This window comes from Mustela nigripes, chromosome 5 (assembly GCF_022355385.1).
Source record: "Mustela nigripes isolate SB6536 chromosome 5, MUSNIG.SB6536, whole genome shotgun sequence".
NCBI lineage: Eukaryota > Metazoa > Chordata > Mammalia > Carnivora > Mustelidae > Mustela > Mustela nigripes.
The window spans coordinates 101,003,686-101,286,523 of NC_081561.1; the positions used below are offsets into that span (position 1 = coordinate 101,003,686).

Genomic DNA, 282,838 nt, shown 5'->3' on the forward strand with positions numbered 1-282,838 from the left:
CTCTCTCTCTCTCCTTCCCTCTCTCTCTCTCTCTCTCTCTCTCTCTCCCTCTCTCTCTCCCTCTCTCTCTCTCTCTCTCTCTCTCTCTCTCTCTCTCTCTCTCTCTCTCTCTCTCTCTCTCTCTCTCCTTCCCTCTCTCTCTCTCTCTCTCTCCTTCCCTCTCTCTCTCTCTCTCTCCCCTTCCCTCTCTCTCTCTCTCTCTCTCTCCTTCCCTCTCTCTCTCTCTCTCTCTCCTTCCCTCTCTCTCTCTCCCTCTCTTTGACTTTCTTTCTTTCCTGCCCACCTTCCCTTCCTTCTCTTCGTTTCTTCCTTTTTTTAAGAAAGTCTAGAATATGCTTTACATATAAATGTCTTTAGCCAGTCACTTTGGGTGTAGAGCCATGGTTTTTAGCTAGGGAGGATTTAGCTCCCAGAGGACATTTAACAACACCTGGAGACATTTTGGTTGTCACATTGAGGAATGCTACTAGACTCTAGTGTACTCTCAATTAGAATAATCTTTGGGGTGCTGGGAGGATATATTTAAGCTGCCCAAAACTGAAAGCGATAAACATTTTTCTATCTCACCAGTTCTATGAGTTAAGACTCTGGTCTTCTAGCTCAGGATCTCTCCCAAGAGTGCAAGTAACCAGTTGAGTTGGGGTACAGATTTCAATCAGTGGAGGATACACGTTCCTGCTAGAAACAGGTCTCCAGTCCTCTCTGATTGTTGGTTGGAGACATCAGTCTAGCACACACTCAAGTTCCCACATAAAACCAATGTGAGGATCACTGGGTCCATTTCAGAGGCTGCTCACCCCGGGAGACAATTCAGTGGTATGTATCAAAAGCATTAAAGAAGTATGCATTTCTTGGGCATATCGTTTCTAATTCTCAGATTTATCTTAAGGAAATAATTAAATGAGTGCACAAAGATATAATTACAAAAATGTTTTTTCACAGGCTAGCATTTAATAGAATAAAATGGGAACAACTAAATATCAATCATCTTGTTTAATTAAGTTGTGTTATAGCTACACAACAAAATAGTATGCAGCAATGAAAAGTTATGTAGATGCAGGCATGCATAGTAATATAGAAAGATGTTGTTGAGCTATTACTGAGTTTAAAAATCAAATTGGGAATAATCTTTAAAATGCATACTTTATTTTAATCAAGTCATATATACACAGGAAAAAATTCTGGACAGACTCTACCATGTTGACAACGATTATGTTTTTAGAGTGATAGGAATATACCTTTAAAATTTTTCTATTCTACTTAATTCATATGATTTACATTTTCTACAGTGAAGATGTAATATTTCATAGCAAAAATGAACCAATACTTATAATAAAGTAATAAAACCAACTTTGCTTGCTAACAGTCATACTGTACATTTAGACTGTTCTTAGTCCATTTGCGGCTGCTACAACAAAAATGCCATAGACTAGGGTTGCTTAAACACAGAGATATCTCTCATAATTCTGGAGGCTGTGAAGTCCAAGACCGAGATGTTGGTGTCTGCAGAGAACCTGCTCCCTGGTTCAGAAGCAGCAGTCTTGTCCCTGTATCCTCACATGGCAGTATTAGAAGGCGGGGAAGTTCTCTGAGGTCTCTTCTGAATGGGATTAGGGAGAAGAGCTTCACCCTTACAAACGAATAACCTTCCAGAGGTCTCATCTACCAACATTATTTCACTGGGGATTAGGTTTCAACATATGAATTTCGGGGGGACTCAACCATTTGTGATTCAGTCCTGCCGGGGCTTTCAGCACCCTGGAGAGTCCTCCCCTCGCCCCACCAAGTTCACTGTCAGCCTCCCACTTTTGAGGTCCTGCCCAGATGCCTGAACATGGCAGCAAACAATCAGACCCAGACCATTCTTCCTTTCTCTGGGGAATTTTCTGCGCAAGCCTCTTCCCAAGCCTCCCTCACAGCAAGGGCTGCACTACCCTGCATCCTAGGGGAGGGAGGCTGTCACTGTTACCCAGGTAGAGAGGAACAACACCATGACACATGTAGCTAGCAAGCGTGAGAGGCCATGGTTGGAGACATGAAATGTCATACTCCAGAGCCTTCCTCTGACCCTTCAGATATTTGTGTGATGTTGACACTCCCTTGTCCTGTCAAGATGAGCCTGCAAATGAGACATAGCACTAATTTTCCATTTTTAGCACTCCTTTGAATGTTAAAACACAAAACCCTTATTTTCTATTAACAAATGAGAAGTAAAATAAATTGCATTAAGCTGTGCTGTCAGGTCTTCATTTCGATGAGATTATGTCTGCTGAAACATTTAATTGGGCATGGTTTATGCATTGACAATAACCAGTATATTCATTCCCCAGTGAACTGGGAATCAAATCCTCTGTTTGAAGGAATCATTTATATGTATATTACAGGTTCATTAAATAAAACAAGTGAAACCCGTGGCTGCACAATATTACCAAAATACTTTGCAGAATGTGTTGCGATTCCTTTATTGCCTGATGTAATTAAATTCATGTGCTATAAAGTAATACAGAAAATGGTTCCATTCCTTTCTGAATGAAATACATTCTTTTCAGTTTCAGAAATTAAAACTGGAAAATGCCTATATTTAAGGCAAAGTGCTTTCAAAAGTAATCCCAAGGAGGAGAATTCTTAATATGGCAGGTCGTTAGAAATGTGAGTTATTTCCTACCAGGCCTTTCTTAAGCTCCAGCCCCCAACCCTTTTATCTGATTCTGAAACTGCCTCAGACATAATTGGGTTTCCTAAGACCTGTTTCTCTCACTGGACACAATTGTGAACAAAGAGGACTGAACTGGGAAAATAATTAAATTTAATGAGAGACACTGGGGGAGTGTGAGTGGTTTCCTCTGTTTTCTTTGATCTAAAATAATGAATGTTCATGCAGCAAATAGAGCAGAAAGATTACAAACATCTAGTCCTAAACAGGGGTGGCGCTTTTATGCAATCTAATGAAATCTCCCTCAACAAAGCCATGTTCACAACTGGGTTTGTTCAGCCGTGACAGAACATCCTGGAGCTCTGTATTTTTAATCTTTGTTTGTACCAACTAAATTGTACAGAATATGCTCTGTCCAAGGTACATGAAAGGTATGCCTCCAGGTATTTCTATCCCTTCAGGTTTGGGGTATAGAATTTTCTCCTTTAGGTGTTTTGAGACCTTATTTTATTTTTTTAATTTAATTTTATTTTATACCCTTTGTATGAAGACTATCCAAACTGCACTTCCTTCTGACGCATGGCAGGACTATGCGCTCCCTCAGGTAAAGACAATCGCAGGTTTATCACTGAACGTCACACACTTCCTCCCACTCCATTCTCAGTGGCCTCACTGGCCATTTGGCCTCCACCCGACTCTCGGGGGAGGCTGGACATGTGGTGGGTCAGCACTAACATCCTGACAGTGAATAAGCCTCTGCCGTCTAATTTCCATACAGTACTCCATCACATGGCTGTGCCCTAAGTATTTTAAGCAATTCCTTATTGTCAGGCATTGTGGTGATTTTCCATTTCTATATATTATAAAGAACATCGTGGTTTAAGGGGGGGGGGCGAAGAAGAACCCTAACAGTTTATGCACATTTCTGGTTACTTTAGGATAATTTACTAGAAACAAATTATCTCCCCAAAGGAGGCTTCCTGACCTTATGTCGTGATCATTAACCAGGGAATATTTTGTCGTCCTTCCCTCCCCACCCCCCACCAAGGGATATTTGGCAATGGTTGACAATCTTTTGTTGTCACAACTTGGGTTCGGGGGTTGGTGCCACTGGCATCTGAGTAAAAGCCAGAGATGCTGATAAACACCCTCCAGGGAACAGGGCAGCCCTCGTGATGAATGATTTCACAGCCCAAAATGCCAGCATGGCTGAGGTTGAGAAACCTGTTTTAAACTACAGACATGTCCTAAATGAGTACCTAAGCCTCAGTAGCATATATGGATTCCCCCCCCCGCCCCGCCCCCCGCCAGTAGTAATCCTTAATGTTAGTGGCACCTGGAACTCTTTTACAACTATTACAATGAAATATGAGGCCATATTTCACTGAGCAAAAGCTTCGTACATTTGGATTAGAAATTAATGCTCCAATAGTCCTTTATGTCCTTTCTAGTTTTGTACATGTTGGTAGGGTCTCTCCGAACTGTTAACTATTAAAAATACTATTAACTATTAAAAAACAGTAACTATTTAAAAAATCCAATTATTTCACTGGCCTAGAAACTCAGCTTCATCCTAACCTCAATAAAATCTGACTAAATGATGCCTTTTATGAATGACTATTTATAGTTTTGACCCCAAGGTAGGGAACTACATTTCAGATGTACATTTTTTTTCTTTGTCTTGTTTTTTACTGTTTTATTTAATTTTCAAAATTTAAAAAATATGTAATAATACTTGGGGGGAATTGGAGTTTTTACTTTTACCTTTGCATTCCCTGTATGGCAAGCCATCTTGATTTTCCACACAGAGCAGTAATATAGTCTTTTTAAAAGGTTTTTACAACAGGGGCGCCTGGGTGGCTCAGTGGGTTAAAGCCTCTGCCTTCAGCTCAGGTCATGATCTCAGGGTCCTGGGATCGAGCCCCCCATCGGGCTCTCTGCTCAAGTGGGGAACCTGCTTCCTCCTCTCTCTCTCTGTCTGCCTACTTGTGATCTCTGTCAAATAAATAAATAAAAATCTTAAAAAGTTCTTACAACAAAATTAAGTAAAACAGGGTCAATTGGAAGTAAAATATTTAATAATAGTGTAGGTGGAGAAGAGAGGTCATAACAACTTGCATGGTTGTAGTTAGAATGAAAGATGTCGGAGGAGAAGTGATTTAGCCATGCCCAAGAGCCCATTTTCAGGGGCCTGGAAACCAGATGTATACCTTTCACTGTCAAGGGGACAGAAGGTGGTTCTCCATCCTGGGTGCGCATTAGAACTACCCAGGGAACTTCTAAAAAATGGTGATGCTCAGGGGCACCTGGATGGCTCAGCCAGTTAAGCATCAGACCCTGTTTCAGCTCAGGTCATGATCTCAGGGTCACGATTTCAGGGTCATGAGATGGACCCCTGCCTTGGGCTCCAAGCTCAGTGCAGTCTGCTTAAGATTCTTTCTCTTCCCTCTCCCTCCTTTTCTGCTCCACTCCACCTCTACTCCCACCATTCTCTCTCTCTCTTTCTCTCTCTCTCTCTCAAATAAATAAATAAATAAAATCTTAAAGAAAGATGGTGATGCCCAGACCCAACTTCAAACCAATTAAATTAGCATCTCTAGGTGCAGGGCCCAGGAATGGGCATTGTTTAAAGGTCCCTTTGTAATATGCAGCTGGAATTGAGAGCCAGTTGTACAAGCCTCCTCCCTTCTCTTCATGATGATTTCCAAGATGAACTTTTGGAAGTATACAGCTTAGATAATAACCAAGAGGAAGAGTAAATTCAGTTTTTATACCTTTGACTTTGAAAACTACACTCAGTTTTGCCATCTTGTTCTAGAATACCCCAACCCTCCACAGTGACAGCCTCTTCAGGCCAAGCTGTTCCCACCTCATGAGGATGCCCTCCTCGGCCCCCTGGGCTCTGTAACCTCGCTACAGGCTGCATAAGGAAGAACAGAAAGGTAGCAATCATCAAAACACACTTCCACTTGTCCAGTTCTTACTGTCTACTATCTTTTGCTGCAATACTTCAATGAACATCATCGTACACGCAGCATTTTGCACATGTGAAAGTGTATGTAAGACAAAAACCTACATGAGTACCTTCTTTGTAAAAGTGGAATTTGTATATACACTCTTCAGCTTTTTATTTGGAAATGATCTCAAATTCAGAAAAGTTGCAAGAACGGGCCAAAGAATTTTTCTTCCTGAACACTAAGAAAGTGAACTGTGGAACGTGATGGCCCAGCTCCCCAATACTTCATGCATTCTCTGCAAACCAGGACCTTCTCTTATATAACTGCAACACAGCCACCCAAACCGGGAAGGTAGCACTGATACGTTACCCATCCTCGCCTTCATTTAGCTTTTGCCAATTATCCCCAAGGCCTTTATAGCAAAAGGGTTCGGTCCAGAACCACAGGTTGCACTTAGTTTTCTCTTTACTTTTCTCCACTCCGGAAGAGCTCCTCGGACTTTCCTTGCTGCTCCTGCCCTTGGCGCTTTTGAAGATTCCAAGTCAGTTATTCGCAGAATGTCTGTAGTTGAGGCTTGTCTGCTGTTCCCTCATAATTAGATTCAGGTGTGCACCTTTATGGACTCCCCGAAGTTTCGCTGCAGTCTTCTCTTTGCGTGTTACCAGGCAGGGCATGATTTCAGTTTGTCCTATGCCTGATGTTGTGAATTTTGCTTGATTAGGGAGCTGTCCACTGGGTTTCTAAAGCGACTCTCTCCCCTTGTAATTAATAAGCATTTTGTGGGAAGGAATGTGGAAACCATGTGTTTAGCCCATTCCTCTTCAAACGTTCAATTCATTCATTCACGCATCTGTATCGCCCTGCCCTCACGGATTTCTAGTTCATTCACTAGGTTATCCTCCATCTGTGTCATTACTTATCGCCACGTGGAAGTTGTTCCAGCCTTCATCCGTGGGAACCCACTCAAGCTGGCGTGGTATTTCATAGATCATCCTTCGATCGCGTCCTTGTTTTCTCGCATCACGAGATGTTCAGGCTCAGCTTTTGATTTCTCTGCACCCAACCCTGGTATCATTTCTTTATCCCAGGACTTTTGGATTTCTTTCATACAGAAAGGTATTTACAAACAAAAATCCAGGCACCAGATACATTCCTCGCTACAGGAGGGTTTCAGCTCCCAGGCCCTCTCAGTGGACACAATGAGGGAATCTCTATGTACAAACATACACACACTCATGTGTGCACACACATATATGGTAACGTCACACTTTTTTTCTATAACGACGTCTATATACTAAATACCGCGAGTTCACACCAATATCCTCAACTCCAATCCAACACCACAGGGTTCATTCCAGTCTTCCTTCCCATTCTCCAAGACTCCCTTCCATTCTCCAAGACTGAGAATCCTGTCTCCTGTTATCCTTCGTATATTGACTCATTTGATGTGGGGACACCCTCCTCACTCCATTAGGATGCTGGCCCTCTGTACTGAACTTCTGCTGGATTTTAGTGGCTTATTCTGGGCCACTTCTCTCCCGCTTTCTGCCCCCTTGTCCTACTTGGGCTCTGGAGCCCTGTGCCAAGCTGCCCCACACCATGCACATGTCTTCCTCGTCCTATTTGCCCGGAAGTGGATGGCTGTTACTGCCATCCACCCACTTAGATGCCCTCCTCACTCTCCTCGTGGGCTGCCACCCTATGCCTGTTCACCTTCTTGTGTGGGTGCCCTCTTTGCCTTGCTCAGGCTGCCCCAACTCCCTCTCCCCACCCTCATGCACTGAGACCTGCTTCACTCAGTCACACCTAATGCTACACAAATTTTTAATTTTGAAGTTTATCCCCAAATGCCATTCAGAAAGGCTCTTACCACCAATGTGGGAGCACCCGTCTCCCCGACATCTTCCACAATGGAGCGTGTTAGCCCACTTGCAGACCTTTGCTATTTCGAAAAGTGAAAAGTTAAATATCTTACTGTAAATTGAACTGTATTTCAAAAGAAGGTACTTTTACAGAAAACAATTAAAACTCATATTCTCATTAAAACTCAAATTTATGATTCCATTAGCATTCTTAGTCTTTGATAGTAAACATCAAACTCAGTAAAAGGCTGAAATCCCTTCAGTTATATAATAGCATATTTTCCTCTGTTTAATAACTAAATTGAGTGCCAGAAACATGTTAGTCCCAGATTTAATTGAAAGGAATAGTGAATTTTAATGTCTAATGGGACAAGAAAAATAACACATCAACAGTCTGTTTTGACTGAAAGAGTTGTCAAATCAATAGCTAATTGTACTTATGTCACTTTATCTGGGGGGAAAAAATTGGATTTAGAAAGGAAAAAGGCCTTATCACATGATAATAATGGAAGGCCTAGGTCATTTGATTTCATGTCAAAGTTTTGGAGAAAGTCAGAGTGCTACAGCATGACCTTGATCTCAAAGCAGCTGCCAGCACACATCTCATACTAACCAGTTGTGGTCTTTAGGGAGCATCAACAGTTCATTAGAAACCGCATCATTCACAACGAAGCCCTTGGTACACAAGGCAGCTAATGCAAGCTGTATTCTGTTTACCCAGTTAGCAGCACTGAGAGATCTGCCAGATTTCCCTGTCCATTGTCCCGGGTCAGATCAGAGCCTCATGCCTTTACCAGGCCACTGTTTTCCTCTTTTAGGGCATGGTGGAGGTAGAAATGTGAATTTTAACAAGCTCTAAAAATGAAATGTAATATATACCAAGGAATGATGTCACTTATATTCATAGTTAGCAGAATCTTAAGGGGAAAAAAAATCCCCCTTCATGATAGATTCAGTTTTGTATAATTTCCTAGATTTCACCAGGTAACGAGAAATTGTCCAAGGCTTTCCATTTGGGGAAGCAAGAGGACATTCTTTAGTCACACCCCTGCAACTCGGACTCAGGGTTTGTCAGAAGATATTCTGGGATTTTATAAAAGTTCACTTGACCCACTCCTTAAGAAGAGGACATTCACAAGGTTAAATTAATTCGGCAGCTGCTTTGAGGAGACTGAGGACATCAGCACCTCATGTATCCAGCATTATCAGATAGAACAAGGTTTTCTCTATGGATACATTTTCAGGATAGCAGAACTTTCCAGATAATTGAGGGATTTAAATTTAAATATTTTGTTAATGCTTTTTTCTAAGTGTCATCATTCGAGGGATTCTAGAAGTAGAAAGTAGCATAAAGAGGATCCTGTTTAAAGTTCTTATTTTTTAGATGCGGATACTAAGGTGTCACGGGGTTAAGAAATATGCCCAAGGTCCCGCAGTGTCCTGTCGGGAGCAAACTGGGGTCGGAAGGTCATGACCAGCTATCATCAAGCAGGCTATAGCTTCATTCACCATGATGCAAGAAGTAGGGTTGCAGGGGTCACTGAGATTAATTATGGGAGGGGTACCTAGGTGGCATGATCAAGACTCAAGGGCGTAAGGGAGAGAGAGAGTTGGAAAACGGTAGCATTTATTGGAGAACTTCTACTTATCCTTTAGGTCTCTGTTCAAATGTCACCTGTGTGTGAAATCAAATGCATGGTCCAAAAGAGGAAACAATGGTGAAACAAGTATTTGTGTGCTCCGCGCATCCAGCATTGTCTGACATATGGTAGGCTCAAAAGATAGGTTAGTGGAGTAGTTCAATAAGTACTTGAGTGAATGATAAATGAAAAGCAAACACAAACTGTCATAACTTAGGGCCATCTTGCAGACAGTGGAGATTGGCTAAGGATGGACAGGCCTTGGGGCTGGTCTTTTCCCATTGAGACCCAACTTTCCTGAGCCTTTCCAATTGCTTCTGATTTGGTCTCATCTCTCACTCTCAGCTCAAACTTGCAGAAAGCTAAGCTTATTAAATCACTAAACATAATACTTGGAAAAACAGCAACAGGATTCATGGATTCCCTGGGGGTAAGGGTAGGGGGATGAACGATTCTGTTATTTATTTTTATCATATTTTTATTGAGGGTCTACCATGTGCTTTGTGCTGTTAGAGGATCTGTGAATTCAACAATGTTCTCACCCTTGTGGATCTTACATTAATGTAGGGCCAGAGACTAGATAGAAGGGAGTATAATAAACTATAAACTTGTGATGATGATTAAGACAAAGCAAGGTAGGACACTTGAGAAACAGGGAGGGACTAGCACTTTTGACGTCTCTCAGAGGAGATGACTTTGAAGCAGAAACTTGTTTTGTCACACCTGCAGCTTCTAAGAACATCAGTGTCAAGGGAGACGTGATGGGCTCAGGCGACTGGTTGGATCTGATGAGTGGAAGCGAAGGACCCTTCGGAAAGCGTTGTCTTTCTCTTTCCCAATGTCTCAGCTCTGAAGAGTATGTCCTGGTTCACGGGATCCAGTTTACGTAACTTTGTTTGGAATTTTTATTAACCAACAAACAACGTCCCGGTCTATCCGAGCCATTAGGCAATGAATTTTTAAATCGAAGGAGCTTCAGAGGCCAGTTTTACATCACTGCTTTAATTTCTTGTTTGTCAAATTGTATAGATTTCCAATGCTGCAAAAAGGGAGGGCAATTGGACAAGGAACACAGGGATGCCTGTAATTCCCTCTAGGCCTTTCGATGAAGGTTTTGCAGCGACACGTAATAAACGGCTTTCCTTTTCCTACACAATAGAGGGTGTGGGAATTTGAGGCTCTAAGTACTGTTGCCCTCTTCTCTGTCCTCTGGCGCCCCCACCATACCCCTGTCTATTTCAGATACTCCTCTGGAAGGCAGCAATGTCTAAGGTGAAAAGCATTTTATGCATCAGACAAAAAAAAAAAAAAAAATGCAATTTAAAATACTCTGGACTTCTTTCAGAAGCAGGAGACCCTTGAATGAATCTAGACTTGTCTCTGTTTTTATTGCCAAATTATTCATTAAGGTAAATGAAGGAATCCAATAAATGTATGTTATCTTTTATCACCTGCATTTTGAAATTAAATGTGCAAAAGTGCTTACAGTAGATGTTAGAACTCCTTCCTGAGGAAGTCACGTGATCACCTCTACCTCCCACAAATGCTCCTTTTTATAACCAAGAGCCATTTGTTTGCTCTTACCAGCAAATAGCACACTCCATCCTCCAAATGGCCACCTGCTCAAGACTAGCGTTTAATAAGGACTAAAAAGCTTTAGTAGCCAGTGATAATACAAAGGTCTTCATGAGGCTGATGGAATTGGATGGTCTCAAGAAACCATCAGAGTGTCAGTTTCTTAAGTGGATCAGACTGGATCGAAGGCTGTATTGCAGGCTCTTTCTATCCTGGAGAGATCTAAATCATTACAATACCTTCCATGATAAAGTTTTCTATATAGATCCTTGAAAGGAAATAAAGCACTTATTAACCACAATGTACCAGCCATCAGTCAAAATCCTCCCGCAGCCATTCATGGCCCAAGATGCACTTTATAGGATGCTGGAGAGTCTCATCTCTCCCAGATGTCAGTGGCAGGTTCTGGGAGGAGATGTCTGAAAGTCGCCTGAGATGGAAGGGATGTGCTCTTCACTTTCATGGCTCATCCTTTGGAATTTTTCTTTCAGGCGGAAGAAAATGTGTTTGAGGCATGGCCCCCAACCAGTCTGTGTTGGGGCTGCCCACAGGAGGGGCACCTGCTTGAGCAGAAATGACGGGGTGGGAACACGGGTCTTCTTGCCATCTATTCCACTAGTGGTCCTCGGATTTTATTGTATATCAGAATCACTGGGAGGCCCCACCTCCAGAGTTCTGATTCAGTGGGTCTCAGAGACCAACGGCAGGATAGGGGGTGTGGGGAGAGGTGAGAATTTTCATGTCTAACAGATTTCCAGGAGATGCTGAAGCTGCTGGTCTGGGACAACACTTGGAGACTCACACCCCGAAAGCGTCCTTTCAGAACTCCTCAGGAGGAGGCTGGTGGCTAGCTGGGAATAGGACCTTGGCATCTGCTTCTCTACCACCTTGGGTACCATTTTTTCTGATTCTTATTCTGCGCTGGCTGGTTTCTCCCCGTCTGCAGTCCTCGGCAGTCATTGCCATCCCCAGGCTTGGGTTCCCCCAGCCCCTGCTGAATCCCTCTCCTTCTCTTTTCCATCTCATCACCTTCTTCCCATTCTCTGAAGCTCCTACCATATCCCACTCTCCACAAAGACTGCCAGACCAGCTCATACCCTCATTTTTCTCTCCTTCTCTTTAGTTCTTCTGGGGCTTGCGCCCTGCAAGTCTCACGTGTTTTCAGACGGATTCGTGGGTTTTTCACTCTTCAGCTAGATTGTAAGCTGCGGGCAGACAGGGCTTATAAGTCACAGTGGTATTCTCCGTATCGAGTGTTTACTACGTGGGAGACATTGCACCAAGCAGTTTCCTCATATTAACCCACCCACTAGGTACCCCTTTTGCAAGTGAGGAAAACTGAAGAATAGAGAGAGTGAACAACTCATCTAAAGTAACCCCCACAGGTAGTACTTCCTGGGGCCAGGATGAAAGCCCTGGCCGCCTCAAGACCCAGTTTGTTCTGAGGGGCCTTTGGCACCTCCTGAAAAATCACTCAGCAGAGCACCAGGCCTCCCAGCACCATGAGCTTTCTGTAAGTACAGCCAAGGTCCCGGGGGTGAGGGAGTGGGGTATGGGGAGGAAGAGCTGACTCCCAGGTGTCACTGAGAGAGCTGAGCAGACACACAGCCTGACTTCTCTTGTGATCATTTTACCTCAGCCAAGGCCTTTTGCATTATCCTGAGCACACACAGGTGAGGGTCACAGACTGGGCATGCAGAGTGGCTTTCCAGAGTCGATTTTCTTTGCACCGTATTATTCACCATCTAGCATCCTTTTCTTGAATGGTGGCCCATATTTCAATGGGTGGGACAGACTTATGAGGGCGTCCCATGCTCACTAAACAATCTCTATGCTGTAAGATTCACCACTCATTTGGCCTCTTCCTACCCCTGGGACTTTGCACAGCAGGGCATGCAGTATATACCAATGGCCAGATGTGAAAGATCTGATGAAGAAGATGAAGATGAAATATTGCACCAAGATAACATATTTATGACCATTTTCATAATACTACCTTTAAAAAAATTAAACCAATAATGTTAATACAAAGTATAAATAATTCCTACGAAAATAATTTGCTTTGAAAACTGTACAGTATGGCAGTTATTGTCTTGCTATTCTTTTGGTCCAAAGCAGATCTTTTATTTTCTTTTGGCAGATCTCTTAATTCCCCTTAAAGGAACATGTTATCAGTGCACTGCAAGGCTTGAGTATGTGGATAAGGTTCCTCTTTTAGTGTAAGAAGCCCTAACATTTGTAGTTCAGAGAATGACATACAAGATTCATTACATATCAAATTTCTGAATATACTATGTGGTCATGCTTGTCAATATACTAATTTTTCCTCATACCTAAATCAGACTTTTCCCCTCTTAAGCCCTGAAGGATATTCTTCCATGGACTCCTGTTTTCTACTATTTAAAAGGGAAAATAATCTCACAGGTAGAGAGCACTACACTGAAAACCCCAGAGAACCATTTCAATCCGCATCCCTTTGCTGTCCCTGGGAGCAGCCACATGCCAATGCCAGCAAGTAGGCGGTGCTGCCGATGGGGACGGTCGGCCGGGCAGACTGTGCTCAGCTCACCCGGCCAGGCGCATGGACGCCAGGGTAAGGGACAGTGGAGTCGCTGTGTAAGTGACATTAGGAAGATGACAGAAGATGGCGCCCCTCAGGGAGAATGGGAGTGAAGGAGGAGGCAGCTGGCCCCAATCCTGGCTGTGGCTATCCAGACTAGGGTAGAAGGTACTGAGGTGAGTAGAAGTTCTTCTTTCTCAAAAGTGGAATGAGAGACGTGCCGCCAATGCCAGGCCCTGGGAACCAAGGCTCCAGTCTGAGAGCTGGCTTGTGGGCAAAGCTGTTGCCTGTAGGACCATGTTTCTGGTCTCACTACATAGAATGTCATTAACAATATTTTAGCCTAGCCTGCCACCATACACACACACACACACACGCACACGCACGGATGGTACTTTCTCAATCACCTGTGCTAATGTGTGAGAGGGATAAGGAAAATAAGTACTTGCCCCCACACTTCCTTTTCTTTCATGCTCTCCCTGTCAGCTCCACACTATTTTACCAGAGCTTCCAGCAAGTCATCACCTTGCGGAGATACCCAAACTGGTTTCTCTGGACTTCTAACTTCTCAGGGCTTTTTTCTGTGTTGGCAGGCGATGCAGGAACCTAGAAAGTTTTGGAAACCCCTGCACCAAAGGGATTGCAGATTTCTCTCTGGTGGTTTCCCAGAGGCTGGGTCCATAACTGGGCCTCTCCTCTTAACCAAAGCATCAGGCTTCCTCTAGAAACACCACAGTCTTTGGTGCATAACACATTTTGTTTCTGGTCAATTAGCTGTTCTTTCCCCCTCCTCCCAGGCTCATCTTAGAAAAGCAGGTTAGCTCTAACTGTGATGATCATGAGGCGAAAAGTGCGTAGGTGTGAATGCGTGTGTAAATTTAGCAGCGTTGCCACTTTCCTCCAAAGCTCTTTCTTCCTACTGAAATCAAGAGGAGAAAGTTTGTTAATTTCTTGGTTGAAACCGTTTCTGTCATTTTACTGTGTACTTAGGCTCCTGAGAGCAAATGTGTAGCTTTTTAGCGAATTGTATCAGCTTTTAGAACTGCAGATTTCAGAAAGCTGCTCCAGATCAAGCTTCTAAACAAAGTGTCAGTGAGATCGATGCTGCTATATCTGGCTGCAGCGTCAGATCCCAGGTGCCTGAGTGAGTTTTGAGCAAGAAATTATTTAATAGGAAAAAAAAGTCTTCGTTCTTACCCAATTCCCTGAATATCAAATGCTTTTGCTAGAATTCTCTTGTCGTTGGTATAAAGAGTCATTTATCAATTGCTCTTCACTTTTGTTTTGATTTTACTTCCTATTTATATATGGGTGGGGGTAGCTGGATGGTCCTTTTTTATTTTTAAGAAATAGATTCTTTCTTTTTAAAGATTTATTTATTTGACACAGAGAGAGAGATCATAAGTAGGCAGAGAGGCAGGCAGAACGAAGGGGGAAGCAGGCTCCCCACTGAGCAGAGAGACCAATGTGGGGCTCAATCCCAGGACCCTGAGATCATGACCTGAGTCCAAGGCAGAGACTTCACCCACTCAATCACCCAGGTGCCCCTGGGTGGTCTCTTGACAACTCGGCTTCGTTGTAATATCTATGCCCTCACCCACAATTCACCTCCATGTCTCAGAGGAAAACCGGGAACCTCATTCCTCAGGAGTTCTTTCTCTATGTTCTTCTGGTTTAGATCTGGCCAGTGAAGGCACCCCCCCACCCCGCCCCCATGAGATAACCAAGGCAGTAAGGATGGAGAAGCCAGTTTTCTTTGGCGCCAGGTACAGGCAGACAGGCAGTCACTGGGGTCTTTGGCAGCTGGGGTGCGTGGTGGGGGGGGGGGGTGCTGTCCTGAGAAACAGCTTAATCACTTTGGCAGCCCAGCCCAGATTTCCCTGGAGATTCCTGCACTTCCAGACGTTCCCGGAGCCTGTGTCTACCCCTTACCTACCCAGCCCCTCTAACGGTGTGCAAGCCTTACTTCCCCTCCCATGTCTTGGTGGAAAACCTACCACAGCTTCCGTTTTCCAGATTGAACCCGGACTGATACAGGGGCAAGGGGTTCATTGGGTCATGCAGCTCTTTTCTTATAATGCAAACAGGGAGGAATTCTAGTATTTCTTGAATGCACATAGCTTAAATTTCCATGTCTTAAATACTGGGAACACATGTCAAAGATAAAATCCTCACCTTTAAGTAGTTCCAGATAAAATAGAGATACAATGATGGCCATGAATACATGAAAGTGTGTGTGTCAGCACAGTAACCTAAAGTGTGTGCCTGGGGAAGACTAGATCAGGGACTCTGTTGGAAGCTTGGAAATTATGTGAGTTTGTCTTTCTTCCCAAAATCTTCTGCCAGAAATCCTCAGCGGCTATCCTTCCCAGACAAGTGCTGTCCTCCCTGACTGCATTCCTGAGCGGCTCTGACAGACCGTCCTGCCAGGGGCAGTGCTGGCACTGTCACCATGTGCCTGGGGCACAGGGGGAGGGAGACGTGTGAACACAGAAATGCAGTGTTTAATATTCTATGACTTCCTGCACATTCACGGGGGACTCCTGGGAAGAATTGGAGGATGACAATAATGACCATGAATAGTTTCATAAAAGGGGCATCTGTCAGAAAGATTTGAGCTTCAGGAGACAGAAGACGCTGGCCCAAACTACAAGGAATGAAATGTATGCACAGAGGTGGTGATGCACCTGCCCAAGTTCCTCCCACCTGCTCTGCTGTCTTTAGCACCCATTCTATTTTCAGGATCTCTTCCTGATGGAAGCAAGATGGCCGCCGCCTTCCCAAGTAAGACATCCAGAAACAAAACACCATTGAGTGGCAAATGCGAGCATGGCTTCTGGTGTTTGTTTTCTTAGAAACAAGGACAACTTTCCCAAAGTCCCCTCAACACACCAACCCTCTTACATGTCCCACTGGCCAGAAATGGGTCACAAGCCAACTCCAAAATCTGTCACTGGAGAGAGAACAGTATCAGACAAACTGGCTTAGTTCAGTCAGGATTGAACTCTGGACCTGGGAATTGGTCTCCACCTTTGTGTCACACTGGAGTGAGCTAGCCTGATGCTGGAGATTTGGAAAGTAAGAAATGAGAAAACATACGTTGGCTTTTCTAGAAATGGGTTAAGGATAACTACTTAATGTAAAAAGAAGCCGGGAGGAACCCTAAGACTTGCCAGGAGTCTGCTGTTCATGATATTTACGGACCTTTCTGTAGGACGCACAATTTGTTTTGCGCCACCACATTCAAGTATCCTTTGATTATATTGTACGTCATATACATTTGCATTCAACTATTTCCGGAATTCCACTTTCAATTCTGATCTTAATGAAAGGAATACTTCTTTACCATGACGAAGTCACTGTCAGAAGAGCAACTCAACATGGTACTGAGGTCACAGAAACAGGAGTCCATCTTCAATAACCTCCACAAGTTGGTTTGGTCTATTTTCCACTCGTATCTCCTAATCCAGGTACCAGCTGCCAGGACGGGGACAGATGGAAGTGGGAATCTCTGGGTGGACCTGCTGGGGCTGATTCAGTCTATCACTGGAGCCTTTTTCTTGAACATTTGCGAGAAGGCTGGAGCTAGGTTTTCATCATCGCTATGGTTGGAGCAAGCTGAGCCCTTGAGTAGGAGTGTTTTAAGTTTCAAGACAGAGGGACAACCAGAAAATATTCCTATCATTAAGACTATGCATACAGAGAACTTTCCATATAAGGAGGTAATGCCAGTCCTGACAGACCTGGAGATGACCTGGTCCAGTGTTCACTGGATGGTATTAGGTGTTCTGCAAAAACAGAGGCCTCATAATTAATTGTGCTAGGGAAATGCTGGGTTAAGCAAGGTTAAACAAGATTTTTTATGTCACAGTCTCAGAGCTTTTGATATGGTGCCATAGGTTGGGGTTCTCTTAAAGGGGACAATATATTCAGTGTTTCCCAAACATATATTCAGTCACAGAATACAAAGAGGAATATAGTGAGACTGATGTGTGAAAATCACTTTGGAAAATGCTTCCTAGGCCCTTTATTTTACAGATAAATCAACCGAGGACCTGCTAGCTGAGAGCACTTGTCTAAAGTCACCCTATCAGCCAGATCCCTCAGGAAACCAAATCATTAGGAGGTCAAAATAAAAAATATAAAGTAATAAATTGAATGTGGGCGGAATTAAGGAAGCCAGCAGGTGTGGTACAAAACCCAGGAACTAAGAGCAGCAAGAAGCCATTGCCACCCATCCCTGAAGGGGAAGGGAAGGAGTGAGGAGTGGGGTTATCGGGGTCCAGGTAAGAGCTGGAGCCACAGCAGAGGGGCTGCCTGTCAAAACTGCCACATGGCAGGAACGAGGAGGATCAACTTCGATTTCGTCCTGTCCTCCCTTTGGCCAACCCTGGCTGGAAGCTAGAGGGCGAGGAGCCTTGATGCCTCCTGTAGAAGTCAGGCTTCAGGCACAGAACCGAGCCGAGGAGAGCCAATGGTATATCCGTGTGACAAGTGAGGAATAAGCAGCACAAACACACAGCTGGGTTTTTTGTCTTTTTTCATTTTTTAAAATGTTTACCTCAGGAGTTGTAAACTTATCTGAGTTTACTTAATACAATTTAATACAAGATGATGGGTCAATTATATCTCAATAGAAGTGGGAAAAACTCAATGCATGTAATACCAAACAAAGACAAAACTGAAAATGGAAAGCAGTGGTTCCCAAACTGTGTCCTGGGCCCTCTTAGTTCCACAAGGCCCAGTTAGAATAATCCTGATGTTCATTACCTTTTTACTTTCATTCTCTCACAAGTGAATAGTGAGGTTTCCCAGAGGCTTCCTGACCAGCGCTGATGTCATTGTTCTGATAGCTAATGGAATATGTGCTTGTGGAGTCTTAGGTTTTAAACTCACTCCATTTTAATTTCAATCCCAGTAGATGATAAATATGACCCATGTTAAAAAAAAAAAAAAATCTCTTTGAGGTCTTCAGTAATTTTGGATGAAAGAGGTTCCGAAAATGAAATGTCAGAACGGCCAGTGTGGAGGTAGTGAAGGGACCAGATGTGCACAGGTCCTTGATATCCTCACTTTAACCACTAAATCTGCTCTCAGGTTCTCTGGTGGCAAAGCCTGTAGGAAATGAAGCTTACATAGAAGTCACCTCTAGAACCTGGGGTATGACTCAGGTACATTTTCCAGCAACAAAGAACAAGAAGATTTTGCATGTAGCCCATGTACAAAGGTGTATCTATTTAAATAGTGATAGGAAGAATACTAGGTGATAAAAACAACAAAATATTTTTATTACAAGGGTGGTGTATTAGTTTTCTGCTACTGCATAACAAATTACCTCATTCTTAGGAGCCTAAAACAACACCCACTTATTATCTCATACCTTCTATGAGTCAGGAATCTGGGCATGACCTAACTAGGTTTCCTGCTCAGGACCACACAAGGCTAAAATCAGTGTCAGGGGGGCTGTATTCTCATCTGGCGGCTCATTTAGGAAAGGATGTGCTTCTAAGCTTCCTCAGGCTGTTGGAAGAATCATTTCGTGGCAGCTTGCCTCCTGAAAGCAGGCAATGGTGAGATGCTACTTCAAGTCTTTAACTTGAGGGAGGGCCCAGAGACTCTTTTAAAGGGCTCACTTACTTAGGCCAGGCCCACCCAAGATAAATTCCCTTTTGTTTAACTTTATAATCAACTGATAAAACTGCTGTTAACTCCACTGGCATGAAAATAAAAAATAAAAACAAAAACAGATAAAATATAAAATCAACTGATTAACAACCTTAATTATATCTGTAAAATCCCTTCACCTTTGCCACATAAAATGATCACAGGAGTGATATCCCATACTTTTGCCACATTCTATTGGGTAGAAGCAGATCACAGGTTCCGCCTACACTCGAGGGGAGGGAGTTAAGGGCATGACTCAGGGGTGGTTACCCTATAGTGTGTCTGCCACGGGTGGGAACGGATTCAACCATAATTAAAAGCGTCTTAAAACAGATACCTGGGAGTTAGTTCAGGGCATGACAGAACTGCTGAGCAGAGACCTTGGAGAGAGTACGTTTTCCAGCAAGATCCCACATATGTGAACAGACTCTGAAGCAAAACACTGGGATAAAAATTCAAACTCACTTCCCTGGGCAAATGAGAATAGTAGCAAAGATGATGTAAAAGACCATGACTCAGAATCAAAACTGCACCAGCATCCTACAGTTCTGCTACTCTAGTCTAATCATCATTGGCTAATACAAACCATTCTAGGAAAGCAAACTAGAATCAAGAACCATTATCCTGAAGGGTGAAGGGATGTACATGGGTTTTTTAACCCCTAATACACATCTTCAAATTTTTTTAGACTGTATTTTGGTAGTTTCCCAAACTCTTCCTGAAAACTGTTGAGAGAAAAGCTAACAGGACTTTTAAAGGAATAGCCTACAGCTGGGATGAACTATTGAAGGAATTTTCTAGAAATAGACTAGCCTGGGCCTGGGGATAAAAAAGACATATGGATGAGGCCACCTTTAAGGCCATGATACAGAAACAAAACCTGTAGAATTAAGGGGAGCTAGTCCATCAAGAAAGGGGAGCCCACCATTTGTGAAGCTGTAACTGCTAGAGGCTCCCCACGCTCTGTACGCTATCTGCTCAAAAGTCTGGACTGAGGGGCGCCTGGGTGTAGGTTAAAGCCTCTGCCTTCAGCTCAGGTTATGACCCCAGGGTCCTGGGATCCAGCCCTACATCGGACTCTCTGCTCTGCGGGGAGCCTGTTTCTTCCTCTCTCTCTGCCTACCTCTCTGCCTACTTGTGATCTCTGTCTGTCAAATAAATAAATAAAATCTTAAAAAAAAAAAATCTTGACTGAAAAGGGTGATGCAGATAAAGATAGAACCCCCTGAAAGGGTCAAAATCCTAAATCTTGGTAGCTGTCTAGTTACTAGTTACCTATTTACCTGTCTAATTATCTAGTTACTCACTAGGGCCCTCTGAGATATGAGGCAGGCCTGGCCCCAGATGGGGAAGGGGGGAGAAGAGAGTATAGGGAACCCCTCCAAAGGGAGGCAGAGGCCCTCAGCAGCAGACTTTACTGACTTCAAATGTTTTCCACAGTGGTTGCTCATTTTTGTTCTAAATAATTTGCTGATGGCAAAGTGGATATTTTCCCAACAATGTTCAGGAAATAGAAAACACAAAATTCTGTCTCATTTTCATTATATCCTGTAATTTAAGTCAGTCTGGATGTATCTGTATTCTTCTCCTTGTCCACTTTTTCTGGTATGGCTTAAATGTAATCAAGCAAAACCAATATACAAGTACTTACCAAATTTTAACAGAGCCATTTATTAATAAACTCAGTGAAAAGATAAACCCTGGCAAAGATTTTTAAGCCTGAATTCCATTAATTACAATAGTCATTATTTGGAATTTGAATTCAGAGGCACATTACCATGATGTCTTGAAAGGAATTTACATTAATTGCTTGGCTATATTTAATATCAACAAAATGTATAAAATGCAGTAATAAGTGGGGACTATAGTACAATTCTGTAAAAGAATAAACCAAAACTTAAGAGTACAACAAAACAAAAGAATAAATAGGATGTTTTCCTGGCATTTCTCTACAGGGTTGAAGATAATCTGTTAATCTCTTTCTCAGTTCCACACACTTTTATTTCCCTCCATGCCTATCAAAAATTTCTAAAACTACTCTAAGATTGGTTATCTTAATGATTTTTGCGCTCTCTCCATTTAAATGCGTTTTTTTTTTTTTTTTCAAAACAGCAGCTATGGGGCTCATCAAGGTAGGTGAATTGGTTATAATAAGGCAGGTCCAGTAATTAAATTATTGTCCTGCCACCCCTAGAGCTGCGATTTGAAAGGATGAAAGCTTAATTTTTCCACCAACAACGTCGGTTTCATCCAAGCTGTTCTCCAGAGAGCCATATGCATTTAAAAATTACAAGTTTAGATTAATCAGAAGAAAATGGAGTTTAAGCCCCTCAACTAAGTAACATGGATGGATCTGAAATTTAGGGAGCATCTTCACTATAGAAAACGAAGTCCACTGAAAACAGATCTAGAAATCATCAGGTACACAGAGCGGTATAGATATAAAATCCCCACTGTGTGGGTGTAAAGCAGAAATGTCTCTAATAAATTAGAGTAAATAGCAGCTGAACTGTCCCCGCCGTGGCTTATCTGTTCAACCTACCAAGGAAAGAAAGTTAGCATTAATTGGTACCCTCAACGCTCTCTCAAAGGAACAGGCACTTAGAGCAATTAAGTCAGATGTGGAAAAACAGCTCTGCATTGAAAGCTGACAGCAGGACTCGGGCACAATATACATAATGAGTGGCTGAGGATTTTAATGGATGGAGGCTTGGAGACTAATGGACAATTAATGTAAAACAGATGACTTCCCTCGGAGATGACAGTCTTTTGAAAGGCGCTTCACCTGCTGCTCAAACAAATGCTGCTAAAATGAAATGATAAAAGGAACATGGTCTTATTTAGCTGGGCTGGAGCGAGTCTGTGTGTCCCTGCTTTGTCCTTGAATATTCTCGAAAACCAGGTCAGGAACATACCAGTTCCTGCAGCTGGCGGTTCCAGCCACCCAGCCACCCCCTGCCCCCAACTGGCTCCCCCACCTCCTCCCACACGACGCCCTGGGTGGTCCGAGATTGCGGGGCTCTGTTTTCCACAGACCTGCCCTGGGGGAAAACGACAGGGCACGTAACACTAACAGCCTCGCTTTTAAAATGACAACAAACCACCCCAGCTCCAGAATTGCAGCAAAGACCTGCTGAAGCATCTTAGAAATTTTAAATCGTGGTTTCCTCTTAGCTAAGCCATTTTAATTGTGCTTACTGAAGTCAGAGAGTCAGGGACCTTCAAGTTTGAGCTTTAAAACCACAGCCGGCATCCTCCTGAGAAGGGGTCGGGCACCAAAAGCATATACTTAAGTCAATCGTTTGGAAAAGAGAAATCCATTTCCTATAGAAATAATGCTGCAATGATATTTAAATTTCCATGTGATCCCCTGTGAAGTCTATTTAACTTGGAATGAGGCTTAACACACATCACCTGAGCCTTGGGTTGCAGGGAGGAGAAAGTGGGTGTTTTTCCCTTTTTTTTTTTTTTTTAAGAGGGAAATGGAATTGGGCTGAGCTATAATTTTGAGATACAAGCTAATCCTTGACAATTTTCTATCTTCAAACATTCTTCCCCTGCATTCAGCCCTCAGGAAATCAGTGCCTTTATGTAACAGAAGCCACTAGGCACTCCACCCCAATCCCCACTCCAAATGCACCTATTGTAGGACCTATTCCCTCTAATTTTTCTTCCATTTGCTCAGAACAGTACCTTCCACCAGAAGTTAGAAGTGAGCAACCTGTGTGGGCTCATTTACACCCCGGCATGGTGGCCCGAACACTAAGATGTCTTTGCCTCTTACAAATAAAACAAATTGCTTCTAATACTACTTGTATCACTAATTGGCAGAATCTCTGTGAGAAAGGTCCAGTGAAAATTTCAGGCAGATGAGCCATTCCATTTCTAAGTAATTTTAAAGTATCTACACGTGCAGGAGAAAGGTGCAAGATACTTGTTATGATGGTGGAAATTAGAAACCACACGAAAGTTAACAGGAAAATGCCTCACAGGGCGTTCCATTACACACGAATGGTGTGTGTCCACCAGAAAATGAGACAAAGTCACCCTCTGTTCACAGCCTGCCTGACTTCGGCTGCCAGGTGTTGCGCAAGAGGTGCACTGGGGTGCGAAGCCCCGCCCTCGCCTCCCAAGTGAAAGGAGCTGTAGCGGGACCGAACTTCCTTTGAAGCCTCAAATACTTAATACATGTGGATTATTTTTTGCACAAGCCAGAAGTCCGTTTCGCGGATGTGGCATTTTCTCGAAGTTACAGAGGCAAGAAATATCTGTTTTCTCCAATCAAATTCTATCTGACTGCCATCCCCTACGCCACGGAATTGGCAAGAAATTCAGTTGTGCTCTCTCCTCCCAGGATTTACGTAAAACTCTGGGAGGCTTATTTGGGACCAGAAAATAAGTGAGTATCTCTGTGTCACCCATGCTTCGGATTGTCACTGTCCAAGGTCCATCTGAGTGGGCTCTGGGCCAAGCAGCTTTCCCTCAAGCCCCATCCTGAGCTCAGCCCTGCCCTGGGGCACGGGTAAGTCAAGAAGTACAGGACCTACAGCCCTCCAGATTTTCCCTGGGCATTGGAAATGTCCCTTCCCTTAGTTGCAAGGGCTTCCCATGTTCTCTCAGCAGACACATTTGCTCATCCCTCCTCACACAAATACACACTCCACAGCAGGTCTCGATAAGCTCAGTCAGGCTTCTGAAAGTGAAGGGAGCATTCCAGGCTGCCAGGAAGAAAAGTTAACCTCAACACAGTCGTTCTCACATGTGCGGTCCTGGCCTGCCCCGGAACAACTGAAGGTACCCCTATGGTTTGAAATGCCAATCCCTGGACCTTGCCCCAGACTTGCTGCATTAGAAACCGTGGGAGCAGAGCCCAGCAGGCCATGTTGTAAGCACTGTGAGGCCTTAAAGCAATGTGGGCTGTCTGCTTAGACCCCCCCCTACCACCACCACCAACAATCACCAAGAGCAAAAGGGCTTCAAGTCCTGCCTACCTCCTTTAGGTGGGGGAGCAAAGAGGAGAGGTAAAAACAAAAGAGCTCTCATTCTTTCTCATGCTTCTACAACAATAAAATAGCAAAATAAATACCCTAATGATCTCTTGTCTTTTATAAGGCACTGTGTAAAGTACAGTCTGGATTTATAAAGGAAGAGGAAAGCTGAGAACTCATCACATCCTCACCTCTCCAACAAATCCTCACCCCCACCTTCCAGGTTTAAAAATTCAGGAGGCTTTATCCTGAAAAAAGAAGCATGCTGAGAAATAAAGGTCAAGTGTTCAGACTAGGCTGTTCCACATCACCATGGAATGTAGAAACGTGTGAACACCCTCAGAATTTCAATAGGCTCTCCTTTTGCAAGGATTTTTATGCTAACCAAGGTGGAACCAGCATCTAACTTCCTTGTGGTAAAGAACTCCCTACTCTCCCCCAATATATTATGCCAGATAATGATAATTTCTATTGCATCATCTTATTTCAACTTTGTTATAAGGTTGGATTCATGCAAAAATGGAGAGTCATGCTCATTCTTAAGCCCAATTAAATCGCCATTTCCTGATTCATCCTCCTGCTGCCCCAGATATTCCAATATATTTCAGACCTGAAATTTTCTGAACTGCTTCTTTTCCTAGTCATTTTAAGATCCTAATATTAAAACATAATTACATGACTGAAAATACTTTTTGAAGCCTGCTCAGTGAGACTTTTTTTTAATAGTGAGGTTTCCGAATTTCATGCCTCAGAGGACGATTTTCTGAGCTGTGTATAACTCGAGAGCATCTCTCTGAGCCCATTAGTCACCTTACAAAATTACATGAACTCCTTCAGGCCTCCCGGGGTAGCAACGATTTAGCAACAAATGAATGGATTATGCTTTATACAGTCAAATTTTAAAACCGCTTATATTAACAACCAAGATTGTTGAGGTTTTTTTTTTTTTTTTTTTTTTTTGGCTTCTGAGATTACAGTCACGGCTTTTACTATCAAATACAAGATTCACTTTTTATAGCATCAAAAAGATATTAAAAGCCAAATGGAGAATTGGTCTCTAAGTTTTACTTGAGGAAATCCAGGCCAGAGATCAATTCAGACCTTGATCAAGGTCACACAGCCCGCTTTCCGTGCAGCAGGAATTGGACGCACGCTTTCCTCCAACTGCCAATCCTCATTTCAGCCAATTCTTAATTTTCCACTAACGGAAAAGCCAGCCCATTACCTTCCAGCACACGACTGCCACCTCGTGGTGATAATGGTCATTGCTGCTTATGCTTAGATTCCAAAGCCGGGAAGGAAACAAAATAAGAATTCATCTTTAAAATTTATCGAGAACCTACTGCTCTGTTACGCGCTTTATTTACGTTATCTTAGTTAATCGTTGTAATATTATGAACTAGGCATTTTTATCCATGAAGAAACGAGACTCAGTTGAAGAAATTTACCCCAGTTCAAGAGTCTTTGTCCCAGGAGTTGCATGGCATTGGTTCAGGGAGAGCCCGTAAGACCCACGTACGTTTTCCGGGAACAGGTAAGGGAGAGGCACCTGCAGTTTTCCATTCACACGGATTTGTAGTAAGAACAGTGTGCAGGTGCCTGGGTGGCTCGGTAGGTTAAGCACCTGCCTTGGGCTCCAGTCATGATCCCAGGGTCCTGAGAGGCCTCTGTCTGGCTCCCTGCTCGCTGCGGAGTCTGCTTCTCCCTCCCTCTGTCCCCCTCCAGCTCGTGCTCTCTCTCTCATTCACTCTCTCAAATAAATAATAAAAAGAGAAAAAAAAAAAAAAAAACCAGCGTGAAACCTGCAACTGCCCGTGTTCTGCGAAGTGGAGCAGAGAATCAAGTCACCACAGCACAGGAAAACCTAAGAGATAAGGAGAAACTGAACCCAGTGACCCCCTGTGCCCCCAGTTCCAGCTGTGTTTGAAACTAGCTCTACTCCAGGCTCTCTAAGGATTAAGTCAGCGTGAGGTGGGGGTTTTGGTATCCTGGGCTGAGAAGTCCCTCTCCTTCTTCCTCAGTTTCTTCTCTTTTCCTACTTCCAACTGTCAACAAATCAATATTAGTGTTATCCCTAAGCTTGTAAGGCATGGGTCCGTTTTCCAGTACTTATCATTCTGTTCTCACAGGTACAGTACTTCCATGAAAACGTAATTTGGAAATATTGAAGCGTAATTTTTGGATGAAATTTTCACATAAATTTTAAAGTACAAAATGCCTCGGAAATCTTTTCTTTTTCATCCTAAATACCAGCTTCTCAAGAGCAGCAAGGAAGTCTACGATCTAAAGTAATTAGTTCTTTCATTAAAGCAGAAGCTGAATAGAGCTTTGGGGCTGGTGAGGGAGTCTCACCATCTGTGCAAGATTCCTGTGTCATTATGGTTTAAAGGAATGTCAGAGTTTTTGTCAAACAACACAGAGTCCCTTGAGAAGATCACTCATTTATTTAAAGTAAGGTCATTCCTAGAAATCAATTTTTTAAATGTTTTTAAATGTTGTTAATTTATTCTTGGATGATAGAGATTAACTCCTTTAATTATCATCTCATCTCTTAAAATTACATATCTCACTCTTAATTATATAATTTCTTTATTAATGTTCAGGTAAGAAATGTACTACATGCAATTTTCTAAACCAGAGAACTTCTTGGGAGGTGAATCATTACAATTTCAGTGGTAAAGTAAATAACTTGATCCCAAAAGGCAAAACCATCTTTATAATTTGCTTTTCCAATGTTACTATCAACTTTTGGAGGCTGTTTGCTGATTAGTTTGAGGGTTGGTGGTCTGGCTGATGGCTGCTCTAGGCAAGGTTCAAATGCTTACCACAGAATATCCGATGAAAAGGTTTTGGCTGCAGCAAAGGGAAGTTTTGGTTTTTTGCTTTTTGCTATTTGAGGCCCCTGTATCAATGGGAGGAAAACATTTTGCAAGTAATATACGGAGCTATGAATAAACACTGGAGCTAAGTGCTACTTTCTTTTCTGAGTCATTTTAGTGATGTTTTAAAACTCTCTTTAAAATTGTAGACCAAGAGGCATCTGGGTGGCTCGGCTGGTTAAGCGTCAGACTCTTGATTTCGGCTCAGGTCATGATCTCAGGGTTGTGGGATGGAGGTCCATGTCAGGCTCCTGGCTCAGTGGGGAGTCTGCTTGAGATTCTCTCTCTCTCTCTCTCTCTCTGCTTGTCCCTCCCTCAACTCTCCCAAATAAATAAATCTTTTAAAAAATAAAAATAATGAATAAAATAAAAATGGTGACCAAGATATCTCCAGATTGCTGGCTCCTCCCCTCCCCACACCTTCCCTGGTTTTCACACTCGAGTTTCAGGAACAATTAGAAGAGAAGGTCAGGTAGGGAATCAATCTATCATCACCACCACCCACTCCCACCCTCTGCTGCTGTTCAAGGAGATCATCTTTACTCTGAGCTTTTTTATGTACTGGGATTCCTTGATTTTTTTCACTCATTGAACCATTGTCTCTTGAAAACCCAACTAATCTTTCAAGCATGATGTTAAGGTATTGTGATCTTCCCTGAAGAAAGTCAAACTACCCTACTTTTATGTTCTAGTGGAGAACAGACAATGGCAAATATACAGGAGACTAGAAAAAGTAATACCAGTAGAATGGAGTACTGTGAAAAGAAGAGAGTGGTAGTATACTAGAGGGCTGCCAAAGGGGTCAGGCATCCTTAGAAAACAGGCTGAGGAAATGCCTCACTGAGAAAGGGATATTCGAGTGTTGTATTTGAGCCACCAGAAGGTTGTAAGCAGGGGTAGGTGGGTGGCTCAGTCTGCCTTCAGCCGGGATCGTGATGTCAGGATCCTGAGATCAAGCCCTGCATCAGGCTGCCTGCTTCTCCCTCTTCCTCTGCCCCTCCTCCTGCTTGTGTTTTTTGTCTGTCAGATAAGATCTATATCATCTCTAGATATATACACATATCTATAGATATGTTTTTAAAGAAGGTTGTAAACAGGTTTGATATGATCCAATTTTTTAAAAATTGTGTTTGTGTGTTTGGTGAGAGGAGACCAGGGAGAGTAACATGAGGGTCCGTGGGAGGCAAGTGGGATCAGCCCCGTAAGCAACCATCTGGCTACGATTTAGATAGTAGAACACTGGCCAGGGGCGCCTGGGTGGCTCAGTGGGTTAAAGCCTCTGCCTTTGGCTCAGGTCATGATCCCAGGGTCCTGGGATCGAGCCCCGCATCAGGCTCTCTGCTCAGCAGGGAGCCTGCTTCCCTCTCTCTCTGCCTGCCTCTCAGCCTACTTGTGATCTCTGCCTGTCAAATAAATAAAATCTTAAAAAAAAAAAAGATAACAGAGAAATGGACACACTGGGCATATTTTGGAGGCTGACAGAACTTGCTGTTGGTTTGCATAGGATAGAGGAAGTAGAGAAAACAAGAAGGACTCCCACTTTTTCTGGTTTTGAGCAGTTGGATGAGAGGTGAGGCTCTTCACTAGGATAGGAAAGACAAGAGAAACAAGTGGGGCTTGAGAATGTAGGAATAAATTTTTGTTTTGGGTAGTTCTGATTTAAAACGCCTCTTAGATATTTAAGCTGAGATGCAAAGTAAGCAGTTTTATAGAGAGTCAGAAGCTCAAAGGAGGCGGCCCTAGAGATCTAATTTTGAGAGTCAAAGAGCTAAAGCACTGGGGTGAAAGAGTGCCAGGAGGGGACCCAAGACCATGTTCTAAGCACTCAAGCGATTAAAATTTGATCAGAAGGGGAAAGAGCAAGATGAAAAGAAAACCTGGAAAAGGCAATGGATTTTTGCAAAACAAGCAAACTCCCACATTCCCCAAAAGACTAAAGAAATCTGGGGCATTGGGTGGCTGAGTGGGTTAAGCCTCTGCCTTCAGCTCAGGTCATGATCTCAAGGTCCTGGGATCAAGCCCTGAATAAGGCTCTCTGCTCAGCAGGGAGTCTGCTTCTCCCTCTTTTTCTGTCTCCCTCTCTGCCTACTTGTGATCTCTCTCCATGTCACATAAATAAAACCCTAAAAAACAAACAAACAAACAAACAAAAACCTGAAGCAATTACAATGGATATTCCCAGGATTAAGCCTCAGGAGTGCTTCAAATTTCCTTTGGGCAGAAGCAAGAAATCTTGGCCAGTGAGTCAAGAAGAAAACTAGGAAAATTCAATGAATTCTGCTGCTTTAAAAAAGCCCCAAAGTACTCTAACAGGTAATTTAGAGTGAGTAATCCCATTCCCTAAATGCTTTACTCTGGGGGACAATGCTGTAATCTTGGGAGCCACAGTTACAGATATATTTTTTAAGATTTTAGTTATTTGAGAGAGAGTGAGCATGAGCAGGGGGAGGGACAAAGGGAGAGGGAAAAGCAGACTCCCTGCTGAGCAGGGACCACAATGCAGGGCTGTGGGGCTCATTCCCAGGACCCTGAGATCATGACCTGCGTCCAAAGCAGATGCTTAACTGACTGAACCACCCGGGTGCCCCATGACTCTGTATATATTCACACGGCTATTGTTCCCAAAGTTGCCCCAATACCCGGGTGCCTAGATCAGAAGATGTCAGTTCGGCTACTCTTCCAAGCTGACTCCTCTGCCATGCCAAACAAGGATTTCTATACTGAGCACATACCCATTCAGAAGACCCTATGGTGAGTTCCCCTTCAAGAGTGCCTCTCAAATTTCCTGGCAAATAAGCTCAGTCAGCACCATTGGCCATCCATAAGATAAAATTTAATAATGTTGGACCACAGCATGGAAAGAATGGGACTTCGCTCTTTTGTTCCCAGGAAGTTCTTTGGACCAAAAAAATTTACAAATATGCAAAACTTCACCAGACATCACATTACATCTCATAAAGGGGTCTCATAAAGGGAAGACTTGGTGAAGCCACACAGGATTTTACTGCACCCTTTCCTTAGGTCAGAGGGAACCTTCTTTCTTAGAAGAGTCGATCCTCAATATTTGCAGATTTTCTATTTGTGAATTGCGTACTCAATAAAAATCTACTTGTAACCCCAAAACCAGCATTCCTAGGGATTTCATTATCCTTCATGGACATGCATACAGCAGTAAAACAAAACAAAAATTGAGTTGCCCTTGCACACATTTTCTGTGGAGGTCAACTCTGTCTTCTTGTTTCCACTCTTTTACTGTGAGCAAATATTCTTTGTGTGGTCTGTTACTGCCACATTTTCCGCATTTTGTTATTTGTTGGTGAGTTCCCTTTTTGTTGGTGGTTTAAAGGCCCCCGAGGAATATTGCTCAAGTTCTCTATAGTGTACCTAACCACAAGAAGACTGATGTGTCTTACAGAGAAACTATGTGTGTTGGACAAATTTCATTCAGGCACCAATTAAAGTGCTGTCTGCCATGAGCTGAATGTTAATGTATCAACAGTATATATTAAATATGTTGTCTTTAAATAGAAACACATAAAAAGAAAGCTGTGTATCGATCAGTTAACAAGATGTTGTGACTAGAGGCTCTTGGGAACCTAAACCTGAATTAGCCTCAGAAGCAGTGTTTCAGGATTCACTAACTCAGTGTTCATGGGGACTTTATTGGACCTAAGTATCATGAATCATGAACATCAACTGTATTTTCATTATCAACGGGACACCAGTCAATTGACTTTCCTAAAGGAAGACACCTACATCCAGGGGACCAAGATGTCCATCTAATGTGCACAGAAAAGTGCCTGGTAAGTTTTAAGTGGCAGAGGCTTTCCTTTTACAAAGGCAAAAAACAAAATAAGAACAAAAAAAACAAAACAAACATTTAAAACATTGTTTAACCAGTCCCCCACCCACATTCCTCCCTCAGTAAATACGTATACACATACATATGCATATAAATGTGTGTGTATATATAAGCCAATATAGATGTGTGTATGGGGAGATGAAAAAAAACTAAACACCAATTCTAGACTAAAATTGATATTAATGAAAGCATATGGAGTAAATCCTGGCAGAGGATACAAATTTTAGTGAAATATGCTCAAACAAGAAAATTGCACAGATACAAAGATGGTTATTTTGATACTACATGTTATTAAGAATTAGAATCAAACATAACCCAGATATTAAGAAATTACTTCACTCTTACCTCGCACAATTATGTGAAATATTTTTCTCAGCAGGAGAAAGAAAAGCTTATATTTTCTATTTCTCCTTTGGAAATATCAGTGGGTGATTATTAAATAATGATCCAAACACATGGTAAATTCTTAAGTAACTTCATAGCTGTGTTTTAGAAAAATACTTAACATGGGATGATACTGATCTACAATGAATCTTCAGAATTGTACACATAGCATGATCACAAGTTTCTAAAAATTATATAAATGCTACAAATACAGTGAGAAGAAAATACTACAATATTTGAAGTTGTAAACTTCAGCTATGATATTAAAGGTAGGCCTTCTTTTCTCTGTACTCTTCTGTATATCCTATGCTTTCTATAATAAGGATATTATTACCTTACATAATAAAAAATATTATCACTTGTGATTTCTATACCACTGCTTTTATTGTTCAAACCTAAAAATTATTCACTTTTGCTTTTATATTAAAAAGCTACAGGGCGCCTGGGTGGCTCAGTGGTTTAAGCTGCTGCCTTCGGCTCAGGTCATGATCTCAGGGTCCTGGGATCGAGTCCCGCATCGGGCTCTCTGCTCAGCAGGGAGCCTGCTTCCCTCTCTCTCTGCCTGCCTCTCCATCTACTTGTGATTTCTCTCTGTCAAATAAATAAATAAAATCTTTTAAAAAAATGTTAAAAAAAAAGCTACATTTTTATCATTTACATCTCAAATAATTAACATTTCTTTAAACTTTCCAAAACCTGAGCGAAGTGCAACAAGTTCTAGTCAGGTCTTCACTCTTCCAATAATGAATGGCAACGTGAACAAGCCCGTGCAGATATTACAAAGGCTCTTTGGGGTTTGGAAATGTGATGCAATTTTCATGCAGAAAATACATCTTTCCGATGCTGAATGTCAAATGAGGCTGTCTTCCTGGGGTAGGTACGTTCCCTCCAGCAGGCAGAGGGAAGAGGCTGTGAGGTTTCCAAGTGACAGAGGAATGCTGGGAATAACTTGCAAAGTAGATCACCTTCTTAGCATATACCAGAAATCATGTTAGAAATTGAAAGGAATGAAAAATAAGTATCTTTAGAGAAAATGGTCTTAGACCCACTGGCAGGAAGACAGATACAAGCACCCAGTTACATAATATCTCGATCCCCAGAGCACACTCAGCAGCAAACTGCCTTCAGCAGTTGTCTGACTGATGTAAATAGGCTGAACAATGTTCTTTTTAATGGTGCATATTTTGGCATCTGTTCGGAACTCAGAGTCAAGCCTTATGTAGAGCATTACAAAGAAGTCATTGTGAAGATTGGGCTCTTTTTTACATTAATCATTAAATCCATGAATTTCTAATGGATATTTAGAAACTATATACTTCAAGATGCTCTGGGTTCATTCTGAAACACTTAAAATAGGCATGGGCTAGTTTCCTCTTGCTCTTTATTTGTAAAAACTCATTGAACAGTTGTAAACCCATCAGTTCTTGGCCATTGACTTCTATTTCTCTGCTACTGTTTTTTCCTATATGTGCTATTTTTGTCCTCTTAGATGGTCTGTTTGGGTTGTGCTTGTTTACCCCTTCAGGGCTGGTTGAGCCTGAGGGACATCCTGGAGAAAATTCTGACTCAACAAGCCTCTTGTACTCTGTGGGGTTACAGAGGATGACTGGTTACCCACACAGACTTTGAGGTGCTATTTGGCAGTACCCAGCCCCAACCTGAAATGAGATCTTAAGGCCAGAGAACATAGAAACTGTCACACAGCTTCAGGCTGTGACCAGAGACCTATCCCTGACATGGCTCTATCTTCCACAGTCCCAGGTTTTCTCTCAGATCCAGAATCAAGGGTAAAAGAACAGGTATCACTGAACTGGATCAATTCTTTCCCCTCATATTCAAGTTCTAGCTCTTTGGGAAAAGGCGATTCTCTTCTAGAGCTCTCTCCACGAGTGTAAAGTCCTAGAAATAAGTCTCTCAGTTGGAAGTGTCTGTGCTGACCCTGTGGGATCAATCGGTTGGGTGATAAACATCAGCCTGTGTCCTGATTTTGTATCCAGCCTCGGGCTGCCCAATAGTCTGGAGCTAAGGTGAGTGATTTCCCTGGAGAACTCAGAGTACTAGTACTTAAAATCTCAGCTAGGCAGAAGACAATTGCTCCATAAGACACTACATATGCTAAATGTTCAGATTCCCTTGGAAAAACTTTTTCTAAGCTTATATAAATGACCACGTGGACCTAAGTTTCTTCTAAGTTCAAGGATGACGTCAGAAGTTTTTTTTCCTTTTCTTTTTGCTTTTAAATTGTGTGATGTTTTATTTGTTCCTGATGTTACGGAACCTGGACTGGATCCTGACAGAAGAACCAAGCAGCACTTGGAGACTTTCAAGGATCAGAGGTTCATGTAACACCAGGGGGCTCAGAGGAGACGTTTCTCCAAGGATCTGAGCCCCACCCCTTTAGCATAAGCAGGGAAGGTCATTTGTACCCTTCTACTTCCACATAGTTAGTACTTCTTCCACATGTGGGAAACGAGGTAAGGAAAGAAGAACCTGGAAGGGCTTTGAAACAGTGATTGGAATTCCCTTGATTTGGTCGGCCATCTTAGGGTACAGTTTCTCCCTTATCACTGACATTTGATTATGAGTTGTTAGACTTACCCTAAAGAAAATGTGTTTAGATTTCAAATACTAGTACTATGATGCCACTTGCTTCATTAACTTTTGGGCACTTGAACGCCACAGCAAAACAGATGGAGACCACCAGCTCTACCCCAATGACATGTAGTCTCTGCTGAGGTGATAAGCAATGCCTGTTTATATTAGAAGAGTCATCGATCATGCAGGTCCCAGAAACGCTGAAAAGGGGAAAAGGCATGGTTCCTTTAGAAGGAATGAAGTAACGGTTGAAAAGATGGCTCAGGGAAAGAAATTATTTTAAGACATGAAGTTACTGCAGAGTTTTGCTGAATGCCAGGAGCTTCGGAACTGGCAAACCATTTTTACTTCTGTGTAAGACACCCTCTGGGAGAAAAAAGACATTTTGTTGGGAAGCTGCAGGACAGTTTGATTAACTTTCTTTTCTAGGACAAAGGCTACCATTTAACGCAAAATCCTCAGGAGCCTACTCCAAATTGAGCGACTCAGGCAGTGATATTTATTCCATTTGAATTCCATTTGAGTGTATTGATTCCTTCATCTGGGAAATAAACAATCAAGAAGGAAGCAGGGGCAGTTGTGGAAGCAGTAACCCTAGTCCTCCAGGTCTTCGCTGTAAACCTTCGCTGCCATTCACAAATGCTTCTAGGCTGTTTCTTAGGTAAAAAATTACTTCTCTTCTAACTCCTTTTTCTGCCTTTCATTAAGCTACAGCAGCCTAGTGGCTAACAATAAAGAAAATTGTACTAAACAATTGGAAAAAATTTTCCCAGGGGACTAGCTAAATGAAAATATGTTGGGTTTTCTAATCAGCATGAGCTGAGAATGGTGTTCTTATTATCTGCGCGGTGGTCTTTTGGACCATGCAGACCTGGAATGCCAGCACTTACTGGGAACCCCGAGCTGTAGGGAAGACAGCTGTGATTAATGATTCACAGCACCCCAGGTACACGGAACAAGAAGTTCACTTGCATTTCCGTTTACAAAACAAAACATATCTGGTGATAAATAATGCCTTCAACCTTGATTTTTTTTTCCAACTAATCCGATTCATTAATCAAACTAAGCCATTATTCTAAACCCCAAGGCTTAATATGCTACAAAAAAGTTTCCACGCATAGTGAGGGAGGATTGATTTGTGGTTGGGGTGGGAAAAAAGAGTAGTCATTTCTTTCCTTTGTTTCTCCAAAGTTCACTATTTAAAACACATATAACATGTATTGTTTAAAACCCTCGGTTTCTTGACCTAGGAACACCTGATTGCCTATCAGTATCTATTTGAATAACATAGGCCACAGCTCTGGTCTGAACGTGTCCCCTCTCCCCCAAATTCATACATAAAAACCCTAACTCCTTAGGTGATGGTGTTAGGAGGGGAGACCCTTGAGTGATCAGGTCATGAGAGCTCTGCTCTCAGGAATGGGATCGGTGCCCTTATGAAAAGGTTATAAAGCTAGCTCTCCAGAGAGCTAGCTCACATCCTTCTACCATGTGAGGAAACAAGGAGAGATCTGCATCCCGAAGTCTCCGACTCAACCCACTGGCATCCTGATCTGGGACTTCCAGTCTCCAGAATTCTGAGAAATTTTTGTTGTTTATAAGCATCCCAGTCAACGGTATTTTGTTATAATAGCCTGAACAGATTAAGACAGCTACACTCAGAGAAACTATAGAGAAAGCCAGTGTTTCCATTTGTAAGTGTGTGAAGACATGAAGAGGAGGAGAAGCCCACCTGAGAATAGAAGAGCCTAACATAGGACACCTGGGAAATCTCACTCCAGCTGAAGTGAAAAGGACTCTTAGAAATCCTATTCATAAACAATGATAGTCTCATGTTTGTAAAGCCCTTTATAGTTTACACCATATATTCATGTTTTAAAAGTTGTTCCTCCTAGGGCGCATGGGTGGCTCAGTTAAGCAACGGTCTTCGGCTCAGGTCCTGATACTGGAGCGCTGGGATGGAAACTCGCATCAGGATCCCTGCTCGGCAGGGAGTCTGCTTCTCTCTCTGACCCTCCGCACTCTCATGCTCTTGCTCTCATTCTCTTTCAAATAAATAAATAAAATCTTTAAAAAAAAAAAAAAAACAGGAGGGGCGCCTGGGTGGCTCAGTGGGTTAAAGCCTCTGCCTTCAGCTTGGGTCGTGATCCCAGGGTCCTGAGATCAAGCCCCGAACTGCCTTGCACTTTGCTTGGTGGGGAGCCTGCTTCCCCTCTTTCTCTGCCTGCCTCTCTGTCTGCTTGTGATCTGTCAAACGAAAAAAAATCTTAAAAGAAAAAAAAAAAAAAGACACATCACTGTGAAGTATCTGGAATTATTTAAAAAAAAAAAAGGCAGAGGAAGACCTACACTTCATGCTGCCTACTATTTATAAAATTATATAGAGGTTTTTCATTCTTCTTCTTTTACTAAGAAATTTAACTGTTTAAGGGCTTTCAGTTTTCCTAATATAGTTTCAGCTTTCTCCTCTGGAATGGATATTGAGGGTAATAGATTTCCATCCCTGAATTTAAATGAAACATCAAAAATAAAGTAAAACCCAAAACATGTCACTAGAGTTAAGAAACTAAGACATTAAAAAAGATTACATCTCAGTAAGTTAGGAATAGAGTGGAACTTTCTCAACTTGAAAAATAACCACAAAAAGCCTACAGCTAACATACTTCATGGCAAAAATTGAGAAGCTTTCCTGCTAAGATCAAGAACAGACAAAGATTTGGATGGAACTAGAGAGTAAAATGCTAAGTGAAATAAGTCAGAGAAAGACAAATACCATATGATTTCATTCATATGTGGAATTTAAAAAACAAAACAAATATGCAAAGAGAAGAATATGCAAACCAAGAAACAAACTCTTAACTGTAGAGACAAACTGATGGTTACCGGAAGAGAGGGGAGTAAGGAGATGGGTTATATATAGGTGATGGGGATTAAGGCGAGCACTTACTGCGATGAGTAACAGGTGTTGCCTGGAAGTGTTGACTCACTAAATTGTACACCTGAATCTAGTATTACACTGTATGTAAACTACCTGGGATTTAAATAAAAACCAAAAAAAAAGAGAACAAGACAAGGATGTCCCCTCTCACCAATCCTTTCCCTTTTTCCGAATGTTTATTTAAATTCTAGTTAGTTAACATACAGTGTAATATTGGTTTCAGGAGTAGAATTGACTGCTTCATCGCTTGCATATAACACCTAGTGCTGGGGCGCTTGGGTGGCACAGTGGGTTAAGCCTCTGCCTTCGGCTCAGGTCATGATCTCGGGGTCCTGGGATCAAGCCCCGCATCAGGCTCTCTGCTCAGCAAGGAGCCTGCTTCCCACTCTCTCTGCCTAGTTGTGATCTCTGTCTGTCAAATAAATAAATAAAATCTTAAAAAAAAAAATAACACTCAGTGCTAATCACAGCAAGGCCCTCCTTAATACTGATCACCTATTTCTCCCATCCTCCACCCACCTCCCTCCATCAAACCTTGGTTTGTTCTCTATTGTTAAGTCTCTTTGCGGGGCGCCTGGGTGGCTCAGTGGGTTAATCCCCTGCCTTCAGCTCATGTCATGATCTCAGGGTCCTGGGATAGAGCCCTGCATCGGGCTCTCTGCTCAGCAGGGGGCCTGCTTCCTCCTCTCTGACTCCTCTCTGCCTGTGTCTCTGCCTACTTGTGATCTCTGTCAAATAAATAAATAAAACCTTTAAAAAAAAAAAAAAGTCTCTTTGGGTTTGCTTCTCTCTCTCTCTCCTTTATTTTTCTTTACCATATGTTCATTATTTCGTTTCCTGAATTCCACGTATGAGTGTAATCATATGATATTTGTCTTTCTCTAACTGATTTATTTTGCTTAGCATCATACAGACTAGCTCCTCCCATGTTGTTGCCAATGACAAGACTTCATTTTTCTTGATGGCTGAGTATTATTCCATGTATATATAGCACACCTTCTCTATCCTTATCAGTCAGTCAATGCACACGTGGGCTCTTTCCACATGTTCAGCTATTGTTGATAATGCTGCTATAAGCATTGGGGTGCATGTATACCTTCAAATCCATATTTTTGTATCCTTTCACCCCTCCTTTTCAACATTATACTGTAAGTCATTGAAAATGCAAGAAGACAAGAAAAGCATAAAAGGCAGTTTGGAAAAAGGAAATGAAACTGTCTTTTTAATAAAAAGATTGTCTTTGTAAAAAATCCAAAAGAATCAACAAAAGGACTGGAGCTAATGGGAGATTATTCCAAGTTTGCAGGATACAAGGTTAATATACAAAAGTTAATCACATTCCTACATACACCAGTGATGAGCAAATGGAATTTGAAGTTAAAAACATATACCATTTACATTAGTACCCCTAAAATGAAATACATAACTATAAATCTGACAAAATATATACATGATCTATATGAAGAAAACTATAAAACTCTGATGAAAGAAATGAAAGTCTAAATAGAAAGATAGTGCATGTTCATGGATAGGAAGATTCAAATTTGTCAAGATGTCAGTTCTTCCTAATTTGATCTGTAGATTTGATACAATCTCAACTGAAACCCCAGCAAATTATTTTGTTGATATTGACAAACTCATTTTAAGGTTTATATGGAGAAACTAAGACCCAGAATAGCCAACACAATATTGTAAAAGAAGGACAAAGTTGAAAGACTGACACCAACCAATTCCAAAATTTACTAACAAGCTACCATAATCAAATGCGATATTAGCAAAAGCATAGACAAATATATCATGAAACACAATAGAGGGCCCAGAAATAGACCCACATGAATATTGTCAACCTATCTTTGACAAAGGAGAGAAGGCAATACAATGTAGAAAAATACTCTTTACAACAAATGGTGGTGAAACAACTGGATATGCACATCTGAAAACTTGGATCTAGATACAGACTTCTAGCCTTCACAAGAATTAACTGAAAATAGGTCATAGACCTGAATGCAAAACACAAAAGAATGTAACAGAGAAGAAAATCTAGATGACCTCAGATTTGGTGATGACTTTTCAGTTACACCATGGAAGACATAATTGATAGGGTGGACTTCACTAAAATTTCAAACTTCTACTCTATAAGAGACGCTTCTACTCTGTAAAAGACTGAGAAGACAAGCTACATATTAGAAGAAGATATTTGCAAAAGACATATTTGATAAGGAATTGTTATCTAAAATATAAAATTAGTTCTTAAAACTAAAATAAGAAAACAAAGAACCCAATTTTTAAAATGGGCAAAAGAACTGCTAGATATTACCAAGGAAGATATACAGATGACAAATAAGCAATGAAAAGATACTCAATATTATATGTCATTAGGGATTTGCAAATTCAAACAACTATAAGATACCACTACACACCTATTAGAATGGCCAAAATCCAAAGCACTGATAACACCAAACATTGGCAAAGATGTGAAACAATAGGAACTCATTCATTGGTAGTGGGAATGCAAAATGATACAGCCACTGTGGAAGACAGTTTGGTAATTTTTTACAAATGAGTTGGAAGCATATTCTCACAAAAACCTGCACACAGATGTGTAGAGCCACTTTTATTCGTAATTGCCAAAACCTGGAAGTAATTAAGGTGTTTTTCAGTGGGTGATTGGATAAATAAACTGCAGATTATTTACTAGTGTTTTGCTAAGGATTTTTACATCTGTATTCATCAAGGATATTGGCCTATAGCTTTCCTTTCTTTTGGAGTCTTTGTCTAACTTTGGTATCAGGGTAATACTGGGCCTTGTGAAATGAATGTGTTAGTATTTCCTCTTCTTCGGTTTTTTGGAAGAATTGGAGAAGGAGCAGTGTTAATACTTATTTAAGTATTTGGGACACCTGGATGGCACAGTTTGTTGGGAATCTGACTCTTGGTTTCAGTTTGGGTCATGGTCTCAGGGTGGTGGTCTCAAGGTCCTGGGGTGGAGCCCCATAGTGGGCTCTCTCCTCAGTGCAGAGTCTGCTTGAGACTCTCCCCCCTTCTCCGTCTGCCCCTCCTCCCAGCTCTCTCTCTGAAATAAATAAAAATAAATCTTTAAAAAAAAAAATACTTCTTCGTATATTTGGTAAAATTCACCAGTGAAACCATCTGGGCATAAACTTTGCTGGAAGATTTCTTGATTACCTACTCAATCTCCATACTAGTATGAGTCTGTGTAGGCTTTCTATTTCTCCATGATTCAGTTTGGATAAGCTGTATGTTTCCAGGAATTTACTCATTTCTTTTTTGTTATCCAGATTGTTGGGGTGTAATTGTTCACAGTACTCTTTTGTAATAGCTTTTATTTCTGTATCATCAGTTGTAATGTCTCTTCTTTCATTTCTCATTTTATTTATTTGACTCTTTTTTCTCTTTTTCTTAGTACAGCTTAGAGTTTGTCAACTTTGTTTATTTTTTTCAAAAAACCACAACTCTTCATTTTGTTGATTTTTCTCTACTTTTTATTAATTTTATTTATTTATGGTCTAATCTTTGTTATTTCTTCCTCTGCCAACTTTGGGCTTGGTTTATTCTTCTTTCTCTAGCTCTTTAAGGTATAAAGTTAATGAAGAGGAAGCCACTAGAACCCCTCTAACTACCAAAATGGTAAACTCAAAGTCATGTTGCATTACTGGAAGAGGAAAGGTGCAAAGTATCCTCACCAAACAGAAATAGGAATTGTGTGTGTGTATAATCTCCTAATTCAAGATACTGAGTTTAGGGGTGCCTAGCTTCTGTCTTTGGCTCGGGTCATGATTTCAGGATCCTGGGATTGAGCCTCACATGGGGCTTTCTGCTCAGCAGGAGCCTCCTCCCCCACCCCTTTCTCTGCCTGCCTCTCTGCCTACTTGTGATCTCTCTGTCAAATAAATAAATAAAATCTTTAAAAAAAAAAAAAAAGATACTGAGTTTATTTTTCAAAAGAAGAGCAACTTGGGGGCCAAGCACAAGAATTTGTGGCCCTCACCCTGCTCGAAGGCCTGCACTGTTCAGCCACGGCACGAGGTTCTTTGCAAAATCTCAGAATACAGTTTGTATTTCTACACTCTTTTTTCCATGTCCATTCCAAGTTTTTGTAATTTGCTGCTTTAGCTGGTAGCACATCGCTTAGCACTATGCTTATCCCTGAGTAGGTGTTTAGTAAATATCGGTGGTTGAATACATAAAGTCAGGTGTGTCATATTTTCTGAGTTAGAGGCAGAGCCTGAGCTCTACCATAGGATGCTTTCAGGGGTTGAAATGAGAAAAGATAACCACACAGCAACATTGAACCGTTTACCACAGGTGATAATTTAAGCGGGGTAATCTATCTTTAAAAATATATTAATTTTCCCTCTGGTTACTCTTTGTTAGTCAAGTATCATATCAACCTAGGAGTAAAGAAATGCAGAGACCTAAAGTGCTGATCAAAATCTGTAATTAACAGTCACAAACATTTCACCCAATGCACATGACCCACTTTAACCTCAGCTGTATGAACTTCGTAACTGCTCTCTAAAACCACAAAGCCAGCTAATTCAACCACTTTTGCCCCATGTATCTTGCGGTCCCCAAATCCATATTGTTAACAGGAAACCTCCCAACCTCAGAAATGTAGCTCCAGTACTCAGGCTGTAGACAATATAAGTTTCTGTCAGCCCAGGAGACATTATTTTGCTGGTTTCCATCAACTTCATTTTGTCTGTTTTGTTTCTCTTTTAAATTTTTATTCATATGTTTCATACTTCCAGCGAACAAAGGGTCATATCAAATGACTGAAATGGAATTTCCAGAAATTCCAGTAAACTGGCTTGATGAACATCTTCCTGTTCTGATTTTTGAGCTCTGTGGATATGTCCCTCAGTATCACTGGAATTCATAAATATTGTGCCTACCACTGGCCTTTTAGACAAGGAAAATGGGGTAGGCTCGCCTCCTCTCCATCCCCTCACTCCTGTGCCCAGAGGTCTGGGTCTCTGCTATTGTCATTTGCGATTCAGTCTGTTCTGTTTCTTCCATCCAAGCCTGTGATCAGGCCCTTCTGGAGTTTTGCCAGGCACCTCAGTAGTTTTGGGCCTCCAGTGTCTATCCCCTAAGGCAGCAAACTCAATCTATTTAGAGAGCTGTTAATTAAGTGAATTATGTTTGGTCAGGTATTTATGAGCAAAGAAAATCAGAATGGAAATGATAAGTGTGCCCTTACAAAAAGACTGAGTAAGCTATATGTAAATTTAAAAGAAAAAAAAAAGGCAATCCAACCAAAAGAATCTCTCTAAAAGGGTTTTTCCTCTAGTCTAGTTTAGTTTTTCCCCTTAACCATTTGAGAGAAAACACTTACTCTTCAGTGACATCATTCTCATCCCAAATACGCTTGTAAATTTGGGCAAAATGCAAAGAAGAACTGAGAGGAATGTAAATACTGTATGTTCTCTCTACAGAATTGTTCAGGGAAATGCCATTCACTTAGAGTTCTAGGAAGTAGGTCTGCCATCTGTAGCCCAGATGATGATGATCGTGGCGATGAATTAAACATTTAGAAATAAAACCTAATGGTTGTTACTGTTTTCAAGGATAAAGCAACTGAAATATTGTTTCATTACTCATAAGCACAGAATAGCTAGAATTTGTTTATGCATCATGTATTCATAACTTAGGAAATACATTTAAAAAGATACAACGACTGTGGCTTTTTGAGTGTGTCTTGGCACAATCTCCTTAGAGGCCGTGGGGCATGCATAATGTGCTAGGACACGGGAACCATGCCAGAAGCACGAAAGCATTAGGATCATCATGATGACTACTCTTTAATGAAGAATTGCGCTCTAAGATTGATTATTTCCTATATTGTTGCCCCTGAGTATGGTTCTACACCTATCAATCAGTTCCTCGTGAAGACCCCCATCCCCTGCAGCTAGGAAAAGACATTTGTAAAACTGCTCATGATTTTTTCCGGAGGAAGACGTGAAGAAAATTAAATGGGTGTGATCAAGAACATCAGGCTGAAGTAGACATATAAAAGGGCAATGAAAATATTCAGTATAGTCATGAGTTAGTCACAAAGCAAAGGCCCATAGAGGGCTGTTGGTGGGGGCGGGGTGGTGGTGGTGATGCTGTGGTTAAGAAAATAAAAAAAGCAAATCTGGTTTGGTTGGTGGGGCAGTAGGAGCAAGTAATGGTGGTGGAATCCTCATTTCCTGCACAAGTCAAGACACAATTCTAGTTTCAAGTGGGATTTTAAAGCTTGTTTGTACATTCTAGAGGGTCGAAAAGGCGATCTACAGTCCAGAAAATAAAGCTGGATAGAAAGTGAGTGATTGAAATCAACCAGGATTTGGGAGGTGGTGAGGCACTGACATGCCTTGTGGTGCCCAAATATAAAAATAGTAAGTTGAAGCGGGTTACTCACCTACAACTTAATACTTGATTAAAGGTTCCAGGTTTTGAAAAGTTCAAGAATGTCCCAATCTTCTTTCCAGTCTATCTGGTTTTTTGTTGTTGTTTGTTTTTTTTGTTTTTTGTTTTGTTTTGTTTTTTTTTACAAATCTGTGTACTTCTCTGCCACTAACCAAAGCAACGGGTTTTTTCAATCAAAGAGAAGATATTTGTGGTTGAAAATGCTAGCAAGGGAGAAGGTAGAGTGATCCTTGAGTGGGTTCAAGGTTGGTACTGAAGGTCTGGGGAAGGTTTGGTACTGAAGGCCAGTTGAGAAGAGTCCTATCCAGTGGTTTCTGAAACCACTTTCATGAGAGAAAATTATTACATTATCAGGAATTTTGCCTGCCAGCTGTTACATAGGGCAATTATTAAAAATTCTATTCACCCTAAAATGAAATAAATTATATGAAAAACTAAGATGATAAACACTCAAACTCTTCCACTTCTTAATTATTTCACAACATTTTACTATTGTCTGTGCTTTGGGGGTAATTTTGTTACGTTGTAGCTGTATGATAGAATACTCTAGAATGAGCTGCTGCGGATGCTGTCCTCAGTGACATGAAGCTGGTGGCCTGAAACTCTGCTACACTGAAGACCAGTTCCCAGGACAGTCCCTGGCCTCACTGTAGCATACCTTCTCCAAGAGTGGGCCTGCTCTTTTTATGTCAGAGCTGACGTTAGAGGCAAAATAGAATCCCATTTGAAAATAGATGCCAGAAATCTAGAAACGTAGAAAAGAAGTACCCAAGCCAACATTTATGATATTGCTGTCTGTGATTTTTGAATATTCATCCATTCATTTATTGGTATTTATTGAGCACTTTCTACCACTACACCAGGCTTTCTGGATACAATGAAGTAGACAATGGTGTACCTTCCCTCAGGGAGCCCACGGCCCAAGATGCCACCCGAGGAGTATACAGATGATTACAATAGAGGTTGGTAAGGGAGGGAAACACAAGATCCATGGAAGTAGGGAAAAGGGCAAACTCGTAAGGCAGGTGTGGGACTAACACCACAAACCAAGCAATACTTGGTGCTAGCTAACGTGGGTTCTTGGAGAATCTTCCAGGAAGAGAGCTTTAAAGTGTGTGCTGTCCCTTAACTCTTCCCAAGGCTCTGAGAAGCATGGCTGGTACTTTGGGAGAGGCCTGCCTGCAGCTTAAACTGGGGAAAGTTGGGAGAGGCTGGTGGCACTTAGCAATGGCATCGCAATGGGATTTCCGGGTCTCAGAAGACAGAGGGAATTTTTAGAAGAAGGAGGCCTGATCTGAATTTTCCAGTGTGTGAGGATGGGTGAAGGGACTGGACAAAAAACCACATCAGGTGACAACCACCCTACCATTGTGGTTAGTTCCCATCTGAAGGAGGACTATTTCTGGAAGAGTTCGAAATAAACTTGGAAGGGAAAAGAGAGAAGAGATAATAGTGTAGGAAAGGGATGAGAAGCATTGCCTCCCTGCTGCTGATAAGATTTTTTTGTTGGTCCCTGGGCCAGGAGCTCTGAAATAATGATTAAATTCTCTTCCAATTCCTGGACAAATACTTCTAATATCAGGCAACTGAGAAGTAAATTGAAATGACATTATTAGAAATAAGTGTCTATGTATAATAATTTTCAGTCTCTTTGCCTCAAAGAAGAAATTTCATCATCTGTATTCATTGCTTTTGAAACTGCTAAACTGAATCCTATATTTCTTCATGTTAAATTGAAGCCTGTAGTTATCAAAATGCTGACAAGTTGAGTTATTGGTTATTCTCAGGGCCCATGCAAAGACTTTACCATTAATAACATTACTGTGTACATTGATAGAAGAGAATTATTTAGAGCTACCAAATGTGTTATTACAACTTATCCTGTATGCCCTAAAAGAAGTCATTTTTTACTTATGGGAGGAAAAAAAGGATATTTGCACGGGCTGACAAATGACAAAATACCACTACCAATAAAAGAGGGAGAAATGTAGCAACGCAATTCTATAATAACTCAGTTAAAATCTGCTACTCTGTCTTCTTGTTTTTTCAGCAAAGGTTAACATGCTCATCTCACAAGAAATAAGAGGTGAAACCAGGAAAGGAGAACTCAGATCAAGAAATATGTTGCAAAAGCTAATTTATCATGTGAGCTTAAAAATCCTTGTCAAGAAAAGAAATCATCCATCTATTTCCTTTATTTCATACTAAAAATATCTCAAACTACCAGGCTACGTATATAAGACTGTGTCATGGGCTTTTAAGGGGGAAAAAAAAAAGAAAATGTTTTAAAAAGTTCTAATTTAAAATACAAAAGGAGTGGCTCAGGGGTGAATATGGGGTTACTACTACAGGATATGGGAAGCCTTATTTGGCAAATAAGAACTTCAAGCTTCCTTTTTAGGATGTGGTTGCCTACCTAAGTCATTTTCAAACTTTTGTATATATCAATCCATGAACTATATTGAGAGGTTCAATGGGGACTATTCTGAACACATCCTTTTAGATGTGATGCTACACAGACTATATCTATAACCATATATATATATATATATATATATATATATATGTATATAACCATTTTTATATCTGTACATTAAATAACTATATCCCACAGCCCCACACGACAGAAACATAAAATGCATGATCCAAGAATAAATTGGGGAAATAATGATATCATTAATGTCACCTATCCATGCAGGTGATTTCTACTGCAAGGCTCCTTTATCCCAAGTACTGCGCTAGGCAGAAAAAAGACTTAATTCCTGTCCTCAGGAAGATATCTTATAGAAAATCACAATATAATAAGGTAAATGATTTTGTCAAAAAGGCATGGAGGGTAGTGCCACAGAATTACTCAGAATGGACGAATTCACTTTGCTTAGACCCAGGGAAGGCTTCACAGAGAAACTGACACTTAATGTAGTAGGATTTTGCCAGACAAGGTAAGAGGAAATGTCTGAAAGTAATAAATTTCAATTAATTCTGAAAACTAAACACTACAGAAGCATGATCAGAAGATGTCCTGAATGCCAGTAACAGACCATATGAATGAACTATGAGTGACTTTCTGAGGTCTTAGGTTGTTTGTTGCTATAGCAGAGCCTGTTGTATTCTTTCTAATACAATTGTGTGATTGTCTTGTGGGGCCATAGGGTCAGATCACGGTACATGCAGACGAGGATTCAGTTTCCTTGAAAGGAGCAGATACTCTCAGAATGATCAGGCCTGAGATAAGAAATAAGGATTTTGTAAGCAAGTTGGGAAAGAGAAAACTTTCCTTCCCATTGGGGCCATTGGTCTAAGGCAGGGAGATTCCTCTAGCATTTCTGATGCTGGGAGTAGTGTAAGGATTGGAGAATGTAACAGGCATAGAAGCTTCCAACACATCTGGAGAGACGGGAAGAGCCAAGAGCTCCTGTAACAGGCTTGCGTTTGGTCGGCAATGTAAGTTCTTCTTAGGGTCGCATTCCCTTCCATTGTCCCCAAATCCTCAATAAAGCCTTGCTTAGAGGTACAGGTTGGTTCCAGCTGTGCTGTGGGCAATTAGAGACAGCTCCGTCTTGTTTCCATCACACCAGTGAAGGAGAGAGCAGTGCCCCTACCCACCGAGGTCACAGGTAAAGAACCACCTGGCCCAGCTGAGGGCTGGAGAGTAGGGAGTAGGAAGAAAATATCACAAGCAGCACAGTAATTGATTTGATATAGTTCCTTCCTGTCTGAGGCACAAGCAAAACTCAAGTGCTAAGCACTAAAAATAGCCTCTGTCCCTGGCCTACCTTCCAGATCTCAGTGAGTTGCAAGCTGCAATTTCATGGTGCAAATGGAAATTTTCCACAAGGGTTACTCAGTAGGAAACATGTCATTCTGTCTTCCTCGTTATCAGCTCCTGTGCTATAACAACATTACGCTGCAGTAACAAGTAAGAATCTCAGTGGCGTAAAATAAGAAAGGTTTATTCTTTGTTTATCTCTGCGTCTAATGAAAGTCAGATGTATCCTCTGCTCAAAGCCATGCTCCTTCCTGGACCTCAGTGGAGAGGGCAGCCACCTTCAGAAACGTGGCCAGTCATGATGGCTGCGGGAAAGAGGGCCTGGCCAAGTGTGCTTAAAGCTACCACCTGGAAGTGATAGATGTTACTTTCCGCAAGTTCCACACGCAGGGAAAGGGAGTGGTGTGAGAATGGATGTAGAGCTTGACAGTTCCTACACACCCCACACCTTTCCCAAGAAATCCCTTGAGTCCCTCTCTGAAGAGTATGTTGCTTTAAGCGAGCAAAGAATCATCACATTTTTAAATGTACTGAATACACTGTTATCTTTCCCGACAAGAGAAATTGTGTAAAGGAGGCATTGGTCACAGGGAAGATGAAGAAAGAGACAAGAGAGTTAAGTGGAGAAGAGATGATGCATGAATTGTAAGAAGATGATAGAGAAAGAGAGAAGGAGCATCAAGACAGTTGTAGCCAACCCCTTAAATGGCTTGGCTACAACTTTCTACCTCTCCAATTCTCCATGGCTGTTCATTTCTTGAAGTCCTAACTCTTTAATCAAACAAAGAAAACCTCTAAGAAAAAAGGAAGCAGAAAGGCAGGGCAGGAGGATGTGGGCAAATCAAAGACATCAGAGTGTGGGCAACTAAAGAAGGCTCGACGGGAGGGGAAAAGAGCCAGGAACAATAAGGAGCTAAAGCAAATGGCGGCCACCCAGGTAGAGTCTAAATTTCAAAAACCACTCGACCTGGGGGAAATGCCACACAAGATGAAGTGATACAGTTCGTTATCGCAGCCCTTGAAATGTCAGATTTTCCCCTGGCTGCATTCGGCCTGATAATGTTTGCAGACCTTGTACTCGACATCGCATATGTGACCCAGGGAAAAAGACGGCCAGTAGAGAATGGATTATCTCAGAGTTAATACCTGGGGGGCTTTGTGTCATGACTTGAGGCGTGTGGCCTGCCCTGAAACAGGGCCTGGCTGGTCAAGCTCCTGGGTCTAGCCTTTTGCCACCCTTTTAAAACACATGCTGTCTCAGCACTTACACACAGCCCTCAGCTTTGAGCCTACTTGGTAAAGGTGGTGTGACTGTCTTCCAACGAAAATCTTGCTCTGACCCATGAGAATTGTTTTGGTTTTAAAGTTTTAAATTTTTTGCTGCTCCTGTGCTAAAAATATCACTTAAATGTAACCAGAGCTGCTTTCAGTAGCACTCTGCTAGCCAAGACTATCAGACTATCAGTATCTCTATTAAATGTCAGACTGTCTTTTCTCATAAAAACCATGAAATTGTTTAATTGGAATCCACTGTGAGAGAGCTTCTGCCGCCTTGAAGAGACCATGTGTAATGCCTGGGGGGGGGGGGGGTTGTCACAAGCCGCCCCTCCTCCCATATGCTATTAGATCTTGAAAGGGCACATTTTAGCTCCTATTTGCCATTTTTTCATGACTTCATTGTGACACTGTTTTTTAAAAATTTACAAGAAGTAGAAATAGTTTTCTCAGGAGAATTCACTCACTGTTTGTTACTAAGCAAGAAACCTTTTGGTACAGCAAGCAGCTTAAATTCCCTTTCAGTGTTCTGTTGAGCAGCTCCTCTTTTTCTGAAATTGATACTTCTTTTTTTTTTTTCATTTTTATTTTTTATAAACATATAATATATTTTTATCCCCAGGGGTACAGGTCTGTGAATCGCCAGGTTTACACACTTCACAGCACTCACCATAGCACATACCCTCCCCAATGTCCATCACCCCACTCCCCTTTTCTTCCTCCATCTACAAATATATTATTTCCTCAGAAACTGTCATATTTTACATGGAACAGCCACAAACCTAATCAATATCTCTGTGTGAAAAGAAAATTGGGGTTGGGGATGTTCATTCATAGATACAAAGGACAGATTGGTGGTTGCCAGAAATAGGGGACTGGGAGTGAAATGAGTGAAGGGAGTCAAAGGTACAGATTTCTTAGTTATAAAAATAAGTCATGCAGATGTTACAAACAGCATGATGTCTGTGGTTAGTATTATTGTATTGTGTATTTAAAAGTTGTTAAGATAGTAGATCTTAGAAGTTCCTGTGATAAGAAAAAATTATTTTCATGACTATGTATCATGACAGATGTTAACTAGACTTATGAGGTAATCGTTTTGCAATATATACAAATATTCTATCATTACATTTCACCCCTGAAACTAGTATAAAGTTTCATGTCAATTATACCTGTTTTAAAAAGGGCTCAGCCCCATGGGTGCCCAGTGTGGCAAGCCCCACGGTCTGAGAGAAGCAAAAGGCATTCCTTCCCCCAGGATGATGCCTATTGCAGGCTGTACGTCTTGGTGAGCAGAGTCTGGGCTTCATCCCAATCCCCACATGCCCTGTGGCTGGGCACCTTTGTCAAGCACACAAACCTCACAGGTGTACATGTCAACTCTAGCAGGTTCATGTGTGACAGAACTGGTCCAGAGGTGGCTTCTTCTATAAGCCAGGCTAGTCAGAGCCCTTGTGGGGATTTTGTTCCAACTAGACCCAAGAAAGTTAGACTCTCTGTTGGTGAAAGTCAGAAAATGAATTGCATGAGCTATCAGTGATGGAGATTTCTACTATTTGGAGGAAAAAAAAAAGCCATTGGTAGTGACAAAGAACGATGCCAACATACACAAAGAAGTCAGAGCAAGAGATAGCAAGCATTCCATCAGCACTGAAGCTTCTGGTTCCAGCAGTGTCTACGACCAGCAGCTTCCCTGCCCTTCTCATGGGTGCATGGTTTGGTTGTTCAGCCCTCCCTTGGATTCGATGAGTCAATAGACATCCTTTTTGCTTTAGCTTCTTTGAATTAGGTTTGCATCTTGGCAACTTGAGGGTCATGCAAAGACGCAAAGACACTACAGTGAGCAGCCATTATCATGGCAGCCAGTGCTTCCAGAGGTGGCTCTGTCTTACAGAGACCGTCTCCCTGAGCAGCTCCAGCACAGAGGAGGGAACTGCGACCTAGACAGAAAGAGGTATGTGCTTGTTAAATGATTAAGGAATGACAATTCCCCATTTCTGTCTGTATGACCTTAAGTAAGTCCCTAGACTCTGCTGGTCTAGGGAACTTTAGTATTTAATATTTAATATTTAATAACTTTAACATTTTCTATTACATAGATTTGTTGAAAAAATGAAAGGAAAAGGAAACAATGCATGTCAGTATTTGGTATAGTAACTGGCATCTAGGGCTCAGTAACTGTTTGAGATAATTATTATTCTTTTATTATTTTCAGTGTCAGATGGTGCTTTACATAGGATAGGTATTTGTAAGAATTACAATGGGTATAAAAATCTCATTTTAGCCCTGACTCCATACCTGATATTCTTTGACCTTAAATAAGATGTTTTTTTTAAACCTCAATTTTCTCATCTGTATATGGAAAAAATAAATTTTTTGTAGGTTAATTGAAAGATAACATGAAATAGTGTGTATGAGCAAGTTTTATAAACTCTAAAATTCTAGCCAACCATAAAAGATAAAAGATTAGAAAGATGAATTTAAGTTTGCTTCTTTTCAAAGATGTTGAGATATCAATATTTTAATAACTAAAAAAGAATTTGAAAACTGACATTCATCTATTGGATACAATAAGTAGTGCATGCCCTAAAAATAGAGGTTTTTTTCTACATTGGAATCAATAAAATTCTTTTCATTTTGATTTTTTAAAAATGCCTCTTTTAAATATTCTTGTTTTTGTTGAATTAGCCCACATGCAAAAAAATCTTGCTTTCCCTTCATGAGAGACTGAGAATTTTGAGAATACCCCAAGCTTAGCCTGGGAAAATAGCAATTTTAAAATTACAAATCAAATTTTGGCATGATGTTTAAAACATTAGCCTGCATACAACAAAAAGAAACCTTGGATCAAACCATCTGTTTTCTTCACATGCTAGTATTTGATAAATGGAGATTTTAAAAATAAAACTGAATACAATCATCTCTTGACTGTTTCAGTGAACGAGTAGCCTGAACTAAAAAAAATTTTTTTTAATTGTATTGCTTGCTTTTTCTAGCAAGTTTGAAGATATTATTGAAGAAGATGTTCAGCAGAATAAATTCAAGTTAAAGAATAAAAATGTGAGACAAATTTTGAGAAAGACAAGTTGAACATAGCTCTACAACATCCCATTTCTCTTTTAATTTAGAACATCACCATTTGTTCTCTGACCCACCCCCCTCCCCTCTTGGAAACTGGAGGCTTCAAGATCAATGTCTTCTTTAATTTTTCTATGAATTTTTCTATGGTCAGACCTTAAGTAAAATTTTCCACAAATGTCATATAAGATAGCGAATGCATTTTTCCAAGTTCCTTCCAGAAACACACAATGAGAGAAGTTCCCCCAGCAGGCATGAAGCTCTGGCTTCACCATAACCTGTGATGTGGCTGTTAGACCCTGCTCTGGTCATTGGCAAAGGGGAGGTTACTAAGTTCATATAACCCCTTGAAAGAGGTATTTAAACAAACAAACAAACAAACAAACAAACCAAAGAGCTAAAATAATACTATCAGGGTGCCCAAAAAGCAGTCTTCAAAGCAATAAATATTTTCTGCACTTCTGCAATCCCTTTCTTCCATAGCATGGAGATGCAACCTAACTAATGAAGTCATCTGAGGTGTTGCCTGTAAGAATTTTCTTGAAATTTTGACAATTAGTTCTCCCATTTTTTTTGCCTCAAACCTTTATAAAAATGAAGATTATTTTGATCAGAAAGATGGAACTAGAGGGTGTTATGCTAAGTAAAATAAGTCAATCAGAGAAAGACATATGATCTCACTCGTGTGTGGAATTTAGGAAGCAAAACAGAGGGTCATAGGGGGAAAGAGGAAAAAGCAAAACAAGACAAACCATAAGAGATTCTTAAGCATAAGATACAAACTGAGGATTGCTGGAGGGGAGGGAGGTAGGGGTGATGGAGTCACGGGGTGATGGACACTAAGAAGGGCACGTGATGTAATGAGCACTGGGTGTTATATAAGACTGATGAATCACTGACCTCTACCTCTGAAACCAATAACACATTAGATGTTAATTAACTGAATTTAAATAAATAAATAAATAAAGAGAGAAAAGCCAGTTTAGGTGGGTGTGGGCAGGTAGTTAAGAGAACAATTTTAGACATAGTATGAAATTATAAGAAAATCCCTCTTGAAGTGGGTGTTTATTGTAAATTTGCCCTTTAGACTCTGCTTCTCTCAAAAAAAAAAACAAAAACAAAAAACAAATCAAAACCATAAAACAGGAAAGGCCTGGTTAAGATTATCTCATATACCTTTATGAGGCCTCAGAGACTTGGGGGCCACTGCCCCTATCACTATCAGAGATGGTGGTGAGGTGGGGGACATGTGTTCTTAGCGTTCGGCAACAGTACAACACCCAGGAAAAGGAGATTGTGGTGAAGTAAAACAAAGTGATTGTCAGGCACTATAGTAACCCTGGAATGTCAAGACCAGCTACATAGGTTGGGGAGACAGGAAAGGAAACCAACCCAGAGAGCACCTCACATTGGATTCTATCATATTTGTATTTAATAATGTATACTTTTCTCATGCTACTGTTGATGTCCTGAGGCAGCTTCTGAAAACATGGCCATGATTGGAAGCCCTGACTGAGAAGATGTCCTCGCCGGCTCCTGGAACAACATTACCTTTTGGCAAGTAAGACAGAAGGGCGCCCCTAGAAACTGGTCTTCAGGGATCTGCTCAAGTTAAAATGAGGTGAAGTTTTAGGAGCAAAGAAACCACGAATTGAAGATGAAGACTGTGTGGACCTTGATAAAGATAGATCAGCTGCTGGTTTGGAGGGGCCCACCCAAGGAAGGGATTGTACAAATGGAACAGATTAGTCTTTGTCTGAAGCCAAGGCAGTGGGAAAAATTGCTGCAATCAAATTTAAGGCTAAGAAAAGATGTGCAGTCAAGCCTGATCTAGAAGAGGATATAACTTCCCTGAAAGCGAGGCTTTGGGGAGATGTTGAGATAACCATGACCTAAGATATCATCAGCAGAGTTGAGGTGAGGATCGGAAGTACAGTAAACTATTTCACAAGAATATTTTTGCAATTCTTCAGTCTGTAAAGGCCAGAGAAGACTGGAATGCACCTGGATTGTGACTGGCCCCCAATACAGCACCTGTGGATCCCACGTTGTATACACAATTTCCCATCCCAGCTGCCTACAACAGATATGATCAGGAACCATTCAAAGGAGAAGAAATGGACTTCTTCAAAACTGACATGATGGTTTTACCTACCAGGGTAAGACACCAAAATCTGTAACAGGATGACGCAGCTTTCCATAAGACTCAGACTCCTGAACAGCTAGTTCTGAGACCAGTTTCTCAAGCCAGGTTTTCACCAAACCAGACAAAAGCATCTTTAGCCCCCATTATCATAAGTTAAGCAGCTATCACCTCTTTAATAACCAGGCTCAATGCAAAAGACCTTCTCCAGGCTCTGAAATTTGTCCCATCAAGTGAAAAGCAGAAACAAGACTGTCAATGAGAAAATGAAGCTGTGATTCAGAGTAGGAAAGAGCAGATGTAGCCAGAAGTCACTACAGTTCATGTCTGGGTTCCTTATGGAGTAGAAGACCAGCCTGGTGAATGCACGCCTCAGACACCAGCCTCATTTCTACGTGCCCTGGGGCTGGGGCAGGGGCAGGTTGTAAGAGTTTCGGTCAGGGTCCTGTCTAGCAGTTCAAAGATTGGCCATGGCTTTTGTCTGATGGGTCACCAGTTGATGTATTTGCTAAATTTGAAGAATTTTTTTCAAATACGACGAAGTTTGCCTAGATCTAATTTGTCTAGAATTAGGACGGAACAGTATGAGAACTCAGTTATCACAGAATTCCTCTGGACAGATCAGTTTTCTTAGAGTTGTGAGAAACCTTTATGGTTACATAATGAAACAGACATCCCTCTTGAGATTCTGAATTTCCACTAAAACTTACAACAAGGTCCTAGATAGATCTTTTTTTTTTTTTAAGATTTTATTTATTTATTTGACAGACAGAGATCACAAGTAGGCAGAGAGGCAGGCAGAGAGAGAGGGGGAAGCAAGGCTCCCTGCTGAGCAGAGAGCCCCAACGTGGGGCTCAATCCCAGGACCCTGGGATCATGACCTGAGCCGAAGGCAGAGGCTTTAACCCACTGAGCCACCCAGGTGCCCCCCAGATAGATCTTTTAACAAGACCTTATTTAATGCTTTGAGGAGAAGCCTGACTCATATACTTATGTTCTGTGGCTTTTATCTTTTCCAGATGTCTCCTCCCAACTCCTGACTTTCTACTCTGTCTTCATCTGCCCAGAAGCTCTTCCCCTCCTCCACACTCCCGTGTTCAGGGAGTGGCATAGAGTAGAAACTCCTCCCACGCTTTCAAATCTGGAATGCTCCTGCTAATTGAGGTGCAGTTTGAAAAACAAGATTATTGTTTGTTATTCTTATTGAGAGTTTTGTAATTACGACAATTGCTGTTTAGCACACGTTGGGATTGCTACTAGTCCAAAGCCTCACCTCTGAATGATCTGTGTCTCATCGCAGAATGGAGCGGCGGTGTCATAAATGTCACCCCACTCTACAGCTCTGATATATGCCCTCGTTAAGGTCGAGGACAAGAAATTTAAATATCAGGGTTGAGCTTCTGAGCAATCATGCCCTTTCTGTTGATCACCTAATGAAAATGTATGGCACGTAACAGTGACGAGATAAGTTTGCCCAGGGACACGAGCTCCCAGGACTGTGTTCACACCCTTCCTGGGGAAGGCTCCCACCATGCCTGCGCTTATGGTGCATCTGAAGATCCTCCCAACTGCAGAAAGCATGGCAGGACTGAAGAGAGGCTGGGCATGTTAGTTCTGTAATTTTATTACCGAGGGATAGACATATAATTTAGATACTGGTAAGCAGCAAGAGAAGCCTGAAAGTTGAAATGTGGAGGCCAAAGGAAATGGAAATGGAAGTCTTGGAAACTTCGCTTGATCGATTCGGGTAGACTATGTCTATTTTTCCTGGGGTCCTACAAATGCCATGTTTAAAGACAATTACAAAAAAAAAAAAAAATAAGGAGCATAAATATGAGCACAGAAATAGCCACATAGCGATAAGCCATTAACACCTTAAAAAGAAGCAGAGATGTGTGTTGCCTATTTGAGATGGGTGAGAATTACGTTGTCTACAAAATCTAATAGATCATTTTGAGAGGAAATAAGAATTCCCAAGAAGCCATGGCAACTGGTCTTGGCAGGGTGACTGGCGACACCGCTCCTGGCAACGGTGGCCTTGCAGTGGTTTAAAAAGATTGACATCACTTGCTAGAAACTCCTTATTTCCATTAAAATTGATCATGAGACTGGAAAGGGAAAAAACTCTCCTCCCCCTGTGCTATTGTACAGAGAACTTTGAGCTCCAAAGCACACACAGAGCTCTCTGGGCATGGCATTTTCTCTGAGATGCTCCCCTGACTTTCCTTTCTAAAATGGCATGCCCCTCCCCCAACCTGACATCCAGCCCCTCACTCTGTGAGGCGCCCCTAAGGAGGGCAGGCTGGCAGCTGATGGACGGCAGCCTGAGTGCACAGCCTACATCTGCCCCTTGCCAGCTAGGGGGGCTTGGGCAGTTCCCAAATTTTTCTCTGCCTCTGTTTCCTCTTCTGAAAAAGAGAAATGCTAATAGCGCTGACTTGAGAGGAATGTTGGGAAGATTGAGTTACTATTTAAAGTTCTCAGAATGGAATGTGGCACATAGTCATTGTATGTTTGTGAAATAAAACAGGTAAGTAAAATGTGTTTTGCTTTTTTATTATGCCCCTTACTAAAACATAAGCTCAATGAGGAGAGGCTTGGCTTTGCCGTCTATTGTGTCCACAGAGTTAAGGAGGGTACCCTGCACACTGCAGGCTCTCAGTAAAAGGTTTTGCTGATGGGGTAGTGCCCTGAGCTTCCTCCGTGCCCTTTCCTGGGTTTCTGTCTGTGATTTCACTCCTTTCTTTTTTGAATGACCTTATTCGGATGATCTGACTTATGTGTTTCATTCAAGATTCACAGAGTTATTTTATGCCAACAAATTCTCTGGGATTCTCATCTTGTTAATTCAGGCATTAGTTCATTAAGATCTTATAGCATAAGGCCTATAGTTTTCTCCTGGTCCAAATATATGGTCCAGAAATACTACTCAGCATGTATTTTAACTATGAGGTAATGAAACGTTGTTAAATAAGAACTATAGGCTAAGTCAGGAGGCACGAAGACCAGTAGGGAACAGGGTAAGGTAGATTCAGGCAGGCAGGACCAGGGAACAACTCAACCAACATACATACTTTGGAAGGGGCAGCCCACTTTCTCAATTGTGGAATGAAAGGAGTCCAGCCAAGCTGGCAGATTTGTCCAAGGCCAACGAACAGATAGCCATAGAACAATCTGCAAACAGAGATAATAGTCGTGGTCAGATGGAGGTCCTCTTCTGGCAAAATGGAGGGGCAGGACGAGTCATCTGAACTGAAGTTGGTCCTTAGCAACTGAGCTACAGAGGCAGGGTCCAGCTCCAAGACGGAAGAGCCTGGGAAAGCATTCACATGCTATCCAAACCAGACATAAGGCCTGCATTTTAGAAGAGACTCCTGGCCAGAGCCTAGGCCGACCGGGTTGTACTGGTTGCTCGAATAGTCTGTGTGAAGTCTTGGTCATGGACTTTTTTCATGCCTCACCTACACTGTATTTCCTACTTTCTATCTTCTCTTTTCTCTTTCAGAAATTCTTGTTATTTAAATTTATCTCCTGGTTTAACCTTCCAATTTCTAAGAGTTTCTTTTCTGTTTTTCTATTAGAACTCATTAGGGATTTACTTTGCTTTGTTTTTATTTCATTTCACTTCCTGATCTCTTCCCTTAAATTTATCCCTTAGCAATTTTATTGACTTTTTCAATTTCAGTTTTCCTGAATTTTATCTGACATGAGTCGCCCAAGCTCTTGTTTCATGGCCATAATGTATTCTCTTATCTCTTCCTGAGGAATTCAATTATAAGATGTTTAGGCATTTTTTTTTGTTGTTGTTCTCTGTACAGTTTTTGAATCCTTTTAATTCCTTTCAGTTTTTACTTTTTTTCTGTTTTTCATGTTAGCAGGTCCCCCTCAACATCACCCATCCTTGGCTGTTCTTACTCACTGGTAAGTGGTGATGACAAGCAGAGACAGTTTGTGATGACAGGAATGGTGGTACCTGTGTGGTTAAACTTCAAGAAATGCCTAGGTATTACCTTACTGAAGATGTGCCTTGAACGCTGTTGAGCCACAGCAAAAAAACCTTCCAGTCAGCATGTGTGAAAACTGCGAGCTAGCATCACTCCTAGGACCGCTCTGATCATCCTCGCTGGGTGCCACAGAGGTGGTTTTCCTGCAGCAACTAAGCAGAGGCTTGCTTCTTGTGACTGGACCTCTCGCCCCCAGCGGAGTTCCCCTGTGTAGAACACACCAGAAATTCATCATTGCACTTCTGCTAAAATTGTTATCAGCAGCGTGAAAATCCCCAAACATCTCACTAATGGTTACTTCAGGAAGAAGAAGCTGCGTAAGTCCAGACACAAGGAGGGTGAGATCTTTGATACCAAGAAAGAGAAATACGATATTACAGAATAGCACAAGGTTGATCAGAAAGCTGTGGACTCACAGATTCTGTCAAAAATCGAAGCTGTTCCTCAGCTTCAAGGCTACCTCCACTCTGTGTTTTCTTTCACAAATGGAGTTTGCCCTCACAAATTGGTGTTCTAAATTTCTTACAAAGAACTTAATTAAATAACTGATCCATTAAAAAAAAAAATGTGGTGGGGTTGGGAGGCTTTCCAGGGAGGGCAAGACTGGGTGGCTCAGTGGTTAAGCATCTGCCTTCCGTTCAGGTCATGATCCCTGGGTCCTGAGATCCAGCCTCCAGCCCTACATTGGGCTCCCTGCTCAGCAGGAAGCCTGCTTTTCCCTCTCCCACTCCCCCTGCTTGTGTTCCCTCTCTTGCTGTGTCTCTTGTCAAATAAAAAATGAAAGCATTTAAAAAAAAAAAAAAAGCCCCCATAGCTGAGGGGAGCTGTGAGCAGCACAAATCCTTGTTTCCTGGTGAACCTCGTGGCCATTTATACGCAGAGATGGCTAATTTGTCAAGTCACTCTCAAACATTGGTGTCTATGCATTTGTTTTGGCCCCATCTATTTCTCCAGAGAGGAGTCCTCTGCTTCCCCCAGGAGAGGGTAAGTGATTTCCCATGTTCTGGAGAAAAACATTCAGCCTAGGGTTGAAGAGGGGCCTCCCCACTGGATGTGCGGGTTTTCACTGAATCCTCCTGCTTCTAGCCTCTGCTCTCACCCTACCCACCTCCCCCAACCTGTAGTTCTTGAGTAGGTCTCTTCTTTGGGAACTTCAGAAAGTTAGTGAAGTCTTCCCAGCAAATTCCAGAATTCCCAGTGAATAACTTCCTCAGCGGGATCACCTTCAAAAGGTTGCCAATCAGACCTGAAGAATATGTTCCCCTTTGGAGGACAGTGAAGAAAAGGGCTACAAAGTCACAAAGGGCTTGGTTGCGGAGCTGGGTTATGCGAGATGGAATTTCTACTCTATGCTCATGAGGCACTTTGCAGAGCAGGACAGAGGGGGCCTGAGCGGGAACGGGGAGCCCAGGGACTCCGTGTGAGCTTTTGTCCTGAGCCACTAAGGATAGGCTGTTTCGGTAAGCTTCCTTCACCAGGAAAATATGGCGGCAGAGGATGGGATCTTGTGTCTCTACAGCTCAAACATCATGTATTCCATTCCAGAATTGATCTGTGCATCTCCTTTTGTCCCTGTAGAAAGCTAGGATGAGTCATACACAGATGTCATAAATTCTTCGGCAGGACATGAAGGAGACAGGACGTGAATACACAAACCACAAGTAGCAGCCGCATCTCCCACCTTATGTGGTTTTGGGCTGACAAAGGAATATGCAGCCTTACCGTGCTCTGCTTCTGCAGTTTTTGAAGCTTTCCTTTCAGGCATGAAAATGCAATATCTATAAAAATATTTCTTTTAACGCTTGTTAAGGTTGGAGTTTCACATTTCAAAATCTCCATTATATAGCTAAGAAATAAGAATGAGACAAGCCAGTTTGCGTGGTTGGGGATGAATTTAAATGTGTAATTATATACATCACTTACAGAGGGCAGCTGCAGAAAGCCTGCTAATACAGTGTGCCAGGGGTCTGTGAGGTGTGTTGTTAAGTTTGCCTTATATGCACACTTATACACACACGCACGCACACACACACATACACAAAACCTTACAACCCGTCCTTGCAAAGTCCTGACGATGAAGGACAGCACTACCTTTGCATATAGGGAAATGTCCTTGTAGTCACTCCTACGAGATACTGGGAACTATTTCGGCTAAAGATCAAACCATAAGCAGAATGTATCATTCCTCTGAAAAAATCTGTGTCCTTCAAGCATAAGCCCTTTCCCCCACGCCACACTGGAATGAGAACTCTTTCAGTTAGAAAGGCTTTTATCTGCAATTTGTAGGAGACCGGCTCCAGTATGACTTCCTGACACCCTTATAGGTCTCCACTTCGGGGCCACTGAGGCAAGGCCCAGCTGCAGTCTGCCTTGTCTTGGTGACTGCTCTGTCATCCTCGCAGGTACTCAGTGGAGGGACAGTTTGGTAAGGAGCCGTCACAGAGCTGTTTCCCACCCATTGCCCTATGTTGTGGGAGGTGGCCACGAGGCAGTTTCTCACCTGTTTCCCTGATTCTTATGAGATAGGATTTCTTTATGAAATCTCTCACAGAGTCCCCAAAGTTAGTCAAGCCATCTGTAATCTTATTGTCCTTTCTCACATCTCTAATTGATATCCTCACAGTGACACATGAATTATCATTATTATATTGTTATTATATTTTTAAAGATTTTAATTATTTATTTGGGAGAGAGAGAGCAGGAAGACGGGAGAGGGTCAGAGGGAGAAGAAGGCCCCCCGCTGACTAGGGAGCCCAGTGCAGGACTTGATCCCAGGACTCCAGGATCATGACCCGAGCCTAAGGCAGTTGCTTAATCAACTAAGCCACTCAGGTGCCTCTGACGCACAAATTATTTACTTACCACTTCCCGACTAGGTTAGGAACTTACACAGAGGAGGGCAACCTTCTCCATTGTGCTGGGGGAAGGTGGCCAGAACAGATGGCTCAGTAGAAAGGCAAATCTCAGGACAATGAACACAATACAAAGCCTGTGGTGTCATAAAGGGGAGGTTTATTTTTGTTTATAATTGCATAAGGTACTGAAAGTGCATCTATAGTTCGAAGGGAGAGCAGAGATGGGGAAACGGTGGGGAGAGCGGAAGCAGAACTTCTCACTGCATACCATTCCTCATTTTAAAATCTGTAAATCGTTGCCTACTCCAAAAATTAAGTGAAATTTTTAAAATTTCACATCTTGCACATAATTTTTAGAGCCAGATTATATGTCTCTGTACCTCTGCCTCACTTCCAGAGCCAGATTATACATCTCTGTACCTCTGCCTCACTTCTTACTACATCAGTGAATTGGGGCAAGTTTCTTAACCTCTCTGAAAAAGATTTTGATGAGCTGATAAATGCAAAGGAATGGAGCCTAAAACAGAGTAAGTTCTGGCTATTATTAATATTGCATTTAATAAAAATAATGTGGAAGAACTCTAAGTAACTATTTAGCGAAAAGATTTCCAGAATGTTTCCAATATTCCTATGTGATAGCTATGATCTGCTTCTCTTTTCAAAGATAATAAAAGAGTACCAAGAGAAATAAAGCAAGAAGTCCAAGATAACACTGAGTCAGAGCCAGGAGGAACGCAGGAGCGGACAGGATCTGGCATTGCCAGATCATTCCATGTCACACATATGGGGACACTACAAGAAAAGTGCATTGATTGTATTCCTTTCTAGAAAATCAGAAACATCACAGATCTGATTTTGAGGTATTAGGAATGTACAAACTGTTTCAATATGTGCAAGACATCTGCAAAACAGTCCCTGGAAGTAACTGCTGCAATTCTGGATGAAATCAGTAGATGAAATCTTCCCACTTGTTTTCTAGTTGCTGAGAAAACAAGGGTCACCATCAGGCTAGGGGTTTCTAGGAGAAACTTTAAATACCTACAGGCAACGGGTTCAGCTATAGTGCGTGAATTTAACGTCCCGATCACGCCTACCTTATGATTGCTTATTTTTTAAAAATAGAGAATTACTAATGCAGAAATGTTACAATTAGCTGTGCCTGTCAGTTTATTTCTCAACCCCTTTTGGATGGGTTGGGTTGGCTTTTTCTGTGGGAAACGAGTATGTGCATGACATTTCGATATTTGGATGATCAGATATAATGGGTAACACTGATTCAAAATGGTCCAAGGAAACAGTTTCCCTGTTTTTCTTTCTAATCAAAAAAAAAAAAAAAAACAAAGCCTAACACATTGTGAAGAAATTGTGCCCCCTGCTGCTTTAATTTGATATTAATGTCATCGACTTTAAAAAAAAATTTTTTTTTTAAACCAGGCCCGCAGGAGACTGCTGTGTCCTCAAGGTCAGTAATTTAAGTGTTCTCTCCGATACAAAAGCAGCCTCTCCTAGTCATTAGGAACCCTCTGCTTGATGTCGACCTTGGAGAAAACGGATCTAAAAGAAGAATGCTTCCTTTTCTGAGTCTTATAAGATATTTGTTCTAAGAACCTTCTCAGTATTCCTTGTATCTTTGTCTACTCTGAATGGGAGAAACAAGCAAGATAAAAAGCTTAGAGAAATGTATGGCCTGATGGTGAGCACAGCCCCTTGTGATTACCTTCAGCTTTATTGGACACGAAGGACATTAGAACCCTGTTCCAACTATCAGGAGAAATAAAAATGCTCCTTGCGATTGATTTGAGTTTATTCAGTCCGAGAATACTATTATTGCCATGAATAGCAATCACGGTCACACGTTCCAGGTGCCAGGAAGTCATTTTTTAACTGGATATGAGCCAACTCTTCAGACTTCAAATGCGTTCTCTAAAAAGGGCTCCAGCCCTGAACAAAATTGTTAACTAGAAACATAGCAACTGCAACTCAGTCCCCCTCTTCCGGGATCCTGTTTGTCTTGATGCCTTGATCCCTTCCTTGCCTACTGCCTCTCAACCCAAGCTTTGGTTTCATTTCTTTTTCTGGTCTGGTACTAATTTCCAACAAGTAGCCAAGCAGTCTTTCAGTAAGTTTTCATTGACAGAGATTCTGTTCTTCTTGTCTGCACTGAACCAAATATTTGTGTCCTCCCAAAATCTGTACGATGAAGCCCCAACCCCACTGTGATGACGATATTTGGAGGTGAGGCCTTGGAAGGCTAATCAGGTTTAGATGAGATCATGAGAATACACCCCGAGTTATGTGACTTGCTCCTTGACAAGGACATGTAGATAACAGAGCGTGTTCCCTCTGCCATGTGAGGCCACAGCGAGAAGGTGGCCTTCTGCAAATCAGGGAGAAGGTCCAAGAACCCAACCATTCTGCCAACCTGCTCTTGGACTTCCAGCATCCTGAACTGTGAGTCTGGGTGTGTGTGTGACTTCTGTTTAAGCCTCCCACTCTGTGGTATTTTGTTATTTCAGCCTGAGCTAAGACTTTCCCTCAAAGGAATACTTACCTCTTTAAGAGAAATTCCTGAATGTAGAAAGGACTTCAGTGGCACATTTAGGAGGTGTTTGGAATAGAGGGCCGCTCCTCAGGCCTCTCCTAGCCAAGGCCACAGGTCACAGGCCACATCACTGCTCCTCAGTATCTGTGAAAAGACCAATCTTTTCCAGTCTGAAGGATACAAAATTTTGTTCCAGATTCAAGTAACAGGCAGGTAGGAAAAATTCTTTCCCCCCACCCCTTAGAAGGACTTTGTCTTCTACCCAGAATCCCTTTGTTTGTTTGTTTGTTTTTTTAACTTTATCTGACAGACAGAGATCATAAGTAGGCAGAGGGGAAGCAGGCTTCCCGCTGAGCAGAGACACCCCCCCCCCCCCCACCATGCAGGGCTCGATCCCAGGACCCAGAGACCATGACCTGAGCCAAAGGCAGGGGCTCAACCCACTGAGCCACCCAGGTGCCCCTCCCTTTGTTCTTTAATTAGAGTTGCCAAGATTTAGGAAGAAGAGTACAGGGCACCCAGTTACATCTTGATTAAGATCATTTAAGATCTGATATTAGTTGTTTATCTGAAATTTAAATTCAATTGAACTGGAGTCCAGCATTTCCTTTGATTTCACTGCTTTCACGCTTTGTTTTCCAGGACGTTCTAAATCCACCCAGAGCAGCTACTAAGCCAGATGAGGAAGGCGGCCGAGGTCACCACAGGCCCGCCTCACGTTCACCGCTGTCTCAGGCGCTCATCTCCCTCTAGCGGCCGCCGGCGACATCACAGTCGCCGAGGAGCGTGGGCGGCCTCCTGGAGAGGACACTGGGCCTGGGAGAGGAAACAGGGACCTCACACCCTCAGGGGTGTTCTCGAAACATTGGGGAAGGAGCCTGAGTAGTTCAAAGCTGGTTAAACCTAGATTCATTCCACTCCCCACTCCCACCCCAGGTCTTTGCACAGGAAAGTTCAGATTAACAGAAATGGCATTTTTGTTTCAGTTAAAAATCTCTAACAACCTAAGCCAGTGGTTCATGTCTAAGCCGGGGTTGCACTCCATCACTAATGACTGGCTGATAGCTGTTGTCATTCCACGCTGGAAAGAAATTTAAGCCCTTCTCCCCACTTGACCCCAGATGATCTGTCCGTATTCATTTAGACAGCAAGGTCTGGGAAGAGCTAATAAGCAAGACATTCAGCTCTCTTCTGTATGTGCCTGGCACCCAGTAAATATGTTTAAACGAAGTGATGTTGAGATACACCAGGCGGTTGAATTGAAAATAAAGAAGAAATCTATTCTTATCCTCACATAATGATTACTTCATGAGGAGAGAAGGTCTTGGCTGAGATGCTTATCCTCAACAACGACTGTGGACTTGGGTCTTAGACTTGCACTTCCACTCTTAACCTAGTAGACTGATGGCTGGAGTCAGGACCAGCACTGAGGGATCCATAAGTCTGAGATGGCTTTACAGGACACAACTTAAAGTGCAGGTAAAACACACGGGTCACGTCTAGGCTCATGGAATGGAGCCCGAGCTTGGGTTCTAGAATCCAGAGGGGACTCCTAGATTGCACTTCGAGTTCCTGGAAGGACAGTTCCTTCACAGAGATGTTCCATGTTGCTTCCTTGCTGAATGAATGAATGAATGAATGAATGAAAGAAACTGTATCACAACTGTCTCCACACCAAAGTTTACCTGTCATGGAGCAGCATTAGAGGAATGAAGGCATGGCAGGTAGAGAACTTAGTGACAGCACTTTGGTGTTAGGAGCCCCGCTGCCATCAGTAGCCAACTAATGAGTGATTAGGAGCCGGGGTAAGGGAAGCCTTTAGTCTGCATCAGTCTCCTTCAAGCCACCCAAAGAACACAGAATTTAAGCAAAAGCAATCATTTTGCTTTGCATTTTCAAGACAAATCTCCCAGAAGTTGCATCTTTTAACCAGATTGTCTCTGGAAGCCTTGTTTCACAGATACACTGGACCTCCATGCCCTAGTACCCATCTTAGTCCTGATCTGTCATCTCACAGACTGGGTGGCAGGTATTTGCACAGGAAATTGAGACATCTGGTACTCACCCTTTTAAAAAATTACTCATAAGGAAGAACATAATAATTACTGAGCATCTAATATGTGGCAGGCACTATCTCTTATTACCTCATGTGGTCTTCATGGCATGGTAGTCAGCATGGGCTGCTGCAGCAAAAACATCATAGACTGGTGGCTTAAACAGGAGACTTCTTTTCTCACAGTGAAAGAAACTGGAAGTCTGAGAGTGTCAGCACGGTTGGATTCTCGGTCACAGTTTTTTTCTGACTTAAAGATGGCTGCCTTCTTCTCATGCCCTCACGTGGAGAGAAAAAGAGCTCTATTCTCTTCCTCCCTTTATAAGGACACCAGTCCCATCATGGGGGATGTCTGTTCTCATAACCTAATATAAACCTAACTACTGCCCAAAGGCCCTGTCATCAAATTCCATCCTATGGGGGTTAGGATTTAAATATTGGGGGGGAGGGGTGGGCCACAAACATTCAGTCCTTAATACAGACTAACACATTGAGGTTGTCATTACTGTCCACACCTCTACCAATGTGGAAATGGCAGGTTAAAGGAAGGAAGTAACTCGGCCAGGGTCATGTAGAGGGTGCCAAGGTACAAACCCACTTCTGCCTGATCTCTGCAACTTACCAGAATGGTACTTGAGTATACGTGAGGAAGCCATTTGTATGCTAAGAAGAAGGATCAAACAATCGGAGAATGTACGCTGAAAGTCAAAAAGCAAGCAGCAAGGGAAACCGTGAAGGGAGGGTGGAGCCGTGAGTGGGAGGCAGACAAGGGCCCTGTCATTCTTCTGCTGGAATTCTGCTCTGCCACCTGGGTCTCATCAGCTAATCCCTCTAGACCTAAGGTTCTTTAGATAACAAAGGACAGTACTGTGGTTTCGGAAATGATTCTTAGTTTTTAAATTTGCAGGCTGCGCCTCCTGAATATTCTGATCTAGTAGGTCTAAAGAGGGGCCCAGGAATCTGCATTGATAGGAAGCATGGTAGATTTGAAACTCAGAGGATCTGATGTGTTCTAATGTTCGTTCCTCCTCTAAATCTGTAAATCAACCGCTGAGGCTACTTTCTTAAGAGAACTTTCTAGGAGATTTGAATTTTTTTTTATATATAATTATTTTAGGAAAAGAGAAGTTGAGGCACATCATGATTGACCTGGTGTACTTCTAGAGGGCAAGACTGCTATGCTAGGTGGAAGTTTCTCACAGTGTTTTCTATGTCATTTCCCTGGCATGTGACAATTTGTCGTACAACCTCAGGAGAGATGTAAGCTCCTTAAACTTAGTAATTCCACTTGATATTAGATTATAAAAAGTTACGTGGGGTAGAACGTGCAGACCTTCCAAGGAGCAGCTAATCACAAAAAGAACAATTTGGGAAAGAAAATATACTCATGACTGTTTTAGCCAGACTTTCTTTTAGATGTTTTGATCCTCTGTTTATTCCTTGAACACGTACTTTTTAAAGTGCTTACGACGCTAGGAACTGTGACTAGGATGAAGAGTTGCTTGGTTTCACTAACCTAAGTATGTATCACACCTCCTCAAATCTTGTTCGTAAAGAGTGAGGGTAAAATAAAGTCAGGCAGTCAAAATGAATCAGATTCCAAAATGTTCTCATGACAGACGGTATCACCGCGCACACTTAGGCTGATGGGCACGTGGCCGCGAATGGTGTCTGCAGCACGCTCTTTGACTATCATCAGTTATGAGAAGTCCAAATTTCCTTGAAAGGACAGGAGGAAGCTGTTAAAACCTCAACTTGAAGTAATTTTCGAAACCCACTTTGTTGAATTGCAGAGTCACCCGGCTAAGCTTACTATTAAACCAAAAATGAATAGTTTTAAGTCTTTTAACTAAATGTTCCCTCGTTCCCTCTTTTTGGCTTTTTCCGATAACTTAATTCTTGGGCCCCTCAGTTCTGTCCCTCCATGGCTATTTGCACTGTTCATACTCCTAGATAATTACTATTTCCTTCTTTAGCCATCACCCACAGTCCATACATTTCATTACCATTATCTTATCTCGGTGCAAGAAACTCATCTAATTACACCTACGCACTTCCCTTTGAAGATGGTATCATAATGTTAATAATTTGTCTCTCTTATAATTGAATAAGTTACCTAAAAATGATTTCTATATATTATTTCTATTTTTCTCTTTATAAAACCTCTGTCTCTATTACTGATTTGTCACCTGCTCAGATGCCTAAGATGAAATCTACTGGTCAGGCAGGCAAGTAGTTAACACATGACTAACAGGCACTTCTCCTCCAGGACACTCGAGATTGTGTAAGTTCGCCTGATTCATGCATCTGCAGCTCGTGTGTACTAAGAGCGCGACAACAGAGAGCGACTGATGACAAGCCTGTCAAGGCGACTTGTTCTTCTTTAACTCCATAAGCCAACAGGGAAATTACAGTTCGGTAAACCAAATAGCTCCCAAAATCATTCTGGAAATTCCAAGGACTGATGGGATGTTTCTTCCCATGCTTGCAGTGAAGAGACTGTGTTCTTTAATTGATGCTTTTCTTCAAGTTTGCTCCATTGTTTCTAGACTTCCTTCAAAGGCTCTTCACCATCAGTTCAATCTCTCTTCACCAAAGCGTCCTTAAGCCTCTCCTACATGCTAGACCCTGTGCGAGGAGCTGGGCATCAGCCAGAAACATTGTCCAGTGGACCCAGACACTAGTCTCTGCTGCTGGATTCTTCTGTTCATTGAATCAGATTCACCTACCTTTGAATATTTTGGTAATGAGTCAGAATGTACGAGTATGGGTTGAGAGCATGGGTTGTATCAGACCTGAGTATGAGACGGACGCTCGTCACGGCCACCTGCATGTTCAAGGACAGGAGGGTACCCCTGAGCCTTCGGATTCCCATTTCTAAAACAGAGATCCCATTGTTACCTTGTCCTCCAGGGTGAGTATGAGGATTCGAAGAGACAGTTCTTATAAAAGTATTTGCACCAGTGCCTTACATTTAGCAAGTGTTCAAAAAGTGCAAGCTCTTATCACTTAATAATATAATTTTCCCTGGTATGTGTACACAAACCCAGCTGGTTTTCTGCCAGAAGGCAGGGGTCTCCTTGAGCCATCAGCTGGGCTAAGCTTAAGAAAAGATTTCAGCAAAGGCTGAATATGATGTGTGACTCATTCCATAACCAGCCTGTGGCTGAGGAGTCAGCCAGGGGAATGCTCAAGTGAAGATTTCTCCTGGCAAGTGAAATTAAGAGAGTAAGAACTAGAGCTGTGATCTAGAGTTCCCTCTCTTCAGCATGACATATCCTCAGACTCATTCTGGAGAAAATAGGTCCTGAGAGAAGGTGTGAAGCAATTGTTTTCCAGCCAAAAACCTTTGGAAAATGAAATATCACATATTTTGTGCCTTGCATAGTCACAGTGCATAGTAGCATATTCACGATCCACATTCTAGCAGCAACAAAATATTTAAACTTTCTATCTCTTCAGAAGCCATATTCATATCTGTAGAGAAATTTTGTTTAAAAGATTTTATTCATTTATTTGACAGAGAGGGATCACAAGCAGGCAGAGGGGCAGGCAGAGAGAGAGAGAGAGAGATGAGGAAGCAGACTCCCCGCTGTGCAGAGATCCTGATGTGGGGCTCGATCCCAGGACCCTGAGATCATGACCTGAGCCGAAGGCAGAGGCTTAATCCACTGAGCCACCCAGGCGCCCCGAGAATTTTTTTTTTTTAATAGCACCAATTAACATCTCAAGAAACATCCTCTGGGAAATGCAGCTAAAAGAAGCTGGAGCAAATTGACCACACGATCATCAAGCAATGAAAAAGATGTATACTCGGGGAGCAGGCCAATTATTTTTCTGGCCTTAACCCTTACCTGTAGTGTCATCTTGAGCAAGTTACTTGATGTGTCCACATATCAAATGAAATGATAACACATCCTCCTCAGATAGCCAAAGATAGTAGAATCATTATGAAAGTTCATGTAAGGGAGAAATGGAAGGTACCAAATAAAAGTTAATCTTGTTACAGTGTGCATCCTAACTTTTACCAGGATAAATGCCAGGAAGCATTTCTTAAGAGTAAGAAGACTTTTGATACTAGATGGCTGGGAGGAGGTTGAGGTATGCCTAGGACATAGCCATTGACAAAAACTTAGGGTTAGTGTTGGAGATGAGTAGGAATGAACCCCGGGAAGGTGGAGAGAAGAAGGAAGATAAGTCAGTGCTGGCATGCTGAGGTCATCAACAGAAATGTTGGGAAAAAACAAGTCGGAATCGCAGAGGGACAGAGTGGCACTCTTCTTTTTTTTTTTTTTTTTTTAAGATTTTATTTATTTATTTGACAGAGAGAGATCACAAGCAGGCAGAGAGGCAGGCAGAGAGAGAGGAGGAAGCAGGCTCCCCGCTGAGCAGAAAGCCCAATGCGGGGCTCAATCCCAGGACCCTGAGATCATGACCTGAGCCGAAGGTAGAGGCTTAACCCACTGAGCCACCCAGGCACCCCGACACTCTTCTTTTGATGGGCTAGTTTTGAAGCTAACAAACCACCCAGTTGTCGATTTCATCTATCTTGTCTTAGAAAAGTGATCAGAGCTTAAGAAATAAACTGGGGAGTCGTTAGCATATTATTGTAACTGTTTTGAGAAAAATACATCTTCTTCAAAAATAATGTCTTCCTCAGCTCTTTATCGTCTGTGTTCAACTATGTGTCTGGTACATGGTAGAAGCTTTTAAATTGTTTTGAAAACAAATGAACAGTTTAATACTCTTCAAATCTAATCAAGTAGATTCCATGTCAGATGGCCAGAGTAGGGCAAGATAGCAAGGGAATAAATAAAATGACAGTTGAAATAACAGAATTAGGAAGACCAACAATGAAAGGTGTGTAAGGAAAAAGAAGAAGACCAAGGTCTAAGACAGGAACTACAACCAGCAAAAACAGAGGGAATCAGAGAGGCTGATGGGAGAAATCAGTGTTTTTGTAATTTAATAGGAAAGAAAAGAGAAAGTGGGTAGTCACTGATATCAAATGCTCTGGGAGGTCAAGCAAGATGAGAATTCACTTTCAGTCATTTTAGGAAGAGCCTCAGGACAATAAATCCAAAATCCTGATGTCCGGGAGGTGGTGATGTAGTCCATGCAGAAGGAAGTTCTCTCTTCGTGCACACATGGTTAGAACATGAACATAAAACAAGCTCACTAATAGGAGGAAAGCCGACACCTAACTCTTTTTGTTGTTTCTAACACAGGATAATTCTTTTTAAACTTTAAAGTACAGAAAATTTGGAACATGCAAAGATAGAGAGAAAAGTATAATGAACTCCCAGGGACCCAGCACCCATCTTGAACCCTGTCAACGCTATCAACTTTGTTTTGTCTATACCTCCACCCACTCTCCCCCACACACACTGGATTAGTGCAAGACGGGCACAAGATACCATGTTATTCCAATCACAGATATTTTTGTTTCAGACTGAAGGGTATAAGGGCAAGCAGTGAGAAAACCAAAAATCTGATGTGTTAGGCCTCCTTCTGGAGCAGATGACCACAACAAACAAGAATCCAACACCAAGGAAGAGCCTCCGCCCTTCCTCTCCTAGAGCATGTGGCTATAAACAGCAGAAAACCATCGGAATTGGCCTTTTTCTCTGAATGAGAAAGTAGAGAAAAACTGCTAGCTTTATTAAAGAAGAGAATGCCTTTGAATAAAGTTGAAATGCCTTTCTAAAAGATTTTATTTATTTATTTATATGTTTATTTATTTATGAGAGATTGACAGAGAGAACATGAGCAGTGGGAGAAGCAGAGGGAGAGGGACAAGCAGACTGTGCTGAGTGTGGAACCTGTCGTAGGGCTCGATCCCACAACCTTGAGATCATGATCTGAGCTGAAATCAAGAGTCAGACACTTAACTGACGGAGCCACCCAGAGGCCCTGAAATGCCTTTCTCCTAGGTAGATTTATTGTGTGTGGGGGGGGACAATTTTAGTACATGAATTTGAAATAAAATTGTGTCTATGAAATTAAGGTGAACAGTCTTCAAAAAAAACCAATCTGAAATCAGAAAAGTTTGGTGCTTGAACTTAAAAACATTTAATGATTGAGTATGGAGAGGTATAGAACATGGATCAGATGATTCAATATTGTTTCGGTGTCAACTGACATTCTCCTAAATTTACCTCTTGCCCTCGCCCTGCTCATGCTCTCTTCCTTGCTTGCTCTCTCTCTCAAATAAATACATAAAATCTTTAAAAAAATAAAAAATAAATGAAAGGCTTTCAGATTAGATCAGAATATCAAATCTAAGCAAATGTCATGTCTTTAAGACATTCTTAAAATAAATACAATGCTTAAACATTATAGGATGCGTAAAGAAAAACCAAGACGGGGGGCGCCTGGGTGGCTCAGTGGGTAAAGCCTCTGCCTTCGGCTCAGGTCATGATCCCAGAGTCCTGGGATCGAGCCCCACATCGGGCTCCCTGCTCCGCGGAGAGTCTGCTTCCTCCTCTCTCTCGCCTGCCTCTCTGCCTACTTGCGATCTGTCAAATAAATAAATAAAATCTTTAAAAAAAAAAAAAAAAGAAAAAGAAAAACCAAGACGGGAAAAAGAAAGGAAGAGGTAGCAACACCAGTAGGAAATAAAACGGGATTCAACAACTATAAACACTGAATAGGATCTTAGGAGGTAGAAAGTGATAAGGATCTGTAAATTTTGAATAGTGTAGTTAATAAATACACAATTTTATACACTAGAGAAAATACATCATTTTGAAACAGCATTACAATTTTACAAAAAATACCAGTGCAAGTTGTTCATACTACATTCTCTGATTATAGTCAGAAATTAACAAAATATTTAATAATAATAGAAAAACATTCATATAGATCTAAAGTCACTCAAATAAATTGGGATCGAAGTAGAGATTGCCACTATAATTGAACCTTGTTTGGAACAACGGATATAATGAAAAACACTGAGTACTGAAATTTGTGAGATTACATGCTAAATGAGCAAAGAGGAGCCAATATATTTTTTTATAGCAAGAGGGATCTACATTTTATGACATTAAACATTAGAAAGCCATAATAATTAAATCAGCTTTCCTCTAATTCTTTTATACAAAATACCTGATCAAACTCAATCTGGCCTACAAAATACCTGATCAAACTCAATCTGGCCTACTGACCTTTTTCCTCCTTTTGATTTCCATCCTCGGTAGCAACATCGCACCCCCTTCTGGATAGTTGATCCTCTCAGTCAGACCTGATTCCCTCTAAAAGATTAGAGAGGTAAATCGTGGAAGGATGGCCAGGGAAAACGACAAAATGAAAAATGGCTAAATCCGTATATGCTCTAGGAAAGTTCCCTGGCCATGGGGGTGACTTTCCAAACACCTACTACTTAAAGTGCGTTATCCTGACTGGAAGCATCAACATGGTCAGGAAACTTGTCAAAAATGCAAATTCACAGACTTCACCCAGACCTACTGACTGACTCTGGAGGTAGAGCCCAACATGGACTCAACTATCTCTCCAGATCATTCTTACACATGCTGACGTTTGAGAACCACTGCTCTAAACTTTAGAACCTCGCTTTGGAATCCTGCTTTGTCGAGTACCTACCCAGGCTGGGTTTCCCTTACTGAGCCAACGTTCTCTTCAGATAAGCAACAGGTTGTGTGGGGTTTGAGTGTTAAGTGTAAGGAACGGCGAAGCGAGAGGTGGGGAGGCTGAGGAGGAGGGGTGATTACATATTTTTCCTAAGAGATAACACTTTATACTTCCTACTCCATACGAATAAAGAAGCTAAACAATTGTTTTAAACCAAATTTAAGCCCAGCATTGGGCTGGATAAGCAGGCAACAAAAAGAATCTTGGGAGATTATCTCTCAGTTGCACCTTTCCTTCTTCTCACTCTGGCGTCTAAAGATAACTATCATCAACAGCATTGTACTGTGGCTTAAGTATTTCTTCCAAGGAGCGGCAATTTTCTTGCATCAGAGTCCCAGTTCTCAGGAAAAGTAGGCGGCCATCTGTTACACTGGGGGTCCTCTATCCATATGCTGTATTGAATTCACTTGCCTAGAACGCAGATACTACAGTTGTCTCATGTGCATTTCCTGCAATATTATCACCTTAAAAAATACCCATCATAAGACTGAAGAAGAAGCACACATCTCTTTTAAAGTTTGGAGAGACTCTGAACCACTCGGCACAGGGGATAGATCCTAACTAACACTTCCCTTCAAAGGGGACAGACCCACCCTTCCCGGGAATGAAGAGTAGTTGCTGCTAATCTGTAACAAAACAATCCACGTAGGATTCCTAATCTTTTCACAAGGAGTAGCCAGGCTTTAGGAAACTTGGCGTTGCTCATGGGATGTAGTAATTTTGCTGGAGGCTTAGCATAATTATTTCAAACAGGTCACCAGAATTTGCCTTTTGGGCGGAGTCCAGCAGAAACATGAAGTGTTTACACTAACCAAAAAAACAGTTTGAGCACTTTTCAGCATGTTGTAAATACTTTCAAGGAACAGTAAGATTTTAGAAATGACTTGGAGAAGATGCAGATCATTTTGTTCCCCTCAAGATCATTGCTCACAATAGAGTCAGGATGCCATTTACCTTAAATTTTTGAGCCAGTTATTTGTGTGCTGTGTGTCATGATAATTAAACCAAATTTAGATTCTCTTGCTCTTACCTTTCATAATTTTTTTTCCCATTTGAGACTAAGGACAATAAAAACTGTCTCACCCTCTATGTCGTGAGAGCACATGTTGTACAAGGTAAAAGCTAAGGATTAGGTTGATGAGTCAGGTGTAGCAATGAAGAATTGGGTGGAGCTTAGCAAAATTTTGAATTTCATGAGGAGAAATTTTATTACCAAAAAAATTTTTTTCCAGATGCTTTTCTTTAGGTTCAAAGGTAGATTGCTATTATATAAGAGCCATAGCATTTTGATGGAAATGTCTTTTCAAAGACAGTTTATTTGCAAACATAAATGACTAACTCTTACATCATGGTTTTCCTGTTTTCATCCTTGCCTCTTTGTTAAGCTTGTGTCTGTGCACCAGAGGCAAAACCAACCAGAACTGAAAAACCTGGTAACTATAACTCACTGTGGTTTGCCCGGGTGGCCACACCTCACGATAGGAGCCTGGAAATGCCAGTTTTGCTCGTCCCAGTCAAAAATGTTCCACACCTCAGAAACTGGTCCTCTCCATTTCCCATCTCGTCCCTCTCTCCTTATGCACCACTTAATTTCCTCCAAGGACATGAATCTGCCGCTCCTTTTCTAGAAGGACCTGTGCTGCTTCTATCCTGAGTCTGATGCTTTGAGATCATAATTAAGAGAAAGAGTCCGGGACGTGGTGTCCTCTCAGGAGGCCTGTGTCTAGCTCCACCTCTGCGTTGTTTATCCGTCTGAGGTGTCTGAGAGGCACAAGCTCCCCTAGCTCTCACTTTCCTCACCGGCAGGATGAGAGGACTGGCATGGATTCTGGCCAAAATTCTGTGATTCTGGTTCTTCTCTACACTGTCCCCAGCTGACCTCCTCAATACGTACTTTAGAGTTTGCAAAGCTCCTTCTTACTTTTACAATTTAAAAAGCCTTTTACACAGCTGATCTCCTTAGATCTGTATAGCCATTCTGGGGAATAGGCAAAGCAGTTTGTATTACCTTCATTTCGGGAGGCAAGGAAACAGACCAGCAGAGGATCTGCGACATGCTCAGTGGCTCATGGACTCTAAAGGGTGAGTCCAGGACAGGAGCCCTGCTGTTAGTACCCCGTCCCCTATCCCACGGAGCTACGTCTCATGGCATGTCAGCATGTAACAACGTACAGGCTGCATCCTTCTACTCTCATTTCCAATAGCTGAAAACACAAACTCCAATTTATTCGGTTTTTTGTTTCTGAAATATCTTCCCTCATCTGAAGCTCAGAAAACTTAAAAGTAATTCAAGGGATACATTCCAAAACTGATCAGTATAAATGGGTTGGACAAGGATTGCTGCAGGAATTGGAATAGGCAGGGACAAGACTGGAATAAAGCAAATGAGGCCTTTGCTTTAGGCATAAAGTTTAAGAGAATATAAAAAAATCAATAATCCAGATAATATTAGAACGCAATATTTTTATAAATCAAAATCAATGGAAAAGATGCATCACAAACAAAATATCAACATCTTAAATTTGGAACCAGTAGAAAAAAGGGGATAAAAATTATTTGAAGTCAATACTCCTGGCTAAATCAGTAGTTTTGAGTCTCATTGGCTGAACATACCTATTCCCTAGGACAACATCTTATACCAAGGAGATGCACAATAAATTTTTATTGATCTGAAAGAAATTTGTATTTAATTGAGGATATTTATAAAATAAAATGTTAAGTTATGGGAATAATTTGAAATTTCTGGGGTAGACAGACTCGAGAAGCAGTGTTGAAAGGGCCATAGCAAGTATTCAATCAATAGAAGTATTAATGGTGATGCTTACTATTGATTATGTTTCAGGGAATGTTGACTTTATTTCCAAAGCTTCTAAAAATGGGATACCCATCTTCTTTTTGTTCATGGATGTAGTCCAAGTTATCAGTTGGGATACCCATCTTCTTTTTGTTCATGGATGTAGTCCAAGTTATCAGTTTAGTCCTGAGGTCAATTCTATATTAATGACTTTAGCCACTGTTAAGACTAATCACAGCAGGTACTTTGACACACCTGCTTTTGCCAAACCCTAAGGCCTGACACATCTATTCAAAGACAAATAAGATATTGCTCAGCCCTCAGAGAACTCACCATCTGATAAGAGGCTTATAACTGGGTGGGATAGAGCTGTCAGAAATGCTGTGTGGCTCCATGGATTCTTGCTTCCAGTGTGGTGGGGACGTCAGCGATGGAATGGGCACCTCAAGTTAGAGCTCTGAAACCTGTTTCCTAGATAAATACTGTTGAGTTACTTGATGGTTAAGTTTCAAGTACAACTTTTTATTCCAGATTAACTCTGAATTCAGTAGTCCCTGTGGGTAAGCCTGAGGTTTGATAACTACATATGACCCTTTTAGCTGGAGTGCCAAACAAATGAATAATTAATACATTTTTTGAAACACAACTCAACAATAACTGGGAAACTACTGATACAGATGTTTGGTGGATTGTGTAATATCAGCATGCCCAGAGAACATTCCCATAGTACCAACTTAAACTAGTAACAATGAATCCAAACTTGCTTAGCAAGGCAAACTCTGTCATCATCCTTTATGGATAATAAACACCTGGTTAGTTACTATTGCATAAATTAATAATTACAAAATGACCTGGATCAACTTGGTCTCGACTAACTCTTATTTTAACATGTTTAAAATTTTTCTTAACGTTCACAAGCACTTATTATGTATACTCTTCTAGCAATATGTTAGCACTTGGCCATTTTCCACAACTACATATTAAAGGAATGGATTAAAATAGAGTGCATTTCCAGCACCATATTAACAATCTTATTTCTGCAACATTAACTCTAGAAATTTGTAACTAATAGTAAAAATCCACTGTACTGGTTTTAGAGGTTCTTTTTTATTTTTTTTTTTAATTTAATTTTATTTTTTTCAGTGTTCCAAAATTTATTGTTTATGCACCACACCCAGTGCTCCATGCAATACATGCCTTCCTTAATACCCTAGAGGTTCTTTTTTAAATTGTACCATGTTCTTATATTAAACCATAATCTTATTTCCAGTAGGTATGAAACAAGCTGACAAATTACCTGCTTCTTTGAGCTGATTTTATTCACCTCTTTCCCATGTAGTAATGACCTCTAATCTAATTATTTAAGGTGACAGTACAGATCAGGAAAGAGGATTCTGAGATTCTGTCTGGCTAAAGAGCTTGGTCAAATTTTTCTCATTTGTACTGTATTTTTTTTAACATAGTCAAAATAAAGTGATTCTTAAAAATTAAATGTCTTCCCAGATTCATGTTTCCATTAACAAGTTTCAGTCAATGAATTCTTCAATTAATTTATAGAAAAGTAGCGTGTTTCATTAATGTTGCATCAACAGCTTCCATTCTATCTGTCACATATGAGACTTCAATGGCTACGCTAAATGTTAAATGCAAATCTCTTCGTGTCTAAGGTATGAAAATATTATTCCCAAAAGCTCTTCACAAATTGGAAACAAGCTTTCCTGAAGTGGTTAAAACTCTCATCTTTGTCCAGACCTCTATCTTAGCACGTTTTATAATATAATTGTTTCTTTGCCCATCTTTTCCACAGTGGCTTCTTCATAAGCGTGGGGTGTATATTATTATCTGCCTCCACCTAGTACAATAATTGGTACATAAAATTTGTTTAAAAAAGGAATGAATTTGTTAAGTATTTGTGAAATGAATATATGCAACAATAATGTTAGTGTATAAAGTGAAATTACCATAGAAATGATAGTCGAAGTTCTCTTTATATATATATATATTACAGGTTCTGACATAACCACACTACTTCTTGACAAGGAAATGTTTCCAGAATTACATTGTTGTCTCTGCCCCAAATGCTTATATAAATTATGGTTATAATTTGGAAATCTCTGACTTAAATCTGAATATGAAAGGGTAAAATTTGCATAAATTGTTGCAATTTTAACCTTTAAACAACCTTTACAACCTTTTTAAGTTGTAATTTGTTTAAAAGATTGTATTTATTTATTTGTTAGAGAGCATAAACGGAGAGCAGCAGGCAGAGCAGGCAGAAGGAATGCAGTCTCCCCACTGAGCAGGGAGCCCAATGTGGGACTTGATCCCAGGACCCTGGGATCACGACCTGAGCCAAAGGCAGACACTTAACTGACTGAGCCACCCAGGCATCCCTTAAGTTGTAATTTTAATAATCTCTGAAGATGTTAAAAATTAAGTCTTTGAAAGATGGTTAATTTCAGGTGGTAATAGAATTCCATAGCCACACCTAGTTATCTTAAGAAGCACTTAATACCATAATATATATATATATATATATATATATATATATATATATATATATATCTCACACATATATGTGACACTTCCAGATTAAAATGTTATATATAAATAAACTTCAAAAAACTAAAACAATATATTGCTTTATACTAAATATTTAACAAATCTATGAGAAAAATATTAAATGACATGCATATCTGCTTTGCTTTTTATACTCTTCCCCATGTTACTATTGCCCCTTTCCCCTTATTATAAAATAGTTAACATTGTACACCTGCAATGGTAAGACGTCCCATTAGGGACTTCTTCCATGAATAGAAAGATCAAACTTTCCTCCAGTTGTATATGATATGCTTATTAGTCATCCTTGAGGCTACTGCCTTAAATAGGCTCCCAATCTAGGGTATGTTGAAGGCAATCCCTTTCCTGAACTGAGCTGGTCATATGGGGCTGTGAACATTACAGCAGATGAGCACTGCTGCCCAAGGTGATTTATGTTGATATTTATTTATGTTTGTCCCAAGTATAGTTATATTGATAAATATAAATCAAAATGAAATAAGTTATAAGTCAAAATAGTTATTAATTGGGTTTATAATTATATGACACTAATCATAAGGATTACTATGATAACAATATTACGGAAACCGTATGATAAAATTGACTATTTTTTGAGCATTTCATATGTGCCAAGCCCTAAGCTAAATGCTTTTCAAACATCTCACGAATCCTCATCAAAACCAGAGCCACTCATGGGGTGCCTGGGTGGCTTAGTTGGTTGAGCCGCTGCCTTTGGCTCAGGTCATGATCCCAGGGTCCTGGGATTGAGCCCTGCATCGGGATTTCTGCTCAGCAGGGAGCCTACTTCCCTTCCTCTCTCTCTGCCTGCCTCTCTGCCTACTTGTGATCTCTGTCTGTCCAACAAATAAATACAATCTTTGGGAGAAAAAAAAAAAGGGGGCCACTCAGTTATGATAGAGAAGTAGAAAAACCAACATGAATTTTTTTTAACATTTTATTTATTTATTTGACAGAGAGAGAGATCAAAAGTAGGCAGAGAGGCAGGCAGAGAGAGAGAAGGAAGCAGGCTCCCTGCCGAGCAGAGAGCCTGATGTGGGGCTCGATCCCAGGACCCTGAGATCATGACCTGAGCCGAAGGCAGAGGATTAACCCACTGAGCCACCCAGGCGCCCCCAACATGAATTTTTAATACAGAAATGAAATATGAGGTAGACTCAATTTCTCATTGGAAAAAAGAATTCCTCTGTCCCCTTTCCCTATCCAGTCTATAACACACTGATGGCACACACACACAAAAATCATGATTCAATCAATAATATCTACATAAAACTAAATGAGTAAATGAGGAACATAAAACTTTAAATGTCTGTGACTGTTTACTCAGAGAAGCAAGTGGTATTGCTTAGTAATAGTTTATGGTTATTATGACAATATATTTATAAAATCACAACTTGTCTCTACTAAGCAAGAATGACACAATTTTGGAATATATTTGTTCCAGGCCCTGTCCCTTTAAAAATGATACCTTACTGAATCCAAAAAAATAGGACTTATCAAGACTGAAGGCAGACAAGTCACAGACTGAGAGAAAAAAATTGCAAAAGACACATTGGATAAAAAACTGTTGTCCAAAATATACAAAGCAGAACTCCACAAGAAGAAAATAAACAACCCGTTTTTTTTAAATGGGCAAAAGACCTGAACAGTCACCTCCCCCAAGAAAACGTACAGATAGAAAATAAGGATATCAAAAAATAATCCACATCATCTGTCATTAGGAAATTGCAAACTAAAACAACAGGGAAATACCACTACACACCTATTTGCCCGGCGCCTGATAACACCAAATGCTGCGAGGAGCTCTCATTCTTGGCTATGGGAGTATGAAATAGAACAGCCTCTTTGGAAGACGGTTTGGTGATTACTTACAAAAGAGAATCTATTTCTACCACACGATCAAGCAGTTTTCTTCTGGGTATTTACCAAGGACTTGGAAACTTACCTCCACACAAACCCTACCTATGGATTTTATAGGAGCCTTATTCATAATTATACTTGCACTCAAACTGTAGGAGACTTATAGATGTATACAGGGACGGGCATGGTATTAGTAATGGTTCGTAATCCAGGGATCCATGGCAGGCCCCTCTGGATTTAAAGTCATTAATTTCTATTATTGTCACAGTGCCCAACCATGAGACCGTAATCTGATTATCTCTCCTGTTATTCTAACCATAGCTATTGCAGCACTGTCTTATAACAAGCGCAAATTAATTCCCAATATAAAACAATAAGAGCTAATATAGAAATTTAAGTTTATTATACTACTAAATAAACTTCAAAATGCTTCTGTATTTGATTAATAAATCATGCTATTTCCTTTAATGATTTTCTTTGCCTGAATTCAAATTATAGTATACTAATTCACTATCAACAATGTCAGGACAGCTGAGGTACAATTAAAACCCCAATAACTCTTTAATTGGAAGGTCTCCCTCTGCACTAGAGATTTTATTATTTGCATCTCATTATAAACATTTTCCTAGGGGGCCCCAAATTCAAAGCATCACTGTAACTGGTTTATAATAAATCATAATAACTAGCTATGCTATGCAAATAACAATGCACTGAATCCTTTACTAAGCAGTTAATACACACAGTGTCTAATGTTATCTTAAAAAGGTTTAATACAATCAATTCATAAGAAAGGCTCTGCAATTTTCTAAATACAGCAAAGCCATTTGAGAAGTAGGTTTTAAGCTATAAATAGAAAACAAGAAGAAAATCATAAATTATCTTAAATAAATAATGACTAGTTTGTCTCTTTGAGGGGAGAAATAATCTTTTTTGGAGGTAAATATAAAAACAGATTGCGGATTACTTCCAATTAAAGAAAGCCTAGGGTAGTAGTCTTTTTCCTTTTATAACTGTGGAAAGAATAACAGTCTTGAAAATGGTTAAATTCTCCCCATTACTGCCACAAAGTAAGTTAAGAAATAAAACAATTCTTCCAGATCTGAGAATGAATGAACTTTCAAGGAGATGCCAAGAAAAATGTGAGGAATTCACATGAAGCAATTTCTATGAGCAATGTACTGTACTAAATACTTTACATACATTTTTATATTTAGTTCTTATATATTAACTATCTGAGTTAGATATTGTTATCTCTGCTTTACAGATGAACAAACAGACCCCCCAAAATTAAAGAACTCGTTCAAGGTTACATCAGTAACAAACCTTGGATTTGAAGTCCCCATTTGCTCTTAGAATGTCTTCAAGAATGTTTTCTTCTTCAGAAACATTAAAAAGCCCTCTGACTCAAGACAACAGAGTGAGCTCACCTATTTATTCTATCTATTTTTTTAACCTGTGTACCTGTTTTATAATTATTACCTACCATTTATCCATATTGAGGCTCTATTTAAAAGATAGTAGGGTACCTGGGTGGCTCAGTGGGTTGGGCCTCTGCCTTTAGCTCGGGTCGTGATCTCAGGATCCTAGGATAGAGTCCCACATCGGGCTCTCTGCTCGGCGGGGAGCCTGCTATCTCCTCTCTCTCTTTCTCTGCCTGCTTCTCTGCCTACTTGTGATCTCTGTCAAATAAATAAAATATTTTTTAAAAATAAATAAAAATATTAAAAGAGTAATAAAATGTCTAAGCCTACAACAGGGAGAATATGAAGGGGCCATCACAGGAGAGAGATTTTGATAATTTTCTGGAAGATGGAAAGCATGTAGTTAAATTATTGATGCACGAGGTAAGATAGAGGAAGCTGTTCCTGAGTCACGTGCAGGGTTGGCTATCGTGAAGAAGGGACCCAACATTCCCTCATAAGGCCTGGAAAATGCCACCCCGATAGACATTGGGCATGAGAATTTGAGTTGAAGAGACAGCCTGTGTACGGCACAATGAAAGCACCCATTCCTTTCTAGCACTTTCATCCAAAAAATTTATAGCACTACCACACCAACCTTTACTTCTTATGCCCTCCCTGAAAAAAGCAAAGTTCTTGTCTTGGACAAAAAAAAAAAAAAAAAATTATGGTGAGAACTGAGGCAGCTAGATAAGTATTGGCACTTTAAATTACAGTCACCCTCATTCTGGCAATAAGACCTGCCCCCTGGGGTGACAGCCCTGTCCTTGCCCACTCACAGTGAAGTAGAGCTTACCAGACAACACACCCTGCCATGAGCACACAACTCCACGTGAGCCTTGGTCTGGGGTCATGCTCAGATATGAATGACAGCACAGATTATATAGCTCTGACATAGTAAGACCAAGAGAGATACACTGAAAATTTGACCCGAGAGGAAATGAGTAACTCAGGGAACAAGAATAATTTTGAAAAATGCTTTAAGAATGTTAGAAAGATTCCAGAATGTGTTGCACCTATAAAACAAAAATACATGCCGCGGGGAAAATAAATAATCAGAGAATATAAATGTTCTTAGAAATTTTAAATGTTCTTAGATTGATGAAACAATAGAAAGAAGGGAATATGCAATTAAGGAATGAAGAAGAAATAAAAGGCAAAAAAATATACATTAGTTAAAACATAAGGGTTTCAGAGGATCAGTTCAGGTGCTCTAAAGTCCAAATAATAGTTTTTCAGAAAGACCAGAAAAAATATGAAAGGGGAAGAAATTGGAGAAATGGTAGAGAATATTCATTTACTGAAAAGAAACGTATTTGTCAAATTAAAAGAGACTTCTAGGTGTGTAACAGAATACATAAAAAAAATAAATAACCACACCAAGACAAATTACTGTGGAATATCAGAAACCAAAGTGTAAAGAAATGCTTTCAGACAAGGGAAAACATGTCACTAACAAAGGAACAAAATTCAAACTGGCATTTGATTTTTCCTAAACAACATTAGTCACATGAAGACAATGAGTGTTTTCTTCCCAAATTCCCGAGGAAAAAATACTGATATTCAACTTAGAATTCTGCACTTGGCTGAATTATTAAGCACATGAATAGACAATTTGAGAGATATAAGCACTCAGAAAATATACCACCCACATAACTTGTCTTAGGAAAGGACATGGTCCAGAAAAATGAGAGATTGAACCAGGGAAGGGAAGACATTGATATAAGAAGCAGCAGTTTTAACCCCTGGGAACCATGAAGGGAATTACTAGAATGACAGCTGTATAAAAGGCCAAGGGAGGACATATTCTGCAAATAAAAAGGTGTGAGATAGCTAGGGACAAAAGAGCTTCTGTAGATTTTGTAGTACCCTTGAGACACTGGAAAACAAAGAGGAAATTCAAGAAAACAGAAAGGCAATCTGAAAGTCTAAGAATAACACAAAGCTATATAGAAAAGGAAGTGTGATCAGGACATAGTGCTTGGTTTTAAAGACCACTGGATTTACATACTCTAAATAATGCAAATGGATTTTATTGATTTCTCAACTTTTAGAATAATCTTGAAGACAAAACATAAGAGACCTAATTATTAGCACCACTCTCTAACCAACTGAGCTAACCGGCCAGCTGGTAGGAGACCTAATTACAATAACAGAACAGAATGTAAACAGTATCACCATTGACAATAGAGGCCAAAAAATACAGACACAGAATACAAACTGGGGAGGAACTGAGAGAAAGGAAATGGAGGGGCATTTATACTCACATCTTACAAAATGTGAGATCACAGACACTTTCTACAGCTCACGTAAAGAGAAGTAGAGGCACAAGTATATCATTTGGACTTAAACAAGGTGGGTGTGATATAACGGAGCTCAATCCTCATCTATGTGAGTGGAACTCGGTATATAATCCCCTCTAGTTGGCAAATTTTGGAAAACCATATTTATTATTTAGAAATATAAATATTAGATCACCAGAAGATAGGAGATCTTCAGAAACACAAATAAGGGGTGTCTGGGTGGCTTGGTCTCAGCTCAGGTCATGATCTCAGAGTTGTGAGTGGGATCCAGCCTAGGTTGGACTCTGTGCTTCGTGGGAGTCTGCTCAAGATTCTCTCTCCCCCTGAGCCTCTCCCCAGCTCGTGCATGGTTTTTTTTCTCTCTCTCTCAAATAAATCTTTTTTTTTTTTTAAGATTTTATATATCTATTTCTCAGAGAGCGAGAGAGCACAAGCAGGGGGAGCAGCAGGTAGAGGGAGAAGCAGGCTCCCCACTGAGCAGGAAGCCCGATGTGGACCCAATCCCAGGAGCCTGGAATTATGACCTGACCGAAGGCAGAGGCTTATCTGACTGAGCTACCCAGGCGTCCCTCAAATAAATAAGTCTAAAAAATGAAAGAAAGAAAGAGAGAGAGAGAGAGAGAGAGAGAGAGAGAGAGAGAGAAAGGAAGGAAGGAAGGAAGGAAGGAAGGAAGGAAGGAAGGAAAGAAAAAAGAAACACAAATAAAAGACCACAGAAGAAATCAAACAGAAAGTCAAAAAGTGTTGCTTCTGTAACAGAAATGAGGCGGGAGAGGAAGTGAGGGACTATTAATTTAAAATTACAAGATTCTGTATACTTACTGTTATATACATAAAATTTATATCTTAGAAATTTTTAAGTAGTCAGTCCTATCAGATGACTACTTGTGACAAGCAATGAATGAGAGTTATACAAATTCTCGAAGCAGTTTGTATCACAGCACCTGTAATGACCCTTAAAAAGCACTACAAACTACACAATGACTTTAGAAGCAACTGCACAGACTAAAAACTACACTATAAGCGAGTGAGAGTAACCTCTTTTTTTTTTTTTTTTTTAAAGGCAGCCTTCTTAAGAGTCAAGTCAGATATAGAAGAAGCATTTGTTGCTAGAACCACATTCCCTCAATCTCTCTCTCATTTCAGTTCCAGAAGGGACAGTTCCTTAAAAACAAGCAGTGTCCCACTTCAAGCTCATTTTGGTTGCTTTTCTTTGTTTCTGCCTCAGGGCGGTTACACTGAGAACAGACATGTTGCAGAAGTCAGGGGGAGGGGACAGTCACACAGAACACTCTCCAGTGTAATCAGTGAGAGACAGAAATGGACAGATAGATGCCTGGGCCTCCCATTCTCCAGATAAAAAAATTCTAAGATTTCTTTATGGTTTGTCAGAGAATTCCCAGCAGAACTGTATTCCAGTCACCCGCCATGCTAACTAACCTATTTGGAGCCTTTATTGGTTTTTCCTCTGTGCCTATCTTACTTTCTTTACACGCTCACTCCAGCTTCTTGGAATCAACTCTCAAATTATCTGTATCTAAGACCTTGTCTTAGGCTTTTCAGTAACCTCCACCCAACTGCAAAAAAAAAAAAAAAAAGCAAGAGGTCTGGGAATCAAGACTGCTGAAACAGAGATGCCCAAGTTAGGCCAGTTATTTGGCACCCCTTCAAATATAGAGAAACATTTCAGTACTTATTTTCCAGCACGCCTGGATGCAGCAAAAGAAAAGGTCATGTCGAAGATAAGAATGACCATTTTAGATGCTAGAGCCGTATGAAATTGTATTGCTGCTGCCTCCTTTGAGTGGTTCGTATCATACTGTACTTAAAATTTAAGTACTTGTGAAATTTCTCAGTACTCATTTGTACTATTTAGGGTTCTGTGCAGGAAACAGAAACTTGTGTTTTCAAGCAGAAAGTGTTTTAATAGAGGAAAGCAGGTGCTCACAAAATGGTGGAAGTCTGGAAGGAGAGAAGTTAAGAAGCCACCACTCTATTTCGTAATCCAAGGACCCACTCCTGTGACTGGGATTCAGGGTCAGGAAACTGCTTCTGCCATTGCTCCCACCAATGATGACATCACAGCGGCTCCACAGTAACGAAGCTGATGATGAATGAATGGACACGGGATCCAGCTGCTGTCAATGTTAAGGTTTGGACTGCCTTGTCCCTCCAAAAATCACAGTCATTAAAAGGCATTTCATTGGCATAATATAAACCAGTTCCAGGACTCTAACTTCAGAGAAGTCTGGAAACGTGGCTTTTAGCACTCCAGCCCTTGCCATACGTGATGAGGGGAAGGGGAGGATGAAGGGGTAGAAATGGATGCCATGTATTACCCGGCAATATTGGGCACAGTCCACCCAGCATCCATAATCTTCTGCCCATGTTTAACTCCCAAACACCAGAGCAAAACCAACATGTTCTCAATCTTGCATAATACAAGTAGCCTGCATATAAACAAAAATGTTCTCACTGTCTCCCAAAAGAGAAGATCTAAAGTCTGTTCATTGTACTCAACAATGTAATATTCATTTCTCTTCTTGGTCCGTTATAATCCCACCTTGATATCCTTTATAATAAAGAAAAAATTATACATTTTACCACCATTAATATGCCTTATTTCAAGGAGAAGTGAAAGAGAGCAGGAAATTTTTGGTTAGGATATACAAATATATACATCAAGCAAGAAAAAAATATGCAACACGATCTCAGACCTTATTCCTGCAAGAACTGGTCATAAAACCATAAACAGTATGGTTAACTTAATTTTTCCACTGCTCCTTCCAGTTGTTTTTTGTCTGGGCCATAACTTAAGTTGTACAGGCTCTTCTCATGGTAAGATAACCTGACCCTTTATTGCTGAAAGTTTGGAGCACTTGATAGCCATGTCCCTTGGGATTGCTAAAGGAATCCATTAAATTTTGCCACTGGCCACGTGAATACTTGGATCCAACAAAGAGAGTTGGTTACAGATATAATCCTCTTTTCTCCCTTTTGCAACAGCAATTAACCCAGCCGGTGCTATGTTCCCTTTTTTGCCTGCTTGCTCAATGCTATAAGAATCCCTAAATTTCAGGTAGCAGTTTCAACTTCAAGTTCACTGAAATAATAACTATATCCCTCAGTAAAGATGCTCCTTATATGGAAACTCAGCTATCTAAACCAATACAGCACAAAGTTGCAAAGGTAAAAAAAATTCTCAGTGTTGCATGTAGTTGTAATCATGAAAAGATCCACTTACAAACCTATGCCTTGGTTCCCAAACCCAAATATTCTGGCTAAGGGAGGAATAGTGCCATACATTTGAGACTGGCTCAGAGCATTTACTGCATTGAGTAGGAAAGCACCGAAGCTTCTCGAACTATTGTCTTCATCTATAGCTGTTATAGTCTTCAAGAGAAACTTTAACTGTTTTAAAGGTCACATGCTTCAGGGAACAGAGTATGAGTATATGGGATGTTGCAGATAATGGCTAGAAGCTCACAAACACAGCTCCTCCTAGAAACATATTTAGATTACACTTCTTGGTGTCCCTTGCTCTTAAGTGCTGTAATTGAATGAGTTCTTACCAATGGAGTATGAGTTGTATTTGATGACTGTCACCTCCAAACTAGTTCCAATTACAGGCCACTCCTCCCATAAAATCTTCTGAACAATCTCTGTCTAATCGCATTTCTGTGACTGAATGCAGAAGGCTAGTTGAAGGAAGGAGACTTGGGGTCCCTGAACAATTACATGGAGTCAGAGCCTTCCACCTCTACTGCCCTGCCCTGATGATTTCTTCTGGCTTGTGGAGTGCATGCGAAATAGAATTTTTAAAATTATCAATGTATTGTATTTATTATCCTTTCATTTGGGTGTGTGTGTTTGAGTAGTTGCCTATCCTGAAGAATAAATGGAAGTATAATTGAAACCCCAGAGGTGCAAGCCCATTTCACCAGTTCTTCTATTATATAATAATTTTCCAGATGAGAAGCAATGTATTGTGGCATACCATTGTGTTGAATAAAACACTCAGTAAGTCTGCAGCTGGATGGTGTTTCCTGGAAAATACACTTTAGAATAAGTGTTATTCTAGTCAGAATTAATGGATGCCCTCGCCATAGTGGAGCCACCAAGTAGATGGCTAGTCCAGCCATGGTTTATACCACAAGGACTGTGCTGGTCTCTGCTGTTGGCAGGTTGGACACTCAGTAGTCCTAGATACATCAGCCTTGCTGGGAAGTCCACACTGTTTGAGTCCCAATATAACTTCCCTCCCTATATCTATTAGTTTCCTGTGGCCACTTAACAAGTTCCCACACTACTGTTAGCTTAAACAACAGAAATTTATTTTCTCACAGTTTTAGAGGACAGAAGTCTGAAATCAAGGTGTCAGCAGGGCCACATTTCTTCTAGAGGCTCTAGAGGAGCATCTGTTCCTTATCTCTTCCACTTCTTGACCTGTATCACTCTAAACTCTGCCTCCATCTTCACATTACCCCTCCAACTTGTGTCATCTCTCTATTAGAGGAACAATTACAATGCATTTAGGGCCCACCTAGATAATCTAGGGTTATTGTCTCACCTCAAGTTCCTGACTAATTAATTAATTAATTAATTAATTCACATCTATAAAGACCCCCCCCCTTTTTTTTTATCTAAACAGGGTAAACTTTTTAGGTTTTAGGAATAGGCCTTGAAATCTTTGGGGCCACCATTCAGCCCATTACATTCCACCTGGCTTATTTTGTTCATGAACCCACTGAGCAAACATGGGGTGGCTCGGAAAATAGGCTAACTGATATCCATAGAGTCAGTCTCTCTGTCCCTCTGTTTGTTGAGAACCTCTTCTGTAGTGGGTGCCTTTGGTAAGCATTTACATGAGAAACAAATAATGTTACATTCAGAGCTTCTCAGAACTTCTTACTACCAATCCTCAATTTTATCTCTTCTAAGCCCTTGAACCTCTGGCCAGACCATTGTCAACTATCCAAAAGCCAATGTATATTTATAACTCTGGTAATTCTTCCTTCTGGAAAAGTGGGCAACAAGATATACTGCTCAAAGTCCTTTCATTGGGAGCATTTTCCTTCCACTTATCTTTCAGGGTCACTCCTAACTAGAGCCGAAATGTTACCACAGTCCATTTCCAGCTTGTACTTGTATACTATGTGGAATAGTTAGTAAACCGGGATCAATTATTTTCTTTTCCAGTTTCTCAATCAGGGTTACAGCATAAATTAAAATTTATCTTCTGTGGTTTAAATGAGCTTTCAATGAAGAATTGCTTCTGCAGGTATAGGCAAGGTCAAAGGATCAAAGGATGGTGAGGTACCCAAATGCCATCAAGAGTGATTTATTATCATTTCTAGAACTGTAGAAACAAGAGAAGAAATGTGATCCTGGAGCTCAATGAGAATTAAAACTACGGCAGGGACTATGTTTGTGGAGGGAAATACCTAGAGTCAGAGATAAAACACGGAAGTAGGGAGACAGCATAGAAGAAATGTCCTACCTACTCTATCCATCTACCTATTGGTCTTCTATAGATTTCACCCAACTGGAAACCAGATAGCAAGGAAGACAAGGTGATGCAGTGTCCATATGGGTCACTATCTTAGGACACAAAACAAGGGCAAAATGAATCAGAGGAGGTGTGCACACACAACCAGCCAACATTTCATAGCAACTTTCAAAAGGTCAAACATGTGGGTTGAGAAGTGACAAAGTATCAGGAGTGATGCAATGGTACTTAGGCACTGATCCTGCCACTTACCTGTGCCTTCATAACCTTCCACTTGATGAAAGAGTGCTGTTGTGTATGCCCTAGTTTATTACATGGTGGATCAGATAACACCCAGTCCACGACATGCAGCTCAGCTTACATGATCATATGATATTCTGTGGTCAGAAACACAAATTTCTACCATGGTCCAGAATCAACCTAGGATCTGTTTCTTAAAAGAATCGTTATCTGCAGAATAGGTCACAGCTTTGCTCTACAGTGTAATTCTAAATCAAGACTTTCTTTTCCCTAAAGGATTGCTTTCTGCCAGACACTTCAAGCACCATTTGATCTACTGGATCATAAGGCTCAAATGAAGGACAACTTGCACTGCAGTCCACAGCAGTAATGAAGCCTTCTCATACTGTGGCCCGATGCAGAAGTGGCAGCCCTATGGGGTTACTTGACAAGTGAGTCACAGCAGTACCCTGAAATGTATATATGTTGTTTCAAAAGTCCAATGAGATTTACTAGTCTAAGAAATTCACCTCTTTAACAGTGATGGGTATAGCAATCATCTTTCACTGAGGAAGAAAAGTCTCAATCTCCTATAGATCACAAGACTACCAAAAACTTTGATGTCATGGCCCCTGAATTCATATTTTCCCTTCCCACCCTCTGGCATACATGTTCCTTACCAGGGAAGCTATGATACTTGCTACCTCCTACTCACCAGATGCAGTCAGCATGATGGACCAAAGCAGTGTCTTACCCCATGATGAGACAAAAGAGGTTCCTAGATTATTAAAGAATACTGAATTGATACTGTCCTGAGACAAAACCATGAAGGAATACAGGTGAAAGAAACTTCTGTAATCTCTTAATTGGAAAGGAGAAGAAAGCATTTAACAGATTGGTCACTGAGTATCAGGTGTCAAAATCATGTTTATTTGTTTCAGTTAATGGAATACATCAGGAACAGCTACTGAACTTGGAATTACGTGGTTAACTTAATGATAATCCACTGTTATTCTCCAAGACTCTCCAATTTCTGTTCAAGTCAAGCAGAAGAGTTATTGGGTGTATGATTAATGACCATCTATTTCAGTCCTAGGAACATCCTAATAAATTAGCCCCCATCAGAGCTACTCATATACTAAGCCATTCTAACAACCACTCTGACTCAGCTGCCCATTACTGTAACCATATCCCTTTCGTCTCTGGCATCTAAGTACTGCCAGTTGGCCTCTAGTCTTCTGTAATACTATCATCGCTACTGAAGCCAAAGAGCCCATTTTAGAGACAGCACCCTCCCTCCCTCATCATCCTGAAGGTGATCAGAATATGTCACCCTAAAATATGCTGCTTTGACAAAAAGATTATTTTGAGCTGAAGGCAATTGAGAAAAAGCAGACACAAGAAGAGCTCTTTGCCCTCCCTCTATCTGCTTAACAGTAGGCCATAAATTTGTGAAGCTGTCCCCCTCTCCTATATCAAGAAAAAGACAATAAGCCTTACCTCTGGAAACAATGATGGCACTGAGGCGAGTCTGCCCAAACAGAAGCTTATGAAATAACCCTTATCTACCATTAGTTCCCACCACGTTCCCTCGCCACTTTCCCACAATTTATCGGACTCCCTTTCCACAATGGATTGCCTTTTGTTACAATGGTCTATAAGTCCATAAGGCTAACAACTTCTTTGAGTTTTTCACTTTTTTTCCATGAAGCCCCCATACACATAAAATTAAAAATATTAGTATCAACAAAAGTGATAAATTTTTCCTCCTATTGTCTTTTGTCAGTTGAATTCACAAGTCTCAGTCACTAACCTAAGATTGTGGGGGAAGCGTTTTCCTCCTTATAGTCTCCAGCCTACAGGAAATAGCCACTAGAGAATTTTTCAAGCACCTATTACCAACGTACATTTGCCTATGTAATTCTCATAGGGAGGGAGTGGTCAAGTGTGTTGCACAGAATAAACCGTCTCCAACAATCCTTACTCCCTAAGCTTCACATTAGTCCAATGAATCTCTAGCATATATTTCATTTTAATATAGGCCGCCAAGGATTTCAAATTTCTGTTAAAAACTGCCAAGCCATTACAGCTACTTCAGCTATATCCTCAAATTAAGAATTTCTGGTAAATGTACCTATATTAATAATTTCAGTCCAATCGAAAGGTATGTTTCTTTCTTCTTTGTTTAGCACTCTTTGAATCTATTCCTATGCATTTCTGCAGATGAAAACTAGCCAAATCCTATCAGTCTAAACCATCTCCTCCCAAGGTAGATTTTGTACTTGTCTCCCTGAGGCATGCTATGTTCTAATTATCTTTACAGATCTGGTGGCACTGAAAGAGTAGAAGGCAGGCATAAGGAAGATCAGTATCCCTTTGGTATACCTTGGTATACTTTGGTTGAAGCCATTACAGGATCTCAAGCAATAAAGAACTGAGGTTATCTGACAAGGGAGGATGGGCTGCTTTTCTTGGCCAGGGGTATTTAATGGGATTTAGAGATTCAGGTTCTCAGATTCATCTCAGTCTCTCTAAGTGTCCCCATTCCAATTCTTCAGGTACCCACTCCCCCAACCCTTCCCAATTAGTGCCTCAACTTTCGCATAGGAAACTATTGAGGCTGTGAACTTAAGTTATAATTCTGCAAGCTCACTTTGGATCATCACCCTTTGGATCTTGTCTTAAGATGTTTCAGAACTGTACCTACAAGATACAACAGGGCCTTGTAGGGCAGCCAAGAATTTAAGACACAAGCTAATTTTTTTTTTTTTTTTCTGTAAGCGCTGCAGGGCAATCAGAATCAACTGTCTCACTCAAATCTCTATATTCCTCATTTCCATCACAATACTACAATGCAGCAGTCACTTGTTTGGCCAAAGGCCTTGCTTGCAATAATGATTTTTTTTTTAAGATTTTATATATTTACTTCCAGAGAGAGAGAGACAGACTACAAGCAGGGGGAACTGCAGGCAGGGGGAGAAGCAGGCTCCCCACTGAGCAAGGAGCCTGGTGCAGGACCCAATCCCAGGACGCTGGGATTATGACCTGAGCCACCCAGGCATCCCTGCAATAATGATTTCATTCTATAAGGTGAAAATCAGGTATTTGCTATGTGGAAAACAGTATCCCATTTCCCAGTGGTCATTAAGTTATCACTGTCTGTAAACTCAAATAGGTCAATAACCAATTTTATAGTATCTTCAACAATCTCTTTCCTGATCAAATTCTGGCACTGACTACTTAATTAGATAAGGGTCACTGTGTGAAACAGATACCCCTCAGGTATTTCAAGCAGAGAGTACTTTAATTCAAAGGATTACATTATTGGTGACGTGGAGGAGTGAGTCAGAAGGCCACCCCTAGTCTTTGACTTCAAATTAATATGACCACATCTGCCATGATCACTGTCACATTACCACCGCCTGATTTATAAAAGTGGTGTCAAGACAGTGGATCACGTAATTCAGCTGCTGCCAACACCTATGTCTGTAAGGAGCCCATTTATATAATTGCATTACTACAGAAGGATGGCATCCACCTCCTTTATGCCTTCCAAAAATTTCATGAGTGCCTCTTGTTGACATAACCTATATCCGTGAGGGAATCTGAGAAATGTAATTTTTATTTCTTTAGACTCTGTAACACTGGGAGAGGGAAGAAGGGAGACATATTGAGGGGATAGGGATGGATTCATAAAACCAATTAACATCTAGCAAACTAACGTGGTGCTGGCTTTCTGAAGTAGTTAGTATGTAGGGTAGACGCTAGTATGTAAACTCCAAATCTCTACTCTCATTATAAATTAGAAATGTGTTCCCCAAATTCTTCTGTCTTTTCTTTTTGCCTCACAGCCTCCCATAATCTTTTACTTTCTGGAAAAAAGACCAGACGCCACATTTACATGGGCCGACAGTAATAATTCAAGCGTAATGAAAACACTTATATGTTCGCGAATAAATACAGCTTTTAAGAGTAGCTATTTGTTCTTTTGTGATCATGTAACATCTTTATTAAATTTTCACTATGAAGGCTGAACTAAAAACATATTTAAAATCCAACTGAAAAAAAATTTTTTTATTTAAAATCCAACTGTATTTGTACAGCCAATAAACCCCAACTATATAACATACTTATAAAAATGTAAACATTGTATTTGATTCCCAGAATAACTAAATTAGAACACAAGCCACTTTCAAAGGTGAGGTGTGAGTGTCACTAACATAATGCTACCTCCTGTGTGAGACACATAATCTACCACCCTCTCATTACCAAATAGCTAAGTAATCAGTATTCCTGAAAGACTGGTTCTTAGGATAGCTTCCTCACAGGGAGGAGAAACTCAGTTTAAATATGATGCATCAGGGATGACAAGGAAGGAATTTCAACTGGGCGCTTTCCTCTCTCCCAAAGGCAAATTCAAAGAAAAACTTTAAAACTGAGAAAAAGAGCAACCTAACTAGCTTCTTTCAAATTGCAGAGAAGGTATCTAGGGATTCCTGGAGAGAGACAGAATATATGGACTATGCATGTGGACTGACAAATTCTCTTTACAACTCAGTCTTATATTTAAATTTGGAAATACCCAATAATTTCCACACCCTTTTTAGAAATGGCTATATTATTTAAACCTTCCAAGATAATTTAGTTTTTGAATGGCTTTAATTTGGACATATTCTCTGTGTAGATGTTCAATTACAATGTGACCTTCTGGTAGCTGCATTAGATTATTATAATTAGGTAGATAGATATCAAGTGGTGTGTTTCAGCATGTATTTATTCTCAAAGGAGATACTACTTTAAGGACACAAGCCCTGGGAGAACCTCATCTATGAGAGTGAGAAAAAGAGAAAACATTCTGTTGAATTTCTATTTAAGACAGGATGGATTTCCAAGGAGTGAAAGTATGAAGGAAATCTGTTCACATGTGGACATGTAAACATGCCTTCATCTGGTAAAATGAAGAAGACAAAGAGAAAAGGAGACCTAAGTTCTAGGTCTTTTTTTTCTTAACAGATAGAAAAAAGTTTAGGGACCTCAGGGTGGTTCAGTCCGTTAAGTGAACACTAAGATGTATTTATCTCAGATCATCCCTTCCAAACCTAAAATTCCCATTAATTAATCATTATATAAAGACAGCTATTGACCACCTTCTTCGTAACTCACACACTCTTTTAACGAAATATTCTAGAATCTCAGTCTTTATCTGAGTGGTTCTATATGTCAATTATAATTCTTAACTTATACCCCTGAATCCCCTTCAGATATGTAGAATCATGTTACATCCTCCTATTTTTAAAACTTAAAAAAAATGTATGCCTTCCAATTTACAGCTGTGTCTTCCCTCTGTAGTTTAAGAAGGAAATTAGGAAATTCGGGAGAGAACTAGGAAAACCAACTTCTAATACTTCTATGATTTTGTTGTGTTTTGAAACAATGAAATCTGTTTATAATTCTCTGCCTCTTCATAACTGCTTTTCTGGTTCAGATGGCATCTGCCTAAAATACCTAAGGTTAAGCATGGATTCTAAAATATACTATTAAGGACTTGATTTCCAAGGTGACTTGTCAAAATCGCTTGCATGCTGAGGGGGCAGGTGACCAGATCAGGAAGCAGGTGTTATGTTCCTGTGTGTGTAGCTTAGCACCTCAGCCCTGCAGCCTTATCTACCATCTAGCAGAATACCAAGTTCACCTCACCCAGGTCTGTACCTAGCACTCCACTTGAGCTCCTACACAATCTGTGGCCATCTTTTTCTCGAGAAGGATGGTGTTAAGCATTCAGCTGGCTGAGCTTTAGGCTACAACAAGACATGAGCTGAGAGAGGACAGCTCAGCATGATGTCACATTCTCACAAAGGTCCCAATCATCAGTATGAATGTAATACCTGGATTGCCATATTATCAGATGGACAGGGCAGCAAAAATCACTTCCACCTCTATGTTCTCATTATTTATAGGATAACTGAGCTGCATATCTGAAACACATCTGTAAATTAAAATATTCCTAATAAACTACAAAACACTAGATTCTATGTTCTAAAATGTGAATATAAAAGTCCATATGAAAATATTTTTGAATACCCAGAAGTATACAGAAAGAGAGAAAAAAAAGAATGACTGAATTAATAATGCTAAAACTGAAACAAGTCATCATTCAGTATCCATCAGCAAAACAAAGTCAAGAAGATACAGTCGTTGATGATTCTACTGGAAAATGCACTGTACATGCCTAAGGTATTTCTAGCCATTGAAAATATTTAGTAAATTCCATTTTCTGTGTAAGAAAACATTTCTTTAGTTAGTGACAAAGTTTTACCAAAAGGAAGGATGCAGTCCTCTTCCACTGATTTTTAGGTTATGAGGCATGCAACTCAGAGTGATGCCTGAGAAATTATGAAAGCTACCAGAACACGTTGCATATCACAACTTAGAGTCATCTTAGATAAAGAACCTAAAAAACTGTAGTAAGAGCTGAATGAGCTAATGTAAGAACATAAGACCTCCTCCACCTTATTTTTGAACAAGAAAACCCCATAGCATTAAAAAGTGTTAAAGCTTACATTTGAAATGACAAATGTAAGAGTAGTTTAGAAGAAAATTGTATGTTTTATGTCTGGATCCAAAAGATCTTCCAAAGGCAACTAATTTTTAAAGTAAAAATACGCCACCATAAAAAAAAAAAAAAGGTTTTCTCCAGGAAACTTCTAGTTATACTTCTTTTCTACAGTAGAAATTAGCAGCAGAAAAGATATTTGAATATTAACAACTGAATCAAATAAACATCTAGCAAATGATTTATGTAATAAACTGATTAACAAAAAAAAATCATTTTTCCCACAGCAGTTGTATATTTATTGTGCTGAAATCAGGTAGCAGGGAATGAATAGGTCTGGGGAACCAGTACAGAATGTTCACAAAGATTTACAGATCTCTAGTCATTACACACCGAGCAGCAAAGACAAAGGGGTTGAATCCTTTCAGGTCAAACCATTATAAGTGTTGCAAATATTCTGTATTTCTCATGACTGCATGCCTTTAGGGGGAAAAGTGTGTAATTTTAATGCACAATAAATATTTTATAGTTAAATATCCTAAAATAGTTTGTCTGCACAAACAGCATACATCCTGCACATGCAGTTTTGACATGTTGAGATACTTAGAAATAGTCATGCTTTTTTTTTTTTTGTCGTCACATGTTCTCTTTCTGGTTGATCCCTGGTCAACATCTCTTAACAATTTAACCTATGCAATAAGACAATGTACAAGTTCTCTCTGCTAGTATATTTCCAGTTGTTCATTTATATTACATGAAACACTTCATTTGTAAATAGTAAACTTCATTTTCTGGTTCTGACTACTCTCACTTTTATTCACTTTGCATCTTAACAATTAACACCTTGTAACAATCACACACTAAATTTAATGATCTTTAGCACCAAGGAGTCAAGAATATTGCACCAAAATGGGTTTACACTTCATGTCTAGTTAATAAATAAGATCTTGAACTTTGTCATAAGGAAAATAACACTTCAAAATTAAACACACTGGAAGAGGAGGATAGTTTCACAGAAAAGTTGGGTGTATGCTATTTGTAAAAAAAAAAAGCAAAAAAATACTAGTGGATTTGAAAGTTAATATTAAAATTTACATTAAAGGACTCCTTGATTTTTTAATTAAAATTTATTTAATTTTCAATGTTCTTTCCAACAGAAGAGGTAGGTATATTTCCACATATGAAAAATTGGTAACAGCCACAAATCAAAACAAGGAAAGCCTGATAAAAATCAACATACTCTCTTCTAACAGCACATAAATGTAACTCTTTTATGATGTTACTAATAAAGACATGAGTTGTTTCATGTTCCAATCAGACAATCTTAATTTTCATAATATATTTATGATAGTAATAGGAGTATTGAAAGGCTGCCTTTTCATCATAAAAATTGTTTCCTACAGTGATTTGTGCCACAAGTCATGGTGACCTTTGGGTCGCTAAACAGGATTTTACTGTAATTCTTTCTTATTTTCACCAACACCATCATCATCAAGCCTCTAGGAATCTACAGAAATCATCAGATTTTTAAAAATTTAATTACAACCAAAAGGGTATATTCAGACTAGAGGTGGAGAGATTCGACCATTCCAGTCAGCAAATGAATTCAAATGTGCAAATTATAAGTATCTACAGTTTCAGCTTTGGACCAGAAAATGTAAGGTAACTGATTGTAATCAGTAGGTAATAGTAATTTAGCCAAAAAATTCATACTGTGTTTCTGTGATCATCAGACTAAAGAATGACTGTATATAAGACCCATGAAAAAAATCTCGTGCATTAGACAAAGGGATGTGAACAGAGGGAGAGCCTCCAAAGTCACATAATGATTGCTTTGGTCTGGACAACATCAAGGCTAATAAAAAAAAATGTTTAAAATAAAACCTCATAAATAAAACATCCGGGCATTGCATTTAACACTTCACTCTATCTAAAGATTCCTAAGACAGAGAGCACATTTGCCTTTTCTCCCCACCCCAAACCCTCATTTGCTTGTTTTCCCTGAAATTTTGTATGAAATGGGAGCTTCCTCACTGTCAACAACAGTTAAGGCCCAGTTCAATTTACTCTCCTTTTGCTTTTCCGTTTTTCAGCTTTTTTCCGTTTTCTATCACTAGTTGTTTCTCTGATTTGCTCACACCATTTGCTGAAATACCATTCACAGCTGTTTTTCCAGTTTTTGCTTTCTTAGGCTCTTTGTATGTCCGAACATAGAAGTTAAGAAAGAGAAATATGAAGCTGATCGCGTAAGCGATGAGGGCCCAGTGCATCCATTTGGGGAAGGGACAATCCGTGTAAAGAGATAGCGCTGTGTGGCCGATGGTCACATGGAACTGAACCTGAAAAAAAAAACAACAATGTAGGAATAGTGAGTAACTTTTAACAAATCAGAATCTTCTATCCAGCTAAGATAGGCCTGAATCTTGCCACACTGTGCAAAGTTCAACATTATGAGAACTTCTGGCTGGGAAATATTCTACTCTTCATGAAACTAACATCCTATCTGGAATGGGCAACTGTGTTTTCTCTTTGAAATATAGCATTGCCCATATTAACTAATATATTAAATATGATTAAAATAATTTATTCTATGTAAGCCCGAAATTTAGATCAGACTAAAAAACTTTAAATTCTCCACGGCAAAATCCAGATTTTAAGAACTTCTGCTTTCACAATGGTTCTTAGAACCTAAATCACCAAAAGGATTGTGTATATAGATGTGAAAAAGAATGGCCTCACTCAAGGAGACTCAAGTGAGGACTCCAACAAAGTAGATACAAAGAGTTCAGATGATTTCTGTCATCTCTTCATTTTCTTGTGCCCATTTTCTAATTACTGAGAGAAGTGAATTACACAAACTATATAAACAGCTTACACAAAAACTGGAGGAAGCTTCCTGTAGCATTTTAGTTACAAATGAATCTTTCCCACCCAGCATTCCCCAAAAGTTGTGTTTCCTGTTTGGCCAGCCAGCTGTTTAGCAACTTAAAGCAGAGATGAATAATATTTCCAAATGTGATTCCACTGATAAATTGTGCACATGCTATGATTATAGCAAATTATAATAAATTCCAAGGCCTGAAGAATAGCTACCAGGTTGGTTTGGGATTTCCAGTTTGATGACTGGGCCAGTACCTTGCTTGAATATTTCACCGAGGTACCCAGATGCTACAAGAAGTCCCACTAGGGGTATATGCTGAAAATTATCTGCTCTAAAGGTTAGCATTTAAAAATATCTAACTCTGTTCTCTAAGGACTATGTGTTAGAGAATTAAGAGGAATTCTCTTGTCTCTGTTCCTTTCCTTTGCCCCACCCCTTCCTGGGTTGTCTGGCTTCTCTTCAACTTTTATATCCTGAATGTACGGGATCTGTTAACAGGGACTAAAACAGAATAGAAAACAACATTCAAGCAAAAGCAGGATGAAGAGAGGTAATAATAACATTTTAAGTCTTAAAAAATCGGCTGAGAGAGAACTTATATTATTTTTTTCATCATATATGAGTCTATGTACTTTATGATGTACTTAGATCTTGACTCATCCATTTCACAGATATTTTTAAACAACATTTCTCTTAGACAAGAGTTGTGTTTAGTCTTTTAAAAACATTAAAAAAAAAAAATTAATGGCAATGACAACTAGGTCTATGAACAAGAAGCTCAGAGCCAAGAAGCCTCAACTTCCACAGCGGAAACACAGAGAAAGTCAACTTTGTAACAGAAAATTGTCAAGGATAACTTAGCCCTTTAAAATAAGCAAATTCAAATATATGCAGTGTTTCACCAGAAGAAACTTTAGAAGCATTTAACTCACCAGCTGCAACATGGTCAAATATCTTTTCCACCAAAGATACTTCTGAATCCATGGGCCAAATGCAGTTAGCCCATAGTATGAGTACATAATCACGTGGATAAAGGAATTCAGCTGTGCTCCAAAAAATGCTTCAGAAAAACAGAGTTAGAAGATACAGAAACATTTAATAGTCAATAAACCATCTGGACATAAAATAAATGAATCCACATTATTTTCTAACTTTTAATCTTGAGTACAGATTAGGGATAAAAATTGTAAAGTAGAGGGCGCCTGGGTGGCTCAGTGGGTTAAAGCCTCTGCCTTCAGCTCAGGTCGTGATCTCAGGGTCCTGCTTCCCTCCTCTCTCTGCCTGCCTCTCTGCCTACTTGTGATTTCTCTCTGTCAAATAAATAAATAAATTCTTTAAAAAAAAATTGTAAAGTAGGAATAATGGAAAAGACTTCTCCTCAGATCAAGTTAGGTATTTTTACAGTTTAGACTCAGGCTTTTAGCATATAACTAAAAACGAGTGTTCTTCAAATGCAAAGGACTTTCACAGTGGCAAGTTTCCAAATCGAGTACCCCAGTGATTTAAGCATGCCATAACATGGAACTATTGTCTGTATTGTTTTTCATGCTATTATTCTTGGGGAAAAAAATCATAGTACATATAATTGTTTAAATAGATATTTAATAGGGCAATGGGCTGGCTCAATTGGAAGAGCATGGGACTCTTGATGTTGGTGTGGGTCATAAATTCAAGCCCCACATGGGATAAAGAGATTACTTACAAAAATAATAATAAAGTGAAAAGGACCATTTTAAAAAATGGATTTTTAAAGCCTCATTATTGCCTTCAGAGGGCATACCAACTTATCAACATAAACATATCAACAACAAAATATTATTTATTTCTTAGATTTCTAAACAGTTTTAAACTTCTAAGAGTAGAAGGTAAACTGTACTACTATAATGACCTGTACCCTGGGTCCACAATAGAGAAATAATCTGTTTTCAGCTTAATGACATAAATCATCTTCAATTCAGGCACTTGAAAAGCTGCAGATTTATCTTGACCAAACTGTGAATTCAGATCCTCTTTCACAAAGCTATTCACAGTTTCCTTTGAGTAAGAACCAAGAGGTTCATTTAAGGCCCATTTTAGAGCAAGAGTGGGCTCTGGGCTTGGACGGGTGATGGAGGCTTCAAACTGAGAAGTTAAAGTTTAGTATCGTTTGTCACCCCTTTTTTTTTTTTTTAAGTAGACTCCACACCCAGTTTGGAATGCAATGTAGGACCTGAACTCATGACCCTAAGATCAACACCTGAGCTAAGACCAAGAGTCAGATGCTTAACAGACTGAGTCACCCAGGTGCCCCTAGCTCAGTATCCTTTGACTCAAAACTACTATAACTGCTCCCCATCAAAATATTAATTGCTACATTTAAGCTTAGTTTATGCTTATCTCTGAGGAAAATCTTTTGGTATTTAAGTACCCAAAGATAAAAAGCCAAAACTTTACTTTCTTCAAATTCCTTTTTATTCTTCATATTTCTTTAAAATGAAATTAACCCCAATGTTCATAGCAGCAATAGCCACAGTCGCCAAACTGTGGAAAGAACCAAGATACCCTTCAACGGACGAATGGATAAGGAAGATGTGGTCCATATACACTATGGAGTATTATGCCTCCATCAGAAAGGATGAATACCCAGCTTTTGTATCAACATGGACGGGACTGGAAGAGATTATGCTGAGTGAAATAAGTCAAGCAAAGAGAGTCAGTTATTATATGGTTTCGTTTATTTGTGGAGCATTAGGAATAACATGGAATAACATGGAGATGGAGAGGAGAAGAAAATTGGAGGAGGAGACGAACCATGAGAGACTGTGGACTCTGAGAAACAATCTGAGGGTTTTGGAGGGGAGGAGGATGGGAGGCTGGGTGAGCCTGGTGGTGGGTATTATGGAGGGCACGTATTGCATGGAGCACTGGGTGTGGTGCATAAACAATGAATTCTGGTACACTAAAAGGAAATTTTAAAAATACATTTCTTTAAAAAAGCTAGAAAAAAAATAAAATTTTAAAAAATTTAGTCAGATTTCTTATAAAATTTTAGGCAGAACGATAGAAAATTCTGTGTTAAATGCACATTCTTGTTGCATCTATGCAATAATCAGACAGAATTAATTGTGACCATACTTATTTAGTGATCCTAATGATCTTTTTTGAGATTATTTTCCTTCAGAAGAAAATTCTACATTGTCTGGTATCTAGAGGACACATTTCCAGATTTGCCACTGGATTACTATATAGCTTTAAATAAATTACTTTTCATCAAACAAATAAACAAAAAAGAAAAAAATGAAATTAACGCAGAAACAATTAATCATGAAAGCAAGTTAAAGACCAAGTCAAATTTCCAGCTTCTCATTACTTTTCCACCCAACATATATACATAATTTAATGTATGCAAATATGTCCCAAAATGCTCACCTTGTCCCCCTGCGACCCACTTAATTCCAATCCACCACAATGTGAACATTGTACAGTGATGGTATACATGAAGGAAAGAGACTTGATTGTTTTTCTTCCTCAGGATAAAAAACACCGTGTCCAAATACTCAACCCCTTTAGATACAAAGTACCACCACAGAGCAGCAGCTATCTGTAAAAAGAAAGGAAAAGCATTTTATAAACAGCAGAGTGACACTATCGTATGGTTTTCTATTTACTGTTAAGTTAGTCTAAGCAGTCTTTATTGCACAAAATGTAGAAGGCACAGAATCATTTTTGCCTAAGTAAATGTGAAACCTAGGCATCTATCCATGGGGGGGAAAAACAAAATAACAAATATTTCCTAGGTCATAAATATAATCCTACTTACATGAATAAGTCTTTTCTTTTCCTGGGCTCTAATTAAGACACCAGATGGTACAGAAAGATTATGTTACAATGCTGAGAGATTAAGGATCCAAGGATCCAGTGAGAGGTGACCTCTATAAATGTTTTAAAATATTTTATAAGAACCCTTATAAAAGTAACCTAAACTCAACATTTTTTATGTTAAGTACTTTTATGATGTATGTTCTATGTACAAACAACAAAGAAGACAGTATATAACTGAAATCTATTTATAAATCTTTGTATGTCAAGGGTGACTAGAAAGTAAAATACAACATTACCTGGTTTATTTTTCTGAAAACATAATAACAACTGAGTTTATACCTGTACATATAGTGCTGTGCTTAACTTACTACACATTACATAGTTTATAGAACATTTGTTTATCCTCAGACTCTTAACAAGTGAATTAGACTCTCTTTATGAGTTTCTATTCTTGACCCAAAACACAAAAATCAAAAATATCATCTTTACACTAAACATGGAACTTTTTAAAGTACTGCATTCTAGTAATCCGACACATACTCACTCTCACACAATCATATAGGACACTACAGCTATGAAAACATTTTTAATTACGTACTTTTAAAGAAAAGCATAGTTTTCCTGACTCAACACAATCCTACACACTTTTATACCATTTTACAGAAGCATGTTTTTCAGACTAGGGATTATAAAATTAAACCCATTTCTATTAATTAATGGTATCTTGAATGTACTTACCCTAACTTCATTAACATTATCAGAATAATCCACACTCTGGCAAATATAGCTGTATCCTGCATTATATGATCCCATGAATAACTGGAAAAAAGGGGAATAATATTTAAAATAAAGTTTTAGTAGATATGGAATTTAAAACACTAAATATAATATGCAACCTTTCAGATTATTTTAATGAGCAATCTTGTCTAAAAAAATTGAAATGCATTAAACATTTAATGTGTTGGAGTGTCTAAAATTTGTTCTGTGTCAATTTATTCCAAAGTTGAAATCTAAATTAAAAATCACATGTAACTCTTGGACTGAGACTTCAACTCTTATCTACTTTATAATATTAAGAGAAATTTTGATTAACCATGACTCAGATCTAACACTTGCATTGATTTCTATTCTTGATCCAGAGTGGTTTGCATCTAACAAACAAGGTCAAAGTATCCAAATAAATTAAAGTTTTTTCTATAGACTAAGTTGTCAATTACAGATTTCTTTAAAGGAGAGCAGTGTTTATCTTCACAGCATCACCAGTCCAGTTCTCTGGGTTCATACAGAATTTTAATGAGGAATCTCTTGGGAAACAAATTCCTTCCACTCTTCCAACTTAAAAAATGTCTATGTCAATCTAATCTTTAGGTTTTCTTTTCAGAATGTCATAGAGAATTTTCTGGAGTTCAGAAAAGAAAAAGATGATTAGCAGCAACAGTGTATAACAGTGAAATCATTTTTGTTAAAATACAATGACATTATGTAGTAGGATTTAACTCAAAATCAGTATTTTACCTCTGCAAATTTTGATCAGTTACCAAAGCTGAAACTGTTGAATAAGAATTATGAAAAAGAGCTACAACTATTTACCAGCTACTTAATAAGTGCCAAACACTATGAAAAAAATCACTTATCTCTGATCTAGAAGGCAGGTATTTATCCCCAGTTTACAGATGGGGAAAATAAGTCTCAGAAAAGTTAAGTAACTTCTACTGTCAGTTAATAATGGTTATTTTGGAATCTAGTGTGTCTGCTTCAACATTCCATTTTAAACAACTGTCCTATACTTTCCATATGCTTCATATTTTTGTTATCAAACATGAAAAATTTCAATAAAGTGAAATTTACTTTCAGAGTAGCCAACAGTTATCTTGGGATACAATATACAATGATGGCTTTACATATTCTAATTTCTTTTCAATAACCCTGAGGAATAATAAGGTGATTTTAGTAAACCTACCTCTCTGAAGATAAAAAAGTTAAGCAAAACCATTCCAAAATTATAGATAATGAGCACTAAACGCATCTGGAAAGGTTCTCGGTCCTTCATCCATTTTGGACCCAGCCAAACGAACAGGAGATAAAGAGTACTTATACAAAGTGTAGGCAATGGAGACTGCATCAGAGGCCAATTCTCCACACGTTTATCTAGAGAGAACAAAATAACATTAAATTCATTAAACAATAAATTTGTTTGGAATGAACTTGTTAGGAATTAGAATATTTCAACTTAGCTTTTTTCCTAATTTGACCAAATGCAGGTCAGTTTTCCTTTAGTCACAACAAAAATACATGGCATTAAAACTAAAGAAGTGAGACCAAATTCTTGTGAGTAGCTTTTGAAAATAATGTTTTATTACATATAGCACATATTAAGTTTTATAGAGACCTAGAAAACAAAACCCTGAAATAAAACCTGCTAGAAATATAGGACAAGCTGGGCATGAAAAGTTGATCAAAGACTTCACAGACATAAAATAAATATTTTAAGGAGAAACTTGTCTTTCATATTAAACACGTGAAATTTATCAGTACAATTTGGAAGCTGTGACCCCCTCCCAAAAACAGGAAAAGAATAGTAAACTGAAGAGATAGAGCAATGGAAGCTATTCCCTGGAATATTTTTTGGATACTGAGGACAAGAGTAGAGTTGTATTTGGGGGAAAAAATTAGGGGGGTTACAATTCTATGATTTCTTTACAAGGAAATCACCATATTCAAGACATTTGCCTTTTTCTTTGACAGCATGAGCCTATTTTGCTATGAATATAACCAACTTATGTGCTTTTCTTTAAAGTTATAAGTATTTACATCACATATGTGTACATATTTCATTTAAAACAAATCAACTGTCCCTAGTATTCAAATATGCAACCCTGAATAAATTTTATAATTAGAGTTCTGCCACAAATAACATTTCTAAGAAAAGAGTGGTAATGAAATATACGGCTAACAAAAATTTATTTTCTAATACATTATAAAAAGATACTAAAATTTATATTTCTAAAACCTAAACAGCATTTTATAGGTTGTAAATCTAGTATCTAGTTTATTCTTAGTAATACAAAAACATTTCTATGTTCTATGCTGAGGAAAAGAATGTATTTTTAAAACAGCAACAACAAAAGATCCTGCCTTTCAGTTAGTTCCTAAGACCTAGCTAGCCTAAATGAATTAAATGAAATTGCTCATTACAATGTCTCACCATCTAAACTGTCAGTTTTACTAAAACTATATATGCAAAATAGCTCTGGATTAGATAACCAGGTTTCAAAATATCTTACTTAAAATTAGTCTGTTTCTATATACTACTGATAGAAAATAAAATAAAGGGAAGGAAACAAATGGAACAATGTGGAAGGAAACAAGAAGTGACATAACTATGGTTTCTATGAAATAAGAGTTGTTAGAAAGATGCGCTAGTGACTTGAAAGAAGAACACATATGAAAACAAGAAAAACAAAAACTAATTTTATTTCAGAGTTTACAGGGGAGGCTTACTATCTATATTTATGGAAATTATGGTTCTGTTACTCAAATCAAAACATATTCCAGAATTAAAAATAAATGAAGGGGTGCCTGGGTGGCTCAGTGGTTAAAGCCTCTGCCTTCAGCTCGAGTCATGGTCCCAGGGCCCTGGGATCAAGCCCCACATCGGGCTCTCTGCTCAGCAGGGAGCCTGCTTTCCTCCTCTCTCTCTGCCTGCCTCTAGGCCTACTTGTGATCTCTGTCTGTCAAATAAATAAATAAAATCTTAAAAAAATAAAATAAAATAAATGAAAACGCAAGACAAGAGAGAATAATCCTCTTATGAGAGGGTATGGCTTAAAAGATGAGTGGCTGACTTCTATTGAAAGCATTGTATCACTATGGTCTTACTACTGATTGTTTGCTTTTCTTCATTATCATATTATCCTGTTATGTACCTCTCTATGACAAAGCATCCCTTAAAACATGGAGTATTTATCTACTTAGATATTTATTTTCTATAGGAGAAGTACTTAAGACAAACTCCTAAATCTTAAAGGCCTGCTCTACTTACTTTAGGAACTAGAGAAGGAGTAGCTGTGGCTTCCTATTCCTATCCAGAAACTAGAGGGTAGACACTGTTTTTTCCATGCTCTTTGAATACAAAGAGCAAAGGAATCTGTTATAAGATAATCCCATGTAACAAAGAAAAGAATATAAATTTAACAGTAAGGAGATTCTAATTTCTAATATCAAGGATTAGATCACACTTTTTTTAAAAGGAAAGATTTATTTAGGGGCACCTGGGTGGCTTAGTCATTAAGCCTCTGCCTTTGGCTCGGGTCATGATCCCAGAGTCCTGGGATTGAGCCTGGCATCAGGCTTCCTGCTTAGCAGGAAGCCTGCTTCTTCCTCTCCCACTCCCCCTGCTTGTGTTCCCTCTCTTACTTTGTCTCTCTTTGTCAAATAAAAAAATAAAATCTTTTTTAAAAATCTATTTATTTTAGAGAGAAAGGAGAGAGCACGTGCATGAGTGGGGGAAGAGGCAGAGAGAGAATCCTCAAGCAGAAGCCCCACTGAGCACAGAGCCCAACGAGGGGCTCAATCCCAGGACCTTGTGATCATGACCTGAGCCAAAATTAAGAGTTGACTGCTCAACCCACTGGGCTGCCCACCCAGGCGCCCCAATTCTATCACTCTTAATCACACACAGGATTCCTGCTGACTTCAAAGTAAGTTCTGAACAAAAAGTAGAAAAAAATTGAGAGAAACAGGTCCAAAAATTTTCCCAAAATCAAGAATAAATAAAAATGCTCATTCTTTTTGATGTATAGTGTGGTTAATCCATGCCATTCTCTCCTTCAACGGAGAAGTTTAGAGAGAGAACTAAGAAAGACAGTGAGATGAAGAGACATGAGTAAGAAGCTGAAGATCTGACAATGTGAAACACTAACAGAGGCCAACAGAAGAATAAATAGAGGGAAGTAGATAAGAAATAACAGAGATATTAGAAAAGGCATTCTAGACTCCATCAGTAAACAGATGGCCTGAGTTTTACTATCAGCTCTGCTATTGCACATAGGGCTTGAAGGGCACAATCTGTCTTAGATCCCTTTACCTGTAAAACCTGCTCAAGAGAAGGGGAACAAGTTAGTGTTTCTCCAACTTGCATGAGAAAAAGAATCACAGGGGAGAGGGGTATAGTCAAAATGCAGGTTCTGACTCCGTAGATCTGGGGTGAAGCCCATTTTTAGGAAGATTCTGCATTTTCTAGGAAGCTCCAACTGATGCTATGTCAATATTCCATGGACCACCCTCTAAGTAGCAAGAAACTAGATAATCCTTTAGGATTTTTTTTAACTTCTGAAAATCATTACTTTTAAACATGATAATTAGGAGGAAGAATGGAATTGAAGATGAGGAAAACTGGATCCAAAAAATGGGTAATTTTCACTGGGCAAGGGGCCCATTGTGCTCACAAGTTCCTGCACATTTCTGTTCCACTACAGCACTCATCACACATTATATACTTGAACACGTAACCTCCCTGAAAGCAGGGGCAGGGTCTCTTGGTCATGTACTGCAAGGCTTAGCAGGGTGCCTAAACAACGTATTTGATGAATAAATGATGATTTGGGTAATTTTTTTCATATTAGTCCTTTCTTCTCTATCCCTTCAAATAAAATCCAACAGTACATTTATTGATATTCCAGGTTTCTTCGTGCAGCAACCTTTTCCTACAGCTCTTCCCAGATCCTCCTTTATGCTGGCATACAACTTGAACCTGCTGTCACCAACACCTCAGTCCAGTATTAAGGGGTACAGGCACAGTGTGTTTACTTCATTGCTTTCTCCAGGGAAAAAAGCAAAGCTCCCTTTTTTTTTTTTTTCAGCGTAACAGCATTCATTATTTTTGCACCACCCCCAACAGTCCAAGTCATGCATTCAGTCAGCAACTACTTAACAAAACCTTATCTCCAGCCTATAAAAGGCCTGGTTCACACCATCCCTTTCTCAGATTAGCCCTTCCAGTTCACCAGGGTCAGAAGGATCTTAAAAATTCCACCTCCAGGGGCGACTGGGTGGCTCAGTGGTTTGGGCTGCTGCCTTCGGCTCGGGTCATGATCTCAGGGTCCTGGGATCGAGCCCTGCATCAGGCTCCCTGCTCTCGGGTCATGATCTCAGGGTCCTGGGATCGAGCCCCGCATCAGGCTCCCTGCTCTGCAGGAAGCCTGCTTCTCTCTCTCTCTCTCTCTCTCTCTCTGCCTGCCTCTCTGCCTACTTGTGATCTCTGTCTGTCAAATAGATAAATAAAATCTTTAAAAACAACAACAAAAAAATTCCACCTCCAGTGAACACTATGGACACTGCAGTGACTGCCAGCTACCTGGACACAGCATCACAGTCCCATCCCACGAGAATATTCACAGAAAATGGTATTTCTCCATGTCTTTGCTGTTATGTGTGTCCTTCTAAATTTGCACAATTTTTTCTTTAGTACTTCTGACAAAATTCAAATATCCATGCTTCTTTTTACTTGTTCCCTTTTCCACTTAAAAGGACTTGAGTGAGTCACTGTAGTGCCATACAATGATATGAAAATTTACCATTAATAACAGATACACCACAAGTCTTGAACCAAAAAAAAAAGAAAAAGAAAAGAGAAAAAGACTGAGGAATTAGAACAGTAAAGGAATATCATGAGTACTGAAGCTTTATGTATTTTATATAACCTTAAAATAATGAATTATCCAGCCTTTGATGAACTCAAATGATTCAGTAACATATTTTTATATGTTGCCTTTCTGCAAGATGAATTTGCTTAGATTCCCTCTCCCCAGTTTTATTGAGACATAATTGACAAACTTTACTGTGTGAGTGTAAGGCATGCAGCACGATAGTCTGATTTACACATATTGTGAATGATGACCACAATAGGCTCAGCTAACATCTATCTTCTCATATAGTTACAAGAGAAAGAAAAGAAAGAAGAAAAAAAATACAGAAAAAAATGTTTTCCTTGTAATGAGAACTCTTGGGACTTACTCTCAACAACCTTCCTGTGTGCCATCCAGCAGTGCTGTAGTCATCATGTTGTACAGTACATTCCTAGTGCTTCTTTAGTTCATAATGGGACGTTTGTACCTTTTGACCACCTTCCTCCAACACTATCCTCTCCCTTCCACATCTAGTAAAGACAAATCTGATCTCTTTTTCTATGAGTTTTGTCTGTTTATTTCAAATAACATATTTCAATGGTAAATTTTCTATTCATTTCAGTTAAACTGAATCCAAATATAGATTACGCACATTAGAGTAAAAAGAAGACATATTTACAGGGGCACCTGGGTGGCTCAGTGGGTTAAAGCCTCCACCTTCAGCTCAGGTCATGATCCCAGGGTTCTGGGATGGAGCCCCGCATGGGGCTCGGCAGGGGGCCTGCTTCCTTCCCTCTCTCTCTCTCTGCCTGCCTCTCTGGCTACTTGTGATCTCTGTCTGTCAAATAAATAAATAAATCTTAAAAAAAAAAAAAAAGACATATTTCCAGTACTGTCACTATCCGAACTCTACACAGTTATTTTTTAAAGATTTTTTAATTTATTTATTTTTGAGAGAGCAAGAGAGAGTACACACAAGTGGTGGGGAGGGGCAGAGGGAGAAAGAGATTCCCCGCTGAGCAGGGGGCCTGACGATGTGGGATTAGATCCCAAGACCCTGGGATCATGACCTGAGCCAAAGGCAGATGTTTAATCGACTGAGTCACCCAAGCGCCCTCTATGCATTTATGAATAAGATTCCATTTATTACGGGGAAAAAAGAGAGAGAAAACAATTCAATTGAAACGCTATTCTTCCTACCACCACTGAAGTCAAACTCTGGCATCAAGAAATACCAAGATTCAAATAGGTTTTATATAACATTCTTAGGAATTCTCTATTTGTAAAGCTTTGGGTGGATGGAGAAGGGAACAATATGTGGCACAAATATAAATTGACTCTAGTTGATTTGTCAAATTGTCCTATATTTTATAACTATTAATATGTTTATTAACATGCTTATGCCTTCATGTGTTAGTGATTTTGCCATTATTTTGAGCTTATTAACAATTTTAAGCCATTACATGTAAACCTTTACCTCACCTGGGGCTGCAGAATTTTAGATTTAGATATGATCTCTTTATCTTAACAATGAGATTCAGAGAAGTCAAGAGCCTCATGCATCCCACCAGCTATTCCAGTACCACTCAGTCTTTAATTTTAAGGGAGATAATTTCCATCAGTTTCTTTCTCAATCATTGGTATAAATGATATTTTAAGATAGAACTATGACTACCAATCATGTTTCTTCAAGGGAAAGACAAAAAGAGAGACCTACAAAACTTCCCTTAGGAGAAAGAAGGATAAGAGATACTCACACTTCCTTAGGTGCTGCATCTGACAGAGCTGGTCTAGGATCATGAATGCTTTGGAGGCCATGCCACAAAGAAACTTGGGAAAAAACTAACGATCTCTAGCCTGGAGAAAAGAAAGAGGCCTCATCAATTGCTAAAAGATCTAAAGAGAGCTCAGATTTATTCTCTATTTAGAGTGTAGAATTAGAAACAATGAGAAGTTGTTCTAGGAAGCTGAATTATACCTAAATTCAGAAAAATTTATAAGCAGTGGGCCTTTCTGTATGTAGAAAGAGCTGTCTTCTTTGGCAATGAATTCCTTATCTTAGTTATAAATTAAATTTAAACAAACCTCAAGCTAAGTTTTATAGAAAACAAGTTCAGGAGCAAAAAACTATATTTTAATAATAAGAATTACTAAGACACATTACCTTAAGCCTTCTGGATTCTTAAGGGGTATTCCATTTAGATTTTGATTATTTTGATTATTTCATAAAGTTCATGCCAAATAGGATTGATTTACTTGTGAACATTAGTTAGGTCACAAATCAAACTATTTTATCCCATATGATAAAGGTCATATAATGCTTACACAACTGTATGTAATGGTCATGTAATGGTTACATGGTTACAACATACAGTGGTGTTTGTCAAAACTCACAAACTTGTTAACTAAAAAAGATTTAGTTTTATTATGTGTAAATTATACCTTTATACAAGTGGGAGGAAAAATGGTATATCTGACGTGGGGCTTCCTTCAAATACCCTCCACCAACAGGTTTTTATTTTTAACCTGATCTGCATCTTAAAATCACACAGCGTGATGGATGGATAGAACAGACTTTCAGGTCAAACTCTCCACCCCTTCTAAGCTAGGTGATTTGGGGCAGGTTGTTTGGTTCTTGACCTCTCAAAACTCATAGGTTTTGACAGACATAAAAGGAGAGAGACACAGAAAATCTACTGCTTTGCAGGATGGTAAGTGTATGTCTTAAGAACAAGGGATCAGGGGCGTCTGGGTGGCTCAGTGAGTTAAAGCCTCTGCCTTCAGCTCAGGTCATGATCTCAGGGTCCTGGGATCAAGCCCTGCATTGGGCTCTCTGCTCAGCAGGGAGTCTGCTTCCCCTCTCTCTCTGCCTGCCTCTCTGCCTACTTGTGATCTCTGCCTGTTAAATAAATAAGTAAAATCTTAAAAAAAAAAATAACAACAACAACAACAAGGGATCAGTCTTAAGAATAATGGAAGGGCAGGTGAGAAGGGACAAGATGTACTTCAAAAACAGACATTTGAATTGTTTCTTGAAGAGAGAGCCATATATATAAATAGCCCCAAAGCAGGAAATAACACACTTATTCTGGAAACTAAGCAGGCCTGAGGTAGAGGATATTTACAAAGGAAGATGACTGGAGCCTTATGGGTAGAGCAGACCTGGGAGAGTCTTACAAGCTATGCTGAAGAGGTTAGAATCTGTCTGGTAGCTAACAGGGAGATGCTTAATTGCTTAAAAATAGGGGATCACATTTAGCTTTTGAAAGATAATAGCAGAAGCCATGGGCGATGGACTAAAGGGGAATATGAGATATCACAGGGTGGGGAAACCAGTTGGATCAGTGGTTCTCAAACACCTCTATGTTGCTGGGCCACCCACATAAGAACCGTCTGCTTGTTAAAAGTGAAGATTGTTGGGCCCCACCCCAGATCTACTAAATCAAAATCTCTGTGGATAGGACCCAGGACTGTGATCTCAAAGTTCCTCTGGTGATTCTGGTGGGCAGCCAGGTTGGGCACCACTATAATGCAGAAGTTCTGGAAACCTGAATTTAGAGGGCTGCACTGGTGATGATCAAGACAGGCAGATATGAAAGTAAAATCTAGACGTGGTGACTGATATGGATGTAAGAGTTCCAGGATTACTCCTAGATTCTGGCATGGTTGGTGGTGGAGATAGAGAAGACAGGATCCAGGACAAAGCATAAAGAGGAACAGATCTGGAAGGAGATGATTGGGTGAATTTTTAAACATCCTGTGTCTGAAGTACTTATGGACACCTGCTGGGTGGAAATATCCAGTAGGCTCTACCAGCACTGCAGACACATGGAGGACTCATTGGCAATGAAAATCACATCAGGTATGAGGTCACAAGGGAAAGAGCAAATGGAATGACAGAAAAATGAACAAGGATTGTACCCTGGGGAACACTTAAGGGAAGAGTGGGAGAAATGGCAGTGAAGCAAGTAGAGAAAAAGGAAAAGAGAAAATAACATGGAGAGCAAGAGAGTACGATGTTTTCAAAATGATGGGGTAGGCAATTGATGATTATAAATGGAGACTCACCTGCTCTTTTCTTTTCGGTGAAGAAATAACAGCTACTTCACAAGGTTGATGTGTGATGATTAAATGTAAAAGTTCTAGCACACATGAATGCCGCAGAGTTGTTCCTTCTGCTGTAACCCATCCCCTATCCATACCCCATTTTCACACAGGTGTGACCTTTCACACAGGTCAGGAATAATATGAGCCCCTTCCATTAAAAGTCAAGTCCTTATGTCTTCTAGGCCTTTTCTTCCTGATCTAGAGAAGTTATCTAGGTTCCAAATATTGACTCTCAAGTCAGTCTACCAACATTAGAATCCTAGCTTTCTTTTACTAGGTAAATACACTGAGTGAATTACATTAACTCTCTTTGGCTTTATGGATGATAACAGGGTTGTTGGAAGGAATAAGATATTGCTAAATGTATGGTGCCTGACACAGAATAAGAGCTCAGTAAATGTTGGCACTGGTATTATCATTGATAATAATCAAACCACTAAATCCTCTTTTCCAAGAGAAGAGTTTAACCAAATTAAAGAGAAAGTACCATCCATAATTATAAGAGTTTAAACTGAGAAAACAGAACATTTTATAACTTATATACTGAGAAGACAGCAAATCCTATAATTTATGCAGAACAATACATAACAAGTCTAAATCTGAATTTTGAATTAGAGAAGCTGTTTTTAAAAAGCTCTTTTTTAAGAAAATGTAAACCAAATTTTAATAATATTTGTACTCCAGTAGTTTTGAAGTAATTCAAGTCTTTTAGAAACACATACTTATATACAAACAACTGTAATTAATTCTTACAACAAATTATCCCTATGTATATTAAAAGAACTTCCTTAAAAATCTCTAATAGATTGGGGTGCCTTGGTGGCTCCATCAGTTGAGGGTCCAACTACTGATTTTGGTTCAGATCATGATCTTGGGGTCCTGGGATGGAGCCCTGCATAGGGCTCTGTGGTCAGCAGGGAGTCTGCTTGAGGTTTCTCTCTCCCTCTTCCTCTGCCCCTCCCCCAACTTATGCTCTCTTTGTCTATCTCAAATAAAAAAGAATCTGTAATAGGGCTCCTTTTTGTTTTGGAAAGGCTGATTTTCTTAAAGCTTTTTAAAATTCAGGGTATCTGCCAGTCAGAATGAACTTTATCCTCTAAGTAGTCTAAGCTAGTTATCATTTCCCAAAAGAAAAATCAGTAAAATTTTTAATTTTTAGGACATCCAAATTCTTAGAATTAACAAGAGTAAGCACAAGAGTAGGAAGTAAATCTAGTCAGTGATGACTTAAGACACACAGAACAAAGGGAGTGTCGTAGAGGGGCAAGGGATAGGACTTAAATTAAGAACAACTGGATTCCATCGCTTCTCGGCCTTTTGGCTAAGATCAAGTGAAGAACAACAGGATTCCAGGTCTATCCATCATGTGCTAGTCCCACAACTTGGACCTGAAACTCTTGGAACCACAAATTCTGCTATGTAAAATGGGGGTAATAATATTATTCCAACCACAGTGTTGCTTTGAGGTTCAAATTGATAGCCCTCCGTAAGAAGCCCCTCCAACATAAACTCTTTTTTGCATTTGAAAGTACTGAATATGTATTTCCTTTGTAACCGTGAAAGCACACTGTGATTACCTCTATCATATCATGCAGCTGCCCTTTTAGTCTGTTTGAGTGTGTCCCACACAGGCTGCACTGGGGTCTTATTGTTATTTCTACAGCCACAAAGGCTTGCAATACTGGATGTACCCAGCAAATGGCTGAGGACTAGCAGACCAAATGAAGGCAACAAAGGATCTAGAAAATAAATATTTTGGCAACTACCACTGTGAGAATACATACTGGAGACATTTCTCAACTGTCCTTTTGATTTAGGTAAAATTAGCAAGAGTTATTGATCAATATGGTTCTAAAAGATACACAAAGTTCCTCTGGGGGTAAAAAACAAAAAACAAAAACTAAATGCTCTATAGAAAGGTATCCCATTTTTCAGTTTTCTTAAATATATTTTTAAATGTATAGCTTAAGAACATTTTTAATTCTTCTTTTTCCATATTTGTACATAGTAGTAGATTATCAAAGAAATTAAGAATTCTCTATTCCATTCCTATTCAAAGTGTGGTAGCCCAGCAAAGTATGTCTACTAGAAATGCAGAATCTCAGGCCTCACTCCAGACCTAAGCCAGAATCTCTGTTTTAGTAAGATTCCCAGGAGATTTACACATTAAAATCTAAGAAGAACCACTCTAGTCTACTCATAAATGTGGGCCTATTTTATATATTTGTTTTATTTATTTGTTCCTAGAGTCTACCTGAATGAATCAGTCACTTATTTTTTTTTAAACAATATCTACATCTATTTAACCTGCCATAAACAAAAGAAAAACACATGCCTAACAATGAACTAGAGATAGTAAGTAGCTTCTTCTAGGTTCTAGTCTAAAATGTGATGCATAATTCTCCACCCCAGTAAGATCCTAGGTATCAGTGAGGGAAAGAAGGCAGAAGTAGAGGAGTAAGGGTCTTCATACAACTGGGTACAATGGACATGTAATGACCTGAGATATCCGCTAGAACTAAAGCACAGATCCAGAAGAACCACTGATCCACCTGGTTTCCCCACCCTGTGATGTCTCCTCTTCCCTTTTAGTCCATCTCCCATTGCTTCTGCTATTATCTTTCAAAAGCTAAATGTGATCCCCTATTTTTAAGCAATTAAGCATCTCCCTGTTAGCTACCAGACAGATTCTAACCTCTTCAGCATAGCTTGTAAGACTCTCCCAGGTCTGCTCTACCCATAAGGCTCCAGTCATCTTCCTTTGTGAATATCCTCTACCTCAGCCTGCTTAGTTTCCAGAATAAGTGTGTTATTTCCTGCTTTAAGGATGCTATGAACATGCTATGAACATTAAAGTGTATAAAATGCACACTACAGCATGTCATAGTCCATAAGGGTCCCATACTAGAAGCTCAATAAATAGCAGTGAGTTTCCCCATGTGCAGAAGATATCTAAATCTACTGTTAAAATATATATATATATATATAAGGGTTCTATATATACATATTTTGGACCCTTGAACAACATGGGTTTAAACCGCAGGGAGCCACTTAAATACCTGAATTTTTTTCAATAAATACAATACTATAAATGTATTTTATGTTTTTCTTAATAACATTTCTTTTCTCTAGCTCATTTTATCATTAAGAATACAGCATATAATACTATAAGAATGTATGTTAATCAACTGTTATGGTAAAGTTTCTGGTCAACAGTAGGCTATTAGTAGTTAAATTCTGAGGAAGTCAAAGGTTTCACATGGATTTTTTTTTTTTTTTAATTTTTAATTTTTTTATCCCCAGGGGTACAGGTCTGTGAATTGCCAGGTTTACACACTTCACAGCATTCACCAAAGCACATACCCTCCCCAATGTCCATAACCCCATCCCCCTTCTCCCATCCCCCCTCCCCCCAGCAACCCTCAGTTTGTTTTCACATGGATTTTTGACGATGCAGGGGATCAGCATCCCTTAACTCCTGCATTATTCAAGAATCAATTGTATATTTTTTCCTCAGACCTATTATTGCCCCAGATTCCCCTGCCTTTTGGAACTGTTTTCCTTTTCCCTATGAATGGGATTTTATGAATATATCATATATACATATGTGTGTTTAATATAAAAAAATGATGCCTCACATCCTGGAAGCCAAGATAAAAATGCAGATAAGTGGTTTCCTTCTCACCCCACTTTCATATTTTGTTTGACTTCTCAGAAAAAGCAGTCATAAAACTTCCTCCCTTTGCTAATCTGGGAGTTCAAAATCCAAACATTCCCCTTAGTGCCACTAATGACCTTACAGATTTAAGAAAACTGAAATGGGAGGTGCCTGGGTGGCTCAGTGGGTTAAGGCCTCTGCCTTCGGCTCAGGTCATGGTCCCAGAGTCCTGGGATCCAGCCCACATCGGGCTCTCTGCTCAGCTGGGAGACTGCTTCCTCCTCTCTCTCTGCCTGCCTCTCTCTGTCTACTTGTCTGTCTGTCAAATAAATAAATAAAATCTTTAAAAAAAAAAAACAAAAAAGAAAGAAAGAAAGAAAAGAAAAGAAAACTGAAATGGTGTTTCCTTTTAGCAATAAATAAATAAATAATGAAAAAGACTGAAGCTACCATTGGAGTGTGTGTATATGTATATATATATGGGAACTGTAGCCATAGTCTTCTCTTGCTTACAGTTCTATAGGGTGAATATTCAACAAGTAAAATATTATTTTAACTGAATGTATTCCTTTTCACTAATTACCAATAGTTTCAGGTTCTTACCCTGTGAAATTTAGCAAATATCTCCATAACTCTCTTTGGATATGCTTTCCTTGTCCTCGCCAATCCATAATACAGAAGTCAACTTCATCTCAGGCTAAATACCATTTTTTATACTTTATATATGTATATCCATATATATGATTCAAATAAATAAATAAGTTTCACTTTTTAGTTTAATTGAATACAACAGCCCTTACAGTACCTTTGAGTATTTCAGATGTTTTTCTTTAGTTTACGTCTGGTGGTAATTGTTCAGATTTAGTATTCTAAGTAGTGATACTATATAGATAAGATAGCACCACAAGACAAGGTAAAGCAAGAGAAAATATATAGGTCAGAGGATTGACTATTGCTTTCCTGCTTGGCTAGTGTGATGGGGAGACAAGAGCACCGGGCTAAGAGACAAAACAACTTGTTAAACCCATTTCCACTACAGTGTTCATCCACAAGTGACTTAATCTCTGTGATTCTCAGACTTCTAAAAATATAAAAATAACAATGCCTTCCAGGCCTATCTTCCAGGGTTGTGAAGTTCTTGGTAAAATTGTCCAGCAAAAAAATAACAAATGTTATTTGCTACTTTTTAGCCATTGGGTACTTTTTTTTTAGGCAACAGTTATACATTCTCTTTATAAAGCCATTTTACTGTAAGCTGAAAAAACAATAAAAGATTGTCAACAAAAATAAACTAGCCAGTTTATCAGCAAAATGAGTTTATGTGAGGACAGCAGAGAAATTACAATTTTGGACATGCCAACCATGGTGAAACATCGGCAAGCCCTGAGAACAAAGGAGGAGAGCATCCTTTTAATAGAGGGAAAAACAAGTTGGGAGGGGTTGGTTAGAATGATCCATTGGAAGAAGGTGAGAGTTCAGGATTGTGGCAACCTCTCATGGGCTGGGTTGTTACTGGGCAAGAGGAAAATCTTCCTCTTGCTGAGGAATTAAAGTAAGCCTCTTTCTGTGGGTTAGAGTATGTAAAGTAGGCCGTGACAAGTGGTACATGCCTGAGAGTTCCCCCTTCAGAACTTCCCAACTCCATTTTTAAAAGTGTTATTTGTTGCTTTATTTTTAATAATCTCTGCACCCAACATGGAGCTCAAACCCACAATCCCAAGATCAAGAGTTGCATGCTTTTCTGACTGAGCCAGCCAGGTGTCTCCCAATTCCACTCTGAATGGCTTTTCCTCTACTCATTTTCATAGAATCAACGGTTTTACAACTGAACACTGAAGAAAGATCATGTCTAGAGGTACTATATTAATTTTATATGAAGTGTTTTTAAAAATTATGGTAAAAAAGACATAATGTAAAATGTACTTAACCATTTTTAAGTGTACAGTTCAATGACATTAAGTTTATCACATTGTTGTACAACCAATTTCCAGAACTTTCTCATCTGGTAAAACTGAAACTCTATACCCACTGAACAACTCCCCATCTCCTCCTTCCTACAAACCCTGGCAATCAATACTCTGCTTTCTGTTTCTGTGAATTACACTACTTTAGAGACCTTATATAAGTGGTATCATCAAGGTTCACCCATATTGTGACATGTGTCAGAATTTCCTTCCATTTTAAGGCTAAATAACATTCCATCATCTGTATATGCTACATTTTGCTTATCCAGTCATTCACCAACGGATATTTTCTACCTCTTGGCTACTGTGAATGCTTCTATGAACACTGGTGTGCAAAACTACATGAAACTCTTTAACAATATCTATCTGTGCTTACGTTTTCACTTGATAAATAAAAATGAAAACAAAGTTTACTCCTTTGAATACTCTAGTTCAAAAATCACATATGCCTTTCTGAGTACATCTAACAGGGAGTAGATGATTCCTTCAGTGGACTAATGCATTTGCCTTTCAAATTCCAAGACTTATAAGTAGAATGCAGTCACAAAATATATTGAGAGCTATTTAAGAATAACAATATTCCATAAAGAAAAACATATGACAAAAACAGGATTTTTAAAATTAACATTTGGTTAAGGAACATACTTATACCAAAATTATTTAATTTCTTTTGTCTCCCCATATGCTACAACCTATATATTTGCAGCAATTTTACAAGAATTTTAAGCCACACTTCCAAATATAAGAAATGCTCAAGTGCCTATAACTGAAAATCTTTTGTAATAACATATGACAAAATTTTGCATTTCTTGTAGAAAAAAACATAAAGTAAGATTAAGGAGACACTATAGGAGACGTTATGAGGACTCAATAAAGTGGCCATAAGAGATGATATAGTTTCAACTACCTCAGGGGACAGGTAGCGATATGAAACCCAAAGGATCAAGAACAACTTGCCCCAAACCACATAACAAGCCATCCTTAGAAGTGGTATGTTACATAATCAATATAATGTATAATTATATATGTTACATAAATAATATATATTAACCTAATTATTTAAAGTTATTGCTATTAATTTTTACAAAATAGATAATGCTTGGTTTTTCAAGAAATATCTCGATAATTAAATAGATACAGTATTATGGCAACAAACAGTGCTATGTCAAAGTAGATACTTAAATATCTGTATCCCTTGTTTTTCTATTCCTTTACCTATTTCTTATAGAGCAGATAAGAAAGTAAAAAGGATTAAGTATGAATCTGTTATTTGTTCTATCTTAGCAAATTAATAACAGGTTTGTTGGAAAAGATTGGAATTATTGCACAGAGTGAGGTTTTAAAATCACTAATCAATACATTTATTTGAAAATGCTTGACCTACGTAAATTTTTTTAAATTTCACATATACCCAGAATTTAAGAGCCAGCTGAGACCTTAGAGATTACCTAATTCAACTCTCTCAATTTATAGATGAAAAAAATTGAGTTTGGAAAAACAAAAGGACCTGTCCAAACTCTCAGAGCTAATTAGTGAGACTAAAGCCTAAGACTAAAGCCTAGGACATCTAAATTCCAGTCCAGTTTTCTTTCCATTCTTTATTTCATGCCGCCCTCCTCACTTCCACACCCATCACAATATTTCTGCATAGACAAGGAAGACAGAATTACATCTAATTTTATATCTCTTGAAAGTAACTATTTTGTGCTAATAAATGATTTAATAGTTTGATTCCTTCAATAAATATGTCAACATCAGCTGAATTTATTGCTAACTTATGGCAAAGATCTTTAAAAGAAAAAAAAAACCTCCTCACAACTTAGTGTGACACCAAACCTTGTTAGTGTTTAGCAACCAGAATATATCACTATTTGAAATTTTGCTAGATTATGGGTGTTATCTCTTGATACATATTAAATCAACAAATACAAGAGAACTCCCTAGTATTGGGGAAAAAAATACAAAGCTAAAGGGCAAATAATAAAAAAAAAGTTAAAATAGTTCAAGACGATAGAGTTACAGAAAAAATGGCACAAGGAAGTGCACTTGTAGTTGCTGAAGGGAAAAAGATCCAATGAAGAAATGAACTGCTCTAGGGCACCATGGCCAAGAAAGGATTTGTGAAGGAGGGTTCCTGGAAAGATGGAGAGGAGAAAGGGCAGTGAAGGCAAAGGGAACAGTGTGACAAGAAAAACAAAGATAGACATGTGCATGTTTTACTCAGTGGGGAGGGATCCAAGTTACCTAGAGCTGCAGGTCAATGGGCAAGGATACGCTGGCTGACCCCGTTAAGAAGGAATCTGTAAACTTGGTTTGAAAGGCCATGTGTTTCCTCCCTTGTCTTTTTTAAAATTCAAAACCCTAATGAGTTTTAAAATGTATTTGCATTCATTCTCATTCCAAGGGAAAATAAAACAATAGCATCTTGATTTTTAAAAGGAGAAATGTCCTGATCACAAAAAAGAAAAAAAAAAAAAAAAAAGAACCATCTACAGTGAGAAAAGACAGGTTCTGACACACAACACTTCTCTATGTTCTTATATGTCTAATTTGAAATAAAAAATGACTCAGTTAATCCTAAAATAATACTTAGGTTAATAATATTAAATCACTTACTAATGACATTATCGTGTGACTTGAGAAAAAAATCTAACAAGTTCAATTTTAAAAGGATGACCATGTCTTTGTGGCTCAGAAAGGCATGGTCCGATATAATCACATATGTAATTCTTAAAACCCTGTCTTCCTAAGCCAAAAAATCTAACTGTATAAAACTGTGTCCTGGCACCAGTTTTAGATTTTGCATTGTTTTACCCTTCTGTAATTTCATCTGTGATTGGATGTTCTATGATGAGGCTGCTGAGGAACAGACAAGAGTGTCAGATATTAAAGTCTAAGAGTCTGCCATCAAAAATAAGAACCAAACAAACAAACAAAAAGTCCTAAAATGGTATGGACCTCCTAGAGGTTTCAGGGAGGTAATGAGAGAGAAGGATAACTCTAGGACCTCATTGAAAACATGGGTAAAGGGAGATCCCAGGTTAGGAGCTGATGTTCCACATATTTCTCTTGAATTAGCTGCCTAGAATTTAGAATTTCTTTTCTCAAAGAAACATTAAAAATCGTAACTAGGTTTCCAGGCTAGGCTAAACAAACAAACAAAACATAATTTACACAATAACAGATTAAAGACTATACATTGACTGTGACAAATAATAATACAAATATAAATATACTGTAAGACACATGTTCCTCTGGAACCTAGAACTCCCTGGGACAGACCTTTTACCCCAGCTTATTTGAGCTGAGTTAAATGTCCCTTCCCACAAGCCCCCAGTTTCACCAAGCCAGGGTGACTCACTGACTGTTAAAAACATTCCCAGTTTCCATGAATTTTTTGTCTTTGATGCCCTTCTCCTTAGTCCATCTATCCAAATACTCTCTGAAAATATACACATCAACTCCACATGGTGACAGTTAAAATATTCTAATAGAATCTTACAACTCAAGACTGTGGTGCAGGTAAAAGTGAGGATAAGAATAGTAAAGAAGGACTCTTATGTCTTCTCTATGTGCCAGCAAGGCCTGATTCTGACAGATCATAGATCATGCCTTCAGACCATGATACCAAGCAAGGTGGAACAGCCATGACTTCATAAGTGCATGGGTGGCAGTGACCAAGTGTGCTCATTCTCTCCCCAGAGCCCACAGCTATTCCACACATAGTAAGTGATGAGGAAAGAATAAATTATTACATAAGCCTTGCTTCCAAATTTCATCATCATCCTACAGCAGTCCTCCTCCTTCCTATACTACTCAACCCCTTCTGCCCCTCCAAAGTGAATTTAAGGCCAGCTTAGTTGGCCTTCTATGCTCTAAGTTCAAATCCCAAGTAGACACAAATTTTGCATCAAAATATGAGCTACTATATCTGTGAACAGAGAGTAATGCCAAGCACCACCCCATACACACACACACACACATACATACACACACGCATATGTGTGTAAATACTTCATTAGGTTAATAATATTAAATCACTCACTAATGACATTATCGTGTGACTTGAGAAAAAAATCTAACAAGTTCAATTTTAAAAGGATGACCATGTCTTTGTGGTCAATACATTGTCAATTAAACAATGGCTATTTAAAAACATGTGGTCAAAAAGAAATATGGCAGCTCAGGAGATATCTGGCCTTATTGTAGGCAGGCTGGCTATTAACTTTGCAGGATGCTTCTTTCCTAATTTCAGTTACACAAAAGGCTACTAATAAGCATTTATTAAAATAAATACAATGGATAATGTAGATAACGGGTATTTATAAATTGGAGAATATTAAGATTCACCAGTTTTAAAAATTTACATATAATTTTGAATATATACATATATATATATATATACATATATATAGAAAGAGAGCTTACGATCCCAGTCCTAATAATTTTAATGTACTCATAAAGTAAAGGAATAGAAGAATATAATACAATTGAGATCAGAGTTCCTACTCCCATGCCACTAGCAGGTATAAAGTTCTACATCAGTCTATACTTTCCTATTAATATAAACTGAGATTAACTTACTTGTTCAAAATATCTAAAAATATAATATACGGAAGTAGAAAATTATTTTTCTTGTTCTTCTAAAAGTACAGCTTTTTCAGAGTTTTAGTATCACTGTATAAAGTATTAACAATTACAGTAAAAGTAACATTTTCTGTGTTAATACTCTATGGGTCATATTGTATATTTGCTAGATATGCACCTTTGAAAAGCCCACTTTTTTATACTTTGCTTTGAACATTGTTTTGTGTTTTATTAGCACCATTTGATTATGGTAGCACAAAATGGTATTTTCCCAGAAACTGTTTGCCCTAGGGCATAAATCTCTGGAATATACTCTATATATACTCTACAAAATCTATGTATATATTCTACAAAATACATATATATATATATAAAATATATATTCTACAAAATGTATAACTATTCTTATCATGACAGTCCAAAGTAGATATATACTCCTTTACACTTAGGTAGAAACTTCAGTGAAGAGACATAGTTAAGGAACAAATAAAACAAAGGCAGAAGCATGGAACTACAGTCTAGGCATGAAAGCACTCAAGGGCACAGAGCCTAGTTCATATCTTGTTTTCTGAATAATTTGTATCCTTTCGCCACACTAAGATTTCTCAAGACCATCTTTCTCTCCACCCATCTTTATTTCCCCCTCTTTCCAAACATCTGACTCATCAACTTTTTATTCAGCCTCATGTAATAAGGCTTCGAAATTCATTCACTCAGATTTTTGTGAAATTACAGCAAGAGGAGATGCTTGTGGAATCAGAGCATTGTGAATAAGTCAAAGAAAGGGAACATGGAGAGCATGGAATAGGGATGAAAGGAAATGGGAAACCACAGGGTACAGGTCCCTTCTGCCTGAATCTAAAAAATATTCCTCTTTTCACTTTTTCACAGTAGCAAGGCAGAACAAACTATATCCCATTAAGCCTCTAAGTTGGTTAAAGAAATACCATCTGCCTACACTAGGCAGCTCATTACAGAAAGCATGGAAGCAGTCTCAGGTTTCGTAAGTGGATAGCCAGAGTATGGGTGAATACCTCCTTCCCTGTGTCTAACTAGTGAGAGGTCACTTGTGTTCCAGCGGCTACTCTCATTTCTCAGGCTTAGCCTATAGTTATTATTTTATATGCCCTTCCCAGGGTAATAGCAAGTTTTCACATGAAGCAACTACATAAAATTTCCTATTTCATTTGTGATATTTCTTACACCAGCACCATTAGGAAGGAATTAACCAACACAGGTGTGTTCTACCTTTGTGCTAAGTTTGTCTTTCTGAGACACAAGAGGTAGAAAAGCTCTGAGATAGGAAGGGAATGATAGACAGGAACTTTTGGGTGTGGCTCTGACTGTATGGAGATTGGAGAACTTTGACAATGTCTGAACTCTGAAGTATGCGAAGTGCAATTATCTGCCAAAGCTGATGTTCAGCTCCGCACAGTTGTGTAATGGGAAACCCTGATGCAATGCCTAAATAACCAAAATCACAGAGATGAAGGGAAGGGTATATCCTACCCAGGTTTTGTAGGTGCAGCATAACTTCAGTGTAACAGCACACAGAAGAAAGATTGAGGAAAGATTCCATTAAAAACTGCCTTTTAACCACTTTCAATTGCCATGTCTAATTAAGTAGCTTATTTCTCAGTGCCAAACTTGAGATTCCTACTAAAGAAATTAAAGCCACATCAATGTCAAAGAACAAATTTTGTCACATACAGAAATAATTCCAGCACACATTTTCTCCACAATACAAATCTCACGTATTGTAATCATGCTGTAACCACTGCTCCATTTACACTAACAACAAATACAAAACTACAAGAATATATTTTCATTTCTAGGGAAGGGAGGCAGAGTCACAACATGTAACATTAGTCTCTTCGGCTACTGGGAGGTAGTGCAATACTGCAAAAGGACTAGGTAATTTTAAATCATAAGGATCATTTCTAAAATCCTGTTGGGCTAATTTTTTATTTCAAAAGCCTTTAGATGCTTTAAAACTAAAAGCAATTGAAGCAAATTAAGAAAATAAATGGTAAAGTGTAAAAATAACATAATAGCACAACTACTTCCACTAGAAGAATCAACCAACTGAGGATCCCTATCAAACTCCAGCCGCTAAAGGGAAAAGTTTGCTAATATAAGAAAACTATATATATGTAAGCTGCTGGACAACCTCTAGGTGCTGCTATAGAGACCCCCTTCCTAAAGACTTATTTCTTCCCCTCTATTTTAGCCTCCCCCTCCCCCTAACTGCACTGCACTGCGCAAAGCCATTACAATCACTTCAAACATATTAGCTGTTGAAAAAGCCTCAGAAACTGACATTCTTCAAGGTTCAAGAAGCCATGGCTTTTTACTTTTTACTCCAAATTACACTATAGATGGATGAGCTAGACAAAATACCAGCCGGTTAGCAGGTTGTGTCAAAGCAACCAGGAGGCCGAAGAAGCAAAAACACAGCTACCACTAAAGCCCTCCTCCTTCCCCCAACGCCCCCCTCCCCCGCCCCCCCCGGCCATCTCGCTAAATGGACTATTACTAAATGTTAAAAATCAATCCTGGGCCTAAGTTAAAACTGTCAGAAGAGGCTGGGAGATGTGGGAGTAGGGCGGAGTGGTTCCTGCGACGAGCTCTCAGCAGCACAGACTCCATCTGATATGTCAGCTCCAGCATCCGAGAAGCTGAAGAGATGCAAGCTCAGAGGAAAACCGTGCAAACGTCGCGGGGGGAGGGGGAGGCCTTAACGTTCGGATCAGATTAACCAGTGCCCGATCCCGGGCCCCGCGCCCCGGCATCTCCTCTGATCCGCAGCATCCCAACAGCCGCAGGGAGCGGGGGACTGCAGGGCCCGGGACGGGGGTCTCCCCGCAGGGCCGGACGAAGACAGGGAAGGCAGCCGCTTTACCTGCGATGGACCAGGTCCAGCGGTAGAACTCCACGGTGTCGTTTAGCGCCGTGGACACCACGTTGAGGACACTGCCCGGCTCCGAGTCCAGGAGCCCCATCTCGGCGGTAAGCGGGCGCCGGCGGCAGCGGGAGGAGAAAGCGGAGACACCGTGGGAGGGCTGACCTCGGAGGCGACGGCCGGCCGAGTGCGCGGCAGCCGGGGACCCCTCTAACGGCGGCGGCCCGGTTGCGTCTCCTCCTCCTCCTCGGGGCGCCGCGGCGACAGGGATGCGGCGGCCGCGTCGACTAGCCGGGCGGAGTAGAAGGCACCGTCCAGGCTCCTAGGAGAAAGCGGAGGAGGAGGAGATCCCGCCGTGAGCGCCAGGCGCGGCACCAGTCTGTCGCCTCGCGCGGCCGCCGCTCCAATCTCCTCGGCCCGAGTCACGTGGCCGCGCGCGAGGCGGAGGGGCTAGTGCCCCTCCTCCCGCCCGCGCGCTAGGTCTCTTGCGCAGGGATGCGGCTGTCGTGGGACCGCGAGAGTCAGGTCCGCGCAGGCGCGCGCCGTCCCACACCTCGCGTCTCTCACCCTTTCCCGGGTCGCGCCGGAGCAAGGCACTTGGGCCCCTCTTGGTTACCTACGACCGCGTCTCCCCAGCCCTCTCCTTCTCCGCCCGCAAGAGGAGGGTACGCCGCCCCTGCGGAGGGGTATGCCGCCTTCCCACGGGTGACCTCGCATCTGCCCCTGATACATCTTAGGAAACAGGACGGGGAAGAATGGGCGTTTTGTGGGCAAGGATGAGGTAGGCGAGGTGCTTTGGTCCTTACCTGTCATTCACTTCTATCTTCTTTGAGTTCCTTTTTTTTTTTCACCCCCACCAGCACATGCCTGTCATGACAAGAGAAATGCACAAGTTATCCCTCTAAGTTAGCCAAGTGATATTTGTCTTCCAAGCAGCCGTGGTGTAGAATGATGGACTGTGGGGTCTACTCATTAACCAGTTTACAAATAGTTGGACTGAATGATTGCTTGTGTTTTGTCAACTCTTTTAATATACATGGAATAATCAAAGTTGTTGATATATAGTTGTATTAAATAATGTCGCTACAGTTTCAAAGAGGTAGTAGCACCGAGAGGGGATTTAGGATTACAGAAGTCCTCTTGGACCTGAAGGATCTGAGATGAATGTAAAAGGATCATTGCTTAGGAGACAAAGGACAATCTAGGTGAAAGTGGAAAAAATATTTTTTTATTTAAAAAAATGTTTAGATGGTAAGGTGGGAGTCAACACGATAACCTACCCCTGAAAAGTGAACCTCCTGAAAAAGAGCAAATATACACTACATACAGTTCTTAATTTGATAGTTTTTGACATCAAACAAGACCTAGGAAAATAGTTTGGTAAACTTCTCACCTACTTCTTGCTTAAATACTTGACCTACTCTCTGTTTAACCTTTTGTCCAATTGTTGGTTTAGGATGCTCCATTTAGAGGCCACGGAGTCAGGTGTGTGATTGCGTCTGCTCTTTGACACTGTTAAAATAATGTGAATACTGTTTTTTATCACATTTAGTTGTTTTCCAGTTGATTTGGTTGTATATCCTTTGACTTTATTTTATATTGGGAACATCCTAGAGAATAAGAATTATTTTCGGTTCTTTGTTGAGGACTTGACCCAGTGCTATAAATAATGATATTTATGATGATGTCAAATTTATAACGTGCTTATTTCAGAACTTGAAAACTGTTATAAGTGAGAAGAGCTTTAGGAAGAGAAAAGGTAATTAAATGTAATTGATTTATTGTCTCAAGCAACCACAATCTTCTTTAATGCTCTGTTGCTGAAATTAACCAAATAAAATGTAATTTATCAAATATATTTACCAGATTAAAGTTTTTGGATTGAATTATGGTTTCTCAAGTCTCAACCCCAAGTTTTGTGTATCATACTGATTCTAACAGATATATATAGGTATAGATATATAGATATGTAAATATCTCTCTATATATACATACATTTTTTAAAAATCCAGTCAAGTCATAATACCTGGAGAGTAGATAAAGATCAGGGCTCTACTCATGTACTTTGATGACCTAGCATAGTTCAGTTTAGTTTGGCCTGCTTCTAGAAAATTGATTACTACTTTTATATTGTGAAATCCTGGATGCTTTTTATGGAGAACAGATCCCCACCCTCACCTGCATTCACACGCACAAAACATTAGCATCTTTTTTTCCCAAGTTTTTTTATTTAAATTCTGATTAGTTAGCATGTATGGTAGAATTGGTTTCAGGTGTAGAATTTAGTGATTCATCGCTTACATATAACATCCAGTGCTCATCACAAGTACCCCCTCTATTCTCTGTAGTTAAGAGTCTATTATGGATTGCTTCACTGTCTCTTTTACTTGTTTAATACAGTGTGAACTTGTTAAAACATCTTCAGACATTTTTCTAGCCTCTTTGTAGTAGAGGCCAACTTAAGTCCCTTTATTCACTAGGGGGCGCCTGTCACATATAAGAAACTCCTAGGCAAGTAATGACAAATCTAAGTTAGGGGTGGCACTTAACATTTCCTCCGCACTACCTGGAAGAGTAGTAGGTTTATTTGCATTTATGAGCTATTAAATATACACCAAGAACAAGAACCCTAGAACTTACTCACTCAGGAGCTCTATTACCCAGCATAGAGACTAACAGTCCAGTACATACTCAATTCACAAGTGGTTTACAAATACTAAAGGCTGACCAAACCAAAGTCTACCCAATCTGTGCAGAGGGAAAGAGACCTGCACATTTACTCACCTAGAGTGGCAGCCATTTAACCAAGATCTTGGTGGCATCATGACAGAACAAAACCAAATATAAGCATTCATAGTATCTGCAAAATTTTTAGGACTAGAGTTTTTGTTATGGGTTAAATACAAGTAAGATAAAGTTATCTACAAAAACTGAGAGAGGATATGATTATAGTAAAAATTGATTTTATCTAAAATAGCAAAGTATTTTAACATTTCTTACAGCCCATACAGAATTAACATAAATCAAGCTAACCATTGTTTCTCTAGTATTTCTGCCTTTCCACGTTGTCAATAATATCAGCAACCTGTGCTTTCAAAGGAAAGTGAACTTAAGAATCTGTTGAGCCAGAGTGAAAGCAGGTAGCTTGATGAAGAATTGTAGAAAGACCTTAAATCTTACAGAAGTAAATTATAGCTAATACTTAGGAGAAAATCATTGGTAATACATTTGAACAACACAGGTTTGAATTGAATGGGTCCACTTATGTGGATTTTTCCCAATAAATATATTGAATAAATTTTTGGAGCTTTTTAACAATTTGAAAGGATTCAAAGATGAACCACATAGTCTAGAAATACCAGAAAAATTAAAAGGTATGTCATGATTGCAAAAAATATAGATAGATACTAATCTATTTTGTCATTTGTTACCATAAAATATATGAAGATCTCTTAACAAAAGTTAAAACTTATCAAAACTTACCCACACAAACATTTAAAGACCATACATGGCACCATTCACAGTTGAGAGAAATGTAAACAAAGGTACTATTACATCATAACTGCATCAAATTAACTAGTACATACTGTAACACTATAATAATTTCATAGCCCCTTCCTGTTGCTACTGTGGTGAGCTCAAGTGTTGCCAGTGTCTGCTTAAAACACTGTATGATACTATTCATCTCTGTGTGAATAGTTTGCCTTTCCAGTAAATTGCAAACCACAGTAAAAAGTGATCCCTTAAGGTTCTCACATATTTTTCATCATGTTTAGCAAGATGTTTATTCATGTAAACCTTGAATAACAAGGTGATAAACATGGGACCGATACAAAGTGTCACTAGTGATGCTAGAAGTTCTCCCAAGAAGCAAAGAAAAGTCATGATATTTTAAGAAAAAGGTGAATTGCTTGCTATATGTAGCATAGATTGAGGTCTGCAGCTGCAGTTGCTTGTCATTTCAAGACAAACGAATCCAGTGTAAGGACTGTTGTTTACAAAAAAAAAAAAAGCAAGAGAGAAGGGAAGTCATGAAGCTGTTTGTGCAGCTCTGCCAGCAGGTGCAGAAACCTTGAGTTTTTTGCAAAACCCCTTTTATCTTGTACTAAAAATGCAGCTTTTATGTGGGTTCGGGATTGATGTAAGAAGGGCATAGCTATAGATTCTAATGTGATTTGAAAAAAAGCAGCTATTGTATGACAACTTAAAACAAAAGGAAGCTGCAGTATGTGATGTTGTATTGTAGAATTTAATGCCAGCAAAGGATGGTTTGATAATTTTAAAAAGAAATTTGGCTTTAAAAATGTCAAGATACAGGAGAAGCAGCTTCTGCCAACCAAGAAGAGGTAGATGGGTTTGCAGACACCATTAAGGAATTAAGAAAAAGAAGGAAAGAAAGAAAGAAAGAAAGAAAGAAAGAAAGAAAGAAAGAAAGGAAGGAAGGAAGGAAGGAAGAAAGGAAGAAAGAAAGGAAGAAAGGAAGGGAGGGAGGGAGGAATCATTAAGGAGAAAGGATATCTGTTTAAACAGGTTTTTAATGCAGACACAAGTGCCCTATTCTGGAATAAAATGCCACAAAAGACATTTATTAGTAAGAAAGAGACGTGAGTACCAGGATTTAAAGGAGGAAGGGATAGGCTAACTGTACTGTTTTATGCAAACGCAGAGGTTTATGATCAAGACTGTTCTTATCTACAAAACTACTAACCCCTGAGCCTTGAACGGAAAAGATAAATACCAGCTGCCAGTCTTTTGGTTGTACAAAAAGAAGACCTGAACAACAATAACCCTTTTTTCTGGATCAGTCCCATTAATGCTTTGTCCCTGAAATCAAGAAAGACCTTGTCCATAAGGGATTGCCTCTTTAAAAAATTAACATATAATGTATTATTTGTTCAGGGATACAGGTTTGTGATTCATCGGTCTTACACAATTCACAGCACTCACCAAGGCACATACCTTCCCCAGTGTTCATCAACCAGCCATCCTATCCCTTTATTTTAGAGAGAGAGAGCGAGCAAGCAAGGGTAGAGGGAGATAGAGAACCCCAAAGCAGACTCCCCACTGATCACGGATCCTGACAGGAGGCTCAATCCCAGGACCCTGAGATCATGACCTGAGCCAGCCACTTAACCACCCAGGCACCCTGGAGATTGCCTTTTAGCATTGTTTTGATACTGGACAATGCCTCCGGCCACCCAGAACCCCATGAGTTCAATAGCAAAGTTGTTGAAGTGGTCTCCTTGCCCCCAAACACAGTATCTCTAATTCAGCCTCTAGATCAGGGGGTCATAAGGACTTTTAAGGCTCGTTACACATGATACTCTGTGGAAAAGATGGTTAATCCTATGGAAAAGAACCCTGATAGGGAGAACATCATGAAAGTGAGGAAGGACTACACCATTGAAGATGGGTTACTGTTACAGAAAAAGATGTGAAAAATGTCAAGCCCAAAGCAATAAGTTCCTGCTGAAAACCTTGTCCAGATCTTCTGCATGACTTCATAGGATTTATGACAGAGCCGATCAAGGAAATCACAAGAGAGATTGTAGATATGGCCAAAAAAAAAAGTGGGGGGTAAAATTCGAGAGCTAATAGACACCACACGACAAGAATTAACAGAAGACAACTTGATGGAGATGGAAGATGAGTGCTTTTGAACCAGTGCCGGATGATGAGGAAGAAGACATAAAAGAAGCAGTGCCAGAAAATGAATTAACATTAGACAATCTGACAGAAGTGTTCGGATTATTCAAGACTGCTTTTGAGTTCTTTTATGACAGAAACTTCTATGACACATTTGCTTTATAATTAACAGTGGAAGAAAGATTGGTACCATATAAAAATATTTTAGAGAAAAGAAAAGGCAAAAAATTCAGATAGAAATTTCAGTGTATTTCTGTAAAGCTACACTGGGACACCTAGTGTGTTTGCCTCTCCTGCCTCCCCTTCCACCTCCTTCACCTCTTCTTCCTCTTGAGACAGCAAAGACCAAAGCAAAGACCTTTCTCTCCTCCTCAGCCTACTCAGTGTGAAGATGTTGAGGACGAAGACCTTTGTGATAATCCACTTGCACTTAACGAATAACAAACTTATCTGTTGTGTATGTATGTATATCTTTGTGTAAAAATCTCATAACTGCAGCAAGAACTGTGAGTTGTTTTATGTCATCATCATCATCACTCCTTAAATATTCATTGTCTAAAGCAAGGTATGTGGGGCTTGGACAGAGTTGGAGAGTCTACATAGACATAAGGTGAGTAATATTTAATGATACCCCTATATACACAATTTTGTTAACTTGTCTAATTAATTTCTTAGCATAACTTTTTACAAGGAAAATTTCCGAGTCAGAGAGCTTTATTTATTTGTTGATTTTTAGCGAGCTTTAGTTTAAAATGTTTGATACATGATTACTCTCTAGAAATGTTGTATCAATTCACAATGCCACCAAGATCTATGAAAGTGTGCTCATATGCCCACACTCCATTCTCCTCACTGAATTTAATTATGCTTTGTAATCATTACCAATTTGATAGGCAAATATTATTTCATTGTTACTTTGTGGTTTATCATATTTATTGGCATTTTAGCTTCTTTAGAGAACTGCCTTTTTACATTCTTTGCACACCATTAGTTGTGTCTAATTTTCTTATTGATTTGTAAGAGATTTTGTGTAATAAAGTTAATAAGTTTGTCTGCTATATATGTTGCAAGTATATTTTCCCAGTTTATTTGTCTCTTACTGGATTTGTTATAATACTTTTCAACTGGGCATATTGGAGGCTGGAAATAAGTTAGACTCACCTACCACCGTCTCCAAAATAATTATGTATCAAAATGTCTTGTGATCATTCTCAAACTGTAGAACCCCTGGAATTTCCAATTGACATTTCTAGAAGCATATGCTACTCCCTTTCCAAGGAGATTTCCAAGAATCTTTTTTGTTTCCCCCCTGAGCTTTCCACGTATGTTAACTTCAAATAAATAGCCTGCATTGGGTAATCATCATTTTGGGGTCATCCACTATGTACACCTAGTGTATAGTCTCTCTGTTATGGTCAATGCCAGTGTCCAGTCCTCCTTCACATAGCCATCCTTTAAGGCCATTTAGCCAGACTTCTACTCATGTGTTACAGAACAGAGAGATAAATCTGCCAAACCATGGTATTTCTGCCAGTTTTTCCTGGCTTGGTTACACCAAGAAAAGTTCTCTCACTCTCAATTGAATGTTGTCTGGGTTTCCAGTTCCTTCATTTACTACATCCTGTAACATATCCATCTTTACCAGTGATATAAACCTTGACCAAGAAATCAATAATAAATGGAAAATGTTGAGGAGAATGCTTCTTCACCCTGCTCTTGTCTTCCCATTACTAAAACTGAGTCTGGTTTTATTATAGGAAAAGATAGACGGGCTCCTGAGGGGAAATTAAGTCCTCGTTATAGAGGAAAGAAATTGGCTATATTTCAAGAACTTAGTATAAAAATCTGACCCTTGGTTCCAGGCCAGTGTTTAGCTAGTTCCAGAAGCCATCTTTCATGAGACATCCTGAAATTCTGGGAGTGCCTTAAGGAAAATGACTATATGTAAATGAATTTAAAGAAATTTTCTAGTAATTAGCTAATGTGCAGTGGGACATGCACACAGGATGAATAACTATACAAAAATGAATAATGTCCTTCAGACTTTGTAGAAACAACTTCTGCTCTGATGAATCCATACACAAAACCAAAAAAATATCAGTAGAGGGAAAGTATTGACTTTTTTTTTTCTTTTTTAATCTTGACTTTTGTGCCATCACTTATATATCTGGTCCCTTTTTCTGTTTGTTTGTTTGTTTGTTTTTTCTTTCTCACCAGCTCCTTCTCTTCTTTCTGACCTTTGAATGTTAGAGTTCTTTCTAGCTGCTTTAATTGTCTTCTCTTCTTCTTATAATCACACTTCCTACCTAAATTATTTGATCCATTCTCATGGCATTAGTTGCCACCAGTTTATAACTCCAAAAATACATATCCCCACCCTAGATCCTTCTTTCAAGCTCATATCTTACATGACACCTTCTCTTCGATGTGCCTTAGACGTCTAAAATTCAGTGTACTAGAACCTGTCCCCCGCCACATTTCATATTTCTCTATATTTCCATATATGCCAAAAGTCATTACTGACACTTTATTCTCTCTTACCAATCCATGACCAGCTCTCAGTTCTACATGCAAAATTTGTCTTTGACTTCTTCCATCCACCTCAGCTCTACTACATACACTTTATTGTAAGCCTCCATCATCTCCTGCACCTAATCACCTCAATCACCTCTTAACTGAACTCTCTGCATCCATTTCTTGCCTTTGACAATTTATTCTCACAACAGTTTAAGTCCTTTTTTTAAAAAATTGCACACCAGGCTATGGTGCTTCTTTGACTTAAAACTTCTTAATGCTCCCACTGCTCTCAGGAAGCTTCCTTCCAAGCCTCCACATATTCCCCTGCCCCTTCTGCCCTCATCCTATGATGAAACTATTCTTGACTTCTTTCAGTTTCTTCAAAAAGCCAAGCTCCTCCTTGCCTCAAGGCTTGTGCACACAGGTTTTTCCTTTCTGGGAATGCTCCTTTCATAACCTCCTCTATTAAAACTAACTTCCACTTTACTGTTAACATATCACTTCCATCAAGAAACTCTTCCTGGGGGGTGCCTGGGTGGCTCAGTAGGTTAAAGCCTCTGCCTTTGGCTCAGGTCATGATCTCAGGGTCCTGGGATTGAGCCCCACATCAGGAATCTCTGCTCAGCAGGGAGCCTGCTTCCTCCTCTCTCTCTGCCTACCTCTCTGCCTACTTGTGATCTCTGTCTGTCAAATAAATAAATAAAAACTTTTTAAAAAAGGAAAAAGGAAGCTCTTTCTGGGGCACCTGGGTGGTTCAGTCATTTAAGCATCTGCCTTCTGCTCAGTTGTGACCTCGAAGTTCTGGGATCAAGCCCTACATTGGGCTCTCTGCTCAGTGGGGAGCCTGCTTCTTCCTCTCCCTCTGCTCCTCCCTGCAGCTTGTGGTTTCTATCTCAAATAAATAAATAAAATCTTAAAAAAAAAAAAAAAAGAAGAAGAAGAAGAAGAAACTTTTCCTGATTTCCATGACTAGGCTTTATATGCCTTCATGGTATCTTTTCCTTTTTTTTTTTTTATCATACTATTTATATCATTTAGTATTATGTATGTATATATGACAGAGTAACTGCAAATAAGAGTGCTTAAAACATGATGGAAGCTTTTCTTTTTACAACTTACTGGAAGTTTCTTTTTATGACTTAGGCTGACCAAAGCTAGTAAAGAGAAAAGGGTCAGTAAAAAGTAAGCATCTTATAACAACTTCAAAATACGTTAAGTAAAAACAAAAACAAAAACAAAACATTAAGTAATTTTTAGACTAAGGTTAAGAACTAGACAAGTTCAAAATCATTGTCAGGGACTTTAATACCCATCTCCTACATTTGAATAAATGGACCAAAAAAATAGATTTGTATCACAAAATAAATCACTTGAGCTTGCTGAAGCTTATGGGATACTAAATCCAGTTAAATAAGAATACACATTCATTTTAGTACACACAGAACATTCACAAAGGTCTAGGATTTTCTGGGTCCTCAATTATCAAAAGTTTCAAAGTATTGAAATAATATACTCTATTTCTCTGACCACAAGGGGATTAAATTAGAAATCAATAACAATAAAACACTAATAACATTGCTAATTATTTATATACTAAGCAACATAATCTTAACACATGGGGCAAAAAAGAATTCCAGTTAGAAATTAGAAAGAACCCCAAACTGAATAATAGTTATAACACAACATACTGAAACATGTGGTATGTACCTAAAGCAGCTGTGAGAAGAAAAGAAATAACTTAAAACACTTTTATTAGACAAGAGGAAAGATTTACAATCAATGCTCTAAGCTTCTAACTTAAATAGCTGGGGAGAAAAGTAAAATCAAAATAAGTAAAAGAAATAAAAGAATAAAGAGAAGAAAATAGAAAATAGCCATCTGAAAAAATCAGCATGGCCAACAACAGTATGTGAGTCAACCTTTGAAAATGTTAAGAAAATTGATAAACTCTGAGCTAAGATAAAAAAGAGAATGAAAGAAAGATATTATCACAGAAACTGCAGGCATAAAAAGGATAATAAGGGGGTGCCTGGGTGGCTCAGTGGGTTGGGCCTCTGCCTTTGGCCCAGGTCATGGTCCCGGGGTCCTGGGATCGAGCCCCACATCGGGCTCTCTCCTTGGCGGGGAGCCTGCTTCTCCCTCTCTCTCTGCCTGCCTCTGCCTACTTGTGATCTCTCTGTCTCTCTCTGTCAGGTAAACAAATAAAATCTTTTTAAAAAAAAAAAGGATAATAAGATAATATTATGAACAACTTTATGCTTCAAGATTTGATAAATTGGATAAAATGGACTAGCTCCTCAGAAAGTGTAACTTACAAAACCAAAGCAAGAAGAAATGTGAAATCTGAATAGCTGTAAACTATGAGAGAAATTAAGTTTGTAATTTAAAAATTCCAGGCCTAGGTAGCATCATTGCCAAATTCTATGAAACATTTAAGGAAGAAATAATGCCAATCTTACACATTTTTTTTTTTTTTTTAGAATATGGAGGAGAAGGTAACTCTTCCTAACTTATTTTATGATGTCAACATAGCTCTTTTTTCAAAATCGAACAAGGACTTGTCAAGAAATGTAAAGTACAGTCTAACATCCTCATGAACATAGATGTAAAAATCCTTTTGAAATTTATCAAAACAGGGGTGCCTGGGTGGCTCAGTGGGTTAAAGCCTCTGCCCAGCTCAGGTCAGGATCTTAGGGTCCTGGGATTGAGCTCCGCACTGGGATTGAGCCCCACATTGGGCTCTCTGCTCAACAGGGAACCTGCTTCCCGTCTACACTCTCTCTCTCTCTCTGCCTGCCTCTCTGCCTACTTGTGATCTCTGTCTGTCAAATAAATAAATAAAATCTTTAAAAAAAAAATAAAGAGAACTCAAACATTAAAAAAAAATTTATCAAAGCGTATTCAACAAAATATAAAGAGGACCATACACCCTAATGGGTATGCACCAAATAACAGCATGGTAAAATACATGAGGCAAACACTAATAGAATTCCAAGAGAAGTTGAAAGCTCCATTATTATAACTGGAGACCTCAACACCCCTTTTTGAGTAGTTGTTGGGTGAAGCAAACAAAATATTAGTAAGTATACAATTGACCTAAACAATACTATCAATCAACCTGATCTGATGCAAAGTACTCTTAACAACAGTAGCATATGCCTTCTTCTTCTTTTTTTTTTTTTTAAGATTTTATTTATTTATTTGACAGAGATCACAAGTAGGCAGAGGCAGGCAGAGAGGGAGGGGGAAGCAGGCTCCCTGCTGAGCAGAGAGCCTGATGCGGGGCTCCATCCCAGAACCCTGAGATCATGATCTGAGCTGAAGGCAGGGGCTTTAACCCACTGAGTCACCCAGGCATCCCCATATGCTTTCTTCTCAAGCTAATATGGAACATTCACCAAGGTAGATTATATTCTAGGCCATAAACACATGTAACAAATTGAAAAAAGTGGAAGTCATACAAAGTACGTCTTCAGACCATCATACATTCAAACTAGAAATCAGTAACAGAAAAATAACTTGAAAAACCTCAAATATTTGTAAATTAAACAACATATTTCTAAATAACACATGAGTCAAAGAAGTTTCAAGAAAAATTTTAAGACATTCTGAATTAAAATGAAAAGATAGGGCTTCCTGGGTGGCTCAGTGGGGTAAGCCTGTGCCTTCAGCTCTGGTCATGATCTCAGGGTCCTGGGATCGAGTCCCGCATCAGGCTCTCTGCTAGGCAGGGAGCCTGCTCCTTCCTCTCTCTCTCTCTACTTATGATCTCTCTCTGTCAAATAAATAAAATCTTTGAAAAAAAATGAAAATATAACATTAAAACTTGTATGATGCTGCAAAAGCAGTACTTAGAAATTTTTTACAGCATTAAATGAATATATTAGAAAAAGAGATCTTAAATCATTAAACTTTTACCTTAGGAAGCTAGAAAGAGAAGAGCAATGTAAATTTAAAGCAAGCAGAAGAAAAGAAAAATTAGAAGAGAAATTAATGAAATTGAAAACAAAAACAACATAGAAAAATCAACAAAACTAAATACTACATCTTTGAAAACAAAATAAATTGATAAAGGCCTAAGGAAGCCAGATAAAGGTTTAAAATTGATAAGCCTCTAACCAAACCAACTTTAAGAAAAAAGGAAAGAAGACACAATTATTAACAGAAATGAAAAAGTGGTCATGGCTACTGGTTTCATGAAGACTAAAAGGATAATAAACGAAGACTGAGCAAATCTATGTCTACAAATTTGTTAACTTAGATGAAACAGACCAATTTCTTAAAGGATACTGCCAAAATTTATAAAAGGAGAAATAGAAAATGTAAATAGAATTATATCTATTTTTAAAATGTAATTAATAATTCATAACCTTCCAAAAAAGTATGCAGGCCCAAATGGTTTCCCTGATAAATTCCACCAAACATTTAAGGAGAAAATGATACCAAATTCTCTACAATCTCTTCCAGAAAATAGAGCCAGAGAGAATACTTTCTAACTCATTCTATGAGGCCAAAATTACCCCCATACCAAAAAACCAGATAAAGACATTACAATAAAGAAAAAAATAGAGACCAAGATCTCTCATAAACACAGATGAAAAATCCTCAAGAAAATATTACCAAATTAAATCTAACAGTGTATAAAAATAATTAGACACCAAGATCGCGTGGAACTTATTCTAGTTATGCAAGGCTGGTTCAATGTTCAAAAATCAATGTAATCTTTCATATCAACAAGCCAAAGGAGAAATTCTTATTGGTCTTATCAACTAATACAGAAAAAGTATTTGACAAAATCCAACATCTATTCACAATTAAAACTCTCAGCAAACTGGAAATACAAGGAATTTCCTCAACTTGGTAAAGAATCTCTACAATCTATAGCTAACATCCTATTTAAAATGAGAAAATGAATACTTTCTCTTTAAAATAATGAACAGGATGGATTGCCTATGTGGCTCAATTGGCTAAGTGTCTGCCTTTGGCTCAGGTCATTATCCCAGAGTCCTGGGATCAACTCCCACATCAAGTCCCACAGTGAGCTCCTTGCTCAGTGAGGAGCCTGCTTCTCCCTCTGCCTACCACTCCCCTACTTGTACTCTCTCTCTCTCTGACAAATAAGAAAATAAATAAAATATTTAAAATAGTGAATAAGACAAGGATATCTTCTCTCACTACTCCTGTTCAACATTGTACTGGAAGTCATAGCCAGTGCAATAAAAAAGAAAAGGAAGTAAGTGTATACAGATTGGAAAACAAGATATAACATTGATTATCTATGTGGAAAATCCTAAAGAATCAACAACAAAAAAATTGGGGGCACTAATAAGTAAATATAGGAAGTTCATAGGATACAGGGATAATATACAGCAGTCAATCGCTTTACCAATAATGAACAAGAATTTGAAATTTAAAAATAGTATCATTTATAGTGGTATCTATGAAAATTAAATATTTTGGTATAAATCTAATTTAGGTATATAATGTAAATTATATACAAGCTCTATATACAGAAAATGCAAAACCCTAATGAAATAAATTTTAAAAATAGGTAAGTAAATGGAGAGAAATTATACAATTGGAGAGAAATGATTAGAAGGCTGAATGTTGTTCAGATGTCAATTTTTCCCAATCTGATCTACACATTCAATGCAATACCAATCAAAACTCCAGAAAACTATTTTGTAACTATTAACAGACTGATTGTAAAGTTTTTAAGAAATGCAAAAGATTAGCAAACACAATAACTGAAGGACATAATCAGAGAGTTTACACTACTTAATGTGAAGACTTGCTATCAAGCCACAGTAATCAAGGTAGTGTGGTATTGAAAAAATGGATGCAGAGAATAATGAAAAAAATATGAAGTCCAGAAATAGACCCACACACATATAATTGACTCATCTTTGACAAAGGAACAAAGCCAATTCAATGGAAAAAGGATAATCTTTTCAACAAATGGTGCTGGAAAAATTTTATATCCATATGCAAAGCAAAAGAAAACACAACAAAAAATTAGAGGCCATCTTTTATCAAGATTATCTAAAATTGGCATAGACCTAAATGTAAAATGTAAAATAATGGAACTTCTGGATTTTGGGAAAGGTGGGATAAAAATCTAGGTGACTGGTTTTGGAATTGAGTTTTTAGATACAGCATAAAAGCATAATCCATGAAAGAAAAAAATAATGTCATTAAAATAGAAACTTCTGCTCTGTGAAAGATGGTTTAGAGAATGAAAAAAGCCACAGATTTGGAGAAAATATTTACAGAACACTTCTCTGACAAAGGACTTGTATCCAAAATATACAAAGTATTCTTAAAACTCAACAGTAATAAAACAAACAACTCAATTTAAAAAAAAAAAAAGCAAGAGATCTGGATACCTCACCAAAGAAAATATACAGATGGCAGATAAACACACGAGATGTTCAATTTGCTATTAGAGAACTGCAAATTGAAACAACAGTGGTGTACTATATGCCTATTAGAATGGCTAAGTTTCAAAGAAGCCTAACAAATACCAGTTGCTGGTAAGGTTACAGAGCAACAGGAACTCTCTCATTCACTGATAGCATGAATGCAAAAGAAAAAAAAAATAGTACAGCCATTTTGAAAGACAGTTTGGCAGGTTCTAAATATAGTTTTACCATATAATCCAGAAATTGTGCTCCTGGGTATTTGCCCAAATAATTTGAAAACTTATATCCAAAAAAAGTCGCACATTGATGTGTATAATAGCTTTATTCACAATCACTGAAAGCAACCAAGCTGCACTTTAACAGATGAATGGATACACATGTTGTGGTACATTCATACGGTGAAATATTATTCATCAATGAAAGTAAATAAGCTATCAAGCCATGGGAGACATAGAAGAAACTTCAATGTATATTGCTAGTTGAAAGAAACTAATCTGAAAAGGCTATATATTATATGATTCCAATTGTTTGACATTTCTGAAAAAAAAAACTATAAAAACAATAAAAAGACCTGTGGTTTCCATGGGCTCAGGGAGATAGAAGGAGGTTGAATATGTCTAGTACAGGACATTTTGTAGAACAATGAAACTATTCTATATGATACTGTAAGGGTAGATAAATAACACTATGCATTTCTCATAATCCATAGAATTTTTCAGAATTTTTCTTAATCATTTAGGAGGTTGGGGAATCCCAAGATGGAATACAGACTGTGACAAAAGAATCTAATTATATTACAAAATGTATAGTATGACCTCACTGAAAAGGGATCAGGGTAAAATTTACAGTTGTAAGTAAATTTGGAAATGAGTAGAGTCTGTAAGACTAAGGGCAAAAGGAACTGCTGATAGTCAATGTACTCTAGTTGATAAAATGGATTCCCACAGGATAACAGGTCAACAATTCTGATAATGTTATATGTGTATACTAGAGTTGAACAATTAAGCAAATGCATGGTAAATTATTTGAGTTGGGTTTCTCATTGTTGGAGTGGAAGTTGGTAGGTAAGCTACGAGAGGAAGCTAAAATGATCCATGTAGTAATAGATTAGAGTTGGGAGACACCACTGTAAACTCATGTTTAGCTTGATATAGATGCAGATGGTTACATATAGATGTATTTATTGATATGGTTGTATACATACACAGGTTAGTATATGCTTTATCAGCTGAGAGGGGCTTCAACGTTTTGATACCCGATTAGTAATAAGCACACTTAGTACCCAGATTTTGGTCTGTAATACTATTCTCCAGTTGAAATAACCAGGGATCCTTAGAAAAATAATGATTCTAACACTAGGGCAGGAAAAGTATATGAAAATTTCAGAACATCTTTTAGTACTAGAAATTAAAAGAAATTAAAAGGGGAAAAGCAATTGGTGTAGCTATGGCAATAGAACACAAGAGACAACTGGAAGAGCTCCCAATGCCCAAAGTTGGAACAGTTTGAGCAACAAAATAAAGTAGTATTGTATTGTAACCCAAAGTGTAAAATTAATACTTATGCATACATGCTGGTATAAACAAATGATTGGATGGATGGGGAAGAAAAGAGAAATATATCTTGCACAAGAACTCCAAATAATAATGTAGATACTCCACATTCAAGGAGATGGAGCATAAGGATGCCTGGGTGGTTCAGTTGGTTAAGTGTCCGCCTTCTGCTCAGGTTATGATCTCAGAGTCCTGGGAGGGAGTCCTGCATCAGGCTCCTTGCTCAGTGGGCAGCCTGCTTCTCCCTCTGCCTGCAGCTCCCCCTGCTTGTGCTTCCTCTCACTCTCTCTCTCTGTCAAATAAATAAATAAAATCTCAAAAAAAGGAGGTGGAGTATAACACCCCATTTCTTAAGTAAGGGCTACACATAGTGACTTCTTTCCAAAGAGTACAATATGGAAAGGGAAGGAAAAGAGGAACTTTACAATGGATAAATCTAATAAACACTACCTCAGCCAGGTGATCAGGTTCAACATCAACAATGATATCTATGTATAACCCTTGCTCTGATGTAATGAAAATGGTGCTTTACCTGTGTGGTCTTTATACCCCAAACACATAACCCAAGTAGAATCATGTGGAGAACGTCAAATGAGTTCCAATTGAGGGACATTATATAAAATAACTAATACTCTTTAAAAATTGTCAAGGTCATCAAAGACAAAGAAAGTTTGAGAAACAGTCTAGCCAAGAGGAGCCTAAGGGGACATGAAAAGTAAAAGTAATGTATTATCCTGGATGGGATCCTGGCATAGAAAAACAACATTAAGCAAAAACTAAGGAAATCTGAGTAAAATACTAACTCAGCATTGGTTCAGTAACTGAGACACATGTACACACTAATGTAAGATTTTATTAATAAGGGAAACTGACTGTAGGGTATATGGGACTCTTTCAGTTTTTATTTAAACCTAAGTTGTCTAAAAATACTTTTTAAAATCATAAATAAAATATAAATAAAGCAAAAATAAACATAAATAAAGCATAGAAAAAATAGTTATAACCTTTTGCAGTAATTTCAGTTGTAGGAATATTATCTTTTTTTTTTAGATTTTATATATTTATTTAACAGATGGAGAACACAAGTAGGCAGAGAGAGAGAGGAGGAAGCAGGCTCCCCGTTGAGCAGAGAGCCCGATGCGGGCCTCCATCCCAGGATCCCGGGATCAGGACCAGAGCCGAAGGCAGAGGCCTTAACCCACAGAGCCACCCAGGTGCCCCCAGTTCTAGGAATATATCTTTAAAGAAATAACTACTATGTATCCTGTAGTAAAGTAGGTTTTACAGTAGTACCCAGAGCATAAGCATGTTGTGAAACTTAAATGAGGTCAGCCATATACAGTAGTATGGGCACTCAATAAATATTCTTTGCTACTATTTTTGTTATTATTCAAAGCTGATTTGACTCAGGCACAATCCTCAAAAGAACTGATAATGCAATAGAAAGATAAATAAATGAGCTTATCTACTGCCTCGGTTTCTGGAACCCAGTAAATATAGTAGTAATAATGGCATTAACCTCAACAACATTAATGGCAAATCTAAGACAGAAGTATGATGGAGTGCAGTGGAAACAGGAAGATCTCTAACTTAGACTAGAGATGTCAGTGGCTTTCTAGAAACTATAAATAGCTAAGTAGAGTCATGTAAATAAGTGTTAGCTAATTCATGTGTTCATTCAACAAACATTCACTGAGGTATTACTATGTATTATCAGGCACTATTCCATTGTTTTGAGAAATCAAAAGTGACTTCCCCACAACATTACTGCCTTCTGTAACTTGTACTTTTTTCTTTAAAATAGTTGAAATCAACCATTATCATATCTGGGGCCAATAGGCATTCTTTGGGAAAAAATTCTCTTGAGAATTAGAAAGTGTTATCCTGGTCAGGATATATATAGAATTAAATTGCATGGGTTTGTCAGTGAGTAGGACCTAAATAATCATAAACTTCTCCCCATTTCTAAAGTCAAAGTGGAAAATAAAAGAATACTATGAGTTATTAAACCAGGAAACTAAATCAAGTCTGTAAGTACTAAGGCTTATCTGGTAGAGCTAACTAACTGATCAGCAAAATCTTAAATTATAATTGCCATAGACAAATTAGGTTGAGCAACATTTCTTATATTACTAGTCAGATTTTGGTCTAGAATAATACAAAAAATATCCAAGTAAAGGATGACCTGTGAATTAGTGCAAACTTAACACAATTGCAAAATAATAAGTCTCTTGGTAAATTTCTGGTAGCATGCATTCATTCTTTTCTGATGTAGGGTAAAGAAAGATAAGACTGAAGAAAGGCAACACATTTTGAGCACATTTTATTAGAGGCTAACTAGTAGGCTCCTTATTTTCCTACTTTGTCTGCAACAGATAATAGATATTAAGAGAACTAGGAAGATAGTATGTTATAATGGAAAGCATCCTGGACCAAGAATCAGGGAGATCTCAGTTCTGGTTATTTTTTTTTTTAATTTATTATTTGACAGAAATAGAGAGAGAGAGAGAGAGAGAGAGAGAGAACAAGCAGGGGGAGTGGGAGGGGGAGAAGCAGGCTTCCCATTGAGCAGGGAGTCCGACATGGGGCTCAATCCCAGGACTCTGGGATCATGACCTGAGTCGAATGCAGATGCTTAACCAACTGAAACATCCAAGCGCCCTAACTTGGAATTGTTAATTGTTTTGATTGTTCTGAAAAAGAATAACATGAGCTATATTCTCTAGTCTTTGATTAGATATTATTTTCTCTCTCATAAAGTTATTGATGGATATATTGAAAAAGGAGAACTTAAGAATTCCTTAAAATTTTTCTCTGTCCCCTCATGACCAATACTTATATCCCTTCTCCCTATATCATGTTTTCTTTTCAGTCATTTCATCGGAGGTGAGAGAAATACACAGTTCCTCTAACAAGTAGTCCAACAGCCCAAGAGGTGCTGCACAGTGATTTTTAGCTTCCTAGAAGAAGCAGATGTGGGTAACAGTCCTCAGAAGTATCCTTGACCTGCAGGAGCATTGAGGAGGGAAACAGCAGGTACTCACAATTTGCAAAAAATAACCGAGAAAAGAGAGAAGGTCTTAGAGATGGATTGATTCCTGTACAGTAACAGAAGTTATTTAAGAGTAGGGACTGTATCCTATTCATCTCTATGTCTATAATGCTGTGAACAGTGCCTGACAGTGAGAAGATGTTCAATATAGATGCCATTGAATGTTGAGTGGATGGATGAATAGATAATGGATAGATAAGTAGATATAATAGACTTATCTAGAAAATATAGACTAAAGGATTGTATCACAATCTCTTTCAGTCTTGTTGACGAGGCGGGATTGAAGGTAGGGGTGGGAATAACAACCATGTACACACATGCACACACCAGGCATTCTATCTCTTTGTTTAATTACTGGAGCCAGTCTCTACTCTAATTACCATTTGGCAAAAATAAATAAGACCAAAGTACAATGAAAATTGTTATTATAATGCACTAAGCTTTACTGATTTGCTAGCTAGGAAATAGTCAATTATAGTGTGTGATGAATAGTTGTAAAAACCTCTAGTCACTATAATTGATATTCAAGCATTTTATTCAGAATTTTGGAGCATTGTAGATGTAAACAAGCAGAGATTTCTTCTGAGTAGGAATGTGGGGCAAAAGAGTAAAGTTTAATAAAAAGAAAGTCAAAAAGAGTAAGAAGGCAAAAACCCCCAAACATTGTGACAATAAAACAGCTGGAACTAAGCAATGATTTCTTGTAAGGTACACATTCTAAAATATCCTTTTTATGCCCAGACTGAATATGATTTTACAGCATCTGTTCCCTTTGATATCATGCAGCAAAAATGAGTGTATCTTATAACACTGCTGTTAAGTAGTAAAAAAGAAGCTAAAGCTACCTTAGTTACTATTTTGGTATTTCCAGCATAGCACTTCCTGTTCCATAGGCTTTTGATTAAAATATTAATAAATAAGATATGAAAGGAAGTAGCTTATATTAGAGGTAGCAAAGTGAAATTCCCACAACTTCCCTAAAAGTGACAAAAATGAGTGATGTCTTTGTGTCTTTTCACACATATACTCTCCAATAAATACAGAAGGACAGATAAAAAGTAGAAAAGCCATGATTTTCCAACAGCTATAGTAATAGTTGATTATGGCTAGAACCATTAATAGATGTTAAAATTATTGGTGGAAGGATTGTTAAGGAACAGGATAGTCACATAATCTGAAACATCACTTCACACAGATCCCATTAATTACAAAGGGGAGAAGAAAGTTTTACAATGGAAAATCGGCTTCTGAGGTGAAGCCCTGCAAAGGCTACCAAGTATGTAATACTACATTATATCATTTCTCTAAAAGGGCAGGCAGAAAGCTCCTGTGAAGCTCCTCTTTACAAGACTTTCAGGGAAACTGTCAGGTTCAGTTGTAAAATGAAATACAGGTGAAAGTTTTGGAAGTCAGTTTCAGCAAAATGTATTGGCAGCAAGTATTTCTGGGAGATTCTGTGTCCTCTCATGTATTTTATCACACACATCTTTTAAAAAAAGTCATAAGAGTAATACACTACAATACTTTATTTCTGGAGTTGTGCATATTTGTGTGTGTAAATGGTAAGGGATGTATCTGTGTGTTTGAGAGATGGGAGATTGGTGTGGGAGGTTGGATCAGTCATTATTATGTATCTCACAAAAGGTATCTCTCTCTTCTGTCCTTGCTTTTTTCAAATTTAACCTTGATATTGGGGCCAATGCATCAAAAAACACAGCAGAGAGAAAAATATATACAGTGAACATCCTTATACTGAACATTTCAATAACTCAACACTGAGAAACTCATGTGACTGTGGATTCACAGTCCCTGTGTAGCCCAGTCCTCAGAAGCCTGGCCTGTCTCCCTCCCTCCTAGTCTGCTGTACCCCCATAAAGCCCAGCTAGCTCTAGGTATGCCTGATCCAGTACCTCCCTCATACCAGGGCAAGAGCCCCTCACCTGAGCCCCAAGTTTCACATATATACCAACAAATACTTTTATTAACAAACATGTTCATTCTTTGTTATTCATCCATTGCTCATCATTACACAGTGTGATTTGTAATCCTAAACACCCACCCTTGTCCTAACCCCATTCAAGCTCCAAGGAAATGCTTCTCCAAACCTTTTGTCCTAGGACTTTTGAAACAAGAGGCACCTGCCCCCATGAAGGTTTTTTGGTTGTAGCACTCCCAACAGTGGAGATGGACACTGCTTCAGAGCCATTAGTGGTAGAAGTGCTTAGGTAAGAAAAAGACTAATTAACTTGTCAAATTGTCCCTCTTAACATCATTCCCAGTAGTGTGGAACATCCATTTCCTTGCTTCTCTTTGTGTTTCAATATATGGGTCTGAAGGCCTTTACCAGTTAATGGTGTTTGTAACAGTTTACATGGCTGTCTAGTATGGTAGCCTTAACCGCATGTGGTTGTTGAGGCACCTGAAATGTAGGTAGTCTGGCAGAGAAGTGCTACAAGTGTAACTGAGACATCGAATTTTTCACACGCAGTGTGAAAAAAGAATGTGAAAGACCTCATTAATTATTGTTATATAGATTACATATTGGAACAACATTTTAATACTTTGCATTAAATAAAATATATTATTAAAATTAATTTCAATTATTTTAAATGTTTACTTTTTAGTTCTAACAGGAAAACATTTAATGTAAAAAAATTAAAAGTCATGCATATGGCTTGCACTACATTTCTATTGGACAGTGCTGATCTAGACATAATTTTTATAAAGTATGATACTGATTATTAACAATTACATGGACATGCAATGCTAGAATTGTGAAGAGTTTTTTTTTAATTGAGATAAAACTGACATATATTACTTTCAGGTGGACAACATAATGATTTAATATTTGTATGTATTATGAAATGATCACCAGAATAAGTCTAGTTAACATCTGTCACCACACATAATTACACACTTTTTTCCTTATGATGAGAACTTTTAAGATCTACTCTCTTAGCAACTTTTAAGTATATAATACAGTATAATTAACTGGAGTCACTATGTGGTACATTGCATCCCTGGAGCTTATCTATTTTTTAATTGAAAATTTTTACCTTTTGACCACCTTTTCCTATTTTTTTTCAGCCCTCACCCCCCGTCTCTGGCAACCAGGAGTCTGTTCTCTGCATCTGTGAGTTTGGGGTTTTTGTTTTGCTTTATTTTAACATCTCACATATAAGTGAGATCATACAGTATTTATTTTTGTCTGATCTTTTTCATTTATCATGATGCCCTCAAGGTCCATGGGTGGATATTTTTATTTTTATAAAAAGGTCTACTAAGATTTAATTAAATATTTAAAAATGATTTAGAAAATCAACTTTATTTAATAACTTTGATTAAAATTTTTCATATGCGGGCACCTGGGTGGCTCAGTTGGTAAAGCAGCTGCCTTCAGCTCACATCATGATCCCAGGGTCCTGGGATTGAGTCCCACACTGGCCTCCCTGCTTAGCGGAGAGCCTGCTTCCCCCTCTGCCTGCTGCTCCCCCTGCTTGTACTCTCTCTCTCTGTCAAACAAATAATTAAATAAAATCTTTTAAAATTTTGTTTTATATGCATTGATTAGAATTTGTATTTTGACTTAATCTTAATGTACATATAATTTGAATATTTTAGAAGAAAATGACTTCAGAAAAATATATGTAAAATATGTTTAATTTTGCAAAAATACATTCAAATTTTGTACTCTTAACATAGTTGCAATTAATTTTTAATCTTTTGGCTTTTTACTATCAATAGAATACAAATAATGTAAAAATCTTTACTGGAATAATACAATGAGTGATCTTTTTCTAATGAAAGTAAGAAAAATAAATTTGTGGAATGAGTCAAATTAGAAATTATTTATAAGTTATAGAGTTTTATGTTATTATTAATATAAACATCTCTGGCCCATCAACAAAAAGATCCCTAAAATGTAGAGTAATAATTAAATTCAAACATCTTTTATGTTTTGCCAACTAACAGTAAAAACCAGCCATAGCTTTAAACACATATTTTACTTTTGTTATTATGAATGTACTATTGTTTTAGTAAGAGGAGAGAACATACTTCATTTTACAGCTTGTTAGCCTGAACTGTAACATTTAAATGTTTAGATATATGGTATATGGACCCCTATTTGTACTCTTGCTGTGGAGCTCACAAATGTTAGGAACGGACCTTTTCTGATCATAAAGGCAACCAGGGTGACCCAAACTTTCTAAGTGAAATGGGCTATCCTCCATGGAACCACATCATATGGAGCTTCCATGGTTTCTGGGGAGCTCTCAGAGCTGACAACATTTGTATGGCCCTCTCAAGTTCTTTGTGACCAACTCAAGGGTCCACCCTAACTCATCTGCACATTTACACCACACTATGGATGAAAAGGAGTGGATCTAAGAAATTGGTGAGCAAGAGAATGAACCTAACAATCTCACTGCATATGTGTTTTCCGATTTTTGCCCTTTCCAGACTAAGTTAAATAGCCCCGCTGGCAATTGCAGAGACAGGTTTAAAGCCAATTCAAAATTTCTGAACTATATGCAATATCACAGCTGTGGTGCCAGCTTTTAGTAGAAATTGGGTCAAAGGGTGGAGTAGGTAGGAAGTGATGCTCTTCGAATGGTATACTCAGCCATCTGTCAACTAAGCTGATAGAGGAGGAAGGCTCTTGAAGAACCCAAGGGAAAGTTGTGAGCAGAGTGGTTTATTAAGTTGATTCACATATTGCTTAAACCGTCAATGAGACTGTTTACTCCACTCTGAAAATTAATGGCTCTTTTCACAGACTAGAACTATAGAATTATGAATGATCATTATGTCAGAAATAAAAATGGATTGGAAGCAGAAGCCCAGAGTTCTCATCCTAGTTTTGCTATTTTCCAGACATATAACCCGGGGCAAGTCAGTAAACTGGTGTAGCCTTCAATCTCCTACCTGCAAAATGATTTTAAAAAAAATGTCAAGCCTATTTCATAAATTGATATGAGGATCAAAGTAAAGCACTTCTGAAAATTAGAAGGTTACTGAAGCTCCTGGGCGGCTCAGTGGGTTAAAGCCTCTGCCTTCGGCTCAGGTCATGATCCTAGGGTCCTGGGATCAAACCCCACATCGGGCTCTCTGCTCAGCAGGGAGCCTGCTTCCTCCTCTCTCTGCCTGCCTCTCTGCCTACTTGTGATCACTATCTGCCAAATAAATAAAATCTTAAAAAAAAAATCTAAAAAAAAATAGGTTACTTACAAATAGAAAACATTACAATTTTTTGTTGCACTCTTGATATTTCCTTCAGAAACTTATAACCAATTTCCTATAATTGCTATTACCACAACAAATTAATATGGGTTTGTTTGATGTGATTATATTGTGAGATGTATTTCTTTCCCAAATGTATTTCTTTCCCAATTCAGAACTCTAAATCACCAGTTATTAAATATCCAAACTTTATTAAAGTACTATTCCAGAGAAACTTACTTTTTTTAGACCTCAGTTTCACTCACTAAGAGTATTATATTTCCCCCCTGAATTCCTATGTCTCTTTCCCTCTCCTTTCATTTAAAAAAATCAGATGACTTATCTTCTATAAGATACTTATACTGTCAAAAAATTATCATCTGCCAATGTCTGCTTTTCTTCTGTCTCTCCTTCCTGCACTCATCTACAGTTTATAGAGAAGGTGTCTCTTAATTTTCTCATCTTGATAGTTTTTACAGAAAGGGACCCTTGTTGCTCCTTTCTTCATCCCCAAAGCCATCTGTGGGTTCCACTCGACAGGACTAGTTGGGCTAATGGACACTCCCTGTGCAACCTTGCCTTATCAGATAAATCAGGGAGTGAGCCTCTGACAGGTGCTGCTGTCACTATCCGGGATGTCCATGGCGCAAGTGGCACATAATCAGACTGTGTACACACGTGGTTGAGCAAGAGACTATGGGTGGGTGACTTTTTCCTCGCCCCAGGTAAATGCCTTGCCACATCTGTGTGCTGAGTCAGTGAAATCCTTTCTTAGGATTTGAAATAAAAGAGAACAATGTGAAAACATTAAGACATTGCTCCCATCACTAAAAGTTGCACATTTAATTATGCAAGAAGAAAACTTCAGGTGCCTAAGTATTAGGATAAAATAATGTATTAAATTCTTTTCCTAACTGAGGAAAGGCACTGAGTTACTTTATATATTAAGATAATAAGTTAATTCAAACCCCTCCCAGGCAACACAATTAGAAAATAATTCTAAATAAATAAATAAATAAGAAAAGACTTTACCCACTCTGTGTCTTATATTTAATTTGCAAAAATTATTTTAGAATTTCAAACACTGTTTATTATGTTTATCCTCACAGCTGAGTGTTACAAAGTTGTGTAACACAGATTGATGACTGGACACCCCCAAAGTTTTAATCAAACACAGGAACAGGTAGAGCCCTGGGTGGGTGGAGCCCCAGTTTTCACTGAATTTCCCACCAGCCAATAAGAATGGGGCATGGAGTTAGCTTTCATTTCAAGTGATTTATAGGTTATAAACAAATATGGTAGTTCTTGCACTTTTGAATTTGTGAATTTAAATTACATTATGGCTTTTAACATACACATTCACAAACTGGACAATGGATTAGAGAGAACTAATTATTAATGAATTAGTAATTGATTTTAATTAATTAATAATTCTTTGTTTGAACGAGATGTTATTGTTGAGCTGATGATTGTAGAATAGTATTTAGGCTCACAGGTATATAACAGACATCTTCACTTACTCCTTGGCCCTTCAATTTGAAAACAGCATAACAAAGTATAAAAACTAAAATTATGTTGAAAAAGCACCACGATTCCATCATCCAAATAAAGCAACTATTTTATCTGCATATATCCTTCCAGTCAATATATATTGACAAGTAACCCATGTCTCCAATCTGAGGAGTACCATGGAGGATTTCCAGCAGAATTATTGAAAGCCCAAATTCCTTCCAGACCTTAATAGAATATCCTTGGTGTGATTGACTTGTGTGTTCCTTTTGGTGGCCTTTTGCTCTTGCTGCCACCTCATGGCTTCCGTTGTTGCTGGCTGCTTTCTTACCCAGGGTGTGGGATGGCTTTATGTGATTTGAAAGCTTGTCACAGCTGAGTTTAGTTGAATATTTTCTTGTCCATCAGGATAACAACCCCGAGGTGCAGCTCCTGTAGGCTCATACCTGTCCGAACATGTCTGGGAAATTTGTGAACAGCCTATTTTCCTGGGAAGGGCCAGCCTATGGAAAACGCTTGAGTTTTGTCTCCTGCTTGACTACAAGGCATTTGGGGAAAATTATGAGGTATTCTGACAGAAATCAAATTGAGAGGGGGCTTTACAGAGTCTCCTGGAAAAGAATTCATCCTAAGGGTAGAAGAAGGGAGACCTAATGAACTACCCAGTATCAAACCCTTAGTCATCAGAGAAGAAAAGAGGTTCTGAATATAACTTTGAGACCCATCACATCTGTTCTTAGCCCCGTCCCATACATTCTTGTCTGGGTCCTAGGTCAAATGAGGACGGTAAGTAAAAATTAGAAGAACATTCACTGAACACTTCATAAAACATGAAGGCATACACACAGATACATTGCATTGTTTTGGACCCCTCAGATTGGCCAGAGACAGATAACCCCAATTTGCCACAGATCACCAAGTTTTGGTTCTGCGAACGTTTAAGAACGGCAGCGTGTGGTGACATCCTTTGCACTCAGTAGAGTAACAGCAGGGTGAAGAATGAGATGCTTAGGCGACTAGGATCTGGGGAAGGCGTGGTGACCATTGGAGGAGAAATGTGGTATCTAGTAAGATATCTGTCTTTCTGATCACAAGTAAAGCATCCCCTATGACTCTCCGAAATGCTAAAGGGAGCATCTTAGGGGTTGAAAATCAAACTTAAGCAACTAGGGATAATAAGAGCTGAAACCTGAGTCATCTTCCAGTGACCCTAAATGCACCTACAGGCTGGCGAGGTCCCTTCAAAGCTAGATGCAAGCTTGCAATAACCACAGATGGAAGATGCAGCTACTATATAGTATATATAACTAGTATATGTATATATATACACTATATATGTTATATATAGTATATATAACTAGTATATATAACTACTATATAGTCAAAGTGTCTTGGCCTTTTAGATATTTCACAGTTCCCCTTGACTTATTATTTTTCTTTCATTTTTATTCAACACATATTAAGTATATCCTTTGTGCAGGGGGATAGAGTACATAGTGTGCAAAACATATTTACAGACCTCGTAGCCTGGTGGGCAACACAGATTCATTTATTTATTCATTGAACAATTTTTATTGACTACCTACAATATGCTAGGTATCATTCAATGTTTGGGCATAATAATGAACAAGTAAGCTAGGAAGGATTTTAGTTTCAAAATACTTAGTAGGAGAAGATAATAAACGCGAGAATAATAAGTTATAACAATACAAAGATCAATAAAAGAGAAGTAACTACAGATAGGGCTAAGTAGAGGGGAGGAAATAAGCATAGTGATATAAAGACAAACAACTGAAAGGCCTTGCTGAAGAGGTAGCATTTGAACAGGAATCTAAAAGAAGGAAAAGAGGGGCGCCTAGGTGGCTCAGTGGGTTAAATTCTCTGCCTTTGGCTCAGGTCATGATCTCAGGGTCCTGGGATCGAGTTCTGCATCGGGCTCTCTGCTCAGTGGGGAGCCTGCTTCCCCCTCTGCCTGCCTCTCTGCCTACTTGTGATCGCTCTCTCTGTCAAATAAATAAATAAAAATCTTTAAAATATGGAAAAAGAGCCAGACACCAGAGATCTGCAGATGAGTGTTCTAAGTAAAAACAACAGTAAGAGGCAGCCCCTTAGGTGAGAGAAAATTCAGTGTGTTCAAGGAACTGAGAGGAAGCCAATGAGCTAGAACTTAGTGAGAGAGGAGAAAGTGTGATGAGATGAGCTTAGAGAATCAGAAAGGGCCAAATAATATGGGGCCTTAGACTTTGGTCAGGAGACTGGCTTCTTGCTTTGGTTACTAAGAAGGCTATGGATATTATAAGCAAGGGACAGTCATAATCTTAGAAATTAGAGTAACAGGTGCTGAGATTTTTCATTTCCATTTTCTAACAGTACTCTCCCTCAATTCTCAAGAAAATTACATTCTTATGTGCATCCTGAGAAAATGTCAGCTGGCACTATTCAGGGACTTACCACCAAGCTCATTTTTCACACTAATGTATGGTGTCTCTACACTGATTCAAATATCTGAACTTCTGCTTAATCCCTTGGGGGATATAAAATGGAGCATCAGGGTGGCTTCGGTTTTCTCCTCTTCACTGGAGGATTTCCACACCAAGACTATCTAGCAACTGCTCCTCCCAGGAGGTTCATGGCAGTAAAACTTTTATAGGCCAACCTTTCACTTTAGAACAGCCCTGTGTTGGGGGTTGCCTGGGTGGCTCTTTCAGTTAAGTATTCAACTCTTGATATCAGCTCAAGTCTTGATCTCATGGTTGTGAGTTTGAGCCTCAGCATGGAGTCCACTAAAAATTAAGACAAAACAAAACAAAACAAAACAAAAAACAGAACAAAACCCACAAAATAACAGACCTATGTTGAGGAATTTGGCAACATACACATAAAACTTGTGACCTAAAAGTCTTAATAATAGTAACATCACAGGGAAGATGGCAGAGATGTCCTGCAGACCTGCTAGGACCCTGAGAAGAGTGACTGAAGTAGCCAAACGAAGACAATTCAAATACTATGTAGTGGCTCCCTGTTTTTTGTTTTTGCTTTTAAGATTTTATTTATTTATTTATTTGAGAGAGAGAGAGAGAGAGAGAGAGAGAGACCGACCATGAGCAGGGGGAGGTGGGACAGATAGAAATGGAGAGGGAGAAGCAGACTCCCCACTGAGGAGGGAGCCTGACATGGGGTTCAATCCCAGGACCCCAGACCATGACCTGAGTCAAAGGCAGACACTTAACTGACTGAGCCACCAAGGCACCCTGGCTCTTGTATATAAACAAATGTACAAAACCCAAGAGAGTCTCAGAAGTAGTGGAGGAATGTGGATTGTTCAAAGAAACAGAAAGCTGATAGCAGGTAGGAAAAATGGAATCACCAATGGGCTAAAATATGGAACACAGCTCCATCTTCAAAATATTTTCTAAACATTTTGAAAATATTTGGGCTTCCTGATGGGATTTTTTTCATTTATTTTCTTTCATCCATTCACCCATCATTAAAGAAATGTATGTGTTTGTGTGTGTATGTTGTATGTATATATACATATATACACACATACCTATGATTGTATAATTACATTTATGTATATAGTTTTAACTATATTAGTCACTATATATGCTGATATATATATTATATATGGGCTAAATGTGTGTCCCCCTAAAATTCATATATTAAAATCCAAAATGAATATGGTCATAACATTAGGACACCCCCAATGGAATGTGTTCTTAGAAGAGGCTCTCCTCTCTCTCTCTCAGTCTGTACACAGAGGAAGGCCATTTGAGAGACATGCTGAGAAGGTGGCTATCTCCAAGCTGAGAAAGAAGGATTCAATGGACACCGACCCTGCTAGAACCTTGATCTTGGACTTCCAGCCTCCAGAACTGTGGGGAAATAAATTTCTATTGTTTAATCCACTCATTTTCCTGCTTCTTTGAATAATGGGTAATGTTTTCAGTTATATGCCAGACATTGTAAATTTGATCTGAATGGATTTTCTTGTATTTCTACACACATCCTTAAGCTTTGTTTTGGGATACAGTTAAATCATGTGGAAACAACTTCATCCTTTTAAGGCTTGCTCCTAAGTTTTGTCAGCCTGGATCAGTGCAGTCTTTAGTTTAGGGCTAGTTTGCTCCAGTACTGAGGCAATATTTAAGTCCTTTGTTTGATGTTCTGTGAACATGTTTTTTATGACTCTAGAGATTATTCCCTCTGATCCTTTCAGCTATTATTTTCCCCTGGCCTTGGGGGAAAATAAGATACATGCACTCATTGGTAGTCAGCCAGAGCCTCAAGAGGCCTTTCTGTAGATTTCCAGAATTCTCTCTGTCCTGGCTCACTTTTTTTTCTGGTACTCTGCCCTGTGAACTTCAGCTGCCTTGACCATCCCAAACTCCTTCTCCTTAAACTTTTGGGAAATGCCAGGCAATGCCTGGCTTTCCCCCCTCCCTATACTGCGTCTTGGAAACTCTCTCCAGGTACTAATGTACAGACAATCTCAGGGCCCATTTGTTTGTTTCCTTGCACAACCTCAGGGATCACTGTCCTATGCTGTCTGGTATCTAATGCTTGAAAATGCTTGTTTCATTTACTTTGTGCAGCTTTTGTTGTTTCCAGAGAATAAATCTGGACTGTGTTTCTCCATCTTGGCTGGGCTCTATGTATTTAAGAACTTCATTTTTATAAACCTTAATTACATCTATCCCTATAAATTTCATATTTTGATTTTATCCTTTTTAATTATCTTCTGATATTTTGCATTTTTTGTTTTAATTAGTATGTGAAAAATGAATAAACATTATTTCTATATGTTTGCCACATGGGTAAAATATGTAGTTTAGAGTAAGACCAGTGATAGAGGTCTGAGGCCTTCTACTAGGGACCAGACTGAAGTTCTCCTCAAACCATTAGGCAGGGTTCTTTGAGAATAATGGCCCATAGAGTTGCAGGATCATCTCACATTAATTTGCATGGAGCTTACATACACATCTCCTATCCACAAAAACAGTAAGGGAGTCTTCATCACTTTCCTTTTTTTTTTTTTTTAAGATTTTTTTTTTTAAAGATTTTATTTATTTATTTGAGAGAGAGGAGGTGAGAGAGAGCATGAGCGAGGAGGAGGTCAGAGGGAGAAGCAGACTCCCCGTGAAGCTGGGAGCCCCATGCGGGACTCGATCCCAGGACCCCGCGATCACGACCTGAGCAGAAGGCAGAGGCTTTAACCCACTGAGCCACCCAGGTGCCCCTCTTCATCACTTTCTTTGCAAAAATGAAGTTATTCTATGTTTATTGCCTTCCCTAAATTTAGAAACTGTCACAATGGGAGTTTGGTTTATTCTATATGGCTTTTTCTTTTTTTCTTTTTTTTTTTTTTAAGATGGATGGATTTATTTATTTATTTATTTGACAGAGTGAGACACAGCGAGAGAAGGAACACAAGCAGGGGGAGTTGGGGAGGGAGAAGCAGGCTCCCTGCCATTTTTCCATTTCTGATTTTCCATCATTGCTCTTGTTTATCATGATCTTTTAGAAACTGCCAACAGTTTCTAAATGTGGTGAAGCTAAATTTCTGATTGAACAACAGTTAAGGATAAAAATCAATTTGGATAGGTAAGCCAGAAGCGTTGATTCTGGGTAAAGCAGAAGAGCCGTGGACACCCTCCTATGTAGATGTCTACACACTGCAATGGAACTATTCATCCCAATAAGGCACATTGTTACATATCTCCCATGAAAACAATCAATAAAGCATTTAGCCAGAAATTGTACCTACTTTTGTTTCTGAATAGCTTGTAATGATAATCTGTCAATAAATAGTGCTGAGAATTGTGCAGGACACAATGGTTCTTCAAGCACTTACAGGAAGCTTACATGGTTATTTGACAGAGGATATTAATTTTAATAATATATCTTATTTAATACAATATATAAAAATATTTCAAACTGTGATCAATATTTACACTATCCATAATATATTTTACATTATCTTTTCATATTAGGTCTTCAAAATCCAGTGTGTATTTATACACAACATATAAGCACTTGCACAGAAAGTGCTTAATCTGCATTTAGATTTCACAAGATTTACACTTGGAAAAGTAGCTTCACATATTCAGGTTCTAAACATACTTAAAACTTTTCTAATAATTGCCTAAAATATCAGGTTTTAGTGAACCTCATTAATTTAAAAATCCAGTTCCTCTGTTGCACTAGCCACATTTTAAATGCTCAATAGCCTATGTAGTTAGTAGTTACTGTATTGAACAGAAGCTCTAGACCATTGTAAGGACTTTTGGCTTTTATTCTGGGTGAGACAGGGAGCTCTGAATGGTTTTGGGCAAAGGAGTGAGGTGATGTGATTGAAGAATACTCTGCTGTGCTGGAAAATAAATTGAAGTGAGGCAAAGGTGGCAGCAAGGAGACCAGCCAGGAGGCTACGGTACTAATAATCTAAGTGACGAAGAACTAGGTTGGTAGCAGTGAAGGTGCGGAGAAGTAGGATTCCACGAATACCTTGATGGACCTAACACAATCTGCTTATAGATTGGATGTGGTGTCATCAATGACACCAAAGCTTTTCGCCTAAAATGAAACTGTCACTTACAGAGAAGATTTTGTAAGAAACACGTTTGGGGGTTAAGGGAGAAAACTCAGTTTTGGACACTTTCAGTTTTTAGGTGCCTGAGACAGGAAGTGGAGATGTTAAGTAGGCAATGAATATATGATTCTGGAGTTCGGGGGAGAGAGCTCAGCTGGACATATAAATTTGGGAGTCATTAGCATATAGTTGATATTTAAAAATTAAGACTGGAGATCACCAAAGGAATGAGTATATAGAAAGAAATGTTAGGGTGAGGTTATTCAGTGAATGTCTTTTTAGGAAAATGCAAGTTTTGAAATCAGGCTCCAAGACAGAATTGGGGGAATAGTCAATTCCTTCCAAAGTAAAAGCAGTGTTAGACAAAACCGTGTAAAGGTGGCGATCACCCAACTATGCTACAAGACGATTCTGTTCGGCTGAGATAAAAATTCATAGCCAGTGGATATAGAAAGATGCAGTAAGCGGGGAAAGGCTTTCTTGCTGGCTAAGTGGCCAGCCTGAGCTGGAAGTGCGAGGACTCTAGGGACAGCTTTGGAGTAAACGAGTGACAGCTGTAGCTCCTTTCCTACACAAACACAAAACCAACCAGCCTGTTGGACCATACAGCATATGACCTAATGCTGGTACAACAAAGACTTCGATTGGCAGAGAAGAAAAAGTGTTGCCTTGAACCACAAAGCCACTCTAACAGCAGAGGCCCAGCAAAGGTGGATTACTAGGGAGGTACCCTTTCCGTGAGCTCCAGAATAGGACGAATTCCGAGGGAGGGGGCTGATCAGGCCCGCTGCAATCCAGACTGGCTTGTGAAGTCTGCACAAAATTCTGACAAAGGGGAGGGCCGTGGCTTGGGAGACGAAGCGCGGAGTTATTTATTTCAGGATAGCGGAAAGGCGCAAGTGGCAGCTCAAGGACAAAATGGTCTGAGATTCTTGCGCAGGTCGCAGAGTTGAAGGTGGCTCTGCGAACGAACCTTTCTTGCCATATCTTCTCTAAAGCGGGCAGTGGGGAGGGCGAAGGACGGAATCCGGTGGTGGTGCGGCGGGAGGGGCCGACTCACACGGCATCTTTTAGGTCCTGATGCAGGGAGCAACGGTGCCCGTCACTACTTTCCTCTCACGAGGTAGCTCCGTCTAGGGCTGGCTCCCTCCCCGGCAAAAGTTTCGTCTGGTTAAACGGAAATGTGCCGGAAAACCGGCCTGGGAACGCCCCGGGACACGCCCAGGAACGCCCACCAAATACAGGCACCCAGGTACCGCCCGCCCCGCCCGGGTGGAATCCTAGCGCAGGAACCTCTACGGCGTAGCTGGCGGACCGCAGGGGGCGGGGCGGGGCCGACGCGCACGAGCCTATTACGGCAGACGCTTCCACGTGACTAGAACTGACCAATAGGCAGGCGCGACGATAGCGGCGGGGAGATTCAAACGTGTTTGGGGCGAGGAGTCTGGATTCCATCTTTTCTTCCCAACTCCGCTTTCTGGCGGTGAGTTCTCCCTCGCGGGGACACCGAGGAACGGCGGCAGCCCGTGTGTGGGCTCTTTAGCCGCGAGGGTCGGTGAGTGGTTAGGGCGAGGCGGAGAGGAGTCCGAGCCTGGTAGAAGACGTAGGGCGCGGCTAAACGAACTGAAGGGGGAGGGGAGGTCTCGCTGCTTCCGCCAGTCCAGAGGGCGGTGAGGGGGATTTTGTTGAGGACCCAGGAAACAAGAGGTGGGTGTGTACCTCGCTGAAGAGAGGGCCTAGCGGGCACCTGGGGAGAAACTGGGGGACATGAAGTCTCGCAAAAGACACGCCCTCGGAGAGGAGACAGTGACGCCGTTCTGACGGTTACATTTTGAACCTGACTTCAAGTAGCGGTATCTAGGTGCCCACTTCATCGCCCCTTTTCATTTTCAAACTCGAGGTCAGGGGCGGCTTTGATATCAGTTACCCTGGGCTAATGGGTTAATGTCTGCGAGTCACAAACCTGAGATTGACAGGAAGAATGACTGCAGACCCTTAGCAACATCACCACCGTGCAGATGAGCAAGTGCTCGGTGCTGTAAGAATACAGTAGGTTTTTGGTTTTAAAATGATTAAGATAGCAAATCGAAATTCTGCCAGATAGGCATAAGAACAAGCCTTCTGGTATTCCATGTATCAATAAAAGGCAATAATGTGTATATTTTCCGCTTTGAAAGCACTTGCAATGCGGAGGCTTACATACAGTAGGTGAATAAAGGAATGGTTTTCATTATCAAAAATATTCTTTATGGCGCTGTGCCACTACCAGAATCCAAGCAAGCATTCCCTCACATTAAAAAAAAAAAAAAAAAAAAGACTGAATTTGAATTTGCAGATGGCCCAGAGGAAATAAATCTGGAAAAAAAGTGAAAGGAAAGCGTGGGGGAAAAATGGAAAGTTTGAAAGCAAGGAGAGACAGCAATTTCTGTGCTGTGCAATGGCTTCATTGAAATTCCGTTGGGAAGAAAAGGTGTATCGGATCTATTGGAAACCTTGCTGGACAAATTACAAGGATGTGCTGTTGTTGTCACGAACAGTTTCACAAATGCTACTCATAATATCTGCTTTTAGATGGGTTTGCATAACTGAAGATTTCGTGTTCTGGGTTCTAAAAGGCTACTTGAAACACTTTTTTTTTTTTTTCTTTAATGCTAGTAGAAAGGAATGATGACCAGTTCAGTTTTTTTGTTTGTTTGTTTGTGGTTTTTTTGGCCTTAGAAATGGAGGCTGAGGATTTAAGTGGCAGAGAATTGACAATTGATTCAATAATGAACAAAGTGAGAGATATTAAAAATAAATTTAAGAATGAAGACCTTACTGATGAGCTAAGCTTGAATAAAGTCTCTGCTGATACTACAGGTGAGTTCCTTTTCTTTGAGTGCCTGCTAAGGTAAAGGAATGAAGTGGTAACCACTTGTATTTCATAAATGTAATTTTTCTCAGTAATTGTTGCTTGCTGATTAGACTACAAATACTTTATATTTTACCCCTTCATGTGGAAATGTTGCCACAATTTTCTGCTTTCTTAAAAACGGAAACTTATAGTGTGCTCTTAACTCTTCGTTTGTTAGCTGTTATTTCTGTTGATACCCCACCATCAGTAGATATGCCGTTTTTTTCCATTCTTTTTTTGCTGCAAACTGAGCAAATGTTATGAGTCTTAATGAAATTATGGTATAAACTTAAAGTCAAACACTCGATTTTTGATAGTGGAGAATCTTCTTATTACTTCCCTTTTAATTGTGTTCTTCTTTGCTTATTACTCTGTTCCAGCGACAGTAGCTTCCCTGCTATCTCTCGTACTATACGCTAGACCAGCTTCTATCCCAATTCCTTGGTTTTTGCTCTCTGCCTTGAACACCACTCCTGAGATCTCTACCTACTCTTAGTTTTTCCAGGTCTGTTCACAGGTCCTCTTAGTGAGGCTTTTCCTAACTCACTTATTTAAAATAGCAACCTGCTGATGTGAGCATGTGTATCCTTTCCCTGTATTATTTTTCTCCATTGCATTAATCACCTTGCATCTAATTTACTCATGAATTTGTTGTCTGTCTCCTCCACTAGAATGTGAGCTTCATGAAGCCATGATTTTTAATGTTTTGTTATATCTACAGGGCTTGGAATGGTGCCTGGGATGTCATGGATACTTAAATTTTTATTGGATGATGAATGAGCAAAACTGCCCAAAGTTTGATATCCTAGCTTTATGAGCAGTTAGCTCCGAGTGTAATTCTCTCTCTATTTCAAATTACTGAGGTTGTTTGAGAAGTGACCTTTGGATAAATTTGTTGTATCTGTACTATTAAGTGAATGATAAATGAATGAGGGATTGACAATAAGTGGAAGAACCTGAAATCTAGTCATGATGGTAGATCATATTCAACTGAAACAACCTAGAAAATGATCATTTTGGTGTTAAGCAAAATCTTAGTAGAATATTACCATATTTTATTATGTGTACTTAAATACTATTAAATCTTACGCACCAAGATGGGTCCTTATTTAAAATTCTTAGCTCAGGACACCTGGGTGCCTCAGTTGGTTAAACGTCTGCCTTGGGCTCAGGTCATGATCCCAGGGTCCTGGGATCAAACCCCAAGCAGGGAGCCTGCTTCTCCCTCCTCTGTTGCTCCCCTGCTTGTGTTTTCTCTTATGCTTTCTCTTTCAAGTAAGTAAATAAAAATCTTAAAAAATAAATAAATAAATTTCTTTGCTCACTCAAGACTGTAAATACTTATCATATATTGATAACTGGGATATAAAACATTATTGTAAGTATTGAGGGAAATCCAAAGATGGTTTCTAGGTGACAAGAATTCATATAATCACTACACTTCACTGTAAAATATGTTTGGCATCAAATAAATACTAACACAGGGGCACTGGGTGGCTCAGTGGGTTAAAGCCTCTGCCTTCAGCTCAGGTCATGATCCCAGTGTCCTGGGATGGAGCCCTGCATCGGGCTCCCTGCTCGGCAGGGAGCCTGCTTCCCTTCCTATGATTAAGCGTCTCTTATAGTTTGTCTCTTCTGATTCTTTTTGTTTTATTTTTTCCTCTCTTCCCCTATGATCCTGTATTCTTTCTTAAAATTCCACATATGGGTGAGATTGTCTTTGTCTGATTGACTTATTTTGCTTAGCATTAATACCCTCTAGTTTCATCCACATTGTTGCAAATGGCAAGATTTCCATTTTTTGATGGTTGAGTAATATTCTATTGTATATCTATACCATATCTTCTTTATCCATTCGTGTGTTGATGGACATCTAGCTTCTTTCCATAGTTTGGCTATTGTGGACATTGCTGCTATAAACATTGGGGTGCAGGTGCCCCTTTGGATCACATTTTTATCTTTGGGGTAAATACCCAGTAGGGCAATTGCTGGGTCATAGGTTAGCTCTATTTTCAACTGTTTGAGAAACCTCCACACTGTTTTCCAGAGTGGCTGCGCCAGCTTGCGTTCCCACCAACTGTGTAAGAGAGTTTCCCTTTCTCTGCATCCGCGCCAACATATGTTGTTTCCTGACTTGTGCATTTTAGCCATTCTGACAGGTGTGGGGTGGTGTCTTATCATGGTTTTGATTTGTATTTCCCTGATGCCGAGGGATGTGGGCATTTTTTCTTGGGTCTGTTGGCCATTTGTATGTCTTCTTTGAAGACATGTCTGTTTGTGTCATCTGTGCATTTCTTGATTGGATTATTTGATCTTTGGGTTTTGAGTTTGATAAATTATTTATAAATTTTGGAGACTAGCCCTTTATCTGGTAAGACATTTGCAAATACCTTCTTCCAGTCTGCCCTTTGTCTTTTGGTTTTGTTGACCTCATCCTTTGCTATGCAAAAGCTTTTTATCTTCATGAAGTTCCTGTAGTTCCTTTTTGCCTTTGTCCCTTGGCTTTGGAGACCAGTCTAGCAAGAAGTTGCCATGGCCGAGGGCACAGAGGTTGGTGCCTGTGTTCTCTAGGATTTTGATGGGATTTCTTTCTCACATTTAGGTCTCTCATCCACTTTTGGGTCTTTTTTTTTTTTGAGTCTATTTTTATGTATGGTGTAAGAAACCATTCACTTTTTGCATGTTCAATTTTCCCAACACTATTTGTTGAAGAGAATTTTTTCTTGTATATTCGTTCCTACTTTGTTGAGTAGGATTAGTTAACCATAGAATTGAGGGTTCCATTTCTGGGTTCTCTATTTTCCATTGATCTCTGTGTCTGTTTTTGTGCCAGTACCATACTGTCTTGATGATTACAACTTTGTGAAAGAGCTTGACGTCCAGAATTGTGATGTCACCAGCTTTGGTTTTCTTTTTTAACATTCCTTTGGCTATTCAGTCTTTTTTCTGGTTCCAACACAGAGTGGTTTTTTTAGACCTCTTGCAGGCAAATTTGTTAGGAGCTCAATGGAAGTGAGGTTAAAAAAAAAAAGGAAAAGGAAATTAATATCAGGCCAGATTAAATTGAAAATAAAGCAAAGTAATGAGTATGTTATGTTTTAGTAAAAAGCAGAAACACTAATTTTGTTTGTAAAAGCAAAGATTTTGCCCTTATGGAAGGCAACTGAAACTTATAGAAAGAAGGATTGTTTCTTTGGGAAATCTGAATTTAATAATGTTTAGTAATGATTAAAATATCCTGAACAAGAGATTGACATTAATTCAGTTTGTCTTTTTAAAACAATTGACATGGGGCACCTGGGTGGCTCAGTGGGTTAAGCCTCTGCCTTCAGCTCAGGTCATGATCCTGGGGTTCTGGGATTGAGCCCCACATCGGGCTCTCTGCTTAGCAGGGAGCCTGCTTTTCTCTCTCTCTGCCTGCCTCTCTGCCTACTTGTGCTCTCTGTCAAATAAATAAAAGTCTTTAAAAAAAAATTGACAGTAAAGAAAGGAAAAAAAAATAATAATTACAACGAAAATAATGGAGAAAGATGGGTAACTTGGAGAAGAAAATAACCATACCAGTTACTTAACTTTTATAAATTGGTTTTAATTTTAAAATTTTAATTGGGTTTATTTGGGTTAAAGGTAAGTTTGAGGTATATGGAGATAATGTTGGATGGATGAGATTGTAAGGAAGATTATGTTAGGAATGGGGCAATAAGTTTTTAAAATTTTTAATGAAGTCACTGATGAAGAATTTTCTAACAAAGTTGTTACAGGTGGTAGTAGGAGAGGCTTAGGTTTTCTTTGGATAGTTAGGGGGCTGAAATAGAATTATGCTGCTAGACCATAAAAATTTCTTGGACTACATACAGTCTTTTAAAATATACTTATAAAAAAGCTTATTTCCAAAGTTTCTCTTTCCTTCAAAACATGTAACTTTAGTAGTAAAATAAACTCTTATAACGACATACATTCAGTAAATAAGTTGCTTATATTTATATGAATTGTTAAAGTTTTAAAGTGTTTTAAGGAGCTTATGTACATTAATACTGAGAATGTAAATTGTTAACTCATTTGAAAGGAAAGTGCAGGGAGCCTGCTTCCCCCTACTCTCTCTGCCTGCCTCTCGGCCTACTTGTGATCTCTGTCTGTCAAATAAATAAATAAAATCTTTAAAAAAAAAAAAAAAGAAAGAAAGAAAGAAAGAAAGAAAGGAAAGTGCAATTTGTTGTGGTATATTTTGTTCCTTTTACTCAGATAACTCAGGAACTGTTAACCAAATTATGATGATGGCCAACAACCCAGAGGACTGGTTGAATTTGTTGCTGAAACTAGAGAAAAACAGTGTCCCCCTAAATGATGCTCTTTTAAATAAATTGATTGGTCGTTACAGTCAGGCAATTGAAGCACTTCCTCCAGATAAATATGGCCAAAATGAGAGTTTTGCTCAAATTCAAGTAAGATTTGCTGAATTAAAAGCGTAAGTATTCACTTTTTAAACTACATTTAACTAACTAAATTACATAGCACGTAACTACATTATAAAAGAAATATGTCAGTATCAATTGTAAGAAAATTAGTATTTTTTAACCAAATGCTTTTGTTTGTAATTAACAAGTGAGTATTGTAAACTATTTACTATGTACATATTCCCACAAAAGTTAAATATTCTGGTCTCTGCCTAAAAAGATTATAAAAACTAACTTATTAGTATTTAATTTTACACACAGAAAAAAACAATATCCCATGTCCTTGGAAAATTGAATGAGGAATATCAAACTTAAGTAGCTCTATCCTTTTTCTTAATATTTGACTCTAAAATCTTTATTATAGTGTTCAGGAGCCGGATGATGCCCGTGACTACTTTCAGATGGCCAAAGCAAACTGCAAGAAATTTGCTTTTGTGCATGTATCTTTTGCACAATTTGAACTATCACAAGGTAATTTGAAAACACCAAGTCCAAATTTTAAGTAATAGATAACTTCCTGCTGTAACTCACATTGTAATGTTAAATCATACATATAAAGTGGGAAATTTGAGACAAAAGGCATTGAAGTTGGTCAGATGAGATCTGGGGGAAGAATGCCACCAAAGTGTAAATGCAGAGAATATTTGTTATACTAGCTTTTCTACTTGTAAGGCATAATCCAGGGAAATAAGTATGAACATCGTATTTGTGCAATTAATTAGATTCAGGAAATGTCCAAAAGAAAGTGACTTTTTCACTGAATACTTGTGTGATAAAAGGATATCAGATATTTAAGTTAGCACTTAGATAAACTTTGCTTATGCTATGGTTTCATACTACCAAAATATATAGCAAAATAAAACTGTAGCATTAATTGGTACTTTCCCTTTTTAATTAAAAAGAAAAGCAAACTGCTGTAGAAGCTTTTGTTTCTTGTTCATTTGATTCTTGCATAGTCTTGGACTTATGGATAGAACCATGGCAATTTCTTCTTCAGACATTTTTAGCCTACCTATTCTTTTTTCTTTTTCTCATTTTCTGGGGCATTTGGATCCAGGCTCAGCCAGCCCTCTAGCCACATATTCCTAATTTTCCCTCTGCTCCAATCCTGATCCCATTTACTACCTGTAATACACACATCACTATTAGTTAATGTGTTTCTGACTCAGCCAGAATCCCCATCATGGTGCTCAAAGCAGGGCTCAGTCACTGGAGTGTATTTCCTAGGATTGAGATTAGAGAAAAGCCTTATAAAAACTCAGGAAATAAAACAAAACCAAAAAAAACCTCAGGAAATCGTTTGAAACCCGGAACTTTTACTTATTTACAGTATTTCTGAGTCCTAGTTGTCTGAATTATCTCTAATCCATCCTGTGTATTGTCAGGTGACTTTTAAAAAACAATCATTCCCTTTTTGCCTAGGAAAATTGATTAATTCTTGCTTATTAGAGTAGTTTGGCCAGACCTTTAATACTGTCTTTCTTTTCTTCATTTTACTTAAAACATTTGTTGAAGTATTATGGCCTATCAACAGCAACTATAAATTTTATATCTTTAGATACATAAATATTGAAAATCTCAATTTATCTGTAAAAAGGAAACTTTATCATTGCAATGTAGTAGTGGCCTCATGGTCAAAATTGTGATTATTTTGAACAAGGTTATGAATAGGCTTTCAGGAAATAAGCATAAGCACATCTCTGAAAACCTATGTGTAGTTTGGTGTGTATGTATATTTTTGTAGTGTTGGAGGACATTCCACCAAACTCTCAAAGGGGTCTATGACCTTATTAAGCTCCCTAATTACTAGTTCTTACCTAGCCTGCCTTTCTTCTTTTGCTGCCCTAAAATGTTCAAATCCTGAAATACCACAACTCTGAATAAATGTATACTTAGCCACTATCAGATATATTTATAGTCTTAAAATTTGTAAACTCTAAGAAACTATAGGCCATCTCTTAATCATTTTTATATCCAAAGTGCCAGGTGTGTAGCATAGCTGAGTGGCTCTCATAAGTTCTGATAACACATTCCATATGATCCATGATGTATACATTTGATATTTATAAATCAAATTCTAGACAAAATATATTGAGTAAGTTTGCAATTGAAAGGAAATTTGTTGATTTGTTTGTAGTCAGATGATTATAGTAGTCTCAATTATTTTGCATTTTGGGGTTGGTATAGCTAAGTCTGGTAGCTTAAAGACTAATCTTTGCTATTTTTAAAATGTGAATCCTTTTGATAGAGGATTCCCTTTAGCAAAAGATGTCGACCTTAATAACTAAAGGTTGTGATGAATCATAATTATTATACTCTACTGGAATAGATTGGTGTTCTTGGGACTATAGTAATATCTATGACTTAGACTTTAAAAACTTTTAAAAGTTTTCCCTTTTAGTAAGTTCCTTAAGTTTCTGTTTTATTTGGTTTTTGCTGCCCCCACTTTATACTGCTTTGTTATATTTCTTTACTTTTGAAAGTGGAAAATGATGGTAAAGCTAATGCATAATTATGTTAATTACATATTCTATAAGTAAACTATTTGACAGGAATTATTATCAAAAGAGAAATTGCTATTATTTGCTTATGAAATAAGGTACATGAATCTTGGAATAAATATTTTTGCTTAGGCCTTTTAAATTTTTCGATAGGTCCTGATGAATAAGTACTTGGGGAATAAAGATTGCTGCATTAAAATGACAATTATTTTTTACTTTGTTAGGTAATTTCAAAAAAAGTAAACAACTTCTTCATAAAGCTGTAGAATGTGGAGCAGTACCACTGGAAATGCTGGAAATTGCCATTCGAAATTTAAACCTTCAAAAGAAGCAGCTGCTTTCAGAGGAGGAAAAGAAGAGTTTATCAGGTAAATGTGTTAATGTGTGCTATTACTTTTCTGTGGTAGATTGTCTGCAAAAAGAATACAGGATAGTGTTTTATTTATTTATTTTTAAAGATTTTTTTTATTTACTTGAGAAAAAGTGCACATACAAGTGGGGTGGGGAAGAGGGGGAGCAGAGGGAGAGGGAGAAACAGACTCCCGAGGGAGCAGGGAGCCTAATGCAGGGCTCCGCCCCAGAACCCCAGGATCATGACCTGAGCTGAGGGCAGATGCTTCACCGACTGAGCCACCCAAGTGTCCCCAGGATAATATGTTTTTAAAAATGCCATCTTTGTATTTGGTATTTTTAAACCACTGAGCCACCCAGGCACCCCTGTATTTGGTATTTTTGAATGATCAAAATCTAAGATTAAATTTTAGATGTAAAGGAGGTAGGACTTTTAGAAGTAACAAAATATTAACCCTTTTGGAATTTTTTTCCCCCTAATCAAACTCATTAGTAATACATTAAAAACAATTCAATCTAAGCAAGAGAATGACTATTTTTAGAAATAGGGAATGTGCCTTTATTCTGGGAAACAGGTATGTCATTAAGAATCAGTTGCAAAGTGGAGTGCCTGGGTGGCTCAGATGGTTGAATGTCTGCCTTTGACTTTGGGTCATGATCCCGGGGTCCTGGGATTGGGCCCTGCCTCGGGCTTCCTCCTGGGGTTGGGGAGGGCGGTTCTGCTACTCTCTCTCCCTCTCCCGATGCTTGTGTTCCCTCTTTCACTGTGTCTCTCTCTGTCATATAAATAAATAAAATCTTTAAAAAAAAAAAAAAAAGAATCAGTTGCAAAATATAGAGAATTATCTTCATAACATCTTCATGTGTGCATATCTTACTTGAGGACAGATGTTTACCATGAATTGTCCTTTTAAATATTCTTATTTGTGAGATTACTTTTTTGTGTATTCCTTATATCTTTATGAATTTAATTATAATTTAACATTTTTTACAGCATCTACAGTATTGACTGCTCAAGAATCATTCCCCAGTTCACTTGGACATTTACAGAATAGGAACGTCAGTTGTGATTCCAGAGCACAGCCTACAAAAGCCAGGTTTTTGTATGGGTAAGGAAACTGAATCTGTTTTTTAAATACTCACCATATATTTACGTTATTTATATACCTGCATATATATTTTAATGTTACAGTGGTAACATTAGCAATTAATAGAAATACCTATGTTAATATTATTCTTTTAAAAATTGGGGTATTTTCGGGCGCCTGGGTGGCTCAGTGGGTTAAGCCGCTGCCTTCGGCTCAGGTCATGATCTCAGGGTCCTGGGATCGAGTCCCGCATCGGGCTCTCTGCTCAGCAGGGAGCCTGCTTCCCTCTCTCTCTCTCTGCCTGCCTCTCCATCTACTTGTGATTTCTCTCTGTCAAATAAATAAATAAAATTAAAAAAAATAAAAAATAAAAATTGGGGTATTTTCTTTATAGAGAGAACCTGCCCCCTCAAGATGCAGAGATAGGTCATCGAAATCCCTTGAAACAAACAAACAAAGTTAAAAGGGTAAGTTAATTTTTAATTTGCCTTAAGTAGTAAGGTATATGTTTATTTCCTACTTGGTTACTTAATCTTTCAAAACATTTTTAGGCATGCCCATTTGGAAGAGTCCCAGTTAACCTTCTAAATAGCCCAGATTATGGGAAGACCGATGGCTCAGTTGTACCAAGTTTTACAAAAAGGTATGTTTGAATTTTAATATTGTAGTTTGTTTTCAATACTTAAAAGATTGATGACCGAATAGATGCAAAGTCTTTTATTGCCTAATAGTAATTATGATTTAATTTTTATTTAGTATTAAAGGTTACCAAGTCTCTAAATGCTACTAGGGACAAAGGAATGACTTTATTTTGCTTTTTCACTCATTAAAAATTAAAAGAATGGGAGTGCCTGGCTGACTCAGTCGGTGGAGCATGTGACTCTTGATCTTAGGGTCGTATGAGCCCCATGTTGAGTATAGAGATTACTTTAAAATGAAATCTAAGAAAAAAAAATTAAAGAAATGATTAACAAATTAGGAAACACAGAAGAAAAAATATTAAGTCAATATTAAGCTTAAAAGTTTATGCAGATGTCCCTTGGGTAAAAATTCCTGATGATTGGACATTTGCTTATGGATAGCCTCTCTGGTAACAATCTCTTCTTCATGTGTATGAAAGTCTTAGCAAGGGCGAGAACAATTTCTTTGCTAGCTAGTTCAAGGAGAAAGGCTGCTATCAGTGGGAAAGATGACAGATTCACTCATTTGTTTCGGAGCCCAGGGTATCAAGAGGTGAAGAAGGGCGGGTAATGATGAAATATTGTTCATTCCATTCCATGTGTTCTCCTTCCTTCAAATTGAGTGTTTATCTCCTAAAAAGAAGTGGGAATCTAGTAACCCACCTTAGCTAAGGAAACTTTTCTGGTCTGTTCTTGACTAATCATTCTTGATTTCTTATTTCTGCTAGAAAAGTCTCCTTGGATTCCAAAGAACCATTTTGCAAATAAACTTCAGAAGAACAACTCTTATTTTTAGTTGGCATCCTCTTTAATTAAAATCCTGTCATGCTTAGGGCTTGACTAAGGATTGATATTAAGAGAGCATTTTGGTTGTCTAAAATCTTAGGTGATGATTTTTGTCATCTCCGTTTCAAACAGCTAGCTAAAGAATAAAGGAGAATTTCTCTCACTATAGAAAAATAAGAACAAAAACAAACCAGTCATTTTCTTCGTGTTTGTTATGTTAGACTAAAGGCTAGGCACTGTGGAAGCCTGTGGGAAGGCTTATACTCGAGTCCTTCGGCTATTTGCAATGTGAGTGTAGTTTGACCTACATACTGCTATCCCATTCTCCTTTACCACAGGCATACTTAGCTATAACTGTTACTTAACACATAATGATGTACTACTTACTTTTATCCCTTGTGTCGTTACCCAGCACCTAATTTCATTATATTTGTATTATAATCATACTATTTAAAAAAAAATTTTTTTTTCAAGAGATCTTTCCATTTAGGAAGTGTACATATTGTTAAAAAGTCAACTTCAAAATTGAAAAATAAAACAACACTGGAAAGATTAATTTCGTGTTAAGTATTAAAACTGTTTTGTTGTGTGTAGTAGACAGACCTCTGGATCAGAACGCCGAGATATGATTGTGCCTGGATCTAAATCAAGTGGAAATGATTCCAGTGAATTGAGAAACTTAAAGGTATTTTAATTTTAAGATCTTCACATGGAGCAAGGGTTACTGATCCAGGATCCATGGAGTTTTTCTGGGGAAAGGGTCCAACAGTGTTCCTGCAGGCCCAAGAGATATAGGACTACTAATGGGAAATGATACAGAAGTCCTAAACTGTTCTTCCAAAACTGAGGTGGTAGCAAAATGATCAGTGATCTCTTGGGGTAACTTTGAAGTAACAGTTATTATGTGTATGTTTAAGCAGGTTAGTTGGCCTGGTTTGGGAAGAGCTGGGGGAGTCATTCCCCCCAACTTTTGTTTCTTGGTGTCTTTAATCATATAATCTGACAAGGCATCTCATACAGCAATGAGAATAAATGTGGTGTATCTTTGTATATTCAAAGATACAACTTGAGTCTCTGGTGCACTGATTTTTAGGGGTTATACTATTCTTACTTTACTTGACCTCAGTGTAGGTCTTTTCAATTTGTATTTTTTGTGATTCCTCTATTTCATGATCTATGCTTATTTTACCTAAGTTTACTTTTTGGATTTAGAGTCTTGGACTTATACAAATTTTAATTTTCATTAACATTTTTGGGATAAATTACAATCATAGTAACAAAATAATAAGGCGTGTTTTATGTTAGATTCAAAATTTCAATCTCTCTTTTTTAAGTGAGAGTATTTTAACAATTGATTATGTCCATTGAAAACACATTACCCAGATTTATGGTTATGGCCATTCCTGATGCTCTAGTCAATAATGAAAGAAATTAATCTTTTCTCGGTGAGTGAGTCTACATCTGATGATAGTAGATAATTTAGTTAGCAACCTTTTCACATAGATGAGACTTCAGTATTTTGAAACTAAGGCAAATTAGTGGTATTGTTGTTTATGACTTTATTTTTTTGATATCTTATTCTTTTCATGTAGTCTATTCAAAATATCCATTCCAAGGAAACTGTGATGTCAGATGAGAAGAGTTCTGAACTTATTACTGATTCAGTAACCCTGAAGAATAAAACTGAATCAAGTCTTCTAACAAAATTAGGAGGTAAGAGAAACAAACTAAGCTTCCTTGAGAAAACCACTTTAGGGGCACCTGGCTGGCTCACTCAGTTAAGTGTCTGTCTTCAGCTTAGGTCATGATCCCAGGGTCCTGGGATCGAGTCCTGCATCGAGCTTCCTGGTCTTCAAGGAGCCTGCTTCCCCTTCTTCCGTCTTGTATACTCTCCCTCTCTCTCTCTGACAAATAAATAACATCTTTAAAAAAGGGGAAAAAAAAATAAAAGAAGAGCACCACTTTGTTGCTTGGGAAAGTTGACCAGCCATCTAAGAATTGCATTGTAAGACTATATCTAAATCCCTTTATCTTGATGCCAGTTGAGTTATATAAATGTATGAAAAAGTATTAAATTCTGTAGCAACATAAGTTTATTTGCCTAAAAGGTGGATAGAAAGAAGAATGGAGGGAAAGTACAATTGGGCTGAGTTAGTTTTCTCAGCTGGCTTGACAAATACTTTCTGGAAAAAACAGAGAAGCTGTATTATCTATAGGACAGTTCTCTCTTTTTTATCAAACATTTGATTTTCCGCTATGTGAGTACTATGATAAATGTTCTAAGGGTATATAAATGAATTAGACAGGGTCCCAAGGAGATTGCCATCCAGCATGGAAGAGAGACTGATAAATATGCTGTGTAGAGTTTAGAGAGTGTCATGAGAACCACATAAATAAATATTATGAGAATTCAGAAGAGGGAAAAACCTGGAGGACCAATTGGTTTAGGATAAATAAGAAAATGTTTTGTGGGGGAAAAGAAACATGAAGAAGTCTTTGGGCTTAAATAGGAAGAAATAGCAGTGATAGAATATTTCAGATGGAAGGAATAGCAAAAGCAAAAGAATAAAATATTTTAAGAATCAAAAACAGTCTAGTTGTGTGAAAAACTGTAACAGGTCATATAGAAGTGGGAGATAAGATAAGATAAGATAAGAGTGAACACCAGGCTTAAAGTGTTGTTTTTGTTTTTGTTTTTAATTTTTTTTTTTTTTTAGATATCAGAGTACTGACAAAGATTTTTGAACAAGATCACAAATTGGATGGTTCTTGTCCAAACAAAAGCTGACAGATTGACTTGAATGTTTTTTGTTTTTTTTTTTTAAGATTTTATTTATTTATTTGACAGAGAGAAATTACAAGTACACTGAGAGGCAGGCAGAGAGAGAGAAGGAAGCAGGCTCCCTGCTGAGCAGAGAGCCCGACGCGGGACTCGATCCCAGGACCCTGAGACCATGACCTGAGCCAAAGGCAGCGGCTTAACCCACTGAGCCACCCAGGCGCCCCTGACTTGAATGTTTTTAATTGGACTGAGGAGGAAAACTGGGACAAATTAGGCTTGCTGAGACTCTTTGGTTTCCAGACTGAGACTTTCCTGGTGTTAAGCCCTGGAAATTTCATAAATCAGATTAACCCTCAGTCCCTAACAAACCGGGACTATTAATCACCCTAGAATAGTCTCTTTTGCCGTTATTTTGACTCAGAAGGGATTCCTATTTCTAATATTTGGAAGAAATTTTCATGACATCTATTATAAACTAGTATTACTGAAAAATCATTTTTCCCAAATATGCTTAATAGTACCAATCAGACACCTAATTTAATGTTTTTCAATAAAAGCTTGTGGAGTAGGGGCACCTGAGTGGCTCAGTGGGTTAAGCTGCTGCCTTCGGCTCAGGTCATGATCTCAGGGTCCTGGGATCGAGCTCCGCATCGGGCTCTCTGCTCAGCTGGGAGCCTGCTTCGCCCCTCTCTCTGCCTGCTTGTCATCTCTCTCTGTCAAATAAATAAATAAAATCTTTAAAAAAAAAAAAAAAAAAAAGCTTGTTGAGTACCTACCTACACAGTGCCAGTAGTACTTTATTATATAGTAAAACTTATAGTCACAAAATTGTGCCCCGGTGAAATAGCATTTCATTCCTATATATTTCTTATGAGTGTATTCAAAGAGTGGGGTTGTAGGATCACAGGATGTGCATACGTTCCACCTGTGGCAGATAGTGCCAAACCATATTCAAGAATGGTTGTGCCTTTGACCAGCAGCTATTTTACTCTAACTCCATATTGTTTTATTATTCGTTTTTAATTTTAGGCATTTGTATGCCGCTGGGTGGTAGCTTATTGTGGTTTTAATTTGTACTTCTCTGATGACTTACGATGTTGAACATGTTTTTCTATGTTTATTGGCCATTTGGATATCCTCTTGTGAAGTTCTTGTTTGAATCTCTTGCCAATCTTTCTTTTGGGGTTTTCTTTCTTTTTCTCATTGATTTCTAAGAGATATTTATATCATCTAGACACATATCCTTTGTTGGATGGATGTGTTACAAGTAACTTCTCCCATTATGTAGTGAAGACTTTTTAAGAAAAGGAATTCTTAAATATCATGCATTTTAATTTATCAATCTTTTCCTATGTGGTGTTTCCTGTCTTTAAACAAATTTGTTTCTACTCTAAAATCGTAGTAATATTTCCATATATTTTACGAATTATCATTTTTCATCATTTAAATTCATATATTTATCATTTAAATATCATCTGTTTATCATTTTTCTTTTCACATATTTCTATTTATATAGAAATTTTATGTTCTACCTGAACTTAATATTTGTGTATGTGTAAGAGGAAGTATCAGGATTCTGTTGTATTTTTTCCCATGTGAATATCCTGTCGGTCCAGCATCATTTATTGAAAAGACCCTCTTTTCCCTCAGAGAATTATAAATTAGGTGATCCTGTGTGTGATATTTGGCTTTGGAGTCTTCTTTGTTTCATAGTTCTTTTTATCTATTTTTGTGCCAGTGTTCTCTTAATTACTGCAATAAGTATATCTGTCAGTTGTAAATTCTTCCAACTTCGTTCATCTTTGAGGCTGTATCAACTATTTAGGCCTTTTAGATTTCCGTATAATAATGTTAGAATCTAACAGATGCCATTTTGTAAAAAAGGGGATTTTGACGAAGACCCTAATAGGACAGGTTGACATCTTAACAGATAAGTTTTCTCATCTATTAACATGACATATTCCTTCATTCATTCAAGTAGTGTTTAAAATATCATCGAGAATCATTTTCTGCGTGGAGATTTTTCTTATCTTATGTTAGAGTTATTGCTAGATAGCTGACATTTTTTTGATGCTGTGTTGATGGATAAGATCTTTTTAAAAATTTTTTATCCTCTACTTCATTGTTGCTGTTATATAAAAATGTAACTGGTTTTAGTTATTGATTTTAGATACAATGTTTGCTAAATTTACAGAATAATTCCAATATTTTTCTATGGATCCTTTCATGCTGTTTGAAAATAATATAACATTTTTTCCTTCTAATTCTTTTAACATATTTTGTGTGTGTGTGTGTGCTGTATTGCACTTAACACCATAACAATGAATAGGAAGGATGTTAGTGGCTATCTTAACTCATTTCTTATTTTAGAGGGCAGCTTTCAATATTTTACTTTCATGATAATTGCTGTAGATTTTTGTACTTTATCAAATATCAAAACAGTGAATTTTGCTTTTTATTTAGATTATCATTAGTTTTTTGTGACTGAGTGTTGAATTTTATCGAATACTTTTTCTGCATTTGATTTGATCATGTATTTTTCTTCTTAGTCCTGTTATTATGGCAAATTAAATTGATTTAAAGTGTTATGCAAACTTTACATTTAGGAATAAACATAACTTGGTCATAATTCATTATCCCTATTGTATATCTGTTGCAAATATTTATTTAGAATTTTTGCATTTATTATCATGGTAGGAATGAATATTGATAATCATAGAATACTAAATATATTGTTGAGGCTCTATTGTTTGGAGACCATTAAGAAAATAAGATAACAGGCTAGTTTAAGGTAAAATTTTTAATTAAGGTTTTGTTTTTTTTTTTTTTTTTTTGACAGAGATAGAGACCGCGAGAGAGGGAACACAAGCACAGGGAATGGGAGAGGGAGAAGCAGGCTTCCCGCTGAGCAGGGAGCCCTATGTGGGGCTCGATCCCAGGACCCTGGGATCATGACCTGAGCCAAAGGCAAACTCTTAACGACTGAGCCACCCAGGCGCCCCTAAAATTAAAAAAAACAAAAACAAAAAAAACAACTGGAGGTCTTTAAAGTAGTGGGTTGGCTTCTCTTTATTAGTGAGACCTTATGATGTATATGTGTTTTTAAATTTTTACTTATTTATTTGGTGTTTTCTGGTGAAGACCAGAAGTATTTAAATTCAGAATCGTTTCTGTTAAAGCTCTAGATAGCAGCTTAGGAAGATGGTTGTGTGGCACTTAATAAAATTGATTTATTAAAGGCAAATTGTCAGCAGCTAGTTTTAAGTTTTTAGTTTCTCTCCTTGTTATTAAGAACAAAGTGCTAATACAGTTTGTAACATGTTCTTTTGTAGCTCAGATTTAATCTTGTTATTATCAGAAACCCTTTCCTTTTATTGATAATAACCGCAAATGCAATTTCAGAAACTAAGGAACATCATGAACCAAAGGTTCCAGAGAGTAACCAAAAACAGTGGCAGTCTATGAGAAAGCCAGAATGTGTAAACCACAATGCTGCTGCATCTTCAAATCAGTGGCAGATTCAGGAGATAGCCCGAAAAGTTGATACAGAGGTAATTCTTTTCCTCTCAAGTATAGCATTGCTGTTATTTATAATGTGGATGATCATGTGAAATGTTTTCTTATTTTATTAAATCCTTATGTACCATAGTTAGTGAAATAATTTAGAGGATTTTCTTATTATTATTCACAAAACAATGATGATTCACAGTCACAGATGCAGTAAAAGTGTATAGCAAGCTAAAGTCTTATTTTCAGTGGTGTTTCTAGATTTCTGGTAAACTGGTGCAAAGGGTCAGCAAACTACAGCCTATGGGTCAAATCTGGTTCCTGCCTGTCTATAAAAAAACTTTTATTGGAACACAGCCATGCCATTTATTACTATCTATGGCTGCTTTTAAACCATAAAAACTGAGTTGAGTCATTGTATCAGAAGCCATCTGTCTCAGAAAGCCTCAAATGTTTACTTTCTTGTGCTTTAAAGAACACAGTATGCTGATCCCTGAACTCTTGCAATGCTGTGCCAAAGTATTTGACAATTTCCTATTGTGATCCCCAGGGATAAAATAGGAAAATATAGACTAGACAATGTATGTGAATTTATAACAGGTTGAATGATCATTCCCAAAGGCCAGAGGTCATTTCAGAAAGAATGATCTGGTAGGTTACTAGAGAGCCATACCTATATATAGTCCATGGCTATACTTCTCTTTATTTTCAGTTATATTCCAACTCGGTGTTTCTCAAACATGTTTTGGTCTTGGGGTCCTCTTTATACAAGGCCCTTAAAGAACTTTTGTTTGTGTAGGTTATATTTATCTGTTTTTACTGTATTAGAAAATAAAACAGACATTTTTAAAATATTTATTAACTTATTAAAAATAATAATAAATCCATCACATGTGACTATAGATATACTTTTATGAAAAATAAGTATTTTTATATTTTCTTTCATTGAGATATAATTGACATATATAACATTTGTTTCAGGTATACAACCTAATGATATGTATTATGAAGTGATCCCCATAAGTTTAGTTAATATCTGTAGCCATACAGCTATACAGTTTTTTTCTTGTGAAAACTTACAAGATTTACTTTCTTAGCAATTTTCAAGGATGCATATAGTACTAATAACCATAGTCAACATGCTATACCTAATATTTTAATAACATTTATTTTGTAACTGGAGATACCTTTGTATCTTTTGACCCCATTCACCTATTTCATCTGCCACCCACTCCCACTTCTGGCAACCATTAATTTGCTCTCTATCTATGAGGTTGGTTTTTGTTTCTTTGTTTGTTTATTTGTTTTAGATTTCATGTATAAGTGTTACTATACAGTATTTGTCTATCTCTGTCTGGCTTATTTCACTTAACATAATTCCATCAGTAGCCATCCGTGTTGTCACAAATGGCAAAATTTCACTCTTGAGTGGCTAATAATACTCCTCTGTGTGTGAGACAGAGAGACATTTTCTTTATCCATTCACCCATTGAGGACTACTTAGGTTGTTCCCATATCATGGCTAGTAATAATGCTACAGTGAACATAGGGAGGCATGTATCTTTTCAAGTTAGTGTCTCATTTTCTTTGGATAAATACCCAGAAGTGGAATTACTGGGTGTAAGATAGTTCTATTTTTAATTTTTTGAGGAACCTCTCTACTGTTTTCCATAGTGACTACACTGATTTACATTCCTACAAATAGTGCACAAGAATTCTCTTTTCTCCACATCTTTGCAAATACTCGTTATTTCTTGTCTTTTTGATAATTGTCATTCTAACAGGTGTGAGGTAGTTTGATTTGTATTTCCCTGATGGTTAGTGGTGTTAATCATCTTTTTACTTACTTATTGGCTATCTATATGGCTTTGGAAAAATATGTCTATATATCTGTTTACATCTTTTGCCCATTTTTAATTGGACTGTTTTCTTTTTTTGCTTTTGAATTATAGGGGTTCGTTATATATCTTAGATATTAACCCCTTATCAGATATGTGATTTACATATATTTTATCCCATTCTGATGATTTGCCTTTCATTTTGTTAATGATTCCCTTCACTATGCAGAAGCTTTTTAGTTTGATATAGTCCCACTTACTTATTTTTGGGTTTTTTGCCTTTGCTTTTGGTGTTAGATCCAAAAAAATCCTTGCCATGACTGGCATCAAGGAGCTTACTGCCTGTGTTTTCTTATGGAAGTATTATGGTTTCAGGTCTTACATTCAAGTGTTCAATCCATTTTGAGTTAATTTTTTTTTATATGGTGCAAAAAAGTGGTTGTTTAATTCTTTTGCTTGTTGCTGTCCAGTTTTCCCAACACCATCTTTATCTTACTTTATTAAAGATCTAAGTACTGAAATAGATGATATTAAATGGGAAAAATTGTGACAGTTTAAATCACGGATCATCTGAAATAACACCTTTCTTTTTGAAATTTGAAAGTCAATAGCATGGTAAAAAGACTCAAAACCATTTATTTGTCGTTAGGGAAATGCAAATCAAAACCACAGTGAGGTACCACTTCATACCCACAAAGATGGCTATAATTAAAAAGAGACAATAACAAATGTTGCTGAGGAAGTAGATAAATTAGAACCTTCATACATTGCTGGTGAGAATGTAAACTAGTGCAATAACTTGGAAAATGGTATGGAAGTTTCTCAAAAGTTTAAACATAGAGTTGCCATATGATCTCGCAATTCTACTTCTAAGTATATACTCAAGAAAACTGAAAAATCTAGATCCACACAAAAACTTGTACATGAGTATTCATAGCAGCATTATTCATAATTACCCAAGTTGAAAATAACTCTGAATATCCATCAACTGGTGAGTGAATAAATAAAATGTGGTACTCTAAGTTAATTACTTCAATTTATTATTCAACAATGAAAGATAATGAAGTACTAATAAATGCTATAGCATGGATGAACTTCAAAAGCACACTAAGTGAAAGAAACCCTATCACAAAAGACCACCTATTCAGTGATCCCATTTATAAGAAATGTCCAGAATAGGCAAATCCTTAGAGGCAGAAAGTAGATTAGTATTTGCCAGAGACTGGGAAGAGTGAGGAATGGAGGGTGACCACTAATGGATACAGAATTTCTTAGAAGGATGAAAATGTTCTGTAATTAAATAGTGCTAATGATTGTATACTCTTGTATACATATTGAAAACCAATGAAAAGCAAGCTTAGGAAAAGAAGCAAAAGAAACTAGGTGGTTTCCTGAGGTCCCTGCTTCTCCAGAAGCCCTCTCAAGTAGAGTGTTTTTGTCTCACACCTGACCTTATAGCTAGAAACTCCCTGTAGCTATGTCCAGACTGTTTCTGCTTTTTGGATATACCAATCTGTTCCTTGCTCATTGCTATCATCTCTGAACATCCTAGTGACTCCCCATCATTCCTTGAAGATATTAGCCTCTGGATCACTTCCTTTACTTCAAATTCATAACTCTGTCCTCTCTCATGACCATTTCTTTAATTTCACCTCAGCTACCCATTCCCATACACTGTGGTTTTATTAGTTACAGAAAGACCAGTTTTCAGAAGTACAGAGTACTTATTTAGATGATAAAAGTTCAGTAATGGTTACAGTAGCCCTGATGGCAAAGGATATTAGATCCTGTTTTGTTAAACAATACTGTGTGCCTTTCCTCTACTTGTAATCCCTTTGCGGAAAATATAATAGGCTTTGGAATTTAGAGTAAGAGAGCTATACTGAAAAGTTACTGGAATTCTGGAATACATTTGTTTTACTTATTTTAGCAACCTTGTATATTTCGTATTTTTATTTTTCCTTTAGAAGTTATATTGTTTGTAAAACAATTCAACAGGTGACTAAAAACTCTAAGTTGTGATGTTCTTTTATTTTGGTTTAGCAGAAACAAACAACTTTTGAGCAACCTGCATTTTCAGTTTCAAAGCAGTCACCACCAATATCAGCACCTAAATGGATTGATCCAAAATCTGTTTGTAAAACACCCAGTAGCAGTGCGTTGGATGATTACATGAGCTGGTAATGCCTTTGATGCTTGGTTTGGCACAATAGAAGTAACATGGGCTTCAGGGCCAAATCTATAATTGAATCCTGCTCTGTTAAAGAGTTTCCAAACTTCTGTTATTTTTCTGAGCATCAGTTTTTTCATCTGTAAAAGGGGAGGGGAAGATGACTACAATACATTTTTAAGGATTGTTCTGAAAGTCTGTTATAATCTGTTCCTACAGTCTATAAATACTCTAAATATTTAAAACTTGATAATTTGCATTGCTACATGGATAGCTGTCTATTACTGAGAGAGATATTTTGAAGATTAGCATTCTTAGACTGGATAAAGGATAGGTACATTTTATAGCAAAGGAGATGTTCATTGGTATGTGATAGTTTCTGAAAGAGGTTGGTTATGTAGTTCACTGAGTACTGAGGGTGTTCTAAAGTAAAAGACGTGGGCAGATGGGAATGAGGAATGTGTGAAGAAATTGGATGGTCAGTGGTGATTGACAGGAAATAAGGATATCACAAAAGCAAGTTAATGATATTTCAAAGAAAGGAAATAATGGAATGTGGCACATCATATCACTCAGCTTGTGGGCATATTTTTAATATATTTTTAATGTCTTAGAGAATAACTTAAGTCCATGATGCCTTTTGCTTTTCATTTTCACAATGTACTCTTTGATCTTAATTAGAACTTGCCTTATAAATGAGGTTTTATAGCTTGGTGTCTTACGGATTTAATACAGTTTTGCTATTTATTACCTTGTTTTATTATAGTTTGGAATATTTTATAAATAGTTGCTAACTAGAATCTTGATGTAGTTATTTTTTGTGAAGTTAGGTTATTTATTGTCTACAAATTTTTGTAGAATTCCATCATGCCAAGCACCATTCTAGGTGTTGAGGATGTGGCAGTGAGTAGTGAGCACAAATGTGGACTCAACAGCTTTAAGCTCAAAAACCAAACTCCTCTGTTGTTATTGGCTTTTTAGATATTTCTAGGAAGCTGTTAATAGAACATGATTATTAAAATGTACTCATAAACTATGACTATTCATAGGCTAATGTATGCCTTGGCTAAATTCTTATTAAGTAACCCCAACTCCATATTTTAAATATCATCTGACTAATTTTACTAGTAAGAATTTCTTGTCTAGGGGTAAAAAATTACTTTCAGAAAGAATTGCCCCCAAATAAAATTTCTAGTGATGGTGTACCTAGAATAATTAATTTAACTATATTATGAAAACTGACCTGGATTCTGTTTGATTAATACACTTGTTCATGTGTATCTTTGAAATCATACAAAAACTGAATCAGAATCTTGTTTTTACAATTTGAATGTTTTAAACTAAAACTGTATCTTTCCTAGTTTTAGAACTCCAGTTGTAAAGAATGATTTTCCACCTGCTTGTCAGTTGTCAACACCTTATAGCCAACTTGCCTATTTCCAGCAGCAACAGCAACAAATACCTGTTACTCCACTTCAAACTTTACAGGTTTGATAAGCTTTATTTATGATGGTATATGATTAATGTATGATCAATTCCAAAGATTGTATTTTCCCAGTAACTAGTTGTTAGGAATAGCTTTAAGAACTTTTCCATTCTTAGTTCTATGAGGTAGAACTCTTTTCTAATATCCTCCTAAGGATGCCTTGTGACTTAATGGTTAGTTATTAAAGAAACAAATGAAGTTTTTTTCATTAACTAGGCCAAAAATCCAGGTGAAGAGCTAGATAAAATTTCTCTTGTATTTGAGGTTGCTTTTTATTCCATTTCACTATTTCAGTCTGCTATTACTGAACAGCCTTATCATTGGCTGATTCATGTATAGGTAAGTTTTCAAGAATATCAAAATAGCAATATAAGATGCTACTAAAATATAAAGTAATTATTCAAAAAAAAGGAAATTTTTTGTTACTGAAGCAGTTGTACTGCCATCTAAAGAAAAAACACTCCTTATATCAATACTAAAATTAATTTCTAATAACTGAGAGGTGGCTTAATACTGGTAGAAAGCTTGAACTCTGAAGGGAGACTTTCTGACCTTGAATCTTGGTCTCACTACTTACCAGCTGTGTAAACTTTTGTAAGTTACTTAAATTTTCTGTGGCCATTTCATCATATATAAAGTGGGAATTACAAAACCGCCTACCCTATAGGATAATTTTTTTTTTTAAAGATTTTATTTATTTATTTGGCAGAGAGAGATCACAAGTAGGCAGAGAGGCAAGCAGAGAGAGAGGAGGAAGCAGGCTCCCTGCTGAGCAGAGAACCCGATGTGGGGCTCGATCCCAGGACCCTGAGATCATGACCTGAGCGGAAGGCAGAGGCTTTAACCCACTGAGCCACCCAGGTGCCCCCCCTATAGGATAATTTTGAAGATTGAATTAATTAATATATATGTAACTTACAAAAGCATCTGCTACTTAGTGAATAATAAAAGTTAGTAGCAATTGTTATTTAAATAAACAGCCAAAAAGAACAACAACCAAAAAACCACACAGGTAATTAGCTATTTCAAATTAAGAGATAAAAAATTTAGCTGACAGAAAGAAGAACAGTGGTTACCAGTGTCTAGAAAGAGGCAGGAATGGGGAGTTACTGTTTAATGGGTATAAAGTTCCAGTATGAGATGATGGATGATGGTAATGTTTGCACAACACTGTGCATATACTTAATCTTAATGATACTGAGTTGTATGTTAGAAATGGTTAAGATACAAATTCTTTGTTACGTATATTTTACAATTTAAACAGAACAAAAATGGGGGGCACTTCCATGGCTCAGTTGTTAAATGCATCTGGCCTTCAGCTCAGGTTATGAACCCAAGATCCTGGCTCTGTGCTCAGCAGGAAACCTGCTTTTCGCTCTCCCACTCTCCCTGCTCCTGTTCCTTCTCTTACCGTCTCTCTCTCTATCTCTCTATCAAATAAATAATTAAATAAATCTTTTTTTTTTTAAGGGAGGGGCACTTGGGTGGCTCAGTCGGTTAAATTGACTTAACTGACTGAGCCACCCAGGTGCCCCAAGAGGAATAGTTTTCTGGGGATTGAAGAAAAATAATAAATTACAAAGAAAGAAAGATGATCAGGTTTGCCTATATACATTGATTCAAAATACATATATTGAGCTATTACTCATGTCAGATCCTGTTTGAGTTGATACCTACAAGTCAAATTATGGTCAAGTGAAGTTGCCAAGAGCCTTTTAGAAAAGGCCAGTGTCAGGAGGAAACTGAAAAGGGGCTAGAGTGTGGCTAGAGCTCAGGCTGAGCACCTGAGGTGATCCTTAGGGTTCTGCTGGGACCTTTATTTTTATTTATTTATGTGTGTAGTATGTAAGTACGCAAGCTCTTCGCCCAGTGTGGAGCCCAACCTGGGGCTCAAACTTTCAACCCTGAGATCAAGAGTCTGATGCTTAATCGACTGAGCCACCCAGATACTCCTCTGCTGGGCTCTTTAAATTTTACTCTGAGAGGGATATGAAGCTGTGCAATAGTAAGTAGCAGGTAAGTGAAGTGATTTTATCTGCATTTTGAAAAAATTACTCTGGCCACAGTGAGGAGGATGGACTAAGGGAGATGTGGAATGACCTATGTAGGAAACTGAGCTCCACATGTATTGAATCAAATAAGACAGAATTACTTTACTTTAAAAACTGTCAGCAGTTTCAGCAGTTAGGGGGAAGAAACACTGAACTGCCTTTTTCCCTCTCAGAAATTCTTAGTTTAGATATGAGAGGATTTTCCAAAAAGGATGAGGGGCAGGAGAAAGTAGTGAAAAACCTTGGTAAAATTGTAACTTAATGGAAAATAACAGGTACATATTTCAAAGCCTAACACCTTCTTATAGAAAACATATTTCAGGGATGCCTGGGTGTCTCAGTCAGCTAAACATGTACCTTCACCCAGGTCATGATCCCAAGGTCCTGGAATCGAGTTCCACATCAGGCTCCTTGCTCCTGCTTCTCCTTCTGCCAGCTACTGCCCTTGCTTGTGCTCTTTCTCTTTCTCTCTGACAAGTTAAATAAATCTTTTTTTTAAAAAAAGAGAAAAAGGGAAAAGAAAACATACTTCATGACTCAACAATGTTTTTTAACCCTAGAGGTTAAAGAAATTAATATCCTTATCTTTTATATTATGTAGAAGATTACAGGGGAATTCTAACATTTGGGGATCTAAAGCAGGACTTGGTTAAATTGAGGTTTTTTTCAGAACTTGTTTCAACTTAATCAGCTAGTAATGTGCTCTTGTGTCTTCAGCTTCCTTGTCAGCTTGGAAGGAATCCTTCCATTGTATTCCATTGGTGCAAAGCATTTATAGGTCTGCAGAGAGCTCTAGTGTACAGGAAGGAAAGAAGGGGAATGTTGCACTAGGGCAGGAGCAAGAAGTTTGCTGAAGTGGATGCTGAAGTTCGGATTAACTTACATGTTGAAGGTCACCCAGCAGAAAAAGGGCATTGCTGAAATTTGCATTTGTCTGATTGACTCTGGAGCTTTAAGCACCTTAGTATAATGCTTTCTTTACACTGTAATGCTAAATGAAGAGAAAGAATATAGATATAATTGTTTTTTTATGTAAGTAAAGAGGTTTTTATAAGAAAAAGGAAAATGGGTGCCTGGGTGGCAGAGTGAGTTAAAGCCTCTGCCTTCAGCTCAGGTCATGATCCCAGGGTCCTGGGATCAAGCCCCGAATCAGGCTCTTTGCTCGCCGGGGAGCCTGCTTCCTCCTTTCTCTCTGCCTGCCTCTCTGCCTACTTGTGATCTGGCTGTCAAATAAATTTAAAAAAAAAGAAAAAAGAATAAGGTGAAAAGTAATAGCTTGTGAGTTTGTATATTGGAAGAGATCTTAAATCTTTTTACGTTTCTAAAACGTACAGGTGAACTAATATAACATTGTATGCCAACTGCACTTAAATTTAAAACAATTTTTTAAAAAAAGAAGTGGGGCATCTGGGTGGCAGTTGAACATCCCGTCCTGGGATCAAGTCCTGAGTCAGTCTCCCTACTCAGTGGGAAGCCTGTTTCTTCCTCTCCCTCTGCAGCTCCCCCTGCCTCTGCAGGCACTCTCTCTATCAAGTAAATAAATAAAATCTTTTAAAATAAATAAATTAATTAAAAAGCAAAAGCAAGTTAGAGGGGGACAGCTAGGAAGTTTACACATTAATAAATTTATTTCTTTGACTAAAATAAAGTAAATTTCCTCCTTAAAATATTGTGACTGGGGGCACCGGGGTGGCTCAGTGGGTTAATAAGCCTCTGCCTTCGGCTCAGGTCATGATCCCAGGGTCCTGGGATCAGGCCCCGCATCGGGCTCTCTGCTCAGGAAGCCTGCTTCCCTTCCTCTCTCTCTGCCTGCCTCTCTGCCTACTTGTGATCTCTGTCTGTCAAATAAATAAATAAAATCTTTAAAAAAAAAAATTGTGACTGATACCTAATTACTTAATATTTAAGATAATTTCAAAATTGGAAGCATTTCAATGTACTAAATGCAAGCTAATTTCTCAGGCATAGTCTTTGCACATTTGAATCTTTACATTTTTTAATTATTTAGATCTCAGCATCCTCTTCAACAAATGAATGCATTTCAGTTAAAGGAAGAATGTATTCTATATTGAAGCAAATAGGAAGTGGAGGCTCAAGTAAGGTAAGTATCTTAAATGTTTAAGAGAGAAAAATGTTTTAAACTTCCTTTCTTTGTCTTTTTACCTTTTAGGGCTCTTTTTTCATAGCACCTAGGGGCCTGTATTGCTTTTGAGCCAAAAAACCCTTCTCATCCCCTGCTCCCATTTCCTCTCCAAGTGACATATCTCTTTAGGCCTATCTCTTAATTTCAGTTCTCTGTTCTTCCCTCTGATGTCTTGTGCTTCCAAATTTCTTCTCTAAATGACATTAGTATTGACTTCAGGATGGCAAATGAAGCTATATCACAAACTGTCTTGTGTGAATAATATTTTGAATAACATTTTGGGCTAATTCGGCAAGATATTTGATTAATTTTTTGAGTTTTTTGCGTTTTTCTTTTCAAAAACAGTTTAATAATGTGAAATTTCTGGAATTGGAATAGATCATTTGCTAAATTTATCTGAGTTCTAAATTAATACAGTTCTAATTCTTTGGGTGGAAAGCACCTCAAAAGAGTTATCTATACTTGTACCATCTTTAGTTCTTACTCTGTTCTCAAATCTACTTAAGTCTGATTTTTATCTTCATCCCTCACCAAAACAGTTATCAGGATCACCAATGATCTCCATATTTTTTGCCAAATCTAATTCTTAGCTTTAATTGTGGGTTACTCAGCATTTGGGGCAGTTGATTGTTCTTGCCTTGTTGAAACTTTTTTTGCCCCATTTGGCCTCTCTCAGTTTTCCTCTTCTTCAAGGGGCCTTTCCTTTCCAGTCTTCTTCCTGTCTCTTATCTTAATGACACAATGCCCCCAGGCCTCAGCCCTTGATCTCTTCTCTTCCTAAACTCACTTCACTCCTTTGGTGTTGTCCAGTCTCCTGAATTTAAGTATCCTGCATATGCTGATAATTCCCAAACATATTTCTAACTCAGACCTCTCCCTTGAATTCCAGACTTGTATATCCAGTATGACTGCTCTCTATCTCTTCTCGGGTATCTACCAGGTATTTAAAACTTAATATGTCCTGAACATTACTCTGGCTCCAGTCTTTCCCAGTTCAGTAAATGGTGGCTTTGTTCTTCCACTAGTTAGGCCAAAAACTCTGGAATCATTGACTTCACTTTCTCTCTCACATACATCCAGCCAATCAGCAAATCTTGTTGGTTTTACCTCAGAGGATATCCAGCATGTGACCATTTCTCACCATCTCTACTGTTAACATTTTGGTCAAATCAGCTGCCATATTTTCACCTGGTTTGTTATAATAGCTTTCTTAGTCTCATTGATTCAATCCTTGCTCTCCTGGTATATTTTCTTTTTTTTCTTTTAAGATTGATTTTTATATCTTAGACCTTTTATAGACGATTTTCTGCAACTTGTTAATTCAGAAAACGGAGCCCAGAATGGTTTTCTCTTCATGAGTCTGAGCCTGATTCTCCTGGTGTATTTTCTCATAAGAGTCAGTTTTCCTCTGGACATCCTCATCTCTTTGCTCAAATGTCTTCTCAATTAGGCCTTCCTTGACCACACCTCCCACCATCCAATTGCTGGTGAGCTCCATTTCCTTCTTTATTTTGCTCTGTAGCTCATCTTCTAGTGTGCTCTGTAATTTCCTTATTTGGTTTGTTGTTTGTGTCTTCCTGCATTTCAATGTGAGTTGCATCAAGGTAGGGTTGTTTATCTGATTTCCTCAACAGTGGTTGCTCTATAACCTGAAATAGTGCCTAGAATGTAACAGATTAAAGTAATTTGTGGATGAATGTCCTTACTCAACTCTTGCTGTTTTAAATTGTTAAGGATGATCTATGAAGCATAACCCATTGGGTTTAAGTTTTATGTATTTTCTAAGCCAGCCAACAATAACTAGATCTGTTTTAAGACTGCCGTGTTACCTTATTATAAATAAGGTAGGTATATTACGATGTGTAACAATTGTTCAATAATATTAGTTTCTTTTTTGTACACATTTTCTTCTTTCCATTGCCTCAAATTTCAGGCATGAGAACAAAGGGACAATACAGTTGACTTTTATCAATGTTAGAATTATCTGATTTAGTTGTTTTAATAGGAATTCTTTGGTTAATATTTATTATTCTTTAGTTATATTTGAAGAGTGTCAAGGTGTGATATTAGTGGCATGTTTTCAGAGGATATAAAATGATCTTGCTGATGTTTTAAACATTTTTTTCCTTGGAGCATAATGACAATGCTAGCTTAAATTAAGAGCCAGGTGATGAAGGCTTGACTGGCCCATATTTTTTTTTAATATGATTACCTTTAATTGTTATAGTGGAGCTGAAAAAATCACCATGCCTCAGAGAAAGAGAGCAACACGCTTTATGAAACAGTGTATGTTCTATTCTAGAGTTTAGACAGTGACCAACATATACTGTATGAAGAGCATTTAGAAAGGTCATGGGGGCAATTAGGGATGGTCATGACACTGGCCATTTCTTTAACTATTTCTATTTCTTTAACTTTCCATGAAACTGAAAATGATAACTGGTACTATCTCTATGAAATGGAAATAAGGTCTACCTAATCATTAGTTATTGTAAGAGTTTTGCCAGAGCAGGGGCAATAGGGGGCTGAAAGCACATACATGAAAAAGTTGATTTAAAAGTTTTCATTTCCTCTAAAACTTGGAGATCTTATTATGTTGTTTTAATATCCTGCAAATCCTCTTTCTGTTAAACCCAACAACTTTAATAGGTTCTAAAATGTACACTTTATTCTGTCCTAATAGGCCCTAAAGATAGTAGGTAACATTGCTGCACTCCAAATATATCATCTCGGTCATCCTTCCAAATCTGTGTGGTAGATACTAGTAATAACATTTTAATTGTATTAGAGTAGTAAATACTTTCAATTCTCTGAGGTTAGTAAGGCTGTTTACCTTTTACAAAGTGCCTTTATATATTTTAAAATTCTTTTTATCTCTTCCCTTGTTATTTTCTGCTGTCTCTTTCCCTATCACTGTTTTAATGCCTGTCCCTGTCTAATTTGCTATGTGTGCAAGTAAAACTGGTAATACTTTGTTAGAGTTTTGTATTTAAAATTTTAAAGTGACTAGGCTTGTTAGTGCAGTTACAATGCATGATTCTCATAACACTTCCTTTCATATTCCTTTCCCCAACCTGCTGAGTAGTCAAGGTTAAATGGCTTTTGAGTAAATGATATTTTATTTCATTGTGTCCAAAGGGATAAATGAATGTAATTTTTCTTGCTGGCTCTGGCATTTGTATTTATATTCATGCATTTCAGAAGCCTCAACCCTATTGCATATTTGTTGAAAGTTAGACACATTAACAGGGTTTTCTATTTTTCAAAATGTATTACCTGCCCCAACAACATTGGTTAAAAGTTAATATCATTATAGCCAGAGCAGTTCGATCTGGACCTCAGAGATCCTGACAGTGGGCTTATAGGAACATCTTGTTCCTATCAACTTGACTTTGAAAATTGGACCTAATCCACTTTTCACAACTGAATATACAGATAGATTACAATTACTACAGATTTTAAAATACTCTCTACCACATGAATGAAATGTCAGTTCCAGGCACAATGGAAAAAACACCATCTGTGAAATGAATTGACTCTTTATGACAGCCCTTAGATGTTCTTAACATTTTTGAATGTCTTCTTCTTTAGGTTATTTTCCTGGTTAAGGCATCTGATAGAGTTACAAATGTATATGAAATTGCAATTATCTTTTTTATATGTTAATATAAAAACTTTTTAGGTTTACACCTTTGCATTATAGAATGCCCATTGTTGGGGTGCCTGGGTGGATCAGTGGGTTAAAGTCTCTGCCTTCGGCTCAGGTCATGATCCCAGGGTCCTGGGATCGATCCCTGCATCCAGCTCTCTGCTTAGCGGGGAGCCTGCTTCCTCCTGTCTCTCTGCCTGCCTCTCTGCCTACTTGTGATCTCTGTCTATCAAATAAATAAATAAAATCTTAGAATGCCCTTTGTCATAGGTAGCTGAGAATGGTCTTTTAACTCTTCTAAGATTTTTTTCCCTTCAATACTCAAAATAAGCCCAGATATGTTTGATTATTCATATCAGTATTCCTTAACCTAAAATTCTAATAAATAGAGAAGTATTACAATAATGTAAATGTAGTGCATTCTAAACTTTTTCTTCTGTTCTACTATATAGGTATTCCAGGTATTGAATGAAAAGAAACAGATACATGCCATAAAATATGTGAACTTAGAAGAAGCAGATAATCAAACAATTGAGAGTTACCGGAATGAAATTGCTTACTTAAATAAACTACAACAACACAGTGATAAGATCATCCGACTTTATGATTAGTAAGAATTTTTTTAATTTGAAAAGAAAATTATTTTTGGTATAATTCTTTAGAATTAGTGAATCTTAATAGTATAACCTAACCATGTATTGTTTTGGATTTTTAATTTGTTTTTAATGGCAGTGAAATCACGGACCAGTACATTTACATGGTAATGGAGTGTGGAAATATAGACCTAAATAGTTGGCTTAAAAAGAAAAAATCCATCAATCCATGGGAACGCAAAAGTTACTGGAAAAATATGTTGGAGGCAGTTTACACAATTCATCAACATGGTATTTTAAAATCTCTTCTTACGCAGAGTTATAATAATCATTAATATTGTCATCTTAGAGAAATACGCTATTAATTTTTAGGTATTTGTTATTGGCACCTTTAGACAAGATAAATATTTGGAAGCTCATTTAAAGATGAAGGGACAAAACACCATTTCTTTTTTTCTTTTTTTTTTTTTTTAAGATTTTATTTATTTGACAGAGATCACAAGTAGGCAGACAGGCAGGCAGAGAGAGTGGAGGAAGCAGGCTCCCCGCCAAGCAGAGAGCCTGATGTGGGGCTCGATCCCAGGACCTTGAGATCATGACCTGAGCTGAAGGCAGAGGCTTTAACCCGTTGAGCCACCCAGGTGCCCCAAAAAACCATTTCTTTAAAGCATTTTTTACCAAAGGATATAGTGCATGAACTCAAGTCCCCATAGCCATAATGTATCCATAATGCAAAATATACCCATATCTTTTTTTTTTTTTTTTTAAGATTTTGTTTATTTTTTTGACGCAGAGAGAGATCACAAGTAGGCAGAGAGGCAGGCAGAGAGAAGGGGAAGCAGGCTCCCCGCTGAGCAGAGAGTCTGATGCCGGGCTCGATGCCAGGACCCTGAAATCATGACCTGAGCCAAAGGCAGAAGCCTCTGCCCAATATATCCCCTCCCCTTAACCCACTGAGCCACCCAGGCCCCACCCCCCATATCTTTATTAGTATTAACATAGTCCATTAACTGCGTCTCCAAGTAGTTCGTGATAGCAGATTTGAGACTTTGGGGTTTGGGCATCTCAAAAATCTGAGATGTTTATTTCTCTCGTTCTCTTGGTCATTTTGTATTGTGTACCCTGTATGGGAGTTAGTTTCATTCTTTTTCAATTGTTAGCCCTAAGTTTTTTTTTTTGTTTTTGTTTTTGGTTTTTTTTTTTTACTTTACTTGGACTAGGTTCTTTTTAGGACTTCTCTGCCTTTACTGTATCCTTTTTTAAAAAATAACATTTAACTTAGATAATTGTAATTTTTTTCCCCTCATGTCTCCTGTAAATTAAAAGATAATTCATCAGTGATTAAGGTCAGGGTTGTAGGGATTAGGGTCTTAACACCTGGCAGTATAATTTACAATGTTATATAGTAGTTGGTGAATCACAGTGGTTTTAAGATTATTAACTCTGAAGCCAGACTGCCTGAGTCAAGTCTGGCCCTGTCACTTAAGGCTATATGATCTTGAACAAATTACTCAAGCTCTTTGTCTTAGCTTCCTCTCTTAAAAAGTGGTGATAATAATAGTACAGTAATTACCCAGCGCTGGTATGAAAATTAAGTGATTCAATCTAAGCAGCAAACTTAGAGGAGTATCTGGCACATAGCAGGTGCTGTTTCTTTTTAGAAAATATTAAAAATGAACATTTAATTTGATTGACTAAAGGAATCAACTTGGCCAGTAGATTGTGAAAATTTTTGGTACTTAGAGTGTTTTACATTGTTTAATATTACAATGGATTTTTATTCTAAAGGCATCGTTCACAGTGATCTGAAACCTGCTAACTTTCTGATAGTTGATGGAATGCTAAAGTTAATTGACTTTGGGATTGCAAACCAAATGCAACCAGATACAACAAGTATTGTTAAAGACTCTCAGGTAAGTGAATGGTTGGTTACCACACACTACAGTTCAAATCCTTTTTACCCGTAAAGCATTTTGCTAACAGGGATTTTATTTTTTCCCTCCTCATTCTTTAAAGGACTTAAAACCTTTGTATAAGAATAAATACTTTAAGAATCAAAACCAGGGATGCCTGGATGACTCAGTTGGTTAAGCAGCTGCCTTCGGCTCAGGTCATGATCCCAGCATCCTGGGATCGAGTCCCACATCGGGCTTCTTGCTCGGTGGGGAGCCTGTTTCTCCCTCTGCCTCTGCCTGCCATTCTGTCTGCCTGTGCTCACTCTCTCTCCCAATCTCTCTCTGACAAATAAATAAATAAAATCTTTAAAAAAAGAAGAATCAAAACCATATTTAATACACTTCAGTATAGGAAGCCAATATTAGGTAGAAGTAAATTGAGCAATTTTGAATGATTTTCCTATAGTTGAGGTAGAGAAGCAGTAATACCTATCTTGGAAATCATCTTGGTCATGATCTTGAGTTCACCTAAAACCGTCTCAGAAATACCTGGTAACAACCAAAGAGGAAATTTCAGTTACATATTTTTCTTTGTCTCTGAGGTAAGATTATTTCATTCTTCTGGAGAAGTAAAGCTTTTCCTATCACTTGCATTTGAAAAAATCCTTTTTTTTTTTTTAGTAACTTTTTTAAGATTTATTTTTTTTATTTCAGAGAGAGAGCGAGCAAGCAGCAAGTGCAAGTGAGGGGAGAGGCAGCAGGAGAAAGAGAGAAAAAATCCTTAAGCAAATTCCCTGATGAGTGGGAAGCTCGATCCCAGGGCCCTGAGATCATGACACGAGCAGAAATCTAGAGATGGCCACTTAACTGACTGAGCCACTCACGCTCCCCTGAAAAAAATTTCTCAAGTGGGCCTTCATAGTGGAAACACCATAATGAGTACTGTACCCAACTGCATTTTTCTAATAGGATATGCAGTCATAAACTTAATACATTTGTCCCCATAAAAACTAAGGTGATGACACTAAAAAATAACTAAATATAATCCTGCTTAGAGCCAATATGATGTGTTCCGCATATGCAGGTTTTTGATGTGGATCTGCCATAATCCTAGAAGTAAAACTAGACCTTTTTTTAGGAGGAATAGATGGACAGTATGCCCTTGAAAAAATTCTATTTGACAGTGACTTCTCTTTATATTGTCAATGTGGCTGAACATTAGAGCTCCTGGGTGGCTTAGTTAGCTAAGTGTCCGACTCTTGATTTCAGCTCACATTGTAATCTCAGGGTCATGGGATGGAGCCCTAGGTCAGGCTCCCTGCTCAATGGGGAATCTGCTGCTCTTGGTCTCCTGCCCCTCCCCCTGCTCATGTCCTCACATGCATGCAAGCATGCTCTCGCTCTCTAACATAAGTAAATCTTTAAAAAATGTACGGCTGAACATTTAGTTGTAAATCAGCTTGAAGATATCCTCTATGGCAAGGTTCTAAATACAGGTATTCTTTGTTTGAAAACAGAATCATTTGTTTTAGAATAAAATAAATGCCTCATAAGGTTGGCATAATCTGACTGTGGAAGCTCTTGCATGATTTATATACCTGCCCCATCTCACTCTAGACATGGGTCTGGGGAATACTTGGAGACATATCTAGAATTTTGATAAGTTGGTTGGTTGATTTTTTTTTTTTTTTAAGAAAAGCATTTTGGGTCTATTCCAGCACAGAAATGAGTGATATTAATTCCTTCAAAGTTTATGACTTTTAATATAATTTTAGCATCAATAGTTTTTATGGTAGTTACTCTTCATCATCACAGAAAAAGCTCAGCATTCTGAAAGGAATAACTTTTCTGATTATGAATCTAATTTGCTGGAGTTGTGAAGAAATTTATGTCCTAATATTCTTGTCAGTTACTTGAGTTTTTAGAAACTTACTGCAATATTTGTAATCATTCACGTTTCCAAGAGTCTAACATCTGTGTTTTAAAAAATCAAAGGCAAAATAAAGTATTTTCATTGATTTGTGTTTTCTATGATTTGGCATACAGGTTGGTACAGTTAATTATATGCCACCAGAAGCAATCAAAGATATGTCTTCCTCAAGAGAGAATGGGAAATCCAAGTCAAAGGTACCATGAAGGTTGTTTACATCCCATTTATTGGACATCAATAGGGAATGGGCTATACTCTGATTAAACTTAACAGCTAACTCAAAGTTGCTTAAATTCTAAAACTTTTTAGGCCATATGGAGACCTTGCTTTCTTAAGCAAATTCTCATGGGATTTAATTTCACTGTTATTTATTGATTTGAGACTGTTCTTTTACTATTGTGCTTCTATGATGTCTCAACAGTGTGCTCCAATAAGAAATGTTACCAGGATATTTAGAGGTTTTAAAATTAAAAGTAGAAATTAAGATTAAATTAGCTCTGATTTGGACACCTTAAAAGGTATTGAATTGATGTTTGAAGTCTTTGGTTTCTTCTTTGGTTCTTACATTTTTATCTCTTACTATTTATTTATTTGTGAATTCTGCATTACCAAGTATAAATCTCATCTGTAATTTTTTTCCCAGCTTGCCACAGGCTACTTTCCTACTTACCTTATTTCATCACCTCAGTGAGCTTTGTGTTAGTCTCATTAGTGTCCCTTGTTGGACTTCTTTTGTCTGCCAGGATGCCTCTGGCTTCCAAACTAATCCTTCTTCCTCTGGAGCAATGTCACACTGTACGTGCAAGCACACTTTTAAGGCAGGGACCTGCATTCAAGCAATAGATCAACCTCTTCATTAACAAATATCTTTGTGACTTAACTTGCCTACTTTCTTCATCTATAAATTAAGTTTACAAACAATACCATTAAAAACTAATTGAGGGGCACCTAGGTGGCTCAGTCGGTTAAGCGTCAGACTCTTGATTTTGGCTCAGGTCAGGGTATCAGCAGGGTCCTGAGATTGAGCGCGCACCCCCTCCATACCCCGGTCAGGCTCTGCATTTGCATCTCTCTTTCCCTCTCCCTCTGCCCCTTCTGCTCGCACACGTGTATGCGTGCTTTCTCTTTCTCTCAGAATAAATAAATCTTTTAAAAAATAAATAAAAATAAACAGTAATTGAAGATTAAATAAGAAAGAATATAAATCAATACATTATCTAGTTCAAAATAATTGCTTAATGAATGTAATTACTAATTGTATTTTCTGTCCTAGAAAGTTGTGGCTTCTAAATATCTTCTCAGGGGCGCCTGGGTGGCTCAGTCATTAGCATCTACCTTAGGCTTAGGTCATGACCCCAAGGTTCTGGGATCAAGCCCCGCATGGGGTTCCCTGCTCAGTGGGAGGCCTGCTTCTCCCTCTCCCACTCCTGCTTGTGTTCCCTCTCTCGCTGTGTCTCTGTGAAAAAAAAAATAAAATCTTTAAATAAATAAATATTTTCTCAAATAACTGATATAATATTATGTCAGAGTCTCTCATAAAATTTTTTTTATATCTTTTTAGCTTACCCTTTTAATACTTAGATTTGTTGTCTTTTTTCTTCTTGGTTAGACTTACTAAGGTTTTGTTAATCTTAAAAAACAAAGTCTTTATTCTGTTTTCACTTGTTCTCTAATTAGTTTCTGCTTTTATTTTTATTATTTTTATTTCCTTCAGGTTTCTTTCTTTTTTTTCTAGTTTCTGGGATTTTTTTTTAAAGAATTTATTTATTTGACAGAGAGAGAGCACGAGAGAGCACAAGAGAGCAAGCGCGAGTGTGCGCAATAAGCAGGGGAGTGGCAGTCAGAGAAAGAGGGAGAAGAGAAGCAGGCTCACTACTGAGCAAAGAGCCATTGTGGGGCTAGATCCCAGAACACTGGGATCATGACCTGAGCCAAAGGTAGACTCTTAACCTACTGGGCCACCAGGTGCCCCTCTAGTTTCTGGACTTAAATAATTGCTAATTTAATTTTTGTAATCTTTTTAATTAAAACTAATTTTTACTTGGAGTTTTACTTTAAATTCTACCTAGACATCTTTTGTAGTATTTGTTATTTTCATTAACTTCTAAAATGTGCGATTTTAGTTTTAAAATACTATGGAATAAGATTTTTTTTTAAGTAAAATTTATTTTGAATTGCATGTAGAGTTCAGATTTTTCAGTTGTCAACTCAGTGCTTTAATATTATATAAATAATAAATAATATAATAAATAATATAATAAATCTCCGGTGATTTGAAACACCTGCTATCCAATGGCCTTAGTGATTCTGAATAGAAGACAAATTTTTTTATCTCAACATATGAGGTAATCCCTCCTGGTAAAGAGCTCAGCTGTTCTCAAATTACTTTCTACTGAATATCTGTTGGCTGCTTGGAGTTTCTGTTCTGAGATCTATCAGGCACATTCACTATTTCCCTCTGCTTTCTGTTTCAGCTACCTCTACTATTCAGTTTTTGTGGCTGTTGGTAGTTTGTTTCCATTCATATTCTGGGGTTCATGAGTAGTTTTTCACTTCGTTTTGTTGTAAATATTTTCTGTATGTATATGGTTTTGCTAACAGACTTCTCTATTTTGGGATTTGGACAGATTGAAAAGTGATGCTGTGATCTAAAAAGTAAAACAAATAAACTAAAAGAACAGACTCATATATAGAGAACAGTGATGGTTGCCAGAGGGGAGGAGGCTAAGAGATTGTGCAAAATGGGTGAAGAGGAGTGGGAGGTACTGGACTCCATTTACAGAATGAGTAAGTCAGGGGATGAAAGGCACAACACAGAGAATAGAGTCAGTGGTATTTTAACAGTTGTGTGTTGACAGGTGGCAGCCACACTTAAGGTGAGCATAGTATGTTGAGTTGTCAAACCACTATGTTGTACACCTGAAACTAATGTAACGTCTGTCAACCATACATCAATTAAAGAAATAAATAAGAACAACTATTGCCACAGCCACTGCCATTTTTCCATAATTGGAAATCCTTTTTTAAGTCCATGATTTATTTAGAAATAGATTTAATTTCCAGATGGTTAAGTTGGAAGAGGGTTTTTAATTATTATTAATTCATTTTTAGTTTTCTTTGTGTTCAGATAGTGGAATCTGTTTTATCTGCCATTTTCTGAAAGGCATGTGAAAATTTCTCTACCATTCCCCCCAAGAGAATTTAATACAGTTTTTACTTAATATAGTTCTATTAAATGTAGTTTCAATGCATAGATAGATGTTTGTGACTATCCTCTCCTCTTCGTTGGTCATTTTAAATTTTAAATTTGGCATTTTAAAATGGCTTTTCTGCTTTTAGAAGTATACTGCTATGTTCCTATTCTCTTTTTCTAATATTAATATTCCTATTCTGCCCCCCCCCTTTTTTGCATTTGGTTATGTGTCCATTTTTTTTTCTTTTTTCCTCATTTGGTTTAGATGAATTTTTTTTGACAGCATATTTGTTTTGTTTTAATGTATGTTTGAGTATCTACCTTTTAAAAGGAATTTAAACCCTTCTCACTTATCATGCCCACTTCTATGTTTTATCTTATTCTTGTTCTTTTTAAAGTCAAAATGATGATTTTTTTAATATTGCATTATTTCTAATGAGAGTATTTAATGCAAAGAACACTTAATAGGAAATAACATTCCTTGATTACCTACTATACTCAGAAATTACTCTCTGGTTATATGTATCTCATGGTTATATCATTCATTTAATACCTATGACAATATACTTTTATTATTTCTATTTTAGAGCTGAGGAAATGGATCTACATAGAATTACTAGCCAGTAATAAGGCCAGGAATCAAATCTAGCCCAGCCTGGCTCTACATGTATTCTTGGGTTTAGGATAGCTCAACTTAACCTTTTAAAAAAAAAAAAAAAAATCAAAAAACAAAACAAAACAAAAAAATCTATGCATACTTATATGTTATGCATTTATATAAAAATTTATCCTAATCCTGGGTCATGTGGGTGGCTTAATCAGGTAAGCGTCTGACTTTTGATTTTGATTCAAGTCATGATCTCCCTCAGTGGTGAGATCAAGCCCTGCCTTGTGCTTAGCACAGAGTCTCCTTGGGATTGTCTCTCTCTCTCTCTCTCTGCCTCTGCTCCTTCCCCTGCTCTCACCTTTTTGATCTCTCTCTAATAAATAAAATATTAAAAATTATTTATTGTAATCCAGTAATTTTGGAGAAAACAAGTAAATTTAAGACTTGCAGTTCTTTAGTTTTTAATATTTTCACAAGCTGACAAGAACATAATATGTTTCATTTGAAATATTTTAATTATGAGTTTGTTAAGAGATGTAAAGGAAAGCTCATCTCTTAATAAAATAACCAAATATAACAACTAGATATATATACTAACCAAATATAACAACTATATAAAACTAGAAAAAGATATTTTTTCATGTAAATCTAATCTAGTACTTGTCCATTCATTGAGGTTTAGTTATGATTTTAAATGTTAGGGATTTTATGTGTACATGTGTGTATAAAATATTCTTACATATAATTTTATGTTAAGATTATAGCAACTTAGTATTCTTTTTTTTTTTTTCCTCCTAACTAGATAAGCCCCAAAAGTGATGTTTGGTCCTTAGGTTGCATTTTGTACTATATGACTTATGGGAAGACACCATTTCAGCATATAATTAATCAGATTTCTAAATTACATGCCATAATCGACCCTAATCATGAAATCGAATTTCCTGATATTCCAGAGAAAGATCTTCAAGATGTGTTAAAGGTAACATTAATAGTATATGAATATAGAAGAACAATATTACATATACTCAAATTATTTGCCTAGAAGAAATAGTTGAACTCACTGGAATTATGTAACTGGCTTTGATAAATACATCTGGTCTATTGAAAGGAATTCCTGAATGAATTACTTTTTAAGTCATGATAAGCTCACTTTGAAGGTGTTTTAAAACTTGCGAATACTTGGGGATTTTGCAAAAATGACTTGTGAAATAATCTTGTTACTTCTGAGAAGGCTATCTAGAAAGCAACTTCTGTAGTATGATACAATCTTGAATAACACTTTATATCAGTATTACATAAGAAAACTTGATTGTGTTTTAATTCTTATTTTTATAGTGTTGTCTAATAAGGGACCCTAAGCAGAGGATATCCATTCCTGAGCTTCTGACACATCCATATGTTCAAATTCAAACTCACCCAGGTACTTCTTTGAAAATCAGTTTATTAGTAACTACTAATACAAAGAGATGTCTAGCTATAACAAAAAAACAGAATATGAAATGGCTTCTCCTCCTAGCCTGCCTCCTTCCATAAGGAAGTTCCTTTTATGCTAAAATACTAAAATAAATGAAATTCCTTTTTTTTTACTTGCTGGCATTCATATTTACTTATCCTAAGTAAGTGCTATGATTAGAAGTCAGTTAATTGTGCTGTTAATCAGAATGTATTTGTATCTGACATTTATGATTTTATATTTTATATTGGTATGGGCATGTTACTGATTTTATGTTTTGGCAGGTAACCAGATGGCTAAGGGCACCACTGAAGAAATGAAATATGTTCTGGGCCAACTCGTTGGTCTGAATTCTCCTAACTCCATTTTGAAAGCTGCTAAAGTAAGAATGTCTATTCTCTTTCTACATTACTTTTAAATGTTCTGTATAGTTTAGTGAGTAAGACACTTAGGTAATCCAAAGAAAAGTTGGTCTAATCATTACATCAACTATGAAGCATATTTCTACATTTAAATACTTAATGTGTGCTTTTTGACAAATGTAGACCTGGTTGATTCACATTCTTATTCTGCAGACAGCATAATTGAAAGTATTTTGTCGTATTAGGTACATTCCTAAAATTGCTGTCAGATCTCAACTGGAATAAATTTCATAAGGAATTTGTCATTTAAATCAACAACATTCTTAACACAGCTTTTGAATTAATTTCTTCTAGTCTTTTTTTTTTTTTCTAGAAGGCATCTTGAGAATCTCTGTGTTTGTTATATGTAATGGCTTAAAGCTGTATACAGCAGTACGAACATTTCTCAAAGCAAATGTCTCAAACCTTCCATTCAGCCTCCCAGTGTTTATTTCTATCTATACCACCATTTTTTTTCTTTTTTTAAAAATTTTTATACAACCCCACAGGCACCCAGGGGGTTCCCACCTACTCCCCCCACACCCACCGAGGGACACGGGGCACACGCACACACACGGCCCGACGGGGCCACTGGGCAGCCCCCTCCCGACGGCCATGCAAAGACCGTGGCGTATACCACCATTTTTTAATCTCATTGCCATCACACCCCTAGAACCCTATATATGCTTATTGACCAACTGGTTTAGTTACCAAGCAATTACTAATTATTTATTTCCATTATAGTGTTACTATAAAATTATGGTACATTAAAAACCCTCTTAGTATCAAAAACTTTGATACATTCTGGAGGAATTTATTATGCATTCACTATTATATTTGCATTCATGGCATTAAGATAAATTTTTTCTTAAAATTTTCTTATGTGCTTGTGGTTAAATCAGTGTCTTTACCAATTCAAGTTGGACAAAATTTGTTTTATAATTTTACTCTATTTCATATCTCCATGTTTTAAATTTCTTACCAGTGTATTATTTAGGGCCTTTTATAAATAAAATTGAAATGAATTATCTTTACTACTAAGGTTATGTTATGTGTTCCTTAAGGGTAGAGATGCATGTTATCTTTATAAAGGTTGGCTTAGTCTTAAATCTTTTAAAATATGTAGATTTTAAATTAACTAATTCTGTTTATTTATATCTATATTTTTAAGGTCAACTGTTTATTAGTTGAAATATCATCTGATACACATCTGATGAGTGTATTTTAAAGTGTAGCAATTTATCTAAGACTGGATTTATTTAAGAAAAAATATGGGAGAGTAAGGCCTTTAAGATGTATATATATGCTTATCAATGACTATGTTACATTTCTTTCATAGAACGATGGAGCTGTATCTCATGATAGTGGATTCTTAGGTCAAGCTAGGTGTTTACTGTTCTTAATTATCTTCAATCATTTATAAAATAATTTTCTAATTTTAAGAATAAGAGAAATTCACTACATATTAGAATATATGTAGTTATCTTTACTCATCTGATAATACATTGAATTTTAGAAGTTACAAAACAGGTGTGTGTTTTTCATTTCAGACTTTATATGACCGCTATAGTAGTGCTGAAAGTCATGATTCCTCTTCATCCAAGACTTTTGAAAAAAAATGGGAGAAAAAATGATTGGCAGCTACTCATAAGTTGTCAGATATCACCTATAAAATATACGGACTATTGTACTCTTGATTCTCTGTGGAAATCTGCTTTTAAAGACGACTTCACCCTAAGATGTCAATGGCAGAAAAATTCAGTGCATTAACTTCAAAAGAAAACTGTAAAAATAATAACCACTAATGATACTGTATATATTAAGTTGTTTTCTCTTATTCTTTCCTGTAAATCTACTCTATTTGATACCATTTCACATTTAGAATAGTGGGTGAACAACTGAAATATATTCTGAAGAACTATGTAAATAAAGCTTTGTAGCATAAAATGACACTAAAATGTAAAAATTGTATAATTATTTTCTTTAAGCAAATGTACTGGTGGTGTGGCAGCATAATTCTTAATAAAAAATTGAATTAAGGGAAGACACAAGAGTAGAATTTAGTAAATGAACTTCAAGAAGAAAATTCCAAAGGGTTTGAATTCTAAAATAGATTTCCTAATTGCTTTATGGTACTGATATAGTCCAGAGTTTTAGGGCTGTACTTTGATGATTCTTTTAATTCTCTCTGATTCTTCATGATATCTATTGCTTAGTGTTTAGAGTATCATACTGGCTTTTTATTTCTTTAATTTTATTTATTTATTTTTAAAGATTTTATTTACTTATTTCACAGAGACACAGTGAGGGAGGGAACGCAAGCAGGGGGAGTGGGAGAGGGAAAGAGAGGCTTCCCAAAGAGAAAGGAGCCTGATGTGGGGCTTGACCCCAGGACCCTGGGATCATGACCTGAGCCAAAGGCAGACGCTTTACAAGTGAGCCACCCAGGCAGCCCTCTCGTGCTGGCTTCTGTGGTATAAGTTATATAGGACATGCCCTCACTATGTGACTTGCTTGGTAATTACAGATATAGTCTTAGAGTCTTCAGGACTGAGTCTAGTAGACTTTGCTCCCAACCCCTTTTCTTTTCTTTTTTTAGATTTCAATTGGCCTATTTAAAAATTAAGCCTTTTAGATCTGGTTTAGGTTCACAGCAAAATTGAGGGGAATGTGTAGAAATTTCCTATATAGCTCTCGCCCCCATACATGTACAGTCTCCCTCATTATCAGCATCCCCCACTAGACTGGTACATTTGTTAAAAATAATGAACCTACAATGACAGACCATAATAATCACCCAAAGTCTGTAGTTTACATACAGTTCAGTCTTGGTAGTATACATTCTATACGTTTGGACAAATGTATGATGACAAGTATCCATCATAATACTATCAGTATTTTCATTGCCCTAAAAATCTTGTGTACTCCTCCTATTCACCTGTCCCCTACCCTATAATCACTGGGTCTTGCTGATCTTCTAATAGTCTCAATAGTTTTGCTTGTTCCAGAACATTATATAGTTGGAGTTATAAAATAGTTAGGCTTTTCAGATTAGTTTCTTTCACTTAGAAAAATTCCTCCAGTTCTTTTCAGTGCCTAGTAATATTCTATTGTATGGAAGTACCACAGTTTATCCATTACCTACTGTAGGTCATCTTGATTGCTTCCAGATTTTGGCAATTACGAATAAAGCTGCTCTAATCTGTGTAGAGGTTTTCAACTCCCCAAGGAGCAAGTTTGATGTATTGATGGTTTAAGAGTATATTGAGCTTTGTAAGAAACTGCCAAACTGTCTTCCAAAGTGGTTATACCATTTTGCATTCCTTTCAGCAGTAAACGAAAGTTCTGTTGTTCCGCTTCCTTACCAGAGTTTGGAGTTGTCAGTGTTCGAGATTTTGGCCATTCTAATAGGTATGGAGTAGTATGTAATTGTTCTTTTTGTTTACATTTCCGTGACGAAACATGATGTGTAATATCTTTTCATATGCTTATTTGTGAGCTGATACCATCTTTGATGAGATGTCTTTGGCTTAGTTTTTAAATTGGGTTGTTTGTTTTCTTAAAGTTGTTAGTTTTAAGAATTCTTCATATATTTTGGATAGCAGTCCTTTATCAGATGTCTTTTGCAAATATTTTTTTCTCAGTCTGTGTCTTGTCTTCTCATTTTCTTGATACTGTCTTTCATAGTGCAGAAGTTTTTCATCTCAACCTACTCTGCCACCCACGTGACTTGCTGTATGTTTTTTATAGATACTCTAAGTTGAGGAAGTTCCCCTTTATTCTTAGTTTCCTGAAGTTTTTATCATGAATAGATGTTAGATTTTGTCAGTTGCTTTCTCTGGATCTATTAATAATGGTCATGTGAATTTTCTTTTGTAGCCTGTTGATGTGATTGGTTACATTGTTGATGTGATTAATGTTACACCAGCCTTGACTACTTATGATAAAGCTCACTTAGTGGTGGTGTACAATTCCTTTAATACATTGTTGAATTTGATTTGCTATTATTTTACTGAAGATTTTCACATCTATATTCATGAGAGATATTTGTTTTCCTGAAATATCTTTGGTTTTGATATTAGGTAATGCTGGCCTCATAGCATGAGTTAGGAAGTATTCCCTCTGCTTCTCTCCTCTGAAAGAGCTTGTAGAGAATTTATATAATTTCTTCCGTAAATATTTGATAGAATTCACCAGTGAACCCCTGTGGGCCTGGGAACCCATTTGGAAGGTAATGAATTATTGATTCAATTTCTTTAATAGACAAAAACCTATTCAGGTTGTTTATTTATTTATTTATTTTTAAGGTTTTACTTTGAGAGAGGGAGAGAGAGAGAGAGAAAGCTTGACAGCTGGGGAGGGCAGAGGGAGAAGCAAACTCCCCACTGAGCAGGGAGCCCAAGCTGGGGCTCCAGCCCAGGACCCTAGGATCGTGATCTGAGCTGAAGGCAGATGCTTAACCGGCTGACCCACCCAGGCACCCTGTTTATTCTTGTGTGAGTTTTGGCAAATTGTGTTTTTTAAGAAATTGGCCCATTTCACCTAGTTTATCAAATTCATGAGCATAGACATGTTCACAGTAGTTCACAGTAGTTCTTTAGTATCCTTTTAATGTCTATAGAATCTATAGTTAGTCCTTTCTTTTTTTTCTACTATAGTAATTTGTGTCCTCTCTTTTTTCCCTTAGTCTGACTAGAGGCTTATTGATTTTATCTTTTCAAAGAGTCAGTTTTGGGTTCCATGATTTTTCTCTATTGATTAACTGTTTTCAATTTCTTCTATTTCTGCTCTAATTCTTTTTTTTCCCCATGTTTACTACTTACTTAAAAAAATTTTTTTTCAGTGATCCAGAATTCATTGTTTATGCACCACACCCAGTGCTCCATGGGATACATACCCCCTTTAATACCCACCACTAGGCTCACCCAACCCCTCTACACACCTCCCCTCCAAAACCCTATTTGTTTCTCAGAGTCCACAGTCTATCATGGCTTGTCTCCTCCATTCGATTTCCCCCAACTCACTTCTCCTCTCCTTCTCCCAATGTCCTCCGTGTTATTCCTTATGCTCCACAAGTAAGTGAAACCGTGTGATAATTGTCCCTCTCTGCTTGACTTCTCTAATTTTGTTATTTCTTTCTTCTTACTTTGGATTTAGTTTGCTCTTCTTTTTTTAGTTCCTAAAGTACAAAACTTAGATAATTGATAATAATTGGTTACAGAACTTCTTTGCTAATATATGCATTTAGTACATTTTTCTCCATGTACTGCTTTTGCTGCATCCCACAAATTTAATTAAGTTGTGTTTTCCTTTTTATTTATTCAAAGTACTTTTTAATTTCTCTTAAGGGTATGACTACCAGAAGGCAGAAATCATAACGGGTTCTCTTTGAGGCTCCCTACCACTAAATGTTAGCTCTTTTTATGATGATTTTTTTCCTATTTTTTTAAAGTTTATCCTTGGGAGGGTTGATCTAAGTTATCTTTCCTTTGTTCATATGATAAAAATAATTTTATCATGTGTGTATATGTGTTTTTTTTGTTTGGTTTGTTTTTTTTTTAAAGATTTTATTTATTTATTTGACAGAGAGAAATCACAAGTAGATGGAGAGGCAGGCAGAGAGAGAGAGAGGGAAGCAGGCTCTCCACTGAGCAGAGAGCCCGATGCGGGACTCGATCCCAGGACTCAGATCACGACCCGAGCCGAAGGCAGAGGCTCAACCCACTGAGCCACCCAGGCGCCCTGTATATGTGTTTTTGAACAAAATGTTGGTGTCTTGTATTTAGTCTGTTTTTAAAAATCCGATATTTTGTGCAAAAATAACTCCTAACCAGAAACCTATTTTCTGTTATGTTAAATGGAAAAATTACAATGTATTTCATGTTTCCTAAAACAATAAAAACACTCTTAGGTAAGGGGCAAGCTATCAAGTTAATATGACAATATATAAATATGTTTAAAATATCACTTTTTGCTTGCTAAATTATGTTTATTTTTGCCTTATGTATTTTAAGGTTGTTTCACTAGGTGGGTGCAAACTTAGAATTTTTTTTTATCTTCATGGTTAAGTATCAAGTTTACCATTTACCATTTCATAGGGATTTTCTTTAATTTAGAAATAGGTAATAGGTAATAGGTAGAAATAGAGTCTTGGAGGTTTTTGGGTTTGTTTTTAGTAATTAGTCTTAAATTTTACCAAGTTATTTAGCTTGACAAAGAATCAAGTTAAATAAGTAACTCAACCAAACTGGAAAGATTTTAATGTATTTTAACTATATTACCACAACTTGTCTGACACCTATGGCGTATTTTAGTTTTATCCTATTATAATCCCACAGATTATTATTATCATTATATAGTAATTTCATTTGGTTGTTTTTCAAACCTGCCTATTCTTCCTTGGGGGGGGGGTATTTTCTTCCTCTTCAAATGTGTGATTCTATCATTTATTTCTTTGGTCATTTTACATGGAACAATTTTATATTTCATATTTGCAATTCTAGTACTTCGTTTTTGTTTTCTGACTCTGCCATTGATTTCTTACCGTGTTGGAGGTCTCTAAGACCACCCGCCAAGTTTGATGATTTCTTGGGAAATTCAGAGGATTCAGTTATACTCATGGTGATGATTTATTACTAGTGAAAGGATGTAAAGCAAAATCAGCAAAGAGATAAAGATGCATGAAGCAAAGTCTATAGGAAACAAGCCACGAGATTCCAAGCATCCTTTTCCAGTGACTCACAAAGGATGCACTAAATTTCCTAGCCAGAAGTTGTAACAATACTTACAAAATGTTGTCTACCACAGAAGCTTATTAAAGACTTGCCACTCTAGGTGTTTTGGAGGGCTGGTCATGTACTCACTCTAACATGTACTCAAATTTTAGGCTCCCAAAAGGGAAGTGGTTTTTATCTAAAACTACGTTGTTTGTACCTCACAGTTCAGGCACTGGAAAACACTCATTATTTAGGAAATGCTGAGAACCCTCCACAAATTTGAGTTCCTAGACTCTGGCCAAAGGCAAACTTCCAAGCAAATCTTTTTAAGGGTATCAGTCTCAGGCTTGCAATGTTTACACTTTACACTTCTTATGAATTTGTTAATCTTTGTTTATGATCTCTGATTTATTTGTTCTCAATTATTGGAAATTCCAGAGGAAACCAGAGTTAACCTTAAAAAATAAAACTACCAGTTGTTTTACTAGCAAAAGCTGGGTTTATTTGGGAATACCAGAGAATTGCAATCTGGAACAAGCAAGTTACAGCAGACTGTAGGCAAGTCCACAAAACAAAAGCAGAGGAACACTTAAAGAGGAAAGGGGGACATTAGGAAGTCTGATATAAACAAAAATTCCATTGTGTTTAAGTGGCAGTTTGAAGTATAGTGACTTTTCATTGGCTGAGCTGTTGTCTGGGAAAGGAGGAAAGCTTTTCTTCCAACTGGGACAGCAAAATAGTGCCTAAGTGCAAGGTCCATCTCTTCCTGTTGGATCTGTAATTGACAACAGTGTTAGGGTATGAGAGCTCCCACTGGGAATCTCCTGACTCCATTCTAAATGGGATTTCCTTTTCATTTTCACATTAGCATATGCTATTATGTTAAACCAGTATCAGTATCAATCAGGTTAGATTTTGCCATGGTAACAAGTAACCCTGAAAGATATCAGTAGCTTTAAACAATGAAATTTTTATTTATTTTGGTTTTTTGCTGCTTTTTTTTTTTTTAAGATTTTTTTCATTAATTTGTCAGAGAGAGAGAGTGTATGCACAAGCAAGGGGAAAGGCAAGCAGAGGGAGAAGCAGGCTCCCCCCTGAGCAAGGAGCCCTGTGCAGGACTTGATCCCAAGACTCTGGGATTATGGCCTGAGCCAAAGGCAGATGTTAAACCAACCAAGCCACCCAGGCGTCCCTAAACAATGAAATTTTAATTCTTACTAATGCCTGTGGAGGAGGGAGGAGACTATAGCTCTGCCTTGCCATCACTCTTGGACCCCACTATCTGGTGCCTCACAATCTGTTTGCTGTGGCAGACAGAAAGGGAAAGCATGATAGAGTCTCTTAAAAGTTACCACTTGGAAATGACATCCTTCTCACAATTCATTGGCTAAAGAAGTTGTGTGGTTTAATGTAATGATTGTGCTAGAAAGAGAGCTAAAAATACATGATGAATGGCACTAATTAAAATTAAGACACAGGGACGCCTGGGTGGCTCAGTTGGTTAAGCAGCTGCCTTCGGCTCGGGTCATGATCCCAGCGTCCTGGGATCGAGTCCCACATCGGGCTCCTTGCTCGGCAGGGAGCCTGCTTCTCCCTCTGCCTCTGCCTGCCATTCTGTCTGCCTGTGCTCGCTCTCTCTCCCTCTCTCTGACAAATAAATTTTAAAAATCTTAAAAAAAAAAATTAAGACACAGCAATACTCTTTCTTCACCCTTCCTCTTTCTTCTTTTCTTCCATTTTGCTCTACTTGTCCCTTTTTACTGCCAGAAAGAGAATATATTGTATTGAAGAGCGAAACGTATTAGCAATTACATTACTTAGTTTTTTAGTAAAGTAATGTTTATTGGCTGTTCATAGAGATGTGTATCTATATATAGAATTAATATTTTGCTGTTATTAGAAATCTACTAAATTAGATAGATAATGTTTGAGAGAATAAGGTCAGAAAGCCCCTGTAGTCACAGGTGAAATGAGAAAGGGGTTATGGATGGTTGTTCACATTCTTGCTACTGCAAGAGGCAAGAACACAGTTGGATTTCCATCAAGTGGAGCAGAGGATCCAACAGAAGCTCTGTTCCAGAGTCTCTATTTAGTTTAAAAAAAAAAAAAAAAGCATGTGCAAATGAGGGAAACAATAATCAGTCATGGAGTGCTGGCATGGACTAGCTAGCCCTACTCTGGAGAAGAATAGGAGTTTGGTGGTGGAGAATGGGGTGGTGTGAAGAGACACCTTTGGAGAAGAGTTAGGGATGCTGGAGCAGCGTATTTGTGGAGACTCTAGCATGTTGCCTTTGGTGGGACTCTGATCTGCCTCAGTAAACCTAGCACATTGCCTCCTCCATCTCCTCTTGCTGGATAAATGGAAAGCAATCTTAGATGGAGGCTTTTGCTTGTGAATCTTGCCACAGTGTTTTTTTTTTTAATATTACTATCAAAGAAAAGTAATAGTCTCACTTTAATCTATTTGAAAAGTATAACAAGTTAATTACTATTATCACTTGGCATATTTGTGTAACTGAGATAACATATTTGTAATTTTGTACTTTTTTTTCCCCCACCTACCTTTCTCAGGCATTTTCCTAAGTCATTTAAACCCTTCATAAATAAAAAATCAAAATTTTCTTTTAGTAATATCCTGTGATATGAATGTACAAGAATATTCCCCAATTTTTAAAATTTTGTATATAATCCGGAATTAATGGAAATGGAAGTTAATATTTGTCCTAAAATGTAGCTAATAACATAAATCCACAGATAAATAGATATCATGATACCATATAGGATTTTTTAAAATTATCAACAATTAGATATTAGATTTGGCAACTGAAATTTAAGTCTACATTTAAGATATCCCTCGTGTGTGGTGGCATTAAACAATATTTTAGGGAGGAGATGAAGACTATCTAACCAGAAAGTTCTGTTGATTCCCCTTTCAAGATATAGCTAGACTTCGGTCCTCACCACCAGCTCCTACCTCACCTTGGATCACTGCAATAATTTCCTCACTGTTCTCTCTGCTTCCACTCTTGTCCTTACATATTCTGCTCTTTATAGGGTAGCAAGAGTGATTTGCTCCAGTATGAGTTAGGGCACTTTGCTCCTCTGTTTGATACCTTCCAATTGACTCCCATCTAATTCAGAGGAAATGCCTAAGTCCTTGGAGAACAGGTTTCCTGCTCTATGCAGCCATATCATGAAGGCAGTAGGCACACTCCTACCTCATGGCCCTTGCGCTGGTGTTCCCTCTTCCAGAATGCTTTTTCCTCATTAGTCACTAGGCTTGTTTCCTCATCTTATGTTTGTTCAAATAGTCATTTTCCTAGTATGGCCTTCTTTAAATAACATTTAAAATCATAATCCCCCTGCCCCTCTAGATCATAATCTTCTTCCTTGTTGCTTTATTGTTTTTTGTAGGATTTATCCTTCTAACAGTCTCTATAATTGAGTTAGGTATGTTTTGTTTTGTTTTGCTTTTTTTCACTACTTATCTCCCTCTCCATTATAATACCAGTTGCCAGAATGCAAAGCCATTTATTAGTTTTGTTCACTACTGTATTCCCAGTGCATAATATAATGCCTGGTCTGTAGCTGACACTTGGTAAATATTGTCTGAATGCATGAATAAAAGTTATCTTCCTGGAAAGAAGGACTTATATTTCTTATAGAGAAACAATATTAGCTATATCAGCAAACTGGCTAGCCCAGTGGACTGATGTAAGCCTTAGAGTGGTAGACAAAATAAAACATCCTTTAAGGAGACCCGACCCCAGATTCAGTCCTGCAAGCCATATTGGGGAACTTCCTGTAACTCTACCTCCACTCCCAGCAGGAAATCATTATGTGACTAACACATTTTCATCAGATTTCTGCTGATTTATCCTAAAGCATATGTGAGAATGATGCGCACTACCCAGAAATGGAATTCCAGCCTCCAGCTACTATCCATGAGAATGAAATGAAGGGGAAAAGTTGCCGACACATCATGCCAATCTGAAAGTTTTCAGATTACAACAGAGTTACTGAACAATTAAAGAATAACTTACGACACAAGAATTACCTGGAACGAGTGTCCCTGAGGTAGCTAGAGAAATTACTCAGTTTTTTACAAGGTTACTTGTGGAGACAAAGTTCAGCAGAAACGATAGAACAAATTCAACAGGGAACAACAACTGATCCTGAGGAAGCCCTGAACAAACTAGATGAAAAGGAACTTGCTAAAGAAAGAGCATCGTGGATGAACATTTTGCGAAAAATCAGAAGAGGGATGATCCAAATTGCATTAATGATATTGAAGTTGAGCTCCTACAGGATGAACAACTGCAGTCTTGTGGCTGGGACACAGTCAGCTGATGAGTTCTGATATCAAAATTTCAAATACTTGATTGGGCTAGCAGAAAAAGGTAAAAAATAGAGCTACCCTATGACCCTACATTTGCATTACTGGACATTTACCCCAAAGATATGGATGTAGTGAAAAGAAGGGCCACATGCACCCCAGTGTTCATCACAGTAATGTCCCCAGTAGCCAAACGATAGAAAGAGCCAAGATGCCCTTCAATAGACAAACAGATAAAGAAGATATGGTACATATACACAATGGAATATTACTCAGCCATCAGAAAGGATGAATACCCAACTTTTGCATCAACATGATTGGGACTGGAAGAGATTATGCTGAGTGAAATAAGTCAAGCAGAGAAAGACAATTACATGGTTTCACTTATTTGTAGAACATAAGGAATAGCATGGAGGATATCAGGAGAAGAAAGGTAAAAATGAGGGGGGATGGAAATCAGAGTGGGAGATGAACCATGAGAGACTATGGACTCTGGGAAACAAACAGGGTTTCAGATGGGTGAGCCTGGTGATGGGTATTAAAGAGGGCACGTCTTGCATGGAGCACTGGGTGTTATACACAAATAATGAATCATGGAACACTACATCAAAAACTAATGATGTACTGTGTGGTGACTAATCATTTAAAAAAATCCATGTTTATACAAAGGATGTATAAACATTGTTCTAGAAAAATCTGTAAAGAACATTAAATATACATGTTGGGTCAAGTGTGGATTAACTATTACTTTTCAAAATGAGGACAGGTGGAGTGTCTACTAGGTGGATGCATGAGGAATACACGAAACCAGAATATAAGAGTGTGCCTTTAAGGAACTTATAATCTAATTGGAAGATAGCTCAAAAACTTGTGAAAAGCTAATTGCCAGAATTAGGCAGCAAAAAGTTTAGAGCCAAATGCTTGATAAAGGTTAAAAAGGGTCAGTGCCTAGATGACCATAGGGTAGAATAGTCAGGAGAGATGGGACTTTGCCTGGCCCTTGAAATGTTTGGATAGAAGTGCGTATAGAATTCCAGATGAGGGGCACCTGGGTGGCTCAGTGGGTTAAAGCCTCTCCGTCAGCTCAGGTCATGATCCCCGGGGCCTGGGATCAAGCCCTGCATCGGGTTCTCTGCTCAGTGGGGTGCCTGCTTTCCCCCCTCTCTCTCTGCCTGCCTCTCTGCCTGATCTCTGTCAAATAAATAAATAAAATCTTAAGAATTCCAGATGAGAGAAACTAAGAGAAAAAAAAGGGGGGGGAGGGTAGTGGGAACAGAGATAGGGATTAGAATACTTGAGGAACAATAAGAAATTATAGTTTGGTAAGATTGGAGGGCATATATGGTTCTTAGGGGATTATCCTGTGTGAATTATGTCTTTATATGTATTTAACTATGGAGTGGGAGAGCAGCCCTACAGAATGCCCTGCAGCAGCAAGTAGATGTCATCTGATGGACAGCAAGGGAACTCTGCTGCTCCAGGATCAGGAAATCGCTCTAAAGATATTCTGAAACCCTGAAGTTCTTCCCATAAATAAAGATGTTTGTTTGTAAAATGGGAAATGTAGCTGAAATGAATGAATAATAGGCACTGCCAGTTTAGGCCTATTCGTGAATTTGGATCTACAAAGAGATCTTCGTTGAACCGGTTAGGTTATGTGTGTACAGATAACATCTTTCTTCTTATTAGAATATTGTTTAATTGGCAGATATTCTATGTTTTCAGCCAGGAGATTAATACTCATTAAATAAAACTAAATATTATTCATTCTTTCAAAAAAAGAAGATGTCCTTTATAGCTACTACCCATTCCAAGTTACCTACCTGGCAACACTTGGATTTTAGGAATGAAGGTTGTTCACACCTGCAGATTTTTTCTAGACATGCCCTTGACAGGATTGATTGATTGATTGATTGATTGACTGATTTTAAGATTGTATTTATTTATTTGAGAAAGAATGAGTGCAGGTGAGGGGCAGCAGGAGAGGGAGAAGCAGAATCCCCACTGAGCAGGGAGCCTGAAGCACAGCTTCCTCCTGGGATCCTGGGATCATGACCTGAGCCAAAAGCAGATGCTTGGGCGCCTGGGTGGCTCAGTGGGTTAAGCCGCTGCCTTCGGCTCAGGTCATGATCTCAGGGTCCTGGGATCGAGTCCCACATTGGGCTCTCTGCTCAATGGGGAGCCTGCTTCCCTTCCTCTCTCTCTGCCTGCCTCTCTGCCTACTTGTGATCTCTCTCTGTCAAATAAATAAATAAAAATCTTTAAAAAAAAAAAAAAAAAGCAGATGCTTAACGACTGAGCCACCCAGGAGCCCCTGACACAATTTCATGCAGAATTAGGGATTTGCCTTTCCACAGAGGCGTCACATGCTACATGGTCCTAGATGAAGTATGTCTTTGTTCAAATAAATGAAGGAAACTGAAGTTCCTGTTCTCCAGGTGTTTATTTCTATTCTTCCTGTGAAAAAAAAAATTTTTTTTTTGCTGTAGCCCAGATGACCTTGCATTGACTTTCTAGTTCTAACTGATAACATTTTAGAGCAAGTATATGGAAGTATTGACAGAACACAAGGGGCAAGCAGTGTGCCCATGTGTGACCAGGCTCTGGGAAGCTGGTGAGGACAGGATGCAGAGTATTGTCCTCTCTCTACTCTGTTGCTATCTCTGAAGGGATCCCTGGCTTCCTTGTCTAGTGGACTCCCCACAGGCTGACTCTGTCATAACCAGATATTCTCCCCACGCCACGCTGAAGCCTCCTTCCTCCTACTCTGAGGCTGGCCCATATTCTCTGCAGGGCCAGAAAGGGCCTGCTTGTGGAAGAACAAAAGATAAGGATTTGAATTTCCCTGATGGCTAATGATGTTGAACATTTTTTCATGTGTCTCTTAAGACATTTGTATGTCTTCTTTTGAAAAGTGTCTGTTCATGTCTTCTGCACATTTAATGATTATTTGTTTTATGGGTGTTGAGTTTGAGAAGTTCTTTAGGGATCTTGGAAAGCAGCCCTTTATCTGTAGTGTCATTTGCAAATATCTCCTCCCATTCCGTGGGTTGCCTCTTTGTTTTGTTGATTGTTTCCATTGCTTTGCAAAATGTTTTTATCTTGATGAAGTCCCAAAAGTTCATTTTTGCTTTTGTTTTCCTTGCTTTTGGAGAATCTTGAAAGAAGTTGCGGTGGCCAATGTTGAAGAGGTTACTGCCTATGTTTTCCTCTAGGATTTTGATGGATTCCTGTCTTACACTGAGGTCTTTTATCCATTTAGAGTTTATCTTTGTGTATGGTGTAAGAGAATGGCCAAGTTTCATTCTTCTGTATATAGCTGTCCAATTTTTCCAGTAACATTCATTGTCTTTTTCCCATTGGATACTTTTTTCCTGCTTTGTTGAAGATTAGTTGACCACAGAGTTGAGGGTCCACATCTGGGCTCTCTATTCTGTTCCACTTGTCTATGTGTCTGTTTTTGTGCCAGTACCATACTGTTTTGGTGATCACAGCTTTGTAATATAGCTTGAAATCAGGCAATGTGATGCCCCAGCCTTGTTTTTCTTTTTTAACAAATCTTTGGCAATTTGGGATCTTTCCTGGCTCCATACAAATTTTAGGCTTATTTGTTACACCACTTTGAAAAATGCCATTGGTATTTTAATCAGGATGGCTTTGAAAGTATAGATTGATCTGGGCTGCATAGACATTTTAACAATGTTTATTCTTCTGATCCATGAGCATGGAATGTTTTTCCATCTTTTTGTGTCTTCAGTTTTTTTCATGAGTGTTCTGTAGTTCCTCAATTATAAATCCTTTACTTCTGGGGTGCCTGGGTGGCTCAGTGGGTTAAAGTCTCTGCCTTTGGCTCAGGTCATGATCTCAGGGTCCTGGGATAGAGGATCTCTGCTCAGCAGGGAGCCTGCTTCCTCCTCTCTCCCTCTCTGCCTCTCTGCCTTCTTGTGATCTCACTTTATGTCAAATAAATAAATAAAATCTTTAAAAATAAATAAGTAAATCCTTTACTTTGGTTAGGTTTATTCCAAGGTATCTTGTGGTTTTTGGTGCTATTGTAAATGGAATCAATTCCCTAATTTCTCTTTCTACAGTTACATTGTTAGTGTATAGGAAAGCAACTGATTTCTGTGCATTGATTTTGTATCCTGCCACATTACTGAATTGCTCTCTGAGTTCTAGTAATTTGGGGGTGGAGTCTTTTGGATTTTCCGCATAAAGTATGTCATCTGTGAAGAGAGAGGCTAAGTGTAATAAGCAGAGAAAGACAGTTATCATATGGTTTCACTTACATGTGGAATGTAAAGATTAGTATGGAGGACATTCAAAGGAAGGGAAAAGTGAAGGAGGTGGAATCAGAGGGGGAAATGAACCATGAGAGACTGTGGACTCTGGGAAACAAACTGAAAGCTTCAGAGGGGAGGGGTTGGGGGGGATGGGTGAGCCTGGTGTTGGGTATAAAGGAGGGCACTTATTGTATGGAGCACTGGGTGTTATACACAAACAATGAATCATGGAACACTACATCAAGAACTAATGATGTACTGTATAGTGATTAACATAACATAATTTAAAAAAAAGAAATTTAAGTAACCAAGGTAACTTCATTTGAAAGTAAACCTGTAGGTATTTTAAAACAAACAAACAAATAAACAAAAAAGATAGGGGAAGTGCTGCCCATCCCTGAAGTTGGGAGTGGCCTAGTGAGTCGAGGTTCACAGCCTCCAGGTAGGTGTGGAGTGACAGGACAACAGTTGACCTGGTCTTAAGCAGGCTTTTTCGGTTTGGGTGGATGTTTGCATAAACAACTGATTTGAAACAGTGCTATAGGTCTCAGCCTGGGACCGACTTGCTAACTGGGTCAGGTCAAATTGGAAGACATTGTCAGTCACTGATTACCTAGTTTATCCTGTGAGTGCCCAGAGCACTTTCCTCGTAGTCTCACAAATCTTGTCATTCACTTTTTCCTCCCCAGCTGGTATGATCAGGGGCAACCTGGAACAAAGCAAGAAGGATTCAACTCGAGCAGCAACCCTATTATATAACAGACTGAACTTCTTCCCAAAATCCAACGTTCTTTTCTTGTACTTGCTAGTTTGGGTCCATAATTTTGTCTCCCTTTTTTTCTGTTTTGCCTATGTGTACCTATTCTCACCACACACCAATTTCTTTGATAATATCTTCTTATTCTTTCCTATTTTGAAACCATCACCCTTGTCTTGGCACTCAGCCATCCCTTTACTGGGCTCTCTAATCTGTGTTTGGAACAGTGGTTCTCATTTTGTGATTCCTGGACTAGCAGCATCAGTATTTCTTGGAAACCTGTTAGAAATACAGACTCTCAAGCTTCATTCCCAGACCTCCTGGATCAGAAACTTTGGAGTTAGGTGGGGCTGGGCCCTCTAGATAAGAACCTCTGAGCTGCTGATGAACATGATAACGAGATTCACCTGCTAAAATACTGTCATCAGTTGCCCCCTAGCTCAGACATCTTGAATGGTTCCCCATTACCTACAGGATTCAGTTTGAATTTGTCAACTCCTATGCTATGCGTCTCCTTTGCTCCAGTTGGACTCCCATCTCCATGTTTTGACATTTCTGCCATTCCATGCACTCCTCTCTCCATGCTCTCTCTACTGAATCATATCCTTTTTGTCTTCAGCAGCATAACCCCAGTCTGTCTTCTGAGTCCAGCCCAGAGTCCTCTCCTCCATCTGAACCTCTTCTGGTCTTACACACTTTTATGGTCTAATGCATATCCTACCTTGTATTGACAACCATTATCTTATTTATGGATCTAGTTTCCCCAAATAGATTATAAGTTCATAAGGTTTTATATTACTAAATTTTTAGCGTCATACTCACATGCCTGATTCCTTTCTTCTACTTCATATGAGTCTTTCTAAAACTGGCCCGATAATAACGCACAGTGTTTTTTGTGAAAACCAAAGATTCTAAAAGCCCCACCATAGATCTTCTCAACTGGATTCTTCAGGGGGGAGGTCCTAAAGATTAATAATTTGAATAAGTACCCAAATATTTCCCATCATGAAGCATGTTTGGGAAAGATGGCTATAAACAGCAGATGCTCACATTTTGGTGTTTTTTTTTTTTAAAGGAAGGTGACTTTGATTAAAAGAATAGGGAGGAAAAGAGCCCTTGTTAGATACACACTGTGAGACTTGGTAAGTATTTGCTGAATGCCTAAATCTTTAAAGGAGGTTGAGGAATAGTCAAGGAAGATGAATCGGGGTCAGACACCAGGAGATAGCAGTGTGGTTGGGAGCAGATCAGGAAGGGCAATGACAGGAAAATAGTGCAAGTGACAGTCTGATTTAAGTGAAACTTGTTTGTCCCGGGAGAGGCATGCTGCCCTCATAGCAGCTGTTGAGTAGGAATCTCAGTAGTAAAGTGGGCATGTAAGTAGGGCTCAGGAGAGATGATGATGAAGTAAACCTCCCTTTTATTGTGTATCACTCTGTGAGCTGAGTGATTTTGACACGCATGAGCCACCAGGAGCCAGGGAACTGTTTTCTCCCAAAATCATACACTGCAGAAATCCCTAAAAGGACTATCTTGTTTTCCGAACAATGTCATTCAGGCCAACCTGTGCCACTTTTTACATGAAGAACAGTCAAGAAATCAACTTGCCCAAAAAGGCACTGCTGTTTATTTTCAGAGAGGAGACTGGGGATCTAGGTCTTCTGACTCAACCATCATAGGTCTCCCTCTCTTTTTTTTAATCTCTATAGCTTTTTTTTTTAATTATATTTTTTAAGAGTCTGTATTTTATGAATCCTTAGACAAGAATAATTAATACCTAACTTGATCCCAAATTTTCAGAAATGAGACGTAATCCTAAAACAATGTTCATAACGGAGATGAAGTGAAGTAATGATGAAAAAGTACCTGTCACAGTGACTGGCATATATTTGGCCTTTAATGCCTGTGTATTCTTTTGGTCTTTGAATGCTAATTCACCTCACCTGCAAGTTCATTTCCATTGCTTACATAAGTAAGGACATTGGCTTTGGAGGTATTCAGATCTGAATCTAAATCCTGGCTCTGTCATGCACTGTGTAATTCTGTATGTAATTGCTTAATCTCTCTAAACCTTGGTTTCTCTGCCTACAAAATGGGAATAATAATACCTTGCATAATTGCTCTGAAAAGCAAATGTTAGATGCTTAGAAGTGCTTGGCACAATGCCAGACATTTAAGAAGTACTTAACAAATATGAGTTGTTTTTATTATTGATTCATAGCAAAACTTTACTTGGATCTGTGCCTTCTCATATAGAGGCAATAAGGGAAAGAGAGTGATGTCTGAGCCACGTACCAGAGTTTGAATCTTGGACTGGACCCACCACTTATTACTTGTGTGGTCTTGGAAATGTCATTTAACTGTTCCATGCCTTAGTTATCCCTATTTTACAGATGAAGACCCTGCCTTCTCTGTGGGGTCATTGTAGGGAGTGAATGTGTTAATATATGAAAAGTGCTTAAAAACGTTGGGTACAACATAAATACTCAATAAATATTTGCCATCATTAATATATGTCTTCCTATATTTACTGACCTTGAGATTTTGTTGAGTTTGAAGAGTTCTCTTCCTCTTGGCAAGACTAAACTTGGAAAACTCTTCCCTTTTTGTCTATTTCTATATTAGTTTATATCTGGTGGCCTATACCTCCAAGTCTGTCATTTCATCCCCTCATTTCTGCCTCTTTTTTTTTTTTATTTTTAAGATTTTATTTATTTATTTGACAGAGAGAAATCACAAGTAGATGGAGAGGCAGGCAGAGAGAGAGAGAGGGAAGCAGGCTCTCTGCTGAGCGGAGAGCCCGAAGCGGGACTCGATCCCAGGACTCTGAGATCATGACCTGAGCCAAAGGCAGTGGCCCAACCCACTGAGCCACCCAGGCGCCCCTCATTTCTGCCTCTTAAGGTTGGAGAAGCCCTTTGCTGATGGTCAGAAAATAATCAATTACGCATGAAAGACATGGTCAGCAGTGAAAGAACAGGAGAAGTGCTGGCAATATATTAGATATTTAGAACAATTTTAAAAATGAAAAAACTAGGGCGCCTGGGTGGCTCAGTGGATTAAGCCGCTGCCTTCGGCTCAGGTCATGATCTCAGGGTCCTGGGATCGAGTCCCGCATCGGGCTCTCTGCTCAGCAGGGAGCTTGCTACTCTCTCTCTCTCTCTGGCTGCCTCTCTGTCTACTTGTGATTTCTCTCTGTCAAAATAAATAAATCTTTAAAAAAAAAAAAAATGAAAAAACTAGGCACAATTTTAAGGAATATTAAAAAATGAGTTGATGATCCAAACAGATTAGAAACTGTGCTAAAATCCCTTGAAATTAACCCTATTTTCCTGACATGTAGAGATAATTTAGCATCTTTCTGTTTGCCCAGAGTTCTTTTATGTGTTCCTTTCTTCTTTCTGTATTTTCAACAAGTAGTCCTGAAAAATACTCATTCTGATCTATGTACCTATTAATCCAATGCTGTCCTCATTAGGACTCTGTGAAGCCCTTTCTATAGTCAGCTTTCCAGAGCACTGGTACCTCCTTATCTTTGTGTAAGGTAGTCACACTAATTACCTGCTCCTTAAGGCTGGCTTCCGGTTTGCCTTCTGCCTAGGGGTAAGACTGTGAGTTGCTAGAGGTAACCACCCCTCCTCCAAGAGTTCAGAGGAGTGGCTCTGTTCTTAGTTCCAAGGGTTGGTTAATCTTGATAGACTTAAGTCCAACTTGGTGGTCTCATTGTTTTGTCAGTGATTGGTTTAGGCCCTGGTGTGTGGTGTGTATCTTCTGGCAAATGAAACATGAAGGGAAGTCTGTCCTATGAAATATGTCTTTGTATTAAAAATAAATTCATGGGAAGAAATAGTACCTATTTTTCTTCTGGATGTGGTTATGTCTGCACTTAATTTTAAGCAGTAGCTTTATTGCAACCATGAAGAAAACTAAGAGTAAAAGAGCAGAATATGAGAGTGGAAAAATCATGGGTCCTTGATGATTAAGGTTAATTCAGAAGCCATTTTACCTTGGGAATTCTTGCTATATTAGATAAATTTTCCTTAATATTTAAGCCATGCTGAGTTGTATATTATCTGTTTTATGTAGTTGGAAGCATCCAAAATAATATACAAGCCCTTGTTCTACTTATTAGCCAAAGACATCTTCTCTAGGCTCTATAACTTTAAGTTCTATTATCTCTGTGAAGCTGCCCAGAAAGTCCCAGCCCAAAATAGCAGTCTTCTCCTCTGAATTTTATTCACTCAGTTTGACATCTCTCTCTTTCCATTTCTTCCTGTAAATGCAAGATCCTATGATAACTTCTTGGAATTCTTAATTTCTGGTACACCACCTGAAAAGCACAAACGTTTTAATGTATCTTTTTTTTTAAAGTAATCTCTGCATCCAATATAGGGCTCCAACACGTGACTCCAAGATCAAGAGCCATGTGTTCCTCCTATTGAGCCACCCAGGGTCCCCTAACATATCTTTGGTGAGAATGAGAATATTTAGAAGAGAATGAGAATAATTTTGGCCTTTATAGTCTACACATTGGTTTGCACTCATTTGCATGATTGGTAGTATGTTTTAATGTAGAGTGTAGGTGAGGGCTGACCCACTTGACTCCAAACTCCATCACTTACTAACTTCTCACGCAACAAGCTTAATCTCTCTAAATTTGTTTCCTCTTATGTAAAATTTGATGAATAATACCTCACAACATTATTTTGAGATTTAAATGGAACAATTAATGTAAAATGCCCAGGACACACTGGACAGTCAATGATGCCACGTATAGCTCCTATCCATGTGTATCCAGATACAAGTGTAATTTGTTTGTGATGGCTGAAAAAGAAAGCTCACCCAAAGAGGGCTGTCAGCATTGGGCAGTGAGAGAAGTGGAGAATAAGATATTAAGACATCATTTCACTAAAATTCTCATTGTTCAAATGAAGAAAAGGAGGTCTGGAAATGTCCTAAGATTCACCCCAAGTCTTACTGCTCTTTGGTGCATTTTAATGACACAAATGAGCTTCTTGCCCCAACACATGTGGTTTTGATGACTAAGATACATCTGCTTTTTCTACTTTTTCCCTTTTGCTTGCATTTAGACTTGGATCAGGGAGCAAAGAGGGAGATGTCAATGTGAAATACTTTGAAGGCCAGGCTTAATGGAATTAGATAAGAGAGCACCTGCCCAAAAAAATTGCCTACATATTATATTACCCTACTGCAGAGACACAAAAGAAAAATTGGGAATGTGAACAATTAAAGCAAAGAATAAGGGAAATGAGGATCATCTCTATTCTAATTTTGATATTAGGATAGATGTTACAATCTCAGCAATCGATTAATCTTATTTTTCTCATCTATAAATGTCTTTGCTCCCTAAAACACATTTTCTTCTTGTTATTTGAAAAATCACAATAAATGGGGGAGGAAGAGTGGAAGCAAGGAAAATAAGAATGTGGAATGTCTTGGCCACAACTAAGTTCACCTTGAATCAAACACCAACGTCTCACAGGACTCTTGACTTGCTCAAACTCATCACATTATTGAAATTTTCTCAGGGGACATTCAGTCCTTTTTTGCAGATATAGAAGGATTTGTGGATGAGACAATAATTAGATTTTGGTTGTATATTTGGTTGTATATTTAGTGGAGCTAGTGTCCCTGGATGAAGACATTGAACATGTTTCCAAACTCAGAAGCCAAAACATGAACTTTAGGTCCTAAGGCCAATCACTGGTAGAGTGGGAAAGGGAAAGGAAGCCCTGGTAGATCTCGGGTCCCCAGAGCAGAGGCAGAGAAGGCTTGACAGTGAATTTACTAGTTGCAAGAGAAAAGGAATGGCTGTTGCTATAGCATAAGTGAGTGTGATACACAGTGATGTGGTGGGCAACATACATGATGTAATGAGACTGTATTTACATTTAAGTTAAGAAATCAATTCCAGAAGTAAACCATGGATCTTGCCAATCTTTCACCTTCCTTACTTTCCACTACGCATACCCTGGAAAGATCAAGAGGGAAACGGGTAATTCCTCTACTCCAGCCAGTTTTCCACATACCCTTTCCTGTCTTGTATTCTCCAGACTCTGTTGGTTTGCAAGCTAGGTTTCATACATACAGGGGAAAACGAGACTGAGGAAAGAAGCAGACACTCCCAGATTTGAGAAGATGTTTAGTAAACCAGGGAACTTACTCTGAGGTTTGTCTTAGGCAGCCACAAGATAAGGAGATCTCTGCAGCCATCCATCAAATCTTTAAAAAATTTATAAAGAGGCCTTAACTGGTTTTAGTCATGTAAACTATCTGGATGGTTTCAACATCACATTGCTCTTTCAGGGCTATATCCTTGAAAACAGCTGCCACTATGAGAAGGGTGGGGAGAGCACACATTTCAGGCACAGGAGAAGGAGTGAGGAGCCTCTGATTGCTGGGGTCCAGTTCCAGGGTCAGCTGGTGGTCATAACTTGTCAATTTTTTCCCCCAACAGACTCACATCTATATTGATGATTCTTCTGTTATTTTCCTTCTATAAAATGAAATTTTTTCATTTTAAACACAGTCATTTAAATTATTTCCTTTTTCTTTACTCCCTTCTGTCTTGGATGGGAGACCCCGTACTTCAACTATTTTTTTTTAAGAGAGAGGGAGCACATGCAAGCAGAGGGGGAGAGAGAGAATCATTTTTTTTTTAAGGTTTTATTTATTTATTTGACAGAGATCACAAGTAGGCAGAGAAGCAGGCAGAGAGAGAGAGAGAGGAGGAAGCAGGCTCCCTGCAGAGCAGAGAGCCCGACTCGGGGCTCGATCCCAGGACCCCGGGATCATGACCTGAGCCGAAGGCAGAGGCTTTAACCCACTAAGCCACCCAGGCACCCCTATTTCAACTATTTTAATGCAATGAATATTTCCCATATAAGTTGTTCCTCAAAAATTTTCATTAGTGGGGCACCTGGGTGGCTCAGTCACTTAAGTTTCTGCCTTTGGCTCAGGTATGATCCCAGGGTCCTGGGATTGAGCCCCACCTCTGGCTCCCTGTTCAGGGGGATCTTGCTTCTCCCTCTCCTTTTACCCCTCCCCACCATTCATGTTCTCGCTTGCTCTGCTCCCTTTCTCTCAAATAAATAGTATTTTTAAGAGACAATGTGAAAAATTTTAATTAGAATTGTTAAGGCTTACTAAACTAAATATTCACACAGAAACATTCAACAATGTTATGACAACACATGAAGCAAGGAAATGGAAGTAATCTGGGAGTCTGTTATGGGGGATATGGGGAAATTAAGGTGGGCAGTACTGTCAGCAGTAGAGTAGAGGTCCGTGGGCCATGATGCATATATCTTAACAATGGTGCTGAGAAAGTAGGAAAGAATGAATGCTAGAGCACAATAGCATTTAAGTTAATTAAAATAAGGAAAATACATATTTTGAAAGGAAATATGCAAATAAAATCATACATATCAAATATTAAATTGTGTGCCTATGACAGAAGGCAATGGTAGTGGATATGGGAGGGAATGAATAAATTGACATAAAAGTCAAGAGAAATTTGCATGTGTTAGCAGTGGTAACGTGTCATCAATGATACAATAATGTGATGAATATGGATTAACTCAACGCTCTGCTCTCTCAGGGTTCCAAATAAATATATAAATAAAGAGCTAAGGAGGGGATTATGCATAGTGGAGAGTGGAGAGATGTTTTTGACTGTGCTGATAGGAGTCGGAGATGCTGTTTCTTTAAAGAGGCAGACTTGATGTGTCCTAGGAATTGCACTATCTAAAGCCAGGCAAATGACAGTTCTGTGGGCTGCTGGTGTTTGATTTACTGGCTAAATTGATATAAATGTCAATCTGCTTATCATGCTGTCAGGGATGATTACCAAGAGCCATGCAGTTTACGTCATTGCAGATAGATAGCAAATATTCCTAAGGCAACTTTTTCAACATTCTGTGACAAATAATAATACTTTAAATTTGTATGACATTTTATATTATTTGAAATACTTCTGTGTTGTAATTCCGGTCGATTCTCCTGAAAGAGACTAAGTGAAGTATTATTATAAGTTTCATAGATGAGAACTCTGAAACCCAGAGCGACTCAGTTACTGTACCAAGGTCACTCAAATTAGAGAAGACCTGGTATAGGACCCATGTCTCCTGATCAACTGGAAAGCTTCATTCTTTCCCCTGGTGAGAACACGTGGCTGACTGACACATACCCCTTTTTGCTTTCATTTCTAGGAAGCTCAGAGTTAGATTTGAAGCCCTGCTCTTATCTGTATATTTGTGTTCTTTTTCCCTTGGTCTTGAACCCCCCCCCCCCATTTTTCCTGGTCGTAATTCGTATTTCTACTTATATCTTATCCTTTATTTATTCTATAGCCACTATGTACTACACTAAATCATTTGTGGAAGTGATAGGAGTATAAATAAATGCATAAATGTAGAAAAGGGACAGAGCCCACAACACTAAAATAAAGCATATTTTCCTGGAAAGAAGATCAAATAATTTCCTCTAATGAGGCTGGCCACATTTAGAAAATCCTTGTGTTTGGATTATATAGGATTTGACTAGCATTTTGAAAACCATGGTTAATAAGAAGACAACACCTACAATAATAAATAAAAAACATGATTCTAGAGTTTGAAACTTAATAAACCAAAATGACCCTAGTGAAGTATTCCCTATTGCTTCATGGATAAAGAACAGCCATCCAACGAAATCACACATTCTGAATTCAGATTAGGATACTGGCTTTGTGACTTCTGTCCTCCATTGCTTATTTAGATTGTCCTTTACACTGGATCACCTGTCCTCTACCTACTTCTCCAGCTTCATTTCCTTTGATTACCACCCCCTAACCCCCAGCTGGCACTTTATATTCCATGGATTCACAAACTTCCTTGCCAATATTCACACTGGGTTCTCTGATGGATAACCCTTCAGTATTTTCCCTTAAAGCCCTGTTCATATTACCTCCCTTAGAAGACTTTCCTTGTTTTGCTCTCCTGCTTGGTCCCATCACTCAAGCTCCTTCTTTATGTTTGATAGCATCTTCAATATACCACCGTATTCAAATAACTAATGAGTTATTTTTCACTCTATGTTGTGAACTCAAGTTAAGATCTATTTTGTGGTCATCTAGACTTTCCTGTCACCCAGTATGATACTTGGCACATAGAAGGGACTCAGTTTAGCTTTGACAAAAGTGCACCTGCTTCAAATGATGTCTAATGAATTGCTACATGCATAGATCAACAAGACATTCTACCAGGTCATAGCTACACCTTATTCAGGTGTGCTTTCCTTTGGCCTGATCTTTATTCCTTGGGCCTCCAATCACAATACCTCCTCGCCTTTGCGCTTTGTTTGTTTCTTTGGTCTTACTTTGGTCCTCTTTGTTCTCAATTTTCCTTATTTTTAGTTGTCACTATTTAATCAAAAACATCTCATTTTTATCTGGCAAAAAGATACAAACATTAATATGTTTATTGTGCTAAATGATAGATCTTTAGGAAACAGACACAACCTATAAGATTTGTGGGAAATAAAAATATTTGTGATCTATGAAATATTCCTGTGTGTATAAATATACACACATATCTATATACTCATATTTGTACATGTATATAAATATGGTTTCTATGATCAGTTTCTAAGTGTCTAAACTGAACTTTAGCTGACTTTGAAGTTTCACTTTTAGAATCTAAAACAAAAGAGAACCATTCATAGAAAATTTAGAGCTAAAAACTGTCTTTTTAAAGTTCATGCTTGTTACTCTCCATGCAGGCATTCCTTTATTATGTGAACATTTATCAGATTCTGGAGTGGGATAAGTACTGGGGATGAAAAAATAAATAAGACCCTTTCTGTCCCCATAAAATCAGCTGGGGCATAGCAGTTGCTGAAGCTGGAGTGGGGAGTACGGCCAGATGGAAACAATTGTGTACACCATGCTAAGGAGTTGGTTCTTTTCCTGCCACTAGCTGGGAATCATGAAAGGCTCTCAGACAGGATACAGACACAATTCTGTCTCCATTTGCACTTTAAAATGTCTCTTTAATTCTTTTTGTCTATCTTTTTGTCTATCTCTATATTAGTTTATATCTGGTGCATTTCTTCTCTAAAGTCTATATTTTATCAAGATCATGAACATTGGAGATTATCTTGAAGAACTGAGCTAGCATCACCATGTTGGGTATGCCATTTTCACAAAGGTTTCACAGGCAACAGGTATAAGACTTAAAAATAATTATGCAAAGCAGAATAAGTTTAGACTCTCTTCAAAACCAGGAGCCCAAACCTGAAGGTAATTCACTAAATAGGTTAAAAGACTAGGGGTCATTAGGTAAAATTTGTTGTACTGAGTGGCATGTTCCCTGATCTTGTGTAACTGAATTTCTACCTCTCCAGAGGCCTATATCCATGTGCAACAGGTGGTATTTGCTATTGCACAAATATCTCTTTGTTCAGTAAGTAGGTAATCAAGGGTTATGCGATAATCCAAAACTACTTTAGCTAATGACTCAAGTGATCATTGTTGGTCTGTTACTGCTTTGGCTATGGAATCAGCAAGCTTACCTATTTAGGGGAGAGATTTCTAATCGTGCATTCATTAACACCTACCCCAACTGAAGGGAGAACAGCTCTCCCTATAAAGGCAAACCTGGAGTTATGAACTCTTCCTGAAAGTTCCTGTGTAAGGCAGCTCTGGAGGATGAGTGTGGGGACCAACAGGAGACTTGTGATATGTGATGAATGTTGACAGGGACAGTAAAGCATCTCAGTCCACCAGCTCTCTAAACATGCATATGCCCTTGGGAAAGGCTATCGTACCACAGATAAAAATGACCAGGCGTGGAACACAGAAGGCTCCAACTAAGTTCTGGCCATTGGTAGATCCATTAGCTGGAATTTCCTGATTAGCTTTTTCAAACCAGGGATCAGAGGAATTGAGATAGCACCTTGTGAGGTACCATCCCATCTTAAGGGGTTCTTTCTAAAACCCTTGCAGTGAGGACTCGTCCCATTGATATTTCTCATGAGTGCAGGGGAACAGATTATAAGAGAAATGGGTTACAGGTAAGACCAAGGGATCTCAGATATCATGAACAGATCAGTTTCTTGTGACTGATCCAACAGTCAGAAAGGTTTCTCCCTTTGGCAGTGGGTTGGGAAATGCTGATATTATCATTGTCTTCAAAAAAGAGAGGGAGAAAACAATTTAAGAAACAAGAGTGAGAAAAAGGTATACAGGTCTGCTCTGGGTATTTGGGGAAAGCTGTCTCTGTAAGATATCATCTGCTTTCATTGCTGGAAATGTGTATTTTCAGGTCACTAGTTAGTGTGCAAGTCTATTCAGGATTTGATACTTTCTTAAACGTGACACGTGATTGCAGGTGTCTATTCCCTAAACTTTGGCAGCACAGGATTGGCTAGCAGTACCTGGAGGGACCCTTCCAGTGAAGTTGAAGAGAGTCTTTGGGAAGCTGTCTTTTCTAATAGGCTAAATCTACAGGTGGCAAAGTAGGATGCTAAAGGTCTTTGTCTCATGGGATTGCACTGTGAAAACATCGTTCTACCAAAGCACGGTTATTCTCAACTAAAGCAATGAGGTCTTTACAATATGTATTCTGATATTTTATCCTTTTATCAGCTGTGAATCAGACAAAGCATCTGACCCTGAAGTTCAACCGGCATCCTGGGACTATCTGAAAGTGTGAGAGTCTAGGAGTTAACAAAGGGAGTGGATGTGAGATTTAGAAGGACCAGTGGCAATGCTTCTAGCTAGGATATTTGAAGGGCCTCTACAGATTTCACCAAGTGAGTTTCAGTGGCAATGTTAGTGCATTTGACTAGCCTTGAGGATTGAGGATGGTAAGCAGAGTAAAGTGTTGTAGGACCAGCCGAAGAGCACAGACCTATCAAAGTGCCTGACTAGTGAAGTGGGTTCTCTAGTGAAGTGTAAGAGGGATCCTCTAGGGATGAATCATCTTTTCTGAGAGACATTTTGCCACAAAAGAAGCAGTGGCCTATATACAAGGGAAAGCGTCCGTCTAGTGAGAAAGCATATAAACCATGACTAAAACATATTCATATCCATGAGATGGGGAAAGCTGTATGAAATCCATTTGTCAAACCTCAAATGGTCCATCAGTCAATTTAAAATGCTACAGGGACAGCCTGTATATATAGCCAGTGTGGATAGACACAGCCAGTGTGAACAGGCTTCCAAGGATTGTATTTAAGGTAGGCAGGACAAGCAAAGTAGGTACTTCTTGCAGCCTTATTAATATTTTCTCACCAATATTCGTTCACGATTACTATCATTTTGTCAGGAGACCAGTGATTTAATTCAAGTACAGTGGTAGGTAGTGGGAATTTTGGAATTTGGAGTAAGGCTGTGTTATTATTTGGTCCAATCAGAGTTATTTTTTTTTTATCAATACCAATAATTATTAGATTTTCAATAATGTTTTTTTTTTCTTTTCTGGGGCCAGTTATTGGGTGTCTCTGATCAATTTTTCCAAATTATTATTTAGAGGATATCCCTTTGGACTATGACAGAGGTTTGACTATTGGTATCCTCGACAGTGACATTCTTTTTAAGGATTTTTATTTATTTATTTATTTATTTATTTATTTGAGAGAGAGAATGAGAGATAGAGAGAACATGAGAGGGTGGAGGGTCAGAGGGAGAAGCAGGCTCCCTGAAGAGCAGGGAGCCTGATGTGGGACTTGATCCTGGGACTCCAGGATAATGACCTGAGCCGAAGGCAGTCATTTAACTAATTGATCCACCCAGACACCCCACAGCAACATTTTTGGCTGACAATGTCAGCAAGGTGGTTTCCTTTGGGGTCGAGTCTGGAATGCCCAGGACTCGATAATGGCTAGAGCAACTAGCAAAAAGTGTGGCATCTAATAAATTTTGGACATAAGAGCCATTTTTAATTTTATCCTCATTGGAGGTAAGGAAACTTTGCTATTTCCATAACATCTCAAAATCATGATCTCCCCTCCAAACGCACACTGATTTTTAGTATAAATCCTGGTAGTTTTGCCCTTGGCTAAGGCATAAGGCTGAGTAAGGTTGTATAACTGAGCCCGTTGGGCCAGAGTTACCAAAGATGAAAGTGCCACCTTGACAATTTCAAAATTGTCAGAGTTGCAATAGCTTACACAGCATGATATTTATTTACATCTTTAAAAACATTGCAGATTTCATCTTGGTTTTTTTTTTCTTTTTTTTTTTTTTGGATCACTTATTCTGGGAGAAGCCAACCTTGTGAGGATACTCAAGGCATTGTGGAAAGGAACTGAGGCCAATGGGTGCCTGAGTCAGTAAGGACCTGAGGCCTTTGTCAACAACCATATGAGTGAGCCATCTTCGAAGTGTATCAGCCAGCCCTGGTCAAGCCTTCAGATGGCTGCAGTCCTGGCCACTGTCCCGATTTCAGTCTTACAAGAGTCTGAATAAGAGACTTGAACCAGAACCTTTGGGCTATGGCATTCCCAAATTTCAGGACCAGAGAAACTACTTGATAACAAGTGTTTATTATTCCAAGCTGTTACATTTGGGGTAATCTGTGATACAGCAATGGATACTACCACATCCCAATAGATCTGTTCTGATTTTTTATATTATTATTAATTTTGCCTATTCTAGAACTTTGTATAAATGGAATCATACTGTGTGTCATCAGTAACTGAGTTGATTGATTGATTGGTTTGCTTGCTTTTGTATATATGAATGTATTCACTTTTAAAGTAATCTCTATGCCCAGCGATCAACAGTCATTCTACTGATTGAGCCAGCCACGTGCCCGAGTAATTGATTTTTTTTTTTTAAAGATTTTATTTATTTATTCGACAGAGAGAAATCACAAGTAGGCAGAGAGGCAGGCAGAGAGAGAGAGAGGAGGAAGCAGGCTCCCCGCAGAGAGCCCAATGCGGGACTCGATCCCAGGACCCTGAGATCATGACCTGAGCCGAAGGCAGCGGCCTAACCACTGAGCCACCCAGGCGCCCGAGTAATTGATTTTTAAACATAATTTTATTTTTTAATAGTTTGAGCATTACCTGAAAACTTTCTTTTAAAAAATATTATTTATTTATGACAAAGAGAGATTGCAAGAGAGGGAACACAAGCTCAGGGAAAGTAGAGAGGGAGAAACAGGCTCCCTGCTGAGCAGGGGTCCTGATATGGGGCTCCATCCCAGGACAATGGGATCATGACCTGAGCTGAAGGCAGATGCTTAACCACCTGAGCCACCCAGGAGCCCCATTTTCTTCATTTTTTTTTTTTTCAGGTTTTGTTGTTGTTGTTGTACCTGAAAACTTTCTAAAGAAATTAATTTTTTTCATTGAATTACCAAAAGAGCAACATCCAATGGAGAGGCACTTTTTAATTGCCTTAGCCATTTCTTGTTCATGCATGTGTGCATACGTGTGTTTGTGTAATCCATTACTTATTTAGTATTTTCATCACATTTTTTAAAAGGATAATGAACTTATTTAATCCTTAGAAATAATCCTTTTGAGGTATCTCAAACAGTTTGGCATCCCACTAGGACCTAGCTGCGGGCCTTGAACCAAGTTGGTGCTCAGTAATATACAGTAAGTGAATATACAACTAAACCAATCAGTTATTGCCAACAATTCTAAGTGATAAAGGTTAGATTGTGTGGTTCTTCCTACGTGTACTTCATTTTGTCACTCAAGCTTTCTGACCTGTAACCTGTATCACAAACCATAACAGAAGTAGGTGTTTGATGGGGCCAGTCTGAGATTTCTGTAGCAATCACGAACAGCTGGGACAGTGTCTTACTTCACTGTGGACCCAAAACACATACCCCACTTTTCACCTGAAGACTTAGGCTGGTAATTCTTACTTCAGAAATGTCAGGATTAAGTCCCAAAAAGGGAAAAATGCAATTTCTTTTTGAATTCAAACTCTACCAGTGTCTCTGGGTAATGTTATTATCTTTTTTGTAGAACATATACATTGTTTCATTCTAAAGATGTCAAGATAGAAAAAGCTAGGTCCATTGTATTCATGAGTATAGGGTGAAAATTCTATTCTGTAATGGAAATTTTGAAACGAGACTCTAATTTGTTGCTTAAAGAGATAGAAGTGAGGGGTGCCTGGGTGGCTCAGTGGGTTAAGCCTCTGCCTTCATCTCAGGTCATGATCCCAGGGTCCTAGGATCCAGCCCCACATCAGGCTCTCTGCTCAGTGGGGAGCCTGCTTCCCCCAACTCTGCCTGCCTCTCTGCTGCTTGTGATCTCTGTCTGTCAAACGAATAAAAAAAAATCTTTAAAAAAGAGATAAAAGTGAAATTACTGAATTCTGACATCAGTTATAATGAACTTTTGGAAGCCCCTAGGTCATCTTCTTACACTTAAGGGACCAGCTCAAACATAAATCTTTGCATCCAGTTACAAGTGAATCATGAATTTGAAACACTGTGACGACAGTCTTTCATAGTCATACTTCAAAAGCTAAGTTCACCTTGTGTTGACTTTTCTTCATATTTCCTTGAATGTATTGCTCTCTTATTATTTATGCATAGCTAAAAGTGTTCCACATTCCTTGAACCCCCCAACCACTAGGTAAGTGGAGTGCAGAAAGTAGGTAACCAGGATGTAACTTCTCAAGCCTCAAAATATGATGGGACAAGTCAAAAAAGAAAAAAAGAGTCAATTATAAGGGGTTCCCATTGGTTCAATCAGGTCAACTGAAAGAACACAATTAATGATGATAATAATGAATTATAATACATGAATATAATAGAAATCCATGGGTCCATACTGTTATAAATAAATTGTTGAAAAAATAATTAATGAAAGATAAGGAAATGCTATTTATTAAAGTAGAATTCTAAGTAATTAGTGTAGAATTCTAAGTAATTAGTGCAGAAAGAATATGATTTGCATATGTGGCAAAAAAGACAGGGATAATTGTTTTAGGCAAGAATCATCAATGGATGCTAAAATTAGCACATGAAAGTATTTATATGGAACTGAAGTATCTTCCCACAAGATACTTATTAATTACAAAGAGAAAATAGTAACATTACAGTACAGAAACCAGGCAGACAACCTTTTAACCAAGTGATCAAAGTTACCTTCAACTTTCAAGAGACAAATTGATACCATGTGCTTTCAGATAACGCCCATGAAGAAGACACATCATTTCAGTGGCATTCTTGCCAAAAAATACATAGTCTGAATTTAATCATAAGCAAACATCCACCAAACCTAAACTGAGGGATATCCTACAAAATAATAGACCTATATTGTCCACATGTATCAATGTCTTAAAAGACAAATACTGAAAATGTATTTCGATCAGTATTCTATAATTTTAGGATACACATAAACATCTGGGACAGTAGCTAAAATGCATATTGACATTTCCCATTCTTCCCCTAAGAATTTCTGATTCATAAGTACAGGATAGGGCCTAAAAATTTGCATATCTAACAAGTTTCTGGGTGATAACATAAAATGGTGGTCTAGGGACCACACTTTGAGAACCATGGACAAACTATGATCCATCAAAAAATCTAGTTGGCTGCTTGTTTTTCTAAGCAAAATTGTATTGGGACAATAGCCACACCCATTTTTTAAATATACTGTTGGTGGTTATGTCTGGCCAAGTGATCATCTGGCCCAGAGAACATAAAATATTTACCCTCTGACCTTTTACAGAGCAAGTTTCCCTACATTTGGTGTAGAATATGGATTAATTATGCAGCATGACAACTAAACATATGTCTCTTGAATTGGAACCTGGATAAAATCAATGACATCAGTGAGACAATGAGCAAAACTGAATGAGACGTGTAGGCTAGATAATAGATCTTTTTGATATTTTTCTGGTTTGGGTCATTGTTCTGTGGTTTCAAGATTCTGAGTGGAGGGTATGGGGGAATTCTTTCTATGATTTTTGCAACTTTGTGTAAGTCTGAAATTATTTTGAAATAAAATGTTTAAAATAAACCAGAAGACAACTAAAAAGCTCCACAATTTTTGTCCTTTGTAAGCTTAATGTTGCACAGGTGGTCAGGGGGAAGTTGGGTTAGAAGAGTACCTGGGCTGTGAATGATTAGAGAAGTTATCCCATTTCAACCCATGGACCTGAAATCAATTTCAACTTCTACTTAGATGGACTAAAGCTCAAGAGGCATTCTCTCTGCATTTAGAAGGGGAGTAAGCATTGACACCCAACTGTCCTCTCAACAGCCACTCCTTGTCAGGCCATACTGCCTGTCAGGAACTTTCATGGGCTAAACAGTACTTGACTGGCTCAGAAGAAACCTTCTCTGTTATTATTTGTTCTAACTGTCACTATTATTGTGCCTGATTTTGTTGTAATGAAATCCCCAGACTATAAGCCGATGTCTCTGGAGGGCCCGAAGAGGCAATATGTCAACACCCATCATACTGTGGCTATTTCAGGGAGTTGAGGAGCATGGGGATTCAGGAGGAGGAAAAGCTCTCGCCTTTGAGTGCCCTCCATTCCCTGTGGACCTCCTAGACCTGATTCTCGTGCTGCTTTCCCACCACTCCCTCTAGATGGCAGGAAGGGATTCATTCTGATCCCCTTTCTCTCCCACCTCAGGTCTTGCTAAGCCATCACAGACTTTTTCTGGTAACAATACAAGTCATGAATCCATCTCTAAAAAGCAAATAAATAGCTCCAATAATTCTAATCTTCACAAGTTTAAAAATAATATATGTTTTTAAAGAAAAAGGATCAGGGGGCGCCTGGGTGGCTCAGTGGGTTGAGCCGCTGCCTTCAGCTCAGGTCATGATCTCAGCGTCCTGGGATCGAGTCCCACATCAGGGTCTCTGCTCTGCAGGGAGCCTGCTTCCTCCTCTCCCTCTCTCTGCCTGCCTGCCTGCCTACTTGTGATCTCTGTCTGTCAAATAAATAAATAAATCTTAAAAAAAAAAAAAAAAGGATCAGGTGTACTTCCTTTTTTTCTTCAGGCAACTTTTCACTTTTAGTTTGCGCTTGAAATTTCCCCCATGATGTCTCCGGCTCAGTACTTAACCCTGTCTTAGGCACTGAGCTCAAGCAGAAGCTCTCCTGAGGGAAAACGAAGCTCCTTCCCTACTGCTCCTAGCTGCCTTCTCATGATCATGCTTTATGGGTGACCTGGGACTAAGTTTCTGCTCTCCTGACATTTCATGACTAAGGATAGAAAAAAAAAAAAGAGAAGCAGGAAGAAGGGACACCAATGTCAAAATTAGATCAGAGGCATAAGTTGGGGAGCCCTGGTGAATCTCTTGAAGTATATTCCAGCCACTACAACCTTGTTCCTATAAGACAGTTTCTACCAAATCCCACTTGGTAGAAAACACATGTTGTCTCTAGTCCTCACTGCCCAACACTAATGAGAGGTAAGCTTCGGTATTCCCATTTCCAAGGTGAGGAAAGCAACGGTTAGGAATAAATGTAGCAAGCCAGCTACATGGCTTGCTAGTCCAAGCTTGTTCATATTTAGCTCATTTTTTTAAAAAAAGATTTTATTTATTTGTTTGGCAGAGAGAGAGAGAGAAATCACAAGTAGGCAGAGAGGCAGGCAGAGAGAGAGAGGAGGAAGCAGGCTCCCCACTGAGTGGAGAGCCTGATGCAGGACTTGATCCCAGGACCCTGAGATCATGACCTAAACCGAAGGCAGAGGCTGAACCCACTGAGCCACCCAGGCGCCCTGTAGTTAGCTCATTTTTGTTGTTGTTTTATTTAGCTTTTAAATCAAAGATTATAGGTAGTATGCTAGGAGCTCTGTCATGAAGACCAAACAAGATTCTGATCTCCACAGCTTCAGTCTAGTGACTGAAGTCTTTTCAAGTACCTCCTGCTGTTTTATAATTGCCTTTCCCTCACAAGTCAAGACTTACAACAACCTCCCCCCCCCAACATATAAAACAGCCCTTATAACACTTAACACTTAACAACAGTAAGTGACATCGACACCAGATCCTCCAAAATTCAAAGATTTGGGGTGTGTCTAGTGTCCTTGAGACTCTTCTTACGCATGTGACACCTTCTCCCATTCCAGTCTCACTCATCTAAGAGTATCTTTGGGAGAGAAAGCATCCTGACATATACCTAAGGGAAGAGACAGAGATCACCTTTCCTCCTGGGAGTGAGCATTTTTGTTTGGAGGAGAACGGGCTGGCTGACTGGCTCACATCTCCTGTCACCAGCAGGTGACATTCACAAGGCCTGGAAGCTGTTGGAGACGCTGAGCAGTTGGTGTCTCCACTTTGCTGGATTCACGGGCATCCCCAGGTTTTGTAGGGAGCTATTGTGTTGCATTTCAAAATAATTTTCTCAGCAAAATTAATTTTCCCCGTTAATTTTAATTTTAAAAAATTTTTAAAGATTAAGAATTTTGTGATAATGGTGACATGGTTGTGTAAGAAAATATGAATATTTTAAAAATTTCTCAAAAGGTGTTTATTTATTTGAGAGACCACACACATACGCAAGCTGGGGTCAGGAGAGGGACAGACAGATTCTGCGTGGAGCACAGAGCCGGTTGCTGAGCTCAATCCGAAGACCGAGATCACAACCTGAGTGGAAACCAAGAGTCAGATGCTGGACCGACTGAGACACCCAGGTGTCCCTGAATATTTAAAAAAAAAATTTTTTTTAAATAGATAAAGCAAGGGGGCAAAGCCTTAATTGTTGAATCTGTGCCATGGTGTTCATTGGACCGTTAGCTTTACTTGTAGCAGTGTAGTCTTGGAATTTTTCATAATAACAATTTAGAAGACAAAAAGTGGTGACTCTTAGAGTCGAGAAAGCAAAACCTTCATTTCTGAGGTCCTCTAGGTCCCCTTCCTAAGTTTGCTTTATACTGAAGGCAGTGTAGCATCCTGCTGTGCCCCTTTGAACTCTTTGAGCCTCAGTTTAAATTATTTATCACTTATTTTGAAGTCACTTGTAGTTTTAGGAAGTGGTTAAAATGTCATGAAATCCAACACGCATAAGGAGTTCCATTTCTAAAAGGTTGGAACTTTCTATTTGGGTTTCTGTTCTATTGCTTAGAGCAGAATTTGAATTATATTTTTTAAGCCCTAAATAAAAAGTTGCTTCAAAGCTAAAAACAATTAAAAAAAAAAAAAAGAAATGCTTTGGTATTTCTTATAAGCAATACGTATAATAATAAATAGTGACATAATATATCATACAATGTAATAAAAATAAGATTACATGTAATATACTATAGTATTAATATAAGTAATAGTGATTAATCTCACAGATTATTATAATTATTAATTATAAGTAAATAGGTATAATAAATACTAGTACTCCACTATCATGGCACTATTGCTTCTCTGGATACAACTGAGGAAACAGCGGTTGGTCATGCATCCCTCAGCCTTCTTTCTAGGTGGTATAGTAGAACAGGCTGGGTTATTTAAGTTTTAACAAGTCTCATTTGCTTCATCAAACTGTCTTCCAGGTCTTTCATGTCACAAAGTCTTGTGAAATAAACATCTAAGCACATAGTTGTCAGATTGCCACAGGGAGAGAGAAAACTGGAGGATCATTTGGCTCAGAAATAGGATGTGTCCTTAAATCACATTAGTGCATTGTCTAGAACTGGTTCCAAGCCTTCACCCAGCTGCAGGGAGAGTGGGAGTAAGGCATGACCCATCATCATAAGCTTCTCTGACACAGATGGATGCATGACAAATATAGCGCCAACCCAGATGTGAATGTGTGGTCACTTCTGGCTGGGAAGATCCAAAAGCCTTGGGAAAGAAGCATAGTTTTTATAGGATCTTCTAGAAGGAACAGTCTCCAGAGAAGCCGTGTTGGGAGTTTTGGGGTTTGGGTACCTGCTAAGTAAGGAACAGCATAGAAAAAATAAAGTATTTAATGTTTTAGAAATCTGCTTTGTTAAAAAGGACAGACCCTGTAGGAAGTTCTGGGGATGAAGTCTAGAAATCATTAGTCGATTATACAGAGCCATATTTACCATGTTAAGGGGTTTATACTGTAGACAAATTTACTGGAATTTTTTTAAGTTTGTTTGTTTGTTTATGTATTTATTTAAATAATCTTTATACCCAAATGTGGGTTCTTTTGACTGAGCCAGCCAGGTACGTCAAAATTTATTGCAAGTTTTTGACACTTGTGTTGATATTATGGAACAGATAGGGACAGTCTAACTATGCCATGCCGTGGGTGAGAATTCCCCGAATTTAGGAAAGTGCAGCGAAGTGTGGAGGGCCGTATAGGTAATTAATAAAAGAACCTGGATTGAAATTTATGTTTCCTGATTTCTACTTCAGATTTTATGTAGCTATTTCTTGATTATGACACGATTTTAAAAGATTAATCTAGAAGTGGTGCACAGAATGGGTAAGATGGTAGAAAGAGCAGAGATGGAAGACCAATTTAGATAATATAATTTTTCTCTGAGTGAGGAAGAAAGGACCCGGAACAGGCTGGTTTTCAAGAGGTATGGAGAAATATACAACTGGAGTTTAAATGAAAGAAGTGCCTTCCCAGTGGAGTTGGAGACAACACTTTCCCATGCCTTGATGACTTCACGGACGGACTTCAGCTATGTTTGTGCTGCTACCTCTGATGAGGTTGTAAGAAGGAAATGAGGGTCTGTGGCTCAATTCCACATTTCCTTCCTTTATTTTCCTTCTCTGCCATGAAGTGGGGGTGGTGGGGGACGTTGTGGCGGTCAAGCTCAGGACTGGCGGTTGTGGGGTAGTGTTAGCCTGCTCCTGTAGCCATCGATTCAAGCCACCTTTTCAGACTTATTATCAATAAGAAAGCGATTCCTCTGGGCACCATTTGGGTCTCTAGTGTATTTTATTTCTTCATGGGTTCTAAACTCAAGAAAAGAAAGGGTGGTTATTTATCATCCTCCTCAAACTGCAACAGAAGGGAATAGAGGCTGTAAAAAGAGAATCAAATTTTGGAATGCAAAAGACCTCAGAAATTTTTCAGGTCAATACTTTATAAAAAAAAAAGGAACTGAGTTCTAGAAAATTTGACATACTTGAGGTCACAGTTGCAGCTGAATTAAGTGTTGAATACTAGTTTGGAGAGCCTTCTTTTTCTAGATAAAGATAAGATGGGAATGGGAAAACAGCAAGCTATAGACAGACGTAAAAAGCCAGCAGCATGGACAGCAGGGAGGTGGATGTATGGGCACAGAACTGTAAGAGACCCCCCCCCCCTTTGGAAGTTTATGTATTTGGGAATTGAATTTCTCACTCATTCTTTTGTGCTTTCCACCTCTGGTGTCATACGTTGAAAGTCCTTCTCTTCCTCCACATTATATAAATATGTATCTAGAAAATACAATTAAATACAGAAAACAGAGGTAAGTATATGTGATATATATAGAAAATATAGATAAATATTTACAGTTTTTTTTACATCAAAAATCTTAATCCAATTGGAATTTTGATGTGGTATGAAGTAGGTGTTTATTTAAAATTATGTGTTAAAATATAGTTTGTTGGAAAACCCTTTTTTTTTTCTCATTCATTTGAAATACCACCTGTATCATATACCATCTCTTATATATATGCCTAGGACTTTTCAGAAATTTCCTATCTGTGCCTTGATCAGTCTGGCTGTATCATTTTGTCGTAGGCAGTGTTGGGCTTTACCTCTTAATCATCATGTACAGCACGGGAAAAGGTCAGACATTTAGCTAAAGCTTACCTGGGCTTGAATCCCAGCTATCTCACTTGTAGATGTATGTCCACATGGAAGTGAGTTAACCTGCTGAGCCTCTGAATTTATTCACTGGACAGTGATAAGAGTTGTCATTAACAGAATTTCAGTGAAGGTCAGGGAAAACGCATGTAAAGCACTTACCACCCTTTGGTATACAGTAGACCCTCAAGGAAGAAAGCTTCCATGACCACTGAGTGATAGTGGGAAGAAGTGAGATCTTTGAGAGACAGAGGTAGAAGTCCAAGGACAGCACTTTGAATTCAAGATGCTTACATTTAGAAGGGTGGAAGGAGGAAGAGGAACCTCTGAAGGAAATAACAGAGTGGTAGAGGAAAAAGAAGTGGCAGACTGAAGGAAGAGAAAAATGGTTAATCAGTAGTGTCAGATGTTTCTTATCAGTTCACAAAGATGAAAACTGGGAAAAGCTAGTGGTTAGAATGTCACTTCTTACTTCCTTTAAGATGACAGTTTCAGTGGTACATGTGGTCAGAAACCAACGACATACGAGGAAGAGTGTCATCATGGTTAGCCCCATTTGCTTACTCTTATTGGCTGGCTTCTTTGACCAGTGTGACATCCTGATCTGCAGACTGCCTGGGAGAAGCCAATGAGAATTCAAGGTCAGCAGTCATCAATCTGAGAGACTTCCTATCTTGTTTTGTTAGAGTAATTTGCTACCTTTTGGTTCGAATAAACTGCTTCATATATACATTTTAAAAAGCTATGTAACTGCAAATATAACTATATAATATTTCCATGGAAATACTCAAGATTATTTCAAATGTTAATTCCACTGATCTAGGTCAACCAGTTTTCGCAGAGCTAGATTTTCTGCTACCTCCCCACTTTTGTCAGAATAAGTTTCTTTGTTTACTTATCTCTATTGAACACTATCACTCTAAAGGAGATCTTGTCTAGAACATTCTATCAGCCAGCCTTGTAGAGCCCAGCTGTAAGAGGCCAGGGTCATTGGATGAGCAGCCCACCTTCACTCCCCATCGAATGCGCTTATTCATCCTTGAGTTACCTGAACCCATGGGGAAAACAAGGTTGGAGAATCCTCTGCCATGGCTGAGAGTAGAAGGGGATTTTAGATAAAGTTAAAAACCTATTGAGATTGCTTGTAGCGTGAGACACAATCTTCAAGAGGGTCCTTGGAATCATATGTATGAGAATTTTTCCATGACAAGAGACTTACCGGGTCCCTGACTAAACAAAGTTCCCGTCATTTCCAGTCAGTGGCCATGTTCCCTTCTCCTTTAGGGTCTAGCATATTCAGAGCAGTTAATTCAAACTACTGGTTGAATTCCAGTTAGATAAGATGGGGAGACCCAGAGCCCCACTTGACTGGGCTCTTGCATGCCACCATGCAAGAGCTTACTTTGAAAACCACCATATTTGTGAGTTAAAGCCTCTGCCTTCAGCTCAGGTCATGATCTCAGGGTCCTGGGATCAAGCCCCGTATCAGGCTCTCTGCACAGCAGGGAGCCTGCTTCCTCTCCTCTCTCTCTCTCTGCCTGCCTCTCCACCTACTTGTGATCTCTGTCTGTCAAGTAAATAAATAAAATCTTAAAAAAAAGAAAACCATCAAATATGATAATGTCTTTTTTTCGTCTAATATTTTATGATTCTTTCAAACAAAAGAAACTCCTGTTTGAGTTTATTAAGCTTAAGAAAATTGTGAAGATGGAAAATAAGCCAGTGGTTTGGGGTAGTGTGAGACCTCATTACCCCTGACTCCTGCATTATTGTTCTCATCAGGATGGTTACTGTAACTCATCTGACAATGGGAAGCAAAGTCCAGACTCCCTAACATGACATTTACAGCTCTGACCTGTCCCTATGGACCATCCTGACTTTATTTCTTATTACAAATTGTCATGGATCCTTTGTCCCATCTCAAAGGAACCTGTTCTTATACGCTGCTTTGCCTTTGCTCATGCTATTGCGTTCCCATCTGGAATGTCTGCTCCCTGTATCCCAGGTCCTGCTACCATGCCACTCTTTCCATACAGCCTTCTTGATTCTTTTGGCTAAAAGAAATCTCCAATATTTAATTCTCAACTTTACACCACAGTCACCTAATCAGCCTGTTAAAAAAATGCATTGTGAATCCCCAGGCCCTATTTCAGGATGTGCTACTAATTTGGTAGGCGTGGAGGAGAGTTTCAATCTCCCTCTCTTACATTCTAGCTGATAATGATGCAGTAGTAAGAAACCACACTGAAGAACAAAGCAGTAATTCTTTCAGGGTGTTCTTTCTTTCTAGTTTGTGTTACATTCTGCATTGGCTGCAGAATGGTTTCTGTAAGGCTCGTCTGTATCAGCCCTAGCTTTTCATCCTTCCAATGAAGTAGAGTAGACATTTCTGTGCACCAAGGTTTTAAAAATTGGAAAGGCAGTCTATATTGGTTGGCAAACCTCACCCGGAGAAGGAAGTAGCAGTAACTATCCATCTTCCTATCCTCCCATCCCATGGCCCCAGGGTAGGACCTTACCAAGGACTAAGAATGGCACTCCCTTAGGATGACAGACATCAGTGACAAGTCACACGACATCATTGGAACAGGAAGAACCCACCGTTGTACCTGGGAAATGGTAGGTGGTCTTCGGTTTGGGCAAGCCAGTCCAGAAACTATTTTACAAACATTCTTTTACCTCAGAGATGAAGACTTGATGAAATGTTTTGTGTCTGGTTTATATTAGTCTCCACGCAGTACTCAATAAATATTTGTTGAATGAAAAAGGAAATAAATAAATGTTAGTTTGGTCTTGGAAACCAAGCATTTGTGTACTCTGAAGTCAATTCCAAGATGGATTTGGAGAGAGTAACTTTGTATAAATGACTTATCCCCATATGTGCTATATTCTTTCATTTATAAATGGAAAGTTGTGAGGCCTATCTACTATGCATTAATTTTTTTAAACCACAAAGTATTTTAAGACTCTTAGGAGTATAATATAAATATTTTGCATTATTAATAAGCTTCCTCTTAAAAATTCTTCAGAGTATGTTTGTTAAGTTCAGTATTGGAAATCCACATGCCAGCTTATAAAGAATAATAAACATGGAGATTGCTTCTTTTATTTTGCTTGAAAAGAGTTACTTTGGCTATTTCTTAATTCATTCTTCCTTAGAGGAATTAAGGACAATGGGAGACCACGTAAACTAATTTTCAAAGACATTTCTGTCAAACTTTGGTTTGAATACCATTTTTGCCCTAAGCTTCAGTTTCCTTATCTATAAACTAGAGTTAGCACATACCACCTAGGAGAGTTGAGAATAAAATAAAACAGTGTCTGTAATATTTGGGGCTTGACCTGTCATTCCAAACAGAAGCAAAGGCAGATACACTGAAATGCTGAAATGAAATTGCTTACAGATGATAAATTAAAGGGGTATTTTCAAATTTATATGTGACTTAGGAAATTTGAATTTCAAGCTTTTATGAACATATGTAGTAAGCAAGTCATTATACAACTGTATTCTGAAGAGTACTCTAAGGTAACAGTAATTTTTATTATCTCATGCCACCTGGTGCCTTGACCAAGTTACTACAATCCGTAATTATGAATTAATAAAAATAATCATAGCTAATATTTACTAGATATTTTTCTGGGCGAGGCCCGTATTAATTTGCACATTCTATATGTGCAAATTAGCTAATTAATTGAATACTTACTGAGGGATGCTATGTATGTATTTTTAATGCATTCTGTGATTTTTATCAACATGGCATCCCTCTAGGTCAGTTTTAATGTTCTCCCCGTGTGACTCAGAGAGAGTAATACACCTAAGGTCATATAGCCAGAGACAGAAGACCTGGCATTTAAAACAATTTCTTCTTTCACTGCCTCTGTAGCGCATAATAGTTAATTTATATTATACTCTGTATTGTATATTATATGGAGTATTCTATGCTCAAATTACGGAGGCATTTTTCTTTTACAAGATGATAATGGTGTTTTCAATATGACAACTATATCAAAAATCTTTTAATAAGTTTTCTTTCTTTGGAGTTAATAAACATTTATGTCATTTTAATTCCTTTGTTAGCTTCTTAGCTATCCCTCTTTGAAAGATTTTTAACATGCTTGCTCTAGGGGACGGCAGCATTCACTTTTTATGAATTACTGTTAATCAAAACAGTATAGTATTAGCATAAAGACGTATACATAGATCAATGAAACAGAGCAGAGGGCTCAGAAAAGACCATGCATATACGGCCAATTAATTTATATCAAAGGAGCCAAGAATACACACTAGAAGAAGGGTAGTGTCTTTAGGAAATGACATTGAGAAAACTGGACAGCCACATGCAAAAGAATGCAGTTGAACCATGATCTTATAGCATACACAAAAATCAACTCAAAATTGGTTAAAGACTTTACATATCAGTGTCTACTTAAACTGAATATCCCATCTTTTCATGCAAAATGTGAGAAGCTTGGATAGTGTGATTCATTTATACTCCATCCTTTATGCTATTGTCATATATTTTATACCTAAATACATCATAAACCCTACAATAAAATGTTACAATTTTTACTTTAAACAATCAATTGCTTTTTGATAGAATTAAGAAATGGACAGAATAACTTTTATATTTATACACCATTAACCATTTTTTAATCTTTTGCATTCCTTCTATTTGGTATCATTTCCTTATTTCACTTCTGATTCTAGTAATTTGATTCTTTTCTCTCTCTCTCTTGTTATAAGTAATCTCTACGTCCAACATGGGGCTCAAACTCATGACCCTGAGATCAAGACTCACATGCTCTACCAACTGAACCAGCCAGGGCCCAGCTTCTCTCTTTTTCTTGGTCAGTGTGGCTAAAGATTCAGCAATTTCTTCTTCTTCTTTTTTTTTAATCTTTTCAAAGAACTACCTTTTAGTTTCATTGACTTTCTCTATTTGTTTTTCTACTTTTGATTTCATGAATTTCCTCTCTAGTCTTTATCATTTCCTTCTTTCTGCTTGTTTTAGGTTTAGTTTACTCTTCTTTTTCCAGTGTCGTAAGATGGGAATTTAGTTGATTTGAGATGGTTCTTATTTATTTTAGAGAGAGGGAAGGAGGGGAGGGGGAGGGGCAGAAGGAGACTCTTGAGCAGGTTCTATGACTGACACAGAGCCCAGGGGCTGGGTAGATCTCACGACCCTAAGATCATGACCTGAGCCGAAGAAATCAGGAGTCAGATGCTTAACCCACTGAACCACCCAGGTGCCCCTCTTGATGTTCATCTCATTCATTCTTTCCTTTTGATTTCTTTTTCGATCTATTGATTATTTGGGGGTGTGTTGTTTAATTTAACATACTTCCAAGGGCCCCAAATCTCCTTCTGTTATTGATTTCTAATTTAATTCCATACGAACAGAGGATATACTTTGTATTATTTCTGTTATTATAAATGTATTGGGGTTTATTTTACAGCCTAACACATGTTATTTCTTGAAGCATTTTCTGTGTGTACTTGAGAAGAATGTGTTGGATAGTGCCTTACAGATGTCTGTTAGGTCTAGTTAGTTTAGAGTGTGTTCAAGTCATCTGTTTATTTCCTTGATAACTTTCCGCCCACTTGTTCTTTCCATTATTGCAAGTAGAGTATTGAAGTCTTTGTTATGGTCAAATTGTCTGTTTCCCCCCTTCATTTCCAATAGCTTTTGCTTTGTGTGTTTTGGTGCTCTGCGCTTACACTGCACATGTGCTTATAATTATTACATCTTCCTGATGGATTAACCCTTTTATTGTTATAAAATGTCCCTATTTATCTCTAGTAACTTTGTGTTTCTTTGTTTTAAAGCCTATTTAATCTGATATTAGTACAGCCACTCTACCCTTCTTGTGACTGCTGTTTGCATTATGTATCTTTTCTATCCATTTACTTTCGTATCTTTGAATGTAAAGTGTGTCATCTGAGGGCAGCATTTAGTTGGATCTTTTTTTTAAAGATTTTGTTTATTTGCTTGAGACACAGTAAGTGAGAGAGAGCATGAGCGGGGGAGGAGAAGTGGGAGAGGGAGAAGCAGACTCCCCACTGAGACCCTGGGATCATGACCTGAGGTGATTGCTTAACCCGCTGAGCCACCTAGGCCCCCCTATTTTTGTTTTTTTTTTTAATCTAGTCTGACAAGCTCTGCCTTTTGATTGTCTATGCCCTTTCTGTCTCTATTAAAGTGAACATTGCTTTTTTAGTCTGTTGATATGACGAATTGTATTGACTGATTTTTAAATGTTAAACCAACCTCACATTCCATGTTTAATTCCATTTGGTCATGATGTGTTCTTTTGGTCTATACTGCTTTATTATATTTGCTAGAATTCTGTTGAGGATTTTTTTTTTAAAGATTTTTACTTATTATTTGACAGAGAGAGACAGTGAGAGAGGGAACACAAGCAGGAGGAGTGGGAGAGAGAAGCAGGCTCCCCACTGAGCCGGGAGCCCAATGTGGGGCTCGATCCCAGGACTCTGGGACCATGACCCGAGCCGAAGGCAGCTGCTTAATGACTGAGCCACCCAGGTGCCCCCTGTTGAGGATTTTTGTGTCTATGTCCATGAAGAATATTTTTAGTTTTCCTTTCTTATGATGTCTTTCTCTGATTTTAATATCAGGGTAATGCCTGACCATAGAATAAGTTGCAAAGTATTACCCTATCTTCTATATCTTGGCCTTTTTAAATAAAACTCATAATATTTCTTCTTTAAGCAGTTGGTAGAGTTCATCAACAAAGCCATTTGAGCCTGGTTTTCTCTGTTGAATGTTTTAAAGTATGAAATTAATTTATTCAATATACCTAGGATTACTGACATTATCTTCTTGCTCTAAACAAAGTTTTTCCTAAACTACTTCCACTCTGTCAGCCAATGCCAAGTTTTTAAATTCCTCATTTAAAGATAAATTTGGAGTTTATAGACTTCTGTGTGTTCTTGTGTTCTAACTATTCTATTCTGTAGATATAAATTTTGTGTGTTTAATTTGCTTCCCCTTTTACTCTGTTTCTTTTTAAAGAAAAGATGTAGGGGGATTCAGATTTATGAAGCTACCATTATTCTGCAGAAATTCTGAAACATTTTAAAATGATCTTTTAGTGATCGTGTTCCAGTAATGAACTATGTACCACAGTGAGGAATCCAGAGGGAGGACTTTTTTGATGAAATTTTCTTGACTGGAAGGATCAAACAGGCCCTTCCCAGGCAGGATGACTGTGTTGTCATTTAGTTTTCTTTTGTCTTTCAAGCACCAATTCCCTGTTTGGTTGATAGCAGTCCTTTGGTCATGTCTGGGCAATCTTCTCTTTTACTTTCTATTTAGTACTGGTCAATAAGATGCCCTTTCTTTCTTAGTCAAGGGATAGCAGTGAACTAATCTGGGCCATCCAGATTCTCTCCCTGAGGAACTAAATCTTGAACAGAATCACTCAAACACAGAAAGTCAATTCAAGCTAGAGGTATTTTATTATATTTTATTTTATTTTATTTATTTGACAGACAGAGATCACAAGTAGGCAGAGAGACAGGCAGAGAGAGAGGAGGAAGCAGGCCCCCCGCTGAGCAGAGAGCCCTATGTGGGGCTGGATCCCAGGACTCTGGGATCATGACTTGAGCTGAAGGCAGAGGCTTTAACCCACTGAGCTACCCAGATGCCACAAGCTAAGGTTTTTAATATCATTATAAGACTCTAAAATACCTCCTCTTACCTGGCTCTCTGGGTCTGCCCTGGTGTCAGGTCTTTCTGAGCTGTTTTCTTGGGTCATCCCAATATCTTCTAAAATGATCATAGTTCTGCTTAAATTAGCCAGAGGTGATTTCAGTAGCTTGTAACTAAATAACCCTAACTGATAAAAGAGTGAGTAGAGGGTCAGGTGGTGGCTGTTCTTCTCTAGATGGGCAACAGAGTGTATAGAAAGGTTGTATGGGATTTATAGGGTTTGTCTGTATGATATGTGGATCAATCATATCCAAATCACTGGCTAGGGAAGGCTTATTAAAAATGCAGATACTTTATTCCAGGCCTATTGAGTAAGAATTTCTCGGTGTGGGATTCAGGGAATCTGAAACTGGAACAAATTTTTCAGGGATTATTCTTCAAAATACATTTGAGAAGCACAAGCGTACAGGTTTTGAAATTTGAAAAACATAGCTGAGAATGATTTATGCTGCTTAAATTGTGGTCAGTCAATGAGTCCCTCTGCTCCTGTTATCTCATCTGTAAATTAAGGATTGTAAGAGCTTGTGTATCAAGTTGTTTTAAAAGATTGAAATGTTTACGTAAAGGATTTTCAAATAGCCTCAGTAGAGGAGAGCTGTATCATTTGCATGTATTTATACTCCAAAATCTAATACATCTAAGGAAAAAATTATGATTTGCCAAAATTATGGTTGAAAATCATGTAAATCTACAATGGTAACATATAGCCACACTTACGCATCATGTTTTGGACACAGGTACTGTCTTTCACTAAGCATATAGCTAAGAATGTTCCTGAAGAGTCAGAATGGGTTAGAGTAGCTGAATACCATGTGAAGTAGTTGGCTTGTGCTTACAAGTCATGTTCTACTAACACACACACACACACACACACACACACACACACACCCCTTTACAGTTTCAAATAATTTCTTGCTCATGCTCTATGTCAAACAATGGTGGATGAGGGCAGTAAGTAGTGTCCTCCAGGAGCCCTCCAGATCTACTGTCTGGAATGTTGCTAGTTGATGAGGCAGAGGACAACAGAGTCAGCCACCAGCTCTGAAATTCTTCCACCCAGAGTAATTCTCTAAGTGGGATCAAATTCACTGGCAAAGTAAGTCACATTGCAATGCTTAATTTCAGATGGTTGGGGAAGGACAATCTGCCTGAGTTCTTAGAGGAAATGGAAATATCTGTGAGTATTGCTAATATTTGCCACCTGGGGTCTGAATATCAGTATGTTTTGACAGCTCCCTGGGTGATTCTGATGTGAAGTCATGGTTGAATATCCAGTCTAAGGCTTATAGTCTTTGACAGAAAGGGAGGGAAGAATCACCTGCTCTAATTAAAGTGTCATATTAGTTTGTGAAGGTTAAATGTATGCATGGTGGGACACAAGTGGACTTCTGTTTGCCTGTGTCTGTGGGTGGCTTTGGACGATGGGGAGGATGAACAGTTGAGTCACTGGTGGTGGCCAGTGCTCACCTGTCCATGTCCTCCTCCCTTCTCTTCCACCCTGGTCACCATCAGACATTCCCAATGTACTCATAAAGTCTCCAGTGCTTCCAGAAGTGCCAGTTGTTCAAGGTTTCTAAATGATATACATGGATAAAAGTTACAATAACAATGAAAATGAAGTTAAGGTAAAATATGGGTCTTAAACATTTCTCTTGGCACCAGTACTCATGATGATATACACTATCACCCTAATTAGGCTTTTAGAAACCTGGAAATAGTCACAAATTGTGCTGGGAATTAAAAAAAAAAATCAAGCTGGCATGTATTTTTGCTTCTGGATGAGTGACTTTACCTGTTACACAGCAGATATCTACATTTGGAGCAGTCTTCTGAGCCATCATTTGTATCTAAATACTTCCATCAGGCTGAGCACAAAGGCCAGATGATGTCACTTTGAAAGTTGTCCTTTCTGTGGTGTCTACTCACAAGACTTCTATCCAGTAGATGGTCAGGTTCCTGACAGATGGATCCCAAGTGGCTCTTAAGCCCCTGCAGGAGATGAAAGCCAGAGAGAAGTTGCCTGGATGCTGGGAAGGGCAGAATGAGGGATAATTCAGGTGCTGGATGGTTTAGGTAGCTTAGGTCCATGGGTTGGCTTAAAATAATGTTCATTAGAACTGAATGCCTGACACATGAAAGGCTCTCAATGCGCACTAGTGATTAGCAGAATCAGATTCTTAAAATTAGGAGGCCCCTAAATAACTTCTAAATGAAGTCTAAGTCCTCCCAAGAGTCTCCTCCAATAATGTTCTTCCATCCTGTACTTGTCTATTTCTAATGAGAAAGAATTCATCACATCCCAAGGCAATCTCCTTTATATATTTCATGTACATTATATTGAGCTGGAGTTTGCTTCTTAAGTTTCTTGTTTTTCTTGTCAGAACCAAAAAGAACATTTAATCATTTTTCTACAAGGGTGCCTTCAAACATTTAAGGAGAATTCATATATCACTTTAAAAGTCTTATGTAGACCAAATATCTCCAGTTTCTTTAACTCTACTCCAAATCACAGAATTTCATTATCAGTTGTTTCATAGATTTCATAGAAGAAATTTCATAGAAGAAATCTATGAAACAACTGATAAAAACTCTTTAACAAGGCAGGCATCTTCAGAAAGTTGATCAGAAGCATCCATTCAGTGCTGTTCTGCCATTGAATCTCTGGTTGTCGAGGATTGAATTGTGCCCATCCCCCAAGAGATATGTTGACTCTACCCTCCAGTATTTCACACCTAATATTTCAGAACATGGCTTAATGTGGAAAAAGAGTTGTTGTAGACATAATTAGTTAAGATGAGATCATACTAGAGTAGGGTGAGCTCATAATCCAATAAGACTAGATGTGTCCTTCTAAGATGGTTGTGTGAAGATACCGGAGACAAGAAAAGAAGAACAGCAAGAACATCTTGTGAAGACAAAGGTAGATATTGGATTTATGCAGCTGCAAGCCACAGAACATCAAAGATGGCTGGTAAAACACCAGAAACTAGGAAGAGACAAGGAAGGATTCCCCTACAGCTTTCAGAGTATGACTCTGCCAACACTTTCATCTTGGATTTCTAGCCCCAGACCTGGGCGACAATAAATTTCTGTCCCCAGTTTGTGATACTTGGTTACAGCAGCCCTAGGGAACGAATACATTGGCTTTGATTATATTCTGGATTTTGTTTCCAGAATGATCCCAACAGGATTCTTCTATGTGGTAAGCAGCAAAGCAAGGAAAATCCTAGAGCTCTTCCATCTAAGTATCTCCAGTTCTGAATCTGGACCAATCAGAGTCTATGAACTAACATACACGTTGTCAAACACATGCCATAGGGGAATGAATCTCCTGAACCACATATTTAGGTGGACAAATGTAACTTTTATTGTTCTTCTATAACTTGATTTTTGAACAACAGCCTTGCTGAAATATAATTTAGATGATATAAAATTGACTTTCAGTGTAAATTCAGTGGTTTTCAGTACATTTACAAAATTGTGTGACCATCACCGTGATTCAATTTTAGAATGTTTTCATACCTCAAAAGAAACTGCATATCTAATAGCAACCATTCCCCATTACTACTTTTCCCTAGCCCCTGGAAACCATTAATCTACTTTCTGTTTCCCCCGATTTGCCTATTCTGGAAATTTCATATAAATGAAATTGTATACTACGTGGTCTTTTGTGACTGGCTTCTTTCACTTAGTAATATGCATCTAAGTTTCCTTCATGTTTTTTCATGACTTGTTAGCTCTTTTCTTTTTAGTGCCAAATACTAGTGCATTATCTGGATGTACCACAGTTTACTTTTCCAGTCCAATTACATTTCCATGTACTGCAGGACATTTTGGTTCCTTTCAAATTTGGGCAATTATGAATGAAGCTTCAATAAACCCTTGTAGGCAATTTTTTGTGGGTATAAATTTTCAGTTCCTATGGGTAAACAGCAAGGGAAATGACTGCTGAATCATATGGCTAGAGTATTTTTAGTCTTGCAAGTTTCAAAGTTTTGCAAGTCTTCCAAAGCGGCTGCACCATTTTGCATTCCCACCACCAATGGTTGCATTCTTTGCTTATTTTTTTAAATTTGGTAATTTATCCTCTTATTATCAAGTTTAGGAATTTTTAAAAAGTATATTATAGATACAAATCCCTTATCATTCTGACTACTGGGCCTTCTTAAGTTCTATGGAACTTGATGCCATACCTGCATCTCTCTTGGCTGTATGAGGGAAGCATTCCTTTGTTCCAAATGCCATGCCATGGTGGGGGAACGTGAGGACTCTGTGATATTCCTAGACCTATCTGTAAAGAAGGACACCTACGGTTCTTTTGTGTGCTATGGCTCTGCCTCCATGGAAGGTGGGAAAACCTGGCTCTTGGTGACTTTATGTCTCTGATGTCTCTGGTTGAGTTTGAATGGGAGCAGGGGTCAGGACCATAAGATATAAGACTACAAAATATTATGTTGCTATAGATGAATGGTGTCCAAAACCAAACTGAGTTCGAATGGGCATAGGTTGTACAAATACTGAAGCTCAGTGACAGAGAATAAGCCCAGAGTCATTCTGAAGAACAATGAGCAACTTCGCTTTGTATGCTCTCCACTGTTATGGGTTCTTAAGGTGTTCAGTGAGGTTAAGGTTGCAGAAATGCAGTTAGATGTAACTTAAGCTAAGAGGAGAATGTATTTTAAGGTTATTATGGAGTCTCGTAGTTGTACAAATAGAATCAGGAACTCAAATGTAGTCATATTTTTCTTGTCCACCAGACTTCCGAAAACTCTTTTTTTTTTTTTTTAATCTCTCAGTGGCACTTAAAGATACCCTATCTTTCTAAATAATGCTTCCAATATTCACAGAAAATGATAGTTTCCCAAGCTACTATCAATGAATTGTAGCCAGGGTTGATCCCAGTTTAACAACAGACATTTCCTTGGTTACCAGGCAGATGGTATGGGGGGGGGGTATTTCAACCTCCCGCCAATAATAATTTGCTTGGCAGACAAATCTATTAGGTGTTCTCTTTGTTGTTCCTGACTCCATGTAGTTGTAAGTCTACTCTTCTTAGACCAACATATGAAGACCTTGAAAATCTCCCTCTGATTTATCTTTCTGACTCCTGTCAATCCCTATCCTCCAAGTCTAGCAGCTGCCAGCCTGTTTTTTCTCTTCTTGGAATGTATCATACTGTTCCTTCTGGCTCTGTTAACCTTTGTGGTTTTTTTTTTTTTTTTTTTAATTTGTTTAGGATACTTTCCCCTCCCTCTGCCTGATAATTTCTACTCATCTTTTAGGTCCAGCTCAGCATTACTTCTAGAAGCATTCTTTTTTTTTTTAAAAAAGATTTTATTTATTTATTTATTTGACAGATCACAAGTAGGCAGAGAAACAGTCAGAGAGAGAAGGAGAGGGAGGAGAGAGGAGAAGAGAGGGAAGCAGGCTCCCTGCTGAGCAGAGAGCTCAATGTGGGGCTCAGTCCCAGGACCCTGGGATCATGACCTGAGCTGAAGGCAGAGGCTTTAACCCACTGAGCCAGCCAGGTGCCCTCAGGCGCCCCACTTCTAGACGCATTCTTGACAGAGCTTATTGCTTTGCATGGTTCACTTTGTTCACACTGTTTTAGAGCCCCTAGGACATTGGAGTGTACTTATGTAATTTGTTTCCTTTCTCTAACAACTATGACATTCTTTTATTATTATTATTATTATTATTATTATTATTTAGAGAGGGAGGGAGGGGGAGGAGGAGTAGAGGGAAAGGGAGAGAGAGAATCTTAACCAGGCTCCACACCCAGCAACAAGTCCCTTGTGGGTCTAAGAGTAGGAAGAGAAATAATGGATATATTGGTGTAGGAGTAGGGATAATGGATATAATTCTGTTTCTCTCTTTAGCAGTTTTAAATTTCTGTCTCTCAGTCCCAATCAGAAAACAGGAGGTTGGTGCATCGCCTGGCCTTTGTCCTCATCCCATTTCTTCCGTCTCCTCCCTTGCCTCCCTTGTAAAAGCAAACATAGGTTGTGAGGCTAAGAATAACAGAAGAACATATTTTCCCCCTCTTCCTTCTCTTCATTTTCTCCCACTCCTCTCCCAATTCCGTTTAGGGCCTGACCTTCCCCCCTCTCCTCTTCATCTCATGGAAGCATGCTTTCCACTTTGTCTGTCATATTTTACTGTGATTTTTTAAATTCATGAGCAGGGAAGTTATCCTTTTAAGCATTTGGATTTTTAAAACTAAAATTTTTGAAATTGATTATTATAAACGTAAGTTAACGATTGGAATCTCAGGGTTTCTAAGCGACAATAAGCAGGTCAGGTCCTTTTTCCCGGCACCTGGGCAAAAATGCATCTGAATTCCTTTTAAATGAATTTGCAGGATGAAATCTGAGTTTACCTTTCTAACTCACCTCTAAATCCTGAAAAACAAAAGCAGTAAAAATGTTTACCTGCTTAGTAAGCATTCAAAGAGGCTCTGAATAAAGAGCGCAAACTGTGAGCAGTGATTCCCAGGTTTTTGAAAACCCAAACCAACGACCAATGCCAATCAGCAACCCTTTCCATCTTTTACTTATAAATTAATACACAAGAATAGGAGCGGATTAAAAAGGGTTACATTTTAAAAGAAAGTATAAATCTCAAAATGAAAAAGGAGGTAACAATGCAAATGACATCAGTAAAGAGCAACTCCAGGATTAAGAGTGTAACATTACGGAGCCGCGTCCGCGCGCCGTGGAACCCTGCAGTGACTCGGTGAGGCTCCACCTCCAGGAAGAATTTCATTGGAGCTCACCTGCTCGCTCGCCCCCGCCCCAACCCTCTTCCGCATGCGCACTACGGGCAAAGGCCTCTGGCCTCCTCTCGTCGCCTTCCCCACCCCCGAATTCCTAGCTCCGATTGGTCCGCTTCACGAGCCCTCCCCTTCGGTCCTACCAATATGGAAGTCGTCTCGGTGCTCCGCCCCTTCTGCCGGCAGTGTGGGGCGGCGTCGCTTGCAAGTCCGTTTTTGCAAGTGGGGATGGCGGCGTTGGCGGCGGCTGTCGGCGGGTTGTGGAGGCTGCGAGCGGCGGGGGCAGAAGGACAGTGGCGTCGGCTTCGAGGCGCGGGGCTGCTGCGGGGCTTGGTGCAGCCCGACTCGGCCACTGGGTTTGCGGCGCAGAGGAGGCATGTGGCTCACTTCACTTTCCAGCCGGACCCGGAGCCCCAGGAGTATGGTGAGCTGGGGGCTGCCCCGTCTGCTCCGGGTGCAACCCAGACTCCCAGGCCTGTGGCGGCCACGCAAGGAGTGCCGTCCCGCTCGTGTGGACAGCGGGCGGCAGGCGGATCTCCTTGCATCTTGTTGTAATCCCTGCCCTGCTTTCTGGAGCCTACCTACTCTAGGGACTGACTGTGGTTTCCTCGCTCTATTTTTGTGACTGTACAACCCTTGAGAGGCATCCCCTCAGAACCCTCGAGATGGGTGAGAGGGCATGCCGTCTGGAAGGGCAGAGGGTGGGAGGGTGGTGCCCAGGGAACGCCTACTTTTCTCAGTTCTCCATCCTTACTTGCCAGCCTTGGCCCTAGGTGTTGTCCTAGTTTGTCCTGAGCTGGGCCATTAACCACAGGCACCGGTATTTAAAAGATTTTTACTACTTATACTACTACTACTACTGCTACTATTACTATTTTTGCTTTGTCAGGGAAGAGGAAGTGGAAGGACTAAGTAACTGAATTAATTTCCCCCAAGGTCATAGAACAGGTTGTTCCTGGAGATGGGAAAGAATCCAGGTTTCCAGGCTCCCAGGTTGAGCCCAAGACTGGGGTAGGCTGCCGCTTAGCTAAGGAGGGGTAATTGATGAAGGTGGGGGGGAAGAGGAGTCCCATCTAGTACTCTTCATTGGTAGGAGGGACATGTAGTAAACTCCTCACAGTATGACAATTGCATGACTTTTACCATTTCTTCTGCAAGTTATATGTAATCTCTGGAAATCTAGTGTCTATTATCAGAACAATGGGAACAGTAAGAGAACATTTACCTTTTTCTTGTCTGATGACTTCCTATGTACTAGATCTGGTTTTTTTTTTTAAAGATTTTATTTATTTATTTATTTGTCAGAGAATGAGAGAGAGTGCGCGCGCACGCACAAGCAGGCAGAGGTGGAGAGAGCAGCAGGGTCCCAGCCGAGCAAGGAGCCCGATGTGGGACTCGATCCCAGAACCCTGGGGCTGAAGACCGTGGCCCAACCGACTGAGTCACCCAGGTGTCCCTAGATCTGATATTTTTGGAAGGGTGTATCTACTTGTGAATAATAGGTATGAATATATATTGAGTGCTTACCATAGGCAGGGACTGTGCTGAAAAATTTACATTCATTATTTCATTTGATGCTCAGGACAACCTTTGAGGTAGGTGATATTAACTGAAGTCTTGCGAGTTTGTCCAAGGTTACACAGAGAAGTTTGTGATAGCTTCTGCTTTGGATTTTAATTATTTAGATTCTAGAGCTTCCATTCTAAACAATGTGTTATAATGTGTGTAGATATGGTTTACTAAGAGGTGTGCCACTTTTGTAAAACAGTATATATCATAAAGGTGAATAGCAGTTTTTTCTCACCAACAGGATGAACCTTGAATTCTGTCTTCAAAACGAAGAAACTTTAGCCCAATACTTGAGAAATAGAATATAGGTCTTCTTACTCCCCTCAGCCCCCTTTCATAATTGTGAAACTACTAAAACCCAGGTAGAATGATAATCACATTTATATGTTTGTCTTTATGAAAATAAAAATAAGTGCATGTTACAGATAATTTGGATAACAGAAAAAAGTAAGAAAAAGTAATCTCACCATCCACTACTGTTTGTGAATACTGCTAACATTTTGGTGTGTATCCTTCCAGGTCTTCCCTTTCAGTTTAGTGGAATTAAATTACTCCATTGATCAAATCAGTGGAATTAAATTTTTCCTGCAACCGGAGAGCTTTAACACAGATATAATCTGCATTATTTAATCAGAAGCGTTTTCCTATATGATTACATAGTTTTCATAACCTTCTTTAGAAAGTGGTATGTTTGGTGGTATGCTCACTTGGTTAAGCGTCTGCTGTCAGCTCAGGTCATGATCCTAGGGTCCTGGGATTGAGTCCTGCATTGGGCTCTTGCTCAGCAGAGAGCCTGTTTCTTATTCTCCCTCTTCTGCTTCCCATGCTTGGGTGCGCTCTTTCTTTCTCTCTCTCAAATAAATAAATAAATAAATAAAACTTAAAAAAAGGGGTGGGGCAACCTGTTCCATGGAGTATAAACCCTCTAGTTCAGTGGTTAAGATCTTGGCACTGGAATCCGATTGTCCCAGGTTTGGTTTTGACCCTGTGACTACCTGTGACTCTGGATTACTCACTTACTGTCTCTAAGCCTCAGTTTCTTTGTAAACAAGGATTTTATAGTAATACCAACTTCAAAGATTGTTATGAAGACTAAATGCAGACAGTTGTGTGCAATGTACTTAACCCAATTTGATTACTAAGAAGCACTCAGTAACTGGAAACTTTTAATAATTACCATTATGCTTTTGCTTTATATTTTTGCACTGTTATAAATAATGCAGAGAGAAACATTTCATGTATCCTTTATGTATCTGAGATTATTTAGGATAAAGTCCTAGGGATGAGATTTCTGATTCAAAGGAATAGTTTAATGGATTTTTAATACAAAGTTCAAATTACAGTTTATACTTCCATCTGCATGTATAAGAGTATGAGTATTGGGTGTCATGATAAAATCACAATTGTGCTGTGATACTGTGATTTATAATAAGAAGTACTTATTGGTCTTTGTCCCCTTTTCCGGGCACAGAGCTCCTAAATCTTTGAAATTTCCTTTGATGAGAGCAATAAAGGTGTCTTGTTACGCCGATGGTAACTGTTTAAAATCTCCCAGTTCATCCAAGAAGGGAAGCTGGTGACTAGAGGAATCAATTGTGTGATAAGAGGGCTGGACTTTCAGTCCCACCCCGACCTCTGTGGAGGGGAAAGGTTCTGGAGGTTGAATGAATTTAATCAGTTATGCCTATGTAATGAGACCTCCTTTGAAAACCCAAAAGGATGGGGTTCAGAGAGCATTTGGGTTGGTGAATAGGTAGACATTCAGGGATAGTGGCATGCTCAGAGACCATGGGAGCTCTATGCCCTTTACCCATACCTTGCCCTGTGCATCTCTTCCCTCTGGCTGTTTCTGAGTTACATCCTTTTATAATAAACCCTTTGCAGTTGCACTGGGGGAGGCAGACAGCCCTAGAAATCAAGGGTAGACCCAAGAGTCCTTTTCCTGTGGGGATGAAGGTCTTCTTTCCAGTATTAGAATTTGTAGAGAAGGGAACAACATGAGTAAAGCATAGGGTTTTATGAGGGATGAGGAGGAGTGAGTTTGTTTGGAGGAAAAAAGAGGAGGGATAGGAAATAAGTGTGGAAAGCCAGAAGAAAGGTTGAGGGAGAGAAAAGATTGACTCTATCCAATGTAGCTTTCACTGTGCTGGGTGCATTACATTAGGTATGTAATTACATTCGGGTTCAGGTTAAATTCTGTGGGCTGTGGAGGGCCATCGCTTGTGTAGTTAAGAGAGTGATTTGCAAAGTGCTCGTGTAATATTATGAGGAGAGTTTGTAGAATTAATGAAAGGAAAGTAAGGATGCAGAGAGATTAGTCAGAGGGATATCGTACTGTCCATGTGGAGATATAATTGGGGAATGTCAGTGGGGATGGTTGTGTGTTTTGAAGGAATTGACTAGAGCTGGTGCTGTTTTGCCTGTGGGGGCCAGGGGAGGGGTATTAAAGATTACTTGACATTTTTAGCCTGAGAGTCTGAAAGGATGGTAGAATGGTGGTATCACTGATATGAATGAGGAATGCTGGAAGAGAGAAGCATGTTGTTGGAGAGAAGATGATGGAGGTTTGGATGTGTTGATTGGATGTCTTAGTATGTTTGGGCTGCTATAACAAAAATACCATAGACTGGTGACTTATAAACAACTATGAATAATTTATTTCTCACAGTTCTAGAGGGTGGGAAGTCCAAGATCAAGGAATTGACAGATACAGTGTCTGATGAGGCCCTGCTTCCTGGTTCTTAGCTGGTTGTCTTCTCACTGTAGCCTCACATGGTGGAAGGGAGCTCTGTGGGGTCTCTTTCTGTAACAGCATGAGGAGGGCTCCACCTTCATGACCTGTTCCTCTCCAGAAGCCCCATCTCTAAATACCATCATATTGGGGATGAAGGATGTTTCAACTTACGAATGTGGGGGGTACACAAACATTTATTCCATAGCATTTGAAGTGTTGGCAGAATATAGTATTATGAGGTAGGCTCCTCTGAGTACTAGTCTGGCACCAACACAACCATGTCAAAAGTTGGGAACATTTGAGACCAGATAATTCTCTCCATGTGTCTTTTCTCTGGCTTATTTAGAATCACCCCAAATCATGTCCTTGCTGTTTTTTCTTCCTACTCTGTGTTTCCTTGTTCTGACTTTATCATTGCCCATCCATGGTACTCCAGAGAATGGTAATAATGATGACGGCAGACACTTTTATCAGAACTTACCAGGTACCAGACACTATTCTGAGTGCCTTTCATGCAGCAATTCATTTAATCCTCTTGTAACAGTGCTGGGGTTGAGATCCTGCTATCATCCACATTTTATTGTAAAGAAATTTAGATGCAAAGAGGTTAAACTTCTACTTTTTTTTTTTTTTTAAAGATTTTATTTATTCATTTGAGAGAGAGTGGTGAGTGAGTGGGTTGGGGGTGGGGAGGAGCAGAGGAAGATGGAGAAGCAGACTCTGCGCTGAGCACGGAGCCTGACATGGAGCTCAATCTCACGGCCCTGAGATCATGACCTGAGCCAAATCAGGAGTCCAGTGCTTAACCACCTTAACCCAGGCACCCCTCTACTTTTTGACATTTGCACTGTATTGCTCCCCAAGAACACATTTGGGCCTCTCCCTGTCCCTGATTTTAGGCATTATGTGTATGTGTAGGTTTCTTTATTCATTCGGTGCATTTTAATTTTCTCCTGGTTGCTAAACTTTGTGCTACATGCTTAGCACAAAACACAAATGTGGGTATGGACCTGTCCTCATGGAATTAGAAGTCTAGTGGGGAAGATGGACAAAAAATAGCAAGCAAATGCATACTTAAGTCAATCCCAGTTGCAATAAATGACATGTAAGAAATGTTCAGCTGCTAGGAAAGAGAATAATAGTGATCTAGTGAGACCCCTAAGAAGAGGTAGCATTTAACTAAGCTCTAAGGGATGAGGAAGGAGTATCCAAGGAGTGTGAAGGGGGTGCCAGGCAGAGACCCAGAATGCATGAAAGAGCTTGGTTTGGTGGAATTGAGAGAGGAGTCAGGTGCTGAGCCTTGCAGGAAGAGTGATACACAATAGGACTTTTGAGGTGGGCAGATATGAGATCAAGTAGACCTTTGTGGACCTGATGGAGTGGGGCTTTATTCTGGGTGCAGTCAGAGAACCTAAAAGGTTTTGAGCAGAGGAGTCACATGACATGCATTGCTTTATAGGACTTTAGTGTAGTAGTGGTCTGATGAATGAGGGAAGAAGGAGTAGAAGTGAGGTGGTGGTCCTATGGACTATTCAAATGTTTGTGTCTCCCCCATCCTCCGAGTCCTGTTTTGAAGCCTTAATCCCCAGTCTGTACTTAGAGATGGAGGACACTGGAGGTAATTAGGTTGTGAGGGTGGAGCCTTCATGAATGGGATTAAAACCCTTATAAAAAGAGACACAAGAGAGATTCTCTCTCTTTCTGCCATGTGAGGATGCAGCAAGAAGATGGCCTTCTGCAAACTAGGAAGAGGATCTTTATCAGAAACTCACCTTGGTCTTGGACTTCCTTCCCAACCTCCAGAAGAGTGAGAAGTAAGTTTATGTTGTTTAAGCCACTCTGTGGTGTTTTGTTAAAGCAGCCAGAGCTAGCTAAGGCAGGACATTAGGAGGTGGTTTTCAGGAACAAGAAAGAAATGGTGAGTTCTGAAATTCAGACATTGTAGTACTAGATTTTAAGCTCTAGTTTGGAAGTAATATATATCCAAAGATCTATCTGAAGTATAAATCTTTGGAAGAAGCTTTATTTTGGAAGTAGGATTGGAAGTGTTGGATTCAAGAAATGAGAAAAAGGAAGACATTCAAGGGTGCTTCCTCAGTTTATGGCTTGGACAGTTGAATGGAGGACAGGGCTGTTAGCTAAGATGGAAAAGACTGGTTTTGAGAGCAGACATTGAGGTCAGTTACGTGCTTACCGAGTTAGAAAGGCCTGACACCCACCTGGGGAAGGTGACTGTGCCTGTGAAGTCAGAAGGTCAGAGGAAAGGTCTGGATTGGAGAAACACATTTGGGAGTCACCAGTGTATAGAAAACTTTAAAACCATTTAGAGACCGAGTAGGGAAGGCCAAAGGAAGGGAAGCAGTTCTAGCTCCTCATACCATGACATAAATTACCAGGTGCTCTGAGGGTTCCTAGCCATAATCTCTTCAACTTTAAGGCTTTCTTAGGTCCTCCCAATTTTAGCCTCAAGTAACAGTCTCCTCGCTGCCCCCCCCCCCTTTACTGGCACCTTAAAAAGGGCAATTTGTGATTATGGATCCTTTATTTATATTTTATTTATTTATTTATTTTTAAAAGATTTTATTTATTTATTTGACACACAGAGATCACAAGGAGGCAGAGAGGCAGGCAGAGAGAGAGAGAGAGGAGGAAGCAGGCTCCCTGCTGAGCAGAGAGTCTGATGCAGGGCTGGATCCCAGGACTCTGGGATCATGACCTGAGCCAAAGTCAGAGGCTTTAACTCACTGAGCCACCCAGGCGCCCCAATTTTGTTTTACTTATTTTTTTTAAGATTGTATTTATTTAAGAGAGAGAGAGAGAGAGAGAGAGACAGCACAGAAGGAGAGTGAGAGGGAGAAGCAGACACCCTGCTGAGCAGGGAGCTTGACGCAAGGCTCCATCCCAGGACCCGGAGATCATGACCTGAACTGAAGGCAGACACTTAACTGACTGAGCCACTCAGGTGCCCTTCATCCTTCATTTACATTTTAATATAAAATGTTCTGTCTCTCATATTTGAATTCTCTATGAAACTTACTTTATGGGGTAGAGGTTGGGAAACCCAGTAACAGGGTTTGGAATGGGATAGAGATACACATCTGGCATATACAAAGGGATTCCTGGAGAACGGGGCATCTGGAGGGGTAGAAGAGGTTTTGTTGGGAGAAAATAGGTAGTTCCTTAGGCATCCTTCCATTTCACAGTATGGTTAGTGCCAGATTATGCCACTAAAATCATGCATTCATCATGCTTCAACAGGCATATACTGATAGTCATGTTTGGGTGAGGCCCTCAGTGCTGAGCTTTCTAAGGGATAGGACATGAAAATGCTGTGCTGTACAGGTGTATCCCAAGTATGAGGCAGCTCAGAGGAAGGCCAGTGCTGAATATGCTGGAAGATCCTTTGGTTTCTGAAAGGAGACCCTCACTTTCCATGTCACAGCTGTGTCTTTTTATTCATGGTCTAACCATAGACCCACTTACTGTCTACGTGCCCTGCTGTTGACCTTGTTTATTGCTAAGCACTGCTCCTTGGGCACCCATTTGCTCCTTTTGTCTCCATATTCTAGTCCTGGGAAGACTTCTCCCTTCCTCCCTTAGTGCTACTGGATACTGAATAGTTACTCAGTAACTGCATACTCCGCCTCAGTGTCACTTCTGCCTCCTTCCCCTTCCCCTGCAGTCTGACTGAATTGTAACATCGGTAGAGATTTTTTTCCTACTGTATTTCTTTATCTTTAAGTGGTTGATGAACAATTTACTTTGTATATTTTATCTTTATTGAACTAGCCTCCTGTGATTCCTTGTTCAGTCATTCATTCTGCAAATAGCTATAGAGCACCTACTACATGTCAGGCATTGTTATAAGTACTAAGCATATACTTCTGATCAAAAGCAGGTAAGAATCCCTGCCCTCTTGGGGCTTCTGCTCTATCGTGTTCCTTATATTCCACCGACACTGCCTTACATGCCGCTTTATCTTTGCAGCAGTGATAATGACCTGGTTTTTCACAATGCTCTACTTAGGACAATTTCAAGTGATCGGCTCACTGCAGTGGGTACCAATGGGTATCCATTAGCTGGTATCCCTGACTAGGGAAATTGCACTGCTGTGTCCGTTTCAGTTTTGTTTTAACTTTTTATCTTGGAAATAAGAGTTATCAGCCTAGTTTTGAAATTTAACAGCCATTTATTAATACTGGTAATTGTATAATTTGGCAGCAGTGTTTAATAATTTCTTACTGTTCTTTTTAAAAAATATTTTATTTATTTATTTGACAGAGATCACAAGTAGGCAGAGAGGCAGGCAGAGAGAGAGAGGAGGAAGCAGGCTCCCCACGGAGCAGAGAGCCCAATGTGGGGCTCAATCCCAGGACCCTGGGATCATGACCTGAGCTGAAGGCAGAGGCTTTAACCCACTGAGCCACACAGGCGCCCCTCTTACTGTTCTTAGTTACACATACTACAGATTGATACATACTTTATCATGAGAGAATGTAGGCATATCTTATCAATGGTCTTTAATATAACCTGTAGGAGAATAAGTAATTCTAATGTGAATAAATATTTAAAGTGATCTCACCTGTGAATAATTTGTGATTTTTTTTTTTCCCCTGACCTATTTATAGACCACACTGCAACTTTAATAATAATTGAAAGATAGCTATTGCTGAGGGGTGCTTAGGTGGCTCAGTTTGTTAAGGGACTGCCTTCAGCTCAGGTCATGATCTGGAGTCCAGGGATCAAGTCCTGCATCTGTTCTGCTTTGGGCTCCCTGCGCAGCGGGGAGCCTGCTTCTCCCTCTGACCCTCCCCAATGCTGCTTGTGCTCTCTCTCTTTCTCATTCTCTCTCTCTTTTTCAAATGAATTTAAAAAAAAGAAAGAAAGATAGCTGTTGCTCTACTAAAAATTATTTAAAATTTTTTATTTATTTGACAGAGAGAGAGAGATCACAAGTAGGCAGAGAGGCAGGCAGAGAGAGAGAGGGGGAAGTAGGCTCCCTGCTGAGCAGAGAGCCCAATGCAGGGCTCTATCCCAGGACCCTGAGATCATGACCTGAGCCCAAGGCAGAGGCTTAACCCACTGAGCCACCCAGGCACCCCAATTATTTAAATCTTTTAAAAGCATCTAGTAGCATAGAAGTTAATCCAAACCCCTAAAATTTTGAATCTGTTGAAAAAAAAAGTACTCAGGAGTGGAAATTTTTGTGCTTACATGGAAATAAAACCTTTAAATAACCTTACTTATAAATTATTTTCCTACAAGATGAATAGATTCCTTGTGGGTAATTAAGCAGTACTTTCCAGATTTACTTGATATGATTTTTATTATTAAAGTCTTTGCTTTTTTTGTACTTCAAACTCATTGAACAGCAATGGAATAAGATGTCTTGGAGGCATTCCAGATTAATTCAGATGGTCAGCACACTTGGAATAAATTCTACTTTAGATGTTTAGGCATTTTTCTCCTTCTTAGGTTCTTAGCTATGAACATCATAATAGACAAAAATCTTGCTTTAGGAAATGTATGAAATAGGAGAAAATATGGGAATGTCATGGTGGTGGGAAAAAATAATTTACCCCAACCATTGTCATCTGATGCTGAGCACCAATAAGTACTTTTAAAGAGGCTTTATACAATAAAGAATGATTTAAGGCAAGTATCTATTAAATAATACAGCCTTAGCTTGAAGAAAAATTATGAAGTCATCATGGACGTGTGGTGTGATTATATCCCCTTTGGCGTTCATGGCATAACAATACTTGAATGAATTCCTATTATCCTCACCAAAAAATAAGAGTAGAAAAGGCCTTTATTTTCAGCAGAGAGGGCAGCAGGACAGATCTGAGTGAGTACTGCTAAGACCTGAACCCCAGGCATTCAGCAGTGTGGAAGGGGTCAAAAGGTTGAGTGACAGTGGGTGATGGATGATGATGGTGTCATAGGTCAGAGCCTGCTGTGGATCCAGGCTGGGCTTGGGATGAGGATGGGTCTCCAGGAAAAAGGTGAGTGGCCAGTGTGTGTCACAGCCAGAGTGTTGATGGCAGCAGCCACTGCTGTGACCCATACTGTGAATCAGGCTGTGGCTTTTGGGATGACCCCAGGCTGCCGAGGAACACAAAGGTTAGATCGGACAGTAGTCAAGGGTAATTAGGTGTTCAAGGGATTTGCTCCCAGCATGGCTGTGGGTTAAAGTGAACACTAGTGCACAGATCAGGCACTAAAGTGAAGATGGCCTTTGGGGCAGAGAAGATTGAGGCAGAAGCTTTCCTCTGCCCTCAAGACTGTTTTTGGAGAGGAGCTGATCTCAAGTTCTGGGATATGTGTGGGCTCTGGATAGCACCAAGACTGAAAACTCTAAAGTAATGTTTCTGAATTCTAACACTTGGAAGTTTATTAAATAAATTTTTATATAATTCAGGATAATACCAAGGTTGAGATGAAGGACATGGGTGAAGTCCAGAGTCTAATAGTAAATAGCTCCTACTTATTTAGCATGCACTGTGTCAGGTCCTATTCTGAGTGTTTTCCGTGTATTATTTCATTTCACCGTCCTATCAGTTGAGTAAGGGAGCCAGAAGTTGGCTTTCAGAGATTCTAGCAAGACAGTGGAAGGACCGAGACTGGTGTGTTGATGCCTGGGATTGTAGTATTCTCCAAACACCAGCAAGTTCTGAGTGCTAACATTTATCATTAGCCTTCCTCCCTCATCGTTCTATGGTCCATGACCATTTGCTGTTACCGGCATATTTGACGTGTGCCTCTGGTCATTGTGCACTTTCTATGAGGATAGCCTTCACCCCTGCCCAGTGTCTTTCCAGACCACTTCACTCTGGCTGGTTCTTTTTTCCAACTTCCCATCACTTTAATTTATTATCTATACACATTTGGTGACTTGATTAAATTCCTTTTTCCTTTTTTATACTTGTTTTTTCATTGTTTAGTAAGTGTAAATTTTGCTTCATCATCAAGTGCAGAACTCTATATTGCTTTTGTATTTTCTGCATAACCAGCCTCTTTGTGACTCATCCAGTAAATTCACATAGGATATTCTATACTTTCTGTTCTTTGATTTTAATCATGTTGTAACCAACTGTTAAGAAACTGGCTATTTTTTATACATCTTACGATATAGGAAATGTTACTTAAAATTTTTTCTTTTTTTAAATTTTCACAGGGCAAACTCAGAAAATGAATCTTTTCCAGGCGATAACAAGTGCCTTGGATAACTCATTGGCTAAAGATCCTACTGCAGGTAAACTTCCTTTGTGTGTGAGTGTGGTAGCTGTGTTAATTCAGATTGAAAATTTGCTGGAAATACTGCATCTGAAGCTCAATGGTTAACATAGGTCTGCCTGAAATTTTTTAAATGATCTGGTCAAATGATTAAAGTAAAATAATCAGATTATGGTATTAACACATTTTTAAAAATCAGTTCATTATGAATTAGTTCTCATGTATATCTGACATAATCAAGTCAACTTTTGCCCATAGTATTTGTGGTCCTGATATTATATTAATATTTTCTGAATTGATACCTAATACGTACTTCTGTTTCTCCAGCATATAGGAAAAAAACAGGAAGTACCCCTTGATTCAGATTTATGAATTTGTTTATGAAATGAAGATTTGGTTCCACGCTTTCCTTTGAGATAGTCATCCCACTTACAAGATTTTTTTGAAATAATTTTAGTATTTGTAAATAACTTTATCTTATTAAATTTAATTATTGGTATAAAAACAGTTGTTTTGCTATATGTTTCCTCAATTTGGTTGGCTTTTCTTCACATATACGTGTGTGTGTGTGTGTGTGCGTGCGCACGTGCGCTAGTATGTATGAATATATATACTTTTATATATTAGTATACAATATATACTATAGCCTATATATAAATATATATATCTAGTATGCCTTGGGCTTCCACTTGAGAATCCTTAGTTTTGTTTTGTTTTTTTTTTTAAAGATTATTTATTTATTTGACAGACAGAGATCACAAGTAGGCAGAGAAGCAGGCAGAGAGAGAGGAGGAAGCAGGATCCGTGCTGAGCAGAGAGCCTGATGCGGGGCTCGACCCCAGGACCCTGAGACCATGACCTGAGCCAAAGGCAGAGGCTTAACCCACTGAGCCACCCAGGCGCCCGAGAATCCCTAGTTTTAAGATCAAGTGAACAAGGGGTTAATTTGTTAGGAGGAAGTGAGCTCTATACTATTGGATGATGAGATCTTGCTTTGTTTGAATGTCATCTGAGAATGATTGATCTTGAAGAGTAAAGAAGGGTGAATTTCCTAAGGTCCATGAAGCTGGTTAGGTGTTAATAAATTCAGCTATGTGAACACCCATTTTTATTGTCCTTGGCCTTGCTCACTACCTGCCGCCATACTTGCCTCCTTTCACACCATTTACGTCCTTTTCCTACTTGTGACTGTTCTCTCAGCTTGGAATGCTTTCCCTTCAGCCCTTCAGATTGTTGCCTTGCATTGTAGACCATGTTTGAACGAGAGCCACTGGCAGGGGACTTGAGCTTGGAGTGTGAGTCAGTTCAGCCGCTTGCTGTCCTACTGGTTAAGTTACTTTACTACTGCTCTGGGTGAAACAAGATGACATTCTAGATAAGTGCTTCTTCATCAGTTGGGGCGATTTTAATCTCCCTTCTTCCTCTTACGTTTAACAAAGTCTGGAGACACTTTTGGCTGTCACGACTCTGTGTGTGTGTGTGGGTGTGTGCAGCGGGTGACAACTGTCATCCACTGGGTAGAGGCCAGGGATGCTGCTCTATGCCTACAATGCACAGAACAGGCTGCTACAGTGAAATAATTACTCGGTCCAAACTGTCAGTAATGTTGAAGTTGAGAAACCTTGATTTAAACTTCTAATCCATTTCTGTTTTCTGACTTAAGGTGTAAACATTTTTCATTGTCAGTATCACTTAAGGGTTATTAAATAAAACATGTTTTGTAAACATTGTTTTTCAGTAATATTTGGTGAAGATGTTGCTTTTGGTGGAGTCTTTAGATGTACTGTCGGCTTGCGAGACAAATATGGTAAGTCACTGTCTTTTTATATGAATAGTATTCTTGTATAATTTTTCCTTAAATATGTTGAAGATACAAAAGATGCCTGTTCCATTGTTTGCTGGATCCTTATTGTACACATAGTTGTTGTTTTTGTTTTTATTTTTGTTGGTTTGTTTTCCATTTCCGTAGCCATCTACAGAATCTGTTGGCTTGGGTTTCTCTGAATGTGTTCTAATTGCAGTATCTCTCTGATCTGGTTCAGATCACACATATTAGAGATGCCAAAATCATCTTCATTAAATGTATTAGTTTATTATGTCATTCAAATCTAGGAGGCTTTGATCTCTTACTACTGCCAGCAATTTTGTTTCCTGTGTCTCTAGTTCAAGATTCTGCCCTACTGGTCTTTGCTAATAGAGTTCATCTTTTATTTCCTATATTAGGGTTCTCCAGAGATTAGAAGCACTAGGATATATTGTATCTATGTATGTGTGTGTATATGTATGTGTATTATATATGCATCTATTTCTGTTTGTCTTTATATGTATCTCCCTATTTCTATACCTGTATCTAATGCCTAAACGTATATATATATTGAGAAAGAGAGAGAGAGATTTACTTTTTTTTTTTTTTTTAAAGATTTTATTTATTTGATAGAGAGAAATCACAAGTAGACGGAGAGGCAGACAGAGAGAGAGAGGGGAAGCAGGCTCCCTGCTGAGCAGAGAGCCCGATGTGGGACTCGACCCCAGGACCCTGAGATCATGACCTGAGCCGAAGGCAGTGGCTTAACCCACTGAGCCACCCAGGTGCCCCGAGAGAGATTTACTTTTTAAGGAATTGGCTCACATAATAAGGGGGCTGGCAAGTCTGAAATCTGTAGGGCAAGCCAGCAAGCTGGAAGCCCAGGCAGGGTTTCTCTGTTGCAGTTTTCAGGCCGAATTTCTTTTTGTTGGGGAAGCCTGTCTTTTTTCCTAAGGCCTTCAAATGATTGGGTGAAGGTCATCCATATTGTGAAGGGCTATCCGCTTTACTGACAGTCTAGTGATTTAAATGTTAATCACATCTAAAGAACACATTCGCAGCAATATCCGCACCGGTATTTGATCAAGTAACTGGGTACCATCATCTAGCCAAGCTGACACATGTGATTTACCATCCCCCACTCAAAAAAAAATTTTACCATCCCATTATCCTTCCACATGTTTTACCTCAGCTGATCTGTCTTTTGCTTGGCATGGGATTGATTTTTGCCAGTTGCTTTTCCTCATTTCATTTGACTCAGACTTCAAGCAGAGTGCACTTTGGCGGATCCCAGCATCCTCCCTCCTGACTTGCTGTGTGAGGAATATATTTCAACTCCTTACTGTTAGGGATGACCTTGAGGTGATTTGACTTTTTGTTTCTTCCCTCAGTCTTACCTCAAATGGGAGTCAGCCAAGTGGTTAAGGTCAGGGGGAGGAGTTGACGTCTCCCTTTCTTTTTACCTTTGTCACTGTTCTCTAAAGCTCATGGGTGCAGTCGGCAGGGAGAGTCTTTCTGATTTTTTCCCCTAACTGTTGTTCCTTCTTTTCCTACTGTTCTCTGAGCTTCTGTTATACTTGAATCTAAGACATCATGGCATGTTCCACCTTACTTACCGAGAGGGTCTCTTCTCTTTATAGCAGATGGATTTTCTGAGAGCTGTCCCTCTGCTTTCTCCTATTTCTAACAGCTTTTCAGAGATTGAGGTACCTCAATCTCAACTATCTCACACTGTCTCAGTTCCAGCTAATTTGGATGCCTACAAACTTTAGCTCTTTAAAAAAAAAATTAAAAGCCTTTGCACCTTTTATTTCAAAAGCAATGCATATGCATTAAAGAAAATTTAGAAAATATAGAAAAGGAGAAACATAAAATTGTCCATACTTCTGGAGATAACCAGAGAAAACCAAGGTACCACTCTTGGTTTACATACTTCTAGACCATATTTGAATATATCTGAGTATGTTCGCATATATTAAATAATGTTTAAAACATAGAATTAGGGGTGCCTGGGTAGTTGTTAAGCATCTGCCTTCGGCTCAGGTCATGGGCTCAGGGTCCTGGGATCAAGCCCTGCATTGGGCCACCTGCTCAGTGGGAAGCCTGCTTCTCCCTCTTCCACTCCCCCTGCTCGTGTTCCCTCTCTCAATGCCTCTCTCTCTGTCAAATAAATAAATAAAATATTAAAAAACAAGCAAATATAGAATTATACTTTTGTTTTCTTCTTAGGGTTTTCAGCTCTGCTTATGTTGCCCTCCTGTTCTTGCCTGTTGTCTCCTTTATTGCCATTGGCACCCTCTGCATATTCATCATAGTTGTTTTAAATCCCTGGTCTGGTAATTGCAGTCTCTGCCCTGTCTGGTTCTGATGCTTGCTCTGGCTCTTCAAATTGTGATATTGCCTTTTAGTATGCCCTGTAATTTTCTCTCACTAGCTGGACATGATGCACTGGGTGAAAGGAACTGCTGTAAATAGGTCTTCAGGGATGTGTGGTGAGGTGTATGGGAAAGGGATATATTCTGTAACCCTGTTTAGGTCTCGGTCCTTTATTGAGCCTCTGCCTCTGGACTGTGAACTTCACAGGTGTGTTTTCCTCTCTCTCAGGTGGGACAGGAGGCCTGGAGCTGACTGGAGTTGGACATATTCCTTCCCCCAGGTCAATTACAGTCTGACAATAAATACCCAGCAGATTAGGCTCTGGTTATCTGGTTTCCCTTGAAGTCAGGCCTTTTTAAGAAGGGAGTGCTCTGGTGTATTTCAAAATGGTTCCTTGTGCACTTTCCCAGCTGGAAGCAAGAGGGCATTTTTCTCACGTGTTTATCATAGGAACCTGGTGGAGCTCCTAGAGGTAAGCCTCACAAAACTGGGGAGGCCTTCTTAGGTTGGACTGGATTCCCTGGAGTTTTTAACTCTCAGGCTTGTCCACACTGAGCCTCCAGCCATTCCTCATTCACCGTTCAAGTTTTCCTACTCTGGCCCTGGCTCTGGCAGTCATTTTTACTCTTCAGCCTCTGCTCTGCTAAGTCAAGATTGCCTGTCTTCCTCCGTCTCTCTGTCTCCTCAGCCTCCAGGAAGACAGCGGTTTGCTGTGTGTCCTCTCCTCTCTCTTGGGTCCAGGAAGAGTTGTTGATTTTTCAGTCTGTTCAGCTTTTGACTTGGACAGAGTGGCTACTTCCAAGCGCCTCACACGTGGAAGTGGAAAGCAGAGGTTGAACTTAGTCTTGTCTGCATCTGGTGTAGCTGCGCGGCTGAGCAGTTTCTAGCCTTCACTCTTCTGTCCTGCTGGCCCGGTGTGGTAGTGAGCTGAGTGCTTGTTGAGGCCGGGGAGGCTTCTGTTGCCTGCCCAGGGTCTCTTCCTCCCCTCTTGCTGCCCAGCTTCTCCCCTGTGGTGCTCTTGTGATCGCACCCTCTCTGCCTGGGGCATTTCATCCCCATCCCCTGCTGCTTACACTCCAGTGACTTGTGAATTGCTAAATCCAGTGTAGACCACCGGCTTGAGCTTCACATCTGTGTCTTTGTGTTTCCATGGCTCATCGTCACCTCCTGTCACTTCACACGCACTGTTTCCAACACACTCACTGTTTCCAAACTCCAATTTTCAAATTCCGTGGAGTGCATTATCTCAGCCCAGAAAACCCACAGAGCCTACTGTGAATATGCCACTAGTGGTAGTGAATTTGCCACTACCCGTTTGGTTACCTGAGCCAGAAACTGGGGGGATCCGAGTCTCTTCCTCTTTTCTTGTTCTTCAGCCCCGGTCAAGTCCTACAAGTTCATCTTCTCAGTTTCTTCCTAAAGTGGCCTCTTTGCCTGCAGACCCTTATCTTCTTTGCTTGGACAGTTTCATGGCTCTTCTTAGCAATCTCCCTGCCTCCTGTCCCCACCTGGCCGCCAATGGGATCGTTCTAAAAGGCACATTGCTTGGCAGGATATAGAAAAGACTCTGAGAGCTGCCCTCTCCCTACCTACCTGACCTCATTCAATGTATTCTTTACCAATGTTGAACTGGTAGATGTTTTCCCTAAGCCTCCGCTTTTTTCCCTCAATCTCTCGTCCTTTGCACACACCATTTAACTCTCTTTCTCATCTGATTTCCCCGTAAGCTCCACTTTTGCCTTCAGAAGCTTCCTCTATAAAGCTCTTCCTGACCCCCCCAAGCAGACCCAGGCCGTAGTTTTCCCTGCTCAGATTTTATACCTTTGACATAGTGCAGGTTGCCTTGTAATTGTCTCCCCACCAGATCTCTGCACCGGACAGCTTCTGGAAGGCAATAGATGTTTAAGTTATCTGTGCACCCTGGGCTCCTAATAGAGTGTCTGGCAGTACTTATGAAGTGGATGTTGTTGAGTGAACTTACCCTTCACTCTCTCACCAAGACAATGGCCTACTGCCTCAAAAAGGGGATTTCCTTATTTCCCTTTCATGATGTTTCGTTGGTCTGATTTTTTTTTAAAGACTTTATTTATTTATTTGATGGTGGAGAGAGAGAGAGGAGAGTACAAGCAGAGGGAGTGGCAGGCAGAAGGAGAAGCAGACTCCCCACTGAGCAGGGAGCCCAATGTGGGGCTCGATTCCAGGACCCTGGGATCATGACCTGAGCCAAAGGAGGACAGTAACTGAGATGCCCCTGATTTTTTTTTTTTAAAACAGCAAGAAACTCTCACTTGAAAAAAGTCCTCTGTTAGAAAAAGGAGGCACCTGCAGTTAAGGTCTCTATGACAGGGGGCTGAGCTAATTAAAGGCTAATTTTAGCTTTATTATCAGCTGCTGTGATTTTTTTTTTTTTTTTTTTTTTTTACAAGTGCTTTAGGACTACAAAGTTTTGAATAATTCCAGGTTGGTCAGTATGAACAGTTAAATCAATTCTAATGAGACGGAGTGAGCTTCAGTCTTTAGGACTGAGGAATAAAGGAAGTGGTGAAGAGACATCTATTCAAATAGAACTTTTTCCATATTTAAAAAAATAGCTTGTGGCTTAAAAATAGTTCTCTGCCCTTTTGAGTGCAGGCCAGGGATGTTTAGCTGTACAGAAACCTGTCCTGTATTTTTTTTTTTGAAGTTAAAAGCACTTGTATTTGAAAGATTATATTGATCTAGTTGAACACATGGCATGAAATGACACAGCAGAGAGCATCCTGCAAGGAATTGATACGCTTTCTGTGGAAGAGCCTCGTGTTGAGAGAGACTGGGGCACAGTCAGTAGGTGGCAGCCTACGCTTCGAAATGAGGCTCTCCTTGCCGGCGGTACCAACACTCTGCAAAGGCCGAGAAGCCATTTGAATCCCATCAGAAGGGAGAATTTGAAGAATTGCTGGTTACTGACCTAATGTTGTGATGCTGAATACTACTTGATATTTAAAAGAAGGAACTGTGTAATTAGGGACCACGCTATTAAAGAAAGAAGATAGAGGGGCGCCTGGGTGGCTCAGTGGGTTAAGCCTCTGCCTTCGGCTCAGGTCATGGTATCAGGGTCCTGGGATCAATCTCCACATTGGGATCTCTGCTCTGCAGGGAGCCTGCCCACCGCGCCTCCCCCCACCCTGCCCTGCCTGCCTCTCTTCCTACTTGTGATCTCTCTCTGTGTCAAATAAATAAAATCTTAAAAAAAAAAAAAAAAAAAAAAAAGATAGAGCTCTTTTGTATTCTGGATAAGCCAGATGAGTGAGAGTGAGTGTAGCTCCATAAACCACTGTTCTCCTTCCTTGTCTTTTGATGGCACAAAATAGTAAGGGTGGTTTGAAAACTGAAAATAGATGGTCTAACCTCACTGATACATGCACTCCAAATACCAGCTTTAGCCTTTTTAAGCAAGGGCTCCCTTGCCCTGGAGCAACAGGTGAAACTAGGTATGTCCTAGGGAACCTGTGGGTAGGAGCGGGCAATTCAGATAGTAGTTGATTTTTTTTTTAGGGTATGTGATTTAATGTTGAATACCACACATTCTTTCATTTATATAATGAGACCGATTCCACCATTCCTTTGGAAACTGTCCTCATTATTGTCCTTCTCAATGTGTTGTCTGGGTGTGTTTCAGTCACGTAAGATTTTATATCAGGTTAAGTGTATTTTTTTTTTTTAAGATTTATCCATTCATTTGAGAGAGAGACAGAGAGAGGGAGAGAGAGAGAGAAAGACATAGTGAGTGAGTAAGTGAGTGAGTGTGGGGAGGGGCAGAGAGAGAGAGAGAATCCCCAGCAGACTCTTTGCTAAGCTTGGAACCTGACACGGGCTTGATCCCACGATCCTGAGATCATGACTTGAGGCAAAACCAAGAGTCGGTTCCCTAACCCACTGAGCCACCCAGGCGCCCCTCAACATATGTTTTTGTTTCATGCTCTTCTGTACTGATGTGGACACTGCTGGGCTGTGGTTCATAAGACTCTATTTTGGTCCACTTATTGGAAGAAACTTAGGTGAGAAGGAATAGCAGAGGACTTGCTGAATTAGTCTATGGGCCCAAGCATCTGCCTTTTCATGGGATTTGATATTTTTCCATTACTGTGTTCATTCCTCTATACCACAACTGCAGCCTGTCCTAGCAGCTTGGGAAAACAAATATAACCGCTTATTTGTTTTCTTATGTAAACATCATCAAAATTGTTTAACCAGGCACTTTAACACACTGGCTTCAGGAAGGAAAACTAGGGCGGGCGTGTGGAGAAGACATGTTCTCCTCTGTCATATGCTGCTATTTGGGACTTGGTTTTTGGCTTCCGTGGCCTCATCAGTTAAGGAAAGGACTAGATGTTCCTCACGGGCATGTACTTTGGTATTCTTTGTGCTTGTGTCTCTTTTCAAAAAGAGGAGCACATTTGTTTCACATTTCAGTTTCTTTTGCAAGTAGAGGTTTTATGAATATAACAATTGTTCTGTCATTTTAGAATCAGTGGCATGTGGGGCCCTTAACTTTCTCTTAAGACCTTCCTTCTCCAGAGGCTTCTGGGTGGCTCAGTCAATTAAGCGTCTGCCTTAGGCTCAGGTCCTGGGATTGAGCCCTGCATTGGGCTCCTTGCTTGGTGGAGAGCCTGCTTCTCCCCTGTCTGCTGTTCCCCCTGCTTGTGCTCTCTCACTCTCTCTTACAAATATATAAATAAAATATTGAAAAAAAAGGGCATTCTTTCTGCAGTATAAGTTTTAAATTTGGGGGATGCAGGCAAAATCTTTTGACAAGTCTACTCTACTTTAATGTGAATTTTGAAATTAAGCTCTTCAACAGAAAAAAATGGCCTGCCTCTAGGAAGGGGTTACTTGGGTGGTCATCATCCTCTTGGTTGTAGGGTCAGGAATGTCAGTCTGTGAATGGGGGTCTGGCTTCTAGGCAGTTAATTTCACTGAAGGAAAAGCTTGGTAAATGGCAGTTCTTGAGGGAAATGGAGTACGTGATTTATTTTCCCCACAAAGTATACACATGTATGACTTCTCAGCACCTTTAATAGCAGGTCTAGGTTGTAAGATGTTTAACTGTTCTGTGAATTTGGAGTAAAAACAGGTGTTAAAATAGTGTAAACTTTTTTTCTAATGTGCTTATTAAAAAATATTTTTAAAGGATTGTTAGTAGCTTTAAGTGTTTCTTTAAATTGTGCCAGTATTACAAGGCCCTTTGTTTTCTAAGACTACGCATGTGGTAGAACTAGATGAGAAGAAGGGTATATTAAATGTGTTCTTTATCTCTTTTATCCAGTTGAAGTACCCTAGAAAATGGGACTCAAATATTGTTGAGATATACTTCATTTACATTTGTTTCCCTCCTACATGCTTCGATGTTCTTTTATGACTTTTAATTCCTGAAAGAGTTGGAGTCTTCTAAAATTAGAATTGGTATAGATGGTCCCTGTATTTTAATTTCTCTAAAAATTAAAATGTATAATCTTCACAGTTGGCATGTTGACCAGTGTCTCAAAAAATAACATTTAAGAAAATAAGATTTAATGTATTTTGTAGGAGATGAGAGCTAGAGCGAGATTGAGGCTATATCTAGTCCAGTGATTTATCGACGGGGGGGTGATTTCTCACTCCTGGAGGCAGGAGTCCAGAGGCGTTTCTGATGATCACAGCTGGGGGTTGCCACTGGCATGTAATGGGTAGAGGTCAGGGCAATGGATAACTGTCTTACTGTGCACAGGGACAGCCCTCTTTCACTAGAGAATTCTCTGGCCCAAAATGTCAGTAGTGCTAAGGTTGAGAACCCCTGATCCAGTCTTCCATATAATCTAGAAACTGAAGTTCTGAGAGGTTCTAGATGTTACCAAGTTATCCAGCGGTAAGCAGGTAAGCCAGACCCCGAGCTCAACCTTCCTAAAGACCAGTGCTGAGCTTTCTGCACTATGTTGTTTTCCCTTCTTCCTTATAAATGAACAACTACTACGAAGCATGAAAAATAGAATATAGGGGCGCTTGGGTAGCTCAGTGGCTTAAGCATCTGCCTTCGGCTCAGGTTATGATTTCAGGGTCCTGGGATCAAACCCCAAATTGGGCTCTTTGCTCAGTGGGGAGCCTGCTCCCCCCCTCCCCCCGCCTCTCTGCCTACCTGTGATCTCTGTCAAAAAAATAAATAAAATCTTTAAAAAAAAATAGAATATGCAAGGAATTTTAGTAAACAGAGCTTAAGGGCTTTGATTATTCATGGAGTAGGAATAACCCATCAGTAACCCATATCAAAAGTTCTTAAAAATTCTTTTTGTGATTCTTTTGTGAGCATGTTTTTCTGATTAGTGTATTAAGTTATTCTGGGTGGCAGCTGCTGCCTTGACTGTTTTTTATTTTTCTTTAGTTGGTTAAACAATAAATGTTAAAGCTGCCAACAGGTGTTCTCTGACATTTTGAGGATCATGGTGTAAAGCCCTTAAGCCAGTGTTTCCCAATCTTATTTGACAATGGCAGGCTTTTAAAATGATCAAATATGAGCACCAACGGGGCTTAGGAGATAGGGTTGGACTAAAATACTAGACCAGGAAAAATGGGGTTAAAGGGTCATTATTGTCAGACTTCTAAAATTCAGTCCTACAGTTTTTTAAAACATCACAGTTAAGAATTAGAAAAATGAAACTATATTGAGAGCACTTTAAAGGGAGTAAAAGATCTTTCATTTTATGCTTTCGCTATCCAGTAAAACCAAAGTCCTGTATCCTTATTGTTAGGAATGATGTTGCTAAGTTAGTTTCCTAAACCAGGTGCCAAGTCTTACATATATCCTCCCCCAGACTGGTACTTCTAACAGCGGGAAGAACACACACTTCAGTATTTAATATTTATTGGATTTGGATGCACTTGATATTTTTAATTGTTATATTTTGGACAGCTCGCTTTCTAATTTTTATGTATTGAAGCCAGTGACTTTTTTCCCTAACTTTTCATACATGCAGAATTGCTGCTTATTTGACTCAAATGTAATTTTTGAATTATGAGGCTTTTCTTTTCAGATCCCAGAAATTCTCAGGGACGGAAGGGGATCAGCAGTCCCCAAATTTTCATACATAGTTCCGATTGCCTTGTATCTGGGAATCCCTGGCTTCTCCCATCCTATTTCGTTCATCTTGAGGAAACCGATCCCAGAGCCTATTACATGACACCCGAGAATGCTTTTCCGTCTCTGAAGTAGCGCGTCTGATGGTCCTGGCAGTGACGTGGCAGCTGCACGTTGACTCATGGCGCTCAGATGTTGAACTGTTACTGTCACTTAACTGAGGTCCCTTACCTGTCTCAAAAGGTTTGAATCTAAGCATGTGGGTTATTTACATAGATATACAATCTTTACTTCAGTTCTAACTTGGAATTCCGCTGTTTAGCGACTCCAGTGTGGTTAGAAATTCACATAACCATGAAATTCACCAGGAAAAATGATTTTCCAGTCAAATCGGGAGTAGCCAGTCCAAATAGCCCCGCACGGAGGACAGTGTTCATGTCATCCGGCAGGTATTCGTTGACCGGAGCCTTCTATGTAAAGTCACAGAATATTGGAGCAAGTGCTTTGTTTTCTGTTCCCGTTTGGCGTAGATGAAATTTTGTGGTTGCTTTGATTGGCAGAGGGGATAAGGGATCAGTTAGGTAAAGGTTGGCAAATGTCATGTGCTAAGGAATCACTTGGGAAGCTTGTTGGACAAAAAGTTTTCAGTTTCCCATTGAGCAGCTACACCCAAAGGCAGCTTTAGCGATGAAGTGCTTGACCTTCTCCTGTGGCGCCCTGCCATCCCTCTCCCCTCGAGGCCCTCTGGCCGCCAGCCAGAAATGGTGGCATCTAGCCAACCTTAAATTAGCCAAAAGATTCTTTTTCTGTCGTTTTGGCTCCTGGACACTCAAGCATCTTTGGTAATAAGGGATTTCTCCCACTCTCGATTTCTGGGCAGGCTGCTCATTTAACCCTCATGTTTTCCTCTTCTGGTCTCTGCCAGCCAGGAGTCCAGCAGAAACAAAGACCCTAGTTTCTAAGCCAGAAACACAAACACAGCATTACAGTCTTAATCAATCAAGATCCTGTAGATGCTCAGTTTGAGTATTTTGTTCTGGAAGAAGTGGAGGCTCCTTAGGACTCAAAAGGAAACTTTTATTTTTTATTTTTTTAAAGATTTTATTTATTTATTTGACAGAGAGAGATCACAGTAGACAGAGAGGCAGGCAGAGGGGGGGGGGAAGCAGGCTCCCTGCTGAGCAGAGAGCCCGATGCGGGACTCTATCCCAGGACCCTGAGATCATGACCTGTGCCGAAGGCAGTGGCTTAACCCACTGAGCCACCCAGGCGCCCCTCAAAAGGAAACTTTTAAGTCACTGTAGGAACATGTCAATTCTTAAAGGAAGCAAGGAACATTTAGATGGCGTAAAAACCCTTTTATATCTTTTCAAATCTAAATTGAACACTGATAGGAGAGACATTAAAGAGAGAAGTTCCGTCGCATTCTCAGCAGTTCCCTGGGTCAGTCATTTGTCCGAAGAAAGCACCTTTTTCTTTTGTCAGAGATTGTGGAGTTTCTGTCTAAGGACCAGCTAGATACTTAGTTTTTGATTATTCTGTTTTAATTCTGTGATATTAATATTTTAATTCTCTAAAATGGTTCTTTAATTATTTAATTATTCTACGTTTAATAATTAAGGTTACAACTCTGCTCACGGTGCTTACCTCTTTCTATCAAAAAGAGAAAAGTCAGGGGCGCCTGGCTGGCTCAGTCAGAGGAGCATATGACTCTTGATCTTGGGGTTAAGGGTTCGAGACCCATGTTGGGTGTAAGGTTACTAGAAATAAAAAATAAAGAAAAAACGGCGGGGGGGGTTTTGGGGGGGAGAGGGAGGGAGGGAGAGAGAAGCAAGCAGGAAGAGAGGGAGGATGAGGGATGGGGGGAGATGAAGAGAGGGAGAGAGAAGTTAGCGATTGTGGCCACAACAGTTGCACTCCTCTAACCTACCCAGTCTCTCCTGATTTCTCTCAGATACTTGTGAGCAGAATTTGAGCCAAAGAGTCTCAATAAAGCATTCTCCTTTTTCAGTTCTTGCCAAATTCTCTTCTTCTGCTCACCTGTCTAGTTCACGCTGGAGCTGCTTCAGGGGTGGGGCCGAAGGCCACTCCCTGCTCAGCTTTAGCTCCCATTACAGTTCAGGATTTCAGCAAAGTAGAATTTAGGTAAAATTCGCTCCCAGTTTTTTTAGGCTGAGTAATCCTTAGCTCTCAGCATCCATTTTCCTAAGGGAGCGGCCGCCCAGTTGCTGCACAGGGTTTCACGGTAGCTGTAGAGTGCTCTGCCGGCCCTCCCATCCTATGTCCCGTTTTCTTGCCTAGTCCTCCCCGTGCACCAAGCAATTACAGGATCCGAGAACAGACGTGGCTGTCTTTGAGAGTGGTGAGTAGACTCCTTTCCCGGCCAGTCCTGGACCTAACACGGCAGGAGTTCCTGGTGCAGTTGCATATTTTCAGGTCCCTTCTACTACTAGTTGTGTCTGTTTGTGGTCTCTAGCCGATCCTTCATTCAAAAGCAACACCTTTCCCTCTCTCTGTCAGCCAAGGGACTGGGCCACTTGTTAGCATCTGATGTACTTTCTCCCTTCCGGATCCCATGGCATCTGTTTCTTTTTTCTTGTGGGTCTCCTTTTGGGGGCATTAGTGGTTTGTCCCAGTTTGCCTTGCCTGTCCTCTTCTTGCCATCACTATGTATGTGGCCATAAGTGACCTGATGTGCATCTTCCTGAGAACCACCAAAAAAAGGCAATGAAGAGACTCCAAGAGGTGGGCGCTGTGACCTGGGGATCTGTGGCTCCTACCTTTGCTAATGTTGTGGTTTCAGGGGGACTTCAGGTGACTTTGATCTTCACAATTCCCCCAAACTATTTCCTGCACAAATAAAATCGAAGTACAAATAGCAGGCTAGCTATGCAAATGTAAGATTGACACAAGCCCTCTGGCTCTATTCTCCAGCCAGAATGCTTCCCCTCGCTTCTCCGATACATTCTAGAGCCTCTGCTGCCTGGCAACTCCACTGGTTTTCTTTGTTTGGGTCAGTTTATAGTTTCAGCAGAACTGGAAGCTTGGCTCTCCAAATAGCCCTCGGTCTGTTCAAGCCTGTGATCCGGGATTGCCAGGCCAACTGCTCACAAGTCATTAAGGATGAGGAAGGCAGTGATGGGCTGAAGGGCACACAGCAGAGAAAGGCTAGTGTTGACTCTTAACCGTTGCCACGTTGACCAAGTAACTCTGTCTTGGGCTAAGGCACTTCCTTACTATGTCCTAGCGTTACTCGGGGTGTTTGCCTGAGACCCGTTCACTATGCCTTTCAAGAGCTTATTGGAGATGCCATTCCAGGAAGGTAGATGCCTTTCGGTTGTGTGTGTACATGGGTGGGATGTCTGACTTAGGTCTCCAGACAGCAACAGCACCCTCACTTTGTGGCAGTGCTTCTCATCCTTGCTTCTGTGTTGCTGGACTGGTCGTTAAGGTCTTACCCCAGAGGTTGCAAGGTACTGCTCTGGGTGTGGCCGGGTTGGGGTTTTAAAAGGTCCTCAGGTGATTCAAATGTGCAGCCAAGCTTGAGAACTACTATTCTAGAAGGTACTAAAATTTTTAAGATGTGGGCTCTGCCTTTAGGGAAATCCTAGTATGCTTGCTGAGCCAAAGCCTAATTACCCGGTGAGTAAAATAACAGTGTAAGAATGAAATAGCAAGAGAAAACAATGTAAGGACTTCGTTTCTTTGCTTTAGGCCAGAATTTAAATGATAGAGGATAAACTAAGTGGTGCACTGAGAGTTTTTATAGAAAATGGCACTGGAGACTTCTGGAAAAAGAGAAAATTGAATATAAGCTCTCTTTTGTTCCTTCCCCAAGCCCCAGTAAAATGTTAAGGGATCTTCTTTTGCAGCAGTCAAAATCCCCAAGGATGGGGTTAGTGGGACTGGAGACCACATGAACAAAATGCTAGGAAGGTACAGGGTTTGAGAGGCTAGCCAAAACCGAATCTGGAGTGGGCAGTGTAGTGGCCAAGAACCAGTCCAGTTTCTACCAAAGAATTACCCAAGGGGCTATGGTGAGTGCTGTGAAGTGTGTAAACCTGGTGATTAACAGACCTGTACCCCTTGGGCTAATAATACATTATATGTTAATAAAAAAATAAAAAATTATATTAAAATAAGAAGAATTACCCAAGGGCTCAGGAATTGATAACACCAAGTACCTCTGGGAAGAGGGATGAAGAGAATGGTGCTCTAGAATGAGGCAAATTGGCTGAAAGTCTTTTTAAGAAGCCCTTAGTTCTCTGCCAGCAGGATCTCTATCCTGGAGGTTTACTCTCCATGGAGAGGGTAGATAGAAACCTCCTGAGAGGGAAGGGAGGCTGGGAAATGGAGTCTTTATCCTCTGTAAATCTGTGCTCAGTAAAACTCTGGGGTGCTGTTACTGTAGAAGAAAGGGAGAATGAAGAATGGGGGATAACTACCAATCAGTACCATGCTTCCATATATAGGCATTTGCTATATTAACATAATAATATTAATAATAATGATGAAGCTGATGACAGCAGCCAACTCTTAGAGTGCTTTTCACATGCCCAGCTCTGTCCTGGAAACTTTATATTAACTCATGCAATCCCACATTCCTATGGAGTTCTATTATCCCATTTGGTAGATGTAGAAACTGAGGCACAGAGAGGCAAAATAACTTCCTCAAGATTTCACAACCAGAACCAGGCCTAACCCTTCATCTTTCTGGGATGAAATCTGACACTGTGATTAAGTTTCAGAAAAGCCTGATTTCTGGTTAACATAGTTAAATGTATTGGTTTTGTGTTCTCTTTGGGAAAAAATGAGTATACTAACCTATGCTTGATAAATAGAAGGAAGTAGTGCTAGTTTTGTAAAACTGTATTATGTTTGTACAGATTCAAGTAACATTAAGATACAAATAATTGAACATTTATTGAGGTCTGTTAGCTTTTTTTAAATTTCAAATTTGGTTCACATATTTTGAATACTGTCGTAGAGGTGGCGAATGGCGTAATATAACAGGTCATTTAGAAGGTAACTCTGGCCACCTGGCGCTAGCTGTAAGGCTAAAGGCAGGGATATCGGGGCTGAGGACTGGGGAGTCCAGAGGTTCTTAAGCTTGAGCTTGCATCAGAATCACTTGGAAGGCTTGCCCAAGCGCAGATTACTAGGCCCTACCCCAGAGTTTCTGGCTCAGGAGGTCTGAGGGGGGTGTCCAAGAATTTTTACTTCTAAAGCTTTCCAGATGTTGCTGCTGCCACTGGTCCGAGCGAGGATCACAGTTTGAGAACGACTGCATCTGTCCGAGAGCTAATGAGACTCTAACATATGTCAGCGGGAGGGAAGGTGAAATCAGGAGGGGGACAATGAAGCGTCGGGGAGAACTGCTGGGACTCGCCATTCTTTGGGAGCTGGGGCAAATGGAGAAGAAAGGATCTCGGGCAGTTGGCTGGGGTTTCACATTGAATGAAAGACAGACTGAAGGGACGCCTGGGTGGCTCAGTGGGTTAAGCCGCTGCCTTCGGCTCAGGTCATGATCTCGGGGTCCTGGGATCGAGTCCCGCATCGGGCTCTCTGCTCAGCCGGGAGCCTGCTTCCCTCTCTCTCTCTCT

The 282,838-nt window shown here is 39.0% G+C and overlaps 3 protein-coding genes, 1 long non-coding RNA gene and 2 pseudogenes across 10 annotated transcripts in view; 5 read left to right on the forward strand and 1 right to left on the reverse strand.

Annotated features, from left to right (window-relative positions):
• The first annotated feature begins 57,237 nt into the window (after positions 1-57,237).
• On the forward strand, positions 57,238-57,784 carry LOC132017428 (large ribosomal subunit protein eL6-like; annotated as a pseudogene).
• A 38,138-nt stretch (positions 57,785-95,922) lies between these two features.
• ELOVL4 (ELOVL fatty acid elongase 4) lies at positions 95,923-126,597 on the reverse strand. Of its 2 annotated transcripts, XM_059400976.1 has the most exons (7): positions 126,163-126,252; positions 110,702-110,801; positions 104,279-104,466; positions 103,057-103,137; positions 101,926-102,097; positions 99,450-99,577; positions 95,923-97,975 (listed from the first exon to the last, which is right to left on the reverse strand). In XM_059400976.1, the coding sequence occupies exons 2-7, from the start codon at positions 110,760-110,762 to the stop codon at positions 97,700-97,702; spliced, it is 906 nt and encodes a 301-aa protein (XP_059256959.1). In that variant the 5' UTR covers positions 110,763-110,801; positions 126,163-126,252; the 3' UTR covers positions 95,923-97,699. The 2 variants fall into 2 exon arrangements, with proteins under 2 accessions (XP_059256959.1, XP_059256958.1); XM_059400975.1 differs by lacking the exon at positions 110,702-110,801 and having other exon boundaries at positions 126,163-126,597.
• A 149-nt stretch (positions 126,598-126,746) lies between these two features.
• On the forward strand, positions 126,747-156,592 carry LOC132018256 (uncharacterized). 2 transcript variants are annotated; one of them, XR_009404486.1, is made up of 5 exons: positions 126,747-126,943; positions 145,173-145,336; positions 147,470-147,577; positions 148,440-148,485; positions 155,831-156,592. It is a non-coding gene; the product is annotated as an uncharacterized LOC132018256 (long non-coding RNA). The 2 variants fall into 2 exon arrangements; XR_009404487.1 differs by lacking the exon at positions 147,470-147,577.
• A 3,484-nt stretch (positions 156,593-160,076) lies between these two features.
• TTK (TTK protein kinase) lies at positions 160,077-203,159 on the forward strand. Of its 5 annotated transcripts, none has more exons than XM_059399209.1 (22): positions 160,077-160,228; positions 161,392-161,532; positions 165,809-166,031; positions 166,385-166,491; positions 168,746-168,889; positions 169,867-169,981; positions 170,355-170,427; positions 170,512-170,603; positions 172,021-172,111; positions 173,019-173,139; positions 177,611-177,759; positions 181,597-181,733; positions 183,085-183,211; positions 187,269-187,361; positions 191,505-191,662; positions 191,785-191,936; positions 193,434-193,558; positions 195,587-195,667; positions 200,073-200,249; positions 200,606-200,690; positions 201,008-201,105; positions 202,675-203,159. In XM_059399209.1, exons 2-22 carry the CDS (start codon positions 161,394-161,396, stop codon positions 202,756-202,758), a joined length of 2,571 nt encoding a protein of 856 aa, XP_059255192.1. In that variant the 5' UTR covers positions 160,077-160,228; positions 161,392-161,393; the 3' UTR covers positions 202,759-203,159. The 5 variants fall into 5 exon arrangements, with proteins under 5 accessions (XP_059255192.1, XP_059255191.1, XP_059255194.1 ...); XM_059399208.1 differs by having other exon boundaries at positions 160,077-160,156; XM_059399211.1 differs by having other exon boundaries at positions 160,077-160,156; positions 181,600-181,733.
• An 8,597-nt stretch (positions 203,160-211,756) lies between these two features.
• On the forward strand, positions 211,757-212,200 carry LOC132018686 (centrosomal protein of 19 kDa-like; annotated as a pseudogene).
• A 42,406-nt stretch (positions 212,201-254,606) lies between these two features.
• The window catches only part of BCKDHB (branched chain keto acid dehydrogenase E1 subunit beta), a 221,657-nt gene continuing 193,425 nt past the window's right edge, over positions 254,607-282,838 (forward strand). The window contains exons 1-3 of the mRNA XM_059399214.1: positions 254,607-254,853; positions 265,910-265,987; positions 267,707-267,775. Of these exons, the coding sequence (XP_059255197.1) occupies positions 254,658-254,853; positions 265,910-265,987; positions 267,707-267,775 (343 nt within the window). The 5' untranslated portion in view covers positions 254,607-254,657. The remainder of the gene's footprint in view (positions 254,854-265,909; positions 265,988-267,706; positions 267,776-282,838) is intronic.

Bases quoted from the DNA above. Each gene is read 5' to 3' on its own strand.
- ELOVL4 (XM_059400975.1), bottom strand. From the start codon at position 126,262: ATGGGGCTCCTGGACTCGGAGCCGGGCAGTGTCCTCAACGTGGTGTCC. The intron at 102,098-103,056 runs GTAAGTACATTC...TTCTTTTTACAG, and splicing joins ATAATGTTAATGAAGTTAGG to ATAGCTGCTGCTCTGTGGTG. The intron at 97,976-99,449 runs GTGAGTTAAATG...TTTTTTTTTCAG, and splicing joins ATTTGACCATGTTGCAGCTG to GTTCAGTTCCATGTGACCAT.
- TTK (XM_059399209.1), top strand. From the start codon at position 161,394: ATGGAGGCTGAGGATTTAAGTGGCAGAGAATTGACAATTGATTCAATA. The intron at 161,533-165,808 runs GTGAGTTCCTTT...CCTTTTACTCAG, and splicing joins AGTCTCTGCTGATACTACAG to ATAACTCAGGAACTGTTAAC. The intron at 166,492-168,745 runs GTAATTTGAAAA...TTACTTTGTTAG, and splicing joins ACAATTTGAACTATCACAAG to GTAATTTCAAAAAAAGTAAA.